The sequence below is a fragment of the Mugil cephalus genome, chromosome 4 (assembly GCF_022458985.1).
Source record: "Mugil cephalus isolate CIBA_MC_2020 chromosome 4, CIBA_Mcephalus_1.1, whole genome shotgun sequence".
NCBI lineage: Eukaryota > Metazoa > Chordata > Actinopteri > Mugiliformes > Mugilidae > Mugil > Mugil cephalus.
The window spans coordinates 13,109,322-13,375,148 of record NC_061773.1 but is presented as its reverse complement, the minus strand read 5'-3'; the positions used below and the strand labels follow the sequence as shown (position 1 = coordinate 13,375,148).

General features: G+C 41.7%; 16 protein-coding genes and 1 non-coding gene across 38 annotated transcripts; 10 read left to right on the top strand and 7 right to left on the bottom strand.

Annotated features, from left to right (window-relative positions):
* Nucleotides 1–25,092: 25,092 nt before the first annotated feature.
* Nucleotides 25,093–43,463, top strand: lactbl1b (lactamase, beta-like 1b). 6 transcript variants are annotated; one of them, XM_047584203.1, is made up of 8 exons: nucleotides 25,093–25,261; nucleotides 29,934–30,009; nucleotides 32,774–32,945; nucleotides 34,290–34,393; nucleotides 35,829–35,986; nucleotides 39,236–39,483; nucleotides 40,659–40,764; nucleotides 42,005–43,463. In XM_047584203.1, the coding sequence occupies exons 2-8, from the start codon at nucleotides 29,950–29,952 to the stop codon at nucleotides 42,981–42,983; spliced, it is 1,827 nt and encodes a 608-aa protein (XP_047440159.1). In that variant the 5' UTR covers nucleotides 25,093–25,261; nucleotides 29,934–29,949; the 3' UTR covers nucleotides 42,984–43,463. The 6 variants fall into 6 exon arrangements, with proteins under 6 accessions (XP_047440159.1, XP_047440155.1, XP_047440158.1 ...); XM_047584199.1 differs by having other exon boundaries at nucleotides 34,287–34,393; XM_047584202.1 differs by lacking the exon at nucleotides 25,093–25,261 and adding an exon at nucleotides 27,550–27,614 and having other exon boundaries at nucleotides 34,287–34,393.
* A 158-nt stretch (nucleotides 43,464–43,621) lies between these two features.
* On the bottom strand, nucleotides 43,622–52,526 carry nmur3 (neuromedin U receptor 3). Its single transcript, XM_047584206.1, has 3 exons — nucleotides 52,362–52,526; nucleotides 48,967–49,895; nucleotides 43,622–46,152 (listed from the first exon to the last, which is right to left on the bottom strand). The coding sequence occupies exons 2-3, from the start codon at nucleotides 49,808–49,810 to the stop codon at nucleotides 45,728–45,730; spliced, it is 1,269 nt and encodes a 422-aa protein (XP_047440162.1). The 5' UTR covers nucleotides 49,811–49,895; nucleotides 52,362–52,526; the 3' UTR covers nucleotides 43,622–45,727.
* A 19,007-nt stretch (nucleotides 52,527–71,533) lies between these two features.
* LOC125006886 (guanylin-like) lies at nucleotides 71,534–72,600 on the top strand. Its single transcript, XM_047583370.1, has 3 exons — nucleotides 71,534–71,694; nucleotides 71,778–71,970; nucleotides 72,109–72,600. Exons 1-3 carry the CDS (start codon nucleotides 71,620–71,622, stop codon nucleotides 72,165–72,167), a joined length of 327 nt encoding a protein of 108 aa, XP_047439326.1. The 5' UTR covers nucleotides 71,534–71,619; the 3' UTR covers nucleotides 72,168–72,600.
* Nucleotides 72,601–80,252: 7,652 nt separating this feature from the next.
* On the top strand, nucleotides 80,253–82,717 carry LOC125006887 (guanylin-like). Its single transcript, XM_047583371.1, has 3 exons — nucleotides 80,253–80,378; nucleotides 80,518–80,704; nucleotides 82,105–82,717. The coding sequence occupies exons 1-3, from the start codon at nucleotides 80,307–80,309 to the stop codon at nucleotides 82,173–82,175; spliced, it is 330 nt and encodes a 109-aa protein (XP_047439327.1). The 5' UTR covers nucleotides 80,253–80,306; the 3' UTR covers nucleotides 82,176–82,717.
* A 2,633-nt stretch (nucleotides 82,718–85,350) lies between these two features.
* On the top strand, nucleotides 85,351–85,422 carry trnap-agg. Its single transcript has one exon. It is a non-coding gene; the product is annotated as a tRNA-Pro (tRNA).
* A 25,944-nt stretch (nucleotides 85,423–111,366) lies between these two features.
* Nucleotides 111,367–125,843, bottom strand: alpl (alkaline phosphatase, biomineralization associated). 2 transcript variants are annotated; one of them, XM_047583800.1, is made up of 12 exons: nucleotides 125,662–125,843; nucleotides 122,307–122,469; nucleotides 121,642–121,761; nucleotides 120,603–120,718; nucleotides 118,575–118,749; nucleotides 117,278–117,453; nucleotides 115,098–115,238; nucleotides 114,874–114,943; nucleotides 114,626–114,760; nucleotides 112,573–112,764; nucleotides 112,373–112,492; nucleotides 111,367–112,201 (listed from the first exon to the last, which is right to left on the bottom strand). In XM_047583800.1, exons 2-12 carry the CDS (start codon nucleotides 122,422–122,424, stop codon nucleotides 111,936–111,938), a joined length of 1,629 nt encoding a protein of 542 aa, XP_047439756.1. In that variant the 5' UTR covers nucleotides 122,425–122,469; nucleotides 125,662–125,843; the 3' UTR covers nucleotides 111,367–111,935. The 2 variants fall into 2 exon arrangements, with proteins under 2 accessions (XP_047439756.1, XP_047439757.1); XM_047583801.1 differs by lacking the exon at nucleotides 125,662–125,843 and adding an exon at nucleotides 124,336–124,672.
* Nucleotides 125,844–128,506: 2,663 nt separating this feature from the next.
* Nucleotides 128,507–148,521, top strand: ece1 (endothelin converting enzyme 1). 2 transcript variants are annotated; one of them, XM_047583205.1, is made up of 19 exons: nucleotides 128,507–128,742; nucleotides 135,040–135,126; nucleotides 136,740–136,878; nucleotides 139,446–139,658; nucleotides 139,800–139,924; nucleotides 140,036–140,182; nucleotides 140,603–140,668; nucleotides 140,918–141,106; nucleotides 141,203–141,345; nucleotides 141,859–141,973; nucleotides 143,992–144,102; nucleotides 144,195–144,293; nucleotides 144,466–144,543; nucleotides 144,636–144,739; nucleotides 145,048–145,158; nucleotides 145,858–145,925; nucleotides 146,060–146,250; nucleotides 146,736–146,831; nucleotides 147,660–148,521. In XM_047583205.1, the coding sequence occupies exons 2-19, from the start codon at nucleotides 135,040–135,042 to the stop codon at nucleotides 147,834–147,836; spliced, it is 2,259 nt and encodes a 752-aa protein (XP_047439161.1). In that variant the 5' UTR covers nucleotides 128,507–128,742; the 3' UTR covers nucleotides 147,837–148,521. The 2 variants fall into 2 exon arrangements, with proteins under 2 accessions (XP_047439161.1, XP_047439160.1); XM_047583204.1 differs by lacking the exon at nucleotides 128,507–128,742 and having other exon boundaries at nucleotides 134,521–135,126.
* A 606-nt stretch (nucleotides 148,522–149,127) lies between these two features.
* eif4g3a (eukaryotic translation initiation factor 4 gamma, 3a) lies at nucleotides 149,128–195,132 on the top strand. Its single transcript, XM_047582071.1, is given in 36 exon segments — nucleotides 149,128–149,734; nucleotides 159,081–159,153; nucleotides 162,222–162,389; nucleotides 163,624–163,716; nucleotides 165,384–165,416; nucleotides 168,979–168,999; nucleotides 171,397–171,576; nucleotides 172,376–172,487; nucleotides 172,652–172,812; nucleotides 173,331–173,456; nucleotides 175,253–175,460; nucleotides 175,895–176,689; nucleotides 176,971–177,059; nucleotides 178,015–178,321; nucleotides 178,491–178,588; nucleotides 178,590–178,616; nucleotides 180,158–180,277; nucleotides 180,731–180,886; nucleotides 181,154–181,351; nucleotides 181,501–181,647; nucleotides 181,736–181,972; nucleotides 183,525–183,629; nucleotides 184,720–184,858; nucleotides 185,169–185,290; nucleotides 187,644–187,734; nucleotides 188,129–188,246; nucleotides 188,370–188,596; nucleotides 188,710–188,822; nucleotides 189,114–189,286; nucleotides 189,840–189,965; nucleotides 190,178–190,259; nucleotides 190,402–190,500; nucleotides 190,610–190,756; nucleotides 192,082–192,163; nucleotides 192,309–192,455; nucleotides 194,126–195,132. Coding segments are annotated over 36 exon segments (5,466 nt in total). The 5' UTR covers nucleotides 149,128–149,570; the 3' UTR covers nucleotides 194,308–195,132.
* Nucleotides 195,133–196,640: 1,508 nt separating this feature from the next.
* On the top strand, nucleotides 196,641–204,674 carry hp1bp3 (heterochromatin protein 1, binding protein 3). 3 transcript variants are annotated; one of them, XM_047583782.1, is made up of 13 exons: nucleotides 196,641–196,790; nucleotides 197,223–197,306; nucleotides 197,710–197,884; nucleotides 198,520–198,582; nucleotides 198,692–198,848; nucleotides 198,962–199,105; nucleotides 199,201–199,260; nucleotides 199,870–200,009; nucleotides 200,271–200,361; nucleotides 200,720–200,879; nucleotides 201,879–201,987; nucleotides 202,067–202,231; nucleotides 203,217–204,674. In XM_047583782.1, the coding sequence occupies exons 2-13, from the start codon at nucleotides 197,240–197,242 to the stop codon at nucleotides 203,731–203,733; spliced, it is 1,848 nt and encodes a 615-aa protein (XP_047439738.1). In that variant the 5' UTR covers nucleotides 196,641–196,790; nucleotides 197,223–197,239; the 3' UTR covers nucleotides 203,734–204,674. The 3 variants fall into 3 exon arrangements, with proteins under 3 accessions (XP_047439738.1, XP_047439737.1, XP_047439739.1); XM_047583781.1 differs by having other exon boundaries at nucleotides 201,876–201,987; XM_047583783.1 differs by lacking the exon at nucleotides 198,520–198,582 and having other exon boundaries at nucleotides 201,876–201,987.
* Nucleotides 204,675–206,503: 1,829 nt separating this feature from the next.
* On the top strand, nucleotides 206,504–212,360 carry sh2d5 (SH2 domain containing 5). 6 transcript variants are annotated; one of them, XM_047582650.1, is made up of 10 exons: nucleotides 206,508–206,834; nucleotides 207,252–207,317; nucleotides 207,402–207,482; nucleotides 207,559–207,636; nucleotides 207,751–207,897; nucleotides 208,517–208,717; nucleotides 209,330–209,507; nucleotides 209,902–210,007; nucleotides 210,097–210,256; nucleotides 211,446–212,360. In XM_047582650.1, the coding sequence occupies exons 1-10, from the start codon at nucleotides 206,601–206,603 to the stop codon at nucleotides 211,650–211,652; spliced, it is 1,458 nt and encodes a 485-aa protein (XP_047438606.1). In that variant the 5' UTR covers nucleotides 206,508–206,600; the 3' UTR covers nucleotides 211,653–212,360. The 6 variants fall into 6 exon arrangements, with proteins under 6 accessions (XP_047438611.1, XP_047438606.1, XP_047438607.1 ...); XM_047582651.1 differs by having other exon boundaries at nucleotides 206,509–206,834; nucleotides 207,562–207,636; XM_047582653.1 differs by having other exon boundaries at nucleotides 206,587–206,736.
* Nucleotides 212,361–213,822: 1,462 nt separating this feature from the next.
* On the top strand, nucleotides 213,823–232,200 carry kif17 (kinesin family member 17). Of its 2 annotated transcripts, XM_047582648.1 has the most exons (15): nucleotides 213,823–214,575; nucleotides 214,790–214,936; nucleotides 215,150–215,251; nucleotides 215,523–215,712; nucleotides 216,089–216,541; nucleotides 216,664–216,758; nucleotides 216,860–217,025; nucleotides 217,102–217,211; nucleotides 217,332–217,453; nucleotides 217,589–217,817; nucleotides 218,206–218,464; nucleotides 218,576–218,637; nucleotides 218,728–218,851; nucleotides 219,150–219,287; nucleotides 231,847–232,200. In XM_047582648.1, exons 1-15 carry the CDS (start codon nucleotides 214,345–214,347, stop codon nucleotides 231,918–231,920), a joined length of 2,502 nt encoding a protein of 833 aa, XP_047438604.1. In that variant the 5' UTR covers nucleotides 213,823–214,344; the 3' UTR covers nucleotides 231,921–232,200. The 2 variants fall into 2 exon arrangements, 1 of the variants encoding a protein (XP_047438604.1); XR_007112594.1 differs by lacking the exons at nucleotides 219,150–219,287; nucleotides 231,847–232,200 and having other exon boundaries at nucleotides 218,542–218,637; nucleotides 218,728–218,822.
* zgc:158258 (uncharacterized protein LOC791186 homolog) lies at nucleotides 220,642–226,118 on the bottom strand. The gene is made up of 4 exons (XM_047582656.1): nucleotides 226,016–226,118; nucleotides 223,007–223,157; nucleotides 222,605–222,800; nucleotides 220,642–222,523 (listed from the first exon to the last, which is right to left on the bottom strand). The coding sequence occupies exons 2-4, from the start codon at nucleotides 223,106–223,108 to the stop codon at nucleotides 221,454–221,456; spliced, it is 1,368 nt and encodes a 455-aa protein (XP_047438612.1). The 5' UTR covers nucleotides 223,109–223,157; nucleotides 226,016–226,118; the 3' UTR covers nucleotides 220,642–221,453.
* yod1 (YOD1 deubiquitinase) lies at nucleotides 227,461–232,331 on the bottom strand. The gene is made up of 3 exons (XM_047582657.1): nucleotides 232,211–232,331; nucleotides 230,350–230,562; nucleotides 227,461–230,051 (listed from the first exon to the last, which is right to left on the bottom strand). Exons 2-3 carry the CDS (start codon nucleotides 230,555–230,557, stop codon nucleotides 229,354–229,356), a joined length of 906 nt encoding a protein of 301 aa, XP_047438613.1. The 5' UTR covers nucleotides 230,558–230,562; nucleotides 232,211–232,331; the 3' UTR covers nucleotides 227,461–229,353.
* Nucleotides 232,332–232,831: 500 nt separating this feature from the next.
* pfkfb2b (6-phosphofructo-2-kinase/fructose-2,6-biphosphatase 2b) lies at nucleotides 232,832–243,318 on the bottom strand. 5 transcript variants are annotated; one of them, XM_047584096.1, is made up of 17 exons: nucleotides 243,128–243,317; nucleotides 242,662–242,811; nucleotides 241,985–242,110; nucleotides 241,369–241,465; nucleotides 240,004–240,070; nucleotides 239,731–239,805; nucleotides 238,248–238,304; nucleotides 237,984–238,108; nucleotides 237,585–237,792; nucleotides 237,248–237,394; nucleotides 236,490–236,594; nucleotides 236,244–236,373; nucleotides 236,104–236,166; nucleotides 235,950–236,014; nucleotides 235,075–235,242; nucleotides 234,406–234,428; nucleotides 232,832–233,824 (listed from the first exon to the last, which is right to left on the bottom strand). In XM_047584096.1, exons 2-17 carry the CDS (start codon nucleotides 242,744–242,746, stop codon nucleotides 233,755–233,757), a joined length of 1,611 nt encoding a protein of 536 aa, XP_047440052.1. In that variant the 5' UTR covers nucleotides 242,747–242,811; nucleotides 243,128–243,317; the 3' UTR covers nucleotides 232,832–233,754. The 5 variants fall into 5 exon arrangements, with proteins under 5 accessions (XP_047440052.1, XP_047440054.1, XP_047440053.1 ...); XM_047584098.1 differs by lacking the exon at nucleotides 235,075–235,242; XM_047584097.1 differs by lacking the exon at nucleotides 234,406–234,428 and having other exon boundaries at nucleotides 243,128–243,316.
* A 165-nt stretch (nucleotides 243,319–243,483) lies between these two features.
* Nucleotides 243,484–253,263, bottom strand: phtf1 (putative homeodomain transcription factor 1). Of its 3 annotated transcripts, none has more exons than XM_047583749.1 (17): nucleotides 252,984–253,263; nucleotides 252,675–252,791; nucleotides 251,876–251,932; nucleotides 251,706–251,775; nucleotides 251,303–251,461; nucleotides 250,596–250,776; nucleotides 250,010–250,118; nucleotides 248,762–248,959; nucleotides 248,224–248,466; nucleotides 247,978–248,106; nucleotides 247,290–247,607; nucleotides 246,729–246,860; nucleotides 246,552–246,638; nucleotides 246,192–246,347; nucleotides 245,945–246,040; nucleotides 245,160–245,285; nucleotides 243,484–244,289 (listed from the first exon to the last, which is right to left on the bottom strand). In XM_047583749.1, the coding sequence occupies exons 2-17, from the start codon at nucleotides 252,708–252,710 to the stop codon at nucleotides 244,269–244,271; spliced, it is 2,118 nt and encodes a 705-aa protein (XP_047439705.1). In that variant the 5' UTR covers nucleotides 252,711–252,791; nucleotides 252,984–253,263; the 3' UTR covers nucleotides 243,484–244,268. The 3 variants fall into 3 exon arrangements, with proteins under 3 accessions (XP_047439705.1, XP_047439706.1, XP_047439707.1); XM_047583750.1 differs by having other exon boundaries at nucleotides 247,290–247,559; nucleotides 252,984–253,261; XM_047583751.1 differs by lacking the exons at nucleotides 250,596–250,776; nucleotides 252,675–252,791; nucleotides 252,984–253,263.
* A 176-nt stretch (nucleotides 253,264–253,439) lies between these two features.
* On the bottom strand, nucleotides 253,440–255,102 carry LOC125007141 (olfactory receptor class A-like protein 1). Its single transcript, XM_047583753.1, has one exon. It carries the CDS (start codon nucleotides 255,097–255,099, stop codon nucleotides 254,158–254,160), a length of 942 nt encoding a protein of 313 aa, XP_047439709.1. The 5' UTR covers nucleotides 255,100–255,102; the 3' UTR covers nucleotides 253,440–254,157.
* A 2,574-nt stretch (nucleotides 255,103–257,676) lies between these two features.
* LOC125006946 (olfactory receptor class A-like protein 1) lies at nucleotides 257,677–261,558 on the top strand. Its single transcript, XM_047583478.1, has one exon. The coding sequence runs from the start codon at nucleotides 258,611–258,613 to the stop codon at nucleotides 259,649–259,651; it is 1,041 nt and encodes a 346-aa protein (XP_047439434.1). The 5' UTR covers nucleotides 257,677–258,610; the 3' UTR covers nucleotides 259,652–261,558.
* Nucleotides 261,559–265,827: the final 4,269 nt, after the last annotated feature.

The following is a 265,827-nucleotide window of genomic DNA, read 5'->3' as shown; positions in this document are numbered from 1 at the left end:
ATTAAATGGCGCCACCAGAAACAACACAGAGACATTCATAGTTGTTTTGGAAAGAAAATATTTATTCAGTAGAGCTGAAAAAAAAAAAAAAAAAGATGGGCTTGCTGCTTATCTTTCATGAAAAGTCTACCCCATCCCTCCACGCTCCGGCCACCTTCCCAGCGTATTGGTTTACCCCTGCCAAAAATTTAATTCAATCCCGCTAAGTTCCTCCAGCTTTAATTAAATAGACCAAAAGCCTTGGCAGGGTTTAATTTATGTCCTTGTTAAGTGAACTTTTACAGACACAGTAGAACCTTCACTAGTGTGCTGCTGCGACCCCAAAGGAAGCACCGAAGTCCTTTCACTTATCTGCAATTAAACCGCAACATCTTCAACGTTTCCACCAACGAATGCGATGAAGTGAAGACGCAAGTCGGAGTCTCCATTGGTTTTTATGGTAGGCCACTGGCTCACAGCTGAAAAGGAATGTGCTTGAACGGTGTACGCCTGTCAGAGGGTAGACAACACTTTTTATCATCATAATAAATCTGAGCACCGCTGCCATAAAACAGAGGCCCAGTAAAAAAGTGATTCGGCTGACAGTCACGACGAAATGAATGCCTTGATCAAATGGCAGTCATCAATCACGGCTTCGGTTTTGGATGCTAACCACTCCTCTAAGCTCTCTACTAATTGATATGAACTGATCACATAAATCAGCCGCTGTGTGTTGACGCTGCGTGCTGTTGACGCTGTGGTTTTCATTTCGAGACCGGAGATAAATATTTCAGATGATACATAACTGAGCCACATCGTACATGTGTAACAGACAATCTCCTTTAATGTGGCGAGTCTGGTTGTTCCAACTGGATCAGAGCAGAATATGTTTCAATGGCTTCCTTAAATAAAAGATATTCTGCACTGACACGTCTTCACTAGAAGGAGCATAGATAGATAGATAGATAGATAGAATTTGGGATTGTTTTTAAGGCTATTCACAAATAAGTCCAAACTAATGGACTAAACAACAGTTTTAATCTTATTTTTTATTTTTTATTTCATTGCCCCAAAATAGGTAAATAAAAGTAGCTTCACTAATGGACTGCAGCCTTATTAATTCTCAATTACTGCTTTTCATATATCACATTATGAGTGACTTCTACACCACTCCACATCTGATAGAGACATTTTATTATTATTTTATTGTTTTATTATTAAAAAATACCTGGCATAATGGATTACATGCAGTAATCCGGATGTTTGCAGGATTTATGCAGATTTTATGGAAACATCTAATTTCGATTCCTATTCCCAAAATTCCCTTGGAACAAAGGATTAAGTGAAATAAGTAAAAAATATGTTATTTTGATATATATATCAAATATTTTTTTTATTTAAAAGAAAATCCCCAATATTATATTTAAGGGTATAATGTGCAGACCTTCAATGTGGTTCCCTGGATAAACCATTTTATTGTGAACAAATGCCCGGTAAAGTACATTATCCAATGTTACCGCAGCCAGCTGAACGCTTGACTGATCTAAAAATAATGAAATGTTCTCTACTGACGGCATTTTTACCTCGTAGACTCAGCAATAGTGAAAACAGCAATGAATAAATAATCTGAACATGTCATCTCGGTGAGGGGCAGCAGTTGGCAACAATAAAATATGTTTTGGGTGCTATCATGTAAAACGAAAATGTAAAACTAATAAATAAAATTTAAACTGAATCCCATGTATTTTGTGTGGACTTGGATTGTTGTTCCAAAGTTGACCTTAAGCACGTTTAAAATCTCTGTACTGTACATCTCCCTCTTATCTTGTGCTCTCTCTCTCCCATGCAGACCGCCGGCCATCACAGAGCAACAGATGGAGGTGCACAACAGGATATTACCACTAAGAGGATTCCTGTTTCTTTGCCCGTCACTCTGGACTTTTTTTTTTTTTTTTTTTTTTTTGTGCGGGCAGACTCTTTCATCGTGACCCAGCTCGACTGGCTTACTGGAACGGGTGTAGAGTTGATGGTTAAGCCCTCTGAAACCTACTACTACCCGTGTTGACCTGCTTGGCAAACAGAAATCCCCAGTCGAGTCCACTGTGACTAACATTAAAAAAAAAAAAAACAGTAACCAGGTGGGATTAAAAAGTCCTCGCAATGTCTCGAGTCTCTGAACTCTGACCTTTCCCTCACAACTTCAAGGTACGTGCCAGCTCTCTGCGTGTGCATGGCGCGGTGTCAAGTGTTCTCACCTGTCCGGTGCTACAGTGATACCCTGAAGAGAGGCCGCGTCTGCTTCCTATAGGCAGGTAGCTGTTGGCATTTAGGTTGCAGAAATGGAAATTGGTGTTAAAAACAAACTACATTTCATCTATTTTCTACTGTGATTCTCTGCATTCGCTCGTTTGTTAAGGGTCAGGGTTAGGGTTGGTGTTAGGGTTAATCTGAAGTTAATTGTTTGACTTTTCTCAACATCACAACAAAATTACCACTTTTTCTGTGGTTACATTTGAAGGTGAAAGTCAGTCAACAGCTTAGTGAAGATGTTATCAGAAAAGACTGGATGACGAGTGTACTAATAAAATATTACAGTTGTGCAGGCGAGTCGCGTTGAGCTGATATTTGAAGCATTTTGATTATCATCACCAAGCACTTTGTACACAATCACGGGGATTAACAGACAGCTGACATACAGCCTCAGTCCTCATGAATATGAGTTTACAAAAGCAAAATAGTAGCAATTGTTTCCCCCTATAAGCTTTAGGAGGAAACCATGTCAGACCATGTTGACAGGCAAAGCCTCCATGCACTGACTGAAAGAGGAGCAGGTTTTCTCTATTTTACCTGCATGATGTGAAACACTAACCTCACTAGTTCTCAGATATACATTGAGACAACAGGAATGGATGTTTGCGTACTGTTTGACTTTGGCAGCTTGATGCTTCCAATCTTTATCAACACAGATGTGGGGAGTTCATTTTTATTAAAACACATTTATTCGTTTGCATCAAAAAAACAGAATTTACCCAAGCTGGCAAGATAGCTGTCACAGCTTCAGATAACTGGAATTTAGACTTTTTGGTGGTCACGTTAGACAGAACAAATTGTTCAAATTGCAGTGTAAAATTCCGATTTTCACAGCAGTTCAAGTAATTTCCTGTTTAGCTTGAGACATTTTGTACTTTTGTAAAAACGCACTGTATCTATGTGTCTGTGCTTCTGTCCATGTTGTGTAAGCGATGCCACGGGAGGACTGGCCTTTAAAGATGAATGTGAAGGTATTTCATGCTCGCACAGCTCAATAAAGATCTAATAAAAGCCCTACAGTCGCGTAATGGCTTCATGGGATCTAGATGAAGCCTCATTTGCTGTTGGAAAACATAAAAAATGGTTAATTTAACTTGGTTGCCGCTCTGAGGGATATTAGCTCTTTATTGTATTTCCTTTGTATTTAACCTCAACCCTAGGAGGTAGGCGGGAAGAGAAACTGAGAATCTCCAGGGGGACCCAATTATATTTCCTCCTGTGTTCTCTGCCACATAATGACTTTGTAACAAGATCTGTTTCTTCTCGCTCGGCGTATTGATTTAGATTTTGCTTCAGTAGATTTAAGACGATATTTTTCTTGCCCTGTGTAAATATCACTGTTTTATCCTAACAGTACGCCAGAGCAGGGAGTACTCTTCAGTGCCTGTGGTAGCAGCTCAGTGCTTGAGGTAAATCACCTCATTTAACTAGCTGTTACACACTTAATCCTATTGTTGTCTCTGGAGGTTTGCTGCGACTTAAAGTAAGAGGTGAACATTTCGTCTGCACATCATCGCGGTGAATTCAGGCATTTAATACAGTCGTTAAAGTGCGCAGCATAAACAGACATGGTGAATCTCCAAACATAACAGCTTGTGGCTGGATTTTTCAGGCTCGCGCAAATTTGTCACCACAGACCAGAATTTGTCTGGAGGCTTAAGGATCCTCAGACATTCAGCTGAGTTAACTTTTTTTTTTTTTTCATCTATGCAGTTTTATCTTTTATAAAGTCTTCTGCAATAACAAAGTCGACGAATGAGCCAAAGCTTTTTTTAATTTACTTGGTTGAAGTCATTAAACTGAATGCCCTGGTTTCAGCATCCTGGCTTGATCCAGGGTGCAAAGAGTGACGCGTGTTTGCGTACGTGATCGGGGGGCATTGGGTTGTGTCCTGTAGTCGATGCACACCCATCTATATATGTGTCAGCAGGCACGCAAGTGTCCAAATGCCACTGCACGTAGACGTCTGCACGAGGAGAGGAAACAGAGGGAGCTGAGGCTGCAGCACGGCGTGAGGAAATAGAGCAGAAGAAGACGGGCCTGACATAAAGAAATCTTGGATATAATTCTGCCTTAAGACGTGGGAGGGCTACATAGAGCACAGCGAAGCATCCAGAGGTCGTTCCCATGGCAACCTTTGCCCAGGGAGATCACTGACCCTCCCGCCCCGCAGTACAAGCGGAGCACAGATTGTAGGTCACATATGGCACCAGCGATCCAGTCAGGTCTAATCTGGCTTGACTTGTGGGTCATAAATTATACTGAGAAGCTGGTTTACACTTAGGCTTATCTCGTCGGTAGGCTCCACTATATGATAATGGCCATGTTTATGGGAACTTGATGACCTGACCCATTAAATGTCAGTGTCAACAAATGTGTGTTTTGTCTGTCACTGGACAGCAAAACTAGTTCAGGAGCCCGTGATACCCTGCTAAGCGTAAAATAGGCATCAAACAGGTTTATTAGTGGAGATTAATGCCTTATGTACACTAGAAGGTCTTTGTTGTCATTGCATTAAGGACAATACGACAACAGTTCAGGGATACAAAGATATCACACACAACCTCACATGTGCGCAGTTCATGTGGTAAGAAAACATGCATAGCAGTGAGAATATTCTAAACTGCATCTAAGGCAAGTGTTTTATGTTTTAATTATTTTACTAAATCTATTAAACACTTCAAAACAACACTATAGAAATGCCCCAATATCTGAGATCCCAAAAATATGTGAAGCGTAACTTTGACAAGTTAACGTGCCATTAGTTAAACATTCTAGTTTTGAGGATGTTTATTAAAAAAAAAAAAACCTGGTTATTTTGTGACAATTTAAATGCGACACACTCTTGAATTAAAAAAATAAAATATTCCCTGCTTAAGTCTCCGTACACATATGTTATTCATAACTCCAACCTCATGCAAAGTCATCAGTGCAAGAAACTGTGGTGGAAGCACTCTATCGGGATGTGAGATTTAGAAGCCGGAGGCCATGCAGCAAAAACACAGATATGAAATGAATCATTTATGCGCCATGTTTTTGGAGTATTGGGTTAGCGTGGATAGCCGGTCTCGCAGAGGACTGATAGTTTTATATTCCTTTTGTAAAAAGTTTCCATATAGACACGCACGCACAGCGATCTGGGAGCTGAAGAGCCGCAGTTAAATGTTGGTTTAGGTCAAGCTTCACGGTCTGGATCTTCTGAATTCAACACCCACTTAGTCATTGAAACTGTGATTTGCACATGGGAATTTTCTGCACCAAGAATATCTTTTTCTGGCCTGCACGTAGCTCTCATGATCCAGCTCGGTGTGCACTAGACTGCTGCAGACTGATGAAAACACAGACTCTAATCTGGATTTAATAAATAGAATGCTAGAGGAAATGGAGGTCTACGTAAAAGCTTCTCAGCGGAGTATAAATATTATATGTGAGTGCGTTTAAAGTGAAAAACAGCACTAGCTGTGGAAGACGGATATCTTCGACCCACAACATTTGTATGAGTCTTCTTTTCTAACAGCGGACCATCTTTTTTATTATTATTATTATTATTATTTTTATTATTTATTTGTATTATTTATTATTTGTAGATGGTGTGAGCGCGCTGTGAGGCAAAACTCCTCGTACCTCGATCTGATGGAAAACAGCTCCCGATCTCTCGCTGTCTCTCCTCGTTCCATCAGTGGCACCGCGCTTCGCGATTTCATGAGTGAGCTGGTAATAATCACGGGTGACTGGATTTTCACCTTTTTCGCTGAGATCTATAAGTGAAGGCGCAGCTACACTTGTGAGACCCTCAGCTGCCGCGTGGGAATGCCTGAGGTCTGAAGTCAGAGGAGCCCGTGCATCTGCTTCTCGTTGCCTTATCTGCTTCTTTTATGCTTCCACGTAGAGGAAATAACAGCTTGCATTAGGCAGAATTACTGCAGTTATTCAAAGAAATGTGACTTAATTTCAAGGCCGTTTTCACAGTGTTTCGGTGAAGCGTCTTTGAAAAGGATGGCCATTTAAATTTAAGAGACCATAGATAGAATTTTTGACATCTTGAAATATTCAGGAAAAGTAGTTTCAGGTGTAAATAAAATTATTCAGAATGAAGCATTTCTTCATATCTTATTTGATTTTGTTCCAAGAGGTTAAGTATACCAGTACACCACAAGAAGCAGAAAAAGTAGGGCTTTGTATTTGAGTACTAGAGTACTGACTGACCTTTTTTTTCTTTTTTTTAATTTTTCAGTGCTAAAAGTACACAATGCAGTTTCCTTAACGCTCTTCTTTTCCTTTGACTCAGTCTGTGTTTTGGTACAAGCCACTAGGGCCACCATGTCCGCTTACGCAAGTATTACTCATATTACGCAGTGTGAGTCGATAAAAAAAAGACAGACCTGTCACATTTCTTTTCCCTCAAAGCCGTCCAACGTTCGTTTATGCTTCAGTCATTTCCATTTGGCTGATGTACTTGATGGACTAATTTATGGCTGGATAAAGGAAATTGTCACTGCGCCACGGTGATCTGATGCAGACTACAAGTGTGAAAAAAACATGTAATTTCAGGAGAAATCATGGAGATAATAATAATAATCAGATGTTTCATCTTTTATGTGTTTGTTATTACGTGCTATAAACTACAGCCTTGTCTTAAAACCATCCTGGTCTCATGTCTGTTGAAAAGGTTGTTGCTAACCGGTTATATATTTTGGTTGGTTAGTATTTTGGTTATTTACACAGTTTCCACTTTCTTTTTTTTAAAAATGTTTGTATGGAGTTTTTTATTTTCTTAAAAAAAAAAAGAAAATTATGGATAGATTTGGTAGACAGAAAAAGAAAAACTCTGGAATGTTAAATTACATTCAACGAAATAAAGTAAAATATACACAGTAAAATATTCATAGTAGGTTAGTAAAATCTAAGTGGAAAGAAAGTGCAGTAGTAGTATTGCCTAAAATTAATAATACAATGTTTTCTTCTTTCTTATGTTAAAGCCTCATAAATTAAAAGACAGAACTATCTTGCGGTGCATATTTAACGACCAGTGGGCATCAGGCTCGGTCATAACATGTCAGCCCAGACAGTTACCAACGCTCCCGTCGTCCTTCTGAACTCAGCAGCTATATCTCTAAAAATGTCTTCAAGGTTCACTGAGTTTGATAGAACTTTCTGGTACAGTCAAGCGCACACAGCGTGAGCGATCGGGCCCGTTCCTGTTACTGAATCATGCCATGTTCAACCTCACAGGCTGCTTGCTCAAGGAAAGCAAGCCCTGGCCGTCTGGTCTCGGGGAGGAAAGGTACGACGGGAAGGAGCTAGAAAAGGTGACAAGAGCAGAGCTCTGACGCTAATGCAATCTGAAATGGCCTGTAATGCTCTGTTCCTAAATTGGAAAAATTGACCTTCCTCGGAGAGGTGGCACAAGCCTGCACTCCGAGATGTTTCAGGGGCTAAGTGGAGGTTTCGGAGCAGGCTGCAGCAGAGCCTGAAGGCCAAGCAAATATTTCATGAGTAATTTAATATCTGGAACATGAGAGCGCGCTGCACTCAGGATGCTGGCCCGGATATAGACAGTGATCTGGGGGGAAGGAAGGGGGAGACAGTCAGAAGGGCAGAGCAGTGAGTAGTTAATACTGTACATCAACTTTCCTCCGGGGCTTCTCAATGGATGAAGCACGACCAGCAGCCTCAGAAACTCTTCTCCAGGGCACGACTTATTTTGTTTACATGTGTCGGTTGAGTCGTAAAGTTTGATAAAGCCAAATCCCTCAACATTAAATCTCCGGGTATTTAGGGGCACTGAAAAACTCAAAAATATGTCTCACTTTAAGAGAAAAAAATGTAATGTGTGCATAAGGCTCTCTTGGCCTTACACCTGTGGATTTATTGCTCTATGAGTGAAGTAAATTTGAGTAAATGGGGTGAGTAATTTTCATTGCAGCGAAAAGGTCCCACATTTTCTGAACTGGATCTGGTGTTTGGTTCATCAGAGTCCGACAAGCTAGCACCGAGTGATTCTTCAGACCTTCAGTGACAGGATTTCTAGAAATCTATATTTACCAAGTGTGTTTTCTTTGTTGAAAATCAGCATTAAGTACGTATATCTCTCTCCTGGATGGCTGACTGAGTTTTCCGGAGACATTCGGTTATTAGCCAAATATAAAAAACATTTAACATACAAACCTGAGGGATCTTCTTAGAAACATGAGATATGCCAGACAGATGTAAAGTGATGAAACGAATAAAGTAAAGATTAAAAAAAAAAAACAAAACCCTGCAGTAGCAGAGTGGGCACAGTGCTGGCGTCTCCTGGGTCTTTTCTGTAAGCAGATAATGGTCCAAGTAGCATTAATAGCAGATTGTGCAGATAGCATTAAAATAATGTCTTTTTTCTTCTTCAAAAATTCACATACATACAGTATGTATTTTCATCAAGTCTGTGAGTGTTGTAGGGAGTATTCAAAGCTTCACTAGGAAATGTGTAGGTCTATATAAAAAAAAAAAAAAAAAAAAAACACTGCAAAGACTTAATAACAAATATTTTAACAATTGCAAAGAGCTGCTCATTGCAGTTCATTGATAAGTTCGGGTCAGGATCACAATAAGATATTATTAATACTCTTTAGTCATGATAAATTACGGAAATTGTAATGCTTTGTAATTTATTTGATCATTATTTATTGCCTGTTTTTAATTTAAAAAATCTGGGTGTTGGTATGTATTGTGAACTTTGTGTCTCTATTTTATTTTATTTCCAGACTTTATACTCCTTGCAAATCCCATGTGACATATTCATCACATTTATTACTTCCATGTTTTGTTTTTTTGTGTTGTTTTTTTTTTTTTTTTTTTTAAAAATTGTTAATATGTTTGAAAAAATAAATAAATATATGTGTGTGTGTAAAAGTGATATGTCTGTGAAGTTTCTCAGCCATCCAGTTAAATAAAGGCAACTGGACTTGTAGAATTTTCTTGAAGACGTTTCGTCACTCATCCGAGTAGCTACTTCAGTTCTGAGAGACTAGGTGGAAGTTGAGGTTTTAATAGGAAAACTCTGTGGGTAACACCCACCACAAACCTGCTTGAGGAAACTTGCTTCTACCAGAAACGTACTTGCTTGCCAGAAACTTGCATCTACAAGTCCAGCTGCCCTTATCCAACCCGTTTTGTAAAATATAAAAGTTTCATTTAAATCACATGATGTTTCCAGGAATTCCAAAACTTCAACTGCATCATCCAGTGGGCAATTAATACAGTATTATCTCCCAAAATATTACAGAACACAGATCTGTAATGATCCTTAGCCCCGTAGATGTAAAGTTTTGCAAATTATTCTGCATCTCCTACAACACTTTTTTAAACATTTAATGGATGTTAATGTCTCCCACTAGCTGCTATTGGCAGTTAAATAACTAAGGGGCCAAGGGAAATTAAGAGTCCTCTCTGTAGTATTAAATGATTGTAGCTTAGCTGATCCGTAGACTACCCATTTGGACTTTGGCGACTAAACATATAAAACACAGACAACATTCACAAGAAAGGCAGTAGATTGAGAGTTGGGAGTATTTCTGAAGCCAAACACAGTCAGTAGAGATTATTACCATGCTAATTACAGTCAAGTGGGAAAAAGAACCCTTTGGCATCCTCTGGTACCACACAAATACACCTACACTTACACACACACAGACACAAGCTCTTGGATTTTGAATGTTCAGATTTAAGAGAGCTCCCAGCGAGGGAACAAGTCTGTGTCGTGCTGAAAACAGAGATGTGTGGAACAGACTGGTTGTTCAGCTGTGCCTAACACAACATGAAGCTGTGATCTGAATGGGGAAATTTGTATAATAGGATTTAGGGAAAAATGAGCCACAACAGTTGATCTCTTTGCCCAGTTGCACAGTTGCTTTGATATCATGTTGCATACACAGTATTGCATGAGCCCATTCCTTTTTTTTTTTTTTACTGTAATAATTACTGGAAACAGAATACACAGTATGAATCCCAGTACATTTTACCCTTTTTAACAGCTTAATTGTGCAAAATGAATGTACTATAACCTGATAAGTCTTAAATCAGATTGTTGCAGACAGCGTTGCACATGGTTTTAATAAACTATATATATATATATATATATATATATATACAAATACCACAGATATTGCAGATGCATATATACTATATCTTTGTACTCCACCAGATGTCTGAAACCATGTTTTAACCTCACATTTTGAAGCTAATTAACCATTTACGTACAGGTTTCTTGCACAGGTAACATGATAAAGAGTAATATCGGGAGCTGTACACTGAAACACCTTCAGAGAATATATCCAAAGAGTTGAGGCTTCTCCTTATAAGTTTTATTCTTCGTATCTGAAAAAGGAATTCGCTTTCAATTAGATTCAGATTTGCACTGGCTGTGAACCCCAGACATGTGCGCCAACGTCTCTGGAATAACATCCACGTCTGCTGCCTTTGAAGGCGGTTAGCTTGTCAGCATCAGAGACTCACTCACTCACATTAGATACATTTTTCTTATGGCCCTCATCAGATTTAGTTAATGTCATTATAATGAGGAGAAAATGCGTTTATTTATCAAAGACTAAGATATCAAACACTCATTAATCCTTGTTTAAGGACCCATTTAGTTAATTATCTGCCATAATTTAAAAACACACAGCAACAACAACAACAACTGCTCTGGATGATGATTTAGAATTTGTCTAAATTAATAATAGGTTAATTAATGTTTTACTAAGATAAAAACTATTATGCGTGCGTGTGTCTCGAATATGAGAGCTCACAAACTCCACATGTTAGAAGGCCTCTCATGTTTGATAAACAGAACATATCCAACAAACATCTCACACTTTTTGGATATACCCTGACCTGGATGACTGAGAACCTCCGCAGACATATTTTTGGTAGCATTAGAAACATGGTGTTGCTTCCAGAACCAGTTTCTTTACAAATGTTACTTCCTATGCAGGTTCGCGGGTTACATTCGGGGAAAAAAATACCTTCTCTGCAGAGCTCCTGAGATAAAGAAGGGCTGACTCCTTCACTGGGACAGTGAGACGTAGACATTAGGTGAATCTTTCAAACACTTTTATAGGCTAGTGTAAGCCTCTCAGCTGAAAACATTAAAAAAAAAACATCTGCTACACAGTTTTCACCAGCTCAGTGAGTTTTTGCATTAGCATTAGCCTCAGGGTGTGACTTGGCAAACCATCATTTGTGCAAAAGCAGCGTCGTAGTCACCCCCTCCTCCACGTTGCCATTGTACTTTAGTCTTTAACAGCTTTCTTGTCTACCTATGATCTCGGTTTATCTACCTAGTCAGTTTTATAGTCGCTATCATACTCACATAAAGGGTGTATCTTTATAGTAATAATAATAATTATACATCTGTCTGTAAGACTACTTTTATGTTGAAGAAGTTATAATGTGAAGTGACAGGTAAGTGACAGGTTAGTACTTTTTTTATAAAGTTAAAATATTTTTAATGTGATGTGAGAATAGCGTTACTACGCACCTTGTTTTACAGTAGCTAAAAAGTCTTACAAAAATGTCTCATTACTAAAGGATTAAAGTCTCCTCAGCACCATTATTTTATAGACGCAAAGGGAAAGATGTGATTAATAATATCAATAAGGTTTCTATTTGAGTCATGCCGTTCAGAGTCTGGGTGTTGTACACTGTGGTTCAAGGCCCTCTGAGAAACCCCGTGGCGAAGGAGACGCTGACGTTAGTCGCCCGTCACCTGTGCTCCCCCTGCCAAAACAAGTCAAAACGTCTGCTGTCGAGGGGGAAAAAAATGTCTATATGGACACAACCAGCCCCCGTGTCCTCCCGGTGTGATCTAAGAGATTAGAGCTCCTCTCTCTTCACTAAGTGGCTCTCCAATCGGTGACTCTCCGCGATGCTGTGAAGCTGCTGGCGTTAAGATCGATCGCTGTCAACGCGCTGTCATTCCTGATGCCTCGATGGACGCTGACAACTGCGGCGGGCGAGAAGACCGGCGGACAGCGTGTGAGAGTGTTTGCAGGTCTTCATGCACTAACCCGTCTCTCCTCCTCCTTCTCAGGTGCTTTCTAGTCTGACTTTACAGACAAATAGTTGGCGTGTTTTTTCTGTGTCGTCCTCTTAAAAGTGGAGCTTTGTTGAAAGCACAGATAAAACTGCAATTTTTTTCTTTGTGCAGTTTGATATTTAACACTGTCCTCTAAATCCATGATGGACCGACAGAGGTAAGAAATAGTTTCTGGAGACTGTCGAAACTAATAAATACGATATTTTTGTGGACCAGTAGGTTTGTAACTAAAACTGCAAACGTTGTCATATCAAAGTCATTCACGGTCGGCTCAGGTGCTTTTCCGCTGGGTTTGACAAGTGTGAGTTCACAGCCTTTGTGTGCTGCTTGTGGTCATGCGATGTGTTGACAGACAATGGTAGAGTGCTTTTGCTTCCCTGGCTTCGAGCCCCACCATAAGCCATGGCTGGCTGGATCAGGAGTGTCACTCAGGGGTCATGAAGAGTTTGGTCCTCTCTGAACTCTCTGATGTTTGCCGAAGCATGCAAGCATCAATGCTCGCACCCCTGGAGGCACTGGCTGCCTGCTAAATCTGTGTCAAACTACGTGAATCCAATGCGTCCCCCCTCCGCGTTGCCAAATCACGAGAGACATCAGTTGTTGGCTCCCGTCGGTGGAGGCTGATCAATGGGTCACCCACAGTTAATAAGCTGTGTAAATGACAATCGACAGATTCTGGCGAACCTCAGGGTGGAACAGCGTTGGGGGCGGGATGGAACAGGCGCTAATATATACACTGGGTGACCTCTTTGTGACGCTGATCTGACCTACCAATTGGTTCAATATGTGGACAGATGAGGAAAACCATATCATCAAATACTACAACTTTAACTTGGAGTTAAGTTGCATCCTTTAATGTAAGCCCTATTTTACATGGCTGTTCTGCTAATCGCGTAGAAAATTTCTGATGGTCCAGATGGTGCAAATATTAACCTTTAATACTTTGCGTTAAAAGGGAAATTTGTTTGGTTTTTAATGACAATAATCAGAAGCGATCAGTTGAGGTGAGTTACAGTCGCGGTTTGTATATAGAGCCACAAAAAACGATTACGCCGGCTTTCTATAATACTTTTCCCTATGCTGAGATTAGTTTTGGTGGATTTTTGAAAATTGTTACTTCGAGACACCGATGAGACGTGGCAAGCAGACACTTCCTTTTATGGGTCAAAAGCCAAAAGGTTAAGGAAACGCTGACTGAGCAGCTACTTTTACCACGAACGGCCGCACAAAATGGTTGCACACTGCCTGAACCTAATAACAGGGGAAGAAAACCAAAAGACCAAGATTAAAAGCTAGTAAACTGCACATGAACAGTGGCTATGTTTACATAGACAAAAACTTATGTTAATGATGGGAACAGTAGCCGAGGAAATGCCTCATGTACCAGCCTCAAACAGGATGGAACCGGCCGGATCTTTGCTGATCTGTTAAATTTGAGAACACTGAGTTCTAATAATCATGTACATGTTCAGTCTGATTGTTTTTCGATTGTGCTGTTTGATCGCGTTGAAGACATTTTGTCCACAGAAACTTAGCCACCGCTAAGCTTGAAATTTCGTAGCAGCCATCCCTGTTGTGCGCAGTTTGCTTTGGGCTCTTTCTGCCCACAAGAGGTCCGATTTATATGAATAAATAACCTCCTGAGCATTGGATAGAAGAGAAAAAACATGTCATGTGTCACTTTGAAGGCACTTTTTAAACAGAATTCATTACGCCTTCATTAGCATGAGCATCATCTAATCCATGTGAAAAACAAATTATTACACAAACTATGTGAATCGCTCAACAAGCATGAAGCATGAAGAAGCTTTGGCAACAGATGGAGTTTTTCCTCAGTGCAGAGACATCCCATGAAATGCACATCAACCCTGCAATTAGTTCGCTGTTCTCGTCTACCACACGGACACAGACACGCAGCCTCGCTTTCATGCAATCTGTTTACGGTTTTGCAAGTGACACTGAAGGCCATTTGCTGACCTACATAGACGGCAGCAGCGTTTTTAGTCGCTGGGAGCGCTGCGTCCAGAGGGCCTTCTCTCTTCGCTCCGGGGGTTAAAATGGGCCAGGGGTCAGGAGAAAGCCAATGACAGGAGGTGATTCACACGATCAGTAACAGGCATCATGGGCGAGAACACAAAAGCCTGACCTCGCTTGCTTATGCCATGTTTGCTGCAGGCTCGGCTTGTCCGCGGCCACACACATATGACGCTGACCTTTGCATCCACGGGAGGGCTCTGTGACGAATGGCGGAGCAGCAGCGCGGACGCGGCGTCTCAGCCGCAGCTTCTACACACCTGAAAAATGTTCATTAGTGAGTAATTCAAAGGTCTGGCTCTGAGTGGCTACGGAAGGTGTTATGATAGACTACACATTACGCCGCGCTGCTGCTGGTGAGATGAAGCGCTATTGCATGACTGCCTGGGCCATCTATGTCAAGCGTTAATCAATTCAAGTGGAAGGGCAGTGCTGTTTGCACTCTATTTACAATATGGAGCGCAGCGTTCACCCTACACCATTTACTTGAGTGTAAATTATATTCTCTGTGCTGTGGCCTCATGTGTCAGTAATGATGACAAATAAGGGACTGAATTGGGTCCGAGATATGAATTTACTGCTTACTACACAGTCAACCACTCAGTATACCCAATACTATTTAGAGACTAGTGAATGAGTAAACATGGGAAGGATTGTGGACACAGTCTACCTCTGTTAGTATGTTTACGTGGTGTTATGATGGAGGTTTTAAAATGTTTGGCACTGGTGAAATCCGTGCATGTGAACATCTTATTCCAGTCTCCCACGTACTGTTATGAAACCTAAGGCGGATCTTGAGTCTCCAACTGGACTATTATTATTAATAATAAATGTTATTGTATTCTGTTATATGTGATGAAGCTACTGGACGCTGAATTTCCCTTGAGATAAATAAAGTCTGTCTATCTAGATAACGCAGCAAGAATATGAGGTCATTCAGTAAACTACCAAACAGGTAATGTGATGTAGGAAATAATGGCATCATGAGGATGAGGCCACTGAGAGTATTGACATTTTTCTTGGACGTATTACAAGTTCACTAACTTATATTGTAATATACAGTGGTGGGAAAAAAATGTTTTTGGATACTCTTAAAATTGTACATAATCTCAAATATTATAATGGAATATTTGTGGAAAAATCTTTTATGTGTTTTGTGTTTCAAAAGGTGTGGCTGCATTAGACAGACACAAACAAATACAAATTGTATTTATTTTGTTTATTGTGTACAAGAAAAACTAACAAAACTAAATTCTTGACAGTTTCAATATGTCAGTTCTCAACATTGTTGGTATCAAAGTCAACAAATAACTGAGAATGTGTTCGAACCTGAACAAATAATAAATAAACCATCACATCATCAGATTAATATTTAGTTCTCCTGCCATTAGCAGCAGTACAGCTCTAATCCTGGCTGGCATGTTCCCCACGAGCCTTTCACACTGTTGAGGGGTAATCTCGTCCCATTCTTCTTGAGTTACTACTTTTAATTCTTAGATGAGATGACCAACACCAGCAGCCATCATGCATCCCTAAACCATGATACTGCCTCCACCATGTCTGACAGTAGGTACTGTACATGCTGGAGATAATGCTTCTCCTGGCCTTCTCTGTACCCTCACATTAGCAGGAGGAAGATAAAGCTGGATACTGGACTCATCTGACCACAGAATCTTCTTCCAGTTCCTGACTGTCCAGTTCTTGTGTGCTTGGGCCCAACAACACCAGGCTAACCTCTGTCTCTCATTGATCAGGGGTTTCCTGGCAGCCTTGTAGGACCTAAAGTCATGATCTAGTCAACCACGTGCAGTGCGGGTGGAACACTGGACACCAGTTTGGTTTGTCCACTGTTGTTGGAGCTCCTGTGATGTTATTCAGTGGTTTTCCCTGCACATGTGGATCAGGATGTGGTAATTTCTTGCCGAAGAAACCCTTGGACGCCCAGATCTTGGTTTGTCTTCCAAGCTGTTGCTTCATGTGTATTTCTGCAGAATGGATCCAAGTGCTTAATGCCTGCATCTGCACCTCCTTGTCATCTGGTGGGAGCTGTACCTTTCCTGGCTGAGAATCTGTATCTTCAGGTGTGTTTCCTACATTAGGTTCTTTGTTTCAGCCTTTTTTGAACTTTCAAATGTGCTGGCTTTATATAGACATGAAGCATGGCAACAGAAAAATTTGTCTTAATAAAAGCACGGTCTTCATTAGTGGATCACTGGCACCAAAATGACCCAATACTCAAAAATTCTAATGTATTTATAAATACATTTAAAAAAAAAAAGGTTCACTTTCACGGTAAACACAAGACGGTGTCATAGATGTTTAATTTTGCCATGAACACCAGCATTTCACATCAGAGGCTACACCAAGTTGCAGTGTTTGCACCAGAAAATCAACAAAATGAAGTGCATTCAAATATGTCGGGATTGTTACTCTTCCAAGTGTTGCAGATGACACTGGCGTCAGATTAATCAGCGCTATCATTTACAAGTTAAAGTTTCATTGCTGGCACGTGTTATCTGGAGCATTTGAGCAGAATGGAAAACCATTTTATTGCTTGCATTCTGACTGGGGAAAAAGAAAGTGAAATAATGCAGCACAGGCCCAGACAACAGTAGAGCACTGTTTTGTCCACATGTTCAGGCAGTGAATCACAAATGAGAAGAAATCGATTGATCAGCGGGTGCTCTGTTCTAACCATCCAGCTGTTCAGTGCCCAGAAGACGGCTAATCACTGCTCAAGTGTTTGGGCGCAGTGTCCACACAGAGTCCACAGGTGAAATCCTTTAAATATTGAGGGAAGGAAAATGTAACAATGTGCTCCAACATATACAGCTGTTCTGTTTCGTTTGTCTTTGGAACATGGAAAGTCACTTCGAAAGTGGTGTGAACAAAATCCCAACTACACTCACATGTTCCACCGAAAGCCTGCAAGCGTGCACAAAATGCCTGAGGTTCGACGGATGACGTTGGAAATGTACAGGCCTAATGAAATGAGGGGACCTTAACATTTGTCTTAGACGTCAAATTACAAAGAAAACAAGCAAATTAAATCAGAGTACGTTGACGGGCCAGCTACCACTGCAGTTTCTGTAAACATCGGCAAACACATCACAACTCGACAACTTGGACTTTATCGAAAACTTCCACGTATGAGGTCATGAAGACCGTTCATAAGTTTTCCAGTGAAAACGGTAAAAAAAATGCTGTTGTGACATTAACTGTGAGTCAAGAGAATGCGTTTCTGGGCAACTGTTGTTGTCTGGAAGCAACAGAGGCTAATAGTTCAAAAAGTGTAGCGCAGGAAATGTGCGGCCGCATGGGACACATTTTCTGTCATTCAATTCTTTGGTCTCTCATTATTATATTTTTTACAACAAACAAAAAAACACGTTAATAGCAAGTTTAACCATGTCCTGCTATGAAAGTTAGCCGCTGCAAAGAAACATCCAATCTACAAAGCCACTCAGTCACAGTGAAACCTTAAAGAAACAGTTTTGGTTGCACTTGAACTTCACAGCTCATCTCACTGTCTCACATTAGCCCTATACCTTCGGTCCAAAATGCGATGAGAACAGTTTAGACCAAGATGCACTCGGTGGGAGAAATCTGAGTGGCCAAAAACATTTAACATTTAAGAGAAGTAAAAACTTTGCTAAACCACTGCATGCTAAAGATGTGAAGTTATATTCTAAATTTATTAGGATTTTACCTCCTGGGCTACACAAGCTAACAAGCTTGGTTACTCAATGTACACAAAGACAAAACCAAAGATGAGGCCGTCACTTAACAAATTGCAACATATTAACCTAGCTCTTACTTCCATTAGCCGATTAAAGGTTCCAGTAAGAGGTTGTGAATACCCCAACAGGGCGTTATTCGTACGGACCTTTCTCATGAACATCATTCGAAGGCACGGAGGTGCCATGAACAGGTCACATCGTCAGGATCTTTGGTAAGCTTTTAATTCTATTGTACACTTTCATTCTCTTTTCTTAATTTCATTCATACCAAAAAGACGTGCTCCAATAAAGCAATGAAAGAGAATGAAAAGATCCACGAAGCAGCTGTCTGATTGCTGATCATTATTCCAGAGACATTGTTTAGAAATAGCTTTTACTCATTTGGGGCTTTTTGAATAAGGTTTTCACCTTGTTGTGAAAACTGCTGCCCTGAAGCCTGGTGTATTTGTTTCATTGTCAAAACTAAACTGCTGATTGTGTTGTTTACAGAAAAAAAGAAGAAGAAGAAAAAAAGCTTGTGTCTGGAATCTTTTCTCATGCAAAACCGTGCTCACCATTGCTCCCATGTGTTGAAGTCACATGAGCATTCTGGCAATTGGCAAGGGTTAATTTTCCACTTTTCCCTCTCTAATGCTCCTGGCTCAGCATCCTGGCACGCAGCACGACAGTCAGAACATCACAAACCGAGACACTGCATACTGACTTTTCCCTGGGGACCTAAGTTGATTGCAATTTTGTATCAGGGATGGAAAGTCTTGTGGGTTTTGTGTTGGTGGCAACTGTTGGCAAGACTGGAGAGACTTGGCACACAAATACATGTATTTAAAAAAAAAAAAAGAAGAAGAAGAATGAGAAAAAAGACATGGAAAGCAAAGATGCAACGCAAGCCAACAGTGTTATTTACTTAATAGTGTTTTCCTCGTGCTGGAAAACAGATACAGAGGGAGATTACCAACATATGTACAATATGGCTTCGTGATAATTTATCACACATGTTTGGTTTTTATCACACAGGCATTTTCGCTTGTGTTTATCAGAAGCACGCCAATGTAAGCCACTCCAAGGTCTTTAGTTGCTTCCAATATGCAATGTGCTACTGGATTCGTGGATGCAGGAGTCAAAGCCCTGCTTATGGAGTGGAGCACTGATGCCATCTAGTGGCGGAGGAGCGGTTGTGGAGGTCACCCCTAAAGCAGGAACACATTGATGCTTGAAGTTGAGGACACACATTAACGTCTACTAAGCGGTTCAATAACAGCCTGCATATATACATCTGTCCAAACCTATTTATTATGAATGCATAATCTTTCAGTGATCAAAGCAGGAAAAAACACATCATATAAACACAGATGATGATACAGACATATGATGCTCAGGGGCTCTATTAAGACATGGTATGAGTGACAGTGAGCAGAATATCACAACACGGAAACTGCAGCAGCAAAACAAAATCAGTTTACTATAATCAAAATGTCGGTTGGTCGATTATCTTTATCCTAAAGCTGCTGTTTCACTTGTCATTGATGTCTTTCTAATGTGCCACTGGGGCAGTCAGTCAGTCATATACTTTAATTACGGTGGATCGTTTTTAAATATTTACTCTGATTCTTTCTGACTCTATCAAGTCATGTTGATCCCATGAACAGGTTGACCCTCAGATCAAGATATTTAAGTTTCAGCTTTAAATAAGCTCATGAAGCCACTGAATTTATACAGTCAGCTCCATAACCTGGATGTTTGAACACTGAAACTTTATTGTTTGTCTGGCGAAAGAAAGTAAGAAGCTGCACATGCAAATTGGAGCCTAGAAGTACCATCCACCTAGACCAGACCAGGCACCCCCACCTCACAGCAATGACACGATGTGACGTCTGTGTATACATAATAAAATTGAGGGCACTTACATCCAAATTGGAGGAAAAGTATAGAAATAATATCCATTTTTTATATGCAGCCCTTTGATCAGCCCACACAATGCTGTTCCCAAACTACTCTGGGTTTTTAGATGTTTGTTTTTATTTTCCGTCTAATTGGGTCTTTGTATTCTTCAGTCTTATTTGGTCTTTGTGTTTGCTCTTATTTACATTGAAGACTTGGATGCTTCAGTGTTATGAACTAGACTGGATGTTCGCCACTTTTGTCTTCTCCCTGATTAATTGTTTTCAAACTTCACAGCCCAAGAATTTCACTGAGAGCTATTTTGAGTGTTTGAGTTCACAGCAGCAGTTTCCAATTGCAAACGCGTCCCTTGAAATCAACTCCGGGGCGTCGTCTACCTGCTCCGTCGATGAGGAAATACTGAATGAGGACAAACTGCAGTACACAAAACAGTGTCTGAGTTAACCATTCACTCACCAATACATTTAATTTGGTCGCTTGAGGAAGAGCGTAGTAGAGCAGCAGCAAGAGTAGAGCAGCAGCTCTACAACTTGAGCCCACATCTGGGAAAGGTGTCCACCTTATGTAAGACATCACGCATCGTCCCAATACCAAACAGGAGGAGCCCCAGGGACTTTAATGATACTCCACCTCGTTCAGCATACCCAGGACACCATTCAATTTCAGGAGAAGGTGTGGGTCGACGTGCTGCTTCTCCTCCACAGAGCGTACTCCTTCCTGGACAAAGGAAATGGCCCACTGAGGATCCTTTTCTTCGATTTTTCTTCCAGCGCATTCAATTCAGCGGAACAAGAGTTAGTGGTGGGGGTGAGAGAGAGGAGAGCTATGAACAATGACTGGCCACTTTGGACAATGAGGGCCACCCTACGCACACTGCCATCAGCTCTCAAAGGAGCAAGTTCAGTAGCAGACTGTGGACACTGGACTATTCTACAGACAGATTAAATAAATCCTTAAATAAATCCTTTGTCCCCAGAACAGCCTGTACAACAGCGGGGTGGTAATTAATTACAATATAACTCATCTCAATAGACTCTTTTCAGCCACTTTACACCACTCCTGCCACTTTACTATCTATCTATCTATCTATCTATCTATCTATCTATCTATCTATCTATCTATCTAGACCGATCAGTGAAAACATGAAAGGGAACATTTCTACTGCAGACAGCTGTGCAAAGCCCATGGAGAAGTTTTAGGGGTTTACGGTTTTGCTCAAGGCGTGGAAATAAGGCCGATTTAACCCGTAACCAAAAAGCCCTGAGTCCAAAAGCCCTCGTTACTTACATAAAGTTTCATACAGTCATTTAGAACTGAACAAATCACTTGAATGAGGGGTGAGCTTCAAAATCATGTAACAGGTCAAATCACCGTTGTTTTAGCTAATGAAGCGAGAAGCCTCACAGTGCATGAAGTGTTATTCCTTCTCTTTTTATCTCTCTTTTTTTTGTCTTTTTTTTAAACAAATGTCCAGAGACAGGACAAGGACATCCAGCTTTTGAACAACAAGAGCCGATAATGTTTTAAGACATTGTACTCATTTACAATGTGTCAGAGAGATTAAATTTTTAACCTCAAGGTGCGATTTGTAATTTACCCCGTTATTAAACTGATCTCTGATGGAATTAATCTGTCCGTTCAGTTCATAGAGACGTTGACAGCTACGTGTAAAGAGAACCAAGATCAGACAGGACGTGCGAAGCATGAGAAATTTCAAACGGATGATTCTAGATCTGACATTTGCTTTGAAGTACGAAGTTACTGCAGGGACAGGGGTCAGTGAAGCCTCATCTCTCCTGTCATCGTTTCAAACCTTTTAGGACAGGAAATTAAAATCAATGCAGAGATAGTGGACCCTTCCATAATCTACATTTTTGTTTAAAATAAAAGAACGTGTTTGACTTCAAAGAATGGATTATAATTAAAATCTGTTACAGAAGCGTGTAGTGTACACTTTGTCCATGAGGGGTCAGTGTAACCTGCTTTACAGAACTATCTCTGTTCCATCACTGTTTAAGAGGTAGATGCACCTCTAATAAAGGTTGAAGACAATGACCATTATTTTTTATTTAGCGTAGAGATTAACAAAATGGACTGAAAGCATAGAAGCTCAGAGGACTGTTAAAAATAATGCATTACATTAAATAGACCCATATTCAGAAAAAGCAAGACTCATCTAGAAAACATGGACATGGGCCTTCTGAGGGAGTCCTGTGGTGTCTGGCAACAGGTTGGTGGTGTGTGTGTCAGGCGTCAGCGTTATGTACTCCACCAATCAGCCACAACATTAAAACCACTGGCAGGAGAAGGTATACATTTTGGTGAGTATTAAACTAAAACCGCCTCAGGACTTGAAAAGCAGAGGCTAGCAGAAAGGATTTATACGATGAAGACATTTTCAAGGCACTCACGTCCATCTGTTGATATATCTGCATCTTTATTCTGTCTGAACACACACTGAGACAGCTAGGAGTGAGACAATGTGATGTCAATAAATGTTATTACAGAATTCACATAGCAAATTTTCCACAGGCGATGGTCCAACCACGCTGTTCCGAAGGTGGATAAGACATGTTGAGTCAGTGCAGTCAGCACCGACTTGAAGCCTGGCTTAAAGACTGATCAAATGTTTAACATGAGGTAAACAATAGGAAAAAGTACAGAGTCTTTGGTGATCTTATCATATCTTTGTCACTTTTAAGCTGGGTAATTGTGCCATGATCTGAACAGAAATATACTCCCACCACTTGACAGGAAACCCATATGAGGAGGGACTGGAGGAGCAGGGAGCTATCAGCATCAGTAGAGAAAGGGACAATTTTAAACTTTCAGTGGCGAAACGTGAATGGTTTTCACTGAAAGACTGCACGTATCGAGCTGATGGAAGAAAATGAATTAAAGATCACGTGAAGAGTCACCTTGAATTTCCCTGAGCTTCGTTTTAATTTTGCATGTAAGGCTTGCACTGTGTGTGTCATTCCACAGGTGGGCAGGTTGTCCCCCCGGGTACTGACCGTGCACGCTCGAAACCAGTGCGCGAAGTGTGCAGTGCTGCAGGTGAAGGGGAGATGCAGTGGGAGGTCATGAAAAGTGAAGACAGCATTTTCATCTGAGGCTAAATAAGCACAAGCCCTCGAGGGCAGGATGAGTCATCAACAATTTTTTTTAAATGTATTTACACAAATGAGAAACATTTAAAAATAAATCCCATTAAGAATGCTTACAACACACAAACACACATTTTCCGTGTCGGTGCTGCGATGCTGGCAAATAACCAATGCAGCATAGCGTGCAAGATATTTTATATAACATATTTACAAATTGACTTTGTATTTATGGGAATTTTAAACTGCAATAAAGTCGTGTCATATGAGGCTCACTCCTAGAAATAAACTATTTAATAGAACCTGCCTTAGACGAGTCTTTCCAAAACTACAGCTACGCATCAAAGTCACGAAACCAACTGGATTCAACAAAGCTCAAACTAGTCCATTGCTTTTGTTTTGGCCTTCAGCTTTAGCCTGGATGACTGAGAATCTTTACAGGCAACAGTTGCTGGTGGTTCATCTATTGCCGTAGGTCATCATAAATCATATATTCGTTAAATATCTTTTAGCAATCAATACAAATATTATTTTTCCTCCTTTGCTGTCATCTCATCAGCTCCCATGAACACAAACATATGATGTTGTATCACATTATGTGAGACCATGTACAAGTATACACCTCATAGGTCAAATAAAGTGAATAAATAAAGATTATATTGATGCATTGGAGCATTATCTCTGATTGTTGATGAAAAACAAAGGATTGGATTTTCTGTCTCCGGTATGTTTAGTCTATCGGTGCTTGAAGTCTGAGGATTACTGGTACCAGCTGGAAAGAGTGGACAGTAATCATACATTATATATAGTATTTACCGAACGTAGAATTAATTAAATGGAGGAGAGATCAGAGGTTATGAAAATATACTTGCTAACAAGATGTACATGTTAAGAACCGCCGCAAATGTGAGGAGCTTTAAGTAAATCGAAAGGTAAAACTTACTCAAATTAAGTTGAACAATCCATTTTATTTAGTACGACTCAATAAACTGCCTTACCTACCTCCCTTATCCCTGCAGCCTCTAATGTAATGAATTCATGTGTAAAAACATATCTATCATCCAGATATGGTATTAGTGAGGGGCTTGTGTAACACTCACAATATAGTGGCCATTTAATACAGCGGGCTCATATCACTGGTGATCTTGTACATAATTAAAGATCCAAAGAGTGTGGCAGATTGCAATAAGCCTGCAACATCCGTGCAATAAACCACGTGCACTAACGAGAGCTGCCTTCAAATCCATTCCCTCGTAATTTCTGCCGCAAGTGCCCCAAGAGCATTTCATTATCTTTAAAAATTAGAAAATCCACGCTTGTGGACGTGACCTTGGACTGCGGACCAGTTTTCACATCTCTGTCGCCAGGGACAACAGGGCCAGTCCGAGCTCTCGTCTGTGTTATTTGCATTAAAAATGCAACTGACATACAAGACGGTTTCCACTCTCCTATTCAACAACGAAACGAGAACATTGAAGATAATTAGGTCAGATGTCTGTTACGAATCCAAAACAGAGCCAGGAGAAAAAAGGCTGCCAATTTTTTTTTTTTTTTTTTTGTAGGTGTTCCAAGAATCAGGTCCAAACTAATGAGATGAAGGATAAAAAGTTCCAGGACGTCTAAAGAAACAATGCATGGTTCACACATATGAGCCACCAAAAAAATATAAATAAATATGCATCTGCATTATCTCTATGACTTCTATCACGTCCCTCTCTGTCAGAGGATGTACTCTCCATAGAATAAACAACCTCAAGGTTCATAACCTTATTAAGGGGCTGTAATCTTTCCCTGTCAGTGAAAAGTATTTTCAGCTGAGCAGACAGCTCCGCTTGGCTTTTTATTTTGTTGAGTGTACTTGCACAGATGCGCACAAAACTCACGCCGCACACATTCGGAGGGCACCTATTTTTGTGGCAGATGTAGCCATTGGCTGTGGTGGTTAATCCAGAGTACTGGGTTTGATACAAGCAGGATTTAGCAACAACCATGATACTAACATCTGTCAGGATCCCCCTCCGAGTTCGCAGACCCGGACAGGACGACGAGAGTGGAATTTTTTTGTCTTGCCGTGTGGGCACGGAGGAGGGGAAGCACCGTTGTTAGTTTCAGAATCTGAGGTAAGTGAACGAGGAGTTTATCGATGTGGGATGTTTCATGGCCTAGATGAAAGAGCTACTTGATTCACTGCGCCTTATGTAACATGTTTTCCTGCAGCCTGGATTCAAAATGTGCCGTGCATGTTGCTTCATTTACAATTTCATGTATTTCAAGGCTCATGAATATAATGGTTTATATTCAGAATAGGCCAGCACCCGAGCAGGACCTGTTTAATCAAAAGCTGAAAGCAATTTTTATTTACATTATTACTTATTCTCAGTCATGCACCAAAGTGTCACTAACACGGACCGTTGCTGTGTTTGTTTATTTTTTTGTTAAATTTAGTTTTAGTCTTTTGTTTTTTTAAGATTATTTGTACTTGTCTGACCTAATTTATTTAAATAGAATTAACAGTTACTCTTGTTTTCGTCATCATTTGAGAATGGCCGATGTATTTGAGAAAAGGGAGGCTTTTGAGATTAAAGTCTAATTTTATTTAGTTACTTGAGGTACTAAGAAATGTCCAATCATGCTACATCTGGTTACACAGTAGCTCACTGTGCTGAATATCTTCTCCTGTGATTAGCGACACCAAAGCTAATGAACACACAATTCATTTGAGATTTGCAACAGCACAATTAAACCCATATTTAATATTTTGAGTACAAATGTGTGGCTTACTCTGACAGTCTGCTTGTTTTATTTTGAAACGTACTGTCAGTTTTGACTTTCAGCACTAAACCTTCACAATGTGTTGTCACGTTGATTGACGCACTTACTTTGCTGTTATGCAAACCTTGCCATTTTGTATTTGAACCGCAGCCTAAACTCTGTGTACATGTGTGTACATGTGTGTACATGTGTGTTGAATGACATGAAAAACAAAGCCAGCAGGTGTGATGATTTCAGATTGACTGATGAAATGAAATATTAATGATCCATGGAAAAACAATTGGGTCAAGCAGCAGCGGCGGCAGCAGCAGGGAGCAATGAAGGAAGACCAAGAACAAATGAAATGATGAACACAAAGTGTGGTAATTGAAATTAAACATTTAATTTTGATGACACTGAGCAGACTGATTCCCAAGATGCATAATGGCCTGGAAAAATCAATACGCTATGCAGAGCAATATGAAAATTATGAAAGACAACTTTCATTAAGTTGTTGAGATCAAATATAATTAAATAATTAGCACATCCAACTACACTTGAACGCTAAACACTTGAGCGATAAAAGGACAACTTCAGTCTCCTAGATCTAATAAAATCTGGTATTTCCCACAAAAAAGTCTGTACGCAAGCAGTTGAAAAAATAATCATTTGAATGCAGCCTTGAGAGGATGGAAGTGTGTTTCTATGCTTGATACGTTAACCATGGAACGTGTATTGGACGAAGTAGAGCTACAGCAGCATACCATCAAAAATGAAGGTAATGATGAGAATATGCAGCCTGCTATGTAATGAGCTCAAACTAGTTTGAGCTCATTACCTCTGGCATGTTCAATGGGTTATGTGCAAGGTCAGGTTTCAGCTTGGCAGTGAATATCAATGAACTTCAACTGGTTTAAGGGACCAGGAATTTTTTTTTCTTGTTAACATGCATAATCCAGTGTAGGCATTATAGACTGACTAGATGACCCAGTCATATTCAAAGTCTACATTCAGTTTAATCTAAAAGCAACGTCCATCCGGTAAATATTCTGTGATCCAAGAACAGGAACAGAGATTCGGGCAAACGCGTCCACATCTCACAGGGGTTTATTCATCGACAGATGCCTGGATTTAATCTCGAAAATGATTTCAACCGAACAGGAAACCTATGACATTTTATTTTTATGAACAGCCTTTTCTGATTGGATGCTTTTTCTGCTTTTGCACATGAAAGGCTATATTTCTTTTCTTTATTTTGTGTCAGTCTCTATAAAACATCGTAGTGGAAGTTAGGGTTTTAAAATGAATATGACATATAAATTGCGGTTTCAATGTGTCAATCTCAGACTAATTGGAATATATGTCCTTCATATCAGATAACCTCACCAAAATAAAGAAAACTTGGATAACCTCGAGTTCATGGTTCAAGCATTCAGGTAACAGCAAACAGAGTTTAGCCCAAAAAAGTATTTACAAGTTCAACATTTACTAATAGTCACTTGTTATTCACAACAAAGCACATTTTTTTGTTCATATAGAAAAGTGGTAGGATTTTGTAAGGCAATAAGTAAGTGGCACTTAAATACCGTGTCCCTCCAGACCTCTTCCGCCATGCCTTTTATCCACACCTCCTCAGGTGTAGCTGGTTAGACTAATGGACTCCATGCACCAGCCAAAGACATTTGTACTGTGACTTCAGCGCCTGTGGGGGTGCAAAGGAAGGTAACATTTCACTCCTCAGAAGGGTTCCTGCAAGAGCCCTAATAAAAAAAAGCTAAACAAACAAAAGTCCTCTGCAGTTGTCAGGTTTTCCCATAGATGCAGGAATGGATGCCCCTGGAGAGGGATGTGGCAGTGCCCTTTCAAACATACTCTGGTTCTCTTAAGTGTGACCTGCTTTGTTTGGCCACTCACAGCAACACCCGGTCCATTACATGTCCTCGAAAGTTCCAAAGTGTGGGAGTCCAGTTCCTGGGAGATTTCTAAGTCTAGCTGCATGATCTGCTAATATGTTTGTTGATGATCCTCAGAGGTGCCGACCAGTCAGTAACCGGGTTTACATGGAGACTCTTTTTTTTTTTTTTCATTCTGATTCAAATCATTTTGACTGAAGGTTTAGGGTCAACTGTATACATGTGAGGTAATCTATTCTGATCTGATGTTTACATGTACCTCTACTTTTAATCGTAACGGCCATTTTACAGACGTGTGACATGCACGAAAACATCACGTGGTTGATTTTTCATCAGATTAATCCCTAATTAGCATAGTAGTTGCTATTGTTTTTACGCTTTTTTTTCGTAATTAAATCTTGATTCGGAAAGTTTGTGGGGTCATATCTTCTTCTGCTATTGTGTTGTTTATCCTTATAGTAGCTGGTCTTCAAAGTTTTCTAGCAGTTCTGAATTTGTTCCACGCTTTGGTTTATCCTTGAATGAATTTTTGATGGACCCTTTTAAACAGTTCAATATTTCAATTTTTTTTGCCAAGCACGCGATAATGCCTAGTTCTTTCAGAGCTGTTATCAAAAACAAGCTCTGTGGCGCCGCAGAGCAGTTTAGGAAACGTTACTCGAACATCAATATGGATTTACGTAAAAATGCTGCATGCTCAGACAGAACGGAGTGTAACTTCATTCTGATTCACCAACTTTTGATTGGTTCGGGCAAAGGAATATTCTACCCCTGTGAAACCGTATGAAATGTCATTTTTTTCCAATTGAAGTGTTTATATGGAGCGTTTCTTTTCAGTTTGGGCTTCAGAACTGTAATTGGAATATTTGTCTCCATGTAAACCCAGCTAGCGTCCTGTTAGGAACTGCTGGCCCTAAGTAACCCTAACCCTAAGTTATGCCTCTGGAGGACATAGACGGTGTAAGCCACGGACGTAAAGTACGCCAGTGCAAGCCATTTATACTTGTGCACTCATCAGTCTGGCTCGTTCTCGTGAACGGTTCTGGCTCATCTTTATTGGCTACTGCCAAACTAACTAATCAGAGCTTTTGTGGTCTGTGTATCCACGACATGTAGTTACATTTCTGTGGAGGTGCACATCAGGATACGCCGTTAGGGTCTATGTAGGTCTGGGCAGCGGTGCAGAAGCGTAACTTCAATGCACAAATTTGTAAGTTCCTTACAAAAATGGCAAGAGCAACATGCTAACTACAGTTTGCCATGCTGTCTGCTCTGCTGGCTAGCTTTCATGTATAATAGTTTGTGGTTTGTTGTGTTTAGTTTGTCATAGACATATGAATCATCGAGTCAACTGCCTTTTTTTTTCAAGTGCCAGCACTTTCCTAGTTTCCAGAGTGACTTCTCAGATGTGTAACACACCATAAGCTCTTCAGAATGACTGTAGCCGCAACAACAATTGTCCAAAAATGGCAGCAGGTTCGTGGCATTATCTGGCAAGAGAATACCTCTCAGAAATCAATATCCACACAATACCTTTGTTTCAAAGAGGTAAACAGGTGGTCTCTCATGGGGAGCCCAGGTAAACATTTCCTTTCTCCGTCCTTGTTTATACCGAACTGGACTCACCGACTGATGTCATGTTCAAAGACACAGGGTGAGGCCAGTAGCTGCAGCTTTTTGATGTCTTTCTGCCTTTCCTTTTGCTGTCTACTGCATCTAAAGGTCATCTCAGCGTGAAATGTTAGCCTGACATGTAGCAGGTGTTGGTTTATTTCTCCACCACTTTAACACTTTAGTGTCTGGTTAATGTCCCACATGGTGCAATACTGGATTTCTGTGTTGCGCTTCTCCTCCGGGTTTCCAGATGTGCCTCTTGGTTAATCCTCCCGACTAGAATATTTCATGATAGTGGGCTGTTACACAAAGCACTATTTAACTGCCATACAAATCATACAGGTTTTTTTCTGCCCCCGTCACTGGAGTCGGGACTGAAACGGCTCCCTCTGTGCAGAAAGCGCACAGAATGCATCTGATGACTATAAATTTGGCATCTCACAGTAAAGGCACAAAAGCACTCAGATTTTGTGCAGAAGCAATAACTGAATTGTTTTTGCTTTTCATGTTGCAGCTGGTGCAGTAAAACTATGGGCAAGGCGGGGAGTAAAGTCCTCAGAGAAGCCGCAGTGGATGGGGTTCAAACACAGGTAAAAGAAGCCACTTCCCATGTACAAGCCACACAAACCAGACATACAAAACAGACACAGACCCCCCCACACACACAACACAAGCAGAAAATGTACAATAAAAAAGTGGATCTCAGTGGAAAACACACTGGTCAACAATGTGTGCGCACCTGTCAGCTGCTGTGTTCTTCAGCTGTCACAGGTTACGCAACCAGGATCAGTCACAGGTTGCTTTCAAACTAAATTTACCTATAATGATCAGAATACATTACCGGGATCTGGACAAACTACTCCAGCTATAAATATCCAGTGAACAGAGGGACTGATTGTCACTAGATGTACCCAATGATGGATTGAAACTGTTTTTACTAACAAGATTTTATAAGAGGATCTTTGATTTCTGCCATAAAAACATTTATCGGGTTTGTGTCTGAGAAAGTAACTTATCTGGAAACTGAGAAACTCCCCACATTCATACAGTTTTCATTGTGCCCATAAATCACCTTCAAAACCTTGCATAAGATAAGATAATAAACAAGATTGAGTCTGGCCCCTGTGTAGTCACTTGATGTTTATCAAACTGATGTAAAAATATTGTAAATCCAATGCCTTCCTGCTGGCAAGGTTCACACATTTTTATATATATATATATATCCAAGTTAAGTTTGTTGAGTAAAGGTCTACTTTCTAAGAAAATAAAAAACAAGCAACTGAGTTCTCCCCCAAGGAACATATAAGTAACAGCAAATGTGTTTAAATACTGCAGATAACACAATTCTGAGGGCACTGTTGTTCTACTAAAGGTCCTTATCCATCATTCTTTGGGCAAATGTGATCTGATTTTACACTACACACACCATGAATCTGTCAACAGGTGGACAATGTGAAAGGAGTTGGTGGAGGCGTGCTGCCTGTCACTTGCAGCTCCTCATCCAACAGCTCACTGTGGCTAATCTTTCTTGTCTCATTACTACCTGGAATATTTACTAATGCCCAACAGTGTCTTGTTTTCCAAACGCGTTTTTGATTAACTACGATTCCTCTGGCTGCTTTATAGTAATGGCCAACTCATCTTTTGCGAGTTGAAAGCTTGATTCGTCGAGTATTTACTTAATCTGTTAATGTGAAAGTGCTGCGGTAGATTTGGTTAGCATTATCAGCCATCTCTGAACCCATCAGCTGACTCCCGATGACGATTTAGCATTCTGCATTCATATCCGGATGTCTGCATATAGAGATTACATAATGAGGAACTTAATGCAGTGGAGAATCCAGTTCATAACAGTGAAAAGAAAATCTTGGAAATCCCTTCTTTAAACTATTGAAATGAATGATATGTTTTTATGAATCAGTTCTGGGTTATTCAACGATAGAGAAGAAGTAAATCTATCCATTTGAGCTCGGTGTTTTTATGGCTATAACTCACTTTATTTTATTATATCATATTCTGTTTTTATTAAATCACGTCTGAGGGAGATTTCACTCGCAGTGGCCAGTACAAACGTTAGAAAGATAAACGCTTTAGTATACAGTATAGCAAATCTTTTTCATGGTATAGATTACTGATTTACCCAGCACTACTCTTCTTACTAGATAAGAAGATAAGATGAGGCTTTAGTCATTAGTCCTGAATGAAACTCGAATGAGCTCAGACTTTTAGTACTGGCACTATCTGAAATCGAAATTATTTGAAGGATAATACCTGTCAGCCAAGAACATGGTTTTAATTTTTGTTTTTGTATCCCAAGTGTTTATATACTAGCTTATATTATTTTGTCTAATTAGTACTGTCATTTTAATTGGCCAATAAGTAACAAAATATTACACTGAATGAATCCCTCAGCACATACTCGTTTCTGTCACATTTCCATTTCTGGTTTTAAAGAATTTCTCAGTTTCTCTTACTGGCTTTAAAAATCCTTCTGTAGATATTGTTGAATTGGATGTTGCAAATTTGTGCAGTGCTGCCGGTGGTTACAGTGAAGAAAAGTGAGTGCATATTATCCACGGTCATTATTTAAATACCCCACGGCCCAAACCGTGTGTCATTTCCTATCCCTGTTGACCCAAATTTGCTGCAGCAAAGTAATTGAAGTTGCTCATGATCTGTCCAAAAAAGGTGCACCCTAACACCTCGTCTTAACTTCTGCCGCCTGAGTGGGTGCCATCTTTGTCAGCTTGTGCAGCTCACTGGTGGACTATACAAGGCGAGGCCGGGTTGAAGTGAATAGATGCACGGGGATTAGGGATTAAGATTTCCCTCGGCCGCTCTGGTGGAGTAAATCTGGGGATTATGATGTCAACAGCCTGTGGCTGCTGAAGAGGAAATTGAATTGTGCAGGACGGGAGCGGCGATGGCCCAGGATTACAGCAGTTACTGAGAAATCAGTGATGGGAGTTCATGTCTGTGCCTTTCTCAAGCTCAGGAACATCTCCAAGGACCTACATTCACCGCCTTTGGAGCGTAGGAATTGCTTACATGGCAGAACTGACTTTGAGTAACAGTTTAGGAAGTTGATGGAGTGATAAGTAGATTTCTGTGTCACTGGTAATCCCGCTCTGGCCTGTGAAGCATCAGGTGGTGAGTACCATGCAGCAGGGATCACTGTGTTACAAAACAAGGTGACAGAAATATCCGACTTGTTTTACAACAGAAACCAACATGGAGGACACCTGACCAAGGGAAACATGTATAGAAGACTCTGCTAAGTGAAAATTGTACACATTCTGTGCTTACTCAGTGTGTGTCGTTTCATGTTTGTGTGCATGTCTGTCTGTACTTAAGCCACCCCCGGCTGAGGCTGCTCCGGCTGTGGCTGTTAAATTCGAAGGACTCACAAAGGCCAGCAAGATGAAGGTGAAGTGGAGCCAGCTGGGCATGGTGTTCTTCCTCATTCTGTCTCTGGTGATGACAGGATGCTTCTTCTGGCAATATCAACTGCCAAAGGCTCCGGCAGGTAAGACCGAGACTCATGATGAGTGTGTGGTGATGAAGGTCTGAGCGCTCTCTTTGTACTGGTCCGATAAGATAAGAGGCACGGCAGAAACGGTAAATAATTAACTACTCCTTGAGCAATTTGAGATATCAAATGCTTACACTTACTACACAAATCTGGGATGTGTGTTGAGCCATTTGACACTCACTTCTGCCTTCACCTGGAGCCTTTTTTGAAATTTGACTCACTGTGTTTTTCCACACTGTTCATTGTTGGTGAAATCAAAAAAAAAAAAAAAACGAAACAAGCAACTGAACACTGTCAGAGCCCAATTAATCATTTGAATAAGCGCTGAAGCTCAGTGTCTATGAATAGTGAATCACAGCTAACAGCTGAAGCTTGGCACCTTGTCTCACTGACTGCAGCGACAACCCACAGCCTCAGCTCAGCTCCCACTGCAAACACTGATAATTGGCAGATCATTTTCTCATCATGAAGAGATATAGATCTGGTAATTGAGAGATAGAACAATCTCTTAATTATGCGATCTTTATCGACTCAAACAAGAGTTGGCTAAATATTGGCCCACAGTATTGTTGCTAGGAGGGAGTGTGTATATTTGGCAGCAAAGAAGTGTGAGGTACAGTACAATTTAAAAATAATTAAAATAAGAGTTTTTTTGTTAAGTTTTTTTTAATTATAGAGGTGGTTACAGTTTAGATGTTTATTATTATTATTTTCTTTAACATGTGCATATCTAATTCACAAACATATGACCTCAAAAAAGAAAAAAAGCTTTGCAACCCCATTTAGAGTTCTCGGACACAGATTGGAAACCATAGCCTCAGATCATAAGTTTAATTAAACACACGCTAACATTCACCTCAGCTGGTAATGTGATTCCATACGAATAAAGGAACATCAGGGGATCTTATAAATGGGAAAAGCACATCCTCCTGCAGGTTCTGAATCATACCGCCTGATACGCCCTGATGCGTCTTTTTATATTTAAAAAAATGAATTTCTCACGTATAGTGCTTCTTTAAAATGGGGCCCGAGGCTACAGTGACATATATTGAAATATCAGTGCTCATGTGGATTTCACAGCGGGACCAGAACATGTCTTTTTCGATCAGCGAGCCATATATCGCACATCCTGCCAGAGTGTATCCAGAAAAATCAGTGGGGGTTTTATCAGAGAGAATGAATGAAGCTCTAAGTCAACCAATTATACCACATAACCTGCCATTGTGCCATCAGCACATTATTCTCAGTCTATCAAGAGGGAATTACATTAGCCTGTCCCCGCGTGCTTCCTTTGCTTTTTCTTTCTTTACTGTTCGTTTCTTGTTTTTCTCCCAGATGACGGGATGAGTGGCAACGCTAAGTCAGAGATGATGTGTCCCCGCTACCCAGAGCCTCTCCCTCTGGAGCATCCTATCCCCAGTCTAAAAGAGGCTCTGGAAAAGGTGAGAGAGGTTCCTAGTGCACAGTCTTAAATCTGTGGGTGTTTTTATTTTTTCATACATGCTCCAGTCCGAGGAAATTTACAGCCTCCCTGTTAATCCTTCACACCAAATGTCATTTCAGCTGACAGAAGGAGATTAAAGATATAGAGGATCAAAAAAAAAAGTGTCTGCCTGAGCAAAAGGGTTGTTACTGTACCCAGGAAGCAACGCTGCAACATGACAGGATGCAATGCTGCAGACATTAGAGATGAGGATATAACTGCATTTAGCAAAGGAATAAATTAATGTCAGGTTCAAATTAGATGCAAATTAGAGACAAATTATTTAAATTTTGCCAGAAAAATTTTGGTTTATACTTGAACATGTTTGAAAGAGAGTGAGATAAAAAAAAAAGGTTGTTTCATCTCTACAGCCACCAAGCATGTTTAATTTACAGAGCAACCTTGCAACTGATTTCTCTTGATGAAAGCAGGAATATAATTCATAGATTGAGCTTATTGAGCTAATATGATATTGGAGATCAAAGTAGTGATTATGGGTTGTCATGCTGCAGAAAAAGAAACCTAGACCAGAGCCAATGCAAAACTAAATATAAAAACCCTGCCGGAAAGTACATTCAAGCTGTGACGCTTATAATAAAGGCTAATTCTAAGCCCAGTTCATCTGAGCTGCGTTCAAAGTACTCCTCTCAGAGAAGAAAAAAATCCTGCTGCTTAAAGATTACTTGGAGAGTATATCTCTGTACCTGTAGGTTCAATGCAAATGGAAAAACTATAAGTGTCCGCTGTGCCGCTTTAAACATGTTATTGCTGTCTTTTAGCAGTTAAATCTAAATCAACTCTTACTGTACTGTCTGCCCTGCGGAGGTGGAAGAATTATTCAGATCCTTTACAACAAGTAGAAGCTTATTTATTTACAATCGTACTTTCTGTAAGTACCTGTGCGTAGGTGTTATCAGTGAACACATATTAAGTACAAACATAACTATCGTCCTTGACTGATATCTTATCATGGCGTTATAAGATTGTTGCAGTAATGTTGCTTACACTGCAGTCTGACTCTCACAAAAGACCACAGGATCATTCGGAGGGGTCGTGATCCCATAATTTATTCACCTACTCTCCTATATGATATTCTCTGAATTCTGGCCTCAGACTTTTATTTGAATGAAGAATGTATAATAAAAAAGTTAAACATTTAATAATTCCTTATGAAAAATATATTTCTTTAAAAAAATATTCAACTGAAGTACGAGCCCTTCATGTTTTATAGAACAGACAGACACTATTAGAATTATAAAAATAAAAAAATGGATGAAATGGATATATACATATATTCTAGTAGTACTAGTAACTAGTGTACAAATACATTTAAAAAAAACAAGAAAAAAAAAACATTACTACTGACCTCTCACTTCCTGTCGTGTCTCTTCCAGGTGGATGTTTTGTTTCGACAAAGCATCAACCCTGTCAGCCTCCCAGCCATGTCGGCCATCGTAATCTTAAATGATACCGTTCTTTGGACTGGCAACTTTGGAAAGAGGAATGGCAGTGACCCTAACTCGGGACCTCCAAACGAGTACACAATCTACAGGTGAACATACTGTGTGGAAAACCAAACAGCTGGTTTCATATCTTGGTTCTGGTGGCATCTTTAGTAGTTTTTATGCTTTTTGCATTGTATTTGCATATGTCCAGAATTAACTAAAAAATATCTTTCATATCCTTTATTAAATACAAGACTGTGACACCCCGAGCATCGGTAGCTTTGATCAGTTTAGTGAATCAGTACTCGAGAAGAGAAACGGCATGACATAAGTACCGAAAATTACACAAGTCCAAAGGGCACACAATGGTTAACAAATAATTTTTACAACATCGTGGTCATCATTTTATTAATAGTAGACCAATTTATTAGCGAGGTTCAGGAGAGATCAGCACTGTGCAGCTAATAATAGCTCTTCCTAACTTCCTATCCTACCAGCTAACAGTAGCTCTTCCTAGCTTCCTAGCCTACCAGCTAATAGTAGGTCTTCCTAGCTTCTTAGCCTACCAGCTAATAGAAGCTTTTCCTAGCTTCCTGGCCTCCCAGCTAATAGTAGGTCTTCCTAGCTTCCTAGCCTACCAGCTAATAGAAGCTCTTCCTAGCTTCCAAGCCTACCAGCTAATAGTAGTTCTTCCTAGCTTCTTAGCCTACGAGCTAATAGTAGTTCTTCCTAGCTTCTTAGCCTACCAGCTAATAGTAGCTCTTTTGGTTTCCCCTTTTGAATGACGGACAAAGACTCCTGCCACATGCTGGTAGAAAGATCTTCTTTCACACAGGGTATGTGGCAGCTTTCTGTTTAAGTTTTACAGTGTGTGAAACGTTTTCGTTCACACACAGGTAACATTAGGGAAACCTCATGGTCGGCCTTCGTCCTAATATTTGGCCTTGCCTATATGCATCTAAAAATACTGGAATAAAAAATGTGCCAGGTTTAAGAGCAGAATTCAAACTACCCGACCGTCTTCAATGGGACCACTTAACAGTTGATGTCATCTTTCTTGTATCTCCTGTCAGTAAAACTTAATTCAACAATAAAGCTCTTCCTGTGGTTGAAGGGTACGGTAATCTTTGCCATTGCAGGGTAAACTTTGTTACATCACCTTGATTTATTGTAATGGGACCATAAGTTCTGGATATAAAAAAGAAATAGCACAACCAGTGACTCTGAGATGTAATTTATGGTGATTATTTTACCCCTGGACGTCTGATGATTAAATCAAAAGGGCCAAGTCAGAGCTTTGAGTGTGTTGCAGTTGCACTTGGCAGATAAATTGTTTGTTGCCAGAACTTGTTTTGGCATAATAAGATGGGAGTACTTAAAATACTGAATAAAAAGAAAAAGGAAAAAAATGGGACATGGATATACAGAAAGCAGAAAATAAAATCTAGGCTGTCTGACCTGCTTATACTTACCTTGAATGTAATACAACCACTCAGACACAAGGTTGAGGGCCTCAGAATCACAGTCCATGCAGTCAATACACATAATAATCACAGCTGCGTTCATCGTGCGTGTAAAGCAATGTAAGTGGAAGTCAGGAATTGGTCTGGTTTTATGTGTCACGGTGGCAACAGGACTGATTGTCAGAGACAGAGCACAACGATGTTACATGAAAGCAGGACTCTAGAGAAGTGTGGCCGAGAATGAGAAGTATTAACACACATACATTGCAGGATGTTGGCTATAAGCGTGCGAGAGATAAAGTCACTATGTGACTCCAACAGTTGGAAAGCTAGAGGATTTTAGATGGATTGGTTGAAATTAATGCAGAAGCAGAAGCTGAGATTCACTTTCATCTGACCCTTCTCATCTGATAAATGTAATTGCTCACGTCTCAAACTTTGGTTTTCAAGTTTTATAAATACAGTTTAACACTTTTCAAGCCCTGATGGCATGATATGGGGTTATTTTTCAGACTTTAGGAAGTACCGCCGTGTTTAAAGACTAAGTAATGCTCCTCAGGCTACGTTGTTTACGGTGGAAAATTTTGACAGATTGGATTTACAGGGATTATTGAGCACTAGCATGAAAGTATGCTTTGGTAAATGTCCTCATTAGACTGCCCTGAATGTTGACCCTTTTACTAAAATGAATGCCAAAATTGAAACACACTTATTTGAGTAACACTCGATCAGTTTACAGCCAGACAACGTCAGTAACGGCTGTGTGCGGACCTTTGTGTAATATGTTTACAGGGCTTTAAAGAAAGTAAATATGGTAAAGAATAATTTTTCCATATTTTTTTCACAGCTGGTAGTTTTGTGAGACACAGTCCATGTTAACTTTGAATAAATGAAAGGAGTGCACATGGCAAAAGAAAAAATCCAACCCTGTATTTGCCTTGAGGCAAACAGTAACGGTAGTGAATTTGTCACTGGTTTTATTCTTTCTATTTGAAAGAATCAAACATAATACAACAAAACAAATATTTCTTTTGGACACAAATATTTCATTTGAGGATTAGGATTTATGGTAACCTTCACGGTTTTGTAGCAACAGGACTGAAATGAGAGGCACAGAGGACATAGAGGGACAGAAGGAACTAACAGTGGAGATAACACAACAGGATAGAAGGATTGCAGACAAGACAACAGAGAACAAACTAATGAGAGCGGATCACACAAGGAGAAACCAATCCCACAATTGAGGGGCGGGGGCACAGGAAGTAACACAAGACAACAAACAGCAAGGAAGAATTTTACAGAGTAAAACAGAAAACACAAAGAAAACAGGGTCACGGGAAACCATGACAATAACAAAACAAATGCAGTAAGTACAACAGCAAAACCACTACAAAAACTCAAAATTTACAAGGTCAGAATTTAAAAACCTAACTCTAACCCTACAGCTATATACAGTTCAAGCGGTGTTTGCTACATTTGTGTGTCTCTGCAACTTTTAATTACCTTTAACAAAAGTACCACAAAGTTGTTAACTTCAAACTTTCTGCATAATTGCTCAAAGAGCTGAACTGTATGTGAAAGTTAATGAGGTCTCTATCTCCTTCGGCCTTAGGCAATTAACTTATCCATTACCCCCCATAACACAGCAGGATGCATTTTGGTGTGTTGCTCCTTGGGAATACACTCACATAAATGACTCCACATGTTTAGTAGTTTTGTCACAGAGCCTGCGGAGGCCCTCATCAACTCAAGTTCATGGAGCAAGAAGTACAAAGTTAAACAGCAGGGAAATAAGGAAGGAAACAAATGTTGTTCATTAGTGTGTCATCATGAAGAAACCCGTCCATTGTTTTTCTACCCATGTAAATAACAGCGCTGGCTTCTGTCTTTCAGAATAGCCAGTCTCTCCAAAATCTTCCCAACGCTGATGCTGTACAAACTGTGGGAGGACGGGAAGATCGGCTCCCTAGACGACCCCCTGGAGAAATATGTGGAGAACTTCACCATCAAAAACCCCCTGGGCAAGTCGCGAGACTCGGAGCTCAAATATGTGACCGACGGCCTCATATTTCTGGACAGTGGGGAGGTTCAGATCCGCTCCTCCACAGTCACTCTGCGCAGGATGGCCAGTCAGCTCTCAGGTAACGGCTCACGACGAACGAACTTATCCCCCAATCACCCTTGAATCATCCTTTAGCTTTGAGGTATTATTTGTCTAAAACAGCGCTGGATGTTCTTTCATGTCATCTAGTGTGTCTTTGTGTGGGAAGAAGTCTTTGTGTGTTTTATGGGATCGCAGTTACAAAGCAGTTACAAAGCAATACGAGCAGGCGCACATCCAAAGCTGAAGGGTGAATTTGAGCTTAAATATAAAAAGAAAAAAGAGGAAAAGTGAGTAGTTTCTGGCGTTTTTTTCTTTTCTTTGCTTCTTTGCTTCTCTCCTTGTATATACAGATTTTAGAGCCTGGGTCTATGTGGATTTCATTATGGCTTCAGCATAATCAATTCCCTATGGAGCTACTCTGGACCAGCTTTCCAGCACAAAAAATATGAGGGCAGGGGAATTATCCTGGGGTCTAATTTTACATTAAAATAAGTCTTTGGATTCTAAATTGTTGTTGCTACTGTAGGAAAGGGACATGAAAGTACATTTTAAAGTTATTGTTACAGCTCTAATTGGGTTTACACTTATCTAATTGATACCAATTAAACCCTTTCACCTAGAGATGTCTTATTTTATTGTAAGAACATCATTTTAACCTCCCCCTCCTAATCTTCCTGTGCTGGTTTCATTCAGTGTGAGCTTTTCATTGCATTTATCATCAGGGTAAGGTTAGAGCTAGGGCTAGAGTTAGGAATTAGGGTTAGGGTTAGGGTCTGTCATGTGGCTTCGTTTCGAGTATTGGGGCTGTTCACATTCACAATATCCTTGAGGTTTACAGCACACAAGAGTTGGCACCCAGTTAACCGGCAAACCTTTTCCCTTCAGCCTGTTTATATGAATCAAAATAAATGACGAGAGAACAGCGACGACGGAAAACTAATCTTTAAAAATCTTTCCATGTCTCGGTTTTCCATTGGCACATCAAGGCTGGATATAATGATCATGTTCAGAGAGCTCAGAATGTGTCACGTAGCAATAGAGAGTCATTTCAAGACAAGTGAAACAACCTTGAGAGGAAAAATCTAAAGCAGAGAGACAGTTTTTGAGAGGGATGGAGAGAAGAGGAAGACTTGTGTGTGGCATACAAAATCTATTTAGTCATTTTCATGTGTTAATTTAGCTGTTTGTTTGTTTGTTTATTGGCTGATCCAGGCCTCCCCCGGAGATTGCGGGGCACAAATCTGCTTTGGAAAGGAAAAACACAATCTGCAATCAATCTACTTCAAGATGACGTCCTTGTCGCAGATCCAGGCACCAAGTAAGATTTGTTTATAGGAGTTTGTTTCACATGACATGGTACATCATTGTTTTATTTTATAAATAAGTGTTGCCATTTCTTACATCACTGGCAATTCCTGGCCTGATATCTGACATGTGCATCATTTCACAAATGAGACCAACAGAGTGAACACTCAACATAATATAAAAGGAGGAACAGCACAAATTTCGTACATTCATAAATTACTTTTACCTCAGGAATTCTATGATTAAATGGCAAGTCTAATAAGCACAAAGTCTTCTCTACAGCAAGCTTTAAGCATTTTTTTACCCATAAGAGAGTAACCTTTTATAACTCAGTTCTAAAAAAAAAAAAAACCTTAGATATTCCCACTCCCTTGAGGTGATTTTTGCCTTTTTTGAAAAAGCTAATTTGGTAAATGGAAGATGGAAACTATTTTTCCACATGAACTCAAACCATGTGTCTGATCAGAGGAAGAGTTGACCTGCATCATTTCTGCATGAAACTCTCTCATCTCTTTCTGTCTTTCTCTTGTACGCTGACGATGTGACAATGTTGACACTTCTTGTATGTCTAGTTTTTCTACTCCGTTTACTGCAGTCGTTAATTCACTGCCACCATCCACATTTCAAAAGTTGGCTTCAAGTTTAGGAATTAGACAGAAACATGGATGCTTGGACACTTTTTGTCCAGGTTAAACAAGACATAACAGCAGACCATATATAAACATGGCCGTCCATAAGGTCACCCATGTGATCCCTGAAGAGCTTCCATCTATTTGCAATCTGATTTAAAAAAATGTCTACTAAGTATCTAGCTAAAAAGCAGCTAAATTACGCTTTCTACCAGATTTGTAGAGAATATGGGCATTTTAACATGAAACTGCTAGCTGTAAACGTTGAGATCTATAGGTATTAACTCTCATTTGGAGTCAGACTTAAGTGGCCATTTTAGAAACTGTGCTTCCATGTTGGCTTTGTTTTTCATTCCTGCATGTTTCTTCTCGGATATAGCTGGATATTTATTGAGCTGTGGATGTGCTGCCAGGCTGTTCACCTGCAGACAGAGCCAGACCAGATGTCTCCTTTTGTTTGCAGTTCAGCTAAGCTAACCTTCTCCTGGCTTACTGTAGCTTCATGTTTATCCTGCAGGCGTGGAAGTGATGTTGACTATCAGCTTACACAGCTCTCTGCACGAAAGCATATAAAAGTAGTTCTGAACACTTCATTTTCTCTCCCTTTAAATTTCTCTCTTCCAGATGTCACTACAGTAACCTCGCCTTCTCTTTGCTTGCTCATGTGATGGCCGAGCGAGTAGTCGGAGTCGATTATCAGAGATGGATCACAGACAACATCCTGGACAGGCTGGGGATGGAAGACACTGGCTTTGACCTCACCCCGGGGTTACAGAGCCAGGTAGCCGTGGGAGTGTACTCCAGTGGAAAGCCAGCCCCACTCTATGATCTGGGTTGGTACCGACCATCAGGTCAGATGTTCTCCACAGCTGCAGACTTGGCCAAGCTGGCCATGATGCTGCTGGGTGCTTATCACCGCAAGCTGCTGGAGCCAGATTCCTTGAAGATCATGCTGACCCCTCTCTTCAGGTGCGATAAGGACTACTTTGCCAACCGTACTGGGACACCATGGGAGGTGAATGAGCTGATGGGCTATGAGGTGGTGCGTAAAGATGGCGACCTGGACGGCTACTCTGCCACTTTCTCCCTGGTTCCCAGACTGAAGCTTGGTCTGGTGGTGCTCATGGCAGGAAGTCGTTCTCAGGACCAGGATCTGGTCAAAAAGGCCTACAACCACATTATCCCTGCCATAGAGAAAGCCTTCAGGGAGGCTAAGAAGGTCCTCGTTGCTCCCCCAGACCCAGTGCCGTACGTCGGCTTTTTCACGTACAGCAACATCACCTTCTACGAGATCAAAGCGGGGCCAGATGGAGTTCTAATCATGCAGCAGTTTGGTCCCCAAATTGAAGAGCTGATCCCAGAGAAATACAGGACAATAAAGCTCAACTACCTGGTTGATAGGGTGTTCAGAGTGGTGTTTGAAAAAGAGTACCCTTGTGTATTGCAAGTCGGCACGGCCTCAGTGTCCCTCGAAGCCCAAGATGGCCAGTTATTTAATTTCTACGTGTTTAATAAGAAGGGCTTGTCCCCTGGTTTTGATGCTCCAGGACTGAACACTTATAACGTGGTCAGAATAGCCCGCAGGCCGTCCTTCTCCAGCTGAGCTTCGCCGGTGCCGTGGACTAAAGGCAAATGATGTCTGGGGGACGACAAAATTGAATAAAACCTGTGAATATTGAAAGACTGGATGGAAAAGATTCAGACGTATAGTCGCAGACAGGACTGGGAACTTCATATACAGCGAGCACAGGCTGTTACTGCTGAATGATGTATGTGAATGTACTCCTCAATACCTTCGTCATGCCTCTAAGCTGAACATTCACAATGTGGTGATACAGTGCTTGTGTTTTTCCTGCCTTTGTTTAAATGGCTCTCACATGTTCGCTTCCATTCTTGGGTTTTCTTAAGAGAGAACAGCCAATTGAGGTCGCTTTGCATGAATGTTTACATTCATTTCATTCTCAATTGTTGAACCTTTGGCTCAGATACTGTATATTCATATCTTCCATTCATGATGGAAACATTATTAAATTTCTTTGTGTCACTCCATTTGTGGCAAATAAATTCAGGGCATTTTCTCCTATTATGTTGCCACTGGTTTTGACCTGCTGTTATGATGTCAGGAATCATGTGACATTAGGATTCAAATTGATTTCAGCTCTACAATAAGACACGGCTAAGGAAACGGCTGTTTCTGGCTTCTTGTATAATCCCTGAACATGGACTCAAATTCTTTTCAATCTCTACCACCAATACTAAATACTAATGAAAAATAGCCCACGAAGAGACACAGAAAACACATATTCATAATAAAAATGCTGGTGTTTTGTACTTTTGTGTGTATGAAGATGTTATGGAAGCGGAAAAGGTCCTCAAAATGCTGTATGCACCCAGTCCAAAGAAGGAAATCAAAATGCAAAGCTCCCTTCTGCTATTTTGTCACACACACACATCGACAGATTAAAGCTTATTCTGATGGTTAGTGGGATGGAACAAATTTGTTGGCTCAAGTAGAACTGGAACAAAAACTGCACCAACATCCAAATTATACCATGTCATTGTCAAAGGTTTGTTATTTTGGGTAAGATGTGAGATTTTCTGCAGAAATATTCACACAGTGCAATCACGATGACAAACAAACCCATTAAGCGTGAAGATACACACGTGTTTGAATTGTGGAAGTAACACGACTCAAATCAAATGTTACCTGGCTTCAACATGTCAAAGTAGCTGGACAACTCGACATTTATTTGTGCGGTTTTCAAATTTGGCATCACACAATAGCCATAATCATCTTTGCAATCACAGTGAACGTCAGTCGTTCAAATCAAGTACATGATGGCTGGCCATGCAACGGGATACAGAACGAGATCACCAAAAGCAGTTAAGCGTCACATTCTTAGTTTGCAGGTACCACTGAAAACACACAGAAGGACTTTAAGCTCTTCAGCACTGATTCACAAATAAGATCAGAGATAATCAAGTACAACGTTGTTCGTAACAGATTGTCGCACCTTCCCACCGGATTCATTCTCTAAGGCGGGTGTGTCAAACTTTCAGGGGCTGCATACAGCCCAATTTGATCTCAAGTGGGCCGGACCAGTAACATAGAAGAACGATAACCTATAAGTGATGACAACTCCAGACTTTTCCCAGTTGTTTTAGTGCAAAGAAGAACAAGTAAACCAGCAGATTGTTTGCATTTAACAAACTATCCTTTTCTTAAGAATAATACATGCAGTCTGGGCTCATTGGTGTTTAGTGGGTCTCTGAGTTGTTTCCTGTCCCCTTTCCTGACTAAAACAAGGACAAATTAGGAGTTATTTTCATTGAAAAATTGCAGTCTTCTATGTAATTTTCACACTTTGCAAATTCATGCTGCAGGCCAGATTAGACCTTCTGGTGGTTCCGCTTTTGGCCCGTACGTTTGACACCTGTGCTCTAAGGCATACAGTATTTGCAGAATAAGACAGCAGGTGGAATATGCAGGCACTGTTGAGCAGTATTATCCACAGCAAAAAAAATCATACAAGCTCTTAAATGACATGTTACGAACTTAAAGGGTAAGAAAAACAAAACAATAACAGCGCCTTTAATTCTTACTCAAATAATAATTTTGGATTCAATTGATACAACAAAGTTGTGAAAAACAAGTTGAGATTTTCTGACATACAACTTAAACCATTATACCCAAATGATTTCATTGACCCAGCAGATAGTTATCTGGCATAATCAGTCCCCAACGGAGAGACTCCAAACCGATATTTCACCACAAAAAAAATTTGTGGGTGGGGGGACATGCAGGCTGGCTTCCAGGATGCCTAAGGATCGCTCTGATTGAGAGTTCAGATTAGAGAACCAATGCAGCACAAGAGAAACGAAAGAGAACAAAATGACAAGGTTCATGACAAGGCGTATTCAAATACACAAATATATTCACCACATTCATCTTAAATGAATAAACCGACTGACCACCACGGTTCTGCAGAGCTCTGCACGGTCGTTTGTAGCACTAGCATCCTAATCTCCTAGCTAGTAGTTATCCTGCTTTTCAGTTGTTGAGGGACAAACAGAGACTACTGCCACCTACAGGTTTGAAGAGATATCTCCTTTCACACAAGCGCGTGTGCCAGCTGGTGGTTGGCTGCAGTCTTGTCGCTGTGTTTGGATGCATCTTTCAGATCCAGAGACTTTGTTGCTGGTAGTTTCTTCACGTGGGTTAGGTGTGCCTGCTCATATACTCATATATAAGAGAGTTAATTGTCAAGCTCTTTGCAGAAGCAAGTAAGCCTAGGATCTGAAACGTCAACATGTTAGTGGTTCTGGTTGCGTCCTTCACATCAAACCTCAGAACACGGAGGTCTTACAGGTCGTCTCTTTACACGCACACGTGAGCATCCCGTTGTCCATGCTCAGTGTCACGTTAAGCAGAGGGAGGAAAGCGTTGGAGTCCTTACCCTGGGGCTCAACTCTGGAGCTTGTGAGGGAGGATTCCAGTAAAATCTTGGGGAATGGTGGGGAGTCTCTGACGGAGCTGTTCTCCTCCGTGTGGGAGCACACGAGCTCCCGGAAACATTCCCTGAAGCGTGTGGACAGCAGACTGTAGATGATGGGGTTGACCGCGGAGCTGAGGTAGAAGAGGACGCCTGAGAAGATGTGGACGTACTGATAAATGTTGTGCATCAGGTCGGTCCACTGGCTGATAGAACTCCACAGGAGTCGCTCGATGTGGAAGGGCGCCCAGCAGACTCCGAACACAGCCACCACAATCGCTGGAGGATCACACCAACGAAAAAACAGAGAGAGCAGGCTTATAGAAGACTTTACAGGATACACTGCATCATTAAGAACTAAAGTGCCCATTCTAGTGAGTGTTTTGGTTTGTAAGTGTTCATGTGAAGCCTCTTCAAACTGTTCAGGCATTAATGATCTGATGGCGGCCCACTGTGGAGGAGATAATAAGTGAAAAGATTAGGCAGACGTTTTAAAAAATGCGAACCCATTTGAAGAACATCTGTTTTTTTTTGTTGTTTTTTTTTCTTTCCTTCCACATTAATCATTTTGCGAGTGTCTCGACTCCCAGCCAATAAAATAAACCGTCAAACTACATATGCAGTAGCTCTGATTGCATAATTTAAAACAAACGATTAAACAGAATCTTAAAATGGGGAAAGTCGGCATCCACAAAACACAAACTCACAGTTCAACCATCGGAAACGTCATTTAAAACCCAATTTAAGATAAAAAAGTGTGGAGGATCTTATCGTCTACATTCACCTTAACACACTAAAAGCCAGGAAACTATTGCCCCAGTTACATTTCTCCTGTGGCCGATAGATAAAGCTGAACATATGGCGACAAGCTTATTTTGTTGGTAGCACTCCACACACACTGCCAAGACATTAAATAAATAATGTTTCAGTGGTGGACATTCAACACGTTTGGTTTCACATTTTTGACGCATTTGCTGCTTATATGAAGCTTTAAGTTTCGAAAAATTGTGTTCTTGCACAGTTTCACAGAATCTCATCTCATATATATTCTGTATCATGTTATTCCAGCTCATCATTAAACCTATGTGATGTTCACCCTGTGGGATGTTTTTAAATAATTGTTAAATGTTGGCAAAGATTAAGGCCGGTGTGTTTGGAAAGCATGGAAACTTAAAGGTTTTAAAAATGTTTGGCTGTATAAAATGAGCTTAACTATACTGACAATGTTGCTCATTTTTATGGGAAAGAAAACTTTGTGCACATTATGTTAGCTATCCTTTCCAGTTTGTTTGTTTAATGGTATATGCTTTATAATCACATAAATACAAAAATAGAAAACATGCTTAATCATGTCATGAGTATGTCCAAAAAAGATAAAACGACATCTGAGAGATCTGAGACACTCTTTTGAAAGACAACAGTGTAGCCACAGAACACAAAAGATGTGAAAGAGGAGTAAAAAAAAAAGGCCATCTATGTAAAATTGGAAAAGTCTCTTAGCAGGAGAGGTCGACTGAGACACCAATTATCAGCCTCTTACAACTCAGTGTTAACATCTGTACCCAACATCTGTCCCAGTCATCTGTGGTTTGGTTTGCAGTATAAAGCACTCACCACCCACAGATGTTTCTAATAAAATCCTAAACTTGGATGAGAGGTAAGCTGTTTTCAAGGAAGCTCAACAATCTGTGCATTTTTGTTATTATTATTCTTATAGTTTACTTTTAAAACTAGAAAATGGAAAAAAAAATGCTGTTACTTGAAAAAAGAAACCTTTCTTTTATCCATGCAGTATAAAACATAATAGAGTCTTAATTTCCTTTCTACTAATGCGATTCAAGAAATGAAAGTACACAATGGTTTAGTCAAAAACTAATAAATAATCAAAGATTGTATTTTCCTCCATATGAAACAGGAAGTAGCCTATATCTTGTGGAGCATTCTCAGAGGAATGGATCAGTACAACAATCTAGGGCAGCACTCGATATATATAAATACTTCTCCATATGCAGATGATGAATGCTCAGAGATAAATTCAGATGAGATACTTTGTGTCATAAAGTCTAAAATTACATATGAACATTATTCCAAGGTCATCTCCATGGTAACTCTTGACCGACAGAAAGGTTCATATCAAACCTCTTTTATCATCGTCTTCTTCTTTATCACCTACAAAAACTTTTGGTTTTATTTAAATCAGTTTTCTTTATGTTCTCTTTATTATTTTCATATACTTGCACATATTTCCTTATATATTCTCACCAGGGGTAATAATGTTTCCCCGCTGTGCAGGACCCCATATTCAATGTCACTGTATACCTGTACATATTGTTATATATATATATATATATATCTTACATTTTTTACATTCTCTTACTTATTCTTATTGCCTATACTGCTCTTTGTTCTTAACACTGGTACACTTTGGGTAGGAGCTGCTGTAATGAAAAGTAATTTCCAGCTGGGATCAATAAAGTAATTCTGATTCTGATTATCATTTTTCATATTTTAAATGACAAAGGTAAAAATACTCGTTTGCCATTGTTTCTTAATGTCTTTAAAATGAAAATGATTTTTTTTATTATTATTATTCATTTTGAGTCTAAAAGAAATGTGAAATAGCAAAATGCTTTTTGGAACCTCTGCTCCCCTTTCTGATTCATGCAACTGACAAAATACCAACTATGTGATCCATGTTGTGAGGTTGTTTTAGATAATAGATAAAACAGCCTGTAATTTAACTCCTCATATGAAGGTGACCAATGACAAATAAAAGAGCAGAGGAATATCACAGTCTAAAGTATCACGTAATGTGCTGTGAACTGCGCTAATGAGAAATCTGGTCAAGATGCAGAGATTAAAGGGTGTAACGAGGGGCTTCGAAAAGAAGCCCCCCAGAATTCACATCATCCCTGTAAACACCTGACAGGCCTCCGTAATCGTTTGCTGTGTGTTTTCTCGGCATTTGGCTCGAGGAACATGTCTTAGCATTCATCACACAGATTAGAGGAGGCATGTTTTCAATTCTGCGCTGCCTGTCGAAGCAATGCTTTGTAGAGAGAGAGAGAGAGAGAAAGAGGAAAAAACACTCACAGAGCATCTTGATGACCTGTCTCCTTCGCCTGCTCTCCACGCTGACCTTCCTTCGAGTGCTGCTGCAGTTCTTTCCCAGGTTCCTGCTGGACCGCTGCCTCTCTCTGCTCAGATGAAGGCCCATCACTAAGTACAGCATGCTTATTATCATCATGGGCACAAAGTAGAAGCACACAGTTGTGATTTGCATGACCATGTTATAGATCCAGAGTGGCTTGAGCACAGTGCATATGGCCGACTCCTCCATTTTCTCTGGCAGGTAGAAGATGCCGTGCAGAGAGGTGTTGGGGACGGCGCAGATCATTGACACCACCCACACGATGCTAATGACCCGCTTGGCGTGCTGGTTAGTGGACAGGTAGCGCGTTTTGAGTGGATGCACCACAGCGATGTACCTCTCCACACTGAGAGCAGTGACGTTGAGGATGGAGGCAAAGCACACCGTCTCGAAGAGGAAGGTCTTGAAGTAGCAGCCGCCCTCGCCAAATGGGAAGGGGTAGTTCTGCCACAGGTCGTAAATCTCCAAGGGCATCCCGAACAAAAGTACAAGGAGGTCAGACACGGCCAGGCTCAAAAGGTAAAGGTTGGTGGGGTTACGCATCTTCTTGTGCTTTGCTATCACCGCACATGTGAGCAGATTCCCGGACAAGCCGGTGAGAAAGATGAGGAGGTAAACGCTGGTCACCGGGAAGAAAAATGGAGATCGTTTTGGACCCAGGATCTCAAAGAGGTTGACTTCAGCAAACTGGTTGTTGGTGGAATTCCCGGTGGCATTGAGTGGCATGCTGGTGTTTGGGAACAGTTTGGACATGTTTGTAGAGAAGCCCTCCAAAGACAGCTCCATTGTAGAGAGGAGTGCTACTGCCAAATATTTGGTATGTTTTAACACATCCAGGCCTGATTTCTGGGTTTGGCTCAGCTTTTGAGGACTGTTAACAAAAAGAAAAGCCATTGATTAACAGCTCTGTTCATGAGACTCACTGGGGACAAACATCTGCTCAAACTTTTACAATGACTTACAGATTCACTAAACTTTATGCTGTATTACTTCACACTACAATCGACAAATTGGCCAAGCGTGGCCAGCTACAAACCAAAGAGTCAGTGTGTTCACCTGATAACCGGTGACTTGACAGGTAATCATTGCTCACCTTCAATATGCAGCCTCAGTTAATTTTTGTGACGTTGCTCTATTGGTGCTTGTGTGAACAAGACATAAAGACCTAAATGATATCTCAGCCAAGGCTTTTGACTTCTTTATTTATTGGCATGCTTAAAGGGAACCCCGACTATAATAACTTCTTAATAAGAAACAATAGTTCTCTTATACTACAATATGTTGTTACAAACACATAAAATATTGTTATTGCTGCTTTAAAAGTCCTCAATGTTTATGGCGTAGTTTTACCCAAGGAGGCCGCCATTATTTTACGTTCGCAGTGCAATGAGAGTGATGATGTCACTGTGACTGATGCCAATGTAGAGTTAACCTGGCGTTGGGAACAAAATAGAACTACAATGCCACATCGTGCTGCATTTGGATATAATTTGAGTCGAAAGGCAACAAGGATACGGATGTAAGTATCCAACATACGCAAAAACGCTCAAACTGTTAACTGTTATATCGTCATAATGTAGGTCATAAAGCACAAGAGAGTTGATGGGTGCTAATCTCTGAAATATTGACAATAGAATACCAGGGGTGCAGCGGATCAGAAAACTCATATTTCAGATCGTATCATTCTCTCAGAGTTCAGGAGTTGTCTCAAGTTCTTCTGCTCCTCCGCTAGCCATGACTATCGTTTGATTAGCGTGTTTGATGCCACTGTAGGCACTTTTTTCCCCTGTGTTCTGAACCTTGGATAGTGGCTAGCGAGCTGCGAGAGACCAGCAGCGATTCGTTGCACCACTTTGGAATATGTTTAATCATTCTCATGCTTTCCTTTGACAGCTGACAAAAATTTGGAGCTCCTGACAACCAACGCTCTCCCTCTCAGGTGTCTTTGCAATGCAGCTGTTACAGTGACACCACTGAGTTTGCTCCACTCTCTACACATCACATCTCCTCTGGTCTTCGTTTTAATGTTCATTTTGAGCGATATTTGTTTTTTCCTCCTTGGTAACCCTTGGGCGCTCGGGTTCAAACTGAAAAGTCTGAAAAGATGAGATGTTTTTTCTCGCTGTAGAGTCACAACTGCCGTACCGGTGAACTGAGCAGAGGGAACATTTGACGTCATTACCCAGACTGCATTGCGACGAAACAACCATGGTGACCTACCAGTTCAATAGCCCATAGTGAAATAGTGAAATTTAATAAAAACGAAGATATCAAGGATATTTTCTTTCACAAAAATTAAGAAGCCTACAAGTCATTATAGTCGGGGTTCCCTTTAAAATGCAATGCTCTCTGCAACTTATGATTATTGTCATTTCTCATTTACATGCTATTTTCTTGATTAACCGATTCATAATTCTCTCAGTAAAAAGTCTACAATTGCTACTGAGAACCTAAGTTGGCATGTTCTTGTTATATCAATTCAAAACCCTAAAGGTGAGAATCTGACAGTGCAATTTGTTTCATGTTAGAGCAGAGAAGAGCAAATTAATTCTCTGTCCATGTGTGCATCCATTTATCATTTCATTTTTCATATGCCTGCTTAGATGACAGAACGTCTGGCATGAAGTGACAACAGATGCTTCATTTTAAACAGCGATCTACTAAGAGCTCAGAATAATCAAAGCACACATTTATGAAACATGTAGAGTACAAGCAGATTTACAGTACGTGTTTGTTGAAAGAGAATATCATTGTCCATTCTCAAAAAGAAACAACAAAAAGTATTACCTGGATCTCAATATCACATCCTCTTTATGACAGAAGACATTTTTTTTGTTGATGGTGGATGGTGAGGAAACAATTAGTGCAAAAAAAAAAAGAAAAAAAAAGAAAACACAAAAACAAATGTGTCACCCACCAAAGTGGCAGATTCTCCCTGCGGGTTAGGGAATTATGCTTTTACAGCCACAATGGTACAGCTCCGATTATTCTCACCATCTGCAGAGTGTTGAAGATAATTGCCATTGCGTACACTGCACTGATAGCTAATGGCTTTATCTGGGAGGTTAATTATGTTTCCACGAATCACGTCGGAAAATCCACAGTTGTGTGACAAATGTGGTGTCAGTTGCTTTTTTTAGAATTAACCTTAAAGACACATGATAGTCTTCATAATATTCCTATGTGAACGTATACTTTTTTTTGGGAAGGGGGTTTAAAACTTACAAGCATCAATAATCAAACACTAATACAAAAAATAATAATTATTAAAACTTGCTAAAGCCTTAGCAGTGTCTAACTTCCGTTTATAAGGTGCATGTTACAGATAAATCCTCACCTTGGTGCTGCTGATCTGCAAGCTGCGTCGCTCTCTGAGCACTCATGATGGGAAGAGAGGAAACAAACTGCAAAGGAGGCAAATAAATATAACCCTATGAATGCAAAAGTTAACTGAGGAGCTCCGATGAGGGGAAGGAGATGGAGGGTCCACAGAGGAGGTCTGTAACCGTGCTGCAACCTCGTCCTCTTCCACTCAGAGATTAATCTGGTGAGATGTAAAGGAGAGGGAGAGAGAGAGAGAGAAAGAGAGAGAGAGAAGGTGGGGGGGGGGCTCATGGGATCACGTATCTCCTTGCAGGGTTTGTATCAGAGAAGATGTGCAATAGCTTTCATTCACAAAAAATAAAGACAAGATAGAGATTCGTGAAAAATACATCAGTCATATTATAGGCAGGTAAGTAAAGTGATTACATGATTCTATTTGTCTGTTACAATGCTGATACTTAGATTAGATTTGATTATTACAAGGGAATATTTGGTGAGAAAATAAAGTTTTTTATTTATTCCACTCAAAGCAAAACAGTCCATGTTTTGGAACAGCAGAGGGGGGTGTTTCAGCTTCGTCTGCTCCAAAGTTGCGGTGTTGTGCATGGTCGTCCTCGTCATAAAAAGTTTATACCGATCATTCACGACATTAAGACCACTGACGGGAGCAGGAAAAACCAGTGATCACCTTGCGACAATTCAGTGTTCTGCTGGGAAAGTTTTGGACCTGGATTTCGTGTGGATGCTACTTAGGCATGTACCACCCACCTAGACCAGACCTGGCACCCCCACCCCATAGCACCCCAGCAGGAGGCTTTGGAGGTCTTAGTATTACCCGTGCAACGCAATGAAAGATATGGAGCAAAAAAATAATGCTCTGTTCCGTTTCTGCCCTCCAGATGTGTAAAGTAACACCTTGACTTGATTAAAGTCTATATATAGAGCAGTCAGAAAGATTTATGAAGGCCGTCCAAAAGAGCTTACCTTGTAAACATCCGGGGAATATGTGGAGAATGAGCTGTGTCGTGTCAAGCAGAATTTAGTGGAGCCACAGTGAAATAGAAGGTGTTTATATTCATGAAAAGCAGATCCTCGGAGTGAGTGACATTGTTGAAATGATGGGACAAACTATATATATATATATATGTTTTAAAGTCTGAAATTCTGTGTGGAATGAGGAATTTCACTTGCTGTCAGACACATTTGAAGTGAACTGCACATTTTGATTTATAAATACTACAGACTAATAGACTGAGACTATGACAAGTTGAATAGTGACAGCCTTTCACTCAACCCCGAAGTATGACTTTCTTTAGATTTCTTCAAAATCTTGACAGACAGAGCCTTGAGCGACTCTTGGTAACCTCAAATGTTTTCCAAAATGCATTTCGTAGGGCTGCATCTAAAACATTTAACAAAGCCATAAAACGTGTCAGGCTTATATGTAACAGCTGCAACCAAATAATACGAACGGGCATTAAAGAAAGCTGATTTGTCAGTAATACAGTTTTGATAAATCCATCCTTCAGAGTCTTCAGTTTTGCACGAGTAAAATTGCTGGAGACGTCATGCAAGTCAGGGATACTAATCTTTCCAAATATGGGATGGGTCGTATAAATAGCTTTTCCCATCCTATGGAAAATTGTGACATACTGATTTTAGTAAGGCTTTAGAATAATTCTTTGGGTTTGTATACAGTGTCGCTTAAAACTCAAACTATATTGAACTATTGTCTTTTTTGGAATATGGGCAAAAATATTTTGTGCTGAAGTACTTTCTAAACAGAACCGTCAAACAGGAGGAGGCAATTTCCACACCAAGTCCGAGATTTAATGCATTAGCACCATGTCTGAGATTTAGCACATTAAAAGGAGGCACATCACACAGACGAAGGATCTTTTTACTTTTATTTACCTCAAAAACTGCTGATGTAGCTGTAGCTGTCTAAATTAGTGTCAAGCGCAGTTGCTGCAGATTTGTCGGCTGCACATCTGTGATGCGAATCTCCCATTCCACCACATCCCGAAGGTGCTCTACTGGATTGAGATTTGGTGACCTTGGAGGCCATTGGAGTACAGTGAACTCATTGTCATGTTCAAGAAACCAGTTTGAGATGATATGAGCTTTGTGACATAGTGGATTATCCTGCTGGAAGTAGCCGTCAGAAGACTGTGGTCATAAAGAGATGGACATGGTCAGCAACAATACTCAGGTAGGCTGTGGCATTTAAACCTTGATCAGTTTGTACTAAGGGACCCAAAGTGTGGCAAGAAAATATCCCCCACAACATTACACCACCACCACCAGTCTGAACCATTGATGCAAGGTAGGATGGATCCATGCTTTCATGTTGTTTACACCAAATTCTGACCCTGTCATCTGAATGTCACAGCTGAAATCGAGACTCGTCAGACCAGGCAACGTCTTCCCAATCTTCTATTGTCCAATCTCGTTGAGCCTGTGTGAACTTTAGACTCAGTTTCCTCTTCTTAGCTGACAGGAGTGTCACCCGGTGTGGTCTTCTGCTGCTGTAGCCCATCTTCTTCAAGGCTAGGCATGTTGTGTTTTCAGAGATGATATTCTGCATTCCTTGGTTGTAACCAGTGGTTATTTGAGTCACTGTTGACTTTCTATCATCTCCAACCAGTCTGCCCATTCTCCTCTGACCTCTCACATCAACACGGTATTTTGTCATTGTCTCTTTCCCAGACCATTCTCTGTAAACCCTAGAGATGGTTGTGCGTGAAAATCCCAGTAGATCAGCAGTTTCTGAAATACTCAGACCATGATGAAGACTAATCATAATCAGCCACAGAGTTACAATGTCATGACCCAGCTCAAGTGGCTACAACCAAAGGGAAACTCAATAGGATATTGTTATGATGCTACTTCACTAACAAACACCATGCCTTAATTGACCATTTAAATATGGATGGAGGGTTGAGAAAACTTTGTTAGTCCGAGAATCAGACTTTCTTTATTTGTTCATAGAAACAAAGCACGGATGCAGCTAACCTGTCGCCCCCATCTCTTGTTTCATTAAATGTGTCAGAAGCTGTACTTTTAAAAAAGCTGACCTATCTGCAGCTGAAGACAAAATAAACAGGATCAGTTAAGCACGTCCACAACCTGTACTCACACGTCGCCACTCTCTGAAATTGAATGACGTTACGCCTCTGACCGGTACCGTTTTTACAATGTTGACGCTTTATGAAAGCAACGGTAACACTTACAGGCACAATCAATTCAGAGGCGTCCATTCATACATAATACATGAGATTGTTCAGTTTTCTGTTCTCAAATTTGACGATCTGCACTAATCTGCTCTGTCAACATTTTAAATGGACTAAGTGCCGCTTTTCTGCAAGTATAATTATTCCGGCTGCGTTCTGTGAAGTGTGAATGACCTATTTACTTTAAATGCATTCGCTCTTAAAATACCATTACTTTTATAAGCTATACAGAGGACGTTGTGATTCTTATTCAGTGCACTTACATAGAGACTTATCCGTTCTGGAGCTGATATTTTTTCTTAGAATTCATGAGATTCAGGCTGATGTTGTCACATGAGATAAAACTGCATGTTTCTAGGACTTGCCTGGTGCGTTATTTTTTGAGAGATAACACTGGGGTGGTCCCTGGCGTGCCTGGGAAAGCTAACAAAGACTAGTAGAAGAGTATTTAGAATTTTAGTCTCTAGAGAGGAAGAGAGTTAGAGGGGAAACCAGGTACGTTCTGGGACAGTCTAACCGCAAGCAACAACCTCTAATTTCGTGGAGGACTGTGGTAGAATTCCCTGGTCTTTGTTTTTACTGTCAAGATGGAGATATTTTAGGTGAGCTAAAAGGAGGGATTTTGTGTGAACATGCCCAGTGTGTAAACATCAGCAAATGCAGGTGCTTTGTTTTGCGTGTGACCTTTAGTGTTGCAGGGAAGTCAGTCCAATTTTGGTGGCTAATGTTGTGATGTTCCTAGCTGGGTGAAGGCGGTAACTTTGTGTGGTGTGGTGCCACCTTCGTCGTGATTGTGGCTTTTCAGTTCGTTGGTAGGTCACTTGCCTCACACGCAGTTTTTAAGTTGTGTGTGACCATTAGGCTGCGAGGACAGTTCATTGTGTTGGGGTTACTTTGGTTTGTTACTGTTGTACTCTGTCTTCTTTTAAGATGGGTTGTGATTGCAGAGGGGCCTTGTTTGTTTTCAGGGCTCCTGCACCTCTGCTGGTTGTGTAAGTGTCTTTGGCCCGTGGTTAATCACCTTAACCAGCCACACCTGAGAAGACTGAATAAAAGCCCTCGTTGAAGAGGCCTAGAAGGATCACTTTTGGAGGTCTGTCACGTGTCTTCACTTTTACGCTGTGCCTCTTGAGCCGGGTCGTAACAGTGATGAGTAGATAACATCTTCCTCATTTACCATTTTTGTTTTCTCATAGTGCATAAAATTGCTTGTGTAGGCTTTTTTTTTTTTTTTTAATTTAGCCATGGCACCAGCTTCACTTTTTCAAGTGGGTTCAGTCTCTGCAACAAAAGCTTTAAAATAATTTGCTGTTTTATCTGCACTGCTTATTTCCCATTTTGTTTTGCATAAATACAAGATAATTAGCCCTGGAGAGATAGCAAATGCACAGGAAAATGTTAGACAGCTGCTCATTTAAAAGAGATGCACCAGAAAGCAGAAAATAAAATGAGAACCGACAATTTGTGGTTCACCACCAATGAGAGCAGCTGTAAGGATAGTTCTGCCCTGTTTGTATTGTTTCACTTGTGTGTTTATGTGATGCATATTTTTAAGTGTATATGCGTTTAGCCAATACACATTTGTCTACCCGGTACTGTGTGTTATGTTATTTCTGGATAAGAATGCATAAGATGAGAACAATCTGGCACAGCACTTGTGTGACACCTTAGATTATGGGTATTATGTTCCCTTTAGATCCAGGATTGTGTTTGCTACTGGATCACTGGATCTTTGACTAAATCCCAAACCAAACTCATAGGTCTTGCTTTATTTGTGGCCAGGAAATGTATTGCTGTGACATGGAAATCTGATATTCCTGTCCTCATGAAAAAAAAAAAAACTGCTACATACCTCTTGAAAAAATCACAGGAATATAAGAAAGGGATGCAAAACGACGGCTTGTGAACTCTTGTATAATGGCATCCTATGTTGTTTTTTGTATCGCAAGATGAAATGGGCACCCATTTTCCTTTTGTGTGGTGGGGCAATTTCTTTAATGTTGTGTTCATTTGTGTTATGTACAGCATGTTTTGCATCTGTAATATGAAAGTAAAAACTAAGTAAAGAAAGAATGCACGAGAAGTGTGAAAATTTGACAACAAGTTCACTTCTATACCTTCTCTGAGCCAATAATTATTTAAGACGGGCACAAACAACAAGTCACATCCATTAAGGCTCAATCTGTACATCAGCTGCTAGTGGCTATATTCTAATCACACAGGAAAATCAACTGTTGCAATCAAAAAACTGCTAAGCTGGAGACGTACAAGAACAGCTTCACTAACTAACAAACTAACTCAACCTTAAAAATAAAATCAGAATTATTCTCCTAAAACATAATGAACTCCACAGTCCTAACAAGAGACAGATTATAGGCTTTGATCAAGCTCTGACTCACCGTAGCAATTATTTTGGACGAATGAGTGGTTCCAGCTTGTTTCAGTGCCACATAAAATAATGGAAAACAAATATATTATTTATCCATCATTATTCTACCATCTGTGTTGTTGTTCCTGTATTCATACAAGACTGCAGCTGCTGAACAGACAGGTGATGCAAAAGGGCATTTGTTGCCCTTGACACCTGAGGTTGCCAACAGAGGGCACAGTAAGTTCAGCCTGTGACTCAGCTCACACTGAAAGTGAGGCGTGTACATGGGCCAAGTGATATTTATAACCACATTTATGACCATAACAGTAGTGGAACACTTATCCGGAGAAGTATCCGATGATTAGTCTGAACAAAGAGCCTTAACACTGTAGAATGTTAAACATATTTATATACAAAGCCGGCAAATTACAAATGAAATTCTCCTTGAATCCTTCTACATTTTCTTTTCTTATTTTTGAATGGTACTAATTACCAAATTAATGAGGCTCCTACTATCAAGAGTTCCATCGTATTAGAAAAAGTCTATCTCCAGACTATCAATACCGGACGATACCATGGACTTGAGGGAACATTGCTCGAAGAATGTGATTAGGTACTTCATGACACCGTACCAGGAGAAATATACAGGTGGTTCGAAAGTGGCCAATCTCTACCATATTTTCTGGGAATATTCCAAGTTGAGTATATTTTGGAAAGATGTTCAAGAGTCATTAGGCAAGGTCTCTAATATTCAAATACCTTTGACTTTTTAATCCATGTACCTAAGCAATATTTCAGTTCTGGGACTGAGGAGAGATGCCAATTTCTAAAATCTCTTGCTGGCAAGCAAAAGGTCGATCGGATCCCAGAAAGAAAAGTTTAATCGAATCTGGAATAATTGGATAATATTTATAAGCCCAATGAGACCAGATTTCATATCGACAAAACCAAAACCACTGGCAGGAGTTGACCATTTTGTGACAATGCGTTGGTTTCCTGGGAAATGTTTGGACCTGGTATTTGTTTGGATGTTACATAGACATGTACCACCCATCAAGACCTGACCAGATGCTCCCACCCCATAGGAATGACAGCCCAAGGTGTTGATAGATGAATAGATTACTTTATTCATCCCCGAAGGGAAATTAAGTTGATCTGGTCTCAAGTATCCGTGGGATGCACTGGAACAAGCCTGATCCACATTGGCCTCTCCTCTTAACCCAGGATGATCCAAAGCTGCCCACTAACAACATTGTGTTACACCCTCAGAAGACCCATGTCCATTCTCTGATGAGTCACTGCTGTTTTGAGGGGAGACCTATTCAATATGAGGAATGTTATGCCTGATCAGTGCATGTTAGACCTGGATGGAAGGTTCTTTATGTTCCACAAAGAAAAGCTTTTTTGATGTGGAAGGTCTTGAACTCCGGCTGCGACCCCATCCATCACCTCTGGGATGAAACGAGATGTCAACAGTGATCCGGGTCTTATCGCCTGACGTCCATGTCTGACCATGCTCATGCTCGGCTCAGTGTTGAGTCCTCCTCCAGAGAGTTAAGCTAGACAAACGATATCTCAAGTGCTAATGCAGGAAATGCCTCTGCACTAAGTTTGGGATGGATAATGTAACACATGATGTGGCGTTCAAATACAGTTGCTACGAGTAAAGGGTTAGAAGAGGGAGAAGCTGTAAATTTAAATGCTTTTGAATTTGCATATTTATACATTCAGATACAGATGTACAGCAAATACATTAACAAAGCACTTTTAAAAATAATGAATTTGTGTTCTGATTGCCAATCAGAGTTACTAAAGAGTGTATTAATAGAACCAATTTAACAACAGAGAAGAGACAGGAAGAGCTATTTATCTTGCATAATGTGTTGTTCACTGGTACTCCTGCAGCAGTTCCTCTTATCTTTATCATGTGAATACATTTGGCCTTTCACTGTTTCCAGGTGTCCTTGAAAATGGTTTGAAATACACCAGGGGCATAAATCAAAGGGGCTGTGTTCTTTGCTTTGAGGTGATGATTTACAGAAAACAATCGAGTCAAAGGCGTATGCACAGATCTACGTAGCGTAGAGCACAATGTTGTTCTCCCGACAATACACAGCTGGTTTAGTAGGAGCACAATTTATGCAGAGCCAAGCATGTCACCTCAGACAATGGCCTCTGAGTCAAAGAGTTAAGCTGTTTCGTTTGAAAAAGGCAACCATCCCAAATACATTTTGTGTGTGTGATCAGTAACCATGGTAACACTCATAAAATTGCTCCTATACGAATGGGACTTTTTACAGTTTGACATGATGACCTCATAAAAGTATACAATAATTCATTTAAACTAGATTTTAAATGACGTTTGAACTGATTATGCTCACTGGATAAAATTCGTCTGGAAACTGAGGAAGTTAAACACATTAAAGCTGATAGGACAAATCTGCATGAATGAAGAAAAAACATCCTGCACCCGTCCTTCTTGTTGCGGGTTACAATTTAACTCAGATCTTGCAAATGGCTGATAAATGTGCAAAAAATATTTATTGTAGACATGCTTTGAGTACCGATTAGCCTTAGCAGACAATAGAACATATCATGTAGTTTTGTATCAACACAGAACATAGTGTTAATATACAATGTGTGTATCACTGGTTAACCTGAATTTATGTTTTTTTTTTGTTTGTTTTCTTAGAACAGCACTTTTTTTTTTCTTCTCATGTATAAAAGGCTAAAATCAGGGCCATTCCAATGAGCTTTAGTTGGGGGACAGGTCATCCAAAACAGGGATGGTAGATTCCCCTCTTGGTGAAATCAGGCAATACACTGATGAGGTGTGGGAAGCATGGCCACTGTGTTTCACATGAATGTTTTTATTGCTGTCGTCATCCACTGCACCACCTGCAGTTTGTTAAAACAACCATAACATGAGAGTCTGACCATGAGTTTTAAGTTAAAATTACCTAAAGTTACAGAGTAGCTGTACTTCATGGGACTTGGCTTGATGGACAGTATGCTACACTGACACTGACACTGACAGCTAGCCAGACACAGTAGCTGAATGCGATGGTGAAAAAATCCCTTTCTTTCATCTTTTTTGAGGGCATTGCCCAGCCGCCCCAACCAGCAATGCCTTAGAATGAGAAAGCAGCCATGCCTTCACCATGTTTCTAGAGTTTTCTGAAATTGTTCACTCACTCCCTAACCCCTACTCCCCATATAGGGTTGCACTGTATAGTGCACTGTACAGTGAGCTCGATCCCACCAGCTTTTGGACACTACATATATCATCATTTGACGTTGTCAGTGACATCACTGCTGTCGCATCATTATGTGTCAGACTGCCGCGGCTCATCCTGTTATCCCATTATAATCTACACATTACTGGAACGTGATGATTTTGTAAACAAATATGTGTGAATGTGTGATGTCCATGAAGTATAAAAAGTCATTGGATTTCCAGGTATCTGGTCAAGTTACTGAACTTTTTGTTTTGTTTTGTTTTGTTTTGTTCAAGCAACATTTCACCCTGAACTCCAGGAGTGTTACTGTAATATTCTGTGTTTGACACGTTGACTGATAAAGAGGACAACAATCTGACAATCAATGAGTATATTCTCTCCAAAACAATATTTTTTTTCAGGTATCAGCAAAATTTCTACTAATGGTTTACTTGTTGTGTCACCGAGATTAATCAGCAGCGGAGTGATCTTTGTACCGACTGATTATCGGGGGCAGTAAGTTCTTCAACATAAAATAATACGTAACTAAAGCAAGATTGCAGTAAATACAACAACAATAATAATAAAGAAATAAGAATGATTGCGTAGATGCCTGCCAAATAAAACTTTCATTAGGGCCTGATTACTTTATGTTATTATATAATTTCCAACTCAAACCACACTTGCACATGTAGGCCATACCATCATCAACATATCAACAGAAAAGCACACTGCATTTTGTGTGTGTTTAGTCTCTCCGTGATGTGCATGCTGCGGAATACTTCCAGTCAGTGCAGCTAGATAATGAGTTACTTGAATAGATAAACACTGGCTCAATTGTTTTGTGCAAGGTATACACTGGTACAATTCTGAAAGAAAAGGACAGATAAGATAACATCAATTCCAATTTACAGCAAATCAAGAGGAAAATGAGATATAGATATAGCATAGTCAGAATCATGGGATTCTGACTATTTTCTGTGTTTGGATTGATGATTATTTTCGGTATGATGATTAGATGCGTATGGTCTAACCCTAAATGTATTGCATGGACTGTGTACAGATGACAAACATAGGAAATTTGGAGGCCAGGTCAACACCTTGTGTCTGTGGGTGGTACATGTCTAAGTAACATCCACATAAATGTCAGGTCCAAGAGGTTCCCAGAGGAACATTGAATTGTCACAAGATGGTCAAAGTTATTTACTTCTCCTGTCAATGGTCATAATGTTGAGAGTGATGGCCCAGCAGTCTTGTCGGGTAATGGGATAAAAGGGAGGGCAACCAACTTCTCAGAAAATGCCCTTTTAAACTGGATAGCCAATCAATTCTCTTCTAATCACTGCCCATCACACCAGAAAAAAACAGTAGAAGGGAACAGCAAACCCTGCAGACAGGGAGGAAGCACAGTACCACACAGGCAGACAACACACACCACATGACACAGAGTCATAACAATATTAACTTCTGTTGTAAAGTTGCACATTAACATAGAGGTCAATGAGGATTTGCACAAATTTGAAGCCGTGGGATAAATAAAGGATTATCTTATTTTTCTGATTTAAAGCTGCTGTGCATAATCTTTGGCTCCCCCTTCTGGCACAAAGAGTAATAACAACAGACTCTGTTAACATGGAGCTGTGGATATGCGTAATAGCTCTGGAACCTCCCTGGCTTGTGTTCAGAAGTAGTTGCAAAAATACAGAGAAATGTACAGTTTCAGAACAATAAATACACATAAATACAATCCGCCTTCTCTAAATATCTTTTTTTTTTTTTTTTTCAAGTGAGCATCAGAAACATTTCTTGAATACGTCCTGGATTTTCTTCCACAGGTTTTGCAAAAAACTCCCCTGCAGCTTATTCCGACTCCATTGGTGCAGTTCTTCAGTTCTGGCAAAACCAATCATTGCTGCCTGACATAAAATGTAGTGCTATCTGTTTCTCTACAAAAGTCTAGTATGCTGAAAACTAGCTTGAATGTGATCCATTTATAAGTACAAGTCCTGCACTACAGCTATGAACTTCTTAAAACCAAATAACTTCTTGCTTTTGGATTCATATTCATGTCTATTAATAATCCAACCCTTTCTATCCCTTGCTTTATTTTTAGAAGTCATAAAAGCTCCACTGCCATAAAATGAGTACAATCACTGGGTAATTCAACTACGAAAAAGATTAAAGAAAAGTATTAAACATCAATTTATGTGACAAAAGAGACATGAGGATCTACTGAACAAGATCCGTCATCACATATTGTAAGTTTTATTATTGTGAAGAAAAAAAATTTAAAAAATGACACGGCATCAAAACCTTTAATGAAATAATATATCTAGTGTAGTATTGATGGGAACAGTACCAGTTGGCACAGCCCTCACTCCAGTGATGCCCAAGCTGCAGACGAAGCAAACAATGCTGATTTATTGGGGACGATTAAATCAGCCGGGCATAAATCCTGATATATCGCCACAAATTTAGTCTGGTCGAGCCCTCTGAGTCGATTTATGGCCGACACGGTTGTCTCCCCAGTCTAATAAAAGGTGTGAAGTGAAGCGTGAGACCTGTGATGCTTCTCTAAAGCAGACGGGGGGTTTTCATGCCTTGACCTTCAAAGCATTGTTTAACTTATGACAGGGATTGTAAGCAGTAGTTACACAGTAGAAACTTTTTTTTTTTTTTTTGTACATCGTTTTCCATTTATCATTTGCTGACAACAAAGTTTGATTTTTTTTTGTATGTTGTGTGTTGCAGTGCAGATGCAGTGCATCTATGAGATGGAATTTCTAGTTCGGCACAAAACTTTATATTGCACTTCCCATTATAGCAGTTGTAAATAGAAGCAAATATCACATACAACAGGAAGATAGGACAGTAAACAGCAACAAACCACACATTTATTCGCATTCATGAACATTATATTCATTTTCTCAGAAATCGTGACTCACACCTTACATTAGTAATGTCCTGTGAGGCTCATCACAACACTTTTCAGTCTGTATTCGACTGACACTTGACATGTATCTCTGTGACTGAGCAGAAGCATAAAATGTTATTCATTATTTTTTTCAAGTGTTTTGGCATTGTGGTGTCCAATTCTTTATCTTTTTATGAGCTGTGAAGTGACATGTTTGATATGGATGATTTGTCCAGCTCACAGTTTAAAATGTGTCTGAGAGGCTCCGATAAGAAGGGGTAAGGTAAGCCTGAATCCAGACACCTGATTAGGATCTCGTATCTTTACATATTGGACATTCAGTGAGTTTGTACGCCAGGTTCACGTTTTCGGATAAAAACTCCTGGATGAAAATGTCAGTTTTGTCCAGGGAATGTAGCAGATTTTTCTTCTTTCTTTTCACGCTGGCAAATGGAGACAAAAAACAAGCCTTGATGCAATCATCCAAGGACCATTTAGCTACATATACACAAGAGAGACTCACTTGATAAGTGATGTGCTTTAAATGTTAAACTATGTCCGAACCTAAAAGGTGTTTCCATCTCCAACTTGGTGGATTCACTCTTTTTTGGAGAAAACCTCAAACAAGCACAACACCTTCAGACTTTGTGCTGAGTTAAGCCAAGCGTCCACTGACTGTAGCCTTGCTTTTGTTACCCTGCAGATGGTGTCAGTCTCTTTCATCCAATATTCAGCTGCTGAATTGACAGAAACTGACAATATACTGGCACTGTTTTCTGTATATGTTCACAATTGAGAGAATTCTTACCAACCTTATTACACTTCATTCTGTTTTAGATTTGATTTTACATGGATACAAGTGCATTTTTCCAACAACTATAGCTTCAGTAACCAATAATGACAAATTTAAAAAATCTAAAGTTCATCTTTGGTCAAGTCATTATGGGTTCCTAAATATTGATTCATAAATGCCAGTTTATTACGTATGTTCTGAAGCATCTGTAAATACTATACGATAAGCCACTTTATTCTTATGTTATTGGTTTTTGAAATGAACTACTTAATCTCTGAGAGGAGATGATTTTTGGAGAAGTGTGCTTTCTGAAACAGTTGCAAACGTCTAGAAAAGTTTTTAAAGAAGGGAGCGTTCAAGGACAATAAGGCAGATGACCCCAAACAGAGGTTTAGTATACTACAAATTAGCCTTGTCTATGCTATAGTCACTCCCCTTTGTACATATCTGTGAACTTTTACTGCGCTGGGAATGAAGGTGCTTATTGCAGACTTTGCAATAAAGGATGTGTGACTCAGAGAGTTTCTGAAATCACGCCTTGTCTTCCGGTGCAATCGCAACACAGATTTGTTTAGGGGCCAAAGGTTTTCATGCAAAAGACAAGTTGACCTCCGCTGAACTTTCCATTAAAGGCTAAAAGCTCAAAAAATTTATAAATATATATATTAAAGTTATTAGTAAGACAAGTCTGGTTACTTATTTACAGTTTTTGTTTTCTAAACCTTAAAAGAAAGTCAGTTTGCATGCAAAATCGTATTTCACAAGTGATCAAGTTTACCTTAATTTCACTGGCAACATTTTTAGACATTCGATTAAAAATAACTTCCATGAAACTAATTTGATTTAATTTGATGATTTATTTGTGTGCTTTCTTCCCATCTCTATGTGAAATGTATGGATGACCTTTTCCAAATAATATACTTTTATTTTTACTTTATGTTTTAATAGTTTATTTATTAAAAATAGAAAAAACACTGCACCTGAAACTTTCTGTTTTTTTTTTGTTTTTTTTTTTAGATTATAATTGAAATTTTACCATTTTATTATTTTCAGGTACCTCTGAGACATTTTACCATAGCACTGCTACATTAATGACATCACACACCACTGAGATTATCTTTGTTGAGATCAGTAAATTAATCATAGCTTTCAACCGTGCTTACTAATGTAAATCCCACCTTGTCTCTTAACGTAAGCAGTAGACTGGAAAATGAACCTAGCACAGAAGTAGCCTATGGCCACTTGAGGGGGGGCCAAAACTGAGTCAGTCAGAGTCGTATATTATATAAAATCTGGTCAACTCAAATCATTGTCGGCATGTTAGATGCATTGGAGAGAAGATTCTTCAGTGTAACACTGGATGCTGAATGTGCTATGCTGAAACAAATCGCTTATTATTTTCTCCATTAACAGGCGTATAAATGTACATAACATAAAATCTTAGACATTGACATTTACCTCAGATAATAGGGAGAAATCCGCAGATATCCGGTTCTTCCTTTTAATCGTCCGGTCCCACAACTTTCTCTGTTTATGTTCACTTTGGAAACGGTGGAGTTTCCTCCATGTTTTCCTGATCCTGTGTGAGTACTGTGGCATATTTTAACTTTTAATCCAACTTTAATCTCGGCACTTTTCTATGGTTGAATATTGGTTAGATGTATTTAGCAAGGCGCTCACGAAACACGTGACCAGCTCAGAACCAAACATCATAGCGGGATAGCCCACATGGTCCATTCCCCTAGTTGGCCAGACTCTCTCTAATATACGGCTCTGGCATCAATAGCCACAGACACGTTTAAATGTCCGGCAAGCATGCTAATAGTCTGGCACAAAAACAGTTCATATTTAAGTGTGTGGTTGCTCTGAATAAAAGGTGGTTGCTTTCACTGCTTACTAGCCGTCTGCCTCAGCTTCTTCTCCACTCACGCCGCTGCATCTCTTTGCCTTCAATTGCTTTCAAGTCGAGCACTCAATGTAGTGACAGCTGGAAACACCACACTGGGCTTCAAACCTATTTTTCAGTAAAACCGGTTCCTACACAGACAGTTGTCCCGCCTGTATACACCTCCAATGGAGAAAACACCAAATGAGCTGATAAAAAAAAATCCCCAGACCACCTTGTAAAAATGTCACCTCATTCAAGATTTACAACATCTTTCAGAAAGGCACAACAATTAAAACTATTGCAAATTCCATCCAGATGAAAGATAAAATAAGTGAAGCCGTCATGCTACTTTGAAGTTTGAAAAATCACATCATAATAAACCACTGTGCAGTATACTGCTGTTTGTTAAACCTTCATATGACTGGATCTATCACTCCAGCTGGACTACCTGGATCATATTTAGTTTGCTTACCCCTCCCTCAAGCAACACACACCCATCAGCTCTTTATGATCTTAACACCTTTTAACACTTAAGGAAGTGGTCCCGGACTCGCTGCCCATGTGACTATAAGTTGTCTGTGGTGAGAGCAGGTCAGATAAATAGAGATCTCCTATTCACTCTCAGGCTGATGATTTACTTCCCTCCGCCCTAAGTGGTCGTCATTAGTCTTAGCTGTCTCATTAATTGCTCTTCCAAGGATCTAGAGACTTCACTTCTACGAGCACCAGAAAACAATTTGCCAGTTGATTTTGACAAACTTCACCTTAAATGAAAATTAAATAAAATCAATACATCTGCTAACAACTTCTCGAAAACAGAAAAACTGAACACAGTGAAACATCAGACCAAGTCAAATCAAACTTAAGCCTCACATCACATTTCATTCGACCATGAAAATGCAGAGTTTTGAATATTTCAACAGATTTAAATTATTAACGCACATCAATGTATACTAATGTTTTTCTTCTTCTTCTCCCCTATACATCAAACTATTCTGCCCACATATTTCCGGCAGGCAAGCAGGCAGCCTCCCTCCCTGTCTTCTTGGCAGCCTTGTTTCAAAATTTACCTGTGTGAGGTCAAGATTATTGATTAACCGTGCAATCTCAGCCTCAGATACTACTCCCGCCAGTCTGCGTCGGCCGAATGATGCACACAGTCCAACTACCGATGACTAATACAGGCTTTAAAGGATGAAGCAGGCATTATTTTAGCTTTTCATTAGTTATCAATCCATTATCCCCGCTTATCCAGCGCACCGTCACAGCCGATCCCTTCTTAATCTGGTCCAGACACTGGGGCGGGTTGCCACTATGTCACAGGGGTGACACATACACATTCGCACATTCGCACACCCACCAAGCATGTCTTTGGCTCGGTGCTCACAAACCCGAGCATCTAGAGGAAATTCAGTCAGGTGGGATAGGATTAAACTGTTGAGAGAAACATCAGCTGTGGGCCTCTGTTAATCCCCCTCTCACAGTCTTTGCGTATGTGTGTAGAGAGATGAACGACATGTGATTTATGAAATTTATTAAGTTCGAGCAAATGTGGAAGCTGTTTGATTTGTACTCAGAGCTCCTCTTGAGCCTCAAGATAAGTTATTAGTCATGGGCTGTATATTTATGAAGATGGATGCAGCCTAAATTCTAAGATTCAAAGTCTCCAGATGTTATCGTCTTGTGCCTTACACCTGGCTAATTCGAAGAGTGAAGAGTGAACACATCTGTCGCTCAAACCATACTTTAAGTTTCAATACCATTTAAACATGTTAGTTATATAGAAGTTCACCCCTGTAAAGTCATCATGAATGGAAAAATGAACTATACTGACCAAAGCTATTTGTAATCCCAGGCTTAAGCATGTTTATTTCTGTCGTAAAGTCGGACATTTTAACACGGAGGCCTATGGGAATTGGCTTTCTTTTGGCATCACCCATGAGGCGCCATTCAAGCAAGTGTGTCACCTTGAAGCTGCCTTCATTTTCAGCCTTGTTAATGCGGATAGTGCGGGTTTTGGCTTAAGGGCAAGGCCATACTCAATTAAAACCGATTCTTATGACATGTTATATAAGTAAGTTGTATCAACGTGGCCAAGCTTGAATGCAAAGAGAAAGTCAATTGACTCGGGAAACGTCTGATCCCACTGTGTAAATCATTTTTACGCATTAAAATACCATAAACTTGCCTAAATGACGCACATATTGTCCGCTGCTCTCTAAAACTGAGATAAGCACACTTCCACTGAAGTTTGGCAGTTGCACTTTATTGGATCCAACACCAGTCTCTGTGAATGTGATCATAAGCAAATAAATAAATAAATAAAAAGAGGATGAGATGCCATAAACAGTGGTTAAACAAGATACAAGCTGTAAAAGTCAGCAAAGACGGCTGAAAACACTTTAATTCACAAAAGTAAAACGTAGTTGAGTAATGAGTTACCCTTTCTGATAAGAAGAAGCAAAGCGGCACCAGCAAAAGAGGACATACCGGGTTGGACGCAGCATCGTATTATCAAAGACATAAATAAAATAAAAAACAGAAGGCCGTTTAAAAACAGTAAGTGCCGTTTTTTCCACCATCTGGATGAAAAAAATCTTCAATCTGCCGCACAACTTGACGGACCTTTAACTCCTTTCTCAGACTACCTAATCTTTGTTTAGGTTAGAAAACAGGTGGGGAGTTAAATCTTTTTTATTACAGGTTTTCACCCCATGTCATTGGAAGAGTCCCAGTACAGTCTCAAATCACCTTCAGAATAGCAGTAAGCACTTTCTGTGTTCACTTAATTAACTCAGAGGAAGAGAACTAGATGTATTCAGTTGAGACACAAACTGGAACTACATTAGCAACGCACAAATAATGCCAGACACACACTGGACAGAGATGACTGAATGTAATCAGTCACAAATACCCAAGAGTGATTCTTGCTACGATACAGTGTTAACCCTTTGACTGGTATTGTAACCACACGATTGATCTTTTTTGTAGTAGTAGACAATAAAATGCTTAATTGTACCCTTTTTTAACCATTGCTAGTCATTCAGCTTGTGAGATACACAAATTTGCCCTCGTGTGAACAAATATCTAAAGCTGTGGCTTTTATACTTTTGGAGCTATAGCGCTTTTGAACAGATCACTCAAAAATATACACCAAACAGCTTCAGTATTTATGTTGTGTGAATCTGTACATGAATGAAGCGTGTGAACATTTTAATAAAGATTTCTCAAAATACTCATTTTGCAGCGCACACTGTCAATATAGATTAAAAAAAATGAATGAGATTTAATTGTGATTGTATTTCTTAGTGTGGAAGTCAAAGAGTTAATGTGTTTAATATGTTTTTATCTAGAAAAATATGTCAGATTGTGTTTAAAACTGAGACTTTGTTTTATCTCAGTTCTCTCTCCTCTATCTTTAACAGATATGAAAAGTCATTAAAAGTCTATTACAAATGTTGATGGTAGCTCTGATTGTGGCTCTGGTGATATATTGATGTTCATACTACACTGAGCGGAGGTCACTGCTAATGTAACTTGCACGGAAACACCTCCGCGGTTCTTCCGTGGAAAGTAACTCTTGAATAATCCACATTATGTGCATGATTTAACTCAATGAATCAATACATGAGAAAACTCTGGCAATATTACTTTACTGTGTCTTTTAAAATTATGTTCCGTCACATTTTTAATAAATCTGTATTTCTTTTAGGGAGAGTGATGCCAGAAGAAAACAGATGCAGTAACAAAGTCTGTAAAGATAGCATCGATTTATTTATTTTTAAACATTTTTCTGTTTCGGACACAATTTCGGTCTGATGGAGCTCAAAGTAGATGATGACAACAGTGCCAAGATGTCACGCTGTGTCTGTTAGCTAAATGGATAGGTCCTCCGTGGCCCCTTCGTGCTCTGCGTAAAGAATTGTGTTTGATGAGCTCATTAGAAACCTCCCCAGACAGTCGATGGACTGCCGCACTCTTACATTGTTGTGTATGCAACCGCACATTTGGTGCCACACTGAACCAATTGGTATTTTCTGCAGCCCCCTGCTGTCCTTGATTAACGATCAGATCGTCTTTTAAACACTGGAAGGTCACAGCTTTTATTCCTGCAGCAGCTGGATCACTAAAAGGACAACTCTATAGGCTGCACAGAGCATACTCAAATACCGATTTAGTATTCTGCATCACAGTCAGAGAGCGTGCATCTCACTTGGGAGAAAATAATATTTGCATGTAGATTAAACCGTTTGCTTCAGCCTCCTTAAGTGCAGTTGGGTGTGTGTTTGTTCTAAGGAAAGGCAAATATATCCGGGGAAAATGTTTGACAATGAAGTTAATAGCCCCCTTTTTTGTGTAATAAGCAAAATGCTACTTAATTTTGTGAATCCCGGACACAGGCAGACATTTCATCATATTTTACAAAGTCCAATAATTAGCCTGTGTGAGAAACCAGACTTTCTAACAATCGTCCGGTGTGGCTTTGTCGTCAGCAATGGAGCCCACAGTAACTTTTTAACCCACCTGAGGTGTGATCTATTGAAAACATAGACAGGCAAGTGCACTAGAGATCCATAAAAGTAATCAGACAGGTGATGAGGTCAAAGCAGGATTTATGGATTTCCCCATTGTGTGAGGTCGTAAAAGTTCCTCTTTACTCATTAACCCGTGAGAAAAACTTTGCTCCCATTTGCAGAACCTCCGGCCACGTGACCGCAAGGCTCCAAGGCACAAGTGTTTAAAAGGCAGGCCTGTGGACGGAGGGAAAGCAGACGCACTCACCTGAGCAACCGCCGAGAGCATCCACAGCAAGAAAGCAAGAGGCTGCAAGACAAACCGCTGTCATCTGTCACCATGAAGGCCACACTCGTCATCGTTGCTCTCCTCGTCCTGGCTCTTGGCTGGACCACTGAGGCTGTGCAAGTCGAAGTAAGAAAATGCTAAATCCACGCTGGAGCTAGCAATTTCGTGTTCTGTATTACCAAGTCTTTAACATTTGCTTCTTCTTCCAGGAGAATGGACTGTCTTTCTCGTTGGAGGCCGTCAGAAGGCTCCAGGAGTTGACAGAGAGCCGCGGGATGATGGGGCAGCAAAACCCACGGCTCAGGTCGAGCTCCGTATCCCTGTGCGCTGACCCCATGCTCCCACAGGAGTTTCTTTCCATCTGCAAACAGAGAGGAGGCACCGCATCCCTGTCCAGATTAGGTGAGACAATTATGAATTTATAAATTCAACAGCACCCTTTGAATCTTAAGAGAGCATGTCAGGTCAACAATATTAAATCACAGGCGATTCAGCGCTGTGGCTAATCCATCACCTTTCTGTTCCTCCCCGTTATCTTAGCTATGGTTCCCATGGATGTCTGTGAGATCTGCGCCTACGCTGCCTGCACTGGCTGCTAAACCAACACAGCCAGACCAAAGCATCTTACCCAGCTTAAGACTTGTGATTTCTTTTCACCCTCTTCCAAACTATTTCAGGGAATTTCTTAGACTTTCTTACTTGCAATGTTGAGCCTTTATCCTTCACCATCTGACTGTGGCCCTTCAGGCCCATAATGTGTTTTTTATTAGACCAAAAAAAAAAAAAAAATACCCCAAAAAGAAAAAAAAATATGAGAAACAGAGGAATATTTTTGAAAACTGTTACTTTGTAGCATAATTACTATTTTATTTTTCTGCGGAAAAGTTCTTTATTATACATTTTATTTTGGCATTTTATGGTTTGTTACATTTCTGTCTTAGCTTGCTTTATATGCATATTTAAAGAGATGTTGTCCTTTTGCATTTTTCATCAATTTTTTTATGTTGTTTGGAATAAAAAGCCTTCACTTCACCTCGTGTATCGTGTACTTTTTCTACCCCAGGGGTAATTCTGCATCCAATGCTGTTTGCACGCTGGTGCGGGGTAGTATTTTTTTTTTTTTTTTCAAAAAGTATACTTAAAGCTGTTCCTATTTCTTTTCGGCCAGTAGGGGTGAGAATCTTTTTTTTTTTTTTTTTTTTAACTGAAACAAAGCACCGCATCATCAGCTTTAGTGTTACTGTAACACTTGATTAATGACTTTCTGTCAAAAATGTAAATACAGTTAGTGTGCATATACAAAATCAAAGTTGAAATTACATCAAATGAACCAAAACTCCTTTTCACATCACATACTACCCCAAATTTCATAGGTTAACTGTCATCATAATCTCATGCAAATTAGACACGTCTCTAATGTTTACAGTAAAAATTGGTCAGCAAATTCCCTATTATATTTCTGCTATCTTTCATGATAATATCCTTTTATAATATCTTTTGTCTTGTTTGCCGCTTTTGTTCTGCCTGTGGTTGCTCAAGAGCTATGAAGGCTGTGTCAGCAATTTTAAATAAAAGTTTGAACAACAGTATGGGTGCAATGTCAGGCTGATGCCGGACAGCACTGAGACAGGGTCTCACGGGAAAAAAGGGCCAGATCACAGCCATCAACGGAACAAGACATTAAAGGATGACGTGATAGATGACATTTATCTACGTATTAATGTGTTCATCACATCACAGAAGGTGGACATTTAAATGCTGCCAGGGAGCTTGTGAATTCTCCCTGGGATTAATAGAATCTCATCATATCATATTCATTTTATAGAAGAAAAAAGTTTTTATTTAATATTACTAACCAAAATCTGCAAAGTAAGTTGACAAATGTCTGAAATCTAGCTGTGTAAAAGGTATGCTCAGCTCCATGTAGTGGAGTAGAAGCAGAAAGTAGCAGAGCCATTATATTATATCCAGGTATAATGTTGGCAGGTGTATTATGTGTATCAATGTGCCAAACACAAGACTAGTGTATGGGGGGGATTTCTAAATGACCAGATGGTTCTTAGGTGATACTCATGGTTTGCCAATAGTGCTGAAGTCTGAAAATTTCAAATTCTACCGTATATTCCTTGTGATAAGTTTGTCTCTTATTCTGGAAACACAGCGCAGCTTTCAGATGTTTATACATGTCTGAAAATGTATAAACATCCCCTGTAGACCAGCGGCCCTGTCTACATGAGTAGCGGCACTTCTACAGTCGAGCCTTCCATTTTCACTGTTTTTTTGTTTGTTTTTGGCACAGACCACTGCTCTTTAGCATAACCAACACGAATTGGCATCCTTTCAAATGTGCAGGATGTGAGTGTTCAATACTGAGAATGGTTTATTTTGTGCAGCTAAACAACCTCATTACACAGATTCATTTGCCGCGTTTCCATTACCCCTAGAAATGCACAAAACCCCATTTGTGAGTCAATTTCCTCAAAGTGAAGTCTCACGTGACGAGTATTATGGGATATCACGAGAGGAGACTTTACAAGAATCACAGCTCATTCGCAAAACAACTTTCAACGGAAACACATACAAACACAATTGTATTCAGAAATATCGCTTTTAATTTGAAAAAAAGTGCAATGGAAATGCAGCTACTGACAGTCCAGGGTACCAGAGGGCGCACTAGAGGGTCAGCATGCCAGCCCTGACCAGAGACGGGCTGGCTATCTGGCATACTGGGCCTTTTCCCGGTCGGCCAACGTGCTGACAACAGTCACAACACTTTTTTTAAATTTATGTATTGGTTTGACCAGCCCATAAAACCAGTAGATCAGTGGCCTTGGCCTTGGCTTTGACACATGCTGGTTATTTTCTTCACTGGCACAGGGCTGGACCAATCATATCATGAAACACCTCCTTCTTTTGGCTTGGCGTTCAGTGCAATGTACAGTAGGATGGACGTTTCGTGATCTGTTAGGATCTTCTGAAATGGAGATGAAACACAAATGAGGCACAGAGACACTGTGAGAAAAGAGACATGCCTTTCAAGCGAATGCTGCCAAATGTGCCTAAAATTGTCAATTTCTTTTTTTTATTTTTTTTTTTGCCCCAGGCCGCCCTGCCACTTGCAATATCCTCACAACCTTGACACCTGAATGGCTGCAAATATTTAATCTAGTAATGAAAACCGGGCAAATTCTCTCCCAGTCTGGTGGCCTTGTAGGACAAATTAAATAATTTCACCTTGTCCTACTTTTAGTTGTCTATATAAACAATAAATTTTATCCCATAACTTTGCAATGCATTGCCTTTATTTTGACTTTCACTGAGAGTAAAAGGTTGAATTACGAAGAAGGTGATGAGAGAGAAGACACTCGGAGAACCTAAATGCACGGAACTGTCGCATCTAGTCAGCAATCTGATCTAGTGAGTAAGCAGTTACATAATGCAGTGAAAAATCAATGAAAAGTTACAGCAGCCTTCATTGATTTTCAGAACAATGCTTAGTTATTTAATAACAGCCGCTTCGTGCATGGGTATATATCTTACATGAATGTGTTTTAATTTATGTACAATGTGGTGTTATACTTCTGCATTTTTAAATCTTAAACATTGAGATGTACGCTGTGGCATTACGAGGCAGGACCAGCATGGGCTTCGCTAGTTAATGCATGAAAAATTCAGTGGATAATTCTTCAACACAATAGCAGATGTTGTTATTTCTGTGGTAAAAATGTAAATGCTATAAATTAAAATACTCTCATATAGCTCATATCAGTCACCTAAAGAGCTCTGTCGGTAATAATGGGTGAATTTATGTAAAGCACTGGAGTATTTTCATTTCATTTCAACACTATTAAGTCACTATCTATCACCAAATGAGATAACAGAATAGCATTCCCACACGGAAAGAGAGAGTTGGGTGACGCATGATCAGTCGTTATCTTTCCTTCAGATGCAGTTGGCGGAGCTAAAGTTCAACCGGCCGACGATGTCACACAGTTTGCAAATATCACTTTTCACCACAGGTTTCTGACAAAACAGCGAACAGTATAGAGATCACTCAAGCAGCGCTGCATCTGAAAGAAACCAGAAAGAACATAAAAAGCCTCAGTTTCCTCTTTCAAACTCAGCAAAAGTAAAAACCTGTTGATTGTCTTTATTTTTTTTACTTTGATGTGACTTCTGAAACAAAGCCTCATAAATGTTCATATGGGTCAGGCTACAATTCATCACTGATAGAAGCTCCAGACTGTGACTCACAGGTTTTACCCTTATCTGGACCCGGGGGACAGAACTTCCTTCTCACCTAAGTCTGACCTCTTGCTTTACTCATTTTTGCTTCTATTTTTTCCTCTTTTAAATTCAACTGATACTTATTTTCTTTCTTTTTAAGCTTCGATTACCTTTTGTTTCGATGTGCATATTCCTGACTTTGTAACTGTACAACTGACCTGGCATCATACTGGACAGCTGTAGCATCAGCACACATGAGAATGATAGCGGTAAGGCTGGGATGGAGCAATGAGGTGTAGGTAGGTGTAGACTCTACAGGTGTAGCATCAAACCAAATAAGAAGGAGCCCTCCTCAACCGCTACATAATTGCTAAAAGAAGCAGAACAAAAGCCTAGACCTGGCAAACAGGACCACGTGGGAGCAGCCGTCAAGGGAGTTAGGAGGTTTCACCAACTGAACAGAACCCATTTTGTTTCTCACATTGGCTTTGCAAAAAACAATATTTGATCAGTGGGAAGAAATTGTAAACACATTGTAATCCAGGGGTAATGGTCCAGCCTCTCAGTGGCTACTATGCACGTGGAGTAATAGCAGGACATTTTACTCTCCAGAGTTGAAACTGTACAAAAAGTGTTGAACTGGAAAACAAATGCTCAGATGAATATAGTGAAGTATGTGTACGTACTGGAGAACAGGAAAAGGAGATAAGTGATTTTCCAAATCATCTCTGGTCAACAGGTCAATCTCTGCTGATGTAGGGCTCTTAAAGAAGCACAGCCTCTTATTATAACACCAAAGGACACCATACATAGAGCATTGAGTGTTAAAATACATGCAGAGCCCCGGCCCCAGAAAAGAACTAATTGAAAAATAAGGGAGCGAAATTACAAGTAGACACAGAACTATACACCTGACCTGAAGGTCAACCAATCTTTCCAAAGACTTTGTTTGAGTATGCTGCTTTATTGACCCACAGACCTTGTCATGTCTCAACAGGGGGCAGTGGTACAGGTATTCCTGTACTCAAATCAAGATGCCATTACGCTTGTTAAAACATTGGTGAAACAGATGGCATTCCTGAAAGAATCTACAGTGACGATGGGACTCATTTTGTTAGTCTGCAGGATCAGTCGAAATTCAAAAGCTAAAAGAGACCATGGAACAAACTGGAAAGAATCAGTTTTACTGTTTTCCCTTGGTAATGTTGAATATGCATATTACAACAATATCATCAAGGCTATGGCAGACTATACCAAATTCCTCAGCTAAAACCATGCAAGAGTCTAGAAGAATAAAGAGAACAAACATAGGCTGACCACCTTGTACAAATGGCAATAAACGGAGAGATTTCTTCAGTTAATTCTGTTCCAGATGCTCCACCAAAGCCTGGGGATCCAGGATCCATTCTGAGTCCTTCTCACTACTACAACTGCTTTAAAGGACTGTGAGGATTCACATGTGACACTGTAAAAAAGGTATTTGGGTTGTCTGAGGGGACAGACACACTTAGCGATCCGCCAGTGGCTGGGGGAAGCCTGGGCTACAAATGGGTCTCACTTAGGTAGAGTAAGACAACCGTCTCAAATCCACTGAACAGTTAAAGATCCCAGTCACTTAGAGGAGAGAGTGGTCACAACAGAGTATTTCAGTAGAGGTGCCTCCCTGAGGAAATCCCCCAAGAAAACAGAACAGATCAGACCCCTTAACAAACAGACTGTACATCACCTCTACAGCTTACTGTGGTGAGGGTAAACATAATCCTCTGATAATGTCACATAAAAGACCACAAAATATAGATAATGGACTGTATGTATTAGGATCCAATGAGATAGGCACAGACCAATTAGGACACTTCACCATACAGGTCACTAGAAACAACACCTCCTCAACTTCAGGAGTGAAAAGTCAACGCTCCCTAAAGGTGACATATCTAAAAAATATTATATTTGATGACAAATTAGTGCTACACTATAAAACACTACAGCCCCATTAAGTTATCTGAACATTTTTCGCCCCTTTTCAATATCCATAACAAGGTTTTAATATTGAACTTAGTTTAATAAGTCTTTTTGACTTGTGAGTTTTGTCTGTGTGTGGTCAATGTTCTTTTAATTCAAGCTTCAAGTTTTGAGTTGAAAAAGTGATGAGGGAGTAGGAAGGGTGATATATTATGAATACTGGGAAATATAAAGGCCGCTGCCGTTTTTTCTCTCTCTCTCTCTCTTTTTTTTTTAAATTAGATAGAACTATTACTATAAAACATCAGCAAAAATATGAAATGTTGACACCATCAACGTAACAGGCGGGTGGATTTTTCGGAGCCATTTCCCCACCAGGAATGAGTTCGAAAATGGCCATATTTTAATTCCCTCCTTTCTAATGGCCTAAATAAAATAAATGTTAAATTTCTAGCATGATGTGAGTTGAACTTGTCTGAAGTTTAAAACTTGCCATAAGTCATCAAGATGAGAAATCTAAGTGGAAATAAGAACATTGGTGCTCCCAATTTAAAATGACAGTTAAATTTATCTTAACTTATGAGTAAAGATAGTAAAGGGTTTTCTTCAAAGGAAAATGTCATATAAGCAGCTTTTAACTCAGCGTATCAAGTTAAAACTAGAAATTATCATTAGTTGAACCAGAAGGTTCCTTCAGATTAAATTAACTCACATTTTTAAGGCAGCAGGTGAACTTCTGTTTCCAAACTTCACTGACTTGTATTATTTTACAGTAAATAAATAAATATTCAATGTATGTATATACAGCACAAGAAGCTGATAAAACTGACTGCATAGCATGTTCCACTGCCAGACCACAATTAGGCAACAATTCCCTTTAGGTGAAACTCCACCTCTGTCCTCTCAGGTTTGCAATATGTCCAAGACCTATTTAATAAAAGCATAACTCATGCAACTAATCAATGTGAATCTCTGAGTCTCTTGTTTCCTCCATTCAAGGACTCACCACCAATGAAAACTGCACCTGTCTTCGCAAGGCATAAATGAGAGGACCATCGAGTGGAGCTCCAATCATGGTCTGTAAATCAATCTGTAAATCAAACTGCAAGCAGAGCTGACCTCTGGTGGTACGGTAGCTGTGCAATGGTGCAGTTCCTCATGCCATTCCAACTCTTTGAGGCAGAAGATTTTAAGAATCTTTTCTGGTGGTCTACAATAAACAAATATGTTTACTTGTACTATAACCAACAGAGATCTATAAATCACACAAGAGATGGCATGAGAGGCGTAGCTCAACAATTAGCTTCAATTTCTCTGACAGCAAATTAGAGTGGCTCTGGACATGTTGCTTACTGACAGCAACATGTCAGATGTGTGGAACATTCTGTTTCTTTTTCATTCCTAACAATATAGATCCAGATGGAAGCAGCACCAAGAGCCTTGGAGAGACTGACGGCTCTGTCTGAAGAATGGGCTGAGAACGCAGGGATAGATGCATCCATTTAAGAATCTCATAACTTGAAACTGTAAATAGTGATGACCAAAGCTGTTAGCCATGTTTTGCTCCAGGAGAAAAGATGTCAGGAATAACTTCCTCTCTTAAAAGGAAATGATGTTTAAAGCAAGTTACACATGAAGGTCTGGCTATGTGCCCATACAATTATTATTTTCATGATAATCATATCACAGTTTATATACTTCATTTTGTGGTAGCAAGTATTTTTCTCTTAAGTTTACATCTATTTGGGTTAAAAATAGTATTAACCCGGAAAAATAGTAGGTTTAGTGAAGACGTTGTATTCATTCATGAATAAGTGCCTCGTTTCTGTAGAGAACCACTTGGTTCAAGGACAGTTCAGGAGGCCAGAGGATTCCCTCCCTCCAGAGAACAGATAATTTACGTGTTGCTAGGTAGCATGATGTGTACTGAAGATTGTGGATAAATACAGTTTAATTTTTCTGTTTGTGGATCTTCCCTCCCATAACCTTGTGTTGTGCGAGAATTTGTGCACTGCTGGAGTAAAGAGACGCTTCAAGATCATCATTGCAAGAGTGATGATTTCCCTTTTCATCTCACAGTAAAAAAAACAAAAAAACAAAAACCTACTATCTGGAAAATGTGATCATTTGCACATCGCTGCTATATAAACAAATGACCTACAGTATATGTCTCGGTTCTGTACATAAACAGCTGCATCTTATCAGACAGCTCAGTGACAAATTTCTGTGAGAGGCAGAGAGAAGTGAAATTTATCAGGTGGAATTGAGGCATCTAGTGCATCTGAAACCTAAAGTCAACACTGAAACATGGTGGCCACAGTGGAAACAACCAGATAAAAGGTTGTAAACAAATTACAGGATAGTGGCAATAAACCTAAAAAGAGGAAGGCACTTGCTGTACTATACCGCCAGTGTTTACCTTTACTCCAATCACAGTGCAGACTGTCTTTGTTAATAAATCACCGACTAATCTGTCCCCTTTATAAGAGGCGCAGAGATATGCAGCCACCACAGACGATACACCCCTGTAGACCGAAAGGAATCTTCTGAAAATGAGAGTACTTAGCGCTGTCTTTGTTTTGGTGCTGTGTGTGTGCAGCGGAGCACGAGGTGTGCAGGTTAAAGTGAGTATCACTTGTTTTTCAAATGACTATTTCAATTTCTTTTCTGTGTTCATTCAAGTTTGAGAATACCCAGAAACCTTCAACTCCAGTCAAAGGTTGTCTCGTAACTCGTAACTTGTCCTTGGTCCTCCTCCTGCAGGTTGGAGACAGGAGCTTTCCCTTGGAAGCGGTGAAGCAGCTGAAGGAGCTGATGGATTTACATGACGAGACTCACCGTCACCTTGGACAAACAAGCGCTGTAGCTGTTTGCCGTGACCCTCTCTTACCGCAGGTCTTTCGGCCGGTGTGCCAAGACATGGGAGCTGGGATTGTTTTCTCAAAACTAGGTAAGATTGCATAATAGGGAATAAATTATCAATTATTACGCTACTTTGACACAAATTCATCGTGGTGTTATATTACACTAAGTTCCACTTTAGGTACACTCTTAACACGCTCCATGGTCTACATACAAATATAAAAATGCATTCCTTTAGAGGGTACGGTATATTTTCTTTCAGAATCAATACTCGATGAAGGTTATTTAAGATATTTTTGTGATTATCAGTCAATCGCATGAAAAGATCAAATCAATACTTTCCTTAATAGAGGGTATGCATATGACATCAGTGCCGCCTGGGGCCACAAACTCAAGTGGTAAAAACATGGTGAAATGTATCAGTAAATACCGTGAAAATGTGGATTATCAGATCAAATTAAGAACAACTGGACTCGAAAAAGATTCATACAAACTAGTATAGATTTGGAAAAGTGTATTAGCCTCTGTTTCAGTTAGTTTAAGCTCATTTCTGTTAATTTCAGCTATGATAAATCGGGCAAAAAAAAAGATGCTAATGCTAAGAGCTTTACTGAGAAGAAGAACATCAGCCATACAATACTGTAGCGTCCGGCCAGGCGTTGAAAGGATGACGAGGAGTGATCACAAATATTCCGTTTATTGTTATTTATTGTTGGAATTGAAACAGTTGCCGTCGGCTGTAACTACGCCAAAACAACAACATTTACAAAATTATCTGACAGCCCTCCAGAACGTAACTTAAGACGTAACTTAAGGTATAACTTCATCAAAACATACAGCATAAATTAATATCACCTGACACTAAATGTGAACCACAACACCAGGTTTCGATGTAATGCTAATTTGCATGTTAAGTATTTCTTAAATATTTTCTTTTGAATGCTTTCCTGTCCTTTCACGCTTTGTGTAGGTCGTAGCTGCAAACCTTGCTATTTGATAAACAGAGCTGTATGAGCGTCGTTTTGTCAATGTCAAACAAAGATGTCAAAATATCAGACTACTTCTTTTTTACCCCACCTCTTTTTTAGTCGCGTCAATTTCTGTCTTTTCAATCACACACAGGCACTAAGAGTTGATGTTTAACCCTCTGTTGTATTACTCCCGTACACACTTTCTCAGATTGGACAAAAATGGACATGGATTCCCTGAATCCACTGTTTATACACAGTATTATTGTCCTGGAACTGCTGCACCAGAAAGTGGCTCTATAATCATAATGTCAGACAAGAGGCCTGTGGAAAGCAAAGTCTCTGGGGGTCATTAAACCTTATTAGCACAGACAACACACTTGCAGTTCTGTTGAGATGGAAATGGCTGCCATTATCACTATTAACTGTGTTTTATGAAACTGACAAGCAGGCCCTTGGGTGGGCCAAAAACATATTTTAGGTCAGATGAATATTTATGTTTGTTTCTTGCACTTTGCAGCGCTCATCATCACATCTACGGATCCCTGTGAAATATGCGCCAACCCCTCCTGCTATGGATGTCTGGTCTGAGGCTGCCATCTGTTAGACACACACACAAACACATCATGCTCTGTAGTTCTTCCGCATCTATATGTATGAGGCTTCCATGAGGATTACAAAACTGTCCCGTCACCCAGCAACCAGATCCAAGTGTCTTGCGACTCAACCTACTGGTCAACATACCAGATTTTGGATAATAGTTACATGAAAATTATTAAAAATTGTTATTTGCCATTTTATATGCTTTTAAGTATTTTGTAAGCAAAACCCTTGAACTTTTAATGTGTTGAATATGATGCAGCTTCTTGCTGGTACTAATATAAATGCATTTCTGCATTGTTGAAACTTTTATACGGACATAAACTCACAGATGCCTGTACACAAATCTGCTTCAAAGCTACTGAATAAAAATAGATATGAAAACTATCACAAGTACTATTTACATTCAAGATGTTTTTTTTTAGATTAATCACTTTAAAATAAAATTGTATCAAATATATCAAAACATGACATGCACTTGCTCCTAATTTGAGTTCTTTGTTATCTGCGAAATAAACATATTTTGATCTGCATGGAAGTTGTTTGTGTCACATTTTCTTTGTAATCTATCACATGGCACTGATATGACACGATCAGATTTCTTCTGATTGTCAAGAGAAGTGCTAATGTATACAACAAGCAACCATGAATGTGCATTATTGGCCTCCAGCATCAAGAAGCATGGCGTCTGTGACTTGCTTTCTGACCCAAGCATTTCACGGATGACGCAGGTGTCGCACATGGTCATCAGACAGTAAAGGGACTCCCATTTTCAATTACTTAAAGCTCCTCTACTGCCTGCTTTACATGTAAAATGCAGCTCCACGCTGATCTACACAGCCTACAATAATGTGAGTTTAATGGATTAGTTAATTAATACATCAATCAAATGCAAATGCTTAACCTCAGCAGTTGCAGCTTTAGACCCTGGTGGAAAATGTGCAGGTTAGTGCAGATGTTTCCCCTCCAAAAATGTGCATTAACGTAAGCCATTTTTTTCTAGGATTGATGACTCCTGCACAACATTAAAATAAAAATGCATTCCCCAAATGGACTATTGTGTATTTTATTTCGAGTAATGTGGTGTTTTTGCATTTGGAAGGGAAATATTCACATTTATGTCATTTGTTGTGTAAAGGGTGAAGATAAACTTTCAGTCTACTGAAAACATAATGGCAGAGAAATAGAGTCAGACCCTTCTATGAAAGTCATGTTTCAAGTTCAGTGCATGCAAACCAAAAACTTACTTTTCACACTGTCTGCGGTGAAAACAATAGTTAAAATGCTAGCTTTCCAACATACGTTTACGCATAAATTGGGTTCAAACTTGGTGTTATGTCACAAATGGAGTGTCCACACAGAGTGTCCTGATAGTGTCCAGAGAGGTGCTAAGTAACAGTTGTTAGCTAGTAGCTAGCCATTGTCAGGACTCTGATTTTATTAGCTGATGCTCCAAGAATAGAACATGTTCTATTCTAGAAAAGAAAATAATATCTAGAACATATCATCTATTCTAGCCAGCTAATACAAACAGAAGGGTTAGCTAGCTAACGTTGATAACTAGCTAGCACCGTTACGTTAGATTTGACTGGCTAACATAGCTAAGGTTATTTTACAGATTTTTTTTCAATCTGAAATTTACCTTGTAAAAAATCCAAGCTGCAGATCCAGGAGTATTTTGAGGGTTGCCAGTCCTTACGATTGATAGCAGATTTAATCCAACTTCACATTTTCCGACAGACACTAAAATGCTTGATTTAATGATTGCATCCCTAGTCTAAATGTGTGAATGGGTCAGAGACATTCGCACTGGATTAGTTTTATCACAGGACTTCTGTGCTCCCAGAAATACAGTAGGTAATTTGTGGTGTAAGTTTTACTTTACACACTGTGGCCATGACATGAGACTCACAGACGACCTCTGACATTATTACTAAAGGTCCCAGATAAAACTAGCCTAGGAGTTAGCTTCTTCTGTATATGCACAACCTGTGGTCTCACGAGGTTACAACAAGAGCGCATTGTCGTAATCGTCATTATTTTGTTATACTGTATGTGTGTTCTTGTCATTTGAGCATGATTAAACATGAACACTAATCCAGTGCAAATTAGCATCATCATCATTAACTCATTAAATCAAGCATTTAAGTGTTCATCAGCAAATGTGGACCGGTCAGGTTTTTGGCAATTTATAAAAAGTATCAAAAATATATTTTTTATCTTGTGCACCCCCTGGAGGCAGCTTGGACACGAGATGCAGCACAAGATAAAGTGTCTTATGAGCAGGAGATACTATCTCATGATAGTTCTTTTAATTTATTTTTTTCCCCTTGTCCCCTCAGGGGCTCTGTACTTACAGCATTGAAATATGGTAATGCGTGTGCTTGTCTTAAATTTGCCATGCCGTTCATATTTCGCGCGGGTGGAATGTGACATCATGTGCAAAGGGTCAGTCTCAAACCCCATTTTATTCTGCCTTTGTGTCAGAGTAACATGGGTTTGAGTTATAAGTTTCTCACTGGACCTGGTATCACAGTGCCACAAAATGGTCACAAAATTAAAAAATAACTACATGATGTTGATAGGAGTCTAACTTAGTAGAAGTAATCAATGTGCTTTATTTTTAAATAAATAAATATATACAAGGTGTGCATATCAGAGGCTTTTTTACACCTTCTACTTATACTACTGTACCTACGTTTGGATTATTGGTTCCTTCTTCTTCTTCTTGACAACTGTCGTCCTCTCGCGGTGTTTTAGTGACGTTACAACGAACAACGTAAAAAATCATGAATCTGACGTAACCAACGAATCTTGACCGTTATTTAAAATCAAATACTTAAATAGTTGTCGTTTTCGGTGACTTTAAATTGAATGCGGAGTTTAGACAAAACCATAAATCAAAAAGAGCATCGTGGTGTTAATATGTTAACCGATGTTTTGTGTTTTAGAAGGAAATCAAAACACATTAAGCTTCGACGAAAGTCAAGTCGACAAATGTAAACAACAACTAAACAACTATAAGGGGAGGTAAGTGTTAGCCCATCATTTCTCTCAGCCGTGTAGTACAAGTGACCACTTGCTTTACTACATGTAAACATTTATATGAATGAGCACAGATACACGGACATGCCCACTTTGGTACACGGCTTTTCTCACGTCACGTGGCTCGTTGGTCTAGGGGTATGATTCTCGCTTAGGGTGCGAGAGGTCCCGGGTTCAAATCCCGGACGAGCCCACTTTTCTTATCCGTTTATACGAATGATATGATTCACGTGGGCAAATATGTTTTAGTTCAGCCAGTATGAAGTGCAACTCAATCATGCAGATAATTATAGGCCTAAACGCACAATTAAATTACATTCATTAATCACATAATAAATGTAATTTCAATTTGACAGCTATTGTTACTCTGCAGTTTTTTTCCTTCCTTTTTTTGTTATCCATATAATCTGATTTTGAAATATGACCACAACTATCTATGAAAAACTCCATGCAATAATAAAAATAAATAAATGAATAAATAAAAAAATACCTACATATATGCCATAAATAAATAAATGAATAAATACATCACTTCATATCTAAATATATATGACATACATAATAATAACACCTAAATATATGTCATAAATGCTATTTATTTATTTATCAATTGATGCACAAACTTCAGCATGCACAAAGAAATGTAATGCAGGTGAAGGGGCTGTCCACACTGGCTGAACTGTTCGATGTAAATCCTAAAACATTAGTTTTGCCTGATGATTTTGAATCATTATGTAGATATTTGTAAAGGTATACATATGTGTATGTTTATGCGAAGAAACATGCAATATGTGTGATAAAATGACAACTGGTGTCAGCTGAATTCAAATTGTGCGTGCAGAGTGGGTCCTTTCATTCACATCTTACCAGTGTGAATGAAATGCGTCAAAGCTCCCACTGAACGGTAGATAGATAGATAGAGACATGAACAATGGAATTCTGGCTTTGTTCTGTCAACAATGAGTCAACATTCTAGAACACCTGTAGATGAGCTTTGACACAAATACGCAGTTCGAATAAGACACAGTGATATGAGCCCAGTGACCAGTGATTACAGGACGTCATGGTAAAAATAAGTGTTTGTTGTTGTTGTTGTCATTTAAGTTTAAGTTTAAGTTTAAGTTAAAGAGTAAATTATTATATGTTTTAATAGACATCCAATATGTCATCTATGAAAATGTATGAAATTACATAAAATATAAAATAAAACATAAAAGTACAGAGTACTAATGAAAGGCTGATCCATCAATAAATACTTGAATTAAAAATGTGTTAACAATAACAAATAACAGGCAATAAGTCAATCATTAAAAAATACCGAATAAGGCAAATTCAAAATATAAATATTAAATATTCTCAATTTAAGTTCTCTCTCTTTTGAACATAAGATTATAACCTAAATTTAGACTTTATTCGTTTTCAAGGGAAACTGCTCGATCACAGTTGCTTATTTCACATAAAAAACACTCTTGAGAACCGCTAGTAAAGAGAGCAATAAATGAAGAAAGTTAAAAAATAAAATGTAAGTAAAGCAAAGCATGTACAAAACCTGCATGTGGACATATATACAAGAACTAGAGACAGAAGTAAATATATAACAAACAAACAAACAAACTAAAAACAGCTAATAATACTGTATATTATCAGCAAGGCTGCCGACCTCATCAGCATGGAAGCCGACCTCTGGATTTAACCTCTGTTCATTTTCTTCTGATATTTGTTTTGTTTTGGTTCAACTGCAGGTGACCAAACTTTGTATCATTTGTGCGCTTATTTCCATTAACCAGTTCAGCCCACGTACTTACTGCAGGCAACAGACTCATTAGTGTTTGGTTGTTGTTACCTGCAATTAACCTCTCCTGAAAGTCTGAACCGCTTTCACCAAATAGAAGATGTACACAGTGTGACTAGGCAATTATTCTATTAACGATATACAACAACAACTATTGTAATGTTGTAGAAGGCGTATTAACGTTTTTTGATTTTATTTTTATCATAATATATTATGTTGTTTCCATCTGTCATCAAAAGTTCTCTGTGAATACAAAAATTCCATTACACTATTGACCACAGAATCAATGTTTGTTTTTGTGAAATGTTATTTAGCAGTGTTGCAGCACCTGAATAAACCATCTCAGTAGCCTCCCTCCCCCTTTCTAAAAGCAAGTTATTACACTTGTGCACATCACGAGTGATTATGATGAGTATTTATGCTGCGGTTGATTGATAATTACTGTGTGATGCTTTCAATCACTACAAAGAAAAAAAATACCACCCAGGTAGTTTGAATCTACCAGGTGTTGGCAGGAGCTGACGCAGGCAACCATCTGTGTTACTCTTTGTGCATGCTAAAGTGTGCACATCAATAAATAAATAAATTCATTAATTTATGGCATATATTTAGGTATTTATTTATTTAATTATTATGGCAGAGTTGGTCCTCCATACACAACTAGCTCCACGCTGGCAGCGACGAATATAAATTAAAATCCTTATTAAACACAGATGTACGTAGTGGACGCTGTACACAATACTGGCCAACGCATGTTCATGTGTAGTAGCTACGCCAGTGTAAGATCCATAGATGCTTTGGACATTTCAAAGTTATGTTATTCCCTTTGTGAAATGGATACTACTTGTTTCGTCACACTCCTGAAATTATTTTTCTGTTCCCAGCGTGCTTATTTGTCACAGCACACACCAGAGGGCACCATTTCACTAATATCTATTTACCACAGGCTATCCTGCTCACTTTACTGCAGTTGCATAAACATGTATGTCCAAAGCAAAAGATCTGTTATTCTCCAGTGATGCATCGTGTTTGAATAAAGCACATGATGGGCATGGCATGTTGTGTTTCGTTCTGTTGTTATACAATAAATACATAATAATAATAATAATTACCCATTCAAACTATGAAATTATGAATAATTTGCCCTATTCATATCCCTGGTGTCGTGCTGACACCTCAAGCTACACTGTGAGTTTCCACACAAGTCCTTTAAATTCTACTATCAAGCCAGCAACAACAGACCTGTTGGTAGTTGTGAATGTGAGGTTAATGTTATCGTACACCTAACCTCTGTGTCGAAAGATTAGCATTGTAGACCAATGTAATGTAACCTAGCCAGCATAACTTTTAAGTATTTTAATTTCCCTCAGTACGCAAATAACTACGAACTGTACCCACATGTTCAAATCCATTTATTAATCACTTTATTTGTCAGTTTTTGTTACTAAATATTTCTGTGCTCCAAGTAGAAGGTCCACACTGTCAAACAGGAAGAGGGAGTTTACACGTCTTGGACAACCTGTATTGTCAATGTTTCTGTGTGGGAACAATAAATAATACTTAGACTATTCAGTATTTATAGTTTGCTCTTGTAACAGGGGGTTCTGGTTTGTAGGCCCCGTAATAGATGTCCCTCAGTGGTGTATTTTGTGATGTAAGAAATTGGTAGTTGACTGTGCAATGACTGTGTGGTTGGATTAGGGTTTATGTTTGTCAATCAGAAACCCTGAGGCCTTACACCTGGGTTAAGCGAACAAACCAGCCGAAAGGTGGTGTAATATTTGTGGCTCACCCTGGACAAGGACTCTTGTTTGATGTGTTACCAGCTTTGGGCACAGTTTTATTCCTTGTGCGATGCAATATATCACATTTGTTGTTTTAGTGTATTAGACAGAAAAGTTAAATACCTTAAGGATTTCGAAACGCTGTTGGAAAACGGAATACAACAATAACACCCAACTCCCCACTCCCATATTATCTTTCTCCTTTTCGCGGAAACTAAAATGAGCTCAAAACTTACTGTATACACGAGTGATCCTTGACACTGCATGCCTACGAAGTTTAGAGTAACTCCAGTCCTGTTTCCTGCAAGGAGCCATAACATTTTTTTTCCTGGAGTAGGAGTGTTGTTCTCTGCTTGTTTTACACGGATAAGAGAAACATTCAGTCTCGTGTCTATAGTGCTGATGCTGTTCAGGGTCAAGATGTTAGAGCTTATCCCAGTCAACACTTACAGAGAGAGGCATGTCCACAGTCAATGTCAGGGCCTCGTGCATGATAGTTCCCAGGGCTCCCGTGTCCCATTGTCAGTTGTGCATGTGCCTGGTGATGAGGATCGATGCTTCACAGCAAGAAGGTTTTGGGTCTGGATCCATCGGCAGACTGGAGCCTTTCTGGGTGGAGTTTGCATGTTCGCCATGTGTCTGCGTGGGTTCTCTCCAGGTACTCCAACTTCCTCCCTGATGCCAAACAGAATTAGGTTAAAACAGGCATCTCTCTCGTCTGTCTATCTAGCTAGCTATCCATCTTAGTAAATCTCACTTTTGTGTTGTCAGAGAAAAGTGAGTGATGACCAACCAGTGTGTTTGTTGAACATAGGGTTACAATAAAAACTGCAGTTGCATGTTAAAGAAGATAAAAACACAGCTTAATGAATTCCTTAAAGCTGTGTCTTGGGGTTTTAAGACACCACTAAACTCTAACAGCTGCTCGGCGTGTGGTTTAACGTGATTATGATTGGATACCTGCTTTTTGGAGTAGAGACAAATAGAGTAGATTGTAGAGTAGTTTGTAGAGACAAAGAGTGCATCTCTTTCCAAGTCACCCCTAACTTTGTATCAGCTTTAAGCTAATTTAGATTTAGAGAAAAAAATCTCATCTCAAACCTCAGGGCATAGTTTACTAATTGACACAGCATGTACACGATGGAGCTTAATTTATTCCTTATTGGACTTTTTCCTGAATAACATCCAGAAACTGAGCTAATAAAATTCGCAATCTGTCTCTCTGAGTGAAGCTCTGACATTTGCTTGTCCTGGCGTGAGTGTTGCCTCAGTCATCGAGAGTCCTGTCAAGTTAGGTTAAACGTCGCCAAGCTAGAATTTTTGCTTTTATGTGATGCAGTGATTTAAAGTTTCTTAAATGACAGCACTCTTTAGGGGTAACACTGCAATTTAAAAGCCAAGGCATCTTTATCTACAGATCTTGGCTATACACTAGTCTATGGTAAAACATTTCCTTCAGTATTTTAAAATAAGTCGGAATAAAAATAAGTTTTCATTTTGTTTAGTCATAAAAGTCAGTGGTTCCTGTTGAGTTGAGCTGCAAGCCGTGCCCCTCTCTGGCTGAGTGCATCCAATTAGTGCATCAGGTTTGGGTGTGTCTCCCTTCCTGGGCGTACGGAGGACCAATTCAGACATAATAAATAAACATATGAATAAATAACTACCAAAATACCTGACAGAAATAATGAAATAAATACCTAAATATATGCCAGAAATACTATTTATTTATTTATCCATTTATTTATGTATTTATTTATTGATGTGTGCACTTCAGCATGCATGAAATGATGAAATGTTATTCAAATGAGGGGGCTGTCCAAAGTGGCTGAACGTTCTCCGATTGGTTGATCGATCCATCAGTGCACGGAGCGACTACACATGCCTTTTCACAGCCAGCCCGGGAGTTTGAAATGTGAGTGCAGGCTGGAGCCGAGGCGCTTAGCTGGTGTGGCAGAAAGCAACACTGTCACTCAGGACTGTTTAACTTTTGCAGTGGGCCCTGTCTGATAGCCTGTTGTATCGCATCCTTCAGGAGATAACCACACAAAGAAGAGTATATTTTTGCCATTTGTCCCCGCTCAGCTCAAACACAGCTCAAAATCAGGATAATTTAATTCAGGCCAACAACTTGTATTGATATGATGTAACTGGGGCATCAGCTTCCAGCTTTATTGTAGCCCATGTAACATTATGAAATTAAGAAATCCAACTCCCCAGATGAAATGATGTTTTTGTGCTTGGTTTTTATCTGCTCCCATGTTCTTTTTACTCCAGAGGGGTTACATCAGGGGGAATGAGACTAATTGTTATTCACACGATTCATCTATGCAGCACAGTGATTAGGATGGCTTTATTAAATGTAAACTAATTGAGCCATTAATGTGTAATTTACGAATTTATGCAATGTGCAATCCTTTGCCGTGCCATTTGGTGTCTCTTCGATGCAGCCACGGTGTTTGACTTTTCAGTGAGATTCACTTTTTCTTCTTCATAATTGAGGAGAATCAGTCTTTGCTCTTTTTTTCTGGCGGATCTGCGCTCATGGTTGTGATTGGTCTGCTGCCTTGGAACCCGCCCTTATAAGTGCGTGTTCACCGATTCACAACAAGACAAACCTAGGTTAAGTTACCAAGTCGATAACCAGCATCATGATACCGTTCATCCAGATTGTCACTGTTGTGGATAGGTTCAGCTGGATAAGTTGGAGTAACCCCAGGTAAGTTGAGCTCGCTTCGTGATACAGGCCTCAGAACTCACAGGATTCTCAAACCTGAGGATGATTAGTCACGTTGAGAACTAGTATTTTGCACACAGACAGTAGGTTTAACAGTAATAGAATATTTTCAGTCTGCGTCCAGATACATGATGCTTGTAGTGTATCACATAACACAGACACATACAAAGAAACTGTACTATTCTGTTCTTTTACTTAATTAAAAAAAGAAGAAATAATATTTCTCTGAATATAATTGCATAAACTTTATTTCAAACCAGCATGGTCCATATAAACACAGATAGTATTATCACTATAACATACACACACACACACACACACACACACACACACACACACACACACACACACACAGATATTTGAAATATGTAAAATACATCTGTAACATTAATAATATATAATGCATATAGACTTGCAATGGTATGACATATTAAACATATTAATATGGAATATATATTCTATCTACATTCTATCTTTTTTATTTTATCTAATCAGTCTTATTCATTTTATATAACCTAATAATCTTATCTAATCTATTTTATCTATTCCTTGGTGAAAGGGTTTGAGCCCATTAAACCATTGAAAGAGGACAGTTTTGAATAGCATATTATATTTTACTGCCACTCTGTAATGTAAGAGAGGTGAGTTTGGGATGTGGTGAAGCCTTATTTAAAGGAACATGGACATAACCAATGACAACAAGTTTGAATGATGGTTATCAATGGAGCGGTGTCTCCTCAATGTCACCGAGCAAGAAAACATCCTCGGTGCCTCGGAGCTGAAATGTTGTCAGAGGACAGAGGACATGTCCACTGCAGACAGGGACACAGTGCAACGTTGTCTGACTGATACTGAGCCGTCAGACGGTGGAAGATGGACTGGAACTGGTGCAGATGGATTATTGTTTCATTCCCTTTGTAGGGAAAACACACACAAAACATACAGCACATAAAAAATTATGAAATATATTTGTAGAATTCATTTTAATTAGAAAAGCATGAATCCTACCTGAGGCTCTGATTGAATTAAACAGGAACTCCAAGTGTTCCTGGCTGCACCTGTATCATATAGCATAGCATATTTACTCTGAACCAACAACAACAACAAAAAAAAAAAAAGTACCTTTCAGTACCTTAGTGCGTGCATCAATAAATAAATATATGAATACATAAATACATAAATGGATAAATAAATAGTATTACTGGCATATATGTAGGTATTTATGTATTTATTTCATTATTTCTGTCAGGTATTTCAGTATTTATTTATTTATTATTAATTCTGAATTGGTCCTCCATATGGAGGCAGCTGATTAAGTGCACCAGGTGGAGACAATCTGGAAATCAGGGTCGTTTGGAGGCACTCACTCACAGGACATTGAGGAACGAGCGGTGTGTGAAGGAAATGGTTGCAGAGTCAGTGGTTGGGAAAAGGAGACTGCAGACTAAAGCTTGCTAAGACAGAAGAAGGAGCCGGTGAGCTTTTGGTTATTTTGTGTCTTTGCAGCTCACATTGGGGTTGAGTGGTGGACTAATCATGTGATCAAATACAAGTTCAAATGTGCTGTGGTTCATCATGTGTTTAAAATGCAAGATAAATGTTAGATATTTAATATTATGTGGGTGAAAGTACAGTTAATAATATGATGCGTTTTAAAAAGTATTCAAGCTAAATAAATATGATTTGTGTGTATTCACAGGATTAAAAGCTGCTACAGTTTGTAAGGTTAAAATCATCATTAAGTAGTGCTTAAAAATGTATTTAATTTATTTGGGGTTCTTTAAATATGGGTATTTTCTACTGATAAATAGATGTTTTTGCTAATTGGTGACCCTAAAGTGACCCTAGGTGTGAATTTGAGTGTGAATGGTTGTTTGTCTCTGTGTTAGCCCTGCGATAGGCTGGTGACCTGTCCAGGTGTAAACTGCCTCTCGCCCAATGACAGCTGGGATAGGCTCCAGCAACCCCTGCGACCCTAGTGAGGATAAGCGGTATGGAAGATGAGATGAGATAAAAGTTAAGTATTTGATTTTTATTCTACTTTAATCTTTATTTTGATGTTGATTGATAATGGTTTCTTGGGTTGAATTAAAATTGGTTTTGACCATCTATTTGTGTTTGTAGTTTAAAGTTTTTCACCTGAGTTCGGCATGGCCAATTTTCAAAAATAAAAGAAAGAAAAGAAAGAAGTCAGAATGTTGGTCACTGAATTCCAGTCTAATCTTCTGAGCAAGTCTTTTCAAGTGGGGGGAGCTGCAGTTTAAACCTCACATAAGTGAGAGCCACTTGACAATTCTCAACCTTTTCCAACTCAGGGCCCACTGTCAAGTCTCAAAAATTTTCGTGGCTCACCTCCGATCCCATACATATGGAGGCCATGTAATGGATTCACAGATCACTTTTTTTGAGACTGAACATAAAGGACTGAACTGAATACAGGAGAAACATGTTGTAAGATCCACAGTCGCTAACACAGTATCCGTAGCATGTTGCAACACCTTCAGTATTAGCCACACTTTTCAAGGAGCTGTCCATCAGCACCACACAGATATCAGAAATGACATGCAACGGTCTGTCTGTAACAGGCTATTTAACAAATCATTTATAACAGCATCCTTCAACAATGGAGAAATGCATTTTCATATATAACAATTTGACAACCAATATCAGATCCAAACGAAATCCAAATAGCAAAATAAGCCCATTAAATGGATAGGCTTACAAATAAACACAATCCTGATATAAAGATGATGTAAATTCTACTCCAGTCCTGTCAGATAAAATTTTAATTTAAGCAAAAGCAATAACATCAAAGAAACAATATGAAAACATTGCACTCTTATCTATGGCTATTCCCTTATAAAATAAAACTGCAGTGGATCATGTTAACATGTTATGGCCTTGCTCTTTGACATACAATGTCACAGAACACAACCAAAAACCCAAATCTCAAATCAAATGATGGCCCACAGGTTGGGAATCACTGGTCTAGGGGTGCACTCGCACTAAGGCCAGTTGTCCTGTGCCTCGGCAAGTGATGGAGGGCTTGCTTTATCGGTACGGTCATGCTAGCCTTAGAATTCAGACTATAGGTTAAAAAGCACGGTACAGTTGCCTAGTGAGAGGGCGCCCTAAATCAGCCAGAATCTAGTTGTTTCATTTAATCTGTACTTTATTTGTGTTACATGTTGAGATGTTTCTAATGATAATTTTATTATCATTATATCTGGAACTAGAAATAAGGACATGTGACCATATATTGTTATTTCTTCTAGTGCAATCGAGAAGCACGTGGTTTTCACCCATTTTTCAAACATGTTCATTTTCCTATGGAAAATCAAGGTCAACGAAGTGACCATATATGGTCACTTGCCCTTATGTGGTAAAATTAAGTCCAAGAAGTTTATGTATGTATGTATATAAGAAAAACACAGAAGGTGAAAGTAACTTGTATTTTGTAAGATTAATGCATACATTTTTGAATATTAGAACAAAAGTGCTGATATATACTTGTATTCATACACATAACATTGTTTACACATTGTGTACAAACATAGACATTAGGCCGCTGCCTGTGGTTCTGAATGAAGCATTTACACTCAGCGTTCATGTAGAGGTGAACCCACACTGCAGATCACATTTGACCTGATAATGTTGCCTGAACCTTTCAGATGAGGTTGACAACTTGGATGCAGAATTTTAAACCTTAATAAACAATAAACAAATGAGTTAGAAAAAAATCACCACCGTACAGTTGTCACGAATAGTGAAATAAACTATTGATACCAAAATCGTTTTTTACACCAGGCTGTAAAATCTTTTATATTGCTGTAGAGTTGAGTTGCAGTTTTTCGCCCTTCCGCATGGGCTTCATTGCTTAAACCCAGAGGTTGGTGCTTGGAAGCAAAGCAGAGGGAAGCTTGAGGCTAACACTGTCACTGCCAACCGTGAAAATGTCATCTTGCTGTAGTTTTGAGTTCAAAACCGAAAAATCTTAAGCACTAACTTGAAGTTTTATCACATACCAGCCACTGACAGTCAGTGACAACTTTGGTTTGACTTTGGCAAAAGGATTGAAGTGAAACAATCAACAACGATTAGTTGCGTATTTGAGGGGTGTCCTAGCAGGAGTTGTATTTTCTACATTACCCTCCACAGTGGTCCCGCTTACTTCTAATATCTTTGTAGGCTTCACTTATAATAAAGACAGCCCAGGATTCATCCCCTCTATGTCCTCCTTTGGTCAAATCGACAGTGAGAGTGTAGGGGTAGGTGAATATAGTCCCATCAGTCAGAGTCAACTTTTTAAAATACCACTCATGGCCTTGGGGAGTGAATGTTTTAGTATATTCTCTAACAGATGTGTTTTCCTCTTCCATTCATGCCAAAACAGTCAAACCAGCTAACCGGCCTTTACAAGCTAGCATGTTTGAGATGATTTGCCTCCAGCTAAGCCCCGCCCCTCATAAAACATCACACTGTTTACAAGCTGTGAACTAGTGTATACGCGCCACTGATTAGAAGGATAAATAAATAAATCATGAGAGTAATCAAATTATCTGTATGCACCTCTACCAATGTTCTGTTGAATTTCACTCCAGTTTCTTTTTTTCTTTTCTTTTTTACCTTAGTCCTCACTCTTAACAAGTGTGTGCCTAATGACACTGTTGTTGCTGCTTAGTTCTCCTCCTACTGTACCTAATACATTTGATACTGTGTCAAAATTCAGCCAACCGATGCAAATGGTAGTTTGTAAGCTGCTGCAGTTGTTTTTTTTTGTTGTTGTTTTTTTTTTAATTGTATAGTAAGACATTTATCTACGAGAAAAGTGACTCACTTACAATATGATCCACAATGGACATATTTACTCAAGTTTAAATCGCTGTTCTCTTTCAATTATTGTGAAAAATCAAAAATAGTCACATTTAGTGCATAAACCATAACCTCAACTTTTAATCTGTAAACCCTTCATTTTCTTTTAATGAAATTAGATTTTAACTTGAATTTTATTAATAAATAACCAATTTCAATGTTTAACTTTTACCTAATACTAGGTACATCATTAAATTTACGACTGTTGAATTAATGTGTTAGAAAATGTGTTGACTATGTATGTTTCAACTTTTATGGCTCGTTCTGGTTGTAACCGGAAATGTCTTAGACTCAGCATAATATTAATGGAAATGTGTCGTTTTGTTTAATAGGTCTGTATGTGCATAATTATGCACCATACATGCCACCAGCATCTGCCATATGGCCTTTGTTGAGTTCTTGCCTGAAAGACAATAGATGAGGAAACTGCTGCTACTCCGAGGATATAACCAGTACCTAAGAATCACACAAAACTCTCAGCAACAGACCAAATACTGACACTGCTGTCTCATTGTTACGAGTTTCAGAAACCCAGCGGATGTTCTTTGTTGGGATGCTTGTGCAGTTTTTACAGCTGTGGCTGTTTTACAACTTGGAACGGGTTCAGCCGTATTTAATCAATTTCAGCAAGCCTGTCAATGTTGATGAACACATAACAACATTTATTATAGAAATACAAACATTATAGAATTTCAGACAATGCAATCATTGTTTACAACCTGCAATTTTTTTTTTCCATGTTAAACAATTAGTAGAGTTTAGATCTGTGTGTGTGAGAGTGTCTTGAGAGAGTCTCGGTCTGTTTTGTAATCCACGCAGGCCAGATTTATGGTCGCGTGTCAAGTCTCCATTAACTGGGCCCAAGAAATTAAAGTTTATCATAATACACCTAAACATTTAAATGGTGCCTATTGACCAAATTAGAGGAAATTAACCTTGTAGTGTAACAATTGACAGTTAAATCATTCAAAAACATTCCACTTTGTTAATTGTATTGTGAATTTTATGAAATCTGTAAAAGTCTAAAGAATTTACTGTTTGGCTTTTAAAGCAGGTCTTAACTTTCTGGCATGTTGCACAGCACGGATTAAAAAAAAAAATCCGCCTCCCCCGGCTTGACCTTTGACACTCCCCTCCTCCCCTGAGGCATGCTGTGAAACTAGTCAATGGAGTCAGATTCAAAGGCATCGGAAAGTGAAAACAGTGATTAAATAAAATTCAGTTCTATATGTGGTATAAAATAAAACGCCCCTGTAGCTTTCAGTTACCTTGGTAGTCTGACCAACTACCATTAATGTTATTAACTTAATTCTAGCATTTCAGCACCTGTTTGTTTACGGTCAAATGCGTCGATTTTTCTTGTAAAACTGCAGCAATGTAACATCTTACCTCGCCAGAAGTGTCCCGCTAACATCAATTCATTAAATTAGGACCCCATTGCAACTGTTTTGTTTGCAGGATAACTTTTAACTTTGTTGAGGACCTGTACCTGAGAGCTAACGGTAGCTAACCTTAGCCCCCTGTCAGACGTTTAGCATTAACGTTATTTTTTTTCCTTCAACTTTATTTTATTTAGTCGCAAAGTAATGGGCTCTGTCTCTACCAGAGAGATGGAACGCTGAGACGGATGACAGCCAGGAACTTTTTATTTTATTCAGACCAAATATAATTATTAGTCAGACTTTTATCAGAAATATACTGTATGAGAATTGAAACCTGGTGAGTTTCAACACCTGGTGGATTTCTTTTAAATTTTAGTGTAAAACCTATTAGGAACATTTTAAGATTACAAAAGAAAAGTGTAAAAATGGCAAAAAGGTAAGAATTGATTTAAGATACAACTACAAGGGATTTTCATGCCTTTTTTGAGTTTTTCGAATTTGGTCCTGTGTTCCTCTTCAATGATTTCTTCAAGTAGAAACTGGCACTGTTATATGCAGAGTATCACAAACAAGAGACTATTCTTTTCTTCAATGGCATTTTATCACAGAATCAATACACATCACTTAGAGTCTGCTTGAAACCATAAGTCTGTTGAGGCTTATGTTATATGTTGTATAGTTCTCTTGTGTTCTATCAGGGCCTGTGCCCGAGAGCTAGACACATGACTAATAGATGTGAACAATGTGACCTCCAGTAGATATAAAACAGATCTACACTGTGTATTCTTTGCTCATTAGCTGCTATCAATGCACGGTGCTTTGTCTGTGCTGTGAGCCTAGATGCAGACGCTAAATTAAACACACAGAAATAATGTTCTAATTTCTTAATTTCTAACACAAATGTCACCCACATTACTTACAAAACTAAATCAAAAACACACTTGCTAATGTCAACAGCATTTATGCAATGGGGATTATTTGCAAGTGGTAGTAGGAGATTATCATTCAATACGAGAGTTTTCAGTTTATGGCGATGAATGACCAGCCTATATCCGGAGAGGAGAACGCAGGTTTTCTGGAGCCAGGGTATGACACCACATTACCTTTGACAGCGCTATTTATTGGACTTAATACAGTTGGTCAGTGCACACATGATCTAGGACAGGGGTTGGCAACCTTCAACACTCGAAGAGCCATTTGGACCCGTTTCCCACAGAAAAAACAACAACAAAAAAAAAACACTGGAGCCACAAAACATCTAAAATGAAGATAACACTGCATATATTGTGTTTTAACCTGTATGCTAGGCCTACATATGAAAAACTATAGTCTCTTGAATTTATGAAATGAAAGAACTGCTTCAAAGAAAACAAAATTATTTATGCATACATAACAGGGATTTATCCATGGTTGGCTTACCTGGGGTCGAAAAGTTCAGTAAATACCTGGCTGGACCTGCCGGCAGGTGTCGCACATTGACAGCTGTGACGTATATTTTGAGCAACAAAAAATTAAACACATTTTATTTTAATGTTACAAGATCCCCATAAATTCAAATTTAGAATTATATTAAAAAAAAAAAAACAACGAACTAAAATGAAATACATTTGAATTAAATACTTGATAGCAAGGAGTATATGTGCAGCAATGCACTGTAGGAGTTCAGTGTTTTTGGTTGATGTTACAACCATGAGTGTGAGTGGTGTAGCATTCAATGTCATGCAGTTGTTGTGGAGCTCTTGGTATTGAGTGAATAGTTTCTCCTATTCAGATATAGTTATTGTTAAAAAGTGAATGACTTTGATCAGCATCTTTACTCCACATGGCTCATTGCAGAGGGATGAAAGGGTTGCATGCTTAAAACATTGTGGGCAAGCAAATGTTTAGTTTTAACAGGTTTTATATATATATATACAGTTGTGGTTCCAGAAAAACTGAGTCTCCCCTCAGAAAATATAAAGAAAGGAAACCTAGCACTTCTCTATTTTTCCTATCATATCCGTTCTCACATCGAAAATACTGGGTTGACACCAGATTTTCACACCCGCCTTTGGTGTGCTTCCACATCGCAAGAAGTCCAAGGTCTGACCTCCCGCTTGTCATGGTTTTCTGTCCTTGTCCTGTATTTGTGTTTCCTGTTTTATTTTGTCAAGTTCCTTAGTTTCCTGTCTGTCATGCCTTCTTGTGGTTTTGTCATGTCTGTCTGTGTCATGTTGTGTTTCCTGTTTCATTTTCCTGTTCCTGTCTCTTGTGCCTCATGTGTTAATTGTTTGTTGGTTTTTCCTGGTGTCATTGCCCTGATCTGTCTTACCTCTGTCTTGTCATCCCTCAGCCCTCCTGTGTATTTACAGCCCTGCTTTCCCTTTGTTCCTCGTCTCGTCGTTGATGTTACCTACCTGATGTTCTTTCCCTGATGATGTCAGTGTTTTTCCATGCCACGTCTTCCATGCCACGTCCATGAATCATGCTGTTTTTGTATTTTGTATTTACCTGCATTCTGCAACGTCTTAAGTTTCCCCTTTTATTTCTACTAAAAACACCTTTTTTTCCCTCCCTCCCTCATCTGCCCTGCACTTGGGTCCTACCTCACCTCACCCTCTACAGCCCTGACACTGCTGTGGTATTGGTTAAGACTGATATCGGATCACGCTACATTTTAGCAGTGTAATTACAGAACAGTGCTAACAAACAAAGTACCAATGCTTAAAACATCGTAGGCAAGCAAATGTTTAGATTTTACAAGTTTTACGATATACTGTTGTGGTTCCAGAAAAACTGAGTCTCCCCTCAGAAAATATAAAGAAAGGAAACCTAGCACTTCTCTATTTTTATCTCATATCCCTTTCACATTGAAAATTCTGGGTTGACACAGGATTCTCAGACCCGCCTGTGGTATGCTTTCACATCGCCAGCAGTCCAAGGTCTAACCTCCTGCTGTGAGAGCTGCGTGTCTGTTTTTTCTACCTTCTCATACGTCATTGTGTCGACAACATCATCATTACACATTTAAGTACACTACACTACGAGGAGCAATGGACAGCAATGGTGTATTTTTTTTAAAGCTTTCAGTTTGTTGATGACCTGAAGAATACACCGGTCAAACCCCTGCTGTTTCAAAAGGCTGCTGATATTTGAAAAAATCACTGTGTCCTGCACAGTTCCCAATATCTGCCACGAATCTCCTCTTCTCCTTGGATGCAGAGCAGCTTGCAGATCTCACAGTCTTGCCAGTGCGCTGCCATGATCGATAAAAAAAGCTGTGGGATATTGCTATAAAAGCTGTACATAAACACAGTCGCACATGCATTCCCAAGTAGACCAAAGAAGCCCAAAACTTTGCTCTCTTTTTGAGATGCTCACAGCCCTGTAGCTTCTACAATGACAGTCTGACAAGCTGGATCTGAAAGGGGCATAGCATAATCTGTGGTTAATTCCATTGATCTTATTTTCCAGATGGGCAAGATACAATATCTTGTCTTCAGCCGTGCGGGATTACATTGTGATTAACAGAATGTTTTGTAACTCCTTCTTTGCAATGGCCTTTTAGTCACCCGTTCTTGGATGTCAATGATGAGATGAAGAGGAAGTGACAGCGGGGTTTAGGAATGAAGTAGATGAGAGTCAGACTTGTCTGTAAAACCATAATCTTGCAATGTCCACACAAAACAAAGTCTTCATAGTTCAAAGGCTTGGATACAAACAGATGTCTGCCTGAACTGGTTAAGACTTACACTGCAGAAAACATGTTTGCTTTCATTTATGGGTCCAGTTCACTGGAGGGAAGCGTTTAGATAATGATTAACTCTTACTGCTCGAGAATGAGCGAACCCCAACATTCACTCACTAGCACTTAACAAAGAGCCCTCTGTGTCAGCAGACATTCAAGCAGCTCATAGGCTGCCATTTTGAATAAACAACCAGGAGCTATCTGTTCAGACAAAGACTTGTTAGACCCTTTGATAATTGCCACATAGCAATGCAAATAACTCAAATAGTGTGTTTTAATTGGGGGCATTATTGGCAGTAGAAGCCAGTGGGACAATAGATTTCAGGTTCACCAGTCCGCTTAATTGGATCCTAACAGTACTTGGCAAGTAATTGTCTACTGCGCTCATTAGATAGATGTGACAGTTTTGTGAAATCTGCCAGCGCGATATGCAGGTGAAGCCCATCCCTACAACAATTTATTTTTTATTTTTTTTTTTGGACGGGGGAGGGGGGAGGGGCAGGGGCGGGTACAGGACATTTAGAGGTTGAGGTGCTCAACTGTGTGTATGTAAGGGTGCGCCAGTTGTGAGTTGAGAAGGGAGTCTGTTAATTTGGGAGCTGTCATGGACGTGTAATAATGGATAACATGATTACGTGTCATAGTAATGTCATTTTATCCAAAGTAGTACACATACATGTACTGTATGTATGTACAAAATGTTTGTTGACATAATGCAGAAGGTAAAAATTAAAGAAATAAAAAAATAAAGCACAAAAACAAAGAAAAAAAATGAAGACGGAAAAATTAAGCACGTCAACAAATCTAAACGCTTGCTCAGAGCACCATATGATTGATTCTCTGAGCCCTGACAGCCTTCTCCCAGGAATTTTCTCAGCTCATAGAACAGATCAATGCGGTGATGAAAAACACCCAGGGACTTCATCGCAGGTGAAACTGCTTTGCTCGCTCTGCAGTTCAACCTCACAAACATCCAGAAAACGTCGTGTGCAAGATTAGAACAACGCTGCCCTGTTTTAGTTGATCTTCTTTATGATCCTTCCAAAGGATTGATACTGTAAAGCTGGATGAGACCAAAAGGTCACTTCATCTATACTGGATAAATCTACTAAGCCACAAACTACGGTTGTCACAATTGTCTCACAAGAGCAGAAGAAGAAGCATTAGGGTGTTGTATCTCAGGCACTGAACCACTGACTGTCCTATCAAGCGTGATAGGACAAGATTTCTGTCCTGTCAAGTGTGCCCATCTGCTTTTTACCAGTGTTTTACATTTATGCCTACCATCCAAATAGTTTAAATAGTATTATAATGGATATGATGCAACTCAGTGGAACTCTCCAGTGTCTCCAGTTCTGACATCCTGTGAAGGAAAGTAGAAATCTGTAAGTTATTACCATATTAGTGTGGTTAGTACAGGCTGTGCTCATTCCAGGTACTTACTGTAACATTCTGGGAATTGTACAGTCCAAGGATTGCATTAGAAGTGATGACTTTAACAGTTTGTTTCTTTTAGTTTTTTCTTAAATTTCTAAATTTTGGAAGAGTTGATGATAACAGTCAGCACACAGTGAAATCATCATAACTGAGCAAGAGGTCATTGGCAAGACACTGTCTGACGTTGTATAACGTATTGTCGCGTTAGTATTCCCATACACCACTTGTTTTACCATTTCTACTCTTTCTGTGTGTGTTCTTTGTCATGTTTTTAATTTTTCTGTCCATCTTTGTGGTATTGTTTCATATTCCGCTCACTACAAATTTCTCTTTTGGGACAGTGAAGACTGGCGCTACATCCTGCACCCTGCTCAGAACTCCCCTCTCAACTCAATCTCTCTGAGTCTTCCTGTCCCTCACCCTCCCACTATTCCTTCTGTCTTCCAGCCTCACCCTCGCTGTGAAGCCTCGTCTCACTGTCTCGGTCATGCTGGGAGGTTTTGGCTGACAATGCAACAGTGACAACCTGGTATAACCTGCGTGAGGGCTAAATCTGATTTTTATTTATTTATTTTTTTTTAAAGCCTTCATGGGAACACAGTAATGTGTAAACTGGACAGCATTATTGTTTAGTCAGGCCTAGATGAGTAACTTACACAGATGTATCTTTAAATAGAATGGATTATTTGTAGCATTTTGTCATCTTCCTTTGGAAAAATAAACAAGCTGTGGAACAGCACGTAAGAACAAAGACAGAAATGATTATTGTTATTGTCATGCGGGCTGTCTCTAACTGTGAAATATCTGCTCATCCATCTCCCAGTTGTGTGGCCATAATGTTTGCCCTGGCCCTGGAGTTAACCTGCCGCCAATATTAGACGTGTACACTGTAAAAACAGCATTAGTACAAAGAAGCAAAATATTGTTATATTCAATCAGTTTTTTTTTTTTGTTTGTTTGTGCTTTTTGCTTGACAAGAATTCTTAAAATAAGCACAAAGTTATAAAAATAAACACAAAGTTCTTGTCTCTGGGCAAAATATAAGATGTATTTCTTTGAAGGATTTTTGCTTTCTTGAAAATCCCAAAATCCCAAACCACGCTCATATCAGACCACTAAAAACAGGTGCACCTGAAAAATAAGTTGGAAGCAAAACTGAGTAATGCTGGTAAATGTTTTACTAAACTTGAGCTTTGTTTCATTGTATCGCTTCCTTTCAGTTAACTCTTTTGCTTGTGGTGTTTCCCAAGACATTGTCTGTAGGTAAAGTCAGTAAGTAGATGGCTCTCACATTGATAACACACTGACAAAACCCGTTGAGTATCTGAAAATGGAAGATCACACCACACATTTCTTTGGGTTTTCTTTTTTTGTGAGTTTACGGCTTGTAATTAATTAATGCTACTGCAATATTGTTGACTTTCCATTAAGAAGTTGCCTTGTTTGCTATGACATTAATTTGACAAGACGGCTCTTGAATTTTGAGTTGACAGGAATTTCAGTTTTGGCAGAAGCCTTGGTGAACCAAACGGCAATGGAGGACTCAAGTTCTGATCAACATGTCCTTTCTTGTCATGTTTGACTCCCTAAAATTCCTAGTTTGGAACTTGTAAATTCCTATTAGTCAACAAGCTGTAAATACAAATGGGATCATTTGTGAAAGTAAAGTCATGAGTTAGTGACCTAAACTATGTGTGATCCAGTATGAATCATTGAGTGAATTGCTATGCATGCATGCGCGCTATGCTTACGTGGCATAGACACTGGATATTTTCTGCACAGTTCTTTTTATTTGGACAGGAGGGTTTTGCTTATGTTTAAATAGTTGAAGCAGGAAACCGAAGGGAAAGAAAGCATAGTGATAGAAGGCAACGAAAGAAGAAGGGAGTCAAACTGCGAACTCAGCTGCTAAGGGCATTTTATCCCATGTATAATGCACCGTTAAGATTCAACCACTGGGTCAGTTCGACCCTGTGATGTTTAATGCAGCACCCTGTGCTGTTCATTGTAGGTTTGATCACGATCTTATCAGCCTTACTTTATGTTATCCTGGGTGCATGAGAGAAGATCATTTCAGCCTGCAAGTCTCCAAATATGAAGGATAAAATGACACAGCATAGTCTTCACTGACGTCCACTACTCAACAGAGTGAGTTAATTGTTCATCAGGTACACTAGTAGGGTGTATGGTGTTGAAGTTTGAAAGAGATCCAAAACACTTAGTTTTTCCTCTAATGTCAAGGACAATTTAAAAGCAGAGGACATATTTTTCTTTATTTATTTGCTATTGATATACATACAGAATGCCTTCGCAGCATTTCCAGACAGTAATCTGTGCTGACATCATTCGACTGTCTCTGAAGTTGCTCCACTGACAGTGAATGGGAGCCTGACTTAGCATCTCCTGCGACAGCACGATAAGAGACAGCAGAGCAGAAAGAGGAACCTTATCAATGGCTAACAGCTGGCGAACGCATCGCGTGAAACGAGTCTGCCTGACACACAGACAACATACAGACGGCAACAAATCTCAGGCACAAATCAAACCCAACATTTAAGAAGTGAAACTCCGATGTACAAGCACCGACGCGGCTGCTTCTTCATTAGTTATTTCCCAGCGTTCCAACACGCTGAAGAGCTGTGGCTTCGTTTGTTGGTTTCCTCTGTTAAATTTCTCAAGAACAGAGAGATCAACTGCTAACTGAAAACACATGTGTCTAATGTTTATGGGGTCATTACTTTTACTTTGAACCAATTGCATGTTTGCGTTTTTATTTCTTGTTCCTCCCAGAGGTTATTCTGTTTTTATTTTTTGTTTGCCTGTTTTGCTTTGTGTTTAATTTTTCTGAGCACAAATCACACGCTCTCCCATAAAACTGACCAATATTTAGTCGGTGTCACGCTTGCCATTTTCATGCAGACTTCATTCCCTGCACATTTCCGTGGACATTTTCAGGCCAGGCTGCATGGTGCGCAGAAGCTGGGGTCTAGACCTGATTCTTTCTGCCCTCATTAGCTGCAGAGGGATTAGCCCTCATGGTTGCTGCCCTCAGAGGAATGATGGAGGCTGTGTGCGTGTGGGGGAAGAAGACGATTAGGATAAATGCACCTCTTCCCAGGACTGCGAGATTATACACTGAAACAGGAGTGTGCAAGAAAATGTGGAATTATAAGTGTGGAATAAATAATTGCCAAGTTTAATGGTTAGTACTGACTTCCAACCTTGTGAATACAAAACATTAGATCCAAATCCATACAAATTAAATGTGAAGCTTTCCTCTGAAGTGTCAAATGTTAAACTTTCTTCTTTATATACATAAGTAAGTCGTTAGCACGGTGAATTGGGTTGAGGGTAATTGTTGGTTTTATTACATGCACTCATGTGAACCAAAGAGAAGGGAGGATGGTCAGCGGCTTCATTTTTGCCCCGAGACATTTCTCTGTTTTGAAAAGTGAAGAATTTGCATCTTCTTGCAGCCTCACTGCTCCTTTTATACAGCGGCCCTGTAGCTGTCAGCCTTGCCTTGCTTTCTTACTTTGATCTGTCAGAGCCCCTGAATCCCAACACGCTCCTTTTCTTTTCTTTTCTTTTTTCTTCTTCTTCTTTTTTTAATTATTCAACCATGCCTTGAGCATATCAAAGTTCTGGAGATTGTGACACCGAGCGTAGAGAGGGTCCCTGAGAGAGGGGAGAGATTGACTGATACGAAACTTAACTCAAAAACTAAAAGTGACCAAATCAAAGGGAGGGATCGAGAACAGTGGGGGTGAAATGGAAAGAGCTGAGCTGTCATGGCACTCTGCTCGGAGTGATTGAGGTCTTTGATGAGCCAATTCATGTCGGCGCTTTCTGACACTTTGATGACAGAGCCGCAGCGTCTTGCAACAAATCAAGATCTATATCTATGGCAGAAAAAGTTTTTTTATTCCATTGCACTCGATGAGGTTCACAAGCAAATTTTACATATTCATTAAAAGGATGAGTTTAAAAAAAGTGTAGCCACACTCCACATATGAAAAATATCAGTTGGTCACAGCTCTTTTCGATTGTATGCATATTTCTTAAAAAAAAAAAAAGGAGACATTTTTAAACTTCTCGCGTATAATTAAATAGAAAGTTCTGTGGTTTTGAATACCGGGTTGTAATGGCAGTGCTGTTGGTGGTTCACTCATGTTTAAATAAGCAAAACATGGAGTACATTTTAGTACGTGTGTATAATAGCTCCAGACTATTTCTTACCCAATATGAGCAACCCTTCACAGTGACCACATTATTTACTTCTGCAAGTGTTACAATAACGTACCATTTATAATAGGCGACTGCAAATAATGAGGGAGTGAACGAACGATACAGAGCGATATGTCCCGAGAGCCTGTGACTCTTTTATCCCATTTAAGTCAATGATTTTTTTGCGAACCTACGCAATTGTACGGTTCGCTTTATCTGCATTAACAGTAAAATTGTGGGCTACCACAGCTACAACAACAAACCGAAAGACGTTCACGCTCTGTGATGAATGTTATTTCCATTACACGTTTGTTATTCCAAGGGAGTCATTCCTAGAAGAACATTTATGTGAAAGTCATTTGGCAAAAGATGTTTTGATTAATGACCAAGCTGTGAATGTGAGTAAGTCAGCTCACAATGTTTGAGTCAGTCTACTCCAAAAATATGAAGAAAAAGGAGGCAGCAGCATGATGTGCAAAACGTTTATGTGTAAAATAAAGTGGACATGGATTGTAGTACGTAAGAATATCTGGTCAGGCAATCTAAACTACAGTACGCTAACAGTGGGAATTGTGTACGAACGTGATAAAAGTCCCTAAGGAGAGAGGCTTGACTACAAAATTACTTTGTTACTCTGAGTGTCACAGCCTTAACCATGGGTTTGTGAGCCACCAGAGACCGCGACTTGCCTGGGAAAATTATACCTCTGCTGAAGCCATCTCAAGGATTTCTATAGACCTTAAAGCTGATGCACGAGTGTGGTTTCAAGGGGAAGGACGTCAGCGTCCATTGTTCTTCACCTTAATTGCTCACCCCGTTGATGATTGTTGATGCATTTGGCTGAGCCACCGCTGACCCCTACACTCAGTGGGATTCATCCATTTCATCATTTTACAAAACAGGATGTTTCATCATTCTGGATATGTAAGAAGCTTTGTGAGTCATGTCCACATACAGCATTTGCGAGAGAGGAATTGAACATTCACAGTATACAGTCTGAGGCCCATCATAACAGTCTCTTAAAAAAAAAAAAAAAAAAGGATTACAGGATAACTATTTGCCAAGAAAAGGAAGGAAAGGAAGAAAAATCCTAATGAGCAAAGCAAGTATCCAAAAAGTGTTGAAGGGTCTAAATGTAACAGCTGAAGCAGCTGTTACAGTTAGACCCACATATATTTGGACATTGACACGGTCTTCATGATTTGGACTCTGCATGTCAACATATTAGATTTTGAAATTCATCAACTAAGATGGAGTTGAAGTTCAGACTTTCAGGTTTAATTCAAAGGGTTGAACAAATATATCCTATGAAACATTTAGGAATTACAACCATTTTTATACAAAGTCTTATCATTTCAGGGCCTCAAAAGTAGTTGGACAAATTACCATTACCATAAACTAAATCCTAATTTTTAATACTTTGTTGAGAATCCTTTGCAGGCAATGACTGCCTGAAGTCTGGAACCATGGACACGTGGTCATTTGTGATGCTTTTCCGGGCCTTTACTACAGCTGTCTTCAGTTGTTGCCTGTTTGTGGGTCTTTCTGCCTTAAAGTTTGTCTTAAGCAAGTGAAATGCTTGCTTGACCAGGTTGAGATCTGATGAATTACTCAGACATTGCATAATATTCTATTGCTTTGGCTCAAACAACTCCTGGGTTGCTTCTGCTGTATATTTTGGCTCATTGTCCATTGGCACTGTGAAGCACTGTCCAATAAATTTTGGTGCATTTGGCTGAATCGGAGCTGAATAGGAACGTTGGTTTATTTGGCAATTTATCTGCTTTTGTCTTCTGACACATCCTCAATAAACACTAGGACCCGGTGCCATTGGAAGCCCTGTGTCACACTGTGTTGACCATGTTTTACAGAAGATGTGGTGTGGTTTGGATTATCAAATCTTCCAAACATTCTGGATACTTCTTTCTTCTTTCCGTCATTCTGGTACAGGTTGATCTTAGTTTCGTCTGTCCAAAGAATGCTGTCCTAGAACTGGGCTGGTGTCTTTTGATAAGCCAATCTAATCTAGCCTTTCTTTGATGGATTTCTTTTTGTTCAACCCAAGGATGACCTGTTGTACTTTCATGAGATCTCCTTTGACCACGTGTTGTGGATTCACAGCAACAGCTTCCAAATGCAAATGCAACTTATGAAGGATTAATGAGGAAGTAGCCCATGCGACCCATGAAATAGATTTTAAGTCAATTGTCCAGTTACTTTTGGTCCCTTGAAAAAAGAGGCAGTTACATGGAGTTGCAATTTTTAAACCCTTCCACCAATTTGGATGTGAATACCATATCAAATTACAGCTGCATTTTAAGCCCAAATTGAGTATCTGAGTAGTACTGAGTATCTTGAACATGTTTTGGTAAACTGCAAAAATAACAAAACTTGTGTCAGTGTTCAAATATATGTGGACCTAACTGTATATCCGCTGATGTTGAGGATGTGCAAGTGGCCGCATGATGATGTAATTTTATAGCTGCTTAATCTAAACCTTGTGTCTATGCTTCAGCCAACACGAGTACTGTGTTTTCCCAGTGACCACACGATGCCAAGGAATGAGAGGCTTCAGTCCTTTTGCATTCCACACAAGCCATAACAGAGCAGATGGAAAAGTACTGGCTGTCCCATGTTGCCGGTTCCTTACTCTGTCAAACTGTGGGCTTATTCAAAAATGTGCAAAGAGGTGGATCTTACAGAGAGATGAGGTTGGCAGGTGACGCCGAGGCTCTGGTGACCTGTTCAGACCACGAACTGTCCAAAAATGGACAACGTGTCTCCATTTCTTCCTCTTTCAGCAAAGTAAGGCTTTTTTTTTTTTTTTTTGTAAACAAGCATCATTATGGATTCAGAAAATGCTAGCTACCTATTATTATGTTGTTGGTGTGTTGCCTTAACTAGCTAATTGATAAGAAATTCACTTACAAAAATTAATAAAAATAAAAACTTACCGAAAAATGTGCAAAGATCCCTCAGATCCTCAGCACAGTTTGCAGGTTTCAAAGTGACAGTTGTTTTGACGTTTCTACTGTCAATCTCAATACAAAAGGAGTGTATTGGTGCAGCTTCACAGAGTGGCTGTTAATGGCAACTGTCAATCACAGCTGTCTATTGTGATGCCACATCCTGTTTTTATAGCTGAACTAAAACGAAACTCATTGGACAAATGGACACTTGAACATACAAGTTATATATTAACTACCTAAAATGTTTTAATTTCACATCAGGTAAGATTAATATCATCAGTTTCAACCTGGTTAATGTTATGGGTTAGACTAAATTGTCACTGAAATTAACGTTAAGTTAATCATTCTTGTTACATATTAATGCTAATGCTAATCGCTAGGCTAGCTAACGCAGCGTTAGTTGTATATTTCAGGGGTGTCCAAGCAGAAGTTTAATTTGCTACGTTACCATCCACAGTGTTTCCGCTTACTTTTTGTAATAACTTTGTGGGAGAGGCTTCACTTAAGACAGACCAGGCTTTGTCCCCTCTGTGTTCTCCTATTGTCAAATCGTCCATCTAGTGAGTGACAGTGTAGGGGTAGGTGAATATAGTCCCATCAGTCATAGTCAACATTTTAAAATAACTTTCAAGGTCTCTGGGAGTGAGTGTATTAGTATATTCTCCAAAATATGTTTTTCTTGTCCATTCTTGCCAAAACAGTCTGTTGAAATACGCTAACCGGCTAGCATGTTAGAGATCTTTTGCCTCCAGGTAAGTCCCGCCCCTCAAAAACATCACATTGTTTACAAGCTGTGAAAGGGCCTATAGAAATCAAAATATTTTTTTGTAGCTGGCTGTAAATGCCTTTTAACATGAAGGTCTATGGGAGTTTACTCACTTCTGGATCCATCCTCTGGAACAGCAGTTTTTGTCACTGAAGCACGTTAACGCTCAGATGAAAATGGTATTTACTTAAGTTTTAAAAAAGTGTCAGAAAATTTGCATTTATAGTTTCATATTAAAAAGGCCAATTAGGTGAGATTTAGCCCATTAATGCTGAAACTGACAATGAGATTATCTGAAATCATTCCTGTGCTGCTGTGTATTTTAGTAATTTTACTGAATTGTACTTTTTGTGCTATTTATGGACAAGCTGATCCGGTGTCTCGTCCACAACATTTCCTTGCACCTTTAACCCTGTGTAAGTCCTGCTAATGACGAATAAACCTGAATCTGAAAACATTTCATTTATTGGTTAAGAGATGTTACAACTTGTTATTGGACAAAGCTGTGGAAGGTGTGTGTTCTGCAACTACTTTCTTCAAGTGTACACAATATGTAGGAAAAGAGTTCTGGATACATTTTACAGTTTTGTTGATCGTACTGAATATGACCTTAGAAACACACCATCATTATATGGTTGATTTTTGAAAGCTTGTGAGGTAGATTCTGTTAAACTGCACATTTAAAATTCAAACGTTTCCAAATTCATTCTATTTAAACCCTAAGGATTTACATTTAGCAACAGACAAATCACAATTAAGATATCAGTTTTACAGTGATTTCTCTAACACCATTTGTTTTCTAAACCAGTGCATCAGGGGTGATTAATTATTTTGTGATGTTTTTACATACTTGGTTGACGAAACAGATTTCATCATTTAATTATCATGACAATAGAAAGTGTCTTCCAGCGGTCCTATTATCAAAAGAGAGAATTAGACAATTAAAAAAACAACAACAATGTATGAAACAGCTAAATGTAGAACTGGTAAAAACATGATGAAGTGTGTGGGAAAGGTCAGCAGAGAAGTCGGGTAAGCGTGAGAAGGGCTGCCATGCTTGAAAGGACTGGGTGTACGCTGGATGCCCCGCTGCGTGCCCTACAGTGGTTCTTGTTCTGGCCGATACAGGCTGCGTAGGCCATTACGTGGGGAATGTAGTTCTGCTCATGGACCCCGTGTAGCAAATGAGCCAGGGGACCTTTGGCGAACACAGCCACATCCTCTCCTCCATGAGTCTCCGCCTTCAGAGGTACAGCTGACTGGGCCAGATAGTTGTTTTCCTCTGAAAGGAAGCGACACAGAAGAAAAAGTGTAAAGGCATCCACCTTATGAGCATTTACTGTATGCCAGGATAATCAACTAACAGCAGCAGCTTTCTTCTTTGTCTTTATAGAATTAGAGGTGATTTTGGTTTTAACTTATCTAAACACTTGACCCAGAAACTTTTACTTACGGTAATTGATAGTGGAGACATTCTCTCTTGCACCGTTGACAATTTTGTAACCTGGTCCATTTCCATATAAAATGGAGGTGAATGGCTTCTGATCAATATCACTCAACATGGGAGCCAGACCTGTGGATGCAGACAGAGAATTAGGTTTTATTATTACAACCAAACCAGACTGTATGGAGTATCCATGACATCCTGCGTACCAAAAATTGTGTTTCCTCTGGGTGTGTAGCCTCCGAAGTTGAACATGTGAGAGTGGTCAGCAGTCACGATGGTCAGTGTATCATGGACGCTGGTCATGAGATCTGCTCTACCGATGGCCCGGTCCATCTCCACAGCTTCATGCAGAGCTTGCTTGGCCTTGCCCTCATGGTGTCCGTGGTCAATTCGTCCTCCTGGAAGAGGTGTGAACATTTCCAACATTTTAGTTGTTACTACACTCCTAAGGCTGGGATATCCTCGTACACACACAAAACACACAAGACTGCAGACTTTATCTTAGCTGTCTGAACTAACACAAGTAATTATCAGACCCAAAAGTCTTAGACTTAGACTTAGACAGACTTTAATGATCCGTGAGGGAAATTACTTTGTTACCATAGCTTTGCTGCATATAAAACACTCATAAAAACCACAAGAAAGATAAATAAAATGAGATTAACTTAAAGTAAAATAAAAATAAGCAGTGTAATCAAAACAAATTACTGAATTAGCATTTTGAAAATATACAAAAGTAGTTGGCAAAACAGTGTCCTAGGTGATGCGTTGTGATGTTTGGCCAGTTGCATAGCAACAGTGGTGTGGCTGTGTCATCATTGTGTTTCTTGACAATGGTGATTCCTTACCAGCTAAGGGAAGGATGTAAACAGCAATGGAGTTTACAGAATATACAGATACATGTTGCTTTCAGACTGCAAAAGCTGAGGGACGTTTCATTGTGTGGTGCATTGTTAGGAAAGTGCATTTTTTCCAATGCCCCATCATATTTGAAAAGATCGAGTAGTTCAGTGAGATTTCACTGTAGATCTGGGGAGACGGTGTTTCCATGGAAACACAATATAAAAGTCTGGTGGCTTATCCGTCTTTCAACCATAGTAAAGTATAGACAAGTCATCTAGCTGCTACAGGGTCCACGTGACCACGACATGAGCAGGTTCAAGTGGTGTCCCAAACCAATGGACTGTAGCTCCCCTACATCTGCTAGCATTGCAAAAAATAAATAAAGCATAGACTAAAAAAAACACATATTTGTGTAAAAGAACAAAGTGGTTTGAAGAATGTTTTACTGCTACACATTGCTGTATGCAGCACATTATTGGCTAACCTCCGACTATTTATGTTTTCAGGGAGAAAGGTTTACAGCAACTGTGACTGTGACCTGACGCTACATTAACGACAAAGCTAACACAGAAGATTCTCTGACAAAATGTTTATTTTTAAGGTCAATAATAATACGAATGCAACGCCTCGTGTCACTCGGGACGCAAAGCCCAAGAGATCCAGGGTAAAGTCCTGTGTTGGACCCATTCTTCAGCCATGACCTGATCCTCACTCTAAGGGCATTCTGACAAAAACGTCCTGCAGACATATGTCACAATACACAATATCTTCTGTTTGTCTGCATCAATTTTGATCTCCTCTTCTTCAGCTTTACATGTGGCAGAGAGTACAACAGTGGAGTACTCTTTTTAGCCATAACTATAAGATTGTGTCAGTTGTTTCATCTCTCTTTCAGAAAGCAAACCTGTGATTTCCCAGTAACTATTCCCTTAATACATCTAATGATAATATGAAGCAGTTTCAGACAGAAAAGACATCAAAACACCACAAACAAAATGCTATGCCTGATCAGTCGTGATGCGCAAATCGTATACGCTAATGACTATAATCGGCCTAACAACGACGGGGTCTATCCATGCCTAAAGAGACGTTCAGGGTCTAAATCTGTAATCTCTGTAAATCTGTAAATCTCTGATAAAAACTATGACCCAATACCTTAATTCTCCCATGAAAATGGTTCTGTATTTTAAATGGCATGAAAACCACACGTTTCAAACTGTAAAACGACAAAACCACAGCAACAACAGCAGCGCTGACAGATCATCTTTTCAATTTTTTTTTTCCATTGTAAGAATCAAATGAGCAAATAAGCATCTAACGAATCAATACACCAGTGTGATACCACATCTTTGTGAAACCGACAGCAGAACAAGTAACAGCTTTGCAGTATTACCACAGTAAGGGCTGTAATCTCACCCTCAACAAGGAGGTAAAATCCATTGGGGTTCCTCTTGAGGATCTTGATGGCCACTTCCACCATCTCTGTCAGTGAAGGGTCAGTCTCACTGTTCCTCTCCAAGTTGTATGTCATATCACCGGGTTCAAAGAGACCTGTAAAAAATGATTAAAGGAGAGAGAGAGAATATTACAAATAGGAAAAATGTAAATGTAAATGCAAACACAAGGCTTTTCATTTACACTTCAATATTTACACTGAAACTCACCGAGTAAATAATCCACGTTGTTAGGGTTCAGGGACAAGAGCTGGTTCTTGTTCCATACATAGTAGCCATTCTGAGAGAGAGAGAGAGAGAGAGAGAGAAAGAAAGAAAGAAAGAAAGAAAGAAAGAACAGCACCCCTTTAATTTTCAAAACATGAAAATGTCACTTGGTAGGAGAGGAAGCGAGAAAACAAAATAAGCGAAAAGGAAGAAGAAGAAAAACATACTTTAGCCTTCATTCTGTCAGTCCATTCCTCTATCAAGTTTCTTCCGTCCTTCCGTGTGCCGCTGTGCTTTGATATATTAGGATATTCTACGTCTGAGTGGTTTTTGGGGATCATGTACTTCCTTCCTCCACCCATAATCACCTGAAACGCCACAAAACCCGAATTAATCACGAGCATATCCTGTATGAATCAGAGCAGCATTCAAAGACAAAACATCTTTTGGGCATGGACAAATCAATGGATTTGTGTAAAGGAACAAAAGGGTTTGGAGAACGTTTTACTGGAACACATTACTGTATGTAGCACATTATTGGCTCGCCTCCGGCTATTGTTGGCTGGTTGCACTCATAGCTGTAGCTATGCCATGGGAAATCATGTACACAAGCTCCTTCAAATGGCCACTATTCAGCATCAGCTGTAAGTCATGAGATCATCTAGAAGCCACCAAGGCTAGCCACCAGGCAAATTAGTGTAAGAAATACAAAGGTGGAATGAAAGGATGAGGCTGTTGGGAAAGACTGTTCCCTAAAATTGTGGAAAAACCTCACAGCTTTTAAGCAGCAGGGATCGCTTAAAGGCTCTTTTAGAGTACTGTGGGACATAGATGCCGTAACTTATGCACATAACCAGCGCTGGTGTGAACCATTTATACTTGTGCACTTGTCACTCTGGCTTGCTCTGTACCAACGCCACCCAAATGCTAGTCGGCACTGTGTCTTTTTTGTCAGTCCGGTTAATTTCTGTTTCTACTTCCTGCTTCATTTTCCACTTCATACTTCACTTTCAACAACGGCACCCAAAACCCAAAACAAAAACGTTTGCCTTCCGAACCTGCCCAGTTACCCTTTCCTCCATGTGCTCCATCCTTACTGATCCAAAACAATCAAATTGAAAATTGTGGAGATGGAGAAGCAGCTGGGAATACTAAAGCCAAAACACGCTGCTACCAAGCGGACTAATCACGATCCTTTCTGTCTTGTATGGTTACATTTCTGGGTACAGTGCTAGGGTCTGCTTAGTGTTTGTGTTGTCGCTGTATTGACGCAGAAGTCTAAGCCGCCTATAAGAGGCATGCTGACATGCTGCTGTGAGGATATACTTAGACGCAGCAGTACTTTGAATTAGAAGCCATCGTAAACACAATGACAGGGTTGACATGCTGATCGTGCTGTAGGTCTAATCTTTGCCATGTTTACAGTCTAAGCTTAGCTTTTGGGAAGAGCTCCACTATCAGGACAGGCAACCGTTAACCCACAATGAAGGCACTACAGTGCATCAACAACACTTCAAGACCACCTGTAGGACCCCTTCTGTCTACCCTAGTTTTGAGTAGGGGGCTATGCTTGTTAGCATTTTACATTAGCATTAAAACAAATGCATTTTTGTCTTTGTATTACAGACCAAACAACATTGAACAATCTTGTCCAATCCTTACAACACTTCTGGTGGTCCCAGTGAGCTGAATTTTTCCTTCTTAACATGACCCATAACCACTCTAAGAGAATCCTTCTATCTGGGTAAAATAAGCCTTCTGGCCAGCAAAGAACTGTAAGCAATCAACATTTACATTGTGCCCAGTGAGAGAAATATCCACTTGGGTCACACCAAGCAGCGAGATTAATGGAGATGGGGAAGCTAGAGGAGGTCTAAGAAATAAGACTGCCAGAATCCATATATTATAATTTGGGACATGACCAAAACATATGCAGCAACGTTGCGGGAGCTTGTTTGCATCAATCACATGTAGGGTCAATATCTGTCAGTTTGTCTTTGGTCCAATGGAGGCGGTACGCAACAACACAACAAAACATGTGGATGTTACTGGACATATACCACCCACCCACCCACACCAGATCGGGAACACCCACCCCATAGCTATGACACTCACAGCAGTTTTAGAGGCACAAGGGCAACCTACATAATATTAGGTAGATGGTCATAATGCTATATCTCTCCCATTGAGATATCTGACTATATGATAAACCAATGTGAACCTCATGTCAGTGCTAGCCAAAGTCCTTCGTGTTGATTCTGTTTGGATCATCACGTGCCTATCCATCTAGTAGATGTTGAGATATTTTGCTAATCTATATGCCTCAAAGTTATTTGTTAAAACAAAAAAAATCAACATGAACTGAATCGATGCGTTTAAAAAGAAAAGCCGCCAACTTTTGACTCACATCAATGTCGGGAATGTTTTCCATGAGTTGTCTGGCGATGTCCTTGCAGCCGGCCTGCAACGCTTCAGTTGGCATCTCGTTGTCGGAGTACCAGTCTCTGTCCACACAATGAGCGTAAGAAGCACTGGGAGTCGCATGGTTGACACGAGTCGTAGTCACTATTCCCACAGACTTCCCTGCAGTGTGCACACAGAAGTGGCTGTCTGAATTAGTGTTTGGTCGGGACGGGTTCAGACTCTGATGAGTGACGACTTTTTTAGCATGAAATTCCCTCTTCCTGTTCCTTGTGTCTCTGCTGAGGCACATAAATTTGTCAGAAAAAATAACTGAGACCGCTGCGTTAAAACAGAGTGAACAACAGAGTGTTGCAACACTAAACATCTGTTTTTCACCATAAAAATAAAATCAGTTGTAAGGATGTGAAGAAATGAATAGGTATTTGCTCTTTTGCGGTTGTTTTTGTGCAGGAGGTCAGCCACTGACTGCAGTGATCCCTGAGGAATGATTGGATTTCCTATTATCTCTGACCCCTGAACCCCCACGCACACATCCTGACCCTCACCCATCCTGAACTTATCTGCGCCACTTCCCTCTGAAAATCCATGGCACACATTCCTTTTACATCTGTCTCCACTTCTGTGATGCCTTTTGTTGGCTTGTCCTTAAAGTGCTGGCTTTCAGCACAATGCCACAATGTGCCCTGAAAGCGTGAAAGAACCCAATCAGATGTCCTTCGCATGGGATAATTACCAAAGATATTCATCTTTGTAGCTTTTGATCCAGACTGTTTTGTGTGAGATGTGTTGCAATTTAGTTTCCTGGCTCTATGGATACTAGATTCCACTTTTAAGCGAACTGAAGCCACTCGTAACCCCAAGTGAAGCTGCTTTTAAACTAATTATATAAAATAATAAATAAATAGAGGGAGCACAGAATGCCACCACCCAGATAAAAAAGGCTGGTGTGAATAAATAACTCTTTGCCAAATACATTTCACTTACAGTTTGTTCTAAGGGTAACTTTGGTCCACAGGAGGCACAGCTAAATACAGAAATGCACGGACCCAATGAAAGAAAAGTGTATTCAGAGCGTCACTTTCAAGAACACTTCAAAGTCATTGCTCTGAGCGATCGAGTCGTCACTTGGGTGACTATTCCCGCTGCACAGTAACATCACCTACAGACATAGCTTCGTCTGCTCGGACATAAATTGCATTAAAATTCATGAAATTGCAATTCTGCATCCCCTGCGGACAAGATACTGTGAGAATGGTTAAGTTCATTTAATGTCACTGTACCTGCATCCTTAGCCCACTTGAGGATGGAGGTGACCTCGTTGCCCTTTGTGGTGTTACACTGGGAGCGGACAGCGGCTGCACTCACGCCCACCGTGCCCTCGTTGGCCTTAACCCCGCAGAGGTAAGCCGTGGCCGTGCCCGCGCTGTCTGGCACCTGAGCGTTAGTGTTGTACGTCTGCACGGACACAAGCCGATGAGGAGCGGTCAGATTTGTTCGTAGTCATTCTGATAAGCTTGTGATGGGCACGGCTAGACGGTTAAGTTGTTTATGAAATAACAGCATGTGGGTGCAGCGGTGAGTTTGAGAAGTCAGTGGCAGCTCAGGCCGACAGGCAGAAGAAGAGGTTGAGAAAGAGAAATTGGAGACAGGAAAGAAAAAACAGAAATCTTGATTCAATTTAGAGAAACACGCCTGTAACATGCCTGTCTAATGCTTCTGTGTTTCCTCAAAGATCTTCAAGTGCCAAGCACTGATGTTTCAGGCTAAATAACTCGACAATTGCTAGACTTCAGTTCTTCCCACAACGACAATATGGTTTTACAGTTTTTACAGATTTAAAGGACATGTCTGCCATTATTCTAACTGTCAACAGATCCCATTAAAGGAGCTCAGATGACTTTACGTTGGTCATAAATATATAGTTTTAATAAAATCTATTACTTTATTGTAGGATGTGATATTGGGGGACTATTTTAAGTAATAGATTAATACACATTTGCCAACATTATCCAGCTTCTTGTATGTAACCCAGCATCAGGATGTAGAACCGTATGGAGGTGTTTCTGATTTTGGTGGGGGTTTTTTTAAAGTTTTTTTTTTTTTTTTTTAATCCCTGCCAGTGTGTGATGACCAAATCACACTGGTGTGATGAAACCATGGACTGTATAAACACAGACTTTGGAGTCTGCACAGTACAGTCTGAGAGTGGTGCCACAGTATCGATGACGGGACCACATTTCCTCCAGACTTACATGAGTTTCTTTTAATTAATAACTCCGCGGGGCGGTGTTTAGCGTGGTGTGTGGAGCGCCCCATGTGCTGAGGCTACAGTCCTCGCTGCAGGCGCACCTGGTTCGAGTCCCGCACCACGGGCTCTTCCAGCATGCCCCCACCCCTCCCTGTTTCCTGTCATATCTACACTTTGCTGTCCATTAAAGGCTTAAAAAGCCCTATATATATATATTTTTTTTTTTTTTTTTTTAAAAATAAGACACTCTGCTCTACCTCCACAAGTTACAAGGACATTATGGATTATACACTGACACTTTATGGAACGGTTGGCATGGTAACTGGTACTCACCATTATGTGACATCGTGTTCCTATAGAGGAAAATAATTAAAACAAAACATATCCACAAAACATGCATAGAGATTATATTGACTACTTAAAATGACAGGAAGCGTCCTTGCAAAAAAAATGTATTTAATGTGTTTTTGTGATGTAGTTCAGCCCAAGTCAATCAGGGGCAAAGTGTGCTCTACTTGCTATGGCTTCACTTTTGAGGATCTGTTCCGCCGTCCTTATTTATACTGTCTATGGTCCAAATTGATACAACAGAGAATAAATGTGCAGCTAGATGGGCCTACAATCGGTCAGAGGCGTTTTAATGTGGACACGTTGAACTCCTCCTCACTCAGATGATGTGTATGAAACGACCTGATTGGCCAAGCAGGTCGCTGCTTATGCGTAGCATCTGGCTTTTGACGGGGTATTGTGTCATTTTGGTTGCAGCTTTTGGCTTTGGCAATTAGTCATGTTCAAATGACTAAGACAAGATTTTAGGTCTCCTGACCCTGTGTCCTCTGCGTAATCCGAAGAGACATGTTTGTCACTGGGATTATGACATTATGTAATTTTTATTTCGTTTTTATGATTCACTGTATGGTGTATCACATTTCTTTTTCAGAACAATCATTTTTTTTCTTTTTTTGAGCTGTAACATAACACACAGCCGGTATCATGTGACCCAGCCATCCCCAGCCCCATCAAGATCAATACATTGTGCCATATGATATGAGAGTTAGACCTTGGCCAATGATACAAAGGGGAACTTGTCCATCTCCAGCTGCGTCTCTTCCCCGCTGTCTCCTTGCAACTGACCCCTCAGTATGCGAGCAGCCGTCACCGTGGGAACGCCCATGCCTGTACACCAGAAGCAGACTGACTTTTAGGATTGGTTTTCCCTCAGCGGGGACTCATCAAACATTAACGATTTTCCTTCACTGTTTCTTTGTCCTGGGCTCACAACGCACGAACATGATTTGCTTCCACTGACATTTTAGAACAGGATAGCTGCTGTTAGGTAAAACATTTTCTCAGATACACGTTACTGCGGAGCTGATGCCAACCAAAGCAGGTACACACAGGCCATGAAGACGGATGACTGGTTCGTAATCAATCTGTAACCTGGGGGGATAATTTAACTCTTCCCACACTGAACCTAAACATTCTTGCATTGTACGCGGGAGGGAAGGCTAATTATTTTCTAACTTGCCTTGGACTGTGAAGTAGATGCTGGTTGCATTTGGTGTCTTTGAACACTTCCCTGCACGTTTGAGGCTCAACACAGGAAATGCTTTATTGCTCCATAAACCTGTAAAGTTCCTGGTGTAAAGCAGACAATATTTGGCGAACCTGTCCTACCTAGAAAACCTTTTCCTTGGTTTTTCGCTGCCGCGCCAACTTTCTTATTGCGATTTTAAGATCTCACTTGTTAGTCTGTAACTGCGCCAATGTGATTGTGAATGCACCACGGTGCAAGAATGCCATGCTGCGCCTGTAGTCCAAACAGAGAGAGAGGAGAGGCCCGGCGTAGGATAAAAGTTTTTGTGCGACCACTGAGCGACCCAGCACAAACAGAAGCCCAGTGACGTGGCGGCAGCACGGGTGTTTTGTTTGCAGCTATTCATTCAGATCTCATTCATCTTCCACCACCTATCACCTCGTTCGGGCTCCAATAAAACGGCTTGTGATTAATCTATGAATGTGGTCGCGGTTCTAATAAGTGAGGAGCTTAATGAAAATCATAATTTCACAACGTCTTGCCGCGAATTAAAATGCCTTACCGTCTCCAAGGAAGAGGATAAGGTTCTTTGCTATGTTTTTGTTGAGGTCTTGAATCTTCAGAGCGTTCTCCAGGGTCTGCTGTGCCCAATTGTTCCAGAACCTGGGATCTTTCTCTTTTTCTGAGCGTGGGAACAAACAAGTCTGGTTAGACGTGAAAAGTTACAGCGATCAGCAACTAGGGCCTGTCTGAAATAACGTGCAGTGTAATGAATGTGGACGAAGTGAAACCGCGTTCAGCGATTACAGATCACGCATTGAGACCAAGTCTAGTTTTACACAAAAAAAAAAGTTCATGTGAGGATACTCAGCTCTGCGAGGTGTTTCCACCGTTTCGGGAGAAAACTAAGAGAGATGTTACATTTGGAATTCACATCATACGCGTTATAAGTTGTGTTACGAAATGTGGCGACTCCACCTGGTCACGCTGTAAGTACACAAGCATCTCCTTCGTGGCAACAGGATGCTCCGTGTTCGAAAAGTTATTTAAACTATGAATTCCTGTTATTTTCTGGGATGCTGGAAAACTGGATGCAAAATAGAATGTCTTTGTAAATAAAGGGCTCCTAAAAAAACTTGGAAATCTTCAGCGTCCGTGCTGCTCACTTCCCGTCTCTCTGTAAACGTCACATGAAGTTTTGGGCTTCGTCGCAGCACAGTCACTTACCCGGGAACGGCAGCTTCCCCAAGCTCCCCGAGATCAGACCGGAGCAAATGACAAGCAGGGCCGCCGTCCTCATGCTGCTGCTGTCCGTGTGCGGCTGACGCATTGCCTGAGGTAACATGCCACTGTGAGACGCTGAGGGAGGCTTCCGGTGGCAGGGTCACAGCTGCAAAAGAGTGAACAGCGTTGGCAATTAACTAAGTGTCACGTGGAACACGCCGAGTCTGTGATGATTTCACTAAGCAAACGTGCTCCTGGCAAATAACACATGAGTGTTGAGGTGAGCCACGTAGGCCTGAGGAGCAAAAGTGGTTCCTGCTTAATGTGCCGCTTGGCGCTTAATTTTTCACATTGCACAGTCTGTAAATTAAAAGCTCTTCTCATAAGCTAATATTTGAGGTCATATCAAATGGAATATGTTCCGAGAACATCTTAGATATCCTTCTTTACATATCCCGGAATCATATGATTCGTTCTCGTGGTCACCGTGTGTGGTGTTTTCTTGCTGAAAAGCAGCACGACCAAATGTCTCTAGGAAGGAGACGCTTCCTCGCATGCTTTCCAAATAAAGACACAGGCACAATGAAGCTGCAGGGGGACGCACAAACATCAAGTACAACCATCAAAGTTGTTTTTTTTTTCATACAAGGTGTTCATGGTGTTGTATTAACTTGTACTAACTTGTGCTGACTCTTCTAATGTGAGGCCTACGGATGAAAATGAGCCCTGAGCTAAATCCGGCACATTTACGTGACATCGTGTATTTGACTGATTATTCAGTTGACTGATTAACGTGCACTGTCCTCGTCAAATGAACAATAAAAGAAAAAGGCTGAATGAAAGACGCGTCTTTGATTTGTTGAACTCTCCCGTTGAAAGTGGACTCCAGCTCACAAACACTTTGCAGGAGAAACAAAAGAGGAGCTGGGTAAGGTTGAGCTTGAGGCCTTGCTGTGACTATAAGTACTCACAACGGGGGCCCTCATGGGTTGCCTGGTCAGTCAGGCTTTCATCTATAATTATCCACACCCTCCTCCTTTCCTCCCCGCGCTTATAGCCAAGGTCATTTTAATGGGATTGAGCTTCGTAGCACTCCAAGGTTTAAGAGCCATAACAAAGCCGATTAACACTAAATGATTGACTGGACACGTCCACCTACGAAAAATGAAGAAAACCGCTACTGATGGCGTCGATCGCAAATGTCTTTTTATCTGCGCAGGTGGCATGTAACGCCTCTGGTGTGGGTCCGGGGCAGCATTGCGTGTCAACATCTGCGATACCGTGCTTTGAGAATTATCACTATTGCATCAGACCAGATGTGTTTCCTATCAAGCCCCCTGTTGTACAATATATACGAACTCATTCTTTCATTTAAGTAACAGTTGATAAAGGTTCTGGGAATAACCTCGCTAGCACCTCCCTAAGCTTGCCTAGACAGGAAAACATGCCAATCTGGTTTCCTGAGAAAGAGGCAAGACTGAATCATACTCATAATATTGATAATAATAATTAAAAACAAAACAAAAAACAGCACCAACCAGGGGCGATGTTAATGTACACTCATCCGCCACAACATTAAAACCACTGGAGGAGACGTAAATAACACTGACCGTCTTGTGACAGTTCAGTGTTCTGCTGGGAAACCTTTGGACCTGGCATTTGGATGTTACCTAGACATGTAGCACCCACCTAGACCAGACCAGGCACTCCCACCCCATAGCCGCTCCATGATGTTAGTAGCAGCCCCTCCCAACAGGATGCAGCCTGACACGCACACAAAAAAAAGTTCAGGAACAACTGAAAAAACAAACAAAAAACACGAAAAGCAGTGCCAAGGTGTTGACCTGGCCTCCACTTTCACTGGATCCCAATTCTGTTGCCATGTCTGTTCTCTGATGAGTCACAACTGTTTTGGAGGCACAAGGGAGACCTGCACATTACTAAGATGACGGTCATACCGTTATACCTGATCATTGTAAGTTGCTATAATAAAAGGGTGCCACGTTAATGCCAGGGTGGAATTCCTTTTTACCATTTCTCACACGCATCATGAAAGCTGAGGCCGAACATCTCAGAAGCGGCCAGGTCCGCCCAGAGGAATGGAGGCTGCCAGTCTGCAGGTGAAATAGCAGAGCAGCACCACGACTGCCATCAGCAGGACGCCAGTCAGCGCAGTGGTCAGTATCACATTATATCCGGCTTCGGTCATGGTGTCGCCAAACATTTAGCTGCCCCGGGCAGTCCAAAAGTGGTGTCAGATGGGGTTAACTTTGCCAGAAACAAATAGCTTCTCCTCCTCCCTTAGCTATTTCCTGAGCTGCTGCTGCTGAAGCCTGAGATAGGCAGGTCACACGGTCTGGTAGCAGCTCCAAAGCACGGATTAGGCTTTTAATTACGCTCAGATCATAACAGATAAAGGCTCATGATACGTTGCTGTTGCCTTGTCATCAGACAGACATGATTGCGTTATCTTCCCAGCCTCTACTCCCTGTGTGGACACTTTTTTTTAAGATTCATCTTTCGTCTGTCTCACACTGCCTCACATAACTCCTGCATGCACACAGAATATCTTACATTTCAATTGAATTTAGACTTTAATCATCCAAAAGCTTTTTTTTTCTTTGGTCACAATAGCTGAAAAAAAATTAAATAAATAAAAATAAAAATAAAAAAAAAATCTTGAGAACCACAAGTAAAAATTAAATTAAATCAAATAAAATATAAGTAAAATAAAAATAGTATAAGTAAAAAAGAAATAAATAAAAGAAAACTAAATTAGCATATGAATAAATGTACAAGAAATGGAGATGAAGAATATTTATACACAGGGATGACAGTAAGGTGCAATAGTGTGCAATTAACGTGAATAGCATGCAGTTGTCTGTTGCAGAAAGGCGAAGTGTTGTAAATGGGAGTCACTGCATTTTATTGAAACCCCCACATCTATTAAACGGTTTATAAATCAAGTTACATTCACCTCCTAACGACTAAATCGGGACTTCCAATCACTTTGCAACATAAAACCATGATTTGTATAACAATAAATGAATTAAAATTGTGCTGCAAAAGCCATTTTATGACCAGCACTAAATCCTGGAGAAAATGGCACAGAATAAAGCGGACTAGGCGCAACAGATGACCAAAAAAACTCTTTAAGAAAAATCAGAAGAGGTGATTTAACATCGCTTCACAATAAAAAAAACTAAACGGCAGCAATACAAGGGAATACAACGAGAACAAAACGAACTGATCTCATACATTTCAGCCCATTCCCAGACAGCGAGCCTTCCACAAAATCAACCTCTTATGTGAGGAAAGCAGGGAGGGGGGAAAAAAAGTTCATTGTAGTTTTACTTACTGCAGGTGGTTTTCCCGGAGCAGAAATCAACATCCAAATGTTCGCTCAGTTCATTCAATCCTTCACCTTGAAATGTGTCCTTGTCGCTGCTTTCCCGATCCGTTTTATAAGGCCACACTTGTTCGACTCTGGCTGCCGGGTCTGAGAATAGCGGTCTGTATCCCACGAGGGAGGAAAAACAAAACCCCTTAGAAATAGTGATGGTCTGCCGCTGCACCGGCAATAGACGGAGCGAGAGCTCCGCCTGCCTGACAGAAAGAGTAACCATTAACTGTGGCGCAACGCACATGGACGTGTCCAGTATTCATGCCAAAGTACCCAAGGGTTACACAAATGTTACGTTTTTTTTCAGTCAGATCACTCAGACAGATAAAACGTAACATATGGTCAGGATAATAGATTGTATGCGTAGATTACACTAATTAATCCACAGTTTGTTTATTTATTTATTTATTTTACTTTGTGTTACTGGTCAAAAAACGCTGACTGGGTCACTGATGAAAATACTTGGAAGACATTTCATTTCACAGTATTTGCTACTGAGTGTCTGTGGAGACATGACTGCTCAAAATCACAAGCCAGGTACAATGTGACCCAGACTGTATAATGATGGCTTATCTTGGAAGAAACAGAAGTCATTAGCCCCTCCCATTGTTCCAGGCAGTGTTTTATGGATAAAACAAGACTTCATTGGTCCCCAGTATTTATTTGGTACAATGGCAGGGCAAGACGGTTACAGGATACATACAAAATAGAAATAATATAAATAGTTCCACAGGTACCAACATTGTCCAGCAACCTTAAGGTTAACTGTCCTGAATATGTCTCACAGACGAAAAAAGTTTGGACCTGAGGTTTGGAAATAAGGTTAAATAAAAATGCATGTAATTACCACTTATTGTCATAGGTGTCGCCAAACAGGAGGAAAGTGAGTATTAGAGAATCAAGTATTAAAATTACAGTTCTCCATTTAAACCTCCATTAAAACAGACCTAAGTCAGTGGTGTTACAAAACAATGCAAACAATAATAATAAAAAAAGAAATACATGATCACTGATAAGCACAGTTATATTTATGATAACGCAGCCTTCCATATTAAATTAAACTATAGAATTAAACTATGATTTTCTTCTGAAATGTAATCAGAAACAAGAGAAGAAACTTCTCAACTATAGTCATTTCAGATGGTATTTCAGTGATCAAAAAAGTTATACATTTACTGTTGGAGGTAATAACACTATAGTAATACTATATTTTACTTATTGTAGATTACTATTAAATCTCACTTTCTTCTTATATGTTGCTGTTTTATAGTGTTTATTTATACTATTCAATATTTTGTGTTGCACATGCTTAAATATCCCATATGTTACTGTTCTACCCTCTGTGCAACTGCAACAACGTCATTATGTTATATTACTTTACTTTATTAAATTACTACATAAATTACTCCTCGAATGAAGCACTCTGTGTGAAAGTTAAATAAATAAATTTACTACATTAAATTTGTAAATGGATATATTTTATCCAGTGCTGTTTGCGGTGTCCTCCTTTGGATGTTGCTGTAGGACCTGTTTTCTGAACAGCGAGAACACGAATAAAATTGTCGAGTGAACTGTAACTTTGTAATTATTTTTCTTATATGGGTGTTATTCGTTCTTTCTCCTTAAAACTCACACTAAGTTACTTTGTATGTAATTTAAAACCAAATTACCAAGTCTTTCCTGAGCCCATGTGTATTGGTGACCTTTCGCCCAGTATTTGCTTTGGAATATTTGCACCCACTAGCGTCATTTTTAAACAGGATCGATGTGGTTGAATGTGTTTGTTTTTAATGAGCAAAGTCTGCCAATTCAAATCACCCTGTGTCCTTTCAGAGGCCTGTCTTCCTGGGAAATCAATATTTACATACAGAGCAGAAGCAGATGTAAAACCAATCAAGAGGTTTCGCTGGGCACATTGGAGCCTCTGCTTTTGTGTTTCTTTTAATTTCCTCACCGACTATTGTTTCCTTTGAGGTGCGGTTTATTTAAAATGTTATTTTAGGTTAGCCTAGTCAATTTGTCGAGGCTTCATTGTGCAAGCAAGTAGCTTTGAGATGGTGCTTAATAGACATAGTATGTCACATCATAGACCTTTTATGTACGGTCTGCATTCACCGTGAAAGTCGTGCGAAATGCAAATTCGAAATGTTAACTCATGTCAGATTTAAATTCAAACGATAAAATAAAATAGAAATGTGCATTTATTAATTATTTCCTCAGGAGTAGAACTTAAGTGCTACAGAGTGACGTAGGCTAGCTAGCTAGCTGTGCATTTGCCATCAAGAGGGACACATTAAACAGATGGACTAATAGCTAACTTGTTAGGCCATGTAACGCAAAGAAAATCATAAACTAGTATGACCAGACGTCCCCGATTTCTGGGGACAGTCTCCGGTTTGGATGACTTGTCGCCTGGCTAAAGCTGTCCCCGAAAATGTCCCCGATTTCACCGTTTTATGAATGAGAAATAAAAAATATTGCGCGCAGACTACAACAACGATTATTACGGTAGCCGGATGGGAAGCGCTGGTGAGCATGTTGCGCGCAGACTACATTTATTACGGTAGCCGGTTGTGCTGCTGTTGACGTTACATACATGCAGTTTAAATATGTCAATATAAACGAAATCTTAATTGCACATATTTCTTCATTCACCTTGATAACATTTAATTCTTTTTTAAAAATCTCTGAGCCGTAAATGTCCCTTGACTTAATTTGACAAATCTGGTCACCTTACCATAAACTAAAATCTTATCTCAATGAGCTCAGAGTGACCTAAGTGATCATTTTCAAGAGACAGGAGTCCGGACAGGTCAGCTTTTCTCGCGGAGAGTCATTTATTAGCCCGGGTGTATTTTTAGCCACTTTTACGCGAGTGGTTGATGGTTTCCAGGGAAACGACGCAGCGGAGAAAAGTTTCAGCGGGACGTGAACTATCTTGGCAGAGGAGAAGCGGAGCGTCTTTGGTTGTTGTAGCTGAAGCTGTCTCGCTGTCCCCCCACAGTCAGAAAGCACACCGACGGGAGTCACAGCAAGGTAAGAAGAGCCTCCCTCTGTCCGTGTACCATTACACATCCGTCTGCGCTAACAACACGTCCTCGAGACTGTACACGACGCTAAGATTTACAGCGAAGTAAACAACTTGATTATCTTTTTTAGCGGAGTGACACAACTTCACACGTGTACACTTGTGCGCCCGGGTTGATTGCTACGGGCTCAGCTGTTGACAAGAGAAAGCGTGTTTTGGGTTTTTCTTTTCTCCAGACTGGTGTAAGTCTGTGATTGTATGTATTATATAACTACAGGGGAGGCTATATAAGGAACATTGCATGGAGTTCAGTGACCTAACCGCGGCTGTATTGTGTTTTAAACCTGTCGTGAAATCACCGTCATATTATTCCAGCCGATTTTGCCGATGCATCAAAACAGCCGTACAGCTGTAACAATCCTACAGCGAACAGCCCTTTATGACTTGTTGTAATGTTCAGTTAGTGGTGAAACGGTTTTGATTGAGCTGTAGGAGGATGTAGTTTAGTGGTGCCCTTAAACTGGATTCAAACACAAAAGTTAAAATGTAAATAGTGGGGACGTGCGTGCGTTCAGCAGAGTGCAGTGTAAATCAGCAGCTCTTTCAGTTATTTATGCCAAGAAAACAGTTTTTCTTTAATGCCACAGTGAATATTGACTCTAACCGCCTCGCACTGGGCTGAATCTATACTTACAGGAATATGGAGGCTTTCCACGTTGCATCAACAGCATTGTGCAACACGTCAGAGCTTTTCTATGACATGTGTTGCAATCACAGCCTGTCTAAAATGAGCTGAGTGATTTTACATGTAGGCAAAAGGGGTCTGTTTTTTTTTTCTTCACTAGCCCCCCCAGGGTTTGCGTCACTGGACAAGAATTACAAGAATCACATTTCTTGTCATCACAGGCCGCACACTTTTCAACTTCCCCTTTTACCTACTGTGTTCTCATCTCAATCAAACACCAGTTCTTCTTTTCTGGCTTTCTCTAATTTACGATGCAGCTAAAACTGTAAGAACTCCAGTTAATGTCAGTGTCTACGTAGGTGTTAGATTTATTTTTCTCAAAGTGAGTGCAGGCACCGGAGACAATAGAACACTTAATTATACGGCCTTGCGCCTGGGTGATTGATTGTTTTAACAGCTCTGGATTGGCCGGACTCAGGGTCCTTGGTTTACCCCGCGGTTATTCATTACCTAGGTGCGATCGGGAGTGTGCTGCAGGGCGCCATAACAACAGCAGGAACAGGTAATCTCCTGTTATCTGCCTGTGCAGGCTTCCATGTGCCACTCCTTTAATCCTGACCTTATGCTGAAAAAGTCTTGCTCGGTGCCCTTTGTGGATATTGAAGAGAAAACCATATTGAAATCCGTTATTACGTGTAAATATAGAGTTTCCCCGTCATGTTTTTCTTCCGTGCTGAGCATGCTGATTGAACAAAACAAACGACGTGTGTGACGCACTCCTCACACGTCACCCGAAACGTGCGCAGAGTAACGACTTAGAAGCCCTCTGCTAATTTGGAATGTGAAGAATTTCAGGGGCTGAATTTTGATACCCATGTGAGCGACAGTGTAAACTCTTTGCTTTGCCAAAGCAGCAGTGAAAGCAGCACATGAAACGCTAAACTTAACCCCAAAAGTGTTATGATTCCGGTAAAGTCCCTCAGCTTAGTTTAACAATCCTGCTCCAGAGGAGGATAAAGCTGATTGCCTGGGAAAGTAGCTTTTTTTTCGGTCGCTAATACTTCATTATCAGGGTGTTTTCTCCAAAGGAAACATCCCGGCTCTGTGGCTAAAAGAAATTTCCAGCGCTGTCTCGACGTCAGGGGTCAGGAGCTAAAGCCTGAGACAACTTTGTCTTATCTGTGGCCTGCAGGCAGAAACTCAGAGCACAACAACAGATAAAGTTCTTCTTTTTCGTGCATCTCAGATGACTGGCGGGCGAGTTCGCGTTCGGTCCACACACCGGGTCATCAGCATCACTTTGTTTGATATGTGGACGTACAGACAGCTTGCACACGCACAGGCACATGCTGTACGTGGCGCAGGGTCAAGACCTTGCATACAAGTCGTACATGGTGACACGCTGCGTATATCCATGTGGCGCTCCAGTAAACAACCTCGTATATAAGACAGTGGCACCGTGGACTGGATGATACTCGGCGAAGTCGTGTGTACGTTTGACGTTGTGGTATTCCTGGAATGTTTTCTCGACCTCTGTCTCCTCCTTTAGGATTCACGTGAAACGGTCGACTGAAGGCTCTGGGCCTGTTTTGTTGCAGCTCTGGCCTCCGTGTGACAAACAAGTTACCAGCAAGTTGTTGGTCAATACCGATGAGAAGAAGTCGGATTTCAACAGGAATGTGCTTTCTCAAGACAGAGGTCAAGTGACGAAGTTTGAGGCTCGGATTGCCGCTTGTTCTCTGCATGTCGTCGTTAATTGCCAAGCTCGTGTGGCCTGCGACCACATCTAGCCCTAGCGTCTCATTAACTCACCGCGGCGGTTGACTGGGCCGCCTCTGCTCGGATGCTGAGTGTTTGAACTGGCGGCCCCGCGTCAGACGCGCCCGTAAATCATCCGTACTCTCGCATGGATTTTTTTATTCCCTCTTTTTTCTCAAATTGTTTGGAAATCAAGTGTCAAACACCGTGGGCCAGAGTGCGTGCAGCGCCCAAACACAAACATACTCCAGTTATTCTTGGAGGAATGCCCTCCGCGCTGCAAATAATCGCCCGGTTTGCAGGATCAGTGACGAATTACTGACGCATGTTTGAGGTTTACAGCCTCGCTCAAAGGCCGCGGTCCCGCGTCGTTTCCGAGAATCGTGGGAGACGGACGGCCTCTCTTCGGGAAGACTCCTACGGGCCAAGTGGGACGCCGCGCTTTTCAGAGCTGACCTCGACGAGGCCTTCGTCTTTTTTTTGGCGTTTTCGAATGGCTCCCGCTTGCCACCTAGTGTGACTTCCTCTAAGTCCAGGGCCCAACAGGAACTCCTCGGCGGTCCTCTCAGATGTTTTTCAGCGTGGCCCTCCTGTCCCTGTTGCGAGCGGCGACGCCGCCGTGAAATATCAGCGCAGAGTACTTCCTGAGAAATGTCTCGTAACAGGAAAGGGGAAACAATGTTGTCACCGAGCAGTGATTTGGCTCACGGGCGACGATCTGTGTGGCAACATGTGCAAGTACATCTGCACAGGCCCCCGATGCCAGGAAAGGGTTTGAAAAAACAGTGAATACGTGCGGAGGAATGTGTGACGGCAGCAGCGTGGTCCGTGCCAGCGGATACCGCTATTTGTTGTTCTACATTGTGACCCAAAGCACAGCGAATGATTAAATCGGGGGGTGTTTTTTTTCTCTCCATATAATGCAGATCAGTTTGAGTAATTCCGTAAGCCGCTGAAGCTGTCACGGGAGCAGCCACGAACCGACTGTAGGTTAAATGTCGATGGAGCGAATGAGGCATGCATGACAAAAGGGAAACAGTCGATGCGCGCTCCCGTTAGACCTTTTGCTTTCGGCTATAGGTCATTTGGAACAATTTGTGTAATTGAAAGTGTCCCCAAACTGCTGGTGTCCTCTTACTTTAACGCTCCCCCCACCCTCCCCGCCTCTCCCCGTCTCTCCGTCTGCATCACTCATCACTTTAGTCCTCCATCAGACCTCTCGTAAGCTGATTGTGTGAGTTGGCCGAGCTGCCGCCGCTGGGCTTTCAAAGAGTTTATAAACACGCCCGCACAGGAAGGGTTTGGACATATGTACAGTTTTACTCCGCTTTATTGTGTTGTGTTTAAGATAAGGCGAAAGGCATTCCCCCTCCGCCCCGTGTTACTGGCCTGGATCTAACTAGCCTGATAGAAAACATGTTTCTAGCAGGAATCTGTGCTCCTGGAACTCTCCGGGATGTTTGTGGTGGGAACATAATTTTTTATTTTTTTTTTTTCCTCGAAGGCATGTTTATGTGAAACAAGTGGGAAGTAAAATAAAGAGTGGATCTGCGACAGCATTTCTCCCCCGGCTGTGTTTACAAGAAAACCTAATCTGCTTTAATCAAGTAAATATTTAAACCCGGCCATTGGTTTGTCTTGTGGTCACGGAGTTAACATGGGAAGATGGAAGCCAGAGCACGGAGGTAACGGGCCAGAAGGATAGCGACGGGCCGGACCGAGGGAGCTGAGGTTGTTTTTGGGTGTTGAAAAATGTTTCAGTTCAGGCAGAAATGTGGCACTGTGTTGTGCTCGGGAACGAGCTGTTTCTGCGTCAGACTGACAGACAGCTGCGGTTAATCATTGCCCTCTTAACACTGCTGGCACTGTAGCTCGACAAAACGAGATGAAAATAGGCTTCTGTGGCGTCTCCCGTTTCTGTGATAACGTGTGATAAAGTGTTGGCTGCATAAAAAATAGTTAATACATATATTGGTTGATTATTACCAACCTTTACAAACATCCCTGTTGTGAACAATCATCTGCAGCACATTCAAACATTATTTAGGTCATCTCCGCATTAAAAGTCTGTTTATCAGCTCTTACGTGATGGGACGATGCTCCTTATCTACAAAGCTAACGGGAAATTCTTCCGAATTTAGCTCGTTAGCTTTATTGGCCTTGCACAGAAACCTACCCGGCATAACATTATGACCACTGACAGGAGAAGTAAATGACACTGACCATCTTGTGATAGTCCTTTAGGACCTGGCATGTAGCATGTAGCACCCACCTAGACCAGACCAGACCAGGCCAGACCAGACCAGACCAGACCCTCCCACCCCCACAGCAGTGACACTCCTTGATTGGCAGCAGTCACCCCCTGACACAAGAATGGTTTAGGAACACAAGGTGTTGACCTGGCCTCTAGATTCACTAGATCTGGAAACCTGATCCACAGAGACCCCACCTCTCAATCCACAGGACCCAGAGACCCCCCCTGGCTAACAACGCTCTGTTGCCAGACACCACAGGACACCCTCAGAAAGCCCATGTCCATTCGCTGATGAGTCAGAGCTCTTTTGGAGGCACAAGGGAGACCTACACCATATCAGATAGATAGACACATAGATAGATAAGTTGATTGATTATTTTATTCATCCCCGGAGGGAAATTAGGTCATCATAGCAGGCCAGTATTGAATGCAATAAAATACAATACTGAGGTAATATAATGTTATGCCTGGTCGATGTTTGTAGACCCATGCACCCATGTAGACCCATGCATGGATTCAGACCCGTGACATTTTGTCCTAAATCTGCTTCTCTAACCACCACTCCATGACTCACCCCAAAACCTGATTATCAATGCCTTAAACATATATGTAGCCATTGAACTGCTTTATAAATGAATAACCTCCAAAAAGACTTAATCTATGTCACCAACTTTCTGTCTTCCTAGTGGTCGGCATCAGTGGTAATTAATGCAATACCTATAAAACTATGGCAACAACAGTATTAAATAAAAACCTATTCTGCTCCATCTGAAGCGTTTCGAAAGGTGTTTTTCCAGCTAAGCCGAACCTCTCAGCTGAACATTCCCGTTTTTTTTCTCTTAAGGGGTATTTTGCATTCAGGTTAAAGAGGAGAAGAGCTGTCTGTCGTGTCTATCACGGTTACCACGGGGAGCGACCGCAGCGTGTAGTAGGAGGAGGTCATTCCCTCCGTGCTCCTCCCTCGCTCTTGTTCTAACCTATGGAAAGGACAATGGGTGTGAACCACAGATGCAAGACTCCCTCCCCAAATCCTAAGTGAAACCACACTGGGGAATGCACTCACGCAAACACTCACACGGCGTCACACAATCACTTCCACACACACACACACACACACACACACACTCAGTCGTCTCAGTCATGTAAGTCGCTCAAGTCAGAGCTCCTTCCTGTTTTTCACTAGTTCCGTTTTCTCTCTCGTGCCGTGCTTTCGTATGTCTGGCTGAAAAGGAAGTCCAGAAACAAGCTTGTTTTGGAAGGGAGGGAGAGAGGAACCACGAGGAGATCTTTACTAGGACTTTCGGGAGGAGTTTTTTTTTTTTTTTTTTGCTGGTGTTGTGAAGTTTGCCCCAGGGGTGTCTCCCTGCAGCCATGCGGGCTGCGAGGGGTGTTGTTAGGGTCGAAGGGAGCATTGTTGGGAGGAAGCTCTGTGTGTGAGTGAAAGAGCTCCAACTGGATAAACCACATTCCCTCTGATGGAATTTAAAGTACAGCCGCACTAGGAAACCGTCGAGGAATAAATGTCACGTCCGTGCGGGAAGGTAGAAGACGCAGGCTTGAGGGAACATGGAATCACTGAGAGACTCCTTTCTTCATTTGACTTTTCAGATGTCTTCGTATAAGAGGGCCACGCTGGACGAGGAGGACCTGGTGGACTCCGCCGGCGACGATATTTACCCGTCGTCGCCCATGCAGGTAACTGTGTACACACGCACACACACCTTGTGCTGACAATAAATGAGTCTGCCGCATTCAGCACGGGAGGTGTAGCAAAGACTAAAACATGTACAAGCCTATAACCCTTCCAAAAATAGTCAAGTTTAACAGAGGTATTCGATTTAACAGATAAACACCCGCTGGTTTTATTCCATCATGGAAAGGCTTTGACTGGAGCACGGGCTCGTAAATCCAGGTGAACTCAAGACGAACCTGTTCGCTCAAAATGTCAAACTCGCACGCCTGTCCTCGCGCTAAATACCGAGTGTCCTCATGCTGAAACGCTACAGGTGTCTGTTTATCGAGGCTCGAGCTTCAAAAAGCGCGGATCTGCTCAGCAGATGTCTGCAGCGCAAGGCTTGGAACATGGGAAAGAGGATCGGCGGCTGCAGTATATTTGCTTTAATGGGAACACAGAAATTAAATCAAGCTAGCTGGGATACAAGATCTATAAAAAAAACAAAAAAAAACAACAATGGGATGAAAGTGTTTGTTGTCAAGTCTTTACCAGTCTTTACGGGAAGTTCCCCAAAGCTCAGATCAAATCCCTGGTGTGTGCTGTGATATAGTCTGAAAACCTTTAGTGAGTTACATTAAACAGCACATTGTACACGTCTGTCCTCCTGCTATGTGGTTCATTCATTCCTCGGATAGTTTATCTGACAGGAGTTATTATACCTGAACAACAGTGCTACCATTTTGTAGTGTCTTTAGACTAATTAAATGCAGCCTCCAGGGAGTTTGATAAACTCCAGATGGAAAGTGTGCAGTCCTTGGCAGCGAGATTCAACCGTTTTCACTCAGAAATACGGTTTAGGTCCAAACCGACCCAAAGTGCTGAGTTCCTGGGATTAAGACGCCACTGTGGCTTTGGCATTTACTTTGATCACATTAAGTTTGACTTCTGAACCTTCGTCTCACCAAATCGCAGTAAATCTGAAACCTATAATACACACCGTAAAAGTCAGTTATGTCCTCGATGGCGTGTGTGTGAGGTGTGCGTTTTTTATTCACAGCGGGGATGCTTAGAGACGGGTCGATTTGACCATTGAAGCATTTATGAGGGGCTCCTGGAATTGTTCCTGTTGAAAATAAAATCCCTTGGCAGCTTTAACTGAAGCAGCATTTGGTAGATAAAAATACAGCTGGGAGGCTTACTGGTGCAGGATTCAATGTACCTATTGTCGTTTTGAAAAACGCGATCGCTGACAACAATGAATCAAAGCTGTTTTTCTGGGGTTTTTACCGTTTTCAGAAAGTCGGTGTAGAGTTACTTCTGTGTCCTTGTTTGACTTCTTTCCTTCACAGGTGAACCACAAAAGCCACAGATGTTGTTCAGCAGGAATATTATGTTTTTCGTTCTATCTGGGGCAGAATGAATATGTCCTTTTATGAAGGAGGGAACAATAGAAGAATGAGCGTTGAGAAGCAGCGATAGAGGCACCATTGTGCTCCACTGAAACCAAATCCCTGAGAAACTCCCTGAATATGCAATATTTTCCACACTGTATCAGTTCAAGAAAGTCTTGGTGAGTCTGTTTAATGTCATTTAAATGAACTTGTTAAAAGAGGTACCTTGTGTGTGTTCGCAGGTGACTCTCCTGCATGGCCGCGGCCCCTCGTGCTGGTCAGGACGGACGCACAGAGAGCAACGGCTGCTGTTTCTGGTGTGTCTCTTATCCTTGGGCCTGTTCATATCCGTCATCACAACTGGGGTCTTCTACAGCCAGTGTGAGTGCAGTGTTTTATTTACGCTCAGTGCCACAGTGACATGCCCTGAAAAGACACACCTGTCTAGTGGGCTGATCAGGTAACACCCGATGAAAACACCTTTTTCTTTCCATCCCTAAATTACCGTTTTAAAAACAACCCCAGGTTTGGTCGGGATCGGCTCCACAAGTCAAAGGCCAAAATGTACAAACCTGGGTTCAAGGGATAATAAATACACCTTAAAACTCTGTGACTGTTAATGAATCTGTTTCTAAAAACATCAACTGTAACTCCACTCCAAGTTGACGCGGGAAAAAATGAAGGTTATTTTAACTGTAATGGAACCAAGGGCCTTTTCACTGAATCCTCTGCAGCCTTAGGTTTAAAGGCATAGTTCAAAGTTGGAGAAACGTTGCTATTTCTTTCTTTTTTTTTGTTGCTTTTTTGGGTTAGCAGCTACATGGTGAAATGTATCAGTAAATACAACGAGACCTGAGAAAATTGGACTGTCAGATCAAATTAAAGCCAACTGGACTCAACAATGATCCGTACCAACTACCAAATAACAAATGGTCCACAAACATTGACATGTGGCCGGAAGTCATTTATCTTGATATTTATATCGACCTAATTTCAACACCAGGAAATACTATACTTATACTAATGTATGACCTTTTGGTACTTCATACAACACAGTTGTGATAAATGTAGCTATGTAGATGCTAATGCTAAAGGCTTTACTGAGAAGTAACGTTAGTCATATAATACTGTAGCGTCCAACTGGACGTTAAAAAGATGATGAAGAGTGATCACAAATACCCTGGTTGTTGGAACTGAAATAGTTGCTGTCGGGCCGTAGCTACACCAGAACAACAACATCCACAAACTTATCTGACAGCCCTCCAGAACGTAACTTAAGTAGTAACTTAAGGTATAACTTAGCATAAGTTAATGTCACCTGACGCTAAATGTGAACCACAACACCAGGTTTCGGTTGCATGGATTCCAGTTATTTTAGTAAAACAGCGATCCATTCACTTCTCTTTTCTTTGGTAGTCAGACATATCTGTAAAAATATCTCTGACTGCTTTTCAGATCTGTTGGTACATTCAATTGCAAAACAGCTCCCACTCAGTGGCCGTAACCATGGAGACTTCGCTAGCTTGACGTCACGTCCATAGAACGGACGAGATATAGAGGGTTGTATATCTCGTCCGTTCTATCTGAACAAAACCAAGTTTCAAAACTAAAACTCGCTATTTTATTGTTTACATTTTGGAAAGAACTGTCTCTCCTTGTTGACTGTCTTTATGTTGAGCTAAGCTAACTAAATACCAGTTCTGCCTATGCACGCCCTTCACTGGTGAAAACAAATGCCTGCTAATGTAAAAGTCCTGCGACTAAACATTAGATTTGTGAAGGTTAAATTTGTTTAAAATAACCGAAAGGGCACATATTTGAGAGTTCACATTAGAAGTATATATCCACATATACCAATACAAATTCAGCAAAACACGACTTTTTACACAGCACATGTGGTTGATTTCTTATTTTATCCAAAGCCACACCTTCAGCTACGCCGCCTAAAAACAACACGAAATCTCTCCCTCGAGCTCGTTCATTATGGAAACAGGACTTGAGGATTTACCACCGCATCCTGGTGGCGTCTCGTCAGTGTTGGTTTCCTCAAATGTACCATGGGAAACGTAATACCACTTCCTCCCATTCAGCACCACATGTCAGGCCACACTTTGAAATAATAAAAGGAACAAGGATGAACTCTCCTCAGGGTACTAACCTCATCATTTCTTGTAACGTTGTCTCCGCTGTCTCATACCTTATATGGGCAGATGTCTCCGTCTCACACTAAGCCAAGTATCACAGGTTGGCCGTCCCCTGAAACAGTTTTAGCACCCTGAAACTACTAACACTTACACTTCTTTAAACACTGAAGGTTTTTTTTTTAAAGCTCTTCCTGTTAAACAGCTTTTGTGTTTAGACTATAGAAAGTAAAACAGAGCATCCACAGTCTGCGGCCCCTGTAAGTGCTTCCTCTTAACATCATCTCAGAGAACACAAAACACGCATTAGCAGGAAAATGGAAGTCACATTTAGGAATGGGTGCGTGCCAAGGACCACTGGACCTTTATGATTCAGCTAGCTGAATACTGGACAAGGAAAGTGATTCACCTATACTCCAGTCTTGAGACGTTTAAATGAGTCATCCGGGGTGCATTGTCCTATGCTGTTTACCTCCTACTCATTAATTAGACAATAAATTGGCAATAGTTGACATTGGAAGACATATTTATCATCTATTCCTCCAATTATTTATGAAGGATTTTTGTAAAGACAACAGTTCCCCTCCAGGTTGTACATCTTGGCCTTTACCTCACTTAAAATAATAGCTTCCATATGGTCTGAATACCCTCACGCATATTTCTCCCCACCAGGAAATATTTTCTGATTATCCGCTGTGGTAAGGTTTCCCACTAGCTGATGAACCTGGAGATGAAGTTCTTATGAATTTGACTTTTTTTTTTTTAATAATGTTTCTTTCTTTCTTTTTTTTTCTTCCTTTCCTGCAGCTCACCCGGGCTTGTGCCTTACAGAGCCGTGCATTACTGTGGCCAGCGCGGTCATGGGAGCCCTGGACCGGAGCGTGGACCCCTGCCACGACTTCTACAACTTCGCTTGTGGGGGTTGGGTGAAGAAGAACCCCCTCCCCGAGGGGAAGTCCCGCTGGGGTCCTTTCAGTAACCTGTGGGAGCACAACATGCTTGCAATGAAGCACTTATTAGGTAAGAGTCCTTGTCTGAGTGGACCGCGGTGTCCTTAAACGCCCTCACCCCAGGCAGAGGTGCACTGTGGTTTTCCCAGCACATTTTTCGGGATCAAGTTTTTTCATTGACATCACTTATCTTGTATCTTCACTGGATCAGAAAACACAACAATGAAAGGTTTGAGTATGGCTGAGGAAAAGGCCCAGCGATACTATCAGGCCTGCATGAATGAGACCAAGATTGAGGAATTAGGTGCTAAGCCACTACAGCAGCTAATCAGCCAGGTATGCTAATTTCCTCGTGCAGTCAAACGTCAAACATATTCATGATTTCGCTTCTTAAATTAAAAGGGCCGAGTTCTTCCCTGAGTTTCCCGGTGTCCCTGTCTCTCTCAGATAGGGGGATGGTCTCTGAATGGACCGTGGGACAAGGACAACTTCCAAGAAGTTCTGCGAACTGTGTCTGCCAGCTTACGCACATCGCCGTTCTTCACCGTGTTTGTCAGCACGGACTCCAAAAATTCGAACAGCAACATCATCCAGGTGAGAGAGGTTTATATAAAAGCTGCTTTTAGAGGGTACCGCGTGCGAGTATTTATATCTCAAGAAGCGCTTCTTTAATGAACCCTTTGATTAGACAAAGATTTACACTCATACTTAAACATTCTCATGAACCTCCTGCCAACAGAAGCAGGTTTTATCTCCTGTTCCTTCCGGGGACAGATAGTACCTCTGTTGATATTCTTGGAACAAAGCGCCTGTTATTGAAGCGGTGTTAGATTCACACTGTTGCTTTGAGTTCACTCCTTTGTAGGGTGTCACGAGATTGGTAAAGATATGATCTGTGGTGAGCATCTCCCTGTAGCCCGCATGCTGGCAACACAGGAATGTCAAAACAACAGTTTGTTTGAGTGTCGAAACAGTGGAGTACGCATAAAGTCCCATGATGTGTCTCTTGACTAGGTGGATCAGTCCAGCCTGGGACTACCTTCACGGGATTACTACCTCAACAAAACTGCAAATGAAAAGGTAATGTGTGCAAGCTGCAGAGAAGAGAAGTAATAAGAAGCTAAGAAATATTACTAATCCTCTCCTGACGGAGCGTCGCTTGTGTGCAGAGGAAGTAATTATTTCTTCAAGGATTCATTGGAGCTTGTTGTTGCTTAGTTTAGAATTACTCTCCTAATAGAACTGAACGCACGCACACGCACACACAGACGTCATCTCCACAAACAACCGCCCCTCCCACTCACCGTGCGGCCTGCTTGGCCTTTGCAGTATCTGACGGCATACATGGACTTCCTGGTGGAGTTAGGAGTCCTCCTGGGCGGCTCCAAGGAGACGTCCCGCGCCATGATGGAAGAGATTGTGGACTTTGAAACCACCCTGGCCAACATCACAGTCCCTCTGGAGGAGAGAAGGGACGAGGAGCTCATTTACCATAAAATGGAGGCCAAGGACCTGGCAGTGAGTGTCTCCCGGTTTGATCCTATCAGCTAGAGGCGACGGTGTGAGACACCTAAGAAAGTCATTTGTGGTGCTCAAGAGTGTGTGTCTTTGCAGACCCTGGCTCCAGCGGTGGACTGGATGCCATTCCTCACAGAGGTGTTCGCTCCCGTCCCGCTCAACGACTCAGAGCCGGTGGTTGTTTATGCCAAAGAATACCTCCAGAAAGTTTCTGACCTCATTACTAAAACAAACAAAAGGTGAGACACCGAGTCATCCTCGTTGGTTTTTCCGTTCATGCGTCAAAGATAGTTTTAAGATGTTTCGTAGGAACAAACAAAGGTATGTGCGATTCCGTAAGACACACCCGCGCATTAAAATAACTGAGAGAGCTATTTATTCAGCTGTGTTTTCATTGAGGAGCCTGTGGTTTGTTCTACTGCTAAAGCGTTTTTAGTGAGTGCGCTAGGCTAAACAACGGTTCAAAACGGTTTAACAGCGTCACAAACTACATCCTCCAAAAAGGTCATCCAGTTATTTAACCACCTTTCTTGCTTCATCTCAGCGCGAACTGAATGTTCTAACAATCAATGAAAGGAGTTTTACAGCAGGGAAGTTATGTTACAGTGCATTTATTTAGACTAGTGTACCTAATAAATTGCCACTTAAGTGCAAGTGAGGCATATATGAGCAGAAGTTGCCCATTTTGCCCTTTAACAATAAAAGCATGTGTAGAAGAAATTACAAAAATCAGTCTCATGTTTTATTTGCAGCTTACTCAACAACTACATGATGATGAAGGTGGTGAGAAAGATGGTTTCCATTTTGGACCAAAAGTTCCAGGACGCCGAGCAGCGCTTCCTCGAAGTCATGTCTGGAACCAAGAAGGTAAGCTAGGGACAGCCAGGAGTTTTATAGCCACTGTAATTCAGCGACACAAATAGATTTAAACACAGCGGATGGATTAAGCTGCTTTCTTTCTATTTCACTGCTTCAAAAGAAAAAGAGAGATAAAACTGCTATTATTTGTTTATTTCAACCGTTACCAGGCATTAGAAGAAACAGCCCTTCATCCCAAGTGTATGTGGGCTTTTTTAGTAAGTTCAGTATACAATATGCCGGCAGAGGATGTGGCCTGAAGCCAAACAGCTGGGTTTCAAGAGCTTTTCACTTGACCCCTTGTTCTTGTGTCTGACACAGAGGGTTCGTTTTTACCGAACAGATAAATGAAAATAGTCGCCAACAGCGAGGCCGGAATTTCCCGTGTCACATTTTAACAGACGCAGTCATTTCGCTGCAGTTTTCTGCTGCGGCTTGATGCTTTCGGCTCCAACAACAAACCTGATTTCAAAAAAAAAAAATCTGTTGAGTGCGTTTACATTTCTGACATCTTGGCCTCGATGTGTAGCCCCGTTTCTAATAAGACGTTTATTTTGTCACGTGTGCGTATCGATGGCCGAGGCCAAGTCACAGCCTCTGGGGCAACAGTGTTAAATAATAAAGGAAAACAGTGTAATGTAGCTGTGCTCCTCTGTGTCCTAAAATTAATTTAATCCTAGCTTAAACACATTTAAATGTGTCTTTTGTAAATTGACACCAATAATAACTAATGCTTGTTCTCAGGTTACTGTATCATAGAGCCATCAGTCCAATCCAAAGGATGGGAATTTATTTGAAGCTCGAGACATCTGCAGACCACACTGAACAGTTTTCAGTCAAACTACGGTCTAGATTTTAAGGGAACATTCAACACACAAACCTTCTTTTTACAAATAAATACATTTATTCTATTCATTGTGTGAATACCACAGATTCTTTTAGCTCCACAATTCAAACCATAACAATCTGCGCTGCAACTCACAATTCAACGAGAAAGTAATATGTCTAAAATGGATAAAGGCACCATTCAGGCTCGCAGATGAAGACAGTCGAACGCAAGTGAGCGTGCGTCGAACTGGCTCATCAGCAAGTCATACTTCCTTCTCAGCGAGTGGCGGCTAGATTGTGAAGGCTCCAGTGACCCCAGCCTTTATCTGAGCAAGATCCTGTTCCCTCAGCCTTGTGCTCCGCTGGGGTCAAGCTGCAATAACAAACCCAAGCCTTCTATGCGTATCTCTTTTTGTTTCTGGTTTATGTGGGAGTGCAGCTGTGTCTCTTTTTCCATGCGCGGCCGCGTATGTTTTACAGCTTTGTGTGCTCAGAACACACCTCATTTCCTCGGTGCGACCTTGTGGCGTTTAAGTGCTGTCCTTCCTCTCACCCGATAATAAATTTGTCATATAGGGACCGCTTCCCATCGGCACTCAATTGATTCTCAGTGGCTGTTTCGCTTGTGAACGCGTTGTTTTAACGCCAGCGGAGTCCGATGCATGTCTTTGATTTAAACTGTAAACGAGGTCAAAGTTGACATGTGGGCCGTCCTGTTGTTGTCTAAAACACACCACAGATCACTAAGGAGCGAACACGGTTTGGGAAAAAAGAAACCGATTCAGCAAGGGGATAAAAAGTAAATAAATAAGTAAAAATTTCCCTATAAAATGAAAAAAAATTGTTCATTATCAACATAGACTTTTAAAATACGACATCAGGACTGAAATAATGTCTTATTACATCTGAATAAACAGTAGATGTATATTGTTATTTGTTCATGTTTTATGCACTAAAACACTGCATTAAGAAAAAGCAATTCCAAAAATTAGTGTCATTAGGGCAACAGAAAATACCACTCTGCTAGTACATAGGTCTTCAACAGGGGGTCTGTGACCCCTAGAGGGTCTGTGGAGGAACTTCTAATTACAAGAAGTGACTTAAGTAAAGCAGAAACACACCAAATGTCATGAAAGAGTGAATAGCAATGTGTGGATGAGGCTTTGTGTTCACCGTGCCTTGTTGCGTTACTTCTGCAGAGCTGCACCCCTCGCTGGAAGCTGTGCGTCAGCGACACAGACAGCGCCCTGGGCTTCGCCCTCGGAGCCATGTTCGTCAAAGCCACGTTCCCGGAGGACAGCAAAGCCATTGTCAGTGGTTCAAGGTCCTCCTCTCACAATCTCTGCTCCCCCTGTTTGAAATGATGCGATTTGGTCCCTCTCTGTCTCTCGTGTTGCTGCAGGCTGAAGACATGGTTGCGGATATAAAATGGGCATTTGAGGACAGCCTGAAATACGTGAAGTGGATGGACTCGGAGACAAAAAAAGCGGCGAAAGAAAAAGTGAGAGAGGGAGACGTGGCGTGCTTTTTCCTTTTCAGGGACTGCTAATATTGATGCTTTTTGTTGACGACTGATAGAAAAAAAAAGAAGCCGTTTCTGTGCACGATGCAGCACTGCCACCTGGTGTGAGAATGTGACTTTTACAGTTTTTTTTTTTATTCTCATTTCTCAGGCAGATGCGATATACAACATGGTGGGGTATCCAGAGTTCATTATGAACGCTACAAAGCTGGATAAAGTGTTCAATGATGTAGGTAAATGTGGAACTGCGCTGTTATTTTTTCCCCCATCACCCCCTTTGCTTTTCTAAAGCCCTGATCTCTGTTTCTTCCCGTCTTTTAGTTCATGGTGGTGTCGGACCTCTACTTCCAAAATGTCATGCAGTACTACAACTTCTCATGCAGAGTGACTGCAGACCAGCTGAGGAAAACTCCCAACAGAAACCAGTGAGTTCGTCAAAGCCACCTCCTCACCGGCGCACAGCGATGGGAACACAGTCCCGTCGCACTGACTCAGCAGAATACTGCTGCCGTCCGCGAACGTTCCCAGGCAACCGGCTCCTCTCTGCTCAACTGATCCTTGTCTCTAATTAGGTTGAGTGGGGGGTGGGGAGGAGTTGCGTAAGAGTTCCCATGCCCCCTCAAAATGATCTGATCTGTAGTCAGCAAGGCACTGCAGCCTGTGCGGAATCAATACTGTGCTTGAATTGTGACCTTGATGTCAGCTTATGTGGCGGCTCTGTGTTCCTTCACAGGTGGAGCATGACCCCCCCGACCGTTAATGCCTATTACAACCCAACCAAGAACGAGATGGTGCTGCCAGCTGGAATCCTTCAGGCTCCGTTCTATAGTCGCTCCTGGCCCAAGTAGGTCTTCTTCCCTGCACTTCAGGTTTTGCCTAAATAACACATGGGACACATTTTAGCAGAATACAGAAGACTACAACTTACTTGTTCAACAGAACAAACTGTTGTTGCGTTGCACTGATGTTAAACACCACAGAAAATATGCACTAAACTGGAAATTATCCACATTATCCACAGAAAATATAATCTTTTATAACTAGATTAGTTTAGGTTCATTCATTCCTTTCAGTGCTCAACAAGTTAGAGACGTGTGTAGAGATTCAAAAGCTGAAGGCAAAAAACAGAACCGTGCACTTATTAACCTTTGGATTTTTTTGACATTACGTTACATAAACAAATGTAACAATAATTAATGAGGTTTAGGAGAGCTGGTAGAGTGTTGTTTCTTTTGTACTGAGCCAGGATAACTTTGTCACTATGCTGTCCAAACACTTAAAAAACTGCTGCCTCCAGATTAAAATGTAATCTACAAAGATAAGAGCTGTGGCATATTAAGTACTGCGGTGACCTACGCATGGAGCCTCCAACTGTGTGAGACATTTATACTTGTGTGCTGTCGGTCCGGCTCGTCACACGGTAGACAGCGCTGTGTCGTTTTTGCCGGTCGGGGTTCATTTTAGTGCCTCCTGCTTTGCTTTCACGAGCCTGTATCTCAAAACCTCCTCACTTAGCTGAACGTGCATATCTTTTATGTTTTAGAGCCCTTAACTTTGGTGGAATTGGAGTCGTCATGGGCCATGAACTGACCCATGCTTTTGATGACCAAGGTTGGTGAAGAAACATTTCACAAAATAAAAAAAAAAGTGACACTTCTGACAGCACATTGTTAAATAATCATTACTTCAAGCTTTAAGATAACATGGTGTTAATCCGTGCTTTTATTAAAAAAAAAAAAAAACAGGAAGAGAATACGACAAAGATGGAAACTTGCGGCCCTGGTGGAAGAACTCTTCTGTGGAGGCCTTCAAGAAGCAGACCCAGTGCATGGTGGAGCAGTATGGAAACTACAGCATCAACCAGGAGCCTCTGAATGGAAAGCACACTCTGGGAGAGAACATCGCCGACAATGGAGGACTCAAGGCTGCTTACAAGGTCTGACATCAGATAAACAAGCCGCAAATGGCTTACCGTAAGCAATGTGATAACAAACTGCGGACTCTTATGTTTCCTGTGGCGACGTTGTCACATTGCATGTTTACAGCAGAGATGTAGCATTGATCCCCTGCACTAGTGTGTTAGCTGGGGTTGTTCCGGATCATATCCATTAATCTGTATTGGAAAAAGATGGTTGTCTTGTTTACAGTGAAGCCTGGAAATGCAACAGGTGGTCATGAATGGCCTTGTCAGCCTCTGGTTACTTCTTCACATGTGCACATTCTTTCCGTGCGATGAAAGGTCATAAGCTATGAAACAGATGAGCAAAACGTAAGGAAGTGAAAGCCGCCCCTGTATTAAGCCGCGCAACACCCCGCTATAGATGACCTGAAGCTGATCTTCTGTTTATAGCGCTACAGTTTTCTATGTGGAGACAAAGGAGAGTAGACATGAGTGTAACATGATCATTTGTCACTTTGAAGGCTTATGTGAACTGGATCGAAAAGAACGGCGAGGAGGCCACGCTGCCTGCCCTGGGAATGACCAACCATCAGCTGTTTTTTGTCGGATTTGCTCAGGTTTGTATCAGTTACAGTTAAGTCTTTTCCTCTCGGTCGATGTCCATGCACTCATGCTGCTCCTGCTTTTATCAGCTGTCTTACCTGCAAAGTACTTTGCTTAGAATAATATATGACTTCTTTCTGATTTTTTGTTTCTGCCAAATAAATATTACATATTGGAAAATGCAACAGTCTTTCAGTATAACGCTTGTGCTGGAGCGCAGGAGTCAACTTTCAGCTAATGACTGTGAGCCTTCTAGCGTGTGCTTTCATTTTTATACGTTGCAAGGAATAATTTACCATGATATGATGTAAATGTATCGACATGTTTAACCCTTTAACATTCCACTGGGTCGTACATGTGACAGCAGTAGCTTTTTGAACCAGTCAGAACTCTGTACACGAGTTGTGTTTGAGTAAATGCTGCATTCAATATGTCATTTTATAATTCTATAAAAAGTCATTATAGGACTCAACCAACACATTTTTTTCAAAACAAAAAAATTCAGGTGAAACGAGCAACTTCTCATTTTTTAACTGTGTGCCAACTTTGATGACTCAAGAACAATATCGCTTCAGTTTACTTTGGGTATGTCCTTAATAGGTGTTGTGTGTTTTTTTTTTTTTGTTTAGTTTTTTTGCAAAAAGGCTGGAATGATAAGAGGTTAATTGTTTACCTTCTAAACACTCAACACTGCTGTAATGATTTAAAATGAATGGTAATTAGTGGGAAAAATCCAGGGCTAGACTCCTAATGTCTTTATGATTCTTCAGACAGTACAAATTGAAATAAGTGCGTTGGGGAAAAACCTAACTCTTCATTGCGCGTCTCTGTTACTCTTGCAGGTATGGTGCTCTGTCAGGACACCTGAGAGCTCACACGAGGGTATAATCACAGATCCTCACAGTCCGTCAAGGTTTAGAGTCATCGGCTCTGTCTCCAATTCTCATGAATTCTCAAAGCACTTTGGCTGCAAACCAGATGCTCTTATGAACCCTAAACACAAGTGCGAGCTGTGGTGATGCCTCATTGTTCTGTGCTATTTTTCAGCCAAGACTGAAATGGACATTTGGGGAAAATAGCTTGAAATGTGGACAAAGTCTCTGCACGGGAATGCAAGAACCACTGAAACTCTTACTGCCTTGCTACTTAATGCTCGTCAGGACAAAATGTGCCTGTTCTGAATGGAGGGTTGCAATCTTTTAGTGCTTCTCCACAAGGACTGTTGGTTTAGCAGACCGCTTTTCCCAAACTCACAATTTACAATGTAGCTATGAATGTGGCTTTTGAACACTGGAAATCCAGCGGACGCTTACAAAAAATGGGAGAACCACTCTCAAATTAAATTTGTTGTTTTTTTTTCCTTGTTACCTTCCACTGTGCTTGGATCTGCTTAACTTTAATTGTATTTTATTTATAGTCAGATTTTTATATGCAACAGTGATCCATCTGGGACCTGCAAGGTTGTATGAGACAGAAAGGTGGTTCTACTATGGATGATTTAAAAGCTGGCATAAATATGTTTTAATAGCACACAGACTGTTTTTTTGTTTTTCTTTGAAATGCTGCAATATTTTTAAAAAGATTAATGGTCAAACTGTGTCATTCAGAACCTGGGCATGTAGGCTAAGCCAATATGTGCCATACCTGTTTTTACAAGTGTGTTTGTCACAAATTATTTTGTATAGTAAAACCAATCTTAAAACACGTGTGTCTCAAGTTCAGTTTGTTCTTTTGTTCAAAATGTCACTTTCTAACACACACACACAAACATATATATATTCACACGTGACGGGACATATATATATATAGTAACCACTGTGTCAGATTTCTTGCCCAATCACTCAAACTGAAAGATATCTTGCAGGTTTCTTCTTCGCATTCTTTGCAGATGCGAAGCAGCCCGAAGTTCGCTAGATGGCGCTGTTAATTCACAAGTCCATGTTGTAGTGTCGCTGCGAGAGCCGAGTACAGGCTATGAACTCTGATATGTCAATAACTAAATAAATCTGATCGTTTTTGGCCTTGCAGACACATATATTACTGGAAACACTGTGCAGTGCAACTTCGGATGATTATTATTATTTATTTACACGTATTTCTTAATGCATTAATAATAGTCATAATTATATATATATATATATATATTTATGTTATGGATTTAATCTAATCTGCAGAGCCCTTCACTAAAATAGTGGGAAAAGAATTAAAAGTTAAAAGTGTTTCGTTTTCATCTCGGGGACGTGAACCTCGGCGCGCCTGTGTTTGATTGAAGGTTGGTTGATTAGCCGAGCGACTCCGTAACTGGCCGAGAATTGCCGAATCATCTGTCCTGCCCGGACTGCTGGAAGCGGCCACAGCGCCATGTTGGCGAAGTCTCTCATCTCTGTGAGAAAAAAATGATAGAAAACACACTTGCCGAGAAGAAAAGGTAGATCGCCGAGGGAGGTCGAAGATCGCGGCGATTATTTCGTTTGAAAGAAACGAACCGAGCCGGATCCGCAGAGGTTCCGGACGGACGAGGGAGGCTAAACCTCCCACCGTCCCCATGAATAGCACCGCTGATCCGAACGGCGACTTTCCATGAAAAAAGAGACGTTTGTGTTGCTATTCGAGCTTCGTTATCCCAGTCCGTTAAAAGGGATCTGGGCCCTGCTTCAAGAATCTGCTACGCTTGCTCTATGTATGCAAGCTAGGCGTTGTTTGTATCAGTATTTATTAAGGTGTTGTTTTTAGTTGTTGATTTTTTTTTTGCGATGAGTTTGCCACCGAAAGTGGTCCCCAAACCCGCCGCTGTCGCAGTTAGCGGACCCGGAGGTGGACCCTCTCCGTCGAGCCAACTGCGGACTACCCTGACCTCCGTGTCTCTGCCGCCGGGAGCCCCGACAGCTCCTCAGACGGCCGCCGTACCACCGCCTCAGTATCCTTTCATACGGGTAATATACATACACGTTTTATACACATATATACACAAATGTTGTTATTTAACTTCACCCCCAAGGCACTAACACAGCTGTTTGTCAGTGTTAGACGGCAGGGGTTGGATGTGGGGATGATGGTTTCGTTTGGGGGCAGCCGGGAGGGGAGGGGGGCAGTTAGCTAGCTGGCTAGCTACGTGTGCTAACATCGTTAGCTCTTGAAGCCGGTTGTCAAAGCTAACGGAAATGTCCGTTTGATTCTGTTGACGCCGTACCAGTGCTCCTGCTCACATTTACGACTCAATATAGTCGTCACACGAATGTACTAACGCTATACATTGACAAGAGAAAAGGTAGCACCGGTTTAGGAAAGCTCCGTCACCGGCTTTCCACACCGGCTACCGGCTTTGTTCAGATTTGGCAGTTGACTAGCAAGGTGCATTAGCCCAGTTAAGAGTTAGCCTCTGTGGCTAACAAGTAGGGATGTGTGATACCACTATTATTACTTTCGATCCGATACTTTTAGACGTCTGCTTGCGTATGTGGTAATGACGACTTTTACAATGAACATTTGTGAATGTAATTGTAAAAAAAATGCATTTTACACCTCTGTATAAGAATTAAAGAAGCTGCCAAATATCTTTTATCAGAGCAATTAACGTCAATCTGCAAATCAACAAATGACTGTAAATCTGAGCAAATCACATTAAAAAAATTCTCTCAAACAAAAATGAAAATAAGGACAGTCGCTCTGACTTGGATATGCTTCCTTTTGGATCAGAAAGAGTGGTCTTCAGGTTACAACTTGACAGAACTTGAACTTTGACAACACAGGTCAGATTCTACATTCTTCATCATTCCCCATGTATATGTGTGTGCATACACACACACACACACACACACACATATATATATGTATATATATAAGAAACAACAGCTTGTTGACTTGGTCTATGTGGATATGTCTGGGATGGGCACTGTGATGTATTTTCACTACATACCTGCCTTCCGTTACAGAGGTCTGTCTGAGGTGTGGGGGCATTTCCCTGCACTGCCTCTCACTCACACATTTTACTTTTTTAGAACTGATTACAGATTCGGTGTCACTCGTGTCTAGATTCGTGTGGACTTGCTATCAATATTTTGATGTGAAGATCCATTCTAAAAAAAAAAAAATACACGTTTAGATTGGACGCATCGATATACACATCTCTACTAACGAGTGCACCGTCTGGCGAACACAACAGCACCTTCATCCATCTGAGGGTGATGACCTATCACTTTATAATGTAGTGGGGATAATGTGAGCTAGTGCAGGGCCGTTCTCGTGGGAATTGTTCCTCTTCTCGCATAAATTTGGCTTTTTGAAGGAGTGCTTTACTGTGCTTCACCTCGATAGGCCTGCCCAGGGTTTCTGCAGAGTCTTAAAAAGACTTAAATTGGACATGCCCAATTTAAGGCCTTTAAAGTCTTAAATATGAGCATATTTACCATTGTAAGTCTTAAATTACCTTTAGTCAAGTCTTAAATCCTTATGTCCATTTGCTGCTTCATCCGTATAACCTCCTCTGTCCCCGGCCTGTTATGTTTCTATTCCTTCGTAGTGGAGCCCTCCCCAGGGATGTCCTGAGTTGATAATTGAATGACAGTACATTTTGTCATTTTGGAAGTAATTCTGTGTCTCTGATTTTTCACTATTTTTCACACTTTGTGTAGGTGTTAAATTTGACCCATAAGAAGTTTTAAATTTCACTTGTTCAAACCCGCAGAAACCTTGCCGGTCAGCGCCGGGGTAGAGCTGTTAGGAGGTGACAGGTGGTAGAAAGATTATCACATACAAAAGGGATTCGTGGCAGTTAATGATTATTGATCAGTATGAACTCCCTCTTAAAGCCTCAACAGTCGAGAAACCTGTTAAAAATCCCCCATAGCTGTTACACCAACAGTTGTTTCCGCTTTATTTATTTTTTTAAATGTTAGAAATCTGTCTCTAATATGTGCACTGTCACTGCCCCAAAATACACCTTTACATTTGCTCGGGGATGGCCCAGTATCACTCTACCCTACTTTTTTTTTTTTTTTTTTTTTTTTTTTTTTAGTGGAGTGAAGTCACAGTGGTTATGTCACCTCCTGCTTTATTTACACCATGGTGTCAGTAGTGTGTGTTGAGAGGGAGAGAGAGAGGATTAAGTTGATGCCTCCTGCCTGCCAGTGCCAGAGAGATGTGTCTTTTGTGATCTGACAGCGTCTGTTGTGGCTTAGCTTTGGGGTGTGATGTCTCAACCTGATTTCCTGCCACCCACGATCACAGCCGCCCTGTGTTTCTGACATCTGTGAGGGGCAGCGAGGAGCTGGGCGTAGCAGGTGGAAGCACGTGAAGCCCTCTCTCGCTTGCAGTGTGCTGGGATGCTTTTGAGTTGCCTGCGAGTTAGATGAGAGAAACCCAACGCAACAAAGAAGACAATGCTCTCTCTGTCTGACTTGTCTTGTCCTCCTTTGACTCTTAAGGCTCCTGAAATGACTGTTCAATTTGCTTAACCTACTTTCAACTGTATGATCAGAAGGGTCTTCCACATGAGAGCTGCACACTTGTCATTTACTTGTTTAAAGTGGGGGATTTGTGAAAAAAAAAACATTAGAAAGACGGTTAATATTTCTTTATTTTTTAGGTTATGCCACGTCTGTGTCTGTTTGTTGTTGTTTTTATTTGACTTGTTCTGATCGCTTGTGCTTAGCCTCACTTTTCCACTAAATAGATCAGGCTGTTTATTTGTGCAAGATCCGTTTGCATCATTCAGTCCTTGTTACTGCAGCTTTTTAAATGTTATTAATAGATAGGACCTCAAGATAGTTTAGCAATGGAGGGACTGGAGATAATATTGTGAATGCCCGTTAAAGCTTTTTTCAATGCAAATGCGCTATTATACTATAAGCTTTGCACGTGCCCCTCTTTTTACATGTCGATGTAAAATATTAGGCACATTTGACACAATTTTATGCAAACTAGTGCAACAATCAATAAATCCTCCGTTTATTACGTTAATCATGTTTACTTTGTTGTTTACAGTGTGGGTCAAAGATGTGTTGCTTTCACTAGGTGGAAGATTCATACCTCACATAACCATTTGTGCCTTAGGTGGTCATTTAACAGTACAAATGCATTATGCTGGCATCACATTTGTGAAATTACAAAAAGAAAATTATGGTAATTTGTCCTGGGACCTTGGCGTAACATTCCAAGATCCCTACAATGGTGCTTGACCCTGTTTTCGTAACCACGCCACCAGACTGCACAGCGTTCTCATGTCTTTATAAAGACGGACCCTCCGAGTGCTGCCTCTGGCCTGACCTTTGCGCTCTCGCTCGGTCCCTTGGTCCTTCGAGGTCAGGGCTGTGTGTTGCCGACCGTCTGGCCCGAGGTCTCGGTGTATGGGAATTCCCATTCGGAGGATGTTTCTGTCTGTCAAGCCCCGAGCTGCACCGGGTTGCGAGCGGTATGGTTGGGTCGGGGGGGGAGTTTGTTTCTGGTCCTGGTTGCCAGAGAGACGCCCAGCGCATGCGTCTGCTGCTGCTGCACTTGCCAGACAATAGCACTGCTGCTTAGCATTCAGAGAAAGAGGCCAAGGTGGCGCTTCCCACCATCTGCCAACAAAGACCCAGGTCACCCAGCCTGGCTCAACCCTCCCTCATTTCCTTCCACCCCCCCTTGCAACTTACCTCACCCCACTGCTGGCCCAGTAGAGAGAACTGAGGGGTTCTCCCCCCTTTTCCCCCTGCTCCTTTCCCTCTGCGCCCCCTCAGCTTTCACGGTGTGTTTCTCTCGCTGGAACGGCCTTTTTCTCAGTCGTAGCTTTGCTGGTTGTCATCCTAACCGGGCGTGCGGTCACGCTTCTTTTTGGTTTGCTTCTTTTTTAATGCATGCACCCAGCTGGCGGGTCGCACAGCGCAGTAGTCCTGTATTTCAGGACAGGTGTGTGCAGCCTGCATGAGAAGATATTCTCATGAGCATACTCACTGTGGGCTGTTATAAATAAACTGCTGACTTGTTATGAGCCAGCATGCAGGACCGTTCTTTCCAGAGAGGGAGTGGCCTGTTGAAGAAGACATCCTGCACACTGTCAATACTCTCCCAGCTTTTTAATCTGCAAGTTACATTTACACATCAAGTGTTTCGAATACACCCTGCGATTAGTGGGAAAAAAAACTGACATTTTCTGATAATGGACCCGTTGCTCGGTATTTACAGTGAACTGTGTGTTGGGGAGCCGTGCCACCCACACAATGCCCACATTTACATGGAGAATATTTCTGTTTTCTCTGTCTTTTGAATTTGATCATCTAAATGTGTTTACATGACCCAAAACATCAGTCAGAATAGAGCTTTGTTGACAAAGTGGTTCTGCCTGAAATATGACAGTGGAAGGTGTTTTTCTCCCTTACCTGCGTCCACAACGCCGAGTTCATTCAATAGAGTTTGATGGATGATTTTATGATGAATCAGAATGGACCAATTCTCAACCACGCTGCCGACATTGGTTCCGCCTTCATTTATCTTCCCAAAACACTTGATTGAACGAATTCTCCTTTTGCTTCCTACGAGTCTTCGTCTCTCCAGTTCTCCCCCGTGTGGGGCAAATGTTCACAGAAGTAATGCATTTATTCCAACCAGGAAGAAATGATCTGGTCAGGTGTTTACATCGTAAACACGTAGCTGGTATTTTCCTATTGGACTGATTATCAAAACTTTACATACACCATCCCTCTGGATTTGATTGAAAATTCCTCTGATTGTACCAGTGGCCATATCAGTGTGTTCTTACTGAAGTGGTCACATGAGGCATTTTCATTCTGATTGGGCCATTCTTCCGAATATTAACAAAGTACTGGTGTCCATGTAAATATGGCAATGGTTGTTACGTTTGTGATAAAATTGACCATGTTTGTAAAAGGAAGGAAATTGGGTGTCCAGTAGCTTCATCACATAGAAGATGAATGATATTTAATAAGATGTCAGAGCAAGAATTTATTGAATGTGGTTCTTCAGGGAGGATGCCTCTGTAAGCATCAATATTATAGCAATGTTAAGTAATTCTATGTCAAGTCCACCTGGCGTTGACCAGTTAATTGTCATACTCGCTATTTTGTTTGTTTCTGTTGCTTAAATCTTCCTGGTACGTGTTTTTTTTTTTTTTGTCAGCTGGGTGAGCTGGGGGTCTTGCACTACTGCAGTCAAATCTCAGTGCTGCTGCTGTTTTAAATATAAACCAGTAACCTGGTGATAAAGTATTCCTGGCTGCTTTCTGAATATTGACAAGTGTTTCTGCTTCTGCTGCAGAGGATTCCTGCAAATCCTTCATTTATTGGTCACTCGTCACCAGCAACACCCGTCGGTATATACTCTAGATCAATCGAAACCATAATGTCTCATAATATGAAAGAGCGGGGCTTTGTCCACTATGGTTACTTAGCAACAGTCAGAAGTGAGGACTTCACATTTTTAATGCACCTTGACAGCCTTTCAGAGACGCATGCACTGTTTTATAGCCGTCAACGGACGAGACCTATGCAAAGTTATGCTAGCGACGGCTCTCAGGCCTTATATTGGTTTCATTTATTTCATTCTACATTCATCACATCATCTCTTCATCTGTTGTTCCATATGTGTTGTTTTTATTCTGCAAGTCTTCCATTTTCCTGCACGAACCGCCTCAAAAATGCAGCTCGTCGGCCTGCTTTCTTAATTTAAAAACAAACGGTCTCTGTTCCATAGGCATCCCGAGCCATTGTTGCTTAAGATTTGGTTTGTTAGAGTTGAATCCACCAACCTACCACCTATTGTTCATTCTGTAGTGAAAGAGCAGTCTCAGCAACAGCAGGCAGGCAGTGAGAGCTTTGTGAGCTTCGCTTTTATCCGACGCTGTGTGTGTGCGTGTGTGTGTGTGCGTTTGTGTGTGTGTGCGTTTGTGCGAGTGGCCAGTGAGCCAGCAGGGAGAAGGAGGGTTTGTATCTGCACCATCTGGGCCGTCTCCGCTCGCTTCCTGTACCTCCACTTTGAGCCCTCTGAGCGCTGAGATTTCCAGGTAGCCCACATCGTTCAAATGAGACAACAGGTTCCGCTAGATCAGTGTAACGTGCGCCTAAAAGGTTTTCGCCGTGGCTGTGAAATGAAACGTCAGCGGCGGCGGAGCTCACCTTGCTTCCTTCTCTCGGACTTGCTTCCTGGCGTTTATTTAGAAGTCGGGCCGTCGACTGCGCGGCTCAGATTCAGTGATAACAGATTGTTTTCTACTGAGCTGTGCCGTCCTCTTGGTTCACTACCCCCAGCTATTTTTAAGCTGTGTTTCCTCCTGTCTTCCCCTTTCTCCCTCTCTCTCCCGTACTCTCAGCACTTAAGTGGCTTTACAGTAAGCTAATGATGAAGCAGGAGCTGCAGCAGCTTTCTCCTCCTAAATGAGGCTTACAGGTTACAGCGGGGTCATAGGACAAGGAGGAAAGGTTGGAGCTACCGTATGACTTCTTTTAAAACAGGCGTGTCAGCGTGGGCCTGTTTGCCAAAAATGGTACGTTTTTGTTGAATAAGAGCGGCACTTTAGCTCATACTTATGCTTATTTCTTCTCAGTGTTATGAGAAACTGTCTTTATATGTGCTCTCACTTTAATCTCTTCGAGGTGAAGTTAATTTAACGTTATGCGCCCGCAGTCCTTTCTCACACGAGAGCTGTGTCGCTTTCCATCCCAGCGAGGGTCAAATGTGATCACCCGACATTGGCACGAGTTTGATCGGTCGGATGTCGCAGATAGTTACTCAGCATCGCTGACACTTTAATTTTCTGAAGCAGTAACCCCCCCCCCTGTAAGTCTTTAAGTTGACATTGCGCTTGCCCTCTTTACCTAAGCAGAAAATGAACAACAGATCAAACTAATTACTAAGGTCTGATGGGAGGCTGTGCCTGATATAAGCATTAGAGCTCGACTGCAACCATCTGCTTCCCCGGCCACCCACTTGGAGGCTTTTACATAAATGATGTTTCACCTCAGGACGCGTTTCGTTCTCGCCGTGGTCACCTGCGCGAAACGCAGCCCAGCGGTTCAAACTGCCAAGTCGCAGCATTGAAACGCCTCTAGCCGGCATTTCTTTTAATTTAAAAATAAACTCCAAAAAAGAATAAATTTCGGTCAATTATTCTCGCTAAACGTCTTGAGCTCGCGGGGAATGTGCAGCCGAGAACTGAAAGAGGCCGGTCACATCAAAGGGAAAGCTTTGCTACACATGTGTCTGGCACCGGCCCTCGTTTCAACCACAAATAAGTACGGAGGGGAAAAACAAAAACTGGATCAGGTTTCTGATAAATAAGGCTTTCGCTGTGGGTGCCGTGGATTCGGGTTTTTTCTATTTAATATCAACTCTTGAGTTTTGCCCTAAACACGACGTGACGTGAAATGTGTCCAAATTTAAAGGAGTGAGACGAGCGCCGACCTTCTGACGGTGCTGCCGGTCTGTGGGAACGACAACACTCTGCATGACGGCAGGTGGTTTCCATCTGAGAGGAGACAAGTGTTGCGCGCTGACCGGGATGCATCTAAATGAGATATCTTGTTTTTTGCAATTGCGTTGCCTACACCTCCTAAATTCCAGGTAGAGTTGCACCTGTTGCTCAAGCAGGTTGAACCCTGTTTTACACCTCTCTACTTGGAGCTCCCCCACCCAATGTTTGCAGTCACGTAGGGCAGACGGATCAGGTTGTTGGCCCCCACTTCGTGTCTCGGTCTCTTTCCCCCTTCAGAACTGGGTCAAAACTTATTTTCATGTTTTTAATACTATTGGATTAGCCACTATTTTTTTTTTTTTTAAATTGTTTGATACAGTCGTCCAGCCAGTGATCTAAAAGTGCAACATTTTTAGTTTAGAATGATAAAAAAACAAAGAAAACAAGCACATTGAAGAAACTGGAATTAAAATGTTTCGCAAAGATAAATAGAAAAACTCTATTTCATGTTTTCCCGTCTACTTTAAGGGCTGCGTTTCTTGGATCTCGCACGTATCGGCCTTTCAGATCCTCATGGGTAATCCGAGTGTCTTTGAGAAATCTTTCTGATATTCAAACTCAAAAGGGGAAATGTTTTGAGCCTGGATCTCGCAACGCATGGAAACAACGCGAACATGATAAATGCTATCTTTCCATTTTCGCGCTCCGCCTCACCTACACTGTCAGATCGCCGCGAAGACGTTGAGGCTCTAATTACTCCTAATTTCTGTGTGTCTGTGTGCCGAGTGCGTGGAGGAGTAGGCGTGTTGTTTTTCCAAATTCCCCAGCAATGGAACAGATAATGCTTCCTGCTGCGCTCCTGCGTTTCGAATCGCCGGCCTCTTTTTTTAAACGGTTCCTTTCTCTCGGTGTCTGCCTCTCGCTCCCCCCCTTGTGTTGTCGGCTCCTTGTAGTGGCGCTGGCGGGGGGCCAGGAGAGATGACGGCCCCTGCAGGCAAGAGCACAGCAAAAGGAAGAGGGCTTAGAGCGGAGGGAGGCACGGTTGAGTGAAAGGAAGAAAGCCAGACGTTCGGTTTCCCTTAAACCATGTGATCAGCAGTGTGAGAGCCGGTCTGTCGCAGACAACTGCCCGAGCAGGTTACTAACCGCAGGGCTTCCCTCTCCCATACGACTGCCACGCATTCCGTCTTTCTCGTCTCCTCCGACATCACAGTGATGTCTCCCAAAGAGATCTCGTCATTATTAAGAATCAAAATCTGTAAAGGCAGTTATCTCCTGTTCTGGTTTCTCTTTTCAGACGCCACCCTGAGCATTAATAAAGCCTCGAGTGTTATGGATTTTTACAAGCGTCTCAATGAGATTTTTCTCTAACTTATTATTATTCTACGAGAGGGTGGTTAATATTGAATTGGGTTTCTACCTCGGTATTCCTCTTTAAATGTTTAACAGTGGTCTAATCTCCTGCTCCGGCTGCCCCCCCTCCTGAAATAGCTCAGAAATCCATTTCAGATTTTCCCTTTAACTCTTGCAAAATGGTGAAGGTACATAGTGTACTCTGAGAGATGGGGCATTTTGGGCGGGGTGGTGTGGTCTTGGGATCCTTGAGATCAATCTACTGAGGAAAGACCTTAATAAATCTTAAAGTATTGCATAAAAACGTACAGTTTAAAAAAATGCTGTAAATTCAGCTAAAGTTAAAGGAAAGTTTCCAGCATTCCTGGTTCACTCTATAATATTTACTGCACGCATACATAAAACACGGCAGGGATGTTACCTGTTGCGCTGTCCGACCGCTACCTGACATAAATCGCGGCTCAGTCTCTCGAGCTTCCGTGAGCTTTCCTTAACGCACCCTTTCCAGAATCCCTCGGGTTCAGGCTTCACTGGACGACCGAATCTTCAGCACGCAGCCTGGAGTCGCTGCAGTCTACAGCGTGAGTCCCTGCGTGCAGCCCCCTTTTCAGATAAATGCGTTCCCACCTGTCTGCTGCGGGACATGTACACGAAGTGCACACTTAAAAGTAAAAACCAGGCACAGTATGAGACTCCTATAGTCCGTAGTGTGGACAGTGTGCAGGGCTGCAACAGGGATGAAATGGGTTATTTTCACACTGCATCCTGCTAAATAAAACCAGAACTTCTATCATTAACCAAACTTTCAAGCATCTTAACATGAAATTAACAAACTAATGAGTCACTTTTAACTTAATTTGCTATTTCTTATAAAGATAGCATTCATTTAGTGCAGAAATTATTATAAAACATGTCCTTTACTAATTATCTGCCGTTAATTAGTTTGCTTTGAATGCGATATAACCTTAAAGTCCTGTGCTGTTGCATTATTTATGTACAAAATATTACTGTTGCAGATGAATAAGGGCACGGCATCCGTGGAAATTGAAGTCATTTAGTTGTATAGGTCTATACGCGCAGAAACGTGCGCACTGGAAAGCAGCCGTCGGCGTCTATGCTTCATTGAGTTGCAGCGTTCAACACGACAAACCGCGTCTTCCAGGCACCGCGTGAGACCACCGTAAAAGTCCAAACACCGACGCCGCTCTCTGGTCGTTCTGAAGACGCCTCTGTCGAGGCGTTGACGCTTAGCGGTCGTGATGCTGTTGCAGGGCGTTCGTTTGATTAGACGTCTGTTTAAATGATTCTCTTGCTTTCAGAGATGGGACTTGGACGTTTTCAGTTTGGGGGTTGCTTGGCGTGAATGGTGATGAACCTAAACGACCTGCATACTTGAGCAGTCTGTTGTTAATAAGGCTGATGAGGTGCAGCCCTTATGTAGATATGAAGAGACACACTCACTTGACAGATTATTAGTTACACTCACTCTAATGTTGGTGCAGTTCTGTACAATGGAGGTATTGATTCTGCTTAATTTTAGAGGCGCTTGTTTATTTTGTGCAATCAAGTTTTATTGCGTCATATTGAGTCTACCCTTGTTGATATAAGTGAAGTAGATAAATATATAAGCAGCTCCCCACAAAGCTGTATTTATAGCTAGTTAGCTATTACAATCATGACCTAATCACGGCCTTCTCCTCAACAAGCTGATTGTAAATATACTCAAAACTAAAAAAAAAAAAAAAAAAAAAGAGAGGCCGACATATAAGTTTTGTATAGTGAACAATAAAACTCAGATATTTCTAAATATTGTAAACATTCGTACAAATAGGAGAAGGAACGGTAGTGGAAAGAAAAGAGATCGTGTGATCTGACTCGTGTAGTCACCTCAGAGGACCTCTGCCATTCACCGACTCCTTCAGGAGTTCATTAACGTTTCCTACATCAGATCTTTCCCGCAGTAATATTCCAATAATTCTCTGCGGGTTTCTTTTCACCTGCCTGCAGCATCAACATGTAAATTAGGAGGATCATGTAGACGATTCGAACTGGTGAGCTAGGTTTTGCCGAACTTTGGAGCCGGCGAACGGCTCGTCTCGTCCTCGGTGGCGAGCCGTTCCCTCTGTCTCCAGAGACAAAAACAAAGCGGGCATGGCATCCCGCCCTTCCTCCGAGGATCTCGTCTTAGATATTGAGCGCTGCTGCTTGAACTTTGCTCCTCGAGGTTTGATGTTTACCTGGAGGGTGGTGATTAGATTTCATAGAGAGCTTTGCAGATTTTGTAAGGCACTGATTAGCAACGTTGAGTCCTGTGTTTAAAGACAAATACTTCATTTTTTCACGCCTTTATAAACGATCTCTCATTTTAGAGTTGTTTTTTTTTTTTAGTGGCCATTTGTGTTTTCGTTGCCTCCTGCTGCTTTTAATTCTCATTCGTAACGGAATACTTTATCGTCGCCTTTTTTTTGACGCCACAAAGAAAACGTTTCCAGTGCATTTCTGAAATGTGGGAGGTGCAAATGGCACAAGGAATGCCACTGTATGCTTCGAGATAGGCCATACGGCTGGCGACGTGTCATTAGTGTGAAACGTTCAGGGCTTTACGTGATTTTCAAGCTCTGAAAGCTTGTTTTAGGGGGTTTAGGCTGCAACAATGATGACACTGGTGGAAATTAACGGTGCTCTCGTAGGGTCGCGGAGTTTACTCGCTCTTTCTTCTCCCCCCCTCGTCTCATGTACAGGCCCCATACAGTTGACTGCCTCCCCTCCCCCATCCCATCACTCTGTATGTCCTCACAATCAGTCCCTCGCCTGGAGCGGAGCAGGCTCCTCCCCTGGCAACAGCAGCTAGATTAGTTGCTTTATCCCAGGTCATCTGAGGGAAGTGGGCCACACAGCGGAGACATAAAGATGCAGAAACGCTATAGAAGCTGTGCGGAGAGCTGACTGCGGCGCCCGGTAGATTTAAATGTAATATACATCTACAGATGTTTGTTTTTCAATTGAAGTCGCCGTCTTACAGAGCTTTTAAATCTTTTAATGTGAGGATTTGTAAGAGCCCTGGAGCCGGCTTTCCTTTTTCGCCTCTGCTCGCTGCTTTCTTCCTGCGGTATCCTGTCTCATTCCCTTGTGTGTCGGGCCTGCTGCTGCAACAACAAGCAGCACCTGCAGTGTTGCCAGCCCTTCGCTGCAGCAGCCAAGACCCATCCTGCCACACCACGAACTAAGAACTGAATCAAATCTATCCCGTCCACCAAACCCTTAGCGCGGCCAAACGAATGAGGCTCGGTTAGCATGACTGCATTGCATCTACCCTACCAGGTGGTTTTTATCGATCGCAGATGAGCGGGAGCACAATATGACTGTTCGGCCCAGTTTTGCCGTATGAGGCGCACGCATTCTTGCACAGCCGGCTGCAGAATGGGCCGGAGTCTTCTTTCTTCACCAAACAGCAGCAGCCTTCAGCGGCCATGCGCGTCCTCCGCACACATACGGGGGCTAATCCTGCCGCCCGAGCGCTTAATTTACATTCCTCAGCAGGAGGGAGGACTAATGACCTGTGGAATCCCACCACCGCTGCTCTACTTTGACATCTGAACGGACAGACGTGGTTCGCTTTGTGCTAACTTCCCTCTCTCATGTGACACAGGTACCCAGGCATGCTGGCCCTCCTTATACTGCTCACGACATCACAAAGGGACACCCTAACCTGGCGGGCACCCCGCCCGGTCATGCCCACTCCCCAGCGCTCTCTCAGGTATCAGTACCCACAGCTTCCCCATATCGCTACCCTAAGGGCTGGGAGACAGGCGGAGGGGTGAGTTTGTCGCTGCGGTCGCCGTCATCCTCTCTGCACATTGTTCGTTTCATGACACAGAAATACTGAAAAATAAGAAAAAAAACATTTTCTTTTGCTAAAATAATGTGTGAATGAATAATCATAATGACATAAATTTTGAATTTGATGACTTTGCTTGCTTTTGCCTGTATTTCCTACACCTAACCTGTGTCACTTCTTTTATTGGTTTTAAAATTCATCATTTCACTACTTCATAAAACAGCAGTAAGTCACGGTTGCATGAGTGTACTTGTTTCTTTGTTTATACCAGAATTCAGACAATTATGTGATTATCCTGAGAACAGTTCCTTTACATTGACATCAATGTTATTTTGCCTGGCGGTCGTGTGTTAACACATCTGTTATTAATTAAGCATTTTAAATAGTCGCCTGTCATTTTTGGGAAGAAGCACCGTAAGTGACTGTGAGGAACAATTAATTAGTATTGGGAATATGTTACAAAGGGTATAAATTCCTAGGTCCCTTCAGGGTTTATGAACAGCAGCACTCTGATTAGGGAGGCTCAGCTCATGGTTAATTATTTAATTTGCGTTTCAGATGGTTAAGTAAGGGTTAAATACATGGGAGGAATCAGCAGAGACTTTACTCTCTGTCTGCGAAGCAGTGATATTAAAACACATGTTATTGGGCAGAATGCCAGAACTTTAGAAAGAGGCTCTTCCTTTGGTTAGCGAATGTTTTACATTGAACGCTTATCATTTGGGAAAATACTAATATCTATACAGGTAACCGTGTAAAAGGTCAGTCCATTAATCCTAGAGACGTAAACACTATAACGCAGCAGCTGTGATGCTGGCGTCTGAGCCCTAATGGCCCATTGCCTCACCCTAAAGCAGCTCTGGTCTCTCACCAGCCTTCTGTAAATAGTCTTATGAGCCAGTGAAACCTTAAATTATCACTATGATACCAGCAGCAGCTTGAAGAGGAGAGCTGCTAACCTGCACACCAGATGAAGTGTTAAAGAATAGAACATTTGCCGTCCTTATGGTACCAGTTATCTTTGGGCAGGACTTTTTTTTCTCCTCAACATCCAAAGTAACTGGGTGCTGTGATGTTCAGTGTATTGTTATATTTAAGGTCCTTTTACAGATGCCAGTGATGCAGTGACTTATTTCTGTGGATTTTCTGATCAGTATCCTTGACAAACCTTCTCCTTCTTTTTTTTTTTTTCTTTTTTTTCTTCTTTTCACAGTCTCCTTACAACCCGGGGCAAAATGCTGGCTCCGCTCCTTTAGTGTATTCTCCCCAGACGCAGCCAATGAATGCACAGCCACAGAGTCGCCCGGTGAGTCTGCCTCTGGCCCCAGATTTTACGGCCCTCCTGCCTCCGTGTGCCCAAACAGTTTGTTGTTCGGCGCGATTGCGTTCGAAGGCTTCGTTGAGTAAGCGAAGGAGGGAGCTTCTTAACTCGACGCAGAGCTGTGACAGGTGTCCCGCGCCGTCGCTGACTGGACCCCGGACGGCACGTTTTTTAGTCGATTCGGCGCGTTGAATCTGCGGCAGAACGAGCTCTCTAAAGATTGCTCTGATTGGGAGCCGAGAGAAGCTCTTCTTGAGATGAGAGATGGAAGAGACAAAAAATATAATGAATAAATTAGACCAGTTGATCAGCTTGATTTGGGAGAAGCCGTCTCAGTACGACGGTCTGTAGCTCTACCTAGCTCCCCCAGCCCCCTGGTTAATAGTAGCTCCTCTGGTTTCTGTTTCAGAATGATGATTACATCACTGTCACCTGAGTTAGCAGGTGACAGTAGCCTGTTGTCGCCATTGGTCATTTGATGTAGTCAAATCAAAGATGGCCGTCATTGATGGCAGTTATTTGGTGTTGGTTTGATGTGTCCATACCTTAACCCTGAACCATTGTCTCCTTACGAGCTTGTTGGTGATGGAGCTGTTGATGGCATATATATATATTTTTTTTACCTACCATCTTCTGCTTTTAACTGTCTGAAAAGCTTAGCAGACTCCGTAGGCCTCACTGTGAATATTTAACACTATGAGTTAAGAGTTAGACATGGCTAATGACAGTGATGCCAAATGTGCCAAATGCCAGATAATTTGTTGTTGAAGTTAGGAAGTTTGTCAAAGACTAACTCATTAGTGTTGTTATCATAGAGGAGGGGATCAGATTGTGATTGAAACTAGGCTGAATAAAAGGAAACTACATCCAATCCAGCCTATAGCCAGTGTCTCTGTCCATCAATCTTTTTTTTTTAAGTACATATTTATATTTTAGGTTTCACAAACAATAAAATCACGACTGGCTTTGTTGCAGCCTCGTATTGTTCTCCGTGTTTCTTGGTATTTGTTTGAAATTTTGTGAAACCAAATCGTACTATTTATTTAGCGGAGCCTGGGGTAAGTCATTTCAATATTGACGGCAGCTTTAAAACATATTGTAAAAAGTCTCCCATCGTGAAAAGCGCAGTTAAGGAAAAAAAAAAAAAAAAAAAAAAAATCAAACATGATTTTGCATTATTTATAAATCTCGCCTGGCTCTTGCCCAGCACGCACCAGGAGAACAAGGCCAACCAGACCTCAGCCTCGCGTATATTTACACAAATGGTAACTGTGTGGTTATCTTGGTACCCTTTCCCACATAGCAAGCTGGAAATTGTTTTAATTTCAATACAGCGTTCGGCACAGCATGCTAATTATGTTTTTCTACAATTCAATATTGCAACATTTACATTGTCGGTAAACCTGATACATCTGGTGCCTCGAATAATGAAGAATCCGAGCTGTAATTTGCATATACGCGCAGCGACTCGGTGCCGCGCTGCATCGCGCGCCGCGCGTTAGCTCTGTTGCTCTGTGGTTTTGTGATGTACGTTCAAGCCTCCATCGCTCATCTTATACTGTCTCTGTGTCTCTCTTATGCTCTTTTCTTCCCCCCGCTTTGCCATCACTGCTTCAATCTCCTTGCTGGACCTCTCCTCCCTCCCCCACCAGTTTGCTACGGGCCCTCGACCAACCCACCATCAGGTAATTTACCCCCGCTGAACACCCCTCCTGCTCCCTCTCTTGCATCATCATCATCATCATCAAAGCAGTTTTCTCATCCCTGCTGGCGAAGGGTTGTTTGTGGGGCTCCTGCTGTTCCTTAAAAAAAAAAAAAAAAAAAAGTCGGATTCGAGAGCCTTCAAGAATCTTGGAGACGAGGTTTTAATTATATTGGGATGTTTCGTGCTGCTAGTTACTTATGATATCCAGCCAGGTGCACGGGGATGTGTTGTTGAACCATGTGCATTCGTTTTTATGTTGAGATCTTCTTAATTCATTCCAATCATATTGTCTTAATCGGGTTTAAATGTATTGACACGTGCTGGCCACTGAGGCTGTGAGTAAAATAAGAGAGTTTACACGTTATGAGTTGGTAGCCATCCTTGTTAACATAGATGTCTGTGCTTTTCTTGGTGATTATATTTATGTAGAAGCTTTACACGATAAAGCTTATTTGGATTTAAGTTTGCACTACTTCATGTTGTCGTGCATTTTCAGATTCTACAGCTACTTAGGCATAGGAACTAGTTTAGTATTTGAGCAGCTACACAGTTTTTTTCCAGGATCTGATCTTGTTAAATAATAGTACATTATTACGTGTTTAGTTCTACATCAGTATAGAAAGAACCGTGTACAGGGACACGGCGCTTTTAACACACAGCGCTCCGAAGCTTGGGAGCTCAGAAGTAACTCGGGAAAAATGAAGATGAATTCGAGCTCGGTCTCCAGCAAGTTTGCGATTCACTCACACGCTCAAGGATGTTTCGTCCTGGTTGGTTGGTGCAATGAGTTTTGATGCCTTTGACTGGATGTAATCGACCGTAATGACTGCTCCGCATTCATCCTGCTGCTCCTGTCAGCGCTGAGAGTAACAGTAAAAGCCAGCGTGTGTGATTTCCATACGTGTTCCAAGTCGTGAAGGAGCCACCAAGCGCGTCTCACAGATGAGCTGGCGCGTCAACTGGGTTCGGTTCGCGTCAACGAGCTACATGCTCGAACGACTTTGAGCTCGGCCGTTTTGAACTTTTTGTTGCCGTGTGAACGTGGTATATATTTGGTTGAGCCAATTATAGTCATGAGGCAAACTCTCTAAGTGTGTACTAGTCGGGTTAAAAAGGTTGTCTTAAAGGATATTGTACAATTTGATTTAATGCTAAGCAGAGACATTATAGTGTGGTATCTCTAAAGAGACAGGTTTAAGCAGGTCTCCTAAAGCACAAGCTTTTTTCTGTTATGTCTGAAAACAGGAATAGGAGCATTATCACAGACAGCAAAATCTGTCAAACTTTTTTCTTTTTATATGAACAACCTCTTGACACCAGGGTCTTTCATGTTTCTGCTAGTAACACCATGGCAATGCTGTTATGTTGACTAGTTTGTTGTTGTTTGGGCGAGAGCCTTGTGGCCTAGACTTTTTCACAACCACAGCTGGAAACCGCAATCTCGCTGGACACTTTAAGAATTAGTCATCAGATCGTGGTTACTCTTATAAAAGAGGTGTCACAACGTGATCACGATGATGGCTAGCTGGTGGTGAGGCGAGGCGAGGTAGGCTGTGGTCAAGGAACGAACCGAGAGAGCCGGCGCTTGTGATCGTAGCCGACGCTCGCGTAAATGACACTTTTGATCCTGTTAAACAGTCGACGCCTCGCGAACCAGCGACAGTCGATTTTAAAGGACGTGTTGACGCGTTCGTGTCTGGCAGTCGAGTATTTACGACGCTGTTTGCGTATCACCTTGTGAATTCTCAGACACGTGTGACATCCAGTCCGTGTGTCTCCCCGTTATCTTTGTTTTTGTTGATTCACACTGTGACGATTCACCCAGCTGCCCCTCACTGAGATTGATGTGTCGTCCGCGCCCCCCCCCCCTCTCTCTCCAAGACGTGGCCCGTGTGACTTGTTGTCTAACATCCTCACCTTCTGGACACTTGTGCTCGGACAGAATTTAAGCAGACTATTAATAGTGGGGTGTCAAAGTGTAACAGGGGTGCGCGCTGGCATTAGTGGGTACTCGCTGGCTGTCACAAACTGGCGCTGATACCTCTTGTGCCGCCACGGAAGTGGAATCGGAAAGCAGATGAAGGCGAACACTGGGCTTTTTATATCGATGGAGAAAACGACTATTGTCCCCGTGAAACACACTCGACGCTCAGTAATGAGAGCGTAGATATCAGAAGAACCGTTTGGCCAACTTATAAGTCGGTTTTCAAACGATGATCCTTTTTAATTTTGTTTCAAATTGTCAGGATATCAAAACTCACCTTTTTGCGTGTTTCATTATTTTTCATTAAAACGGTTTCTTTTAGAGCGGGGTGGAAACTCATTTTAGTTCAGGGCCTACATACAGCACAATTTCATTTTGAGGGTCCTGACCAGTAATGTATCAGCATCATAACATAATGTTTGGTGCAAAGAAGAACAGGTACAATATGAAAATGTTAGCATTTAATGAGCTTTTACAAAGTTCAATTTTGGCACGTTGCTGTTAATCTCAGTGTTGTGTTCTGCCCACTATTTTTTATTAAATCAGTAGACGAATTAGGAAAAGCTATTACTGTTATTGGAAAAATTACAGTTGAAGTCTTCTATGTCGTTTTCACACTTTGCAAATTCATGCCACGCGCCAGATTAGCCCCTCTGGCCTCTTTGGGCCTGACACGTTTGACACCTCCGCTCTAGACTAAATTATTGCATTAGTCTGACTTTTGCCTGTTAACATCTCCTCAGCGTTGGCTCTAAATAGTGGAAATGTATTATTATTATTATTATTATTATTAGTTTTTTTTATCAGCACCTGAACTTGTGCCGTGCGAGACATGACGCCGACGAGGAGTTTGCTTCAAATTACAGGGAGTGTTGGGTCACTCTGGCAGCAGTTGTGTTGCTGCGTTTATTCTCGTTGTCAGTCTGTGTCATTTCTCTTCTGTGCAGCAACATATCAATCTACAAAAATAGACGGTGGGAGGGGGGGGGGGGGGGGAATGTTATGTTTCTGCCATGCTGAAATACCGGGGGAAGTGACACCTACCAGCTCCATAATACAGACGAGGTGTCTGCAAGTCGCCCTGTCATGCTGCGTTAACACCTCTGTTGCTTAGTCAGCGCTGCAGGTGACAGTCGGGTTGGGGAACCACCACTTTTTAAAAAAAAAAAAAAAAAAAAAAAAAAAAAGCACACAGGCTCAATCTGCACAATTCGAGAAAGATTGAAAGTGAAGTAAGGTGCAGGTTTTTGGATGATGTAGGTTTTCGTGCAGCTGTACACGCCGTGTCAGGATGGCGCACGGCCACGAGTCAAACACTGATGTGACATTTTTACCTTGACTAAGCTTTTTTTTTTTCCCCCATTCACCTACTGATAAAGCAGCCCTCGTTCTGAGGTTATTTTCTATCATATGAGTAATCAAAGTGGCTCTGAGCCGCTGTCTGCGTCAGGTGGATGGCAACAATTAGGCAGATTCCTGTTGATGTGTGTGGTTGCTCAAGTCTTACCAGTGCAGTCTCCCATTGGCTTTTCTCTCTTTCCTGCTTTCAAAACCCAAGGGAGGATTCAGGCCAATCCAGGTAACATTTACCTCTGTTGTCCAAAAGTCTCTGCGGACCTGCATGGCATGACGAGGATCATCCTTAAATGATCCCTCCTAACTTTTTTAACCCTTTACACCCTCTCATCCTTACTATAGTGTTTGCTCAGTAGATTTTATCCCCTATATCCTGTCTTCAATCCGTTAGGGATTCATTAATAGGCTTTTCAGTTCATACTTCTGTAATTTCTGCTCCATTCATCACTCATCTCTAATGGCCTTGCACAGTTAAATGAACAGCATGCTTAATGACAAAGAGATGCGACGTATTCCCTGTTAAGATATGTGTTGTTTTTTTTTTTTGCTGTTTTTAAGTTTCCTTTTTTTTGTCCGTTTAACGAGAAAAGTGTTGGATTTATGTAATGTTTCATGTTTGGATGCCCACATGGTCTCAGTGTCGTCGGAGTCATTCCGTTACAAAGCTCCTTTTTGTCGACAGTGTTGAAAAGTAGTTTTGTCTGTTTTTGTCGGCCGCCGCCACTTTTTGCTGAGCCCGTCCTCGGATAACTCGCAACTGACGGTTTCCTGCTCGTTTTTCCACATTTCCATTGAGCTATTTACAATAAAGCCATTGAACTTGATTTATTATGTAAAAGGTGATTTCCCTCCTGGGTATTTATAGACGCTTTAACAGCATTGTTTATTCTGCTCCTCTCCACTGGAGCGTACTGTGACTGTGGTTGGGTATTCCCAGCTTGAGCCTTAGTTGTTTGGAAGTCGGTCACAGCTGTTGGTAGTGGTCTTTCTTCGGGGCCCGGGACGCACTGATTTGAACAATACATTTCATGGGCAAACACAAAACCCCCTCAACATTCAACTTTAAGCGATCGTGACATCTGCTCCATAGAAGTCACTGGCGCTGTGGACAGTGTGTGTATTATTTCTCTCTCTGATGCATCAAATAAAGGCCATGTTGCTGCCTGATGAGCAGGCCTGTGCCATGTGTCACACATTCACTACAACTGGAAGGGTGGCCGTGCAGCTCAGGCACAAAATATTTAGTTTAAACTTTTCGATGGTCCAACGGCTTTAACTGGTTGCAGCTGTGCAGCCTGGTGCATACGGACTTGGCAGAAGTTTAAAAATGAAGAGCGCAAACAACAAACAGTAACAAAATTTTTACGCTTTTGTTTTTACGCTTAATGTTTTAGGGGCTTCACTTGTAAGAAAGAACTCCTTTCTTGCTTACCCAACTGAAATGAATGGTATTGATAAATTCTCCATTAAATAGTGAACTCGCATATGGTTATTAAGGATAAATATGATATATGATATTATATTGGAGGGTTTGATTCAGTAATTATCACATTAAGTCTTAGCGAAATGCAAAATGCGTTTAAACGCTTAAAGACCCAAAAACGACCACTGCGTTAAACCACCGGGATGCGTAAAAGCTGCCTGTGATTGTCTCGGATCCTGTTTTTTTTCCAGTAAAGCCCACACTGTTGACACTCGCCTGCTCCCTTTTCACCCGACTCAACATATTGAATCTGCAGCCGAGCGCCTCGGTGAGAAACCAGCGCGCGAGAAGAAACGAAAGTGATGGGAGGGAACCAAAGGACAAAGTTCAAAGAGCGCACGCAGAAAACTCTTCTCTGTATTCATGAATGAAAATTACCGTTAAAAAATAAATAAATGTGCACCACAGACCTAGAATAAACGGAATAAACTAAAACACATTAAGATGTAGATGCGTCGTACGTCAGTAAGTAACACAGTTGTAGGACCAGACCCCATTTAGCAAATCCTCAATAATCCGCCACCTCAGTCAGGTGTGGGTGTGTCGCACATTCCTTAATTGTAAAACTTTTGCAATCAAGATAATGACGCACTAGTATGACTTTACTAAGGTGTTCCCTTCGTTGGAATGACATTCTTTGAAGGCTTCAGGTTGAATGATGGTGGGATGAAATATTTAGGCCTCGTGTGTCTCAGTGAAGCTAAATGCCAACTCATTTCCATAATTCATAATATAGGCTTTTAAGTCATTCCTGGAGGAGATGATGGGCTGATTATGGAGGCAATAATGTTGGATTTTATCCATGAAAATCATTTTCTCTTTGATCCCTCCGAGTTTAGCGTAATTGTCTTGAGTGATACGCAGAAGTGAGTTTCAGATGTAGTCGTAGCGATTTTTATTTTTTTTTCACTTCTCTGCTGATAAAAACCAAGGGCTCAAGGGCAAAAAAATGTGTTACACAAATAGTGAAAACATCTGAAGATCAGCACTTGCTTGTGTTTCCGATAAAGCATGGCAGCATGCTACGATATGAGGCTGCAGCCTGTGGGGTTGTGTTTAATGTCTCCTGTTGTTTTTCTCTGTTTTTTTTTTTTTTTTTCTCTCCCCCCCCCTCCTCCTCTCGCGTGTTGCTTTCAGTTTTTTCAGAGGACTCAGATGCAGACTGCGAGGCCCACCATCCCGACAAACACGCCCTCCATACGGCCCGGCTCACAGACTCCCACCGCGGCCGTCTACCCCGCTAATCAACCAATCATGATGACCATGGCGCCCATGCCTTTCCCTTCTCCGCAGGCTGCACAGTACTACATCCCACAGGTACGACAAACACAACGCAACCGGGTCTTATCAAGTTTAGATTAGTGTTTGTTTTTTTTGCTGTTTGCTTCTTACGTTAGCGTTGCACTTTGAGAGGGAAGTCGACGCACAAGGACTTTATCGTCCCTTCTTCTGAAGCAGATCGGTGGATGAGTGCGGATAAGATAATTGAACTGATTAAAAGAGCATTTGTCATAAATGCCGTCCCCACAGTGTTAGGAAATCATCCAGATCATAGTCCTTTTGTGTTGTTTTTATACTTCAATATTTGCTCAGGTTAAGCTAACAAGAAATACAACATGTTAGTTTGAGAGCTTCAGAGGTGCTGATAGGCAGAATTATTTACCTTTTACAGGGTGAGGCCAGCGGCTTCCAATCCTTTGTACTAAACTAACCGTGACATCCGCTTATTCTAGCTGTGTATTTAATAGACAAATAGGATGAGTTGAGTTTCATAATTACACAAATGACCTTTCCTCGAATATACGAAAGTTTGTGAATGTTACTGTTTCTTGTTACTATAATTTTTCAAAATTAGCATTGTCTTGTGTGGAAATTAAGCTCATTTATTTAAATCCCTCATTTGTTACAGCAAACAACCTACCATCATTTTTTTAGTTTGACTACAAACAGAAAATCCTCTCTGGTCGCAGCTGGTAATTGATTTGTTACAGCACATGAATCGAATCAGATCGAGGCATAAGTCGCGGGGCTTTATCCAAAACATTAAGATCCAAAGTGCGACGTATGCGTTTCCGTCTCACCGACGGCGTCTCTCCTTGCCCTCCATGTTTTACAGTATCGCCACAGTACACCCTACGTGGGACCTCCTCAGCAGTATTCTGTTCAGCCCCCAGGATCTGGCACCTTCTACCCTGGTCCAGGGCCAGGGGAGTACCCCGCCCCATATCGTGAGTCATTACTCCAGCACGGATACACGTCCAGTACCACAACCGCGAAGTCCAAATTCACTCATCTAGTAGCACAAATGTATAAACTACGTGTGTAGCAGGAGCCCTGACTGTGTTAAACTAAACCGTCGTCTTTGGTTTTCTCTTCCCGCAAATTCATTCAGATCCCCTCAGGTACCACCCACCTGTCTCACCGTCTGTCCCCGCGCCCGTTCCTACAGCTGGTCCGCCCTACTACCCGGGACAGACTGTTTACCCCCCCTCACCCCCCATCATAGTGCCTACACCACAGCAACCTCTACCAGCCAAGCGTGAGAAGAAAACAGTGAGTATCTTAGTAGTTCTCAGAGTAACAGCAGAAATAAAAACCTTTTTTTTCTTTTTCTTTTAATGATTATTTTGAGCGCTTAGTTACGATCGGCACACAGTGTGATCATTATCAGCAGGTGGAATTAGGTGGAACTATTTATACAAATTGTTCCAAGATGCCTTGACAGACATGGACCATTTTCAGGCTGATATTTTGAATAAAAAAAAAAAAATAAAAACAGGTGTCGAGGCTCTAACTGGATGATAATCTTCTTGTGTTTCAGTAAAAATAATTACTTACCAGTACTATTTTTATACTGTTTATATATTTGTTCTTTAGCCCCTTTAGCACGTATCCGTCTGTATATAACATAGAATTTGTGGCCAGATGTATTTTTGTGTTGTTTTTTTTTTTTTTTTCCGCTCCCGTCACAACCGATGAGAAAAACACGCGTAAAATGTTGCTGACGCAGGGCCGCTCTGAGACTCGTGCGCTTTAGTGAGGTCTGTTTTTCTGTGCCATTGTCCTCCCAGATCCGTATCCGTGACCCCAATCAGGGTGGCAGGGATATCACGGAGGAGATCATGGCAGGAGGTTCAGGGAGCAGGAATTCAACACCTCCTGTCGGCCCCCCCTCCTCCACCCCGACCCCACCACAGGTATGGCTCTCCGACACGCTCGCACACCTCTCACCTGCGCCAGTGTAGCACTAAGACGGGAGGGATGTCTCATGTTGCTTGGTCACAGTGTGAACTCGCATCTCTTCTCCACCACCGTGTGTGTGTGTGTGTGTGCGCGCGTGCGTGTGTGTCGCACACGGGACGTGGCCTCCATTTCGTTGTTAACTTATTCTGCCATCTCACCCTCGCATAAGAAATTCATGATGGCTTTGAGTTTAAAATGTTACCTCCGTGTAGTTTATTGCTCCCGTGCTTTAAGATACGTTCTTTTCTCTTTTGCTTGTATCAATGTGGTTGAGTATATATTAGATAAACAAGCAGTTTTGACTTCTCGTTTCCTATTGACGCTTTTTTTCAAGACCCGCTGTCTGAACCTAATGTTGTGGGTTAGACAAAACTCATAATTCATCAAAAAAATAAAAACCTATGGTCGACCAGTGTGGATACAGCACAGGAAATAACAAAACCTAGAAACTGTTCCCAGAAATTGTAAGAATTATTTTTTTTTTTCCCCAACACAACACCACCTCCAGACTCTATTGGGCAGCTTGTCTGAAGCCAGGGATCTCAACAGGGATTTCAGTGTGCGTGATGTGACATTCACAGCTGCGTCTATAAAGATCTGTTTGATATTAACACCTGTTCTCGCCAACCCCAAAGCCTCTGGATATTGTTCGCTTTGGGCGCCCTCAGCTATGTTCTCACCGACTTCTACTCTAATTAGCTTAGCTACAGAAATGACAACGCATAGGTAGCAAACAATGCAGGAACATTTAGAATATTAATGTATTGAATACTCTCCTTTTCTCTCCACTTTAACCATTTGTCTAACTGGAAGTACATTAGCAACAGTATCCTTGTTAGGAGCCCTAATAATAAAAGCATGTAAATGAATCACATATGTTTAGAAAAAAAACCTTTTTGCTGTCTTTTAACAGTTAAATAAACTCCCTGTAACTTTGTTAACGTCTTACTTTAATCTTACGCCTGCTTTCTTTCTATCACGGTTTCTTTTCACCCATTATCTTTTCAAACTGATTGCACATGTACTGTCTGTAAACTCCTACTCCTTCTCCAGAATCCACTCAGATCCCCCCGATTCCACCGAATGTCCGATCTGTTCTCCCGAAAATGAAATTGAATGTGTTTGGCACAATGCTCGGAACAAATATGGAAATGCGGCAGCGCTGACGCCTGGTCTTTAGATCCGAGAGCGCGGAAGCTGGCAGTGACGTGTAAAAATTGAAGCGGCCACCTTTTTAGATGGATGAAACTGTATTGTCTTCGTATGGAGGCTTGGCACATTATAACGAGTGAAACCCCATTTAAACAGCCTGCATGGATTCTGAAGAGGGACGTTGTGACTTCTTCCTCCCTGTGTCTTTCTGTGGATGTTAACAGTGTGTTTCCTCTTTTTCTCTGTCTCTTTGTGCCCCTTGATTTCATTTCTTTGTGTATTTCCCCTCTCCATCCTTTCCTCTTCATTGTCCTGAGCTTTTCCACTCATCCCGCCATTCCTCCCGCATCCATCTCCATTCTCCACCTTGTCTCTCCCGTCTCGTCCTCCATCGCCGCCCTCGTAATAAATAACCATACCTCTTTGGGCTCCTTATTTCTGCTCAAACCTGCATTTTGGCTTGTTTATTTGTTCTGTGCGTGCGCGCTTGCCTACATCTCCGTGCCTCTCTCTCTCTCTCTTTCTCTCTGGTTTTCTGTGTTGCTAGTTTTTATGGCCGCACCCTCATTATCCTCACATTTTCTACCTCAAATCGCAGCAGCTGAGCAGCAGCCAGACTCCGGAGCAGCAGCAGCCGCAGCAGCAGCCGCAGCAGCAGCAGCAGCAGTCGCAGTCGCAGCCTCAGCCTCCTCGGCAACAGCAAGCCCATCCCGGAGGCTACGCGTTCGAGACGCTGCAGCCGCCACAGCCCCAACAGCCACAGCATCCGCTGACGACCGGGGCTGCAGACACCAAACCAGGGCCAGGTCTGCCCGAGCGCTTTCTCTCATTAAAATGCAATAAACGAGGCAGTTTAACTTTATTTTGTTAAGGTCAAATAATAAACACCGCTCGGATTTCACCCCCGGACCGCTGCTTTGCATACGAGGGAATGTCAGCTTTGGTTTTATTGCAGTAAAACACAGCGTCCACGTTATCTATCACTCTCGTTTTTGCTTCGACACACTGCCGGCCGAATTTCGAGAGAAGTGAAAGTGAATGCGTTCAGTTGAGTCAGCGATACTTCCTGCTCTTCCTGTATTTAACTGGCAGTTTTCCAACTTTCTTGGCGAAGGGTCAGTTGTACATTTCTACACTCCGTATAAAGTTATGTCTGTGTTTCATCCCCTATCCCCTATTATTACCTGAAACCTTTTACATTCACCGGCTGGGTTCTGAGTCCGTCCGCTCTCCCTTTCAGATGATACGCCAAAACTGGAGCCGGTTGTCCAGAAGTCTTCCTCACCCGGGCTCGCGCAGCCCGAAGCTCCCGTGGAGAGACTGGAGGCCAACGCTCCTCTGTCTGAGCCCTCGCCTGCCGTTGAAGCAGAGCTTCCCTTCCCCGCCTCGCTGACCGCCCCCATCAGTCTCCCGCTCGCAGTGGCCAACACCGGCGAACGTCCCTCGGCGAGGGAGTCCGCCGCTTCAGCCTCTTCTCCCCCTGCCTCCGTTGGGGAGAGCAAACCCTCGTCAGCACCCACGCCCAACTCAGACAAGCCTCTTTCAGACACCCCCAGAACTTTAGTTGCCTCTCCTTCCCCGGCCCCCAAGGCTCTGAACGGCCTCGCGGACTCCGGGCCCGACTTAGACGCCCCGGCTCACGAGCCGCCTCTCCTGCCCTCAGCTGCACTCCAGCCCCAGGCCTCCGCTCCTGCTTTCAGAGAGGCCTCCTCCTCCTCCTCCTCCTCCTCCTCCTCCGAAACCTTGCCCTCTGACGTGAGGCCCGAGGTGCCCATTGCTGCTGCGCTCTCCTCCATGGCACCCGTGGCTGTGGTGCCAGTCACCCTGACCTCGAGCCCCGCCCCGGCTCTGCCGGTTATGCTCCCCCCCGGCCTTCCGCCTCTAGTGCAGGCCACGACAGAGGCCGAAGAGCCCACCAAGTCCTTAGACACTAAAGACCTCGCTCCCAGAGGAGGGACGGAGGCGCACGGTGGCATTACTGAAAGCAAAACAGAGACCCAGCAACAAGCACTCAGCAGGAAGAGTCCCACTACAGGTACTGAAGCTCTTTGGGTTTTTAAGCGACATGTTCAACTTGTACTTTAAACATTGTCGGACGTTTAGTGATAAACCAGCCTGAAATGAGCGGGTGTTTTATGAGCCCCTTACTTTTCTTATAGAGCTAAATTACGTCGTTACGAGTTTTTAAGGTTTACTCGTACAAGCATGAACATGTTTTTCTCGCGATGATTGGTCTTAAAAAGTAATTTAACTTTTAAATCTGCCGTGGCTCGGTTGTTAACCCGCTGGTTGTGGCTAACTTGCGTTTCCCTACAGTTAATCAGACCGCTTCTGCTATACCAAAGACCTGGAGAAAACCAAATGAAGGGATCTCTGCCGGAGAAGCACCTCAGAAGGAGGAGGAGGTAAGAGAAGAGGCCGGCAGCTCGCGACGCAAAAATGACGAGGGAGACCGACAAGACGACACTTTGTAACTTTATTTCCAAACGACTGGTGTTTGGTTTTCGGGGGAAGACTACAAAGTGTCAGAGGACAGAGGGGTTGAAAGAGAGGAGGGAAGGCACAATGTGGGCTAGAGTTCAAGTGGAAAATGTTTCCACATGTGTGGTGAGGGAAGCAGACATAAACGACTTTGGGGTGTTGTTATTCTCTGAGAACTACAGCGAGGAGTTATCTATCATCTTCATGGCTCACGCAGCCCACCGTTTGTAAAATCAGCTCCGTCCCGCTCTGGTTTCCTCTCCTTTATTGTTTTCCTTTAGGCTCGTCGCTGTAGGGGAGTTCCCACGCAACCAATTACCAGCTGATAAATAAATTTTTATCAGCCTCCCCAGTAGTGATGACGCAAATCACAGCAGCTCTGATTGAGCCAAAACACATTTCAAGTACAGTATTTCATTACGAACGCTCAAGACGGCTACTTCAAACCTGACCAGAAACGCAACATGATGGTGATGATGAGCACAATGTTAACAGACATTGACTAGCGCAGAAGACTCCCATACATCATCTGACAGTGACAGGTCTAAATGTCGCTCTAATACGAATACATTTAAATTTAGATTAAACAAAGTGTGAAACTGGCTGATAATTGGAATCCCAGGCTAGATGAGTCAGAAGCTGCTCAGTGTTTCTCACTGTGTTTTAACTGTGCATCAATAACGTTTTATAAACATGATCAAAACTGCTGGATGTTTGTGTTCCCGTTCGTGAAACAGTATTCCATTTTTATGTTTACTATATGCACATGGACCATATCAGATATTTATTAAATACTCAATTGTCTTTTGTGAACTCTTACAGTAAGTTCTATCCTGCAATAAATCAAGGGTTTCACGATTGAATGTTGCCTCCGCACAGGATGAACCCAGGCCAGTAGATGAGCCTGCTGTAGACCAGGCCCTGCCGTCAGCTCCTCTGAGCAGCAGCCCGGCGCTTCTACCGCCGGCCTTCACCTCGACCCCCGCTCCCGCTCCCGCCCCTGCTAGCATCTCCGAGGCTGACAGAAAAGCCGCCGCCGCCGCCGCCGCTCCGGAGGAAAACGGCGAGGCGGAGCTGGAGCCGATGAGGAACGGCGCGGGCCACACCTCGGAGACGGAGAGCAGCGACAGTGGAGCCACGCCTGGAGACAAGGAGAACTCGACAGGCGCTCCACAGGACATTGAAGGTGAGATGGAGCACGGTTTTGTTTATTTAAGCTGCCCTATGCAAACCGCAGGAAGTGTGCGTGTATTAATTCAAATTAGGCACATGACACTTCTTTTTGAGCTTTTGTCATTGCCAACACCTTTTTTTTTTCTTCCCCTTTCGCTTTTGAACCTTTCTCGGTGGTCCAGACTTGGCTGATGCCAGTGGGAAACGTCAGTATGACAGGGACTTCCTGTTGGGCTTCCAGTTCATGCCGGCCTGCGTACAGAAGCCTGAGGGACTCCCACCCGATCAGTGATGTGGTGCTGGACAAGGTGGGTTACAAACACGCCTGCAGTGCATAAGGAAATTTTCGGTGGTAGCTCCTGGATAAAGTAGTGCAATTACATAAATGGCAGAAAACACTATAAATAAAATAAATAAAATGAGAGCTGTACAGATATATACATATAAGTGAGTCACCATGTTGCGGGGTGGTAGAGCTGTGTGTCTGTGTCTGCTGCAGTTATGCCTGGCTGTCTATGCTTGTATGGATAGATAGATACTTTTTTTATCCCGAGGGACAGTGCAGTGATTAATAATTAATAATTATAATTAAAATATATATATCGATAAATAGATGGCTTAAAATGTTATCAGTGTAAATGCAGCTCCTAAAATGGAAAGAGCTTCATGAATCTTTCTGAATCTGCTCCTGATCCGAGCAGCAGTCAAACTGACTGATTTTCCACCATTGTTGCAGATTCATTTTTACTGTCGATCGACTAATCGCTGCTGCTGCTGCGTAGTCGTCCATTTTGTTTGCAAAGTCTCTGTAATTTGAATGTCTATTGAATGCACGTTTCTCCTGGAGCTGCCACGATTAATGGTCTGCAAACGATTTGAAAATGAGGGAACCGTTCAAGTCCGTTACCAAGAAAATACGTGGAGAGTTATAATCATTGTAAATTTAGTGTTTAGATTTTAGATTGTTGCTTTCGTGGACCTCACCTCAGGCTCTGGGATAGATAGTGTGATGGGCAAAATGCATAATAGTTTTTAATGGGGTTAATCAGTTATGAAAATAATCATTTGTTTTCAATAAAACTCTGAATAAAAGTAGGACTTTGTAGCCACATGCCAGTATGCTTTATAAGACTTAGTTTCAGTTTAGTTTGTGTGAGCTGGATCAAAGACGCTCCAGTTCGGTTCGTTCCTCACGTCTGCACATACTGTATGTATGGGTGGAGCATATGTGCTGCTGAAATGCTGTTTTGATTAAAATCACATTGCTATTATGTCACACTTGGCAGTGTTAAGAGTGCCGGCCCCTCCCCCACCTCTCCAAAAAGAACAACCAGGCTGGCGAACAGTTGATTGGTATGATCCCAGAGTCTCGTTTTCTCTGTGGGAGAAAGTGAAATCTCGCTGGAAAAGAGCGGAGAGGAAGTCAAGGACAGCTGAAAGACAAAGAGCTGGATTTGTTCTTCTCTTCTCCTCCTCCCCCACAACTATCCCGCTCTGTCCCGCGTTCCTGTCTTCTGTCCTTCCCTTCCACATCTGGTCCTGACGTCTCTCCCCGAGCAGAGCAGCCCCGCTGAGCCAGACGAGCGTGATTTGTTATTGACATAGCGAAAAAAAAACACACACACATAAACCAAAAGCCGCTAATGTTGCGCGACTGTGATTTAAACAGGGTCACCTTTAAGGAACCACCGACTTAGAAATTCACGCACTCGCTGTCACATTCATCACCGCTTTGCCCCGTTACCATTATTACCAGGGAACCACTGCTCCCCCTGCTGTTCAGATCGCGGCGCGCGTGTGTTTGCACATGTGTGTGATGATGTGTTGTGTATGCTATGTGTTCGCACAGATGAACCAAAACAAGTTGCCATCCCGAGCGGTGGATTCCAGGGTGATTTCCAGGGGACCCGATTTCACACCTGCGTTCGCAGATTTTGGCAGGCAGATGACCGGAGGACGAGGCGCCGCGGTGAGTCACACAGGCACTAAGGCACACACTCACAGGCTGCCACAGTCATTCATAAAATCGCACACACACTCTCGCCCTTTTCCCCTCCTTATCCATTCTAGTGCAAGACAGTTTTACTGTTCTCCTTAGCTATGTAGCTATTAGTGGCTCTTCCTGGTTCCCCTTGTGAATCATGAATACAAACCACTGCCTCCTGCTGGTATGAGGAGTCGCGTTCTCCCGCTCAGAATCGGACCATATGTGCCAGCTAGCCGTTGGTAGGCCGTGCTCTTTGTGGTGTGTTCAGGAGAAACTCGTTAGTTCAGGCACAGGTGGCGTGAGTCGACACCAGTCGGCCGTTGTTGGCGGTGGCTCAAAGAATTTTGGTTTCTTTACCTGCACGTTGACTCACCACAAACGCCAGGAATAATCATCGTCTGTTTCCCGTCTTTATTTCTTCTGCTGCACCCTCAGATGATGAACATTGGCGCACGGCGGCCTCCACCCAGGAAGATCATCATGAACGTTTCCGTGAATGATGACATTCAGCTGAAAAAATCGGAGAACGCCTGGAAGCCCGGCTTGAAGAGAGAGGCCCCTGCGGAGGATCCGGAGGCGCAGAAAACACAGGTGAAGGCGGTTGCACACGAGCACAGCGGAGAGGAACACACAAAACCCATCCACCTCCAACGCACTAAATCCTATGATTAATGTCTCCTGAAATCAGTTTGATTGTGGAGCTTTAAATAAGGATGAAGGGTAAATGAGTGATGTGACCTACCACAGCATGTATTGACTCAGCATCCGGAGCTATTTTTGAAAGATATATTCGGCTTATCTTCCGGGGAGTGGGAGTGAGTGTTTGATCAAACACCTCTTGTGCGTGATTCCCCACAGGATCTCTTTAGGAAAGTAAGAAGCATCCTCAACAAGCTGACGCCTCAGAAGTTCAACCAGCTGATGAAGCAGGTAGCGGACCTGACCATTGACACGGAGGAGAGGCTCAAAGGCGTCATCGACCTGGTCTTTGAGAAGGCCATCGATGAGCCCAGCTTCTCTGTGGCGTATGGGAACATGTGCCGCTGCCTGGCCACGGTAAGACCGTCAAAATGGGTCAAGTGTGGAGAATTCAGATGAAAGAAGATGTCGTTTTGTGGTTGCGATTGTGGAGGTTTATACCCTCGAGTTATCTGGAAGATTTTGGTGGGTATCTGGTAATTACTATGTCTACTATTCATGTGCAGCTCAAAGTGCAGATGACAGACAAACCCAACACCACCGTGAACTTCCGTAAGCTGCTGCTAAACCGCTGCCAGAAGGAGTTTGAGAAGGACAAGGTGGACGATGTGGTGTTTGAGAGGAAGCAGAAGGAGCTGGACTCTGCTGCATCGGTGTGTGCTCTTTGAATTTCCTTCCGTTTTTATCACATAATAGTCCTAACCATATAATAATTATACGCATATTCCTTTTGCTTTCCAGACGACGGAGCGTGAGCGGCTTCAGGAAGAGCTGGAAGAAGCCAAGGACAAGGCCCGGCGGCGTTCCATCGGCAACATCAAGTTCATCGGCGAGCTCTTCAAGCTCAAGATGTTGACGGAGGCCATCATGCACGACTGCGTGGTGAAGCTGCTGAAGAACCATGACGAGGAGTCTCTGGAGTGTCTGTGCAGGCTGCTCACCACCATTGGCAAGGACCTCGACTTCGAGAAAGCCAAGGTGAGCGTTTGACTCAAAATCTGTGTTTGTGCTCAGAGAACTACAGCCACAGCATTAAAACCAGTGACTGTGACAATACATTGTTCTGCTGGGAAACATTTGGACCTGGCACCATCCACCTAGACCAGACCAAAATTCACTAGATCCCAAACTGATCAAGTATCAGTGGGATGACCCACAAAGGTTACTTTCTCCATCACCTCATCACTTCTGTCTCTCTCCGCTCCCCAACTCTTAAGTCATAAAAGCCAAAAGATATATACAGTGTATTTGTAATATGATACTTCATGTTTTTACATGTCTGTGTGCCGGACTTTTATTTTAGCTAGATACAGTCCTTTACTGAAAAAGAACAGACTTCAAAACTAGTTTTTATACTTTAATTTTGCTTCAGAAATGTAAGTAGGCAGATGTGTTTGTTTATATTTGGATAGAGACACTTTAGCTGTTTCCTCTTGTTGTTGTGCCTCTTTATTCTGATCTAAGCCAACCATCTGCTAGTTGAAATCTAATTTCCAGTGTTTTTTTTTTTACTTGCAGTCTTGACACGTAGTCCTTGGCAAGAAAGTAGATAAAGATGTTTCCCAAAATATAAAATGATGTATGTGGATGTAGGTTATGTTTATTTTTGTGTGTACGAGCAAAGCCCTGCAGTCGTTCCTGAAAATTTCAGGGATGGAGCCTGAAGCGAATATATTCATGCCATAAGAATGTCAGCGTGTTTATACTAATATAAACACCACAACCATGGTATGTGTCTTTCCCCATGGTTGTTTAAGAAATGAGAAGCGACTCATTGCATCAGCTGAAGTTAAATAACATGTTGCCGGCTGAAAGGTAGTACCGCCCATGTAGTAATTATCCAACAGGAGGCTCGTACCTATTTGCTTAGTTAAATCCAGGTGACAGTGTAAATTAAGTGAATATTGAGTGGATTTCTGATCTTCAGCAACTCTCTTTTAAGAGACAGAAAAGAGATTTTTCTGATGAACTTTGAGCTGGGCTCGCTTCCAGACTCGGAGTGCAAAAAAATGTTTACGTCTTGAACGCAAGAGAATAAAAAGAAGTGTTTCCACGGTAGATGCAGCGATAGTCTTCAGATGTTTGGGGAGACCCAAGTGACCTGGAAGGCTTACTGCTGCATCACTGCTGCTCTGTAATGTGTGGTTTGATCCTTATCGTCTCAGGAAAAGCCCTCTGACCAGTAGGGAAGCCGCGATGCAGTCGCCATAACAACCGAAATCAGCTTTGCGGCCTAATGGATGGATAGACGGAGGGATGGAGACCTCTGTTTTACTGGCAGGCCATTACAGTGAATTGAGTTCATTTTGTTAGGGCTATTACATTTTTGTTCTGCTGCGTACCAACATGTTCCAATTTAACGTCCAGGCGGTCAGGACAGCTACTGCTCCCCAGTAATATACCGAATAATCTGCCTGTGAAGTGAAATGATGTGAGAATCCCTGGAACCTGCTGTTGGTTGGGTTAAACAGAGGCACGGACGATTAACCTTCATGTCTCAGTTGAACTCTCTGTGTGCCTCTTTCATCAGCCTCGCATGGATCAATACTTCAATCAGATGGAAAAAATCGTCAAGGAGAGGAAGACGTCGTCCCGGATACGGTTCATGCTGCAGGACGTTATAGACCTCAGATTGGTGAGTGTGTGGCTCTGTGGCCAACATCACATCTCGCGTTCATGATCATTTTTGTCCACACAGATGTTTATTGCATTCATTTCTCTGATCTCCTGAAATGTGACATTATATTCTGTAGTAATACTCTGCTATACTGATTGGTACTACAAGTACTGATATTAAAATTTAACACATTTCCAGACAGGTGATGATAAGGAAACCTGTTGTGGGAAAAAGTTCATTCATTTTGCTGTGTAAAGAATATTAATGTACCGCAGCTAATAAAGCCAGCTGTCATTTATGTTATTTATTTATGTCCATTCTAGTCAAGCATTTTAAAACAAAAGTAAAACCAAAAAAATAGTAACCTACCAGATGAGTATTACATTAAAATGTCTTCACTTATAGAGTTTAACTGCTCTACATCTCAGGCATTAACCTAGATTTCTTTCAAGAAAGAAGGGTCAAGGGTTAAAAACAGACTTGTAACAGTTTTATTTCTTAGTTTTAAGGAGCCAGATTCCCTTCTAACATTTCCATATTATACGTTGGGGAAACATGGACATTTTCTGGGCTCACAGCACTGATACAAACAAACATAGATTTAAAGAAAGGGGACAAAAATGACTCGATATTTAAATGTCCTCTTGTACTTTTTATCCACTAGAGGCGGCTCCACGGTTCAAACCGAGCTTTTTGACACATGAATCAATGTCCCTGTCTCGTACAGTGTAATTAAAAACAAAACAATATTCAAACTGTGCCGTGCTGCGCTCCTGTCAGATTTGAATTTAAAATGAGCGAGGTTATTTAGGGTGCGCAAGGATCCACTTTGTTTAAAAGCAAAACATCCTTGTTCATGATCACTGGCAGGCACGAAATGAAATGGATAACCTTGTTAACGCAGCCGTCTCCCGGAGGCAATCACCGGCTAATTCATCAGTAATTCATCTCTCCGTTCTTTTTATATGAACTGATTTATGTGACAAAACCAACACTCATTTGATTTGATTTCAACTTCAAGAAACTTGAAGAAATCCGTTTCGAACTACTGAATCTGACACTCCTGTCAGTTTGACCGTTTAAAATGCCATTTCTCCCTTTATTCCAGCACAACTGGGTGTCCAGGAGAGCCGACCAGGGCCCCAAAACCATAGAGCAGATCCACAAGGAGGCGAAGATTGAAGAGCAAGAAGAGCAGAGGAAAGTGCACCAGCAGCTGCTCTCCAAGGACAGCAAGAGACGGCCAGGTCAGGCCCGCAGCCTAAATCCTCTTTAAGGCTTAGAATCACATCGGCACACAGCTAGCCTGACTCAGGAAGCCCGCAAGCGTACCAGCAGACTTCCTGTCCCTATAGCCTACTCTGATGCTATTGTGCCCGACAGCAGGCGGGAAGCCCCCTGCTCCCTAAAGCCTGTCAGCCGGCCCTTAATATTTCATCACATCTTGTGAAAACAGTGAAAAATGTCTCTCTGTCTGGTCACTTGTACGTTGACTGAAAATATCACTGTATTTCTTTGTTTATATCTGTTAATTTCCCGCCTCTTTTGTGCCCGTAGATCCACGAGAACAGAGAGAACAGCGAGAACAGCGCGCGCCGAGGGAAGAGACCTGGAACACTGTGCCTATGACGAAGAACAGCAGGACCATCGACCCCACCAAGATCCCAAAGATCTCCAAGGTGAGCCGGCAGCCTGAGCTTCAGCCAGGGCGCCACCAGCTGGAGGAAAGCCAAAGACAGGGAAAATAAATAGCTTGTATATTTTTATTCTGCCTTTAAAATTCCATCACGCTGGCATCAGCACATGGATTTCTGCTTAACGAATGACACACACCACACCTCTACCTGGAAGACGCTGGAGACTAGAGATGCCCCGACGCTTCTTGTGACGGCTCGCAGATGAACAATGTATAAATTGGCATAAATCCCCGGGTAGCCGCATATATAATTTCTCATTGGTCCAGAAGCTATAATTAGGACGCTTCACGTGCGTGAAAACATGTCCTCTACCAAACGGTTGAAGAGAATTTGATCATATCTGTCCCCTGATATTAAAATGAAAGGAAGGATTTCCCAGCCTGTTCCACGGGTGCAGTATATAGATCATTTTAGTGCAATAAAGTCTTTTTTTTTTCGTTACATGCGTTTACTGTACAGAGGTGAAGCTGAGTGACCCACAGAGCTACAAAATAAATGAGCCGCAATTAATAACGTGACAGTGCGCATCAGTGAGCGCTGCAAACGGAGTGAGCGTAATGTCGGAAACGATTCTGGAAAGAGTCTCTCACCTTTACGGCTGCTGCCGCCTCAACGGTCGTGTTCTGTGAACGCTGTAAAACGTGTTCAGGTTGTCCTGTCCTGGAACACTCACATTACACCTACTTTTAGGAGGCTAATACATTACTTGCTGTTATCTTAATTGCTTTAGTCGCTGCGTCTATTAATGTCGGCCTCTTGAAGGCTACAAGTTGTAGCATAGAGCGCGTATATATTACAGGATACTAGCGGACGCCTGACCTGAGGTTTTTCTCGTGAGGCAACTGGATTCTCATGACTGAGTGCAGATCAATCGTGTCCGGTGAGGAACAGTCGCCACAGTTTGGGCTCAAATTTTGCTTGGAAAGACGACAAGAATCATTCACCAACATGCTAATTAAAAAGCTGCACTGTCTCACGAGACTGCAGGTTGTTCTGTTTGGCCTGTGATGGACGGTGATTGATGGGCCGTTCAATCACCTGCTAAAAGCGTTGTCCAAACTGGTTCCCAGCTCTGCTTCTCGGAGACTTCTGTGCAATAAACCATCTGCCGTGCCACGTTAGTCCTGCACAGTTTAGTAAAAATAATCCATCATGTCAGCCAGTATCCCTGACAGTGTTATGATATCGGACACAACCACCGATTAGAAAACGGTCACTGATCCATACCGGACCGAGGGCCAGTGCATTATATCAGCATGTTGTGTAATAAGTCTGAGCGGCCGACAGATTCGGCACACACGCAGTCCTGGTTGAATCCTGTCAGGTCTGCTGTATGATTTAGATCAATTGGAGAGGATGTTTATCATGTCGTGACCAGTTTGTCCCACCTTCGAGTGTTTTTCCGCGTCGGTCCCTCACAGCTGGCTTCAGAAAATAACTGTTTACACATCACAGAGATGAATCCTGTGCATCACCTTCGCTTTGCTGTACACGCAAACGTTCCCTGCTGTCATCTGAGCTACATTATTGTGGTTTACATGTTTAGTGGTGCAAACTGCGGCCCCCCTGCTGGACGGATGAGGTACAGCCGTGTGAAGCAGAGTCGGGTTTATTTTTGGGGCTCCACCTGCTGGCGGCGCGGTCAGCTGGTTGAGCAGAGAGGAGATAATTTAATAATGCAGCGCCTGGAACTTCTCATGTGAAAACCAGTTATGATATTAATCCAATATTTTGGCTGGTACTACTCATTGATTAACAACATTTACCCAGCACTAAAAACAATAAATAGTTGTGTGAAGTTCTCCCAGTTTCTTAGCGACCTCTTGTGGCAGAAGTGCCCTTGTATTTCATTTGAGTGATTATTCCTGCTTTCCTTATGTTATTCGGGGCAGATGTATTAACCTGGTCGTTGTTTAGGTGGTGAGTTACGATATATGTATACGAAGTGATTATAACTTGTGTTGAATACCATAAATATGTTCATGTATGTGGATTGTACGGTGGATAATATGTTGGTTACTGTTCAGGTGCTAGTTATAGTAGCGTGAGTTATGTACGAGTGCTTATGAAAATAAAGCATGTAAAGGACGGTGATCGGATGTCCGTGCTTGAGTGTGACACTGTTTCACCAGTTAAGAACACCCTTTATGGTGGGAGTTAATAAATTAAGGCAGTTAGTTTTAATAAAACCGAAGTTTTCCTTCTGCTGGGCATATTCTGAGTTCAAAAGAGTGTCAGTCATTTATTTTGTAGTTCTGTTTTTCCTCAACTTGCTTCCATTACGGTCAGTTTTTAAAGCCGAGATATTGAAGTTTGTTTCTGAATTATTCTGCAGCCTCAAATGGACGAGAAGATCCAGTTGGGCCCACGGGCTCAAGTGACCTGGGTGAAGGGCAGCAGCGGAGGAGCCAAAGCCAGCGACTCCGGTGAGAAGCCACGACGACCGAACCATTTATTACATGAGCAACGCTGTTCATTACACAGCCACCTACCTTTCTAGGTTATGCCTCAGCGGCTCGTTTGTTATGGCAAAACGCTAAAGAGAGATACGTCGGGAGCAATGGTTCCAAATTTAGTGATTTATGTTTCTTGATGAAAACCCTGAGCACTGCAGTGGTTCATGTCTGATGGTTAGATTGCAGCTGGTTCAAATATCAATTTATGAAAGTGAGAGGAATATTTTTTACTTAAACCTTTCTGCTGTAGACATAAACGAGTTGTATTTACATAATTTTACACTCTCTCGGATGTGAGCCTAGATCTTATGATCTGTAATCATTTCTTTGAAATACAAACCGTCATAACTTCCATCCTCATCAGACCTGTCACGGACAGCCGGCCTCAACCGCTACTCTGCGCTGCAGTCCACACCGTCACCCCAGCCCTCCACCACACCTCCACAGAACCAGGACTACGACTCCAGGAGAACTCTGGGAAGGTAAAGAACAGCAGCTACTGTTGGTTTCCTTCTCCCTAAGGAAGATGCCTCGTTGGCTCTTGGTTTCACAGAGATGCTCATGATTCTTGGCTGATTTCTTTGGATTCTCCGCCCTCTTCACAGTCGTAGCAGCACAGGCAGGGAACGCAGCGAGAAGCCGCTGATCTCCGCGCCCCCCTCATCGTCGAGACCCGGACCCTTCGCCAGGGGGGGCAGCTCCAAAGAGCTGCTGGAGAGTCAGGCCCCGGAGGAGCCCAGAAGAGACCGGGAGCGAGAGGGAGCCGAGCCCCGGAGGCCGAGTGTCACGGAGGACAAAGCGGAGCCGGAGCGCAGCAGAGCCAAGGAGCCTGGTGAGGAGAGATACTTGTATGCACAACATGAAGAGGCTGCGATGGTGCATGGATTTAAATCACACTCTTGCTGCAATCAGACGCAGTTGTGACTCTTGTTCTTATGTCGACAGTGAAACCTGAGCCAGTGGTCCCGAGCCCAGACAGACCTGCGCTGTCAGAGGAGGAGATCGAGAGGAAGTCCAAGGCCATAATTGATGAGTTCCTGCACATAAACGATTACAAGGTAGAAAGATTCATGAGAAACCAGCACAAGACAAATACGGTCATAATTTGTCCTAAAGTCCCATTTATCAGTAAAAACAATACTTTATAAACAGACCTTCTTTAAGGTGAAGGTAATATACTTTAATGTAACTACCAACAGTTATCTAAAGAAAGTGGGGTTGGTTTCTTTAAGATGATTTTAAGGCAGAAATGCGTGCACACATGTGAAATGCTTTTTGCGTCCTAGTTTTAATTTCCCTGATCTCATGAAACTGCATCAGTCCTGATCCTAAGCCTTTGTTTCATGCAGGAGGCTGTGCAGTGCGTGGACGAGCTGGACCTGGGCCCTCAGCTGCACATCTTTGTGCGTGTCGGGATGGAGTCGACCCTGGAGCGCAGTCAGATCACACGGGACCACATGGGCCAGCTCTTCTTCCAGCTGGTGCAGCAGGGAATCCTGCCCAAAGCCCAGTTTTACAAAGGGTCAGTTCACCTGCTTGACACTGTGATAATGTAGCTGCTCATTGCTTCTGTCTAGTAGGAACTCCTGAAATATGTTGTTTTTAGTCTCTTCTCTTTCTTGCTGTTTTGAGGTAACAGTAACTGATTTATTTGACACTTCCTTATTGACCAGGGAAAAAAATTATATATCATCACGTTTCTGTCACATGAGAAACATGTGGATAGAATCTGAAGTTTATTTGCTGAAATGGGAACTAAATCTAGAAAGATTTGGCCAAGTTGACAGTGTCATCTTTACATAATGTTTCCAGTTTATAAGCGAGGTCAGAACATGTAGGAAACACATGACACACTTTTAAAAACTACATTTCCTCTTGAAATGTAGTTTTTCATTGCCTCTCATCTTGTGTTTTTCCTCCTTGTCCCGGCTCTGCCATTCTTAAACAGCACAGTCCGTTAATCCCAGTGTATTAAAAATCTTATCAACCATAAAGGAGGAAGAGATGATATTCCAGCTGCTCGTCTGCCTTTTCTCAAAAGTCCCAGCTCTGAGCACCTGTCTGTCCCTCCTCAGGTTTGCAGACACGTTGGAGCAGGCGGACGACATGGCCATCGACATTCCCCACATCTGGCTGTACCTGGCCGAGCTGCTCAGCCCTGTGCTAAAGGAGGGGGGCTTCTCTATGAGAGAGCTCTTTAGGTACGTGGAGCGGGTGCCGCTCAGGCAACTTGTTGCGTTCCCACAGGAAAAAATATGTTTTAGTGGTGTCAGGTTTGGTCGCTGACCTACATCTTTGGCCTCGTTCCCGTAAAGAGAAATAAATAACCTTCATCGTTTTTCGTGTCGATGCATATTTGCCGCGAGGAATAATGGTCGTGCTGTAATTTCTTGTCGTCTCTGTTTGTTCACAGTGAATTAAGCAAACCTTTGCTTCCTGTGGGAAGAGCTGGGATCTTAATTTCAGAAATACTGCACATACTATGCAAACAAATGGTGAGCAACGCAGATCTTCTGTTAAAGTGTGAATCTTTTTACCTGTGCCTCCAAAACTGTATGAATGTTGATGTGTAGGAGAATTTCCAACAGGATAGATAAAAGTATGTGTCTGTCTGTCCGTCCCTTGTCGTTTCCACAGAGCCATAGGACTGTGGGTTCTTTGTGGAGGGAATCCGGCCTCAACTGGACCGACGTTCTACCAGAAGGAGACGATGTCCAGGCTTTCATCTCACAGCATGTGGGTGATAACTTAACATATTCTGTATTATGTGAAAAGTCTCGTCCTCCTCCTTTCTCTTTTTTTTTTAACTTTTATATCAATGTCGTCTCATCTCGACTCCCAACAGAAACTCCAGTTTGTTCAGCTGGACAGCTCCGGCCCCGAGGCGGCTCTGTCTAGAAGGATCTTGCCTCCGGAGGAGCTGAGCCGGCAGCTGGAGAAACTCCTCCTGGAGGACATGGCCAGTGACGAGCAGATCTTTGACTGGGTAGAGGTATGAAAAGGGGGCTTTTCTCAGAAGGGACCGGTCTGCGAGCGAGTGCCTGAGAGCGAGCAGAGAGAGAGCAGTCTGTCCTCTATGATTTGTTATTTATTATTTGACATTAAAGCGAGGCATAAGAACAGCCATCATGTGTTTGTTTTTCTGTTCTCCTGCTTCTCACAATCACACCTGGAAGCTATGACGTCACTCTCGGGGTGTTAGGTGTTTCTTGAGGGCCACTCATTGTTTCCTTTACACACTCTCATGTTTACCAGGTGTTTTAATGGATTCTAATGGGGAAAGAAGGATATTAGCCACTCGCTGTTTGAATAGAACTAGATTTAATGCTAGATTTTATATATTTAAAGATAAGACCCATAAATCAGCTCATATTGACATGGTGGAGGTGAGTCATCTGAGCTCAATTAGAAACTAAATGTCTTACTCAGAATGTCCTTTATAAAATTAAAACAAACAAATCTGAGGTGTCCATAGTAAGATTTTAGTCTAAGCTGTATGTTTTTAAATAAATCTAATTCTTTACAGATACTCATACATCCAGTATTTGTCATCAGGTCATTGATTTGACCATGTCCCGTGTCTCAGAAGGTGGAGACCACTGTCGTCTCGGTCGGCACGGACACTAAATAAAATGATGAGACAGGTGTGTGTACGTGCCTGGAAGCAGCAGCAGTGAGGATGAGGATGAGCATAGGACTCTTGACCCTTTTGACGTGTGCGAAGATTCTTCCACATCTTTTTTTTTTTGACAGTGTCACCCCCTCACCTCCCCAGATGTTAACGCAAAGTAGGGAAAACGTAAGTAGGAAGAGAGATGATTGAATCGAGTGTTGACGAAGTTATCAGGAGAGAATATATTCCTGTTCAAACGATAATCAAAGATTCACCCTCATACTTCTAAATCAGATTTTTTCAAGTGTGACAGAGGTGCTCACACTGGACTGATCTGTTCTCCTGATTATTAGTGGACACCAGCGTCCATGTACTCCTGATGGTCAGGTCTCAATCCTACATGGTGCCTCGGTGCCATTAGTGTTGCAGCTAGATGGATGGTAAGCGAGTGAGTGAACCTGCAGAGAATTCACGCTAACTTTTCTCGAGCACTTTGGGGGGAAAAAAAAAACAAAAGGCACAGAGAAGCAGATGTGTCCCGGACACGTAGCTGTTAAGTGACACATCGGATAACGGTGTAACACAAGGCGCCGTGGCACCGCGCTCCACTTCCACACGCACTTTAATCGTTTCCTTCACCGCGGCCCGAGCCGAGCCTCACGAGACTGACATGGTTTCCTCCTCCTCTGTGCTCCACTTCCCAGGCAAACCTAGATGAATCTCAGATGAGCTCGTCTCCCTTCCTGAGGGCTTTGATGACAGCTGTGTGTAAGGCCGCAGTGAAAGGTAAGCGCTCCGCCACCTGGAGGAGACCGTCCTCCGTTCTGCCTCCGAAACGTCGCGCCGCTGATTGCAATATTTACTCTGTGCCAAACCCTGAGCGGAGGTTCCTCGCCGGGCTCTCACTCTGCCTCCTGCTTTTGCCGCGCAGATGAAAACACCAGCTGTCGAGTGGACACGGCCATCATCCAGAAGAGATTGCCTGTATTACTCAAGTACCTTAACTCAGACACTGAGCGACAGCTGCAAGCACTTTATGCACTTCAAGCGCTGATCGTTGCCCTCGATCAGCCTCCAAGTAAGTGCCGCGTCGTACTTCAGCCTCCTGAGGAGATGTGTTTTTCCTTTTTTCTGTTTCTCATCAGAGAGATTAAAGTAGCTGCTAACGATGCTTAAGTGTTTTAACTCTGTATTAATGTGGAGAATGCAGCCATCAGCCACAACAATAAAACCACTGGCAGGAGAAGTAAATAACGTTGATCATCTTGTGACTATTCAATGTTCTACTGGGAAACTTTCGGACCTGGTATTCATGTGGACTTAGACATGTACCACCCCCCTAGACCAGATCAGACCAGACCAGACCAGACCAGACCAGACCAGATACCCCCCACCCCATAGTAATGACACTCCTTGATGACACCAGCCTGACATAGAGACGCACACAAAAACTGATTAGCAACAACTTAAAAAACAAAACAAAAAAACATGAACCTGGCCTTCAAATTCACTAGATCCCAAACTGATCCACCAGACCCATAAGACCCAGACCCCCACTAACAGCATCCCCTCAGAAGGCCCAGGTCCAGCTGTTTTGGAGGCACAAGGGAGACCTACACAACATAAAGACGTAATGTTAAGCCTGATCACTGTGTTCAGCAAGGTGTATTCACCTTTTCAGTCGACCAGTAGTTCAGTTCTTCACGAGTAAGAAAGTCATTTAATCTCCCCCCTGACGATACTGTCGACATGATAGATGACAGCGCTGACTGTTATTGATCACTTGTTCCTGGTAAGCTAGCGCAGTGATCTATATATATTTAATGACTCCTGAAAGCAGCAGAAGATGAACATATTTTCCTGCCGTTTTTTCAGACACGAAACAAGTTCTCTTTGATCCATCCCATCCAGTAAAATGATGGGTTGTGGGTTTTACGTTCAGCGTCCTTCGGGTAATATTAACGTGACATTTAGCACGTGGTGCACGAGAAGTGGTTTGTTGGAAAGATGGAAACAGTTGTGAATCCATTTAAATCTGCATAAGGGGGACTGAGTGAATCTACAGATTTAAGGGGGAAAGAAACATTTTAGTAGTTTGTTGTGCTGAAAAATCACTAAGTTGTAGGGATGATGGTTGTAAAAACCTTTGAAAAAGTGGACAGGTACCGAGTTGAACTAATCTCCACCAATGGGGGAGTTCAACAAACCGCGAGGCAACACCGTCCTAAATTTGGTTCCAGCTGCTGTGCTGATTGCGGACGTTAAGTTTCACGATGAGGAGTTTCAGTGTCAGGAAAGTTTGTTTCATTCTGAAACATTTGGCGCAGGGAAGTGTGTAAGAGGGTTACCGTGGTAACCACAACCCCGTCCACCAGCGACCAAAGAGATGAGTGATCCATTAAAAAGTTAACCGAGGAAAACAAACCACATGATGTGTAGATGCACCGGTCACTGAGCCAGCTCATCTTTCACGTCGCTCGTCTGATTCATCGAGAACGTGTCGGGCGTCAGTTTAAAGCGTCACAGCTTCCATTGAAAATTTATTCTTAGTCAGACGTGAGACCAGAATATTAAACATTAGTCACATCGGTGCAGCGCCACGTCATCGAGTAGTTTCTTTTGTCAGTCACGGAGAAAACAGTTCTACTGTTTGTAATTTGACACCTGCTTATATTTCAATGTAAAGTTCATGCGAGGAAGGAAGCACGTCCGTGACAGCTGTGTCCCTCTGTCCCCCCTGTCTCCCAGACCTCCTCCGGATGTTCTTTGACTGTCTGTATGACGAGGACGTCATCTCGGAGGACGCTTTCTACAAGTGGGAGACGAGCAAGGACCCGGCCGAGCAGCAGGGCAAGGGCGTGGCCCTGAAGTCGGTGACGGCCTTCTTCACCTGGCTGCGGGAGGCCGAGGAGGAGTCGGAAGACAATTGACGAGGGCGACGGGACGACAGAGTAGAGCTGCCTCCTCGCGGCAGAACACACTTTCAAAATGGGTGCGTGGGCAGGACGACATGTTTACGGCTGGAATTTTTTTCTGCGGTACGGTTCTGAAACATGCCGCCATTTTGAGTTTGGATTCCAACGGCGGAAGCACTAAATACCTGTATCATACATAGAAAATATTTTTGTTTTAAATTTTAACTTACTTTTTTTTTTTTTTTTTTGTTACTTTTTAAAAGAGACTTAAAAGATGCATAGGTTCTGGACTCCTTAATTTATTATTTTTTTAAGGACTGCAAATATGAAAGTTATTTAACATTTGCAGATGCTCACAGTGAGACCATGACAGCAGAAAAATAACAATATAATTAATTATAATAACAAAATAATAATTGTGAAATAAATAGGCTCCCTGGATTTCACGCTGTTTAAAACAGGGTAAAGCAAAATTATTTTGGGATGAAGGGAGACACAGAGATTTAAAAAAGAAATAAAAAAAAAACCAATAAGGAAAGAATACACAGGAACTATAAACATTGTCTGAGGTCGAAGGTTATTTTGTAATAACCAGGAAGTGTTTCCCTCAGCCTTGGCTTGCTCTGCGTTGATATGTACATACGCCTCATGAGAGGCAACACGTATGCATCCAAGAAGCAAGTCGGACGAACAAACTGGATTCATACAGATGCAAAAACGCAAGTTCAAAAAGCAAATGGCCAGGGTCGCTGAACATGAGATGCTTGTAATACATAAGACATACAGATCAGATTAAAGCTTGTAAATACATTAAAGACAAAAAAAGGTATTTAAAAAAAATGTGATTCTCGTGATTTCTTCCTTTAACCGTCGCCACGTTCTTTGTCTCTTGCGTTTTCTTAAGGTTTGTGTCCGATAAACTGACGGGTGTTTTCAGGTTTTCTGCTTCTGGGAGCGAGAAAAGTTGTTTGGTTTGAGCGTGAGGAGCAGCCGGATCGGTGGAAGTCCCCGAAGCGTCTACGGTCACAATCAATTAACCCACTGCTGTGTCTGGTTTTCTATTCGTTGCTGCACTTCCTCTTCCCATCACTGCACATGTCTCCAGTCTGTTTATTCATCTTTACAGCTGTGGATCGCCCTAAACCGTAGATGCTCCTTGTGAACGTGGACCCAGGTTTAAATGATTCACGTCGACCAACTGACAGTTAATTGGAAACTACACTGACGACTGTTTAAATATCAGTAATAACACCGTATTTCATTTAATCCAAAAGTTGTCTGCTTTCTGAGCTGTTTCTTGGATTAAAACTATTTTCAGTCGTTTCTGCCATTGAAATAATTGAAAGTCAGCTTTAAAGCAAATGGGGCAGGTGATGATGCAGCATCAGAGATCTACTACTACCATCTCTGATCGTATTGGCATCTTTTTTGTTTTTTAGACCAGCTTTTATTTGGCTATTATTCGTTTGACCACAGTCGTCGATGAAGGGTTTCATTGATGTTTCTTGGTCTGCTGAATCAAAATATACAACTTCTCTGATAACACTGAAAGTTGAATAACTATCATGCTGCTTTAATCTGCTTTAACGTGGAGTGAACGTGGAGCAGATCTCCATTATAACCAAGAAACGTCTCAATTTTATGACTATCGATACACATAAACCACGACTGGCTACAACTTGAAGCTTTTGATTGCTGGCAGATGTTGATCAGTAATTAGTTTGTATTTTATCATGGTTAAAATAATGCTGTCTTCTTTCATTTATTTTTTTTAGCTAAAATATTATCAGCGAGCCTCTTCCACAAGCATCACTTGACATTGATTAAACATGTTTGCAGTGTGTTTCCAACTAGTCAAAACCTTAATTTAGGGTTGGTGTTTATCTTTACTGAACAATTGTGATTTTTTTTTTGTTTCCTTTGTTTTTGTGTTTTTATTTATCTTTACTGAACTACCATGCCAGTTTTTGTTTTTTCTATATATTTTTTTACTACTTTACTTGACGTTTTTTCTATTTTTGACTGTCATTAAAGTGTTTTTCTTTTGTATGTGCATATATATATACACATACACACGTGTGTGTGTATATATATGTACATATATATATGTGTGTGTATGTATATGTACATATATATGTATATATGTGTGTATATATATGTTTATTTATATGTATATGTTCCTATATATGTATGTATGTATGTACATATATATGTGTGTGTGTGTGTGTATTAATTTGTTTTTGACAACAACCACAATTTTTTTGAAGTAATTATTCGGACAGTCTGTGTTTCCATATTGGTTTTGTTTATTTATTTTTATTGATAAAAGGGGGCCTGGGGTGGGGGGGTGACGGTGGGAACCCTTGTGACGTGTCCGTGTGACGCAGCACGTATCCAACGGTCCAAACGGGGCGGGGCTCGTAAACAGAGAAATCGAAATAAAGGATCGTGCAGAAATTTTCCCCAAAAATATTTGACTGTTTCCCGTCAACTCAGAGGTAAGTGCGACTCGCGGGTCCGTGAACTGTCCGCTAAACACGCAGATGCACGGACGCGATGCTGGAAACAAAATAACAGCGGTTGTCCAGCGTTTTATATTTGCTCCATGCAGCTGAAATGAATTTTGTCTGCCTTGTGCGACGCCATTACTGTGTGTAAACCAACAGACAAAATGGCGAAATTGCAGAAAATTTTCCTGCACTTCGTCCTCTGGCTCGTGCGAGCATGGTAGAAATGTGTGCGCAGGGGTTGGAGGTTAAGCGGACTGCGCTGAAACGCGAGCTGCGCCTTTTCCTGCTGTTTGGGGATAATAATGGGCCTCAATGAATGAAGTGGGTTTGGCAGCAGCGCCTCTTCCAGCCGCGCACATAACGCGTCTCATTACGGGCCCGGGACGCGGCTCCGTGCTAACCACTTCTCCTGGTGTCCAGGTAAAAATCCCCGTGTGATGCCGATTCGCCGAGCAGCAGCGACTCCGACCCAGGAGAAGGCCCCCTCCGCTGCAGCAGAGAAAGGTGAGGCCGGGGTCGTCCCGTCAGCTGAACCGGAGACCCTTGAACGCACCATCACCATCATCACTGGTTCCATTCACTAGGTTTTTAACACGCACAGAGTTTTCACTTTTCCCTCAAAACACACAGGACATGTACACTGCACTGTTAACCCCCCCCCAGGCCACCGTGTTAGAAGTGTTAGAGTTGTGCATCTAAGTAATTAACATCTTCTCATGTCTTTTTTTTATTATTATTATTATTATTTTAACCTACACTATGAGTTTCAGCTTTAGGTCCATGGCTACTAAACATGTCTAAGAACAACCGCTTTGCACTGTCAACAGTAAATAAAGACAAAAAATACCACGCATAACAATATATTAAGTGTATTATGCACCTTCATTTTCTTTCAATGGCTTCTCAGAGCCTGAAGCGTCCTCAGAGGAGTCGCCCTCCGCCGACGAAGAGCCGGCCGCCTCCTCAGCCGCCCCGGCCGGGGACGAGACGACCGGCGAGACGGCGGAGCCCACGGAGAACGGGGAGAAGGCCGACGAAGTCTCGGCGGCGGAGAAGGAGGGAGAAGCAGCCGAGAAGAAAGAGTGAGTTCAACCACAGAGAGTGAGAGGGAGGGAGTCCGCAAGTGTAAACGCTGCGATATTTCACTCTGATAGCACTTTTTATCTGTTTCTATGGTCCTTACCTCTGCTGGATAACAGCAGGCTGCTCCTCTCACAGAGGGAGGGGGACAGCGTTGCATTTCTGTCACCGCCACATTCATCCTCCTCTACCATAGTGTTAGCAGACAGATGTACCCGTCCCCGTCCCCATGCACATGCGGAGGAGACCAGGAGGAGAGGACGCTGGCGTCGGAAACAGCGACGATTGGTTGACGCCTCGGTCGGCGTTTTTTTTAAAAACACCACAAAAGTAGCAGCGGCTCTCAGCGAAAATCTGGTCTGCGAGGCTTCTCGGCAAAAAGTAAAACTCAGTTTAACCGTAGATGGTTAACAAAGCAGAAAATCTAGTGACAAGCCACGCAGTTAAATTAAAGTGATTTAACTTTTTTGGTCCTCCTCCTTATCTTCTCCCAGGCCACTACAGAGCAAACGTTCACCTCTCTGTACATAGATCACTTGCATTTCAATTCAGCGAGAGTCAAAGCGCCATGGTGGTCGTTAAGACAGATGTTCTGAAACTTAATTTTGTCTTTCCCATCGGTGACAAATGGACAAAGTGACAAATGCAAGGACTGCGCGGCTGGACAGTGCGCAACACACTGCTATGTTCTCCTGCTAAGGTGAGGATTCGATATAGATAAAGGGTGGCAACGATCACAGTGAAATATCGCTCCCGACTCGGTCTGCCCGCTTCACTGAACATGTGTCTCGCTCCTTTTCTGGCGACAGGTTGAAGGATGGCTACAAGTATGAGAAGTCTAAAGCCAAGAAGGTGAAGCGGACGATCCCCGCGTGGGCGAGCATCACAGGGAGCAAAAAGGTTCCCGTCACAAACTTTGCGGGCACTCTGAACAAAGTGGACCACATCCTCATCGAAGCGTTCACGGTGCGTGCAGACGTCGTGGAGCCTTCCGTCGTCATCGTCATCATCGTAGTGGCGTGTCGGTTTTGTTTTTATTTAGCCCGTTTTTAACGTCGTGTCTGTCTCTCTTTCTGCAGTCGTGTAATGACAGGTCTGGGGTCTCGTACAAGTCTGTCCTAAAATATATAGTGCAAAAATACCCGGGGATGGACCTCGACAGGAAGAAGTTTCTCATCAAGAAAGCGATGAAGAAACATCTGGAGAAGGGCACCATCAAACAGGTGAGTCGGTGTTGTGTTAATTCACGGACTAATCGCTGTTCTGGTGAATGCGTCCGCTCTGCTCACTCCTGTTTATCTTCTGTCTCTGGGCTCAGCTGAAGGGTAAAGGCCTCACGGGGACCTTCAGCATTGGCAAGCAGACTCCCCTCACTAAGGTATGTCCCTGTAACTTCCCGGAGTCTCATTGGTTGCCGGGCAACAGCAAACAGTTGATTCCATACCAGATGTAAGACATGTCGATTAGATGTGGTAGGGCTTTGTAATGGAGCTATTGCTAACAGTGTTTCCAGTCTCTGTGCTCAGCTAAACTAAGCTGCAGGCTCGTATTTATAAATGGGTAAATAATTTGAATTGCTTCATTGGAAACATCTGATAACGATGAATATAAATCCTTGTGTTGTTGGTCGTCTTAAATACCACAAGTCTCTTAAACCAGTGACGGCATTAGTTTTCGTTTGAAGTAAAATTGTTTAGAAAAATCTGTAAATTAATCAAATCTATTAAGGAAATTGGTAGCGATACCCAGACCATGAGTAGTGCTTTAGTTCTCTTGAGACTGTGTTGTCTCTTCACTGAGACATTTTTTTTTTTTATAACATTTAAGCTGGTACATCAGTACTAAGGTTACACTGGACCAGATTCAGCAGGAGCTGACAGCACAACATATCTCATGTCAGATATGCGTGTTTTGAAGATGAAGTCTGTTTCCTGTGAGACTGGAGTGTGTTTGGCTGCGATGGTCACGTCTGTAAACGGTGTTTCAGAAAGCTGCTCAGAAGCAGGAGTCTCTGGGAGATGCTCTTCCTCTCATCATCACTCGGCTCTGTGAGCCCAAAGAGGCCTCGTACAACCTGATCAAGAAATATCTGGAGCAGCACTTCCCCAGCCTCGACATCGAAAACAGGTACCGAGTGTTAACTCTCAAGTCTGCAGGCGACCGTGGCTGCAAAGAATAACCACCCCAGTCACGGCCTCCTAAGGTTTAGATATTGGACTGATGTTTAATGTTTTCTTTGTAAAAGATCAAACCTCAATTTAACTGGAATCAGCTAATATTCTATAAATCAGTGTTTCTAGCACTGCGTACACAACAAGAATGGAGTGTGCTCACTAAAATAAACCTGCGGGTGATACTAATGATTCTTTTATTCTGCTTTGGTCTTAGGCCAGATGTCCTGAAGACAGCCCTGCTGAAGGCAGTGGAGAAAGGACAGCTGGAACAAATCACTGGGAAAGGAGCCAGAGGGACTTTCCAGGTAATCCGAACTGTAAAATAACAGTTTAAAAATTTATTTTTCTTCCCAAAAGGAGCAAATCCTGTTGGAGATGTTGGAGATGCTGTAGATGGGAACTAAACTGACTCATGCTGATCATTAACTCTGCAGTTTTCTAGATAGTCTCTTTTTGAATCCATGTCTGTCTCTCAGGTAGTCATGTAGCAGCTCGAAGTATTAATGTTTACATTTACATCAGCCAGCAGCATAAGGAGACCCACATATAAATATTATATAATATATTATGTTATTTAAATAAGAGGTCCAGACAGGCTGCCTGATCGTCCATTAAAGCGCTCCCAACAATGTATCCTGACATGTTTCCGTCCAACCGTCACAGCTGAAGCGAACCGGCAACAAGGTCCTGCTGAAGGGCGGCCCCTTGGAGGACGCCATCGCAGCCGCCATCACAGCCATGAACGAACCCAAAACCTGCAGCACCACCATCCTGCGCAAATACCTACTAGACGCTAACCAAGACAGAAAGAAGTACCATTTAGGTGAGTCATCACACAGCTTCAGACACCACCTTCACGTCAGCATGTGTGACAGCGAACGCACCACCATTCATAATCATTCTGATCAGTTTACATTTTAGTTCAAGTGCCAGTTTAAAAAGTACTGTGCTGTACTACTGCTCACTGTCGGCGTTTCTGTGACTTCTGTGATCATCCGATACTTACAACGAGGAAGTAGCGCTCTGTCGATCACAGATGTGCTGACAACAAGGCGATCAGTCACCAGTGACGAGCTCCTCTTCTAAAAGCTACAGTGATTTACTGCTGCCAGTTGGGTTTAGAAACATGCAGACCACTCTGTCGGGCTTCGGTGAACGCTGGATTCTGATCAGCCTCTAGCTTGTTTGAATTCCTGTTGGAGGTTACTGATAGGGCTACAAATATGAGAATCCCATTAAGGTATGAGACTAGTCTTTACGCTGATGGAAAAGAAAGAAGCAAGCACTTTCTAGGCCTTAAAGGGATGCTCTGCTTTCTTTGAAGTGGGGTTGTATGAAGCTCTTTATCACACTTGGTGTATTAGTAAAAGTACCTGCACAGAAGCTAAGTGATGAAGTGTTTTGGGAAAGCTCCTAAAACAAGACCCTGATAAAATCTGCCTGTGTGTAAATATATTTGCAATAATCTGATTGTGTTACTGTGCTGTCAGATAACCTTTTCCTGCATAAAATGAAAGATTATATCAATCTATTCTCTAAATAAAGCCACAAGGCTCAAATGACAAAAACAGGAAATAACTTTTACTTAAAAGCACGTTTGGACAGTTTTCTAGCTTGGATCTGATTTAGCATGTTAAATTACACGTGGTTAGATCAACTTCTGTTAAATTACTATTTTTGTCATTGGAGTTTGTTGGCTTTGACAGAACAAGTCCTTAAAGTCACTTTAAGGACTTGTTTTGTGATATTGTTTTTGCAGCATAAACGTTAAGAGCAATGTACAGTGAGTTTTGGGTAAAGTGCTGTCACTTTATTTCAGTAGCTAACCTGAGGAGGACCCTGACCAAATGTAAAGTACTCGGTTGGATGGAGCAGATCACTGGTCACGGCTTCACAGGCACCTACCAGCTCTCGTTCCCCTTCTACCCAAGGTATTTCAGCCACAGGTTTGAAAGCAGGAATTTCAGGAATGTCTTTAAATGTCTTGACATTTTTCTTTGTTCTCTCCAGTCCAACTGTTTTGTACCCAGACAAATTTAAAGAGCTAGCGAAGGTAAAAGCTGCACCTGCAACCAAGCGCAGGAAGGCGTCTGACTCTATGGACGAGGAAGACGAAGACGAGTCTGAAGAAGAGGAAGAGTCCGAGTCTGAGGATGAAGCTCCCTCCCGTAACAGGTATGTGTAAAGGTTCCTATTTGATCTTTAGTTAGTGTGTTTTCCAGCCAGAATGTTGTTTAAAATCCTTCATAACGACGCCAGCCAACCAGGAACAATTATCAGTGGAAGTGATTATACAAAATAGAAACACACTCACAAAACATTTAAAAAAGAAACCATGGAAACTACACACAGAAATGTGCTTTTTGACCAAACTTTTATAGTTCTTTGATTCGGAGGAAGTACCGTTTCTGTTGTGCCCGCACTGTAGGAACTTCTCCATCTTAGTTCTTAGACCTCTGTTGTGGGTGTCTTCTTGGTTCCTACTTCAAGTTGGGCACTTTTCCTCAACACAAGAGGAACTTTGTTGTTGTGTGTTGTTTTCTCATACTTTGAAAGAAGTTCACTTTGTTGCAACCTGCCTCCTCACCACTAGGTGGCATTAAATCCTACACACTGGTCCTTTAATGTCCTTGACAATAGTCAAACTTATAGATTCAAGATTCAAAGATTTTTCTCACACCTTAAAACAAGCGATATAAATTAAACAACCCACATACAACAGTGGCGGTAGTGCATTATGGCAGCAGCTTGCTGAGACATACACAGACGGTAATGCAAATGATGCAGGACAGATTGGACTGTGGTGTAACGGTGAGTGAGTTTTTGTGCAAAAACAGCTGAGGTAGAGTCCTTGTGTAAATGGGTGTGTTACCGTGCAGGGGCAGAGGGGGGCGATAGTGGGCAGAGTTCAGCTTCCTGACAGTCTTGCGAAGTCTGGTACGTTACCCCTGAAGGCAGGAGTGTGAGGGAGGTGGTGTCACCAGCAATGCTGATGGGTTTGTGGGTGAGGGGTACAGATGATCTTGCTGGCAGGAGGCAGTGCAGCCTCTGAGGACGCTTGCCGCTTTCTAAATCTGTTGATGACACCCTCTCATCTGCATGTAATTATAAGTATTCCCCTTCTACATGTGTAATTGCTGTCTGTCCAAATTGCTTTTAGGAAATTAAAGAGGCCACCACCCAAGGTTCGTCGTCCTCCTCCATCCAAGAAGTCGCGGAGTGCAAGTCAGTCAAAAGCTAAAGGCAGAGGACGTGCACTCCCAAAGAAGTCTCCAGTCAAGAAAGCAGCGTCGTCTCCAGCCAAGAGAGCGGGAAGGAAAACGCCAGTCTCCAAGAAGGAGTCCACGTCACCAACTAAAGCCTCGCCCGTCAAGAGAGGCGCTCCTGCAAAAAAGCCCAAAACACCAGCTGTTAAAAAGCTAAACAAACGGGGGTCCAGGCGACCTCTGTCCACAGATTCGTCACCCGAGGAGGCCGAAGTGACCAAGGAGACGACGCGGGGCGGGTCCAAGCGATCCAAGTCTGAAGAGTCGTCCCCCGAGGGACCTGCGGTTAAAAGGCAGGCGACCAAAGGTGGGTCCAGACAGCCCGAGTCGGAGGAGTCCTCCGCCGAAGTCAAAAAAGGGGCGAAGAGCAGGAACCCAGTCGGCCGAAAGTCCAAGAGAGGGAGACGCTGAACACAGGAGCACCTTCCACAAACTGGTCTGCTGTGAACAAGCAGCAGTCTGCCACTTTGTTCTAGAGCTCTCTCTCTTTTTATCATTGTTTTCTCCCTTTTTGACGGGGCGATAGGTTTTTTTTTTTGTTTTTTTTTTTCCGTTTCTCTTGTAGAATAAGTACGTTATCCAACCGTTAAGTTAACTGTACTTTGAGAGTTTCTCTGTTTTTTTTTTTGTTTTTTTTTAATCACCATGCATAGAGAAGCTCGGTTAGTGTTGCTGTTAAAAGCTGCCAGCAGCTCTGGAAATCATAGCCAGATCAAACATACTGTAACTAGAGCCATGTAGTGACTTCTGTTTTTAATGGTTCCTCATCCCCTCTGTAGGTGCTGGCAGCACACATTCCTAATCTCAAGTGAAGTGAGATATTGGTGTTCGAGAGGAGTGAAGTGAATGTCCGTTTGTAGCTTAAAATGTGAGTTGAAAACATTAGTTACTAAAACACAGGCTTAAAGACTGTTGTCCCATATCCCAGGATAAAACTACAGCATTTTGGCAATGCAACACTGCACCCGAATTCAAAGTCATATTTATCCTTTATACTTTATTAGTGATTATTGAAACTAATTTAAATTTATTTATAATAATAATAACAATAATAATAAATAACTACCCTTGGTAGTGATTAGCCCTGCAGGTGTCAAGATGAGGACTTAACAGAGGACGAGTCACTATGTTAGTATTAAAGTCACAGTCAGAAAAGCTGTCTTTTCATAAGTGTGTGTATACACAGATTGATTTAACCGCTCCACAGCTGTAATCCAGTACCAAACTGTAAGAAGTACGTGTTGTGAATAAGAAAAAGGAGGATAATAGCTCATACATACCCTGCATGCATGTATACCTTGTGTTGTTAAGCTTTTTTTCCAAGTCATTAATAAAATGGCTATATTTGTAAACTCCTGTATTTTATTTTATTTATTTATTTTTTTAATCAAATTTAACATAGAGGGAAAACGTTGAAAATATTGCACACATTTCTCAGATTTTAGGACGTGCAACTATTTTTAGTCTTTAATTAAGGAAACACACATTGATTCACCACAGGACAATTAGATGTTGATTTTAGGTGATCCAGACACGGTATCGTTTGTTAACTTAGTGAACTGCAGACAGAAAACTGCACCAGCGCGCTTCAAACGCGATGAACGAGGGGATGTGAATGTCTGGAATTAGAAAACGTATCATCATAGTCAAGTTTGACAACCGGAATCTGCACAGAAGTCTGTTTTGGTGTTTTAATTTTCAGTGTTCGTAAGTAAATCATTAACTTTGAATCATGAAAGGGACACGGACATGACAATCATTTTAGCAGCTGTATTGTAGGCAGGATTCCCTTAAACTTAGATATTATGTCTAAATTTAAATTTTGCTTGTATCATTAAATGAACAGTCATAGCTGAAGCTTTCAGTTACAACTTAGGGGAGACTGAGGGTAGTTATAACACTTATACATATTCCATAACTTGACTGCTTGAAATGCAGCAGCCTTCTTAATGCAACTGATATATTTTCAACACAGGCTTATTGCCAATACAGTAATATTACGTTAAATGCAATAAGTCAAAGAAAGGCCATTGTATGATCAGATAAGTGTATCTCAGATTTAATTAACCACATTACTGCTGCAGTATCCACCGATATCAGGTATTGTGTGCATTCAAAGCAGAGTGCTTCTATTTTTACAAAGACATCAGTTATTCTAGTGGTAATGGGATTTCAATTAGCTGAATGAAATGACAATGAGGTCATGTGAAGACAGAGGCAGTGGTAGTAGTAGGGAGTGGTGAGTAGGTAGATCAAGATCTTGTTTTAGAATATATTATAAATACAATGTACTGTTATGAATTAATTCAGTAGTTCCTGAACCTTGTGATTTATTAATTCATTCCCTTTTATTTTGCACAATTTAAATATGAGAGAAAAAAAAAAAGATGGCAACATAACCAGCAGCGAAGGGAGGTGCATAAAACCCACGTGGGCTTATTTGAAGCCTCCACCTTAACGATCATGAAATTTCACAATGTTATTGAGAACACAGATTAAATATAACTAATAATATGAGTACGTAAAACGGATTAATGACTGAGTAGAGCCAGAATATAGGGCACACTTCGGCAGTGTGTGCAAAAGACACGAAACATGTCGCTGTTAACAACAACAAAAAAAGATAATAATAATTTAAATAGCATAGCAATCTCACTTGTTATGTATGAATATGTACATGGATCATTGCTTGTGTGGCTCGACTTTAACCCCCTGAGTTGGTCTTTTACAATCAACCAATTCATTTAGAATCATTAAATCATCTGCGTATGCTTTTTTAATAACTGCATCTTGATATAAATGTGACAAGTGAAGTATTTCCATGCTGAAACATATGAAAGGGGAAAGAAGTGGATCATTTGCGTGTTTCAGTTTCTTTCCTATAATATTAATCACCTCGCGGTCCACCAGATTTATCTCGCTTTTGCCTCTTCATTGATTTAGTCTGAAGTAGGCAAATTCTCTGAAACTGTCAGAAAAGGATCGTCGCTCTAAAAAAAGTGACATGTAACTAAACCACTAAACTTACTCCAGCAGATTTTGACGGGATGGTGTTTTGATTCCTTTTTTTTTTTTTTTTACGCTGTTGTTGTGAAAAGCCACCGCTGGGTGTGACCCTGGAGATATTGCGCAAAGAGCAGGAATGTGAGGAGCTGGTGGGGGGAAAAAAAAGTGTGTGAACAGAAACAACTGCAGGGGGAGGTGTGCTGGGATCCAGCAGTGGGTTATCCTCCGCCGAGTTTCATGTCCCGCGAGGAGAAGTTTTCACAATTAAGCCGATGCCACCTCCTATTCCTCCTCTTCCTCCTCTTCCCCCTCCTCCTCTCCTAGAGCCCCGCCTCTGGCCAGCTGCACACCTGGACGACGGAGCAGCAGGAGCAGGAGCAGCAGCAGCAGCAGCAGGTGAAGGTGAAGGTGAAGGTGAAGGTGAGCAGGACCTCGGTGTGTCTTGTGTCTTAGTGTCTTCTTCGGCGTGCAGAGAAGACGCGGAGCGGGGCGAAGGGAGGCGAACAGTGAGTGCCTGAGATTTCATTTCAAAGCCTCTAACTCAGGTCGAGACGCTCCGGTGCTACGTTTGTCCTCCACGGGGCGGAAACGGATCAAATGTTTTTTTCTGTCCCGTGTTTGTGCGTCACTTTCGCCATACATGTTTTAGATATATAGTCATGTTTTGGAAACTCGATGTTTCTCTTCTCGCTTATTCGCGGTGACTTTTACGCATTTAGGGCGCATTTAATGAACCAAAAAGCAGGACGCGTGCGAAAATAGCTGCTACACACACACACACACACACACACACACACACACACACACACACACACACACACACACACACCCACCCACGACACTGATTGGTGTCTTCGTGTTAATGTATACCAAACTTTACTCTGGCTGTGAGTCATATATTTTTGTTCTGTCTGGTTTTACAGACACACAAAGGCAGCATGGGTGAGGCACCGGTCAGAGAAGATGGTAAAGTGACTCGATCAGCAGAGGTATATTTTTTTTTGTTGTTTCTGTTTTAGTCTTTTGGTTTGTGTTTTCTTTAAACTCCCTGTGTGTCTTGGTCACTGGTAAAGTATGTGGGCTCATTTCCTGTTGATGACCGCTGTTTGGATGACCAGATTAAGCAACTGCACACACAGCTGAAGTCCCTCAAAGTGAGTCCTCAAATCCTCAAATCTCTCATGACCGTGGTGGCAACTTCACCAGCTAATGCACCGGTTTGTCTTTAAGCAGGCATGCAAGAGGAGGAGGCCGGTCTCCCTAAAATTCTCCATTAAAGGTGTGAAAATGTACGATGAGGATGAGACTGTAAGTGATGGTGGTTTCATGGTGGTGATGGTGCCATCTCTAATGACAAAGACGAGTTTCATTTAGCCTGGTTCGGTCACTTTGGTGTCTTTTCTGTCCTCCATCTGTCCCCAGACTCTTCTCATGGCTCATGCTCTGCGTAGAGTCTCTCTGTCCACGGCCCGGCCCACTGACGCGCAGTTTGCCTTCGTCTCACACAACCCAGGCAGCACTGACACCCAGCTCTACTGCCATGTCTTTAAAGCAAGGCACGCCAGAGCGGTAAGAAATCGCCAGACTCCAACTTCAAGTTGTACTACAAAATATCTGCACCATAGGTCATTAAACCGGTTTTCTTTTATCTGCAAACAAGATTTCTGTTAAGTCCCACGTCTGGTATGAGCGCAACTAAGGGACTCGTTTTGAAATGTTGGGAAAGTCTGGAGGTTCCAGTTGAAATGAATGAGATGAGATGAATACGTTTAATAAGGACACCAGTGTCATCTTCTTAGTTTTTTTCTTTTCTTTTAGGCCTGTCTCTGAATAAAATTAGATTGGCCGAAAGTTAAAAAAAAAACATGTTCCAAAAACCTTACTAAAACACTTTCCCATGGTTGTTTCCATGGCTGATTCTTGAAATATCTCCAGGACGACCTCTCGTGGGGTTAAACGGAGTGGAGCTCTGCTGGTATTTACACAGTCGCATCGGGCGTCTCACTTTACATCATAATCTTAAATAAATTAAAACCAGCCTTGCACATTAGTGCTGATTACCGTGAAAACATTCAGTCGTTTTTAGTCAACCAATGTGTACGGTGTCGGTCACTGGCCATTTTAAGCTGTATTACAGGCCTTGCAGACACATTATACATTCAACATTAAATGACATGTTTCTTTTTAGGCCCAGTTCCTGAACCTGCTGCTGTGCCGCTGTTTCCAGCTGTATTATCTGGAAAAGCACCCAGAGGAGGCCCAGGAAGACTCTGGGGGCTCAGCGCCTCGACGCACCCCCTCCCTGCTTAACCACGGCTTCCCCCTCAGCGTCAGCGCCCTGGTGTCCTTTAGAAGAGCTCCTTTTCGAGGGCTGCTGGCAGTCACTAAGGTTTGGACCTTTGCGCATGCGTCTTCTTCACTTCTGCCAACAAATGCACCAACTTTTTGGGATTTAGATTCAAGCAGCAAGTTATATACCCATCGGCCGTAACATTAAAACCACTGACAGGAGAAGTAAATAGCACTGGAAACTTTTGGACCAGGCATTTATGTGGATGTTACTCAGACGTGTGCCACACACCTAGACCAGACCAAGCACCCTCACCCCATAGCAACGACACAGCAGGATGCAGCCTTAAGCAACTGCACCCACTAACAACATCCTGTTGCCTAACTCTAACCCTAACCCACGTCCATTCTCTGATGAGGCACAACTGTTTTGGCGGCCCAAGGGAGACCCTCACAATATTAGGAAGGTGGTCATGTTGTTATGCCTGTTTGGTGCATGTTTGCACACCAAATTTTAATTTAAATTTCACTTTGACCAAATACAAATCTGCAGAAATAGATGTTAAGTTTTACTCGGTTGTCGTCATGATAAAGTAACCTGACTAACTATGACCACCCTAAATTACGGATTTAACTAAAGATGCTAAACAAACCTCCACAACAGTGTGAACGCCACCATTAAGATAACCTCTCTTTACCCGTCCATCCACAGAAACATCAGAAGTCTTCCGACGACGTGATTGGCAGCCAAGATGAAGTCTTCCCCACCTCCTCTCCGTCCCTGGTGCGCAAGAAAGCCATGCGCACCAAAGCGCTGCGCTCCGGCGCTTACCGCTCCTTCACGTTCACGCCACTCAAACAGCGCAACGTTCAGGAGCGACTGTCACAAGGTGGGCCGAGTGTTCACAGAGCGCTATCAAGAGTCAAAGAACTGATTAGGTAAAGCAAAACCTTCCAGTGTTAGGTGAAGGGCAGAAACTCACAGCTGGGTGTTTGCGTCATCTGGATGACTTCACAAGGTGATGAGTGATGGACTTGCCTCGCATGGCTTCTGACACGTTTTCTTAAAATGTCCCACTCTTCATATCGTATCTCTGATTTTCCCTTGAACGTGTTGCAGCACGAGCTTTGTTGTTTTTAGGGTTTATTTTGTCACCCTACTCCCCCCTTCCCCGAGTCGATATTAGGTTGGATGAGTTCCCACATAAACATGGCTGTTGGAATGGCTCCATTTTTGGAAGATAAACAAATTCACTGGTATTTCTCTTCTTGCATCCGAAACAGGAAAGGAACAAGGCCAGATGCCAGTGAGGAGATCCCGGGCTCCAAGCTTGGCCGAAACAGAAGAAGCACTGGCTCAAGCGGTGTGGTGTTGGGCTGGTATCGCAACGTCAGTATACGGTATATCTGACACACGTAGTCATCCAGAGGTTGCTCCTGCTGTTAATACCTTGTCTTGTTTTCTCTATGGTTTCACAGTGAGAGCAGCTATTCCCTGCTTGCAGAGGACGTACTGGGTTCATACCTTCTGTGTCCACATCCTAAGAAACCCAAATGTGGCTCTCTCATCATTCGCTTCCCCTCTGGCCCCGTCACCCACCTCATAGTGAACACGCGTAAAGGAAAATTCCTGCTGGAGGTAATTGTTTTGTTCAGGCAAATATAATGTTGAGGCATGTTCAGACATTGGGATGAGTTTCATTTTATTTGACACGCAATATTAATTAAACATAAAAACGTCAGTGAGTCTGGTCGGGTCCTCGCCGATAACGTGGCTCCCAGTGGCTCCACTCTTGCAGCGTACTGATTAGACTCAGGGATCCAAAGTCGCAAGATGGTGCCGCCCGTATCCGCAGGAAAATAGGTTTGGCCAGTGCAAGGGAGTGGGGACACGTTGTGCATATTTACACAGTCTATGGTGCAAGCCAAGAGCCAAAGCCGACAACAATGCTGGTAACAAATAAAGGCCCGGGGCAGAGGAACATGGAAATTTGAGAAAATGTATATGCCCGTAAGTGCAGTGAGTCATCACCATTTGCAGGGGTAGCCCATACCAAGCCATGAGCAAGTGTCGGGCTGCGGGCTTGTTGCTCAATCGGATAAAGAGGCCCTGCAGGTTTTCAGCTGATTCAGTGTGATGAATCGGCTGCCTGTCTGAGTTTACTCTGACTGGATGTTCAGCTTAGCGAACCAGTGCATGCACAGTTGACGACAAAGTCGATGGGGCACACACAAAAGGTTCTTATTATTATTTTGCATCTTACACTCATATGAAGTATCTGAGCAAATATATTTGCAAGTTCAATCATTCTAGACGAAGTCGACTCCGTTTTCCCCTTTCGAGCATTGACCACAGACTGCTGCCCTCTGCTGGTATGGAGAGTTATTTCCTCTGTATATATGTATATATGTATAAATAATGTGTATATGTGTGTATATAGATATATGTACATACATACATACACACACACGTGTGTGTGTTGTGGTCTCTTATGTGTATCAGATTGAATTCATCAAGCTTATTTCAAATATAGGCTGTGCAATGACATTAAATGGTCCCTTGTGGTGTCTCTGTAATTTAGTGTTGTGTTTACAGCCTGTGGCGTCTGGGCAAGTTAAACATGCAGAAATATTGGGTGTGTGAAAGAATATTTGAAAATATTTCAAGAATTTATAGTGGCTTGTTGTGCAGTAACCCCCAAACCGCACAGAGGCGACGTCTAAAACTCCACTGCTATAATTAAACTCCTTCAGATGTTTGACGTGAACTGATGATTGACTGTTTAACGTGTGACTTGATTTTTCTTTTTTTTCTTTTTTGTCTTCAGAAATGCAAGTCTGAGTTTAGCTCCCTTGCAGAGCTGATTGAACACTACACAGAAGCCCAGTGTGAGCTGCCGTTTCCACTGAGCTGTGCCCGGGTGAACCACTGCTATGAGTGGGAGGAAAGTACCAGCATACAGCTGCCTGTAAAGATACACCAGAGCACGGACAAAGCCAAAACAAAAAGTACCCTCAGAAAGGAATGGGTGTAAACTCTGGACACTACAACGTGACGATTGCCAACCTAAGAGGATGCCAAATAAGTCACTCATTATATCTGTTGCACATTTTGAAATAATTTACTTGTAAATCACTTGGTGTGGTCAGGAGGCTTCACAAACTGTAAAGCACCTATCAACAGTGTTGGCACTTAATGTATATAGTATACGTCAATTAATCAGAGAGTGCTCATTTCTAAAATATGTAATATTTTGCGCTGGCTGCTTTTATGTTTTTTTGTTTTTTTTTTTTGTTTTTTTTTTTGGTCAAGATAATTTTAAAAATATATTTATTTATATGTGCCTCTAAGTCTTTAGAGGAGTTACAGTTTTATTAGTGTTTTTAGGCGTGAAACTAAAACCAGATTCTGTGGAGTTGAACTAATCGCTCCGATTGTTGCACCTGATGGCAAAGCACACTTCCTCTTTTTTTTTTCTTTTTGATGTTCTTCTTAAATTTTAATGTTGTTTCCACATCACTCTGTATGTTTTAGACATTTATGCAGTGATGTTTCAGAATTACACCTAGTTCTTCTCTTATCTTGCCATCTCAGTGTATTACCATGACTAGTGTGAGGACTTAGAGCAGGAAAAATGTAGACTGTGCTCTGAATCTGTGTCTTAATGTTTGTGTGCAGTAATCCACGGTTATGATTGTTTGATTATTGTACAACTGACTATAACTAAAGCCCTTTTTTCTAATCTTGTGTCTGGATTTTTAAGTAGATCATGGTACAAATCAATTGTAGTGATCATTGGTAATCATCAAGCCTTTTCTGTACTCCTTGCCTTTCTGTACTTTCAAATATCATTTTGGTCCACATACATCTGAAAGAATACGAATACAGATGTCAACAATGCATCACCAAGATCTTGTGTTGATGTTGCGAGAGTCTGACCACTGAGCGAAGCCTTCTCCAGAACATCCCAAAGATTCTCAATAGGGTTAAGGTCTGGGCTCTGTGGTGGTCAATCCATGTGTGAAAATGATGTCTGATGCTCGCTGAACCTCTCTTTCACATTGCCATCTAGGAATATGCCCATGCCACCAGGGAAGAAAATCCATTGATGGAATAACCTGGTCATTTAGTATCTTTAGGTAGTCGGCTGACCTCTTTCTTTGGGAATAATGTTGCTGAACCTAGACCTGAACAACTGCAGCAACCCCCAGATCATATCAGTGCCCCCACAGGTTGGTACAATAGACGCACATACCTAGTGCTTACTGTACCAGCCTGTAGGGGCACTAGATATGATGGGGCATCACTTAATCTGCCTCTCTTCTTACCCTGATGCCCCATCACTCTGTAACAGGGTAAATCTGGTCTCATCAGACTTCATAACCTACTTCCATTGCTCCAGAGTCCAATCTTTATGCTCCCCAGCAAATAGAAGCCTTTTTTTCCAGTTAGCCTCCCTGATTCGGGCCACATTTCTCCCTCGAAGTTTGTGGTTCCTCAGTGTCCTAGTTTTTAATAATGAGTTGGACAGCTTTAGTAGTTTCAGGTTCAGTCTCCTTAGATGTTTTCTCTGCGTGATGCATACCAATTACTTGACCCAAACAGAATTTTCCACGACCACGGCATGTGTTTCAACATGGTTGTTTAAAAAAAAAAAAAGAGACTCATTGCATCAGTTGGGGTTAAATAACTTTGTGCCAGTGGGAAGATAATCACCATGCCATAATTATCCAATAGGAGGCTCATAACTATTTGCTTAATTAGATTCAGGTGGTCACCTTTTGTTGGCCAGGTAGTGTATGTACTCAAATATTTCACTAAAAAAACTTACTATAAGACTGCAAACTGCAATTAAACTAGGCTGATTTCATTGTCAGCAAATTGGTGGGCTTTGTGTTTGTTTGTTTGTTTGCAATATTAAGTGGCAGATTAGAATGAAAAGATCCTATCATTATTCTTAGTTGTTTGAATAAAGAAGTCAAAAATTGATTTCATGTGGCTAGACTAATACGGAAAAGGGAAAAAGTAGAGTGTTGTCATTTTGTTTTGTTTTTGTTTTTTTACTCATATAATTCAATAGTCAGAACTGTTACCAAATCAATTTTCTACATCTTTAGACATGGGATTGATTTGTGTGGGAAGAAAAAAAAAACAAACAAAAGCAGTGACTCTGTAGGTGGTCATTTTGCAAACATAATGGGGACATTGATTTTCTTTCTTTTTTTCTTCTTCTTTTTTGTGAGATATTAAAACGGTTTTAACAATTTGTTACTACTTAAATTAAAGACATTAAACTTGTACAGTTCGTCTGGTTCGACCTCACCAAAATGGCCGTCGCTCCGGTACCGTTTCTCCCTCCTCCACGTTTTTTACGGTTGCTAGGCAACTTCAAAACGCCGAGCGGAATGGCCGAGGAGCTGAAGTGCAACCTGAAGAGGTCGGACCGCAACGTGTTTGGGAATGTTCCCGCTTCCACTCGGCTCCTTGTCGTTTCTCAGTGGACTTTAATCGAAATGCGACCTGTTAGTTAACTCCTGTTAGCCGATAGTTGTCAAGAAGTTGTAATTTGATTATCCAGGTTAGCTTCTGAGCGTGCTGATCTGCTCTGGAGACGTGTATCTACACAACGGAACAAGGATATTTTCATTATCATTATTATTATAATTTCAAAAAAAGGGGCTTTTCTCTGCTCCACAAGAAAATAACTGAGGAGTGAATGTGAAGACATGGGGTCGGAGGCGGTGAAGGTGGTGGTGAGGTGCAGGCCCCTGAATGACAGGGAGAAGGCTCTCAGCTCCAAGATGGTGCTGACCATGGACCTGCAGCGTTGCCAGTGCTTCATAGAAAAACCTGGTGCAGCAGACGAGCCACCGAAACAGTTCACCTTCGATGGGACCTACTACACCGATCAAACAACTGAGCAGATGTACAATGAGATCGCCTATCCTTTGGTTGAGGTAAGGAACAGGATTCTTTGATTTTATTTCCAGTCTTTACAAAAGTAGCACGCATGTCACTGGACACCCCCAGTCCAACATCAGGATCCTATGTCTAATGACTGTAAGTGACAGTGACTGACAGCAGTTTGTTAAGTAAATAATGAGGTCTGCAAAGTTCAGCGAGGTACAGATCCTTTAATGAAGCTTTATGCAAAATGAGTTGTACTTTCAGGGTGTCACTGAAGGATACAATGGCACGATTTTTGCCTATGGACAAACTGGAAGTGGCAAGTCTTTCACCATGCAGGGGGTGTCCGAGCCCATGGCTCAGAAGGGCGTCATCCCACGGGCCTTTGAACACATCTTTGAGAGCATTCAGGTAAGAAGCTCCAACGCATTCATGTTGTAAAATTCATAAGCATTTAACAGAAATCCCAAGAGTTTTCCCCGTTACAGTTTGTAGAAATAACCTTTTCTGCAGGAGCCCTGTGCAGGTATGCGCGGTGTGATGTTATAGCTTTCGTCCAGGCTTGTCTGAACTTTGTTGGATCACGGAGAATAATTGTGTGTTTTTTGCCTTTGTGCAAGATAGTGTGCAGAAAATACAAAGTTCCTGGTGAGGGCCTCTTACTTGGAGATTTACAATGAAGAAATCAGAGACCTTTTGGGAAGTGACACCAAACAGAGATTAGAGGTGAGTCTATGTTGTTTCAATAAACAAACGAGCCCATACTGTGTAACAGTTGAAGCCAAAGGGATCATTGTTCTTAGGTAACAAAAATAATTATAAAACCTGTTTCTTTAACTGTTCCCTGATTGCGCAGTGCTGACGTTTTGTGCACAATACTGTAGACGTTGCCATGGTGTATTTAAATCTAGTTGCTACATGATTCCTTAAAGGTCAAGGTATTTGAACGGGGTGACGTGTGTTGATTGTGCTTTTTCTGTGCTTGATGAATGCCTAGTTGAAAGAGCACCCAGAGCGTGGCGTGTATGTGCGGGACCTCTCCATGCACACCGTGCACAGTGTGGGGGAGTGCGAGAGAATCATAGAGCAAGGCTGGAGGAACCGCGCAGTGGGCTACACACTGATGAACAAGGACTCCTCCCGCTCCCACTCCATCTTCACTATTCACCTGGAGATCTGCAACACCGGTGAGCAAACATACAGGTATACAATACTTCAAACACAAGGACTAATTTGCACACATAAACCTCTGCTTGTTACAACCTATTTCCTCTCATTATGTCAGCAACATCATTAAAGTAAAAAAAAAGGCATTAACATGTCACATATTGTCAAATAATGCTCAAAGTAAATGATGTCAATACAAAATGTGAGGTAGCCCATTCAGCGTTATTAGCTACTCGCTAGAAAGGATGATGAGTTGAATGTTGGTGACAAGTTTGGTTGAGAAAAATACTTAAAGAATAATAAAAATTACTTTGATGCAAGAAAGTCTTTTTTTTTTTGTAATATTTAAGAGTGTATTTTTCTCTCTGCATTTCCATTGTCTTATCTGATTCTAAGATGGAGCTGGGCAGGACCATTTGCGCGCTGGAAAACTCAACCTCGTGGACCTGGCAGGAAGCGAGCGTCAGTCTAAAACGGGTGCTACTGGCGAGCGACTCCGGGAGGCCACAAAGATCAACCTCTCCCTCTCAGCTCTGGGCAACGTCATCTCGGCCCTGGTGGACGGGCGGTCCAAATACATCCCCTATAGGGACTCCAAGCTGACCAGGCTGCTGCAGGACTCTTTGGGAGGAAACACGCGCACCTTGATGATCGCCTGCCTCTCGCCCGCAGACAACAACTACGAGGAAAGCCTGAGCACTCTGCGGTACGCAAACAGAGCCAAGAGCATCCAGAACAGACCTCGTATCAATGAGGACCCCAAGGACGCTCTGCTGCGAGAGTATCAGGAGGAGATCAAGAAGTTGCGGGCTCTCATCTCAGGCCAACTGGGGGCCGCTGACCTTTCATGTGCGTCATAACATTTGTGACCAGCCTTTAGATATCAGAGAAACAACATGTTTAGATTTTGCTATTTATATCCAGATAGAGAAAATGTCAAAAAAATGAAACTGTTTTGTTTTATCTCACAGCTCTGCTGTCTGGTCGGTCTGCTGAGGTGTCCCATGCTGTTCCTTCAAGGCCACAACCGAGCAACACCGAAGCAAAGAAGGAAGGGATTAAAGAGGTAAACCCAGAGCGTTCCCACACCAATATATCACTCCACATCCATGCACGCTTTGTAGAAGAACCGGCTGATTCACGGCCTGTATTCTGCTCTCTCCGCAGGACTACGAAGAGAGGCTGGCAAAGTTGCAGGCTGACTACAATGCTGAGCAAGAATCCAAGGCAAAGCTGCAGGAGGACATTGCCGCTCTGCGCTCCTCCTATGAATCAAAGCTGACTGATCTGGAGAAGGCCCGAGCCAGCAGAGGGAGCTGTGTCCCTAAGAATGGTAACAGAAACTCCTCCGCCTCAATAAGGAACCCTGCAGGAAAAACCCACTCTAATCAAAACTGAACTTTGACAAGGTTTGACATCAGTGAACTCCGGTTGCGTGATGCAGGTTGCTGAGGAGGAGCTCTGCAACAACACCGATCCCATGTGCCACAGTACAACTGCAGAAACACACTTGACTGAGGTACCGTCCACCACCATGGCCACTGTAACATCTAACATGTCATATTACTGAAATGATGCTTAAAAAGCACAGCTGTGGGTCCAGCTAACTAGATGTTGTTCCTTCATGCTGGTGAGCCAGCCTGATTTACCTTGTGCAGCACCAGCAGCTGCTGTCAAAAAAGCTCTGGATGGAAATGGGTTCACAGAGTCAAGTGATGTCTCTCAAGCAGAGCCTCTGGACCAAAAACATGTGCTGGAAAGGTTTGTGTGCTTTTATGACAATGCATAAAAATACATCTTTCATAATTACATCACTGATTACAGATGAAAAACATGATCAGTGTACAGCTCATATAGTGATAATAGATAAAATAATAATCCACCTGTCTCTTCTAGACTACAGCAGCTGGAGCAGGTGTTGGTTGGAGGCGAACAGGCCCGGAACAAAGAGCTGCAGCAGAGACACCGACAGAGGAAGAACCTCGCTGACCAGAGGAAAGTTCAGCTTATCCACGCCCTGTCCGAGAACAGCGAAGAGAGTGAAAGTGTGCTGCTGAATGTCTACAACTCCATCCAGGAAGAAGTCCATGCCAAAAACCAGATGCTGGTCAAAGTCCAGGGCAAGGTGAGGGACAGTGACAGTAGATATAATGGTTTCTGTCTTAACTAAAAATAGTTATCTGAAAATATCGTGTTGGTGATCTTATGAGACTAATTTCTATTTTGTTTCTCTGTAATTTATTTTATTATTAGTCCAAACCCCAAAACTCATGGAATATTACACATATGCTCCAACTATTAGGCTGCTCCTGTTTTTTTTTTCGATTATGTAATGTAGGATTTTGTGCGTTCAACGGTTAATGCAACACAAGTCTCAGTATAATGCATTTTCAATTAAAACAAACAAACAAACAAAACAACAACAATACTTAAATAAAGAGGTAACCTTTATTTTGGTTCGACATTGTGACGCTCTGTCAGTATCGACAACATAACCACATTTGCATCGACAGCTGAAAGCAGCCAAACTGGAGATCCGTGACCTCCAGGCAGAGTTTGAGGTGGAGAGGAATGACTACCTGGCGACCATCCGCCGGCTGGAGAGGGAAGGCCAGCTGCTGCACAGCCTCCTGGAGCGTATGGTGCCCCTGGTGCGCCGCGACTGCAACTACAGCAACCTGGACCGCTTGAAGAAAGAGGCTGTCTGGGACGAGGACAGCGCCACCTGGAGGCTGCCGGACGTGACGGTTCAGAAAACAACTTTGCCCTCAGGTGGGACGTGCGCATATACTTCATGGGGACATACAGAAAATGACTTAATGACTCAAGTCCTATGCATGTTTTTTCAGATTAATTACCCGGAATATTCTTTCTTTCTTGTAGCAGTGGCTCCAAAACCTTCAGGTTACAGAGGCTCAGGTCCTGATACTGGAGATTCACTTATGGTGCGTTTTTTTATGTGTGTCTGTGCACAGTCCTTTACTTGGAATACACACAGTCAAACACTGGCTGGTGCTTACCTCTGTGCATTGTAGCAGGAGGAAGAGGACCGGTACAAGGAAATGCTGAACCGAAGTGACAGTGAGAGCATTGCCAGCAGCTACTTCAAGTCAAAGAGAGCCACCCAGCTGCTGGGAGGGGACACTATCAAGGGACACAGTAAGGCACTGAAGGCCTATAATAAGAACCACAAATGAACAGTTTTGTTAATTAGCTCCATTGCCGACCGTCTCTTTATTCTCAGTGTAGGTAGTTTGCAGGTTGACATTATTTTGTTGTTTTTTTTTAGTTTAGGTTTGTCTGTTCTGTCAGGAGAGAACAATTAATAGTAAATAAGCAGTGCATGTTTGGAGATTTAACAAGTTATCCAAAAACGTATTTTAATTTGTCAGGATAAGCTACAACTGACATGACTTTTTGCAGCAGGAAGTCTGACTGGTTTCTTCTCCTCCTGCAGCCATCCACTCTCCTCCCCTGGTCAACGTGCCAGCCCACCTCTCCGTGAGCGGCTCCAACGTGAACCCGCCCGCCAGCTCAGACTCCGTCATGCCTCGTCCTTTCCGCCTGGAGTCGCTGGGTGTCCCGCTCTCCAATGGTAAGGTGAAGCGCAAAAAAAGCAAACCTCACATTTACAATGAGGGGATTTGAAAGCAGCGCGGATTCTCATCACACCGAGCGATCACTTGGAGCGTGTAGTAAATCATCAAACGCTCAATCTTCGGTAGCTACAGCAAACCCCAAATGTATACAGGAGTCAATTTTTGTTTTGGATACCCGTCATGTGTTTCCACTCACATTGTTAATTTTTAACTACATTCTACCTAAAATGAAATTATCCTTTTATTTCGTCACTGTGCATAAAGTTTTATTTGTGCTGTATTACCAGATTATGTCCAGATTGTATAATACTCGTCTTACTGTATTTTATTGTTGGGTAGTGTTCTGTAACCAAGATTTTAAATCGCACACTGCTGCTGAATGGGTAAAAATAAATTAAATCATCTGCTTTATTACGGATTTCATTTAACTTTAAGACGCAGTTAGTCTTAATGGTATTCTGAACTACAGACTATTTTAGTCTGAACGGTAGTAAGAAATAAGATCTCAGACAACCCATCAGTTTGTGGTGTCACAACAAATGGGTCGGGAAGGCTGTTGTTAAGGCACCAGTGTTGACAGGTAGCAGGTAGTTATCTCATGTTACATATGACCTCAGGGGTCAACACCTCATTCAAATGCATTAGAAAAAAGATAACCAGTATCAGTTTTAAGAATTACATACTTAAAATCTAGTTTGATATCAGTGCTACTAAAAACTAGATAATAACTGCAGTATTTGTATTTGTTTCTTTACTGAACATCTCAGTCCTTTCTACAGGCCACTTTGCTGTGTGAGTATCATATGTTTCACTTTGGCCATGGCCTGATTTCTTCTCCCATTGTTTGATATTACCGTGTCAGTTTCGGAATATGACGCCATTTATTTGCCCATGCAAAGGCACACTAGACGCAGACGCTCGTCAGAGATAACACTACAGAAGGACTCTGCTTATAGTGTCCTGCAATAATTAACAGCACACTAATCCAGTGGCGCCGAGACTTGTTACATAAGGAACACTAGACCAATAAAAATCAGGCAGTGGAAGAGATTAGAAGCGTTACACGAGAGGGAAATATACAAAAAAATAGAAAGTAAAGCACTGGTCTCATGAAAGCACGGCTCAAGATAATCGGATAATGGAAGAACAGCTGAGCAGGCACTGTCATCGCCTGAGAGGCCAGTAAGAGGAGTAGTGAGACTGACAGTCATTCTGTAACAGGAGAGCTGAATGAAGCACACTGTGCAGGTTCATGGGGAGGAAAGTTTGAGCCAAAGGGTCTGTGGTTTTGCTCACGTTAACTGAATCAAACATTCCGCATATAGCATCGAAAGCACACAATTCCAGAAATTTGGCTTCATAATTATCTTTTATTTTTGATTTTCATTTCAGTGACATTAATCGAAGCAGGTTACAAATAATTATTTTTCATTGTGGACAAAAAATATCCCGTTTTTAGACAATGAAGGCAGTTACATGGACACATTTCTAAGACCCTGAAACCCATGCATACAGTAAAAAAAAATTACAGTAGAAAGGAACAAATAAGCAAATGATACAAGATATTAATAATCACGTGGCAGAGAGCAACTGCTGTTCATAAAACACAAAAAAAAACAATCACCTCAAAAACACTTTCAAACTTTTGTTTGCATGAATTGATCTTTGAACCAACAATTCACTTATAGGCACATCAGTGACTCATGGAAAAAATCAGTTAACGTACAAATACGGCTGATTTGCGCACACACTTATTTACTGTCATCATCTTTTATCAGGTCAATACTAGCTGAAATTCATTATAGCAAACACGATTAGCGGTTGTGATTGGATTGCCATATATATCATCATATAGGTACATCCTCAACAGTTTGAAATGTATAAGGTGTTTTTTTCAGTTACTTTAGGAATCTGTCCCAGAAAAATAGCTTTGTATTAAAAGCTAGCATCAAGTGATGGAGCGTATATGGTCTACACTATAAGTGCTGGTAAACGGACCTCTAAATCATTCTTCTTCTTATCCTCTTCTGCTGCCCTGGTTTGCCAAAAGTGCCAAGTGCCAAATTCCCACTTAATGCTCTAACTCTCTTTAAGCCGATAGTACTCTTAAACTCTCTCCAAGCACTGCATTTACGCAGGTGGACTTCTGCTTTTTATCGGCTTCAGTGTTTGAGCAGTCCAAGCTTTTTGAGAGCCTCTTTTCGATCGGATCCCATCCCAGGCACCACCATCATAGTATACCCGACCGAGCTGTTGGATTTGGGGTTTGCAGGCTGGGCTATGATGGCGGTTTTCGCCGGCTTGGCTGATGGGGTGCGTTGAGGGCTGTTTCCGCTGTTTTTGTGCTTTTTGGGGGCAGCAGAGCGCGCCGCAGCAGCAGCTGGCTTTAACCCGTTGGAATGTGCAGGATGTGATGCTGAGGCAGCCTGCTGGTCACATCTGGAGGAGTGATGGAAACTGGCACTGCTCTGCAGAGATCTGATCTTGGGCTCTGAGGACACTTGAGGGCAACAGAACGAAGGACTTCTTGATGTATTCCCTTTTGTACTTCTGTTAGCTTTTGGGTCCAAAGAGGAGTGAGACTTCGAGGGAGGCAGTTGAGCCACTGTATCATTTTCTGACTCTTCGTCTGTCGGGAGGCCGAGCTTCTGCAAAGCTTCCTGTCTCACCACCTTGGGATTGCTTGCGTGGTTGACGTTGTGTGAAGAGTCTGAGGTTACAGAGACTTCTTTTTGTGTTGTTACAGATATGTTGGCAGGAAACTTTTTTGAGGGTTTTGGGGCCATAGCTTGAGGGCCTGTTTTAGAGTTTGGGTCTTCCATTAGTGCGGTAGGGTGCTTGGAGTCGATGGTGTGATCGACCGTGGGACATAAAGGGGTCTTTTTTGTGGAGGCATTCTTTCGCAAATGAACGAGTGCTTCATAGGACAGAGGTCCTCTAGGTAAAGGATCCTCAGCCGTTCTGGCTGAATTGTCCCTGGGCTTTGTGGAAGGTGCTATCATGACATTAACCTCTAACGGTACGGTTTGAGGAGCAGCTTTCTTATTGTGTTTGTGGGAATGTTTGTTCTTAGATGTGACCTGAGGCTTAGAGTTGAGGTTCTTGTCCACAGGAGTGGGTACAGAACTCTGAGAACCATTTGCCACAACGAGAGGTGTAGGAACCAGGGAGCTCTGCGTGAGTTTGGCATCAACGTTTTCCTTGTTGGGTTTCTTGAAAGATTTCTGTGAACCTGAAAGATAAACAAGGACACACATGAGAAAAACAACACTCTATATTTCACTGACTAATCTGTGCCTAGAAATTGACTCACTCTTGGGCTTGCTTTTGCTGGCGGAGGCTGACACGTCTGTCAGTGTGGTAGGAAGACTGCCAGAAGTGGGCATTTGGTCAGATTCGTCATTGGACAGTCCACTGTCATCTTCGGTATCCAAAGACTCAATAGTCTTCTCCAAAAACAAGATGCAGGCCTTCTCCTCAGGAGACAAGTGATCCAGACTATCATCACTCTGAAATGAATGAAGAACAAGTGAACAACCAGATATCCCCAAAGTGACACCCGCAAAGGACAACACAAGTGACATAAAACAATATCAGGTGCTTCCTTTAGCTTTCATGTTCCAGCTCTATTACGCATTCAACTGGTTTTTGATACTGAATTTTTCATACAACTATGCAGATTCTTAGATTCAAGGAGATAAGCTCAGTTACTTACACAACCAGAATTGGCACTGGCAACACTGTCACAGCTGCCAGCACAGTCCATGCCGTTTGTTGTATCCAATCCAGTCCCCGCCCAGGTATCACTTTCGGGCATCTTGGCGTCCCACTTATCCAAGGTTAGTGGCTCAGACTGTTGTTTCACTCTGTGGGAGAGAAAGAAAAAAGGGAGAGTTGAATTACAATTTATGATGCCCCTCTTGGCAGAGTACAGTGAAAATTCATACAAAGTGGGAGTCTGCTAACTCGGTTATGGCCTTGTGGACCATTTTCCAAAGGAACACAATGCATCAGTTTCTAATCATTGTTGGTGGTTACAGGATGTTTGCTTATGGCTTATGTCTATATTTGCAGTTGAAATGGTGGGAAAAATTTAGGAGTACATTTGAGACCTCAAATACAACCTCAAACTCCAGCGTCAAATACAACCAAAAGTCTCCTCAACAGCTTATTAAAATTCTACATGGCCCAGCATGAAGTCTGAGAAACTGTTGAAATTAAACTACAAAGAAATTCAGACCCTAAACAAATAAATGACAGTACTAAGTGGGGACACTGATCTGATCTGATTTGACTCAAACTAATGTACACAGATATTGAGGAATAAATAAAAACCAGCATCAAGGAGTCTGAACATCTGCAGGTGATAACGTGCCCTTACTAAATAAATATAAACATTGTAAAAAATTTGAGCAAATATGACCCAGAACTGCATCGGAGTTATATTGATGCTATTGGCCTGAATATTATGTAATATATGATTGAAACTTAAAATCCACATAACAAGCTGTTTTCTCATAATATCCAAGCATAACCTGCAGAAGAGGCCACATTTGTGCACCTTATACCTCATTGTGCATTTAAAGAGCAACATGTTCTCAATGCCACCATTAGCATAACCAGTGAACTCTATGTGTCAAGTAGAATATAAAAAGTCGTGAAATAAGGTTCTTAAATAATAACTCAATGACCATAGATGAAGAGCTTCTAAAGCCTTGGTACAATCAGGTCCCAAATAAAAAATAAGTTTTCTTGTTCACTTTTAGAAACCCTTTGCAGAAAAATGCACCTAACTTTTGGGTATCAGTTACAATCACCTTAATGCAAGACAAAATAACATTTGTTTGAAGTGTTCTTCCAGGCCTCATGCTAGAAAAAAGATTAATGCTCAGAAAATGTGTTAAAAAAAAACAAACAAAAAAAAACATTAAACCTGCTAAATGTACAAAATCCCTAAAAAACTGATGCAAATATCGAATACTATGTCGACGTGTACCCTCTAAAGATGCATACATTTAGTAGGATCTAGTCTATTTTCTAGATTTATACACAAATCTGAGTACCGATCATCTCATCCACAAGTATCGTCCTATGCAACCCCGCAGTGTGTCTCACATGCGCATGTCTGTATACCCACTGAATGGCACTTCATAATGTCTGACAGATATCTAACTAGTCCTCTTACTGCATGTGACTTGGATTACAGCACACATGCCACTCCTAATCTTCCTTTACTGGATCAGTTTCAGAGGGAGTAGAGGGCCGCACCAATGATCTCCTCAAAGCCATATCTAGTTCGAGCAGGCCGTCTCACTGTAACAGCATTAGGAATATTATTGGATGTTTGTTGCATGTTTTACCACACAAAAGTAGGTAACTGGCTTTAAATATAAGGACAATATAAACACTATAGGTGAACAAGTATCCCCCCTAGAGAGCAAATGCATTTCACTTCTACTGGAATTTAAGAAAGAGAGCTAGAATTTTAGTATAAAGGAACCTCTGTCTGATCTGGACGGACAGAAGTTCACTTTTGGATAAGTTTCAACACCTGAGAAGGAAGAGACGCAGACAGGCTGATGGACGCACAAAAGCACCACTGTTTACTATTCATGCTCTGCCGTGTCATCCCACCCCTGTGAAGGGTTAAAGCCCCACGTTGACGGGTAATTGTCCCCTTGTGCCCTGCCACATGCAGGTCAGGATATGAGTCTGAATAGTGCAAACTCTGTGACGTTCACTGCGATTTGACCTGACACAATCTGTGCTGACATGTAAACATGGAGCAGCTGCCGTGTCTTTGGTGAAAAGAAAATTGATCAAGCTCTTTGTACTTAGAAATAGATTTTTTTGACGATTACCTTTGTCTGCCCTTTTTAGTTCATTCTAATCTGTGGGTTACTTGGGTTTTTCCGTACCATGACAAAACCTCAAACTATCAAAGCTCACGTTAGTCTCTAACTCCTGCTGACTGTTTCCAGTAAAAAAAAAATATATAGAGATATATAGACAGATCCACAGGCTAAGACAGTAGCAAAAAACAAGGATGACCTTAGCTATCAGAAACTTTCAGATGTCGTAGCAATAAAATCATTTTCTTGGGAACATTGATCTATGTTCCCATGGCACAGATGCCGTTTTGTTTTCATTATGGCCATAAAAAAAGCAGCTGGCCAACGTTTTTATTATCTTTAATGCACCCATTAAAGGGAGATTATGCAACATGTGAGCTCATCACTGTTCGTTTTCTCATGCCCACTTTTAAACCTTGAACTCTTCTTATTCATCGGGGATTTTTTTGTGATAAGGATTTTCTGGCCCAAACGCTGTGTCATACGCGAAACTAGATACAAAGAGGGTCTCTGCAAAAGCTGATATGCACACGAAAGTTTTAGTTTTTCTTTTTAACCAAGTGATAAACTGGCAAATAAAAGCAATGCACTGACTAACCGTTGTAACCATGCCAACTAAAATCGACATAAATTACAATAACTATATGCTATAATGACACTAAACACAACTACTTTATCAATTATTTAAAATATTTAATATATATGTGCAGTAAATTTTAATTAGCACACCAACATAATATAATTTAGGCTCCACGATTACTGTATTTCATCTTAAATTAAAACGTACTTGCTAATAGTTCTAGAGTTTAAACGGTACTGATATGACATTAAAATAGTATAGTTGTAGTAAATAGCATTAGCGTTCCACACACCTGTACGAAGCTCCGTGCGGTGTCACCCTCTCATCATCTGCTCCGTGCGCAACTGAGGAGGGAGAAGGGGGTTATGTGGCTCTAAGACACCTGAGTGAAGGACTTTGTGCGCTAAGCTTTCAGCCAATCAGAGCGCAGCATTCTCCTTGACGACAAGGAGTCACTGAAGGGACTGTAACCTGTGTCAGACCCTCCATAGACTAAAACACTCATTTTAAATACTTGGCAGTGAGTAATTATTCCATATCAATTATTCCATCTTTCAACACAGGTGAACCTGTCTATAATTGAGTAGGCTACAGATGCTGGCTAAAAACACAAGTGATATTCTAGAGTAGATGCACCTCGTCTTATTTAAATTATTTTCACCGGTGACATAGCCGTGTGCCAGGCTTTTTGATTAAATGGTGAGAAATGTAAGTGAAATATAAAACAGGGCGCTGCAATGTCCACCTTCTTGCACAGCTTCATAAAAAGGTCAAAATGTGTTGATTCAGCTTGAGATAGCGGTAGCTATGAAAGCCCGGTCGTAAATCATGGGAGTGAATCTAAAGGTTTCGTTGGGGCTAATTATCTTTTAGTCCTGTCACTGCCTTACACTGGTAGTTAAATAGCAGTGTGAGGAACTAACTTAGCTGTGTGACACAGGGTTTAAGTATGGAGAAAAATGCATTAGAGAAAAAAGACAGTAAGTTCTTCGTGTAATTTTTATTTTGTATAACGGAAATAAATAAATACATTGATTAGAATAAAGCTAAAGCAAATCGTTGTAATTGATAAAGTGCAAACTGGAATTTTATCTTCTTGAGCAGTGTGTTAGCCACACATAAGTCCGTTTAATGGGTGTGTTGGCACATGCATGCACGCTTCTTGTTCAATTTTTTTTGCCATACTGCACAGAGTTTGTCGCGTCGGCTATTAGTCACTGGAGGAAAAGGACTGGATTGACCAGTTAGTGTCCCACTAAGCCTGTACAGAAACCTGAAACTGACACGCCTGCACGGGAGGCAGCCACAGATTTTCAGCATTTAAACTTAAGACGTTAAAAATGTTCAATAAGATGAAAATGTGGACAAACGATGTATGTTTTTCATGGCGTGTATGCAGTTGTTCAGCGAGTGAACAAATCTTAAATCCTATTAAGATGTTCCTTAAAATAACGTGCCGATAGCTTAATCCCTCAATGATGGCACAGGATCAGAGCTGTTTCTTCTAACAGGGGTTAATTTCCGATAAGAGTTGGGTGGCGAGGAAACAGTCAGTACCACAACAATTATAAATAGATAAATGTTCAAAACGACTTCAGATGCACATTAATGCTTTTTTCTTTCTTTCACCTCAAACGGACAAAACTCTTAAAACAAACTTTCAGAAGAAGACAGCAGTGAAGCATTGTCCTCTCTGAGGTTTGTCTGGTTTATATAAAATGACACGTACACAAAAACTGTTGGCTGTAACTTTTAATTGTGAGACAACACTGAAAAAAATCAAGTAAATCCAGTTATTCTGTAGTGCTTTGTGTGCAACATTCATCGTTATTGTTAGTCATGGAATCTCTGTAAATACAAAATACAACAAAGCCATTTGATAGTTTTCACCTTTTATGCAAGCGGATTAATCCATAATTAACCACAGTTAAAAAATCAAATAAACTAGCTAAAGTAACACGTGGGGGGAGGGCAGGGTTAGGATCATAATTCACATGTTAGATATATTTTTGACTTTTATTTATTCCCACCACCGTCTGAGTCTAAGCCAAGTCTTCCATTGTCAAACTGTTTTTTTTGGCAACAACCTGTAACACCTGTGAAACTGAAATACTGTTGTGTTAACGTGATGTGAGGCCACAAAGGAACAGGCTTCAAGAAAGAAAAAAAAAACACTACAAGACCACAGGTGTTGTCATCGTGGCCTCCTCCGATTAAACATTTCTGACCTGATATTTAACGAGAATAAGTGCGCGCTTCATCCTTGTAGGTAGTGTGTGCATCAGCATAAAGATGACGTCTGACTTTAGCTTGAAATGTGAGAACATGCTCCAGTTGTGCAAAACATACAGTGGAACAGAGTATATCAAACCAAAATGTACACAATTCAGACTCAGAAATATATCCACGAATATGAAAAGGTAAATGTGTGCGACGTGGATTAGCGAAAGACCCTGAACAGTAAATAGATCAAGTGAGCACAGTAGATCGCGTACACTCATTTCAGATTTCGAGTGGACGCACCACGCCTCCCAGCCTTGAATTGTTACGCGCAGACACCTCATCGTGTTTTAAAAAAATATGCAGCAGTTTAAATTAAATGTATCATGAAAGACGTACAGCATGTTCTTACAGCACATTTGAATCTCGCACACTACAATTAAAAACTGGCGCTCCTGAAAAATCTGTCGTACCCGTGAGGACAAACGATGAGCTCCGCAAAAATGTAAAAAGTTTTTTTTTTTCTAAATTTAAAACAAGCCCATCTCTGAAATGAAGTTGCAACAGAACACCAAAACAAAATGCAAAGAAGAACAGTCCACTTATGTAATTGGCCTAATTCTGGCCCATGATTTGCTATAGGACACTGTATTTAAGATGCATAACCTCAGTCTCATTGGCCACTGCTCAATAAATTCAGAGGGATGTCACAGATGGCACACGTGGATGTAGATAAATCCAGCTTAGCCTCACCACAGGCCACGAGCACTGGTCAATTCACACGTCTACAGTAAATCAAGTGATCCCAGTACAAAGAGAATTTCTAACATCTCTCCACAAGGGAAATAATAATGAACAAAAACCATGCTACAAAACCAACACGATGAATAACAGTCAGACTTTGTGTGCTGCGTTTAAGACAACAGTGAATGGGATCACGTCACAGTGCAAATAATTCTTAGTGGTCGTTCTGGAGCCGCACACGGGGTTTTATCGTATGTTTAGTCGATCACGGGTAAGATGTGGCAACACATCGGCCACCATATGATTTATCCTATAAAACCCAGCCCAGTCATCTCAACACATCAAAACTAATCCCAAGAATTGTTTGCATATTTTTCCTTGACCCAGTTGAACAGATTTGTACCCATCCTTAACAGACTAACGCAACGTTTTTAATGACATCAGAGCACTGCAGTAGCGTTTCTGAATTTAAGAACTGACAGCAGTTTAAAAGTAATACTGACCAGGTTAGAGGCTGAACACAGTGTCTGCAGACTCTCTGAAGATGTCATTGGATAATGTGAGGTAGAGGATCACACAAGCAGACGGACCAACAAAGTTTGCCGGACGTGGGGCACAGGGTTGGTGGTGGTTGTATTTGTGAGAGGGACAAAAAAAAGACAACTTTTACACTTCGCCAAAATTGGTGTGGCCCGTCTCCTTGGCGTGCTCGCGGGCTTCCTTTTGTCCCACCAAGCCCATCTGGCACACCATGCAGCGCAAGGCGAAGCGGTTAACGTCCGTGAACTGCCGCTTGCGTCGAGCCTCGTCCGCTAGCTCGAGGGCCTGGGCCAGGATCACGTCGTCTGTGGTGGAGAAGATAGTCTGGGGAGGGGCGCCGGAGCCGGGGATCTCTTTCTGCAGCGGGTCATAGTGGATGCCGTCGTAGATGAGCAACACGCGTTTGTGGTATCCGGCGTCCTCCCCAAATCTATCTACCCGGACTGTCTGAGTGTCCACCACGCAGATCTCACACTGGTAAAACTTGGACAGGATGGACACCTCGATGGCTCCTCCCCAGGTGTCGTCCCGTCGTATCCAGGCGCAGTACTCCTCGTTGGTTTTGCCCAGCACTGCCTCAGAGTAAGCCGCGGGGTCACTCGAAACGATCTGGGCGATGAGGCCTCGCATCTCGGGGGCGCACGCTGGGTCGTACACACCACCCTCCACCACGTAATAAACACTGGTGAACAGGCAGGAGTTGTCGGCCGGGACGACTCGGCGTGCCAGCACGGGTGAGGCTTCCAGGCGCGGCGCTTTAGTCACGATGGGATGATCCTGAGGCTTTGGCTTGTTTTTTTCCTCCTCAACAATGAGCGTGTCTCCTGCAGAGGATGACACATTAATGACATAACACTGTTCATCCTGGTAAGACTTTAGTTTGGGAAGGGAAGAGGAGAAATATTACCAGGTTTATAGCTATGAAACTCTTAACTCATCTTTTGCTCATAGGATGGGTTAAACATTCACTCAGGTACAAAAAGGTTTACTGAGGCATTTTATGTTTTGATATTTCTAACCACGCTGCTGAACTTCATTTGAAAGCTAAACAAAATCCACAATAACTTGTCTTTCATTAAACTAGTTATGTATAATAACAATTGTGGATGTCTGACTATATACCTGATTTGATGGGGTAGTCCTTGAGGTGAGCGTCTCCATTTCGAAGATCGAGGCTTGAAGGTGGGTAGCCGACCATAATTTTCTGCACGTCACAGGGGATACCAGTCAGCTCCTCCACCTTGTTCTTCAGCTCCTTCACACACGACTGATGAGTCAAGCCCTGCATTATGTGGCTCCCATTTTTGGTCTTACAGCGAAGCCGCAACATCCTGCCTGAAAAAAATAAAACAAACATACAATATCAAATCTGCCCTGGACTTTGGATATTTATACAAGACAACACAGAAAAGTACCAGCTACCAGGAGGTTGTATCAGTTCATAAATTACTATAAAGTATTATAAAATGCGACATGAGTATGTCACATTTTGTTCATTTGTTTCTGCTGCTGCCGTTGTGCTTACACTGACAATGTGTATGTGAATGTGCAATGTACCTGGAAAGGTAAAGACTCCAGCAACGCTTACACAACATGGAGCAACTATATTAGACCGACACTTGTGGCTTTAGACATGTACCACCTACCTAGACCAGACCAGGCACCAGCCTCCCATAATCCATCAGCCATTAAAAAACTACTGACAGGAGAAGTAAACATCATTGTCTATTATCCCATGACAATACAATGTTTTGCACAGAAACTTTTGGACCTGGTATTCGTGTGGATGTTACTAAGACATGTACCACCCACCTCGACTGGACCAGGCACCCACACCCCCACACAAATTATTTAGGAACAACTCAAAAAAAATTAAAACCAGCGCAAGATGTTGACCTGCCCTCCACATTCAAAAGATCCCAATCTCATCAAATATCTGTGGGATGCACTGGAACAAGCTTGATCCACAGAGGCTCCTACCCTCAACCCCTCAACCCACAGGACCAAGGGACAAAGGAGACACACACAATATTGGGCAGGTGGTCATAATTTTGTTCCAGATCACTTTACATTTACGTGTACATAGGAGGCACACAAATGGAATAACTGTGGTAAATAAGTCTTCAATTTAAACGTAACAGGAAGGAACAGCAAGGAAGGCACAATGGTTAATTGTTAACCCAACAGAGCAAATACTGCAGATGTCTCCTCTTCCACGGATGCTCAGTGGACATGCTTTCAAATACCAACAGTTCCCCGTGGAACCCAAAGGAATGTATGCACATTCACAATGGTCACAAACTGAAACATGATCACGTTAATCGTTAAGGAATTTACACACCAATTTATGATAATCGAAAGTGCTTCGTTTTATTAGATATTGGTGTAACTTCTTAGCGGATATTTGGCATAAAACCCCATTAGCCTGGAGAGGCTATATGTGCTAGGCAATGCTACACATCGACTGTCAATCTGTCGAGATCCCATACATTGACCTAGTTGTTTTTACCATAATGCCTCTATGTGAATGGGCATGAGACAACTGAAATGCTGATGAATTGCAGAAGATGAAACAGCTGACAGCGACATTTCTTTGTTTTGGTTTCTTTGTTCTGGCAGTTAACAGGAACAGACAGAAAACAACAAGGAACTCTCCGATACAAGAAAATTCAGCATTGTGCAAAGGCAAGTGACATTATAATAGTTTTAATATAAATAACACCACATGTCACAGAGAATTATTGCGGAAATAATACTGTTCCTTGAGACAAATATACGTTAGCTAACCGTAGTCATGTATCATCTGCTAACGTTAGCATGCTAACCGGCTAACCCATTAACTTGACGTTAACTGCTCATTTCTAAAAACATTTCGCGCACATTTAACCTTCGATAAAACACGCTAGTTGTCAACAGACAGCTCGTTATGCGACGGGGCACAAAAAGGGCTACGACAACGAGTTAAGTTGTTTAATTTCCTTACCTGCCGTTGATCAAACAATAACCATCCAGTAGAGAGACGACGTAAAGAGACGTCACCACCGCTCGTCCTATGCACTCGTCTCTCTGACGTCATTACGCTCTGAAAATAAACCTCGGCTTGTACATTCTGTCAACGGGTTTGTACCGTATTTTACCTAATAAACATAATCTGTATGTTGTAACGATAAAAGATGTAGTTTATAACTGAACAAAACTAATTACAGATTTACATGACTGATTAAGGTTTGAAATCTTACAATCTTGTTTAAAATTTAGTTTTAAACCAAAGGGTCATAAAAGAAAAATCAAAACGAGATTAACGTATTTTTTCGATATGTTGCCCTTGAGAATTAAATATCGTTAGTCTAATCTAACTATGTTCTATAAATTGTTTTAACAAGTTTAAAGTAATATACCGCAAGCTATCTGTCACCTTATTTGTACGTAATTTAATGACTAATTACTAAGCGCTACGTATTATGTACATTTTCACCTCTGTTGTGACAATTTCGCATCAAGATTAAATTATGTGCATCACCCATTTTGGAAGATGACACAAGCTGTAAAGTTTCATGTGTGTTTTCGACATTTCTGCAAAAAGTCAACGAAAAACATATTCACATCCCTTTGAAATTCACTTTTATTGTCTGCTTAAAAGGCACAGTAGGCTGCTTCGAGCAGGGCAATAACTTATCAACATTAAAACATTACATTAGTCACTGAATAAAAGTTCAACTAAAAGATTTTGAGTATCAGAGAAGAAGAAGAAAAAAATACATTTGCATGGAGCAGTTTTAAAAACATTCATGGCCAAAATGACAACATGAGCACAAATGTGCCAAGCTTATCAGTAAAATAAACATGTTCAGTTTTGTTGCACAAAATCCCTTCATAGAGGACAAGAAGAACAGTAGCTGGATATTTAGGATTAAGTAGACTGTAACATACTGGGTTTGCAAGTTGCATGACCTACTGCTGGTATATAGGTAGTACTGATGTCCAGCAATGCGATGTTTGGGTTATAAATACATTTTATCACAATCACAACTACAGATTGCTTATATGTAGTACATGAGCGCATTTGCAATATAAAAATATTTTTCCAGCATCTACATTATAACATGTTCTATTTGCAAATGTAGAAGTTGTTTTTCCATCATATTAATGCATAAAGTGTTCCTATTACATTCAGTGGCACACAGAGGAGCTATATCTATCAATATATTTAAGTTCAGTAAGGCATTGAAGTATTTACAATGATAATTAGTTCCCAGTTGTGTAATATAGCGTGATCGTGGTGCATTATGGATTTGTTTTGCATGCAGTCATTTTTTTTTCTAGTTCAGAGTGCCAACATGCAGACTAATGAAACAGAAAGCTGGAGATAAATAGGAACATGTTACCTTGTGCATAAGTGGTGGTTTCAGCTGGCATTATCCTATAATCATGGTTCAAAACAATAAAAATCAATGACATATTTCCTTTGACTTATGACTGAGGACTCGCCCACAGTACGCCATAAAGAGGAGGAAGAGGATCCCATCTTCATTCAGAAGCGGACACAGCCATTAGATTCTTCAGGGCTGTCAAAGTCGATTCCTTCGCACAGGGACTCCTTCAAGAAAAAGAAATGTGATGACATTCACAAATTAATTCCTTACAGCAGCAAATCCTGTAACTAATAGCGTCCCTAAAGCAACTTGAAATTCAGGGAATTATGTGTAGTGAGGTAAAACATCTGCATTAGCACGTTCTCAGTCATTAATCACATGGTGACCTGCAAATCATAAACACTTCCTTTTGATCAATACTGAAACACCTTTAAATTCCTCACTGTGATATATTTAAATTATATATATTCCACTGTGATATATTTAAATTATATATATTCACTTGTTTGCCACTATTTTACCTTTTCAAAACAAGCACTATAATATTTATTTTATTATTGCGGCCATTTATTAGCGCAACAATGGATCCATATATAGAGTGTTCTTGATAAAGTAGCTCAGATGAAACAAACCTGATTCCAACTTTCTCCATGCAAAGGTAAAGTTAGACAAACCCAAAGACTTCAAAACGTAAAAAAAAGAATGCACCACTGGGACAACATATAAACACATGGGTTACAGTGAGACGAGTTGAATTATGGGAGAGAAAATGAAGGGCTGGCTTCGAGTCTCCAAAAATACTCACAGACAACTGCTTCCTATCCGAGTCTGAAAGACAAGTTTGGAGAAAGAGAGAAACACACAGAAATGTGGAGAAGGGCTGAAGCACTGAACCCACAATGCGAGGCCAACAAATACACAAAACATACAAATATGAATATGCATTTTAAATTTGTAATCATTGTTTTGCTGGTCTGGAATCATTAGTGTGTTTTCAAACAATGTCTGACGTGCTGTATTAGTTGATTCATGTTTTTTATTTTTATTTTTTCCATCGAAGTATATGGAATGGATAACTATTTGTACGATATGTCTACATAAGAAATTGCTGAACAAGATAACTCTGCTGTTTGTGTGTCTTTTGCATCCATAAACTAAGGAGCTTTCCTCAGCAAAAGGTTGACATGCTGTTTTGCATATTCAAGCCGGGGACAGCGCAAGCTACAGAGGTCATGCAAAACAAACTTCTGAGAGGACATTAAAAGACGAGGGTAACCCACTCAAAACATGCCCTGAGAGAGAGAAAGACTGATGGAGAGGTGGATTTCATGTACGTCACTTGCAACACAGACACTAAACCATCGAGAAGATCCAAAACTGAAGGCAAGGAGATGCCAAACACTGTGGTGGGATGTGACTGATTACAGCTGACGCTGACAGATTTAGAGGGGAAGCCTGTGACTCTGTGACTAACTTGGCTTTGCCGTCCCTCTGGCATCAGAGCCGATGGGGTGGGGGCGAGCGGTAGCCAGGGCTGGTTGCCTGCGCTGTAGAGCCGGGGCCGCTTGACCTGGTCGTAACTGGACAAGGGAGTGTAACTATTCCGCCGATTCATGAGAGCAGAGTCCCTCTGGATTTTATCCTGGCAGAAGATGAAATACCGCATGCGTTAAGGAAAAAAAGACCTGGGAACATACAACAGCAGGGGGACGCCCGGCAAGACACGGCCAGGCAACGAAAGCCGCGAACCCCACACTGATCCACAGCAACAGAAAACTGGACCTAATGAAAGAACTGGTTTCCACCCACATTATTCCACAACACATGAACATGAATTAAAAGTAGACCTCTGGCTGCCTCAATCTATTGGGCAAATCTTCTAAAAGTTAAATACAGCACTCTGTCTTAGAGTACACTTAATAACCAGAGGAAAAGTAATGAGTAGATCAGCCAAGCAAGGCAGCATGCTCATCTGTGGATTTCATTGAGGGGAAATTGTGCCAAGAGAACTTCTTATGTAAAATTCCTAGGCTCATGGCTCAAGCCAGGCTCATTCATTAAGGTTAAAGATCAAAGAGGAATAACAAAACAGGAAGGGAAGCAAAGCCTCACATACAGGGAATAAAGTGTGCTTGCGTTGCATTTGCGCTAAACAAGACACAACAAACAACAGTCCTTCACATTTGTCGCACATTTTGTGAACGACAGCTTAAGATGTGCCTATTAATTCCGTGTAATTAACCAATAAACACATATTTTGTGCGTATGATCTTCAGCTTTTATTCAGTATTACTGAATGCACATTGGCACAAGAATGTGATCCTTTCAGCTCGACTTGCAGCAACTTACGAGAGGCCGGTCTCGATGTGTGTTTACTGCCTCCACATTAAGGTAAAACATTTCCACCTTACAACCTGTAAGATAAAAGGTGGGATGTATTTAAATTGTCATCTGATATCGTCTCATAAGGGTGTAATGGTTAGGTTTTCAGGTAAAGACCTACCATATGCAACAGGTGTCAGCTTGAGCACCGTGTGGAGCGGACATTTCATGTATGGCAGATCATCTGTGGTATGAAACAAGAGTTAAACCATATACGACCATTATTTTCTGTGATCTGCTTCATGTATGTGTGTATCTGACCTGCACTCTTGTCCAGGAAGTACGCCAGGAGACAACGCATCACAGCCTGGTGGCAGACAACCAACACATTGCCCTGCCTCTCCAACTCCATGATAACTGGCTCCAAACGCTGAACAAGGTCTTGGTAGGACTGAGGAGCAAAAAGAGACCATTACAGCCTAGCACGCTAACGCTAGCAGCCTGGTGACAAGTTACAAACGAGACAAATGACGAGTGATTGTGATTGTGAGGACTGGTTCAGGTCACCTCCCCTCCTGGGTAGCGGTAGTGGTACTTGTCCTGGTCCCTCAAAGCAAACTCTTCTGGGAACGTTTCCTGGATCATCTCATAGGTCATCTCCTCACATACACCCTGTGAAAGGACGGCAAAATAGAAAAAAAAAAGGTAACGGTTATTTCACTACGCAAAATAAATCACCTATACAACCCTTCAGCCAGTTTCACAAGTAATAAGTCGGTACAAAAAAGTTAAATCTTTGTTCAGTTGGAAATATATAAATCCTGACCAATTACAGTTTCTGCACTGCACTGTGCATATACCAGTCAGGCATAACATTACGACCACCTTCCTAACATTGTGTCGGGGAATTTGTCGGTACTCGGTTTTAATGTTATGGCTGATATGCGTAGTATCATCTTTTTATATTGTCTTATTCTATATCGGTCTTATTAGTCCTTCTTTTTATATGTAATTCTGTTTCTGTATTTTTATACTGTGGTTTATTGATGTAGCCCTGATGAACCCAATAAAGTATTTCAGATTCTGATAAGTCCTTTTTCGATTTAACATTTTCCTTGTGCATTTTTTTAGTCGCTCCTCAGATCATTTCTTTGAGGTGGTAAAATGAACCAAAAAGGTCAAATGATTTGTACTTTTATACTTCATAGTTCTGTCTCACATTTCTGTCTCAGAAAACCATCCACAGCTTCCATCCCTCTAAACCAATACCCTGTGAAACTGTGATAATTGTTATGATGATAAATCTGAGATGACAGGGTACTGACGGCATCAATCTCATTGAGGATCTTCCACTGCTCGTAAGGCACGCCAAGCTCCTCCGCTGTCTGGATGGTCCTTCTCAGTTGGCTCGTCCACACCTTCAGATCCGACAGCTTGTGCTCGTCAATGAATTCGCGTAAAGCGTGGGCGAACTGGGATGTATGTGAGAGACAGAGGGAGAGAGGGATGCGTTTCAGCCTGTCCGTCATTAATGGCATTTCAGTTTGATTTGATTATTGTAAAACGGATAAAGGCAGGGACAGGGGAAATGGAGAGGATAAAATGGAATAAAATAATCAATCATAAAATGAGGATTATGCGAGAGAACCTGGGCAATCTCACCTGTCTCCCTCGAGGGGAAAGCTCAGAATCTCCTCCGATGCGTCCTTCAACGTTGTGGTTGCTCTCTCCGTGCCGACACAAGTAGATGGAGTGAGAGTGCACGTGGATGTTCATGAGATAGTAGACAATCTTGCTCTGGATGTAGTCCTGCACCCGGTTCACCAGAAAACGCCGGCCCACGTTTATAACCTTGATAAAAGACAGGTCCCTGCAGGAGCCAGTGAATCATGAAGGTGAATGAAACTGTTGCTTACTGTCACCACCTAGTGTTTATCTTCTGAACTGCAGGGGCAATTTTTTAAAAAGTAACTTTTCTGTTTGCTTAAAAAAATGAGTATTATTACTGTTTACTTTGAATTATTATATAAAAATGAAAACAGAGCTGTAAATAAGTCTTACTTGTCGTAGTCGTCGGGATCCAATGGCTGATAGGTGACCTTGTAGCACTCAATTCGTTTCAGGAAATCATCCATTACCCTCTCTCTGTGTCTCTCAGGATAGTCCGGGCTGGACACTTTCACTTCCTGTTACAATTAACACATTCAAACTATGTGAGCATGCTATGCACTTCTTACATAACCCGTCAGGTAATGTGAATATTAATAGATTATTGACTTGACCCAGACAAGAATTTAAAGTCATGTAGGTTTCATAAGATCATACCAGAATATTGGCAGCAATGACCTCTGGGTCATCACACACCGACTCCACAAAGAACACCTGTTGGAAAGACGGCAGCTTAGAGGAACAACTTAAAGACTGCAACTTCTTCAAAACTAAAACTAGGACACTTGAATCAACGGTGGTGATTGAAGTGTCCTAGTTTGAGACTAAATGAAAACGTCTGTGGTTTCTTGCTGACAGATGAGAAGAGTTTTATCAGGAAATGTAGCCTGTTCTTTTAATTATTCATTATATTCACCGTGAATCACTGATAAACATGTGGGGCAGATTACCTTCTTGACAAAACATTTACAAAGCTGATTTCTTTAAAACAAAATATATACTTCTTCTCTATCCTACACATTTCCTGTCGTGTTGCGATGTTTTGTGACTGAAAATATCTATCATTAGTAGAAAAGCATGAGACACGCAGCGGCACCGTGTATTAAATAGCTCATACCCAGTATGTACAGTATGTCCTCATGCATACATGCTAGATACAAGAATAAAACAGATTGTGACCCATGTATCGAAACCACCGCTCAAAGCACAACTTGTCTCCTGAAGTCTCCTTTAAGTATTCCCAGACTGACATGAACATGTCTCATTCTGGATGCCAGGGTTCACTGAGCACTTATCGCTATTTTCAGTCAACCATAGTAAGCTGTGCACTCACTGGAAATGACAACATTAGCATTGATCTACTGAGCTAACACTTATCAAATCGATACAGGCTGCTACTAAATGATCCTAATGAACATGCAGATGGCCTCTTTTTAACAACAGCATCGCCCACGTGCAGAAGCTACAGTTTCCTCCGCTTGTGTTGTCTAACATGAAATTTAACAATCATTAGTTTTGCTCTACAGGGAGCTCAAAATAAATCAACTACACCTTAGAAATCTTGGAAACATTTTTTGATTGACTCTCTACATAGATGGAGGAATGATACCATCTGGGCCAGACATGCTGCCTCTGTGTGTGACAGTGATATTCTCTTTGATTGAGACTTTTCTTTTCTCCATCTTTCATTACTAAGTGCCTTGAGCCACTGGGGTTTGGGGTTTTGTTTTTTTGTTTTTTAACAGAACAATAGCATCTTTTGTCAGAGCTGAGTATGGGGTACGTTCCTGGTGGGATTATGTCTTTTTTTTGTATAATTCTAAAATTCACATTAAAAAGAAGTTTTGACTTCATGTCTCATTTTACTCTCAACCTGGTTACACTATAATATATTAAACAGAAACACACAAAGATGTCTTTAAAGTGGCTGTTTCAAGACTGTTTGGGAAATTAAGTGAATCTTTTTTTTTTGTATATGTGGCCACAATAAAAACTTGTCCTGCAAAAGTTACATAGTCTCACATTAAGTCAGGAAAACAGTACAAAAACTTACAGCAGACTGTTGAGTTCGGCCCGTGAGAGTAACCACCGGCATGAAGAGACCAAACATTACAGTCACAGAAATACGTTCTCATCTTACCTTAAAAGAATTCTCCTTGACAAAGTCCAGAATAAGGTCTCGCCGTTCTCTTGTTGTGTTTGTTGCATCGAAAACCTGACAAGAGGGAGGGAAACACAGACAAGTGTGTTCTCTGTGGTGAGATGTTTGTAGGCCGGTGTAGGATTAAGACCGTCCCAATGCCACATGTGTTTCACTTCTGGATATTTTTTTTTATATTGGAAGTGAGCCAGAGGCAGAGACGCAGGGTCGACAGAGAAACAGATGCGCATTAAAGGCAGGGAGAGAACTCACTGCAATCTGACCTCCCTCCTCCGTCAGGTACGCCCTCACATCCTGCAGAGCTACCAGAGCACACTGCCTGCAAGAGAGAAGAAAGCACAGCAGCAGCCCTTCATAAAAGACACTGAACCTCATGCACTGCAGTGACAATGAAATCAGAATATAGTCCAGGTGTTTTTGAATATTTGATTTTAGCTTGTTTTTTTTTGTTTTTTTTTTCCTTTCAGAGTCGTGCCTTTTTATGTGTGTAAGGAACATCTGTAGTATTTGGGTTAAGAGATCACTTTCCCATCGCCCCTTTGTTGTGTCCAACCACAGGGACAATTTAAGTTTTAAGTGTCTGGTATATATGAGATATCTTACTCTGCGCTTACTGCTGCCGCCCTAGAAAATGGAGGTGTGAAGAATTCCATTTGTGCTGCTCAAAGCACCGAAAGAAAAGAAAATGACGACTCAGCAACAACATACTGTATAACTCTGCAGAGAATGCCTCGGTTAAATGTAGTTGTAGTCCATCGGTTTTTGGCGGACTGATCAAATCTACGTGGGAGGTGAGTGGCTGAGGTTTTCTGACAAATACAGAATACTTTCATGAAGTTAAAGAGTGAAAAAGATTTAGTTTTGTTCCTGACAGTGAGATGAGAAGATCGATACGATCGTCATTTGTGTGGGATGAATGCAGCTACAGTTAGCTTAGCATGGAGTGAAATCGGAGAGCAGGGGTACTAACAGGTGGACTTCGTTACCTCTGGACAAAGCTAAACTAGGAAAAATAAGTGATGCCCGTTTGACTTCTCAAAAGGCAGATTTCAGACACTGTTAAATGATTCCGTCGCTCCCCAGCTGATAGTTCCAGCAACAAAGTGACAAACTCTCAGAATTATTCACAGCTACTGTTTGACCCAGCATGGATACTTACACAACACTCAGGAGGCTGTGTGTCAGGTTCAGAGTGACAGCGGCAGCTTGTTTAATATCTAGGTCACTATTCAGCACAGGGATGCTGTCACATGCACGGCGAACCTCATTTGAATCATTATCACCAGATGAGATCCAGGTCTTTGCTCATGTTCATGGCGAGCTCAGCACTGATTCAGAGCCCACTGCTGCCACAATTAAGCGGTCATTATTTAATGATGTTTCTCTGTGTGTGTGTCTGTCAGTTTAAGAACACCAGGATGACCCAGGCTGAGTATTGACTGTTGGCCAAAAACAGCTTAGTCACTGATGCAGCAGTGGAGGCTGCAGAATGGCAAACAGACTTATGTTGAATGGAAGAAATGTGACACCCAGACAGCAGAGGCATTGTAGCTCCTCTGCTGTTATATAGATATTACACAGCTGTGCTCTGAAATGCTGAAGGCAAGCGAGACTTACTTCCTAATTTTCATGGCCTCCTCGTTGTCATGGCGGAAGAAATCATAGGACTTATAAGCTCTGACGGCCTCCCTGCGATACACGCCCAAGTTAAACACTGCAAAATGAACAAACGTTATTAACACCGTGGCCCGGCCGAGCTCCTGGAGCTTGTTTTAACGTCGATGCTTTGATTTAGTGGAGATTGTAAGAAAAGTCTCTTTTGCGACATACATTTATTCACATACTGTATATGCACACATCTGGCAGGCTACGCTTTGAAACTGTCGTTAAAGCTTTTCACGAGCTCTTCCCCTGTGTTCTGAGTCTTTTTTGCACAACGAGTGCAAATATTGTAACGTTTCAATATAGAAATAATCCGCCTGATTAAAACAACACTCAGCATTTCTGGCAAAACTCCGTTTGATCTAAGCGTGGTGGTCTGACAATCATCACCCAAATAAAATAAAGTATGGATTTAAAACAGCTAAATAATTACCTGAACAAGACAATGCACTGCAAATCATCTATACAATTTAGAGATGACCACGTCAATTGCAATTTAAAATGTGGGCCGTGAATATATAATTATAATATAATTATATGTTATATTGGGACTTAATGGGAGGTGCACTACCTTTGGTTGGGACTCCAATCCAGTTGAGGTAACGTGTGAGTTTCTTAGAAATGTAGGTCTTTCCTCTTGCCGGAAGGCCAATCATTACAATCATTGTTGGAGAATTAGTCATGTAGGAAGCCCACGCTGCAGAGGAGACATGTGCACGACAGTGAAATTCCCAAACAATCACATCTGACCCCTCCAGTTCACATGCACGATGTAAATGCGTGCATCTTGGAAAGGTCGGGGCTGTATTTCAACACAGCTGATGAAGGATCAATGTAAATACTGCATGCAAAAATGCCTTTTGTTGCCAATTTAACAACTAGGTCATGTGTGTACTGGACAAAAATAATTGTCACTTTAGGCTAAAATATTAGTTGGTGGACTGGGTTCAAAGAACAAATTAGAAAAAGAAATGTCCTGGGACGGAAAAGCAATTTTCTTCAGAACATTGGAAACCACTTAAGGTTTCACTCAGAGTATTTTTAAGTCATTAAGTCAGAATTAATTGATATTCTCTTTCTTTGGCCACAGAGATCAACTGTCGTAATAGGTGAACTTCGTACGCAGGAGCTTTAATGAGGGAAGCTCCTTCACAAAGAAGAGATTTGTGAGTTCCTTCCACAGCGAACAATGCAAAGTCTAATGTTACAAGAGGACCTCCTAAAGCAGTCATGCAGAAGTTCTCTTACAGCATTTCTTCTCATACAGCCTCTGGTCTGCCTTCTTGGCCTCTGCTGAGTTTGCAGGGCCATTCTCCCTCTGAGGGTTTGACATGATGAAGTCTGGTTTAAGCTCAGTTTAGTGGCAGCTCTTTCTCTCTCTCTCAGAGGGACATGGATCTGAAACAGAGAAACAAAACATAAAATAACAACAGACAGCATTGTCCCCTGACAGAAGACACACGGAGATGTAGATTAGTTAATAAACGTCCACGTATCCAAGGCAACGTCGACTGCAGAGGAGGACGCAGACGAGCTCAAAGGATGAGGAGAGGAAGCGATGCCACATCATCTGGTCAATGAAAAAATGTACTTGGCAATGTTAACTGTTATTTAAAAAAGCCGCACGAGAGCGAGGCAAACAAACATGCTTCATTTCTCAGCGGGACCTAGTTTCCTTTCTTATGAGCGTGACATTCAAATGTGTTTCATTTACCTGCCTCGATCTTGTCTGTGTGATGAGTCCCGGCGGCCAGCAGCAACGCCTCCGTTACTCACAGGTTATATAGCCTCACCGAGGATTTGCGTCCACCGCTGCGGCCGGAGGAGCCAAACTGGTGGGCCTGTCCTTGGTGCTGAGGTTCCTCCTCCTCCTCCCACCCTCCTCTTCTTCCACCGGCTGGCGTCTTTCCAAACTGGAGGTGCGCTCACTACGTCGGATTTTACCGTAACGCTCATAATAGACCCACTGCAGAATGCGCCACTGCACAGTCCAGTGTCACTAATTCAAAAGCCTTGAAACCATAACGAATCTGCACGAAATCGAATGAACAAAAAAAATTGACTCCAGCATGGATGGGAAAAAACTTTATTCACCTCTGTCAAACATTTTATTTAAGCATAACCAGCTTATTTGCATAGTTATTTTATTAAACAGTGGTCCTCAATACAAAAAGGCAGATAGTGGTCCAAGAGCCATTTACAGGTACCATAACAAGAGCTAAAACAGATCCCCCGAATAAATAAAGCACAAACAAATCACAATGTCCCTCCTTAAATAGTAGTACAAAAAGTTGGAATCAAACTGGAGCCACATTATAAGTCCTTTCAACACACGTGGCCGCCCATTTTGATGTACTGGCTTCCGGTAGCATGCTCCTTCTTTTTACTGTCTTTTTGTACTATACTGACGGAAACATCACACTGAACACACAATGTACATTATCTGCATACAACTCATTTACAGGTCAGCTTGTATCCACACACCTGTACAAGATATCTTAGTCAATCCGGATGCCACAGAAGCATGAAGTCAACTTGCCGCTATTTTTAACCAGAAGAACATTCAGGGGTCAGAAGTGAGGCACTGGGTTTGTGGCACGGCTGATGGAAACTGTGGTATGCCAGATCAGCTGAGCAGCCAGCAGCGGCATGTGAGCGATTGTCAGAGCATCTCAGGCCTGTGAATGACTGATGAAACGCAGACGGAAGTTTCATCTGGAAGGCACGGACAACTAAATATACTGTCAGTAGGTTTGCACACTTTTTTTTTTTCTTCCGTCGGTGAGAGGCGGTCTGCAGCAGAGTTTTCTTGCTCTCCAGTGTTCGACTGTAAGTAGTAGTTAGTTGCTTTCACATTAGGGCTTGATTTTCCACAGCTGCGAATTAAACAGGAGAGATAAAAGTGTCATTAAAAGACATCTTAAAAAAATGAAAGTGGTGCATCCTTCATTAAAGTTCAACTGAGTCCTTGCAATAGAGCCATTAAGCGATTAGATTAGATTAGATTAGTTTACGACAGACTTCAAAAAGACACAGACGACTCTGCTCTAAAGATCATTGACCTAACTGACATATCCCTTTAGTTTGTGAAGTTGTGTGAAATGCATTTCTTATGATGAACTTATTATAAGTATTTTCTGCCTTCACTGAAGGTTTGTCATTGCACAGTACCTTGCTACATAAGTATACATTTTCCATGTTGTGTGGAAGATCTCAACCTAAGGAATGAGGTCACTGAAGGTACCAACATCAAAAAGAGAACAGCAAAACTTACTGTGCATGGAACAAAAAATTAGCACTTGAACAGATGACAGAGACTACAGCCAGGCTATAACATTTATTCCACACTCATGTGAAAGGAAATGACTCTTCATATGAGCAGGTGGCAGTAGTTTGTATTTGTTATTGTCATTGTACAGAGCTTACCTCTCAATAATCTTGAGGACAAACTTGAGTCTGTGTGTGCCTTCTTGACTTGAAAAAAAAATCTAGAGGGCAGTATTGAGCTTCAATGTGCATTTAAGGCTCACTCTTTCATTAAGGTAATTAACATCTAAATATCATATAGAAGGAGTGGTAAATATGAGTTTCTGCTGGTGGCACCAAAAATCACCGGGACACAATATCAACGTATCACAACTTACTTATGTCTTACAACGCTCACTGAGGGGTAGATATCTGCCCACTCATCAACACAGAAACAGAGGTCGTGTAATTTTAACCTCTTTCGTTATGACCCTACTCACTCTGATGTTGAAACCGAGCAGGTCGCTGACCACAGCAGACAAAGCAGACAGGATGACAACTCTGGTGATGTTATAGATGAGGGGGTTCACTGTCAGACCCAGAAGTCTGAATGGAGTATCCAGCTCCTGGAGGAGGTAGGAGGGAATACAGCGTTACACGACACAGGGAATCATAGCCGGGGCCAAAAAAAAAGGGTCAAAGCCAGGATTTATTATTTATGGAAGGCGAACGGAAAAAAAAAAAATCTTTTCTGATCCACCAGAGGAAATTTAACGAACGAATATATTTTAACACAAATTTCCACACAAAACAACAAATGGAAACAATTTTTTATGTGTTGAAAGAGGGTATTAGGGATGTCTGGAGGAGAAATAAACTAATGTATGGAAGGTGACTGAACTATTTTAACTATTTTTGGTCAGAATAAGGAATCACTCACTTTTATATAATTTGTGTAATAGCTATACATTTTTAGTTTGATCTTTTTTTTTAAAAAAAAAAAAAAAAAAAAGCATTCAAGGAAAGGTTTGATCCCGCCTAAACTATTTAGCCATTGAGCAAATCTAACTCAAGCCTAAGTGCTCCTGTATGATAAAATACTTTGAGCCCGTGCCTGTTAATATTATATATAATGGACACTCCAGGAAGAAACTCTTAAACATCTGCTTTATCAGATTTTAGCTGAAATAAAATACGTCACATTACGAACTCATTATCCAATATTTTTGCACTCAGAGAAACACATCAGAGGTAATTCCCATAATCAGTCAAAACATATTCTTACCTTCATCAGTTTTGTAGCCAGTTTCAAAACATTGTTCACTATGTTGAGTTCCTCTTTCTTACTGGGCTTTTTCTCCATCTTTAGATACAAATTGATCTGCAACCAAGAACAGTTTTACACACCGTTAACAGTAAATATGTATTTAAACCTGCAATAACTGATACTGACTGGCAATCAGCTGGTGGTGGTGCACCCACTGAGACATAATAAACTGCAGCCTCCTGTGTCCTGCAGGCAGGGGGCCTACCTGCTCGGTGAGAAGCACAGAGGAGTTGGAGTATTTGCAGTTGGTCTTTGAGCCCAGCGTGGCCAGTCGCAACAGAAAGAGGATGAGGGAGGAGCCCCACACTAAGAGCTCCCAGTTTGTCATAGACTCCAGGAATGTCTTGTGCGAGTGCAGGAGCTGGGGCAGAGCAGAGGAACAAGGGCTCATATGAGCAGTCGACAACAGATAAAACACTTTTTATCTTTTATGTTTTACCTCCGTGGCTTATCTTTACTCAGGTAATGATTAGATTAGTTGCATTTTCTGAGTTACTTCATCTGCACAATATTATCACCTCAACATTCTCCAAAGAAAACAGATATGTATATATACACGACTGACCTGGGCACAAATGATGAACGAAATGGAAAGTGCTAAAAGGAAAATAGAGGAGACGATGACATCAACGGAGCGCTGCGGCCCTCGTCTCTGCAATGAATAAACAAATCAATGACACATTTTGACAAAGACGGCCCTCTAGTGGTGAAACTGCAGAAATACAAGTAGAAGAACACAAACCCGGAGGAAAGAGCGAAGCGACAACCACATCTTTATGTTCTGCACTTTCTTCAGTCTGAAATGAGGGATCTCAGATATCTTGGCCTTGCGAGCTGAAGTGAGGTGGCTGAAGTACTTGGCAAACAAGAGCCTCTGTCGGGGAAACATGGATATAAACCGTCAGATATAACACTTCAGCAGTAGTACTAAATGAGCAGGGGAGTAGTCCTTTTAGGCATGCAGCAATCACAAACACAGCAAAACACAAGAGGCCAAATGAAAAGGAGAGTAGAGGAAATCAGGTGAATAAAACAATAAAAATCGTGTTCATATGCGTTCATTTATTTTAATGCTCATATGGTTTTTAGAATGACTGCTTTACAATTACAATGAGCAGAGAGAAAGGTTCAACCATTTATTCATACTAGTGATCATTTAAATGTTTAAATGATCCCACTGATTATGTTCTCCACTAGTTTCACATAAAATGTAAAACTAACAAAAAACTAATTAGCAAATTATCACATTTGAGAGATGCTGCATCTCAAACACTTCTAATTGCTACGTGAAGTCAGCGCTCACCTGTTTGTAGGTCCTCTCTGCCACGCACATCATGAAGAAGAAGAGCCCCGTGAGGCAGACCCTCTGCACTGTAGTGATGAAGTAGAAAGTGTAGGCCCTGACATCACGCGGCCCCACCGCCATTTCTGCCAGCTCCGTCACGGACAGGGAGCCGAGGCTGGACATGTCCAGACGCTGAGCCAAGCGGAAGGCGAAGGGAAGCAGCGCCAGGGTCGCGGTCATAAGGCCGCCGAGCGCAAGGTAACCCAAACCCTGCTCCACCAACTTCACCTGGCGATGAGAAACACAGGCACTGGAGATGAGAGTCGCCCGGTTTGACTGGTAGAGTGTTACAAAGATTAGGGAGTAGTTGGATAAGGAAGATCTGTTCAAATATTCTGTCAATCAGCAATAAATGTAACTCTTAAAATCAAGTGATTTCTCTTTACTGCTTTGAATGAACACATATTATGAATGTACATGCTATTGTTCAAAAGTGATTATGTATCTTTGATAAAGGCAGAGTAACCCATGCTGATACTGTGTAATTATTAAAGACACTGGATTGCTACAGATGCAACTGGGTGCGTGTGCAAATGCTGGATGTCAACACTCATTGTGCAGTGGTTTGATTTCACATGTGTTTCACATTCACACACTAGCCAAGCTGCTTCTCTCGCTGAGTATGAAGCAAAATGAAGAGGTGTACCTGTGTGAGGATGATGCCGCTGATCTCGAGAACTGACATGTCTGCTTTCTTACACTCGCCCTGCTCCCAAATGATGGCGCTGACACGGTCCTTGGATGGGTGACACGCCTGGAGCCAAGACAGCTGGCACTGAGACGAAACACAACAGAAGAGAACAGAAACTCACGTCTCCAGTGTTTGCAAAGGTATGAACGTTACGGACATGTCGTGGTCTGTGGGAAATCGGAGAACTCTCGATTTTCTTACTCGGGTGATTCCTTGGAGGTTTTCGTCGTCGCTGCTCTGAGGGGTGGTTTGTGAGGGGCCCATCCCAGCGTTGTACCTCCCGTTCGCCTCGCTGTCGCTGCTTCCTGTGGAGGCGGAGTCAGGGCCCTGGAGAAGCTCCTCCCACAATGTGTCGTCAGTATCTGAGGCGGGGCGAGAGCCGACGTTCGGCCTGAGCCGCTCCACCTCAAGAGGCTTCACCATAACGGAGGCGCCGTTCCCGTCCTGTCCTCAAATCAAACGGTGTGTGTTGTTTATTTATAAAAACACACAATCTTCATGAACACGACCCAACCGCTAAACACTACAAGTGCTGCTGGAGTTTTCTACAATTTCTTTTCCTCCTCCATCTACCTTGGTAGCAGGTTAAGTCGTGCCAGAACTTTTAATTTTCCACAGCTTGCACACAGCTTATAAATCTTGCACCACTAAAATTTACTTAAACTTTTCTGATTTCTGGAGCAATGGGACACTTGTGTTTTTAAACACATCTAACACACAGTGAAGCTGTAAGGTTTACCTGAGGTCTCAGTGGAGGTTTGAGGTTTGACTTTAGTTTTCTCTTCCTAACCGACGACACTGTTGCAAACGTCGGCCTGGCTGTAGTGGGGTGCCCCTTGTGATGCGGTGCAGGTAGAATTACTTCGATCGGTTGAACGCCTTCCTCTTCCTCACTGGAGAGCTCGTCGGACGCCCGAAACCCGGAATTTCTTTTACTCTGCGACAGAAGCCACACACATAAATTTAATGTCTTCCAGCGGTAAAAACATATTCGTACAAACACATGAAGCTGGAAGAGCTGGCTTTGGTTGGACTTGTATGCATTAGCAAGGACACCAAGTAGTGGGCATCAGAAAGTCCAATAAACTCTGTCGTGCGAATAGTGCATTAACGAAAGCTCTAATGTTTATTATAAGCTTTAGTCATGACCAATGAGGAGACTGGTCATTTGCATCTTTAACCTCCTGAGACTTGAGCTTTTATTTGGTCTGCAGTTTTAATGTATAATATTTGGGATTAGGATTAGGACCAAAGTACAAAAACTAAGCATCCTTTTTGAACAGGAAGCAGAAGTACAATGTACTCATATGTGGACACTGGGATTATTTCATTATTTATATCATAAAGAAGTCACCCAATGTGTGACAAAATGTAAAACTGTTAATTTTAATAACTGAACATGCAAAAACAGAATTGTGAACAATGAAGCACCAACGTCCTCAAACGAGTGCTTGCTAATTAGCAACGTTGTAGCTCGTTGCTATTGATAAAATGTGTTAATTTTGCACGTCATATCAAACTAGAAACGTTAATAATCATAAATAAATAAGGTTTAACCTTTGCTACCACTAGATGGCAGAGTAAAGCGTCCACTAATGAAGACAATGGATTTAAAAACCTAAAGCTGAATGTTGCCATATGAAGATGAAACACTGCTGAGACACAGTATTAACATCAGTTCGCAAAAAGTTTCATCCTCATTCATGCTGAGTCTAGAGTTTTTAGAGGGAACAACTCATTGGGAAAGACAGGGCACCATCGGGTTAATCTGTGCAACATCCGCTAATTGCAACATCAGGTTGTCGTGTGAGTTTCATCTCACAGATGTTCTGTGAATTCTTCTAAATGACTGTTGGGGTAGTGAAGAAGTGAAGAACCCGCTAGGATGAGTGGAGCAACATCTTGAACAGAGCTCTGACTCCGGGTTTGCTGAGAACGAGAGCTCACTGACAAACAGTTTGTTGACCAGAGAGATGAGTGACTGTACCCTTCTCTCCTCGTTGCTGTATAACGGCTGGCTTTCGCTGAACTGCTGCTGCGCGTCCTCGCTCTCGTTCTTCCCCTCTGATTTCTTCACCCCTCTGCCCTTCCTCGGCCTGAAGGAGACAAAACGAGAATAAGAGTCAACGATCAGAAATGGCAGACACAGCAGGCAACGTCAAAAACTGTGGTTTGGAACTCCATTTATACAGTAGCATGCAACTGTGCACTAAAGACTAACGAGTCAGACAGTGTTTAGTTTTGTTGCTGCTGATTCAGACTTGATGTTTTGGTGAACATTATGAGTTCTCGGGTCATTAGTTCTGTATTACAAACTCTTTTTCCAGTGGAGATTCTGATATTTATTCATTGCCTCTTCTGGTTTGATATGTTCGAAAGTGTAATATAAAAGCAGTAAAGGTAAAATAAAATAAAACAGCAGCAGTGTTTTGTCTGAGGATGGCAGAGTCACGACCTCGTGACTCTGGGTCCAACTGTGTTTCTTCTGATTTTCTGTGTTAGCCAAGAGGTCAGAGAGTGTTACAGCGTGAGCAAATACAAGAGCGCAGTGTCTGACAACAAGGGGAAAGCACCTCCTCCTGCGCGCAGGGCTGGTGGTGCTGCTGGCAGCTGGACTGCCTGAGGGCCACCGGCTGGACTCTGTCGACACAATCTGGCAGTGCACGGTGCCCAGCAGCAGCATCAGACACATGGGCCCGAACACCTCGCTGGCACTTGCCCCGGGGACCTCCAAGTAAAGCACCACCGCTGCCACTGAGGGGAGCAAAACATTTGGCAACAGCAAACAAAACGGTCTCTTAGGGGAGGCATTATAACAAAATTCAGTCTTACTAATGAGGTCTCTTCTGTGTGGTTCAGGTGTGACGGATAACACATTCACTGTGGCACATGATTTAAACGGCGCTAAACGGAGTGTGCGATTTTAAGCGCTGAGGATGGTTTTAAATTTGAATCTAATTGTAAAAAACAACATTATAAATTTGAAAAGAATCTTTATCACACAAAGACATTTGTACTTTATTTTTATTACTGTCTCCGTGTTTAGTAAAATCAACACAAACAAAACATCCTCACTCAGCAAAGCATATATCTTGCATATTTTATGTACAAAATGTGCAGTATTTCTCTCAGAATTAGTGTTTCCTTGTTTTCTGTGGTCACTTAAGCACGTTAATGATCAGTAATGTCATTGTTTATTCTATTATTCAGGTGAGCGTCATAAGAATCTCTTGCACGTTGTATGAACAGGATTGAACAAGATTAGAAATAGTGAGCTGACCTTGCATGAAGTAGAGCACAAGGATGCAGGTGGAGATGGGCTTGGAGGTCACCTGGATCCACCACTGGAAGAAGAACGGAAAGAGCAGCACTCTGACCAAACCCTTTCGAGTCAGAGCCGTCCATGGGCTCTCTGGTTTCGCTTTGCTGAACGTTGATCCTGCAGGTAGGAAACAAGCGGTTTAATCCATTATTGATGTATCCACGAAGACTGGCTCACACTAGTCGAATTACATTTAATTTAAGCTGCGACACAAAGCAGGATTTAACGGGCACAAACATACACAACAAGCAGTTTGTGAGATAAGTAGAGCAATGTGCATGCGGGCAGTATATTAATTTGTACACTTTTCTTTGTTCTTGAACAATTAAATCATTGGAAACATCACTTCATTCATTCTCACCTCTAACCAAGTCGACATCGATGAGGTCTGATTTGATGTAACCCGTCCTCTTTGGTTTGCTCTCCAAACCCTGGATAAATGAATGGAAACAAGTTCCATCAGCTTAGGGATTATTCTCAACACAAATCCACACAAATGTATTCCTTTACAGAAACATGTCAGGGTTTTACATTTAGGTCCGCCTTTTCCAGAGATTTCTCCCAGACTTGTTGATCATAGGCCCCGATCTGGAACAAGAAACAACACTTTCAAAATGTAGTATATACAAACTTCGTGTTTTTTTTTTCCATCTGTTTTTGTGCAGGCTGGGGGGAACACAGAGGCAAAGCTGTCTTCTTTACAGACATTGGTGTATATTGAGATAAATTTAGGTATTTAAACACATTTAAAAAATCAAATTAAGAGCCTCTTATGCGTTATGAGTAGGGTACAGATGTTTCAAATTCGTCTATATTCACTACTGGAGATAAACGCAGCAGAAATCACTTTCTTTTACACCCCATTGCTTTCCAGACACGTCTACACAAGGCACATCAAATCTTATTGTTGTTTTATGCAAATCAGATTAACTGCGCAGCCTAAGCTCACACAATGAACTGGAAAATTACAGTGATGCCTCTGACAGTAATTCGTGGCAGGCTTATGGCATTTTTTCTTTTACAGCATTGCAGCACAGTAAACAAAACAAAAAAAGTTGCATATTTTATTTTAAAGTTTGTAATTAGTCTGAATGTCAATGCCTTTTTGTCAGTGAGCTGGATCCCTATCAAGCAAATAAATATAATGAATGAACTTGTACTGTATGCTGGATTTTTCTGGGTCCAACATTAAAGTTGACATAAAAATATGACGCTAACTCGCCACACAATTTAATATCTATGAAAACCATTCAGTGGCACTTTGACAACTAAAGAGAGCTTAATAGCTTAGTTAATAAATTAACGTATAGTTTGGATGTATTGTTCTTACCTTCTCTTGATACCAGGCTATTCTGGCCATTGTCATTAGATACTGGAACCAGTGAACTCGGATCAGGTCATTTCACATGGAGGAGGGAAGGACTGGGCAGAAATCCAGATCTGTTCACTGGACAAAAAACAAAACAAATAAATGTTTACACAGATATGTGAAGCGGACTGAAAAGCACAACCAAGAGGTAGATCAGGTTAGCTGTAAATACAGTGTTTATTTATGCACCTGTTAACACTAAACAAATCCCAGCGAGCTAAATGTTGGCTAACTTGGGCCGCCCGTTGGAAAGTAGCCAAAGAAACTTACCTGGAGTTAAACAGCACGATGGGTTTGGCACGAACAGGAGAAATCCTTTAGTGGTCATCACAAACTGATCCCCAAATATTTTCTTTTTACGAGTTTGAGGGGCGTCGCAGCGTCTTGTTGTCAAGTTACCCCCACTGCTAGCTACGCATGCTGTTAGCTTCACCTGCCTCGCGGCGTTTCGAGACAAATTATAACCTGTAAAACGCTACATTTTTAACACCTATTCTCCTCATGCTCATATAACTATTTCCCAGTGCGTTTGTTTCAGTTGTTCTGTACTTTTTATCTCATTCTTCCGCTTCCCTTTTCCGGGGTTTGTTGTGGGTTAAAAGGGTTGTCGTTTTACCCGAGTTTAGTCTTTCAGGAGACGTGCAAATTCCTTACATGTACGTATGATTGTCAGACCATAAAAAACGAACAATGCTTAAACGTTTTATACATAATTAGGGAGTTTCACGTTAATGTATACGTTTGTTAGTATACGTTTTCCATAAGAAGTATACATCGGTAAGGGGAAAGTGATGCCTGACAGGCGAAACTCAGGACAAAAACTGACCCAGAAGTTGTCGTCTAATATTTCAGCCAATCAGAGCGCAGCAGGAGTGAACGACTGAACAAATACATATGACATGATAATAATGGTTATGTAAGCAAACTAGGTTCAGTGTCGAATAAACATGTGAGCAATGAAAAGGTGGGGCCGGATTTTTTTTTTTTAAACTGAGTTCAGTCTCCACATTTTTTTATCTACTAAACCTTTTCCAAAATGCCAGTAGTTATGGTGGATACACTACAAGTCCCATTATTTTTCATTTACTTCTCTGGACAAATGACAGCCGGATTTAAGAATTAAGATTTGGCTGAAAACACAAATATGCATCATATCATAAATGAAACAAGTGGACATCAGTGGACAAAGTTAATTGAATAATAAATTAATTCTTGAAATGCTTGATACAGATACATATAATAACTGTATATTTACAATTTTAATTAGGATTTTTGATTAAATATGCTGCCTATACGCAACAGAAAGCCTTGTAAGGTCACAGCAAGCCAGTACTCTCTCGTGCTACGTTCTAAAGATTCAATTGCTTTGCTAACTTAACATTCATCTGTGCTGAAATGCTCAAAATTATCTAAGAGTCAGCAGGCTGTCAAGACAGACACAGAGTCATTTCTCATTCGACTCTGGACTGTCCGCTGACAGTTGGTCTTGCTCTGCTGCACACACAATCTTCGCCTTGACCTTCTTGTTGGAAGAAATGATAAAGTAAGGGCTGAGAGAGGCGTAGCAGGACGAGAAGAACACCCTCATATCAGCCACCACTGGTGACACCTTTGCCACCGTCAGCATGTAGATCCAGATCACGTTATCAATCCCGAAGAACACCACGTAGAGAACCACCAGGGTCACCACGGTTTTGGCCGCCCTGGTCTCCGCCCCGCCGCCGTGAGACCGACGGATCCCTCTCACCTGGCGGCTGTGGCGGTGGAGAAGCAGCAGTATGTACCCGCTGGAGGCCACCATCAAGGCAACAAATGCAAAATCCCTCCCAGAGACAGCCACCCCATTAATCACGTAAGACAGGCTGTCTCTGAAATCCACATGACAGAAGCCCAGGTTGAGGGTAAAGGCAGGGACGGTGCCATTGCGTGGAGCCATGGAGAAGAAAGGGGCTGCGATGCATATGGCCATGTTGAGGAGCCACAGTCCTGCAAAGGTGGGCAGGACAAGGGAGGGGAGAGCTGGTTTCAGCCTTGACAAACGGGGCCCGGCGGGGGCGATGGTCACAGCCTGAAACACACTGAGCATGCAGGTGATGCAGACGGACAAAGCCCGGCCAATGCGGTAGGCGTAGATTACCACCTTACAGCCAGGATCATTCAGTAGATCTGTCAGCCCAAACACAGTCATGGTCTGGGGGACACAGCGGGTCAGTAGCAGCATCAGGTTGGCGAAGGCCAGGTGGCACAGGATCATGTCCACGGGAAGGATCTTGGGTTCGGTGCAAATGATATGGGCATACGCCAGCAGTACCACAGCGTTGCCCAAGATGCCCATACCTGTTTGCAAGAGGAAGGAGACCCCTTTGATGGTCACACACAGATCCATGGCAGCAAGCCCTGTCAGGATTTGCAAAACAAACCTTGAATGAATACACTTTGCTGCATGCATTTTCCAAATAGTTTCCATTACCTTACACAACCAGCTAACATGTATGTGCTTGTGTTGCACTAAGCTCACCTGAAGTTGCAGAGGAAAAATAAAATGAAGCGAAGAGCTGGTGTAACTACAATTTATAATCTTCGAGGCCCGTTGGGAGCATTGGCTAAGATCACTCTGTTCAACCCACAGTTTGGCAAATTAATGCAACAAACTAAATATGACTCAGATCACCTCGGGGGCGAGCACTGCAAGGGGATCGGTACCACTGTCTTAAAACAATAATTTCCCATATGAACGTTGCTTCCTCCTGTTCATTAAAATATTCTTAATTAACATGCTTACTGTGTAGGCAATAGGGGATGTAATCCAAAGTCTTCGTTCTGTTTATAGAAAGCTAATACGAGACTCCAGTAAATCAAACCAAGCAGATACATTCCTAATTTATAGTTCTCTTTAAGGTTTTACTAGTGTTTCCATGCTTGCTAAAACTACGAAAGAAAGGCTTATTTGTATTAACCCACTCCACTGTGCAGTCGTATTAGCGCCAGATAAGTTATTTGTACACAGATCTGTTGTCCCATTATTAGGGTGAGGGTTAGTGTCCCAACACACTTCCCACCCTGGAAGTGTATTATAAACACCCAACTTGAGTGCACTTACATTCAAATTGCAAAATGTTACTTTTTTGGTTTCTCTTGACAGAAAGACTGCACATCAGTCTCCTGAGATACCACACAGTAACACTATTTCCCTGTGGAGTGAAAATAATAACCTCTGCGGAGGCAAGAGTGTGTGGTTATTGTTGATGCAAAAGCAGCCCGGCGATGCCTTGAATGAGCCATCAAGAGGCTTTTTACATGCATTGCTTTTGCTTCAGCGTACGCTCCTATTCCTCCTTCATGTCCTGGGAGCATGTTAAAAGACACAAAGGAGCAAGACAATTAGTCAAATAACAATGCATGTCTGTACTAATTGGGGGCACAGGGACAACCAGTCATTACTGATTTTTAATAATGATGATATAACTCTCAGCAGCGGCATGTGCAACATACCCGAGTTTTCTAGCGATATAAACTGGAAAAAAGGCGAGTGCGTCATTCAGAGCTCCCCATCCTTCTGCTAACTTCTGTATCACTCAGCTGCGAAATTCGGAAACAGTGTGGTGAAACAGTACCGCTTGAGGAGCTCGCGTTCTCTTGGGACGAAGCCTCGGAATAAATCATCATAACATGTGTTGTTTCCCAGTGTGTTTTAAACATGTTTACACGTTCAGAGAGCTAATTAAAATGGCGAGTTCAAGCATGTCCCACTCGGGGGATTGCAACAAGCACAAGCACAGACCCCCCCCTCATGACATGAGATTTGATGTCTTTGATTATGGCTGATGTAAAGTGTTTTTCACCGCTGCGCTAATTCAATTTTAATTGTGTTGCAATAAAGATGAAGTTTACACGCTTATGGTATACACTTAAACATCGAAAACTCCGGGCTGTGTCATGGAATTGATGCGATTTTTCTGCGCTTTCTTGTGATAACATGCGATTACATGTTATAGTGTATTTCTGATGAATTTTAGGTCACAGTTTTGCATGTATAGTATAGTATAATGAGACTTTGCACACTATGGTGCAGACATACAGCATTCTGTTTTAGAAAGTAGTGCCGTGTAATACGTCCTTTACTTGGCAAATGCCCTCCTGTACAGGGACATCATCAAAATTAGCTCAAGTAAAAAACATTTTACTTTTAAAGTATGCTGGTGAGGGCAACAGCTTTGGTTGGCAAAGAGGATACTCGCTTCTTAACGTGCCAGTTAATCTGTCCCACAGCAGAGATGTAGTTTAAGAAGCTTTTGACTTGGCAGCCTCTCACTCTGATATTGACGTCCTTATTTGCATTGACCTCCCATGACTTTACAATCAGTTTGTCTTTAAAACTTAAATTGGCTGACTCTTAACTCTGAGGCTTCTTGTGTTTTGTGCATTCAAACACACAACCAAGGTGAATCATTTGCGCGTGATGCTTCGTCAAAAACACACGCTGCACTTTTAAAGTGCGTCAGGTTCACCGAGACCATTCGTCAGTTCAAATACCTGTCTGCAGTTTTCTCTCAGTCTTTTTAAATCAGATGTGATCGTTGCAGACAAGTCAAGCAGCCAAAAATAAATCTTTAATTTTTCAGCCAGCTCATCGAGACAGACACAGGGATCTGTCTTCTGCATTAAACACCACATATTAAAAGGGAGGAATGGTGAATATGTAACATGGGAAATAGAATATGCTAGCAAATAAAATTCAAAACGTGGAAGAACATATAAACATATAATCTTTATTTAATACCCGTTTTTGTGCCTTCACTTGAAAGAGAAAATTTCCCTCAGAGCAGTGACACTGAAAAAAGTCCAATTAAAAGTAAATGTGCAGAATAAGTACATATTAAACCAATGAAACTATCAAAACATTCAGCTTAAATGAGAAATTTGATGAGGTTCAGCAGATGTGAACAATTTCATTAATGCTCATATTGTAGCATTATAAGAGAAGTCTATTTTAATTTCAACCGAGGACATGTCTCATTATGTTCTCATGACAAATGAACTTAATATTCATTACCAATTCCCTGCTGCAGTTAAATCATGTTGCCTGGCCACACTGATTTGTTCCTACAACATCCTCACAGTTAAGGTTTAATTCCATTTTTAGAAATTTGATCTCATCGGGTGAATTACACACTCATAAATTGAATGCTACGTCACGCTCTAGTAATGAAAAATTTGCGTGATCTATCACGTAGTCCGAGTGGAACGGCCTTTGGCTCCTACTTAGTTTCATCTTTCTCCACTGGAGGACACTGTGGTGTTGGTATCCCGCTAACCAACATGAGGAAGGTGTCTTTAATAAGTAGTGGCTTTTGAAATTGATTGCAGAAATGAAAAATACCAAAGTAATGTCAGGGGTTTTGTAAGGAAATCTATATATAGGCTCAGTAATTAGAAAATGGATTTAGTAGCCTCCACTCAGGGAAACTGTGACAATGAGGAACGATTGTAATCTGTTTTTGACAATAAACATGAGACTAATAGGTATTATCTTGTCATTATCAGCGTCTTCTCTGTCCATTGGCGAGCTCTTTATTCCTTTTAAATGAACACAATCACAGCTTTCTCTGTGTTTTCCTGTCTGTCTATAACCCGACAGGGGGACAAAAGCAGTCATCTGAATTGATCTCAAGTAATTGGAGGCTGAGGGAAGACAAGTCAGTGGACCATGCAAAACAGATCCAACAGCCGGTACTTGTTTGCAAGTATAAGAACACAAACAACCTGAGTACTTCAGGAGGGGAGGATCACATTGTGTCAGACACAAGGCTCACTTCACAGCTCTTCATCTTTGCTGCCGTCAGGTGGGAGTATGAACTTCTACAAGGATCTTTGTATTACGTGATGTTTGGAAGTATATGCATGTGTTTTTTATTTGTTTTATTCTTTGTTTAATCTCTGCAGGAATGTCATCCGAGGAGTTTGTTCGTGGGATGCTCTACGTGTCCCTCACAGTTGTTGGAGTTCCGGGAAACACTGCGGTGATTGTTGCATTCCTCCTTTTGTTCTACCAGGAGAACCGCCTCCTCCCAGCTGATGCCATCGTCCTCCACCTGGCCTGTGCTAACCTGCTGGTGGTGGGCGTGCGCTGCCTGTTGGAGACCCTGGCCTCCTTCCACGTGGTCAACGTCTTTGACGACATCGGCTGCAAGGCCGTGATCTTTATCTACAGAACTTCTCGCTCCCTCTCAATCTGGCTCACCTTCCTCCTGAGTGCCTACCAGTGCCTCAGCATCGCCCCTCCTGGGTCGCGCTGGGCCTCCGTTCGCACATCAGTAGCTAACTACCTGGGCGTTTTGTTCCTCTTCCTCTGGATCCTCAACACGTGCATGTCCTCGGCAGGCATCATGTTCTCCTTCAGCACTCACAACGCTTCTAGTCTGACGAACAATGGCATCAACGTGGAATTCTGCTACGTCGTCTTCCCTTCAAAGTTGTCCAAAGAGGCCAACGGTGCAGCCCAAGTGGGCAGAGACGTGGTGCCCATGGTCCTCATGACTGTAGCCAGTATGATCATCCTGGTTTTTCTTTACAAACACAGCCAGCAGGTGAAGGGGCTCCGCAGCAGCAGCGGCAGCAGAGCTGGTGGTGGCGGTGGCGGCGGCGGCGGGGGAAGTGGCGGAGCCGAGCAACGGGCTGCCAAAGCTGTGGTGGCACTTGTTACCTTGTATGTGGTCCTCTATGGGGTGGATAATGGGCTCTGGGTGTACACTCTCACTGTGAGGAAAACAATGAGTTCCTCTCTGATGTCTGACCTGCGTATATTCTTCTCTTCGCTGTATGCAGCACTAAGCCCTCTGGTTATCATCGCATCTAACAGGAAGGTGAACAGCAGACTGAGGTGTGTAACACAGGAGAAGCCAGTCCAGGAGAAAGGTACAAGTCTTGCCACTATGTGAGGCCTACTGGGATGGATGATTGTTCACGGGGCTACAGGGGAAGAGGTGAAGCTAAGGCTGGATCATACCATACATGCGTCATTCTGTCTTTGGAAGGTTACTGGGTGTAATCACTTCTGACAGGAGTTACACAGACCCTGCTTTCCTCTCTGGTGCTTTTCATAACACAGTTTCTTATATGTGCTCTTATACCTGTTTTTCAGAGGATGGCTGATGGGATTTATTGCGTTACTGCCTGTAATTAAAGAAGAAAATAGTCATAACAGCCCTGTTCCTCAGTAACAAGTCTGTACAAATCTGTGCTGATCTGGCACGATGTTGTTTTTAGTTTATTTATTATGTTCCCCCCATCTTAATTGGATGGAAGAATTATAGTCGGCTGATCCGGAGCTCAATGTAGCTGTCAAATGACTTCCAGCTGCCCATTTAGCTCTAATTAAGGCTTTGAATAGCATCTGGGAAATGTCCCGTGGTAATGAGGCAGGTTAATTGTCCCACAGAGAATTGGTTAAAAACCTGATGTGAAAATATATTCTTTAGAGGCGTAATAAAAAAAAAAGGATGTTCATAACTCCACGATGAATTAGTAATAATGCTGACAATGTACGTCTTGAGGTCTCCGGGTGCAGCTGTGAGATGAGAAGACGTTAGGGACACAAAGCTACACCTTGAAACGAGCTGCGAAGCGTTTGCTTTGGACGCGGCGCTGTGGGAATTTAGGAGTCATTATGTAATTGCCGAGTCTTGGAGAAGCAAGGGCAGAGAGACGGGGTGAGGACATAACAACCTCTGTGAGTGACAGTCCAAAAGACATAAAGTGGGCCTGCCAGCACTCTGTGATCCTGTAATAACTCTAAAGTGCAATCAGTGCTGCTCCATTCAGCTGCTGTCGCAATGCAGGTAAGGCAGAGGTGGAAAAGTCGTCTTTCTGTGCTTGTGCAGAAACTGTTGCATTCAGGCTGACATCAAAGGACATTAGAGGTCATTTGTTTTTCGTCACAGAGCAAAACTCCTTTATTGTAAAAGCCGCGAGCATTAAAACTCTCAATTATGTGATCATGTTTGTCTCTTTCTTTCTTTCGAAGCAAATTCCAGACGATAAATTCCATGTGTCTTACTCTTCAAACCACTGAAATCTGATTGGCACTTTACACAGACTCCGGTGGAATGAAGGATAGAATACATGGATGGTTTCACAAGAGCCTCTGGGGACGTTTGGCGAACGCCGGTGTTTCCCTCCAGCGCTCGCAGCGATGCCGTTTCTTTTTCTGCCAGGGAAAAAAAGCGGAAGATTAGTTCAAACATACAGATACGTGAAAGACAGGTTCCATTGAAGTGTGCGCTCAAGTCGCTTTTTACGTGCGAGTGTGTGTGTGTGTGTGTGTGTGTGTGTGTGTGTGTGTGTGTGCAGGGTGTGCCAGGCGGGCCTCTCCCTGCACAAGACTGGACCTGTTTTCGCTGTTTTTCATCCTCCTGGAGTCCTTTGAGCCTGATGAATGCAGGGTGGCGTAGAACAAGTAGAGACCAAACAAATGTTACCCTCGCTTTCTGTCTCACTCTCATGACTCACACACTTGAGTTCTAAGACTTACTTCCGTGTAAAAAAAAAAAAAAAATAAATAAAAAATGACTAAACACCCTGTTGAATTTTTTCTTAGCCGTAGCTCAACGTACCTCGTGTGTGCACTTTACAAATGTGTCAAACATTTGTAAAGTGCACACACGAGCTGGAAGATAACAACAATAAAGCAACCGTAACTGAGATTTTCAAGTCTTTTCAAAACTTCTGTTTCTCTGTTAATTAGACACCCAATACAAACCTGTGCAAAAATCACACACCCAAACAAACAAACAAAAAAAAGCTGTCAATGCGTCCAGAGTGAAAATAAAATTGTTGCGTTGCACGAGTATCCTGCCGCTTCCACCTCTGCTCTGCCTGATGTCAGTGGGTTTACCTGCACCAGGTACAGGGATTTTTGTCCCCGCGTCCACCAATAGCAAAGCAGCAGCCGGGGTTAAACCTCCCCCTTTTTTGAGTCAGTCACACCCAGTAGCCCTCTTTACTCAGGGAATGAAGCAAACGCATCTCCTCCCCCGCGGAAATCTGCAATACACAAACTAAATGTTTACACTGCAGTAACAAACTTGAATGGAAAATAACTACCGAATATTTGATTATGATAAATTAAATAGTTTTAAAAAGGCGATGAACCAATTTTTCTTTGAAATTACCAAAACTGTAATTTAGTTACTAATCTCAAACATTCTTCTCTCTCGTGTGTCTTTCTATTTTTTTTTTTTTTTCCAGTTAAGGAGAGTTTAGTCTCGAAACTCGGGGGCTTATTACCGTGGTACATTCAAAACCCAAATTTTAAGTAAATGACAGACATGAAAAGCCATTTTTAAGAGCGCTGATACCGTCTTTGCCTTCCCTTCAAAGGGATGTTTCTCCAGACGCGTTGCTTGGAGGATTTATTCCCTGTTTGAGAGACGCTGCCGTTGTAGAATGACACAATGAAAACTTTATGTAAATCAACTCTTTTTGGATTTTCTTTAAATACCGAGCTCGCTGTTAAAAAGAAAAAAAAAACAGAATCACATCTTAGAAGTGGTTTTATTTCCGTTCGCATTTAGTGCGCGCTTTTCCGAACACAAATAAAAAATATATTTAAATCGTGTGCTTGGAAGTTTACATCAGAATACCTGCCCGTTGGCCTCAGTTTAATGCGATTTTTATGCACTTTTTCAGAAGTTTCAGACTTGTGTGACCCATTTCTTTGTATCCGCCCAGTTTAACAGACAGTGAACGCACACGGTCGTGTTCCGACTTGCCTGGAATGCTGCGCTGCGCCTTAGCAAGGATGGCTACGTTCAAGATTCGAGACCGAAATGTGCACAGCAGAGGCAAAGGTTGAGCCCGCTCTGTCTGGACGAACACCGCAATACTTCTTAATCTATCTACGTTAACACCCGTTTTGTGGAGCTGAGATGAGTTTGATTGTCACATAAAACTGCAGGTTACGGGGTTTAATCGTTGACTTTATAGTTCGGATTTTTTCAGACTGATACCAGAGTGGCAAGCACAAGTAACAAGCACCTCAACAAGCACCTCAATAAATATTTGATATTGTTTGACTTGTACAAAAAAGATAATCAAGAAGACAGAAGAGAAAAGACTGGATTTTTTGGTCAAATCCACTAACAACACTGCCAGATCTATATCTATATGATCTACGAGTGAACAGCAGCTCATGTCTGTTTCCAGTGCACCGGTGAGGACAAATGGGGGTGGTTTAAGGCTTGGAGGCCCCCGGGGCAACAGTTGCTGCAACTCCAGCACAGTCAGGTAAGATATGCAGCGATGTGCTGAAACTTGAAAGATGTCAAGATGTGCTGCTCCTTTTCCCGCGCTGAAAGGGAAGAGAGGAAGGAGGGAGTGAGGAGTGGAAGGAAAAAAAAACTGCTGGATGGCTGAATTGTGGGGGAAAAAGTTGGAAATGTTGTCACATAAACTTCTGAGAAATAATTGAATATTAATAGTCATCGTTCACCAGAAAGATGGGGATAACTGCCTGAACTGGCTGAAATGAAAGCTGCAACCTGCCCTGACACGAACTGAAGTATCGGTGTCAGTGTTCTCTCAATATGCAGCACATAATTTATTACTCTGGGGTGAATTAGTTTTTGTTTTATCTTCATACAGATAGTCTTACCGAGATCAAAATATCTTCTGCTTTCTTTTTTTTTTTAAGTGTTAAGAGGGAAATAAAACTGGCTTCGCTGACGTGTCAGTTAGCAGAGATTTATCCTTTGATGAGCCAATCCTGTGGCCCCATGAGATGCTGATTCATGCTGAATGCTGTGTGAATGTATAAGCCCTGCACCCACATTTTAATATGTTTAAATGATTGTGGTTAAGAGACACATTGGGAGCAAAGTTGAATTAAACTCCACAAATAATAGAGATGTGGCAAAGTACTTGCTCTGTATATTATACCTGAATTCTACTTCAGTCAGAAATCAGCTCTCAACAGGTAGAGATCTTACACAACAATCAGCTCTTGCTCACGTCCAAATCAACTTTATATTGTGTATGTGATCAGTCTAATGCTATCAGAAAGAACCATAAGAGAGGCATATAACAAGATCAACATTCAGGGTCATAAAGACTTATCTTAAACAACTAGAAGGACAAAGAGTGCTGCAACAGTCAGTCAGTATGACCCCCATAAATCTGTAATCACAATATCATGGAGTCGGTCTGGGATCACTCGACGAGACAGAAGACAACGAGCCGCACTAAATCCACACAAGAACTGTGGAAAGTTCCTGGAATAACCTCGATGCTGTTTAAAAGGCAAACAGGGGTCGCACCTGGCACGCGTGAAGACATTTTCTGTTCACTGCCCTTCGTATGCAGGTGATTATTAAATAAAAGCTCCTCTTGTGATTATTTTGAACGCATCCGCACTGTGTGTTTACCCATCAAACCAAGACACCTGGAATGCTGATGACAGCTGACTGACAGATGTTACTTGATACCGTTACGTCTGCTGGAAGGTATTATTAAATTCCTGGAGTCTGGTGAAATAATCTTCAGCATAGGGTTCAACAGGTACTGCAGGGGGGGTCACAAAATCTTTGGTTGATTAGATATTTTTTATATGTTTTTTCCTTAAATTTCGTTTAAATACACATTCACCGGAATCCAACATATTTTGTTAATGATAAATAAGTGATAATAATAATGTTTATTTATAAGTAGCACTAGTTTAATATAGAACACATATAGTAGGTAAGGGGTCCCTACTTAATCCCTCCATCAGTTTGGGGTCCTTGGCCTGAAAAATGCTGAAGACCCCTAATCTTGAGGATAAACAATTTACTGGCTTAAGAGCTTAAAAACATGTGACCATACCAGACGTCTTAGGTTAGTTTTCCATTAGCTTCTTCAAGCATTATGCTGCTTTCAGATGGGGTCAAATTTACTGTGTCCACCATATACAAGAGAATTTTATGTAACATAACACAAGAGGAAATTAGGTCCAAGAAGCCAGAGAGATATTTTTTGTGGCGGCAGGTAGTTCTGGAGTCTCTCCATTGAGAAATGATTTGAGTGGGCTTTATGTGGTGATTGCTGATTAGTTGGAGGACTATTCTGCTGTGTGCAGATGTGTTTTTTTTTTCTTTTTTTGCACCATATTGAAAGCTCAATAGCACGTTACCAGACTTATATTCTGGTAAGAACTGAGACTGACTACAACAGGCTGGCATGAATCTTGGAAACGCATCACAAGCCACAATTTGTGGAAAGCTTCAGCAGACTCGTCCAGCAAAGATTGAACGATGAAACACTACAAAGCAAAAAAGACAAAGATAAGTGGTTCAGCCTCTGGAGCGAAGTTTTAGGAACAGATTAGCTCAAAATTAAAGCTTTGCTAGTGATGGAAATGACCCAAAGCACTGACCTTATCAATCAAATTCGAAGGATATAATTTCATGGTCTGGGCTTTTATGGCTGCTTCTGAAAAAAGCTCAGTTTGTCTTTGTGGATTATAGAGCAGATGATGGCAAACGCAGGACAGGATGAATTTAAAAGTACATCAATAAATGTTGTACAAAGTAATTCCTCCAATCTCCCTGGCCAGACCTTCCCACTGCAACGCAACAAGAGCCCAAGCACACTGCAACCAAAGCTTTTAACAGTGACAGGAACTATAAGGCCTCAGAACGGACAAACCACTCACCACATTCAAAGCCCATCGAGCATTTTACCAGCTGAAAGGGTGGCTGAAAGCGCCACAATAAACATCAACTAAAGAAACCGGCTCTGAAGACTTGGAAAAGCATTTCTAAAGAATGTGCTCAACGTTGCGAGCCGCCGGGTCGTCAGTGCATCGAAAGGGGGTAGTGCAGCAAATATATCAGACTCTTTTATTTGGTTTGACATTCATTCTCTTAGCTTAGCTTACTTTTACACATCTGGTGAAGGGGTAGGGTTAGGCAAAATGGCTCGCTGCATGAATGTCACATAAATAATGTCTACGCTCTACTCAGTTGTTAAAATACTTTTAGAGGGCTCAGTGAATTTCAGGTTCTCCTATTTTATTTTGGCGCAGGCAGGTGAGCTGATATCAGTGCCCATATCAGTCCATGAATTTTGGGGAAGTATAATA

What these genes read in the sequence shown, in the direction of transcription:
- phtf1 (XM_047583749.1), bottom strand. Translation starts at nt 252,710, where the DNA reads ATGACAATGGCCAGAATAGCCTGGTATCAAGAGAAG. An exon ending in GCGGCATCATCCTCACACAG is followed by an intron (nt 247,608 to 247,977) that starts GTACACCTCTTC and finishes ACACTCTACCAG; the next exon opens with TCAAACCGGGCGACTCTCAT. An exon ending in CGTTCATCATTTGTGCCCAG is followed by an intron (nt 246,348 to 246,551) that starts GTCAGTCGTGTA and finishes GCTCTGCCCCAG; the next exon opens with CTCCTGCACTCGCACAAGAC.
- kif17 (XM_047582648.1), top strand. Translation starts at nt 214,345, where the DNA reads ATGGGGTCGGAGGCGGTGAAGGTGGTGGTGAGGTGCAGGCCCCTGAAT. An exon ending in TGGTCAAAGTCCAGGGCAAG is followed by an intron (nt 217,818 to 218,205) that starts GTGAGGGACAGT and finishes TTGCATCGACAG; the next exon opens with CTGAAAGCAGCCAAACTGGA. An exon ending in GGACACTATCAAGGGACACA is followed by an intron (nt 218,852 to 219,149) that starts GTAAGGCACTGA and finishes CTCCTCCTGCAG; the next exon opens with CCATCCACTCTCCTCCCCTG.
- LOC125006886 (XM_047583370.1), top strand. Translation starts at nt 71,620, where the DNA reads ATGAAGGCCACACTCGTCATCGTTGCTCTCCTCGTCCTGGCTCTTGGC. An exon ending in CTGAGGCTGTGCAAGTCGAA is followed by an intron (nt 71,695 to 71,777) that starts GTAAGAAAATGC and finishes TTCTTCTTCCAG; the next exon opens with GAGAATGGACTGTCTTTCTC. An exon ending in CGCATCCCTGTCCAGATTAG is followed by an intron (nt 71,971 to 72,108) that starts GTGAGACAATTA and finishes CCGTTATCTTAG; the next exon opens with CTATGGTTCCCATGGATGTC.
- sh2d5 (XM_047582650.1), top strand. Translation starts at nt 206,601, where the DNA reads ATGCCACCTCCTATTCCTCCTCTTCCTCCTCTTCCCCCTCCTCCTCTC. An exon ending in AAGTGACTCGATCAGCAGAG is followed by an intron (nt 207,318 to 207,401) that starts GTATATTTTTTT and finishes TCACTGGTAAAG; the next exon opens with TATGTGGGCTCATTTCCTGT. An exon ending in TGTTGGGCTGGTATCGCAAC is followed by an intron (nt 210,008 to 210,096) that starts GTCAGTATACGG and finishes ATGGTTTCACAG; the next exon opens with TGAGAGCAGCTATTCCCTGC.
- lactbl1b (XM_047584199.1), top strand. Translation starts at nt 29,950, where the DNA reads ATGGGCAAGGCGGGGAGTAAAGTCCTCAGAGAAGCCGCAGTGGATGGG. An exon ending in ACTGCCAAAGGCTCCGGCAG is followed by an intron (nt 32,946 to 34,286) that starts GTAAGACCGAGA and finishes TTTTTCTCCCAG; the next exon opens with ATGACGGGATGAGTGGCAAC. An exon ending in GATGGCCAGTCAGCTCTCAG is followed by an intron (nt 39,484 to 40,658) that starts GTAACGGCTCAC and finishes TGGCTGATCCAG; the next exon opens with GCCTCCCCCGGAGATTGCGG.
- zgc:158258 (XM_047582656.1), bottom strand. Translation starts at nt 223,108, where the DNA reads ATGCCCGAAAGTGATACCTGGGCGGGGACTGGATTGGATACAACAAAC. An exon ending in CCAGTGCCAATTCTGGTTGT is followed by an intron (nt 222,801 to 223,006) that starts GTAAGTAACTGA and finishes CATTCATTTCAG; the next exon opens with AGTGATGATAGTCTGGATCA. An exon ending in CAGCAAAAGCAAGCCCAAGA is followed by an intron (nt 222,524 to 222,604) that starts GTGAGTCAATTT and finishes TTTATCTTTCAG; the next exon opens with GTTCACAGAAATCTTTCAAG.
- LOC125007141 (XM_047583753.1), bottom strand. Translation starts at nt 255,099, where the DNA reads ATGGATCTGTGTGTGACCATCAAAGGGGTCTCCTTCCTCTTGCAAACA.
- LOC125006946 (XM_047583478.1), top strand. Translation starts at nt 258,611, where the DNA reads ATGCATGTGTTTTTTATTTGTTTTATTCTTTGTTTAATCTCTGCAGGA.
- ece1 (XM_047583204.1), top strand. Translation starts at nt 134,998, where the DNA reads ATGGAATCACTGAGAGACTCCTTTCTTCATTTGACTTTTCAGATGTCT. An exon ending in ACCCGTCGTCGCCCATGCAG is followed by an intron (nt 135,127 to 136,739) that starts GTAACTGTGTAC and finishes GTGTGTTCGCAG; the next exon opens with GTGACTCTCCTGCATGGCCG. An exon ending in TATAGTCGCTCCTGGCCCAA is followed by an intron (nt 145,159 to 145,857) that starts GTAGGTCTTCTT and finishes TTTATGTTTTAG; the next exon opens with AGCCCTTAACTTTGGTGGAA.
- yod1 (XM_047582657.1), bottom strand. Translation starts at nt 230,557, where the DNA reads ATGTTGCGGCTTCGCTGTAAGACCAAAAATGGGAGCCACATAATGCAG. An exon ending in GGACTACCCCATCAAATCAG is followed by an intron (nt 230,052 to 230,349) that starts GTATATAGTCAG and finishes CATCCTCTGCAG; the next exon opens with GAGACACGCTCATTGTTGAG.
- pfkfb2b (XM_047584095.1), bottom strand. Translation starts at nt 242,746, where the DNA reads ATGTCAAACCCTCAGAGGGAGAATGGCCCTGCAAACTCAGCAGAGGCC. An exon ending in TCCTCAATGAGATTGATGCC is followed by an intron (nt 236,595 to 237,247) that starts GTCAGTACCCTG and finishes GTCCTTTCACAG; the next exon opens with GGTGTATGTGAGGAGATGAC. An exon ending in GCTGACACCTGTTGCATATG is followed by an intron (nt 236,015 to 236,103) that starts GTAGGTCTTTAC and finishes TTTATCTTACAG; the next exon opens with GTTGTAAGGTGGAAATGTTT.
- nmur3 (XM_047584206.1), bottom strand. Translation starts at nt 49,810, where the DNA reads ATGGAGCTGTCTTTGGAGGGCTTCTCTACAAACATGTCCAAACTGTTC. An exon ending in ACAGGTCATCAAGATGCTCT is followed by an intron (nt 46,153 to 48,966) that starts GTGAGTGTTTTT and finishes GTGATCCTCCAG; the next exon opens with CGATTGTGGTGGCTGTGTTC.
- alpl (XM_047583800.1), bottom strand. Translation starts at nt 122,424, where the DNA reads ATGTTACCTCAGGCAATGCGTCAGCCGCACACGGACAGCAGCAGCATG. An exon ending in GGGGAAGCTGCCGTTCCCGG is followed by an intron (nt 121,762 to 122,306) that starts GTAAGTGACTGT and finishes TCCCACGCTCAG; the next exon opens with AAAAAGAGAAAGATCCCAGG. An exon ending in CCTTTGTATCATTGGCCAAG is followed by an intron (nt 118,750 to 120,602) that starts GTCTAACTCTCA and finishes GTGTCCGTGCAG; the next exon opens with ACGTACAACACTAACGCTCA.
- hp1bp3 (XM_047583781.1), top strand. Translation starts at nt 197,240, where the DNA reads ATGCCGATTCGCCGAGCAGCAGCGACTCCGACCCAGGAGAAGGCCCCC. An exon ending in TCCTCATCGAAGCGTTCACG is followed by an intron (nt 198,849 to 198,961) that starts GTGCGTGCAGAC and finishes CTCTTTCTGCAG; the next exon opens with TCGTGTAATGACAGGTCTGG. An exon ending in GAGCCAGAGGGACTTTCCAG is followed by an intron (nt 200,362 to 200,719) that starts GTAATCCGAACT and finishes CAACCGTCACAG; the next exon opens with CTGAAGCGAACCGGCAACAA.
- LOC125006887 (XM_047583371.1), top strand. Translation starts at nt 80,307, where the DNA reads ATGAGAGTACTTAGCGCTGTCTTTGTTTTGGTGCTGTGTGTGTGCAGC. An exon ending in CACGAGGTGTGCAGGTTAAA is followed by an intron (nt 80,379 to 80,517) that starts GTGAGTATCACT and finishes CTCCTCCTGCAG; the next exon opens with GTTGGAGACAGGAGCTTTCC. An exon ending in GATTGTTTTCTCAAAACTAG is followed by an intron (nt 80,705 to 82,104) that starts GTAAGATTGCAT and finishes TGCACTTTGCAG; the next exon opens with CGCTCATCATCACATCTACG.